The sequence below is a fragment of the Hemitrygon akajei genome, chromosome 30 (assembly GCF_048418815.1).
Source record: "Hemitrygon akajei chromosome 30, sHemAka1.3, whole genome shotgun sequence".
NCBI lineage: Eukaryota > Metazoa > Chordata > Chondrichthyes > Myliobatiformes > Dasyatidae > Hemitrygon > Hemitrygon akajei.
The window spans coordinates 5,175,147-5,418,939 of NC_133153.1; the positions used below are offsets into that span (position 1 = coordinate 5,175,147).

Consider the following 243,793-nt stretch of genomic DNA (forward strand, 5'->3'; position numbering starts at 1 on the left):
GGTTAAAGTCAAAGGACAAATGTGATTTAATTATGTCCGGGGACAAATGTGATTTAATTAGGTCTGGGTTAAAGTCTGTAAACAAATGTGATTTAATTATGAATGCAGAAGCCCTGACAAGATTAACTGTTTGTGGAATCATTGAAGTCCTGAGATATGGACTATTGTTTTACAGAAACGTGTAAAAAAACAACTCCAAATATGGAATGGGATAAGACTATGTACCTCCCGAGTCAGGGAGGGGGGGTGGTAAGGAAGAAGGATAAAACCTGCTGCCCTGTAAGGCTCAGGGTTCCCTTCTCTGAAGGGGCCCAGCTCTGCAGAACTGTTAATAAACTTTGTTTCCTTGAATTTGTCTTGAAGCCATTATTCGGGAACGTGGCTCGTTTCTGACAGAGCTGAAGCCAGCTTCTCACTGTACCTTCCTCTCTCTCTAACAGGCTGTTTTTCCAGCACCTTAGTGTCTTCCTCGCTTGTAGTCAATATTCTACCTGTCCTCCTCAGCCTTTCTCCCTCCGTTCTGAAGAGTTTTAGCACTTCCATTTCTCGTTCTCTTTTTTGCCCTCTTTTCTTAGATTTATCTTTTGGTTTGTAATTTTTAATTAGTCCCTCCATTTCTTCGCACAAGCTTACATCAAACATTCCTTCTCTTGGCCATTTTGTGACCAGGTTTTTGGTTCTCTTTTCCCATTTTTCTGAAGTTTTTGTGATCTCATATTTATTTACTGGGATTTTTTTTTTGCTCAGAATCTCTACTGCTGTTCCTTTACCTGTCATGTTGTTCTCTCTTTTTAAGGTATTTCAGAGATTCACAGTTTGTTTACTGGATAATATTACTTACTCTAATTCTATGCCTAGTCTATCGTCTATCTACCAGCGCTTTAAACTATATATTGGACTGTCCTTGTTTCCTATTCTGTTCTGCCCGTACAGACCTCTATTCAGAGCGGTATCCACAGAACTTTCTCTTTGCACCTCGTCTGTTCAGACCCTTATCTCTTAAGGCGGTATCCACGAGGATTTTCCCTATTTTCCTTTCCCTGCCCATTCAGACCTTCATTTCATATGAAGCGGTATCCACAGGGATTTTCTCTATTTTTCCTTTCCCTGCCCGTTCAGACCTTCGTTTCATACGAAGCGGTATCCACAGGGACTTACCAACACCACGTGGAATTTTTCTTCACTTAACTTCTTATTAACTTATTTGTACTTACCCTCACTGCAGTGTTCTTGATCAATCCTCTGAGCCTCCTGTTAACCCCCAATTCTGCCAGATTCTTTGGACCGGAGAGACCCTTCGGCAGTCGTTCCACACTTCTGAGACTCCAAGACCTCACCAAAACCAACAGAATTCTTAGTCCAAATTGTCACAAAAAGCGCTTACCTTTTGTTTGGGTGCACCCTTAATTCTGTTAGCCTTGTGGGGGTCCCTAGAGGACTGGGAAGCGTCCCCAATCTGCCGTTTCCTTTTCGCGGGTCTCTTCCCGGTCCTGTCATGGTCTCCACTTTTGTCGTGGTTTCTCGTGCCCCACAAACGACCAGGAGACACAGAAGATTCTTCAAGAAGTATTAAACTTTAATTTGCAAATCAAAGCTGAGACAGTCATTGAGCTAGTCGCTGATTGCCCACCGATCCTTGTACATAGCATTTTTTATAGCAATCTCCTGGTTTAGTTGCATTAGCATATCCAATCGGTCTACAGTTGCTTATCACAAGTACATCCGCCACTATTGTTTCTACCCATTGACTTAATCATGTTCTAATCTACATCTCTTAGCTACCTCTCATCAACACACCATTGTCTTCTACATTCTTAAGATTTCATTCTCCTACTAAATTGGATACATGCATAGCAAATAGCAAGTTCAAAGCTGACTACATAGTTTTGGTTACACAGCAAACAATGCAACTTTTATACTCCAATATATTCACTCTATCTATACCCATAATAATTTTATATACTCTATCAAATCTCCCCTCATTCTTCTACGCTCCAGGGAATAAAGTCCTAACCTATTCAACCTTTCTCTGTAACTCAGTTTCTCAAGTCCCTGCAACATCCTTGTAAACCTTCTCTGCACTCTTTCAACCTTATTAATATCCTTCCTGTAATTTGGTGACCAAAGCTGCACACAGTACTCCAAATTCAGCCTCACCAATGCCTTATACAACCTCACCATAACATTCCAACATTCCAACTTCCATAACCTGGATGAATAGTTGATAACTGTTAAGAGCTTGTAGTTTTATAGTATTGTAGTAGTATTGATAGTGTTCCAATTTGTTCTGTGTTTCATTTAAATACATAATTTGTTACACAGTTAAACAGTAATTTGTCTTTTTTTTACACATTTTTAACTGTTTCCATGAAACCGCTTCATTGGGCCAAAATGAACTGGTCCCACTGTGTCCTAATTAAATGGAATCCACCGTTTAATGCAAAGTCCCTTTACAGGAGAACTGTCAGAGAAAATTTAGCACCAAGCCATGTCAGGAGATTTTACAATAGCTGACTAGAAGTTTTGAAGAAAGCGATTTTTAGCCAATGTCTTAAAAGCATGTGGAGATATTTAGGAATGTAATCCCAGTGGCAGCTGAAGTCTTGGTCAGTAATGGTCGCTGAAAGAAACTCGAGAGGCAGAAAAGGCCTAAATTGGAGGAATATGGAGTTCATAGAGGAAGTGTAATCTGAAAACATTATGTAAAATGAAAGCATTGTGAAGGAATTTTGATCATTACTGGGCTCCACTGCTTCTAGAGGTTGTGTACACTGAAGCTCATATCTTAGGATCTATGAATCTGCCCCAAGTACTAAAGCAGTTTAGCATGTTGCAAATGCTTGGTGTTGTGGTGTTGGTTATGCTTCCTTGCTATTTTCCACAGACAAGGGAACATACAAGACGTAATGTAACATCTTGAACCTGCTGCTACGTAATTTTTCACATGATAGTGACCACCCACAACTGGAAGCTATGGAGTCAACACTATTTCTGTCTTCTGTTTTCATTCATCTCCTAGCATCGACATTTCCTCCAGATAAATAATCTGCATTTAAGAGACCTTAGTAGCCTTGTGTCTGCCTGCACTGCAACGATTAATATCATTCAGTCTCTCTTCATTCTCATCACTTTGTCCTCTCACCATTCCCTCTTCTCCACAACATGTTTCCTCTCTAACTTCTCTCAACTGTTGAAAAGTCATCAGTTTGAAATCTTGTCCAATCTGCTGAGATTTTGTGGCACATTAATTTGCAGTGATATTTTATTTAAATTTTGGGGCTACAGTATATCAAATATTCCCACGTACATAGGATAGTCCAGGATAAATATTCCCAGCAAAAAGTCCTGATAAACAGATTTTTAAAAAACTTTGCTGCTGCCAATAATTGGCTCCAAATTTCTCCCATATTAAGTTAGGATGCTGTGCTACATTAAAAAAAAACACACTGAGAGATAAATAGGAGGTCCAAAGGTCCAAGTTATATTTTTCATATGGAAACACCTTTAAGCTTTCTATAGAGGTGTAGAAACTGCTGGAAATATGTAGCTGGACAGCAATGATCAGAGGAGAGAACAGTTACAAATAAAATCAGCTTTAAGGTGCAGAAGAAGGTCAGAGAGGACAAGAGAAAAATGTTTTGTGATAGGATCGAGAAAGTGAGACTCATTTGGTCATCTTAATTATTCCAGTCCAGTCACTGACATGCAACCACAGAAGTTGTACTTATCCAAACTTCTCTAGAATTCTGAAATCAAACCCACATCCACCACTTCCACTGGCAGCTCATTCCACACTCTCACCACCCTCTGAGTGAAGAACTTCCTCCTCAGGTTCCTCTTAAATGCATCACCTTTCACCCTTAACCTATAACCTCTCATTCTAGAGTTACCTGACCATGCGCCTGCTTGCCTTGCATAATTTTATAGTCTCTTTGTCTTCAGTTTGTCACATTGTGCAAATTGATATTGATTCACAAAACAGATACATAAATGGAACAACACAAAGCTCCACTTGGAAGGAATTCTCCAACAATATTTTAGCCATGTAATTCAGAGACCGGGTACTCGTGTTTTTTGGGTTTGGTGTGAGAAAGATTGTAAATCCTCAGGCTTGAGTTAGATCAGGCCAGGCCAGCTCTTTATATATACCGTCAGTGAACCGAGATTTAGTCCTAGATAGGATAAGGCAGTGAGTCCACAGGAAATGGTTTCTAATTCTCAATAGAATAATAGAATCATAGAAAAGTACAGCTCAGAAACTGGTCCTTCTGCCCATCTAGTCCATGCCAAACCATTTAAACTGCCTACTCCCATCGACCTGCACCCACACCATAGTCCTCCATACCCCTGCCATCTATGTACCTAACCAAACTTCTCTTAAACATTGCAATCGAGCTCGTACACATCACCTGCTCATTCCAGACTCTCATGACCCTCTGAGTGAAGAAGTTTCCCCTCATGTTTCCCTTAAGCATTTCACCTTTCACCCTTAATCTATGGCTTCTAGTTGTAGCCCCACCCAACCTCAGTGGAAAAAGCCTGTTTGTATTTACCCTTTCTATAACCCTCATAACTTCGTATACCTCTATCAAAGCTACTCTCAATCTTCTATGTTCTAAAGAATACACTCCTAACCTATTAAATCTTTCCTTATAAGTCAGATCCCTCAGTCCCTGCAATATCTCTGTACTCTTTCAACCTTATTTACATCTTTCCTGTAGGGAAGTGACCAAAACTGCACACAATATTCCAAATTAGGCCTCATCAATGTGTTATACAACTTCAACAAAAAAATCCCATCTCCTGTGCTCAGTACTTTGATTTATGAAGGCCAATTTGCCAAAAGTTTTCTTTATGACCCCATCGACCTGTTATGAAACTTTCAATGAATTCTGTAACTGTATTCTCAGATCCCTTTAATCTACTGCACTCCTCAGTGCCCAATTGTTCACTGTATAAGACCTACCCTAGTCAGCCCTACCGGTGCATCACCTCGTATTTGTCTGCATTAAATTCTATCTGCCATTTTTCCAGTTGATCCTAATCCCACTGCCATCTCTGATAGTCTTCCTCACTATCCACTACCAATCTTGATGTCAACTCCAAATTTGCTGATCCAGTTATTCACATTATCATCTAGATCATAGATATAATGATAAACAATAATGGACCCAGCACTGACCCCTGCAGCACTCCACTAATCATAGGTCTCCAATCAGAGAGGCAACCACTCTCTGGCTTCCCCCACAATGTCGATCCAATGTCTAATCCAAGTTACAACTTCATCTTGAGTGCTGAGTGACTGAACCTTCTTGACCTACACCCCCATGCAGGACCTTATCAAATGCCTTTCTAAAGTCTATGAAGACAATATCCATTGCCTTAACTTCATCAACTTTCCTAGTAACTTCCTTGAAAAATCTATAACATTGGTTAGACACAACTTGACTATCCCTAATCAGTCCAAATATTCATATATCGGTCCCTTAGAATACTTTCTAATAACTTTCTCACAACTGATGTTAGGCTCATGGGCCTATAATTTCCTGGCTTAATCTCAGAGCCTTTCATAAACAACAGAACAAAATTAGCTATCCTGTAATCCTCCATTACTTCACCTATCACTAAGAATGATTTAATTGGTTCCGCTGGTTTCTGCACTTGCCTCCCACAGTGTTCGAGGGAACACCTTGTCAGATCATGGGGGTTTATTCACCCTAAAGAGAGTAAACCCCTCCTCTTCAGTAATCTGTACAGGGTCTATGACCTCACTGCTGTTTTGTCTCAATTCTATAGACTACCAAGGAAATACAGATTCAAAAAATCCACTTAAGATCTCACCCGTCTCTTTTGGCTCCACACATGGATTACCATTCTAATCTGCCAGAGGACAAATTTTGTCCCTTGCTATCCTTTTAAGCTTAACCTATCTGTAGAATCCCTTAGGATTCTATCTCACCTTGTCTGCGAAGGCAACCTTATACCTTCTTTTAGCCCTCCTGATTTCTTCCTTTAAGTGTTCTCTTGCATTTCTTATGCTCCATGAGCACATCATTTATGTCTATCTGCCTATAAATACTTCGCATCTCCTTTTTTTCCCTTAACCAGGACCTCGATATCTCTTGAAAACCACGGTTCCCTAAACCTGTTATCTATACCTTTTATTCTGACAAGTACATACGAGTTTTGTACTCTCAAAATTTCATTTTTACCATTCACAGTCTGGGAGTTTGATTGTCCTGATTTATATTCTCTATATTGTGTTGTGGTTGGTCTGGAGTTTTTTTTTGTGTTGTGGGGCTTGGGGAGGATACTAAGTTTACTTGTCTTCAATTTAGGTGCTTTTTTGTTAAATTCTCTTCCTTTGTAGCATATTGTCATTGTATGCTTAATTTTGCACTGTATTAATGTTCCTCATTGTGATTTGGGGTTTTTTAATTTGTAAAATGTATAGAAAAACTAATTTAAAAAAATAATTCATTTTTACCAAGTACACCTCTGCCAGAAAGCAGTCTGTTGCAATCCATAATTGCCAGATAAGGCCAATCAAAATTGGCTTTTCTCCAATTTAGAATCTCAACCCGCAGACCAAACTTATCTTTTTCCACATTTACCTTGAAACTTATGGCATTATGATCACTAGATGCAAAGTGTTTTCCTACACAAACTTCTGCTACCTGCCCTGTCTCATTCCCTAATAACATATCAAGTATCGCACACTCTCTTGTTGGGATTTCTACATACCAATGAAGAAAATTTTCCTGAACATATTTGACAAACTCTATCCCATCTAGTCCTTTTACAGCACGGGAGTCTGTTTCACTTTTCAGCCGTCCCTTTCACTGAGAAAAGATTCTTTAAGAATTATCTACTGGGAGTATTATTAATCAAAGCAAATCATAGTTGCAATATTAGACAGTTTATACTTCCAAATGTGCTCCAAAGTTAAGACATAAAATTACAGACTTTCAGTCCAACAGAAGAATAGATGGACATTTTCTAGCCATATCGATGATGAAGGACAAGATTGCATTTTACTGATGCCTAAAGATTTGTGTGAGCTCAGACATGGCAGCAGAACTTGAGCATTGTAACAACACAGAGCTCACAATTGCAGTTGCTGAACTGTGGGACACAGGAAATAAATCACTGTGCAATGTCAGAAAGATCCAATTAAGTCTGAAGGATGCACAGGTCACATACCTAGTGTCATGGGTTAAATTATTTTCTAGAATTGCTCTACTCACAAATTGGCAATTCTATTGACATCATGTGCACACAACACAAGATGAAAATAAACATTTTTTTTGCTGGTAGCTTCAGAACCCAGTGTGACAAAAATAAACAACAGCAATTAGCTGAATGTACTTCCAACACTGTGGGTCTAGCCTGACATTAGAGCATGTAGATAATTGTAATCTTTGTAACAGAAACTGTCATATCTGATTAATGATAATGATCTTAGTTGAACTGAGTATAGTGTGAAGCAGTGCTTTGTAGACAGTAATATTTATATCTTTAGATATTCCAACAAAAAAATTGGAATTTAGAAAATGTGTTTCTAGTTTGTATATTAATATTGCAACTAAGAGAAATTTGTTTAAATTTTGAAAATTTTGATTCCCGTTTTTCAGAATATTATTATAAAATATGCCAAGTAGGTAAGAAATACTAGGCATTAGTAAAAATCTTTTTATTTTTTTCTTGCTCTTAAAATCTAATTTCTAATTGCCATTATCCAATGAGGATTTCAACTCAATGGAAAATGGAAAAATCTGCAGGTTATGAGATCAGGTTTCAATCTTGCAAATTTTTTAGCCAAGCTTCAAGCAAACTTCTAGTTTAGTAATTACACTTTTTTGTGAGAGCTGTTATTTCCCAAGATTATCATTGGGAATGCATTATAATTTTTGCCAGCTTTTCTTCAGTTACACATTTGAAAATCAAACCTACCTTGCCCGCGTTATGGTAAAAGTTCAGTATCATTGTCTGCTTCACCAGCTGAACTAGTTGATGAGCTTGTCTCTTTTAAACAAGATAAATTTCAAACCATATCCCGTTCACCACCAAGGTAACAGTAGCCCTGTTCCTATCCCCATTTAGATTCCAGCACCACCTGAAACTATATTCACACTTTCGTGACCTGTGACTTTAAACTGTTAACCATCTTCCCAGTTGGCTTTCCAAAACCCCACTTTAGAGAAACTTGATGTTTCCCAAAACAGCACATATGATATTTTGTCCAGTAATGATTTCTGTGTACCCATTTATCTGAGCATCCAAAACGTCTTTGTAACCCAGCTTTCAGAGCTCATTTGAATTTCAATCAGTACTTGGAATTATGATATTATTGCAGTCACAGAAAGGAAGTACAGAACTGGCCCCTGTATGTTCCAGACTATTGAAGTTTCAGACATGACAGAGGAGGTGCAATAGACAGGGGGGAGTCAGGGGAACAACAGAGGATATCCTGGAGAGATCATCCAATGAGGCCATATGGGTAGAAGCTAAGAATAAGAGAGGGGTTATATTTTCAATAGTCAGCAGGAATTACAGGAACAGGAAGGTGGATTTTAACTTTCTTGGTATTGACTGAGATAGTCTAAGATGGAGTGGAATTTATTAATTATGTCCAAAGGAGTTTTTTGAGACAATTTTTAGAGAGTCGTACTAGAGTACTCACTTTCATGTTCAGAAATGAAATGAGGCAGGTGACGGAAGTGATGTTTACTTTGTGAGGTTTCAAGGTAAAGGGATGAGGCTAATGCTCAGTTTAAGTTCTTGAAATGAGAGAAGGCTGATTTCAATTGTGTAAGAGAGGGCAGGACTTATTGGAAGTAGATTGAGAGCAGATGCTTATAGTAACAGAACAGCTGACAATTGGCATTCTTTCAGAAGCGGAACAAGAGTTCAGGATCAGCATGATTCAGTAAGAAAAAAGGCCAGGATGGCAAGATGAGGAAACCTTGGATGGCAAAGGATATTGGTGTTTGATCAGAAAAAACATAGAGCAGGTGTAGGCATTTGGAATTGAGGAATGCAGTACGTAGGAGAGAAATCAAGAAAAAAATTGGGCCATAAAATATCCTTGGCAAATACAATTAAGGAAAATCCTAAAACATGATACATGTCAAGTAAAGTCAAGTCAACTTTTATTGTCATTTCGACCATAACTGCTGGTACAGTGCATAGTAAAAATGAGACAATGTTTTTCAGGACCATGGTTTACATGACACAGTACAAAAAAAAACTAGACCGAACTACATAATAAAAAAAAACACAAGAGAAAGCTACACTAGACTACAGATCTACACTGGACTGCATAAAGTGCACAAAAACAGTGCAGACATTACAATAAATAATAAACAGGACAACAGGGCAAGGTGTCAGTCCAGGCTTTGGGTATTGAGGAGTCTGATTACTTGGGGGAAGAAACTGTTACATAGTCTGGTCGCGAGAGCCCGAATGCTTCGGTGCCTTTTCCCAGACGGCAGGATGGAGAAGAGATTGTATGAGGGGTGCATGGGGTCCTTCATAATGCTGTTTCCTTTGCGGATGCAGCGTGTAGTGTAAATGTCTGTGATGGTGGGAAGAGAGATCCCGCTGATCTTCTCAGCTGACCTCACTATCCACTGCAGGGTCTTGCGATCCGAGATGGTGCAATTTCCGAACCAGGCAGTGATGCAGCTGCTCAGGATGCTCTCAATACAACCTCTGTAGAATGTGATGAGGATGGGGGGTGGGAGATGGACTTTCCTCAGCCTTCGCAAAAAGTAGAGACGCTGCTGGGCTTTCTTTGCTATGGAGCTGGTGTTGAGGGACCCGGTGAGATTCTCCACCAGGTGAACACCAAGAAATTTGGTGCTGTTTACGATCTCTACCGAGGAGCCGTCGATGTTCAGTAGAGAGTGGTCGCTTCGTGCCCTCCTGAAGTCAACAACCATCTCTTTTGTTTTGTTCACATTAAGGGACAGGTTGTCATGTGTATCAAGAGCAAAAAGGTAGCCATATGTTTCCTAAGTGCCAAGGGCTAATCTATGTGTGGAAGAAGAGGATGTGGATGAGATCCTAAATAACACCTCATTTGGATTCATCACGGAGAAGGGAATGGGAGATGTGATTCCATGGAGAAGCTGGTGCAGGTCATTATTAAGGAAGAGCAGCTGTTCAGTGTAATGGGACGTATAAGGGCGGATGAATGCCCAGGGCCAAGTGGGATCTATCCCAGGTTGCTGGGGGAGGCAACAGAGGATATTGCTAAGGCCTTGATGGAGATTTTTACATCTTTATTAGCCTCAGATGAAGTACTAGGGGACTGGAGCTAATGTTGTTTCTTTATTTAATAGCAGCTGAGATAGTCCAGAAAACTGTACACCAGTGAAATTTACATCAGTGGTAGGGAAATTCTAAGAGGAAATCCAAAGGGATATGATTTACAGCATGGCACTGGCTGATTAGAGATAGTCAGACTGGATTGTGCAGGAGAACGCCAGCCTCCTTAACTTGTTTGAACTTTTTGAGAAGGCAACCAAGCAGGCTGATCCAGAATGTTATGGCACCAATGATCCAAGGTGGGCTGACTAATTGGATCCAAAACTGGCTTGGTGATCTGAGGTAGGGGACAGTGACAGAAGAATGTTTTTCTGATTGGAAGTCTGTTACTAGTGAGGTACTGCGAGTCAATGATAGGTGGTGTTATGGAAAGTGAGTATGGTTGTCTAAAGCTACTGCAGAGTATAGGTCAGATGAAAAATTGGGCAGAGTGTTGGCAGGAGGAATTTAATCCCAACAAGTGTGTGGTGGTTCATTTTGGGAAGATAAATAGACCTAGGGCATATACAGTGAATATAGGACACAAAGGAATGTTGATGAACAGGAACACCTTGGGGTTCAAGTCCATAGTTCCCTGGAATTGGCAGTAAAGATGTTGAAAAAGGCATGTGGTATCTTTGCTTTCATAAGCTGGGGCATGGAATATAAAAATTGGGATGTTATGGTGCAAATTTGCCAAACACTCACTAAGCTGCTCTTGGGGTTTTATGTGTATTTCTGGTCACCACAGGTCTGACGTGGATGTACTGGAGAGAGTGCAGAGGAGATTACCAGGATGCTGACTGGATTGGAGGACCTGGGGAGAGGTTTCCCTGCAGTTAAGGAGGCTGAGGGGTGACCTGATAGGGGTACATAACTTTATAAGAGGCATAGAAAGGTTAGATAGGTAGAATCTGTCTTCCATGTTAGTGGCATCAAAAACAAGGGAGTGTGAGCTTAAGGGGCGAGGAAGAGGTTTTAAAGGAGCTTTGAGGGGAATTGTTTTTGCACAAAGAGAGAATGAAATTTTGAATGCACTGCCAGATATAATCACATCGTTTAAGGGAAATTCAGGCAGGTTTTGGATAGACAAGAAATTGAAGGATATGAACCTTCGAGGAAAAAATGTGTAGACAGTTTGCAAACTGTTGTAAGAAACATAGTAGTGAGAGTAGGTAGTTTTAGAGTTTGTCACATGTGCTCAGGAAAATTTCCTTAACCAGTACATAGAGGTCCCAGCTAGAGAGAGTGCGATACTAGATCTCCTCTTAGGGAATGAGACAGGGCAGGTGACAGAAGATTGTGTAGGGAACACTTTGCATCTAGTGATCATAATGCTGTTAGTTTCAAGGTAATTAAGGAGAAGGATAGGTTTAGCCCTCGAGATGAGATGCTAAATTAGAGAAAGGCCAATTTTGCTGGTATTAGAAAGGATCTGGCAGGAATGTATTGGGACAGGTTGGTTCCTGGCAAAGATGTACCGTAGATTCCGGACTACAGAGCGCACCTGATTAAAAGCCGCTGGCTCTAATTTTAGAAATAAAATCAATTTTTTAATTGTAAAGGCCGCACCGGATTTTCGGCCGCAGGTGTCCCACGTTGTAATATGAGATATTTACACAGAAAGATATTACACGTGAGGATTTTTTTAACTTTTAATTAAATCCATATGGTAACAAAAACAAATACATATTGCAAATGCTTTTTTTCGAACCGTGCCCGTACGCGGCTTCTTTTAAATATACGTTGCGTATACTTCTTTACTGAACAACATTCCAATATCTCCTAACGACTGGTAAAAAATATATATATTGCAGCCTACCAGGAAAAGTTATTGATCACCTTTAACTTAAAAGCAGCGTTCGCTCAGATCCAAAGCCGCTCGCGTAATGCGCTCCCTCCCTCCGTCCCGTTTCATCGCAAACCGGCATTTTCCCACAAGACACCGCGAAACCGGGTGTGACGTCATAGCATCCCACGATGCAGTACAGAAAACAAATATAGTTAAAACTCTTCTAACTTTAACTAGAAAATGAATTACTAAGCGAAAATATTATAAACTAAGTAACTGCCATAAGGCAGCACAATGCTTCGAGTGTTTTCCATGTTGATGAGGGTGAGTACAAATGACTGACTTACAATAATTTAATTGTGAAAGTGCGCTTGATTTGTGAACTACTCATCAATTTTATTGGTCTACTGTTATGAGGCAAAATGTTTACGAGGCGGCATGAAAAAAAACCATGTATTAGCCGCTTCGGATTATAGGCCGCAAAGTTCAAAGCTGTTCAAAATGTGGGAAAAAAGTAGCGGCTTAAAATCCGGAATCTACGGTACTTGGTAAGTGGGAGGCCGTCAAAAGAAAAAGTTGTGAGGACAGAGTTTGTATGTTCCCGTCAGAGTAAACAGGCAAGCATAACAGGTTCGGGGAAACGTAGTTTTTGAGAGATATTGAGGCCCTGGTTAAGAAAAGAAAGGGAGGTCCATGGCAGGTATAGACAAGAAGGAGAAATAATAAAGCGTATAATAAATAAATGCAAGAGAATGCTTAAGGAAATCAGGAGGACTGAAAAAACACACGAGGTTGCTCTGGCAGACAAGGTGAAGGACAGTCTCAAAGGCTTCTACAGATTTTTAAGAGCAAAGGAATAGCAAGGGCCTTTGGATGATCAGTGTGGTAATCTATGCATGGAGCCAAAAGAGATGAGGGAGATCTTCAATGGATTTTTTGCATCTGTATTTACTCAGGAGATGAATACAAAGTCTACAGAAGTGAGGCAAAGCACCACTGAGGTCATGGACCATATAAAGATTACAGAGGAGGAGGTGCTTGCTGCCTTGTGGGAATTTAAAGTGATAAATCCCCAGGGCCTGACAATGTTTTCCCTCAGATCCTCTGGAAGGCGAGTGCAGAAATTGTAGGGGTCTTAGCAGAGATACTTAAACATCCTTAGCATGGGTGATGTGCCAGAGGACTGGAGGATAGCTAATGTTGTTCCGTAGTTTAAGAAAGACTCGAAGAATGAGCTGTAAAATTATAAGCCTGTGAGCCTGATGTCAACAGTGGGTAAGTTATTGGAAGGTACTCTTAGGGACTGGATATATAATATTTGGATAGACAGGGACTGATTAAAGTTAGTCAAAGTGGCTTTGTGTGTGATAGATCATGTCTAACCAATCTTATAAAGTTTTTTTGAGGAAGTTACCAGGAAAGTTGAAGAAGGCAAGGCAGTGGATGTTAGACATTAGCAAGGCCTTTGACAAGGTCCCGCATGGGAGGTTCAATCACTTAGTGTTCAAGATGAGGTAGTAAATAGGATTAGACATTAACTTTGTGGGAGAAGCCAAAGAGTAGTGGTAGATAATTGCCTCTCTGACTAACAAACTTTGACAAACTTCTATTATATGTGTGGTGGAGAGTATATTAACTGGCTGCACCACAGCCTGGCATGAAAACACCAATGCCCTTGAACAGAAAATCATACAAAAAGTAGTGGATATGACGCAGTCCATCATGAGTAAAGCCCTCCCCACTGTTGAGCATATCTACACAGCATCCAATATTAGGGACCCCCACCACCCAGGTAATGTTCTTTTTCTCATTGCTGCAATCAGGAAGGAGACACAGGAGCCTCAGGACCCACACCACCAGATTCAGGAACAATTATTACCCCTCAATCATCAGGCCCTTGAACCACAGGGAATAGCTTCACTCAACTTTACTTACTCTATCATTGAAATGTTCCCACAAGCTATGGACTCACTTTCAAGGACTCCTCCTCTCATGTTCTCAATATTTGTTGCTCATTTATGTACAAACAGTACAAATGTTTGTATTTATCTATTCATTATTATGAATATTTCTTTCTATTTGTGTTTGCACAGTTCACTGTCTTTTGCCCACTGGTTGTGCAATCTTCCACTGATTCTATTACGGTTTTGTGACTACCCACAGGAACACAAATCTCAAAGTTATATACGGCGACAAATATGTACTTTGATAAGAAATTTACTTTGAACTTTGCCTGGAGGCCTGTGACTGGTGGTGTGCTGCAGGGATCGACACTAGGCTCTTTGTTTGTCATCTATATCGGCAATCTGCATGATAATGTGGTTAACTGGATCAGCAAGTTTGTGGATGTGACACCAGGCTTGGGGATGTAGTGGACAGTGAAGAAGACTATCAAAGCTTGTAGTAGGATCTGGACCAGCTGGAAAAATGGACTAAAATGGCAGATTGAATTTAATGCAGAGAAGTGTGAGGTGCTGCACTTTGGGATGACCAACCAGGGTGGGACTTGTACAGAGAGTACTTGTACTGAGGAGTGTGGTAGAACAGAGGGATCTGGGAATACAGATCCATAATTCATTGGAAGTGGTGTCGCATGTAGATAGGGTTGTAAAGAGATGGTGGATGCAAGTTTGATTTCAATATTCAAAAGTAATTTGAATAGGTACATGCATTGAAAAGGCATGGAGGGCAATAGCCTGGGTGCAGTTTGATGGGACTAGGCAGATTAATAATTCAGCATGAACTAGATGGGCAAAAGGGCCTGGTTCTCTGCTGTTGGGCTCTATATATTTACTGTCACTTAACAGGGTTAGTGTGGATGAGTAAATAGGTTGGCCTAGAGGTGGTAGGCCTAAGGCCTGTTTCTGTCTGATACAACCCTATGACAGTTTGATGCCCTCTCATGTTCCTCAGTTTCATACCTCACCTTCTCTCCTCCATTCATCCTTCTCACTTTTAATGTCTTCCTGTCTCACTGACTGTAATTCCCTTTCTAGGACATTCTTTTCCACACTCTCTCAGCTCATTTTTAGTAAGCAATTTGATGAGCTATCTTTCCCATTCTTTCAACTTTTTTTTTAACCATTTCTGTTCTCTCTCAAGATACCCCAAAATAACTTTCATTTGAAATGTTTATATAATACAAAAATAAGCACATGGTGTTATGCACTACATTGTTAGGGATTTTTTCTTACATTCTGGTATGAATAAAGGAGATACAGTGAAGCAAGACAATAAGTGAACACTTCAATAGAAAGAATATTTGTTTTGGATTGTACACAACTAATATTAATTTTATTCATCTTAATCTATTAATTGAATTCACCAGAAACTGACCTTTGTACTCTTTATGCAGTATGGGCTAACAGGAAAATGCCTATTGAAAGATCATCCTACTCAGATTTTTTGTTGAATGTAAATGTACTTCAAGTGATTTGATGTTTTCTTTAGGCCTGCCTCACTCTGTGGCATCAAGATTTTGACTAGTAGCTGCTTTAGAAATTGTGTTCAACAATGCAGAACCACCACATTTTGTGTTCTTCGGGGAAGAAGAAAGAGATGAAGGAAAGTTCTTTTGCATCAATGGCATTCTGCTCATATCTATCATGCCATGTTTACAAGAGGCATATCAGCTTCGCAAAAACAGGAGGTAACAGTATTTGTGGATTCAGCTTCATAGAGGAGCAAGTTGCATCATTTCCTAAACTCTTTCCTTCAGCAAACATCCACTGCAGAATCAAGGTCACTACATCTCTAAACCTTTATTTGTCTGGCTCATTGCTAACTGTCATAGGGAGTATCAGTGATATCAGTCAAATCTATACTTCACCAGTGAACTAAGCAGTTGACTGATGAATTGTTCACCAGGGCAAATAACTCCAACCCTTCTCCCGGCAGAATTACAGAGCAGAGCAGCTCTCTCCAGTCATTACAGGGGGCTCTCAGAACCCTTTCGCATGATCTCAAGCCATTCATGAGTGTAACGGTAGATAATCAATTAATCAATACACAGGATATTTAGTGGATTCTGATTAATTGGTCTATCAGTTAATTGAGACAGCCATTTATTTGGGACAAACCTTAAAGAAATAAAAAATTAATCGAGAAAATAGTAGAGATTTCTTTCATCTATTTGGGACACTCTGCTGCTTAATTAGGTCTGCACACTTGCCAAACAGTTTCTAACTTATGTCAGTCGCGTGCACTTGTGTGGCCATTTGACCCTACACCATGCTTAGAGCGAACAGTTTTTAAATAATATCCGTTGCATGTGTTTGTGTTCAAAGAGCAGTGATTTTTGTCACGGATAGTTGGCGAGAAAGAAAGCAGTAAAGAAATTTTAGAACTGTCTTGGTCACTGAAGTTACAGGCATTCAGGCGTGGAGATGCAACAAACGGCTAGGAATGAAAATGAAACGATTTCACTCCTTCAACAAGTTAGAAGAAATTGAAGGTATCGACAATCATCTTGAATGTTACAATGAAGATGAAGATTTGGAGGATACAATCGTCAAAAATATTGTATGAAGGTAGTTCATTATCTACACTTGGTGTCTGGCAGATTTCATTCATTTACAGTCATGGCAACAAATAGACAATAGACAATAGGTGCAGAAGTAGACCATTCGGCCCTTCGAGCCTGCACCGCCATTCTGAGATCATGGCTGATGATCTACTATCAATACCCAGTTCCTGCCTTGTCCCCATATCCCTTGATTCCCCTATCCATAAGATACCTATCTAGCTCCTTCTTGAAAGCATCCAGAGAATTGGCCTCCACTGCCTTCTGAGGCAGTGCATTCCACACCCCCACAACTCTCTGGGAGAAGTTTTTCCTTAACTCTGTCCTAAATGACCTACCCCTTATTCTTAAACCATGCCCTCTGGTACTGGACTCTCCCAGCATCTGGAACATATTTCCTGCCTCTATCTTGTCCAATCCCTTAATAATCTTATATGTTGCAATCAGATCCCCTCTCAATCTCCTTAATTCTAGCGTGTACGAGCCCAGTCTCTCTAACCTCTCTGCGTAAGACAGTCCGGACATGCCAGGAATTAACTTTGTGAATCTACGCTGCACTTCCTCTACAGCCAGGATGTCCTTCCTTAACCCTGGAGACCAAAACTGTACACAATACTCCAGGTGTGGTCTCACCAGGGCCCTGCACAAATGCAAAAGGATTTCCTTGCTCTTGTACTCAATTCCCTTTGTAATAAAGGCCAACATTCCATTAGCCTTCTTCACTGCCTGCTGCACTTGCTCATTCACCTTCAGTGACTGATGAACAAGGACTCCGAGATCTCTTTGTATTTCTCCCTTACCTAAATGCTGGAAGAACTCCTAGATCGATAGGAACTAATACACAGTTTTATAGAACTGTATTAGTTTTGGTAATGTTCTAATTTGTTCGGTATTTCATTTAAATACATAACTGTAGTTAGTTTTTTTACACCTTTTTAACTATTTCTATGAAACTTTGGTTGATTGGGGCAGCCACTTAGTTGGGCCAAACTGTACTGACCCCAATGTGTCCTAATTAGTTGGAATCCACTGTGTATAAATATGTGTGCGGTCTGTGCAGGTTTCCTGCATTTTGTGAGGTATTCAAGTAAGTTTATTTGATAATACTTACTAAGTGCTATAGAACATTATGTTATAGGCACTTTCAATGCATGTTGCTGCAGTATCTCTTCCTTTAAACTCAACCCCAAGGTAGTTTGGATACCACAGCTTCTCACCAAAGAATTATATAATTTAGGCTTTTGGTCAACTGCTTTACCTCTATCAGCTGCCACTCAGACATGTGCTATGATTTTCACCTCTCCTTTGGGATATTTTTAGAAATAAAACATAAAGTTATGGTTCAGCAAAAGTTAAATCACTCCATCCAAATGAAGTTTTCATAAAGAACTGCATCAGAGTAGTGATTGGGAAGCATGCAGATGAGAGACTGAAATTCAAGAGTCAAGATTGTGTAATGTAATTTCTAGTACACAATTGTAAAGATGAATAATTGTTACTCCAGATCCAATGCAGCACAAAAGAAAACACAATAATAATAAAAAGCACAATATATATTAATGCATGAGATAGCTTATTTACATAGATTAATTGTACGTCCGTAAAGTGACACTAGGTACAGGAGTATCTACATGAGGAGACTGACAGGAAATGATAAAGGTTCAAAGGTCAAAGGTCCAATTTAATGTCAGAGAAATGTATACAATATACATCCTGAAATGCTTTTTCTTCACAAACATCCACAAAAACAGAGGAGTACCCCAAAGAATGAACGACAGTTAAACGTGAGAACCCCCCTCGCACATAAGCGGCAGCAAACAATGATCACCTTCCCCCCAGCAAAAAGAAGCGTACCCGTTACTGAGCACAAATGTGAGCTAAGTGACAGCAAAGACACAGACCTTGCAGTTACCCCAAAGACTATCGCAATTCATCCGGCATTCGACAAACTACAGGTAATAAGGAAGAGGGAAGTGTGCCCCATTTAAAGTCGTGGTGAAGGGGTGGGTTGGTGGGTGGAGGTTTTGATCAGCCTGACTGCTTGTTTAAAGTAACTGTTTGGGGTTCTAGTGTGCTGGTGAGGATACTACATAACCTTCTCCGATAGGAGTTTGGCCCATCAAGTCTGCTCCGGCATTTCAACATGGTCTATCCATTTTCCCTCTCAACCCCATTTTCCTGCCTTCTCCTCATATCGCTTTGTGCCCTGACTTATCAAGAACCTATTAACCTCCGCCTTATATACAGACCTGGCAGATATATACAGACAGAGACCTGGCCTCTACAGCAGCCTGTGGCAGTGAATTCAGCTAAAGAAATTCCTCCTCATCTTCATTCTAAATGGATGTCCCTCTATTCTGATGCTGTGTCCTCTGGACCTAGACTTCCCCACTAAAGGAAACATCTCCTCCACATCCACTCTTTCGAGGCCTTTCAACATTTGATAGGTTTCAATGAGATTTCCCTCACCATTCTTCTAAATTCCAGCGAGTACAGGCCCAAAGCAATTTAATGCTCTTCATATGGTAACTCATTCATTTCCAGAATTATTCTCATGGGTTTCCTCTGAACCCTCTCCAATGTCAGCACATCCTTTCTTAGATAGGGGCCCAAAACTGCTCACTATACTCCAAGTGAGGCCCCGCCAGTGCCTTATAAAGTCTTAGCATTATATCTTTCCTTTTATATTCTAGTCCTTTCGAAATGAATGCCAACATTGCATTTGCCTTCATCACCACAGACTCAACCTGCAAGTTTACCATTAGTGAATCCTGCACAAGGACTCCCAAGTCCCTTTGCACCTCAGATTTTTGTATTTGCTTCCCATTTAGAAAATAGTCTATGCTTTTATTCCTTCTACCAAAGTGCATGACCATACATTTCCCGACACTATATCCCATCTGCCACTTCTTTGTCCATTCTCCTAATCTGTCTAGGTCTTTCTGCAGCCTCCCTGCTTCCTCAACACTACCTGCCCCTCCACCTATCTTCATATTATGTGCAAACTTTGCAACAAAACCTTCAGTTACATCATCCATATCATTGGCATATAACGTAAATAGAAACAGACCCAACACAGACCACTGTGGAACACCACTAGTCACCGGCAGCCACCCAGAAAAGATTCCATTTATTCTCACACTTTGCCTCCTGCCAATGCTCAAGACATGGTTCTTCCAATACCATTGCCTCATGTGCAGCAACTCTTCAAAGCCTATTTGAAAATCCAAGTGCACAATATCCACTGATTCTCCTTTATCTATCCTGCTTGTTATTTTCTCAAAAAGGAGTTACCAAGCAAGATTTTCCCTTAAGGAAACTATGCCTATTTTATTATGTGCCTCCATAATACTAAGACCGCATCCTTAGTAATCGACTCCAATACTTTCCCAACCACTGAGGTCAGGCTAACTGGCCTATATCCTCCTTTCTTCTGCCTCCCTCCCTTTTTGAAGAGTGGAGTGACATTTGCATTCAGAATCTAGTGAAACTTGAAAGATCGTTACTAATGTCTCCACAATCTCTTCAGCTACCTCTTTCAGAACCCTGGGATGAGTTCCATCTAATACAGGTGACCTATCTATCTTCAGACCTTTCAGTTTCCCAAGCGCCTTCTCCCTCGTGATAACAACTGCACTTACTTCTGGCGCTGACACTCTCAAACTTGCAACATATTGCTGGTGTCTTCCACAGTGAAGACTGATGCACAATTCTTATTCAGTTCACATGTGTTACGTGGTTGGCAACAATGAATATAGAATTGAGTCAGGTTTTATAAACAAACATAAACATTTATTAAACTCTGATCAACAATAGTGAAAAGTAAACAAACGACTAACTTAGCCGGAAGTTAACTGCTATACGGCAATTTAACAAACAGCCAAACTCTGGAATCGTTTTTAAAGTGGTAAATTCGAAAGTCCAAGTGATTTATACAGTCAGTAAGGAGAGACTTCCCTGAAAACTGATTTCTTCAAAGATGTGACGTTACTGCTGATCCCAGCCGAGAGATGCCTTGTCCAAATGATGAAGGAAATTAAATGGCTTAAAGGAACTGACCTTTCTGCTGGAGGGTGAACACTGCACAAACCTTCCTGATCTGGCAGGGGTTATCTCAGATGCAGGCCACTATTCCTGAACGGAGATTCAATAAGGTCAATTCTTTATAAAACCACTGAATGACACCAACTTTACTCGATCCTTCGGGTTCCTGTACTTTGGTAAGGTCTTCACTCTCCAATACTAGACTGTAGAGTTAACCAAGGTGCAACAAACAGAAACTGGCAGCGTTTGGCGAAACTGCTGGCAACAACGGTTTATGCACCTTACAATAGAAAGTAAAACTCCACTTTAAAACGAAACTGCATCATGAGACGAATATGCAGCAAAACTAACAAACTAATTAACCGCGTGACAACAGGGATTTCCCCTTATATACCCGTTGGAACATGCCATCACGTGACCTCACACCAGTGGGAAAATTACATCATGCGACCTCACACCGGCGGGAAAATTACATCACCCCACTATCACAATACAATTACATCATGCCCACAAGATAATTAATTACATCATGGTCATAAGACAGTCACAAGATACCCATGGGGTATGTAACAATATGCCATTTCCTTGCCCCCCGTTACTACCTTTCCAGCTTTGTTTTCCAACAGTCTGATATCCACTCTCGCCCCTCTTTTACTCTCTATGAAAAATAAACTTTTGGTAATCTCTTTGATATTATTGGCAGGTTATGTTGCCCATTGAGTCCAATTGTTTTATTCCCTCCAACCATCGTTCCTTGAGAAACAAGAGTTTTGATGAGAAGTGAACATTTAAGGAGGTTAAACATGAGTAATACTCATTGTTCTGTTACATCATGTAATGCACAATTTTATTGGAACTCCACCCATACTATCCTAATATAATTTGCTTGGAGTAGGTGTGTAAGAATTGTCCAGTTGTAGCGTGGACATCTGAAGGTTGAAAGGCTTTAGGAAGGGCTTGTTACCATGTTGTACAGTATCTCTAAATAAACAAACTAATTTTAGCACCCAGTCCCAATCATATGTTTCGAAGCAAGAGGAAACTTAAATACAGTAGATTCCAGTTAATTAGGCCATCAGTTAATCAGCTGTTTAGTTTGGGACAACTCTTAAAGATCAAAAACTGAATTGAGAAAATAGGCATGATTTCCTTCATTTACGTGAGACAGAATACCACTTTGGAGACTTCTGCCAAACAGTTTCTAACAAGCGTCAGTTGTGTGAACTTGTGTGGCCATCAGATGCTATGCCATGCTTAGAGCTTTTTTAAAATAGTGTCAGTTGCGTATATTTATGTTCAAAAAGCATTGGTTTTTGTCACTGATAGTTGACAAGAACAAAGCAGTAAGACAATTCTGAACGGTTTTGCTCACTGCAATTCTAAGCATTCAGGCTTGGAGATGCCAGAAACAGTCGGGAGTGAGTGAAAGATTTCACTACAACAGCAAGTTAGAAATTATGAAGAATTTGAAGTTATCTACAGTCATCTTGAATGTTACAATGGAAATGAAAATTTAGAGGATCCAATCACCTAAAGCATTGTATAAAGTTAGTCCATTATCTGCACTAAGTGTCTGTACTGATTTAGTTCACTTACAGTCAATCATAAGAAAACGGCAGATGAATTTCTCTTTTGATAATTATTTGGAACTAAAACACAGTCTTATAGTACTGTAGTAGCATTGGTTGTGTTCTAATTTGTTCTGTACTTCATTTAAATGCATAAGTTGTTACTCAGTTAAATGGTAGTTTGTAATTTTTATACCTTTTAACTATATCCATGAAACTTTGGGGCAATCGCTTAATTGGGCCCAAATGTATTGATCCCAATTTGTTATTCTGATTAACTAGAATCCACTGTATTTTCATACTTGGCTTGCCTATCTGGCCATGTGCAACTGGACTTCTTGAAGTAATTCCTTAGCATTTTATTATTCCCTGCTAATATCTAAGACACTATCAGAGGGTCATAATGCTCCTCTTTTCCACTGAGCCAAAGGCCCTACCTTTGCAGATTCCAACCTCCTGCAGCCATGTTGGGTATGAATCTTATTCCGAATAATTAGGAAGAGCTTGGAAAACCTCAGGAAATGAAGCCCAAACTAATAAATGTGAGCTCTAAGGTTGCTCATCAATAGCCTTCATCTGTTTCTCAAATTTAAATGATACCATTTTTCAGCTAAAAGTGTATTCAAGGACACTACTCCTGGGCATTGACCAGTCTCTCTGGAGTTGGTAAGAAAAATATCATGTGATTTCTCTCTATTTTTGCTTATTCTCCTGAGAAACGATCAGCTTGTTCAGTCTGGCCATGTGGACCAAACTGAAACTTACCAACAGAGTCTGCCAAAAAGGATGCAGTATCTCAAAACGGCTTTTCCCAACAAAAGTCTTAAATAGTGTACCGAATACTGTACAAACAATAGTGCTAATACTAGCAAGCTGCTTCTCAACCAAATGCCTTTAAGTTTAGATTTGGTTGCCTATCCTTGTTGGACTTTCATTTGTTTTCCACAACAGGGAGGTGCTGTTACTTCTGCGGTCAATAATCTGCAAAATACCCATCCTTGTCAAGAGTGATTTATTACGATGTTCGTCACTGCTGGATCTTCAGCCTCTGTTCTCCCAACTGTGAGAAGTATATGTGTAAGCATATTTAGCAACTAAACTGAAAGGATGTTACTTCATGTCTGGACTGGGGTTTCTATTGTATAATTTCTGCATATTGCAAATCCATTGAGCATTACAACTCTGACTGGTGTATTGTCTGAAAATAGTTTTGTTCCATTAAGTTATTCACTTTTCACAACATGAAAGGAATTGGTGGGAGTCGACCATGGACAATGTGTCCCAGCTGTCTATGTGATACGCAAACCAGGGCAGTGTGATATGGAGAGCAAGCCATTACATATGTAACAATCTCCACGCAGCTGATGAATCCAAAGGAACACCAGAGACCAATGCAGTTTAGCACCAGAGGTGTCACAGGAGTTTCCAGTCAGCATTGAACTCAGGAACTCCAGCCTCGGACTTTTCCTCGGGGTTTACTCCTGAAGCCTTCCTCATGAGTAGGTATATCTGCAAGTCAGTGGAGATTTGAAATCAGAGTTTTCCTTCTCCTAGATGAACTGACAACCATGGTTGACAAGCCCCATCTGTCCGAAGCATGGTTTGGTTTTAAGGTGCCAGTAACTCACCCTGGTCAGTAGAAACAATTCCGCTGGGCTTAGTAACTAAGCCACACGTGAAGGCCAGGAGCTGGACTTGGTTGTCAGAGGCTACTTAAGATGCACCCCATTGGGAGAATTTAATAGGCAGTGGAATCTTATCCCCATGACGACCTTAAGGAACTTGTGCGTTATTGATTATTTATTATTAATTATTCATTTCAATGGTTGGTTACTTTTATGACCGAAAACTGTAAATTTGAATTCTTTGTAAATCTCAGATGAATAACTAAGTTCATTGAATATTTCAGAATTTAATCATTATAGAGTTGTTATCATGGTAAATTGAAAGTTAATTATTCAAACAATTCTCTCGAAGTCTCAAACAATATGTTGACCACAAGATGGCGGAAGAACCTTTCTTGTATTGATGCCTATTGATACAGACTATGGATCGTAAACCTCTTAAAATGATTGTGATGGAGAATCGTTACTGAGCCCACTTCGAGACATGACACATGGGTTGTTTGCCATCCAGTCAGTAAGAGTACATGAGAGCCCTGTTGATCGGTGATTTCAACATGGCTCCCAGGAAAGGCAGAGCATGGACACACAGAATTGAACAATGAATATGCTGGAGGGCTGCCTACAGGAAGCTGCAACAATACACTTGGTACAACACTGAAGAATCTGCATGCAGCTGATTTGCAAGGATGACCAGCTTCCACATGGGTCTACCTTCTTCCTCGGTAGAAAGGATGAACTCTGCATTTCTGAAGGCTTACTTTTCTGGTCGGAAGAGTTGTGGAACCAAAATCAAGGAGGGAAGAAACGCTGGATGCACACACTCAACACCTGGAAGAGTTGCTCCTTGATGGGACCTCACAAAACATTTATTGGAATGAAAGGAGATGTGACAAACTTCACATAGTGTGCATGTCAAAAGGAGGTGGCTGGTTCTCAAAATGAAGAGCTTGAGAGGTCATGGGTAAATGAAGCAGCAGAACTTTTCAAGCATGAGGCCATAACGTATCTGGCAGCTCCTCATTTAATTTCCTGTAGGTTGTATCATTCACAAGCTGAATGCCCAGTTTGTCATTCCAGTCAAGGTTGTAATAGACTACAGCTACAATTTGATGTAGATAAATTTGAACAAGATGTAGCCACATGTGAATGAGCTCATAATACAACATTCACACAGTATCCAAATTCCAACGGAAAGGTAAAGGAAGTTGTCACAAAAACAGGAATTTGGCAGGATTTGTGAAGAATGAAGAATTGAACAATGTAAACAAACTCATAAGTACACACATACTTGGTATCTTGATGTAGAGACAATGATAATGTCAGAGTTCAATACTACTCATGTAGAAGAAGCTGATGATCTACTGAATAGTGATCTACTGAATACTGATCACTGATAACAGGTGAAGATTCAACTGGAATAAGCTGACAGAGGAAGGGAAGTAAATGCCCTACTGCAACATTCATCTGTGGAAAACGGCATCAAGGGCCTGGGAGACCATCGTTGATGAAGAGTAAATAGAGGAAGCAACATACCCCCTGCTGCAGAGCCAAAACTTTGCAGGTCACCAGCAACAATGTGCAAGAATCAATGATGATTGAATCACAGAGAATTGCTTGCTGATTGAAATGGCTTGGCTGAATTTGAGCTGCAAGAGACATCTACATGTATTCTTATAGCATGATTCCATCATGGAGGAATACTTTACTTAAAGAAATAACAGCTATTGGAGATACAATTACACAACAAAATGGATGAAAACCACTGTCATCAGAAATCCAGCTCTTATGTGGTTTCAAATTTGTTTTACCCTCTCAAGGGAAATTTTATGCAAGTTTAGGGATAGGTGCTATGATAGCTGGGCCGAAGACTCATTTGCAAAACTTTATAATGGTAGATAGTATTCTGGAAGGATAAGATCAGATGATCTTTTCCATCTCTATTCCATACTGGATAATCATTTGGATCAGGCAGTATTTATAAAGGGAAAGCAGTGTTGATATTCCAGGTCAATGACTTTCATCAGAATTAGGAAAAGTGAGGAAATGAGCAAGGTTTAAATTACAGAGAAGGGGAGGGATTGGAGAACAAAGAGATTGCCAATGATAGGATGGAAACTGAGAGAAACCGAATGATGCAAACGGTAGTGATGTCAGCTGAGGGAGGGTGGTTTCTCCAGTGAAGATGAAACCACGTTAGAGCACTAAATGCAGTAAACCAAACTAGAAAGAGCACAATGAAATTGCTGCTTCATCTGGATGGGATTGTTGGGTTGCTGAAAGGGGTAAAAGAATAAATGTTGCATCTCTTGTGGTTGCATGGGAAGGAAGAAGAGGAGTCAGTAATCATTGCCCTGAGATGCAGGTAGGAGTTGAAGAGACATGCATGGTCCACATGATCCCAGTGAATGTTGCTATAAAGGTAATGAATTATTTATTTGGAAAGCTTCCTCTATGACTTACTGAAATCACTGGACAGCTCGGCACGATTAGACCTGTGTTAATATTGTGGGTCAGCTTCAGATTCCCAGCAGCAATAAAACCTTTGGTTTAGATCCAGTGACAAGGTAGAAAGTTCCACCAAAGATTATGCCTTTAATTTGAAAGACAGTAAAGGACAATATTAGTCAGATCTCAGCAGGCGGCTCACGTACTCGTGAGCCAGAGACCTGAGCACAAAATTGTAAAGTGAGACTCCCAGGAAGTACCAAGGTCTTGTTACCATAGGTGCTACCTTTTGGTTGGACACTAAATAAAAGTTCCATTTGCTTTCTCTCAGGTGGGATTAACAAAGAGTGAGAGAGGTAACTTCAGAGGATTGAACAATATTTTTGTCTCCCATTCAGATTTCAAGAGCCACATTCTGAAATACTGCATCGAGTTTTGGATAACCCCGAGGCTGTGAGAAGTGCTCAGATTCAAAGCTTGGTTTCCTATTAATCATGTCTTCCTGCGCTCCTGGTCACACTGGAAATATTCGTCTCCCACTTGGCAATTTCCTCCTGTCATCCCTTTTGAAGTTTTCCAGAAATGTTTTCATCACTTCCATCATTTGGTCAATTTGTTTTAGTTACACTTGAAGATAATTCTGCTCATCACAGTCACATTGCAAATACAAAATTATTTTATTTCAAGATTTTTTCATAACTTAGTTTATCTCCATCCTTCTCTCAGTATATGGAGGGCAGAGAGTGAGTAAAACATTTATCCTGCCTAGTGCTCTTTAGCTCTGGTCTCAGCTCATTCCCATAATTATACTTTCTACATTCAATCATCAGCAATCTCAGACAGGGTTTGACTGGTGGTTTCCAAGTTATAAAATTCAAAGTAAGTTTACTATGATAGTATGTATGTGCCACCATATACAAGCCTGAGATTTATTTTATTGCGGGCATACACAGTAAGTCCAAGAAACATGTTGGAATCAATGGAAGACCACACACAACAGGACAGACAAACAACCAACATGCGAAAGACAACAAACTGCAAATACAAAAAGAAGAAATGATAATAAACATATAAATAAGCAATAAATATTGAGAAAATTAGATGAAATCCTTGAAAGTGAGTCCATAGGTTGTGGAAACATTTCACTGATGGGGTGAGTGAAGCTATCCACACTGGTTCAAAAGCCTGATAGTTGAGGGGTAATAGCTGTCCCTGAACCTGCTGGTGAGGGTCCTAAGGCTCCTGTGCTGTCTTCCTGATGGCAGCACTGAGAAGGCTTGGTGGTGAGGTGTGGGGAAATCATTGGTGATGGATGCTGCGTTCTAACGACAACTCTCCATGTAGATCTGCTCAATGGTGGGGTGGACTTTACCCGGGGTGGACTTTACCCAGGATGGACTAGGCCATTTCCACTATTTTTGTAGGATTTTCCATTCAAGAGCATTGGTGTTTCCATACCAGGCTGTGATGCAACCAGTCAATATGCTTCCCACTACACATCGATAGAAGTTTGTCAAAGTTTTAGATGTCATGCCAAATCTTCACAGCAGATGTGCTGCCAAGCTTTTGTTATGATTGCACTTACATGCTGGGCCCAGTAATCTGATGCACAATCTGAGTCCTCGTCAGGGAATCATGAACCCCCAGTTTCCTCCTCTTGATTGCACTTACATGCTGGGCCCAGGACAGATCCTCTGAAACGGTAACATTGAGGAATCTGATGCACAATCTGAGTCCTCGTCAGGGAATCATGAACCCCCAGTTTCCTCCTCTTGAAGTCAATAATCAGCTCCTTGCTCTTGCTGACATTAAGTGAGGCACCACTCAGTCACATTTTCAATTTCAATCAAATATACCAATTGCACAATAAGCTATTTACACATCAGACGTTTGACAGTAGAGCTTGTCTGGCAAACCCATCATTGGTGTGAGGTGAAAACCACGCCATCAGTCTTCATGGACAGTATGAGTGAGAGCCCTCAGACCATTTACATGCCATTAGCAATCTGCTGCTTTTCACAGTGATCCCAGGATAGTTTAAACAGGAATGGACACAGTACAAGCCTGGCCTACCCAAATTTCCTCATAAGGCAACCTATCCATCAGTTTACAGGACCTTCCCTGAACTGCTCATAATACATCTAAACCCCTCCTTAAATAAAGAAATCAACTCTCTATACAATACTCCAGATGTGGTTTCACCAACGGAGACATGGGAGACCACGCTTGCCGGAATCTAGAGCAACAAGTAAGATTCTGGAGGAACTCAGTGGGTCAGGCGGCATCTCGAGAGGGAACTCGAGAGTTTCAGTCAGCTTTTCAGTTGAGCCTTTTCATCAGTTCAGATGAAGGATCTGAATCTGAAACTTAATCCTCAACAGTTGGGTTCTTCTAGCATCTTGCTTGTGGTCTCACCAATGCATTGTATAACTGAAGCAAAAACCTCCTCATCTTGTCTTCCGCTCTTCTCATAATAAACAGTAACATGCTATTCCCATTCTTAATTACTTCTATCCGTATACTAGTCTTTCATGACTCATTCGCTAGAGTACTCAGATCACAGAGCTGTGAAATCTGTCCCCATTTCCATAGCGTAATTATTTTTCCTGCCAAAATGGACAACTTTACAGGTTCCTACATTATACTTCATTTGCCAGATATCGTCACTCGTTCCCCTTAGTGGCCTCTTCCTGTGCCCTTTACAAGTTTAGCAGCCATACCTTTAGTACATCCATACAATATGCATTCAGAACAAAAACTAACATGTCAGTTCTGTTTCCTGTTTGCCAGCTCATCATCTATGCTGTGAGATTTTATTCATGAGTGACTGAAGCATGGATCGCAAAAATCACAACTGCCATTTAAAGATTCAGTGACGTTGCTGTTCCCTGCAATCTGGTTGTTGCATTAATTGACTGTATCTTTACTGCTAGTTTATATGTGTCTTGTGCTGTGTATGACTGCCTGTACTGCGTTTTGCACCTTGGCCCTGGAAGAACACTGTTTCGTCTGCCTGTATTTATGGGTATTCATTTTTGGTTGAACGATAAATAGCTTGAATTTGGGCTTGAACACTTTAAGTTTACACAGATCACAAGTAATGTCTGTTAACAGAAAGGGGTCTTTGTTTACACAGCTGCTGGTTATAATTTCTAAGCCAATCACAGTGTCAAACCAATTTGGTACAACACAAAACCCGTGGAAAAATCGAGAAGGGGCCCAAAGCTTAACTAGTGAGTACTGGGATCTGCAGATGCTAAGCCAACAAGTGAAGAGGTATGGAGCCACTGCTTCCCTGTACGCACAACATGAGTCACTTTCCAAAGAGATCGAATAAATTGGTTAAACAGGATTTCCCTTTCACAAAATCTCATCAGCTTTGCCAGATTACCTTGAATTTTTCCCTGCTGTACCATTTTAGTAATATCTTCCCAAGAACAGAAGTTAAGAAAACTGGCCTAGAGTTTCCTGCATTGTTTCCCTTCTTTCAAAGAGTTACCATCACTGCTGAATTGAAGTAATTTTGGAAAATGAATACCAAAACTTTAATTTTCTCAAAAAAATCTGCAGATGCTGGAAATTAAAAATAAAAACAGGAAATTCTGGAAATACTCAACAGGTCATATCACAAACATGTTTCAGTTTCTCTTCCCACAGATGCAGTCTTATTCCCAGTTTTCCCTAATTTGCTGAGTATTCCCAGCATTTTCTGCCTTTATGTTAATTTTCTCACCAGCCACTTCAGGATGAAATCCTTCAGAACTGGAGATATTGACCCACAGTTCTAACAATTTGATTAGAGAATTTAAAGAGGATTTGAAAGTTTTCTCAGTTGCACACAGTTCTGACAGCCACAATACAAAGCAATAAAGTGGAGAGAAACATAACATTCAGTGCAGCAGTATGAAAACATGGAAATGAGATGCTTCTGCTCCCATCCAGCCATGAAGTGTGTTCACTGCTTTTGTCATTGTGTGCCAGTACTGTTTCAGCACTGTTATTTTTCATTTCAATATGGTTGACTGTAAGGTGCTTTGCGTGTGCTGGAGTTGTGAAAGTGGAAGCTGTGCACGTTTGAACACTAAATGTTGTTCACTGTCAGTTGGACAGTTTTTTATGATTTGTATCTTTTGTTCCTAAAACCCTTCAAGCTCACTATCTTTAATCAGATTTTGATTCAAATTCTCCCACATCTGCAATGCCCCTTTCTCCTATGAAACTTGATGCAGTTGCCACATTAACATGCAAATGCAAACTATCACTTTGTGCCAGTCACAGTTACATAAGCATTAAGGTTGAGACAACCATGTCCCTTTCAGATCCTTTTGTACATTACATTAATTTGTATGTTGTGATCTTTGTGGAAGTGATGGCTTAGTGGTTGAAGCAGAGTGAGATAATTGGTACTCCGTAAATGAGCAACAAGAACAGGGGGAGGCTAATTGCCCACAAAATCTGTCTCCACTATTCAATGAGATCATGTCCTCTGCACACTCTCTCCTTACTCTGCTTGACTTCCTTGTGTATCATTGAATATCATTTTCTGTACCTCCACTTCTCACCAGGCTAAAGATTCACAAATTCCTCCTCGCCTTCATTTGAAATGGTTGGGTCCTTCTTCTAAAACAATGCCCCTTGTTCTACATAGCCCACCAGAGAAAACAATGGCTCAATATTTTCTCTGTAAATTCCCCTCAAAATCTCATGTTTAAATAAAATCTCCCCTCATTTTCAGTGGCCCAGCTTGTCAACTCTTGCATGATGAAATGAACCTATTGCGCCTCCACTGCACTGTCTCAATGCAATGCATCCTTTCTTAAGTGTGGATGCCAGAACTGTACAGGGTCATCAGCATCCTGTAAGTTTGTACTCCATTCCCCTTGGCTTAAAGGCCAACACTCCACTAGGGATGACATCAGGAGTTGAAGACCCATTTTGCTGTTGAATGTAAAGAACAAGATCCTGTCCAAGGCCATTGCCTGTTCTGGGACAGGTGATCCATCCGCACCAAACCTGTGCTGTACGTGGCAGGAAGGTCTTTGATAGCCTCGTGCTGCTGAGGCGACACCATCACCTATGCGCAGGACAGTATGTGGACACCTGCCTGGTCAGCTTGGACCAGGAGAAAGCCTCTGACAGGATTTCATGCATGTATGTGATGGACGTTCTCTCCAACGTGGGCTTTGGGGAGGGATCAGGAATTGGATCCAACTGGTCTACACCAGCATCTGTACTGCAGTCCAAATGATTGTATGGGAAACAGATATCATCCCCATCAGGTCTGGGGTCAGGCAGGGTTGCCCGCTCTCCACTGTATTGTTTGTGTTCTGTACAGAGCCCTTTGCCAAAGCTATCAACAAGCATGAGAGTATAAGAGTGATGCACCATCAATAACTCTCGGAGATGGGAGGTGAACGATAGGCTTTTATTGGCAGAAAAAGGGAGCACGGCATCTCGGAGACTGAGGGGGGAGCAGAGCCTCCAATTGCCTTTATACAGGGGTCTGTGGGAGGAGCCACAGGAGCAGTCAGCGGAGGGGCATGTCCAGACAGGTTTACCACAAAGAGGGGTGACGATACTGGGTAATGGAGCAACCCAAGTGAAAACCTTCCTGTACATGGACGACGTCACCATCTTTTGCTCAGATCCAAGGTCAGTTCACAGATTGATCAGCATCAGTTGGTATCAGGGGCCAGGATTAACCAGACGAAGAGCAAGGTCATGTTCTTCAGCAACGAGCCCAACGATCCAGAGTCCCCTTCACCATCAGATCCAATTACATGAAAGTTCTAGGGATCTGGTTCATAGTGGCTGAGGCGTGCAATGAGAACTGACTGGGAAGGTAAAACAGAAACTGGGACTGTGGGGAGGGTGTTCCCTGTTGATAACTGGGAAGAGCCTGGTCAGGTATGAGGTGCTCTCAAGACTGCTGTTCCTGGTGCAGGCATGGCTCATCTCCACTCTTCCAGCTTGGGAATCACCGGAACTGTCTTCAGGTTCATCTGGGAATCCTGGATGGAGCAGGTAAGACAGGTCACAACGCACAAGGCCCTGGACAATGAGAGAAAAACTGTAATGTGCCCAATGTTGCCATCATCCTGATAACTACCTTTGTGTATAGCTGCATCAGGCTATACACGGGTACCAAGTACCACCATGTGCCAAGGTTCTACTGTCCCCAGTGTTGTGAAGGATGGGTCCGGACCCATTGCCACGCAAAGTCCCAGTCAGCTGGATGGTGCCACACTGCTTGTCACAGAAACATAGAAAACCTACAGCACAATTCAAGCCCTTACCTTAGAACTACCTCGGCTTACACATAGTCCTCTATTTTTCTATTCTCCTTGTATCCATCAAGGAATCCCTTAAAAAACCCTATTGTTTCCGCCTCCACCACTGCCGCTGGCAGCCCATTCCATGCACTCACCACTCTCTGCGTAAAAAAACTTACCCCTGACATCTCCTCTGTACCTACTTCCAAGCACCTTAAAACTATACCCTCTCATGCTAGCCATTTCAGCCCTGGGAAAAAGCCTCTGACTATCCACCCAATCAATGCCTCTCATTATCTTATATACCTCTATCAGGTCACCTCTTATCCTCCGTCGCTCCAAAGAGAAAAGGCCAAGTTCACTCAACCTATTCTCATAAGGCATTCTTCCCAATCCAGGCAACATTCTTGTAAATCCTTTGCACCCTTTCTATGGTTTCCATGTCCTTCCTGTAGTGAGGCGACCAGAACTGAGCACAGTACTCCAAGTGTGGTCTGACCAGGGTCCTGTATAGCTGTAACATTACCTCTTGGCTCTTGAACTCAGTCCCATGGTTGATGAAGCCCAATGCACTGTATGCCTTCTTAACCACACAGTCAACCTGCGAAGCAGCTTTGAGCATCCTATGGACTCGACCCCAAGATCCCTCTGATCCTCCACACTGCCAAGAGTCTTGCCATTAATGCTATATTTTACCATCATATTTCACCTACCAAAATGAACCACTGCACACTTATCTGAGTTAAACTCCATTTGCCACTTCTCAGCCCAGTTTTGCATTCTATCAATGTCCCGCTGTAACATCTGACAGCCCTCCACACTATCCACAACACCTCCAACCTTTGTGTCATCAGCAAATTTACTAACCCATCCCTCCACTTCCTCATCCAGGTCATTTATAAAAATCACAAAGAGTAGGAGTCCCAGAGGCACACCACTGGTGACCAAACTCCATGCAGAATTGACCTGTCTACAACCACTATGGGCAAGCCAGTTCTGGATCCACAAAGCAATGTTCCCTTGGATCCCATGCCTACTTATTTTCTCAATAAGCCTTGCATGGTGTACCTTATCAAATGCCTTGCTAAATTACATCTATGGCTCTACCTTCATCAATGTGTTTAGTTACATCCTCAAAAAAATTCAGTCAGGCTCTTAAGTCATGACCTGCCTTTGACAATGCTGACTTTTCCTAATCATATTATGCCTCTCCAAATGTTCATAAATCTTGCCTCTCAGGATCTTCTCCATCAACTTACCAACCACTGAGGTAAGACTCACTGGTCTATAATTTCCTGGGCTATCCCTACTCCTTTTCTTGAATAAGGGAACAACATCTGCAACCCTGAAATCCTCCAGAACCTGTCCCGTCCTCATTGATGCTGCAAAGATCATTGCCAGAAACTCAGCAATCTCCTCCCTCACTTCCCACAATAGTCTGGGGTACATCCCATCCGGTCCTGGTGACTTATCCAACTTGATGCTTTCCAAAAGCTCCAGCACGTCCTCCTTCTTAATATCTACATGCTCAAGCTTTTCAGTCTGTTGCAAGTCATCCCTACAATCGCCAAGAACCTTTTCCACAGTGAATACTGAAGCAAAGTATACGTTAAGTATCTCTGCCATCTCCTCTGGTTCCATACCCACTTCTCCACTGTCACATTTGATTGGTCCTATTCTCTCACATCTTATCCTCTTGCTCTTCACATACTTGTAGAATGCCTTGGGGTTTTCCTTAATCCTGTCCACCAGGGCCTTCTCACGGCCCCCTCTGGCTCTCCTAATTTCATTCTTAAGCTCCTTCCTGCTAGCCTTATAATCTTCTAGATCTCTATCATTAACTAGTTTTTTGTCCTTCATGGAACATTTCTTATCGATCAACAGCTATGTCCACTGGACTGTCAGACAATGGTCAACATAGAACCACCTGCAGACACTGCAGGAGAAGGACTCGATGGACACAGTGAGTGGTTTCCTGAGCACACTGTCCAAGTCATGTAGCAGAATTCTTTATCGCCAAGATCTCATCTGGCTGGTAGTGAGAGGGGCCATCTCTGTCAAATCCTTCCTGTGTGCCCAGAGGATCACTCCCTCACAGTGTCTGCAGGATGTCTGGAGTCGGGAAGAGACTAGCTCACCTCTTTGCAGACTGTGGGCTTGCAAAGAGGGCGTGAAAGAAGATGAAAGGGCCTATGTCCCGTTCCATCCCGAGCAGCTGTGTGACAGAGGACCCTGGTCTATGGGCTGTTCTCAGAGACACAGACGGAGACAAACATCAAGTTCTGCTGGCAGATCATTAACTTAGTGGAAGCTGTTCTTCGGTCAGTTTGAAACTTGTCATCCTACCAGCACATTGAGATGTCTGTGGATGGCTGCTGCCGTTGGCACATTCCAGGCTGCAGGAGTTCGTGCTGAGGGACGCTCCGAAGCTTGGCGCAGCCACTGCAGAGGCTCGGTGGGGAAGGACCAGAGTGTAGGGTTCTTCTGACACTGGAGAAGAGGGAGGGGCCAGGTGGGTGGAGGAAGCCCCTCATTATTGTAGTATTTAATATAAAACCCCAGACTGCCCCACGAGTGGCAGCAGTGCTGGAACAGTATGGAAAGCACTGACCACATCTGTAAAGACTGGAAAGGCATGGAACATTTTATTCTTGTAAATCTTTTATTATGAATAAAAGTTTATTTTGTAAAAGAAAGGCCTCCTAATTACATGCTTACTAACTGCACCGCATTTGCACAATTACAGTTTGTGTTTCATGTTCTCAAAACCCTAGATCCAAATACTTACATGACTGCTAGAATATATTCCCATCATGTGTGTACTGACCACTAACCACCCATTTACACACATTCTCCACAAGCTTCCCTCAAACACACTAAGGGTTATTGACGACAACTGATTAACCTACCAGTCCACACAAACTAGAGCATCTGCAGGAAGACAACACAGCTACAGAGAGACTGCAAACTCCACACAGTCAGCACTTTATTTGGTCTCTGCGCTGAGGAAGCAGCTCTCCCAGATACACCTTCTGACATCTACCACTTCACTGTCTTGAGTTCATTCCATCGAATTTGTGGCAGAATGAAGAGAAGTGAGAAGTGTGGTAACTGGTGGTGACACAACTCTCAAAGCCAGTAATCAACTGAGGTAAGGTGGCATCACTGTGTAGCTTACAAGATGCCACCAGAAAGGCCAAACCACACATAGTCAAATTGATGCAGGGTTCAATTCTCAGCAACATTTGGATCAAAAGCAAAAATAATCATAGTTGCCAACTTATTTTAAATGCCAGCCAAATGTACAATAAAAATCTCTTGATGTTCTCAAATGGTTGAATGTGGTGGACACCACTAGAATAAGAAACGGTCCAGCCTGAGAGGATATCAGTTTGAGGTAACGCAAGAAGATCAAGAGGAACTCGAGAGCTCTTGTCAACACATTTAACATCTCCTATGTAGTTCCAGGTGCATAACAACCCTCAGTTCCTGGACTACAGGTCGTCGTCCTCGTCCTCATCCTCTTCCTCCTCCTCCTCCACCCCTCCCCCACTCTCTCTCACACACACACACATACTGGATATTTCCAAATACTAGGAGCGCAAGAAAGATTGGGAAGGAAATGTAGGTTTGGCTGTTGTGATTATGAAGAATATTGCAATTGTTACGGACTCAGCAACAATAAATATATGAGTGAGGCAGGGATTTTCATAACAAACAAAACATTTATTAAACACTGAAAAACAAACCCCCAAAAGTAAACAAACAACTAACATAACCGGAAATCAGCTGTGTGGCAGCTTAAACAGTTCTTAAAGCAATGAAGCTTAAACAGTTCTTAAAGAGATGTTGCAAAAACAGTTCTTCAAAGTAGTATTGCAGAAGTTCAAAATGCTTACAGTCCATTAAAGGAGAGACTTTTTAGATGATTTAAATTCTCTTTCGTGTCGTGTCGCTGCGATTCCCAGTCGAACTACTTTTCCCCATGGAGAATTTATGAAGATGGAAATGAAACGGTTTAAAGGGCACTGACCTTTCCTTGACAAAACTGTACCCCAAACCCTTTCTGCTATTCACAGGGGTTATCATAGGGACAATCAACGAATTCCTTCCGAATGAGGATCAAACAAGGTTGAACCTGTTTCACCGTCAAAATCGACTTTCCTCGATCTTTTAACTCCCGAACTCCGATCTTCACTCTCCACTGATTTTCAACTGGCAGTATTATAAAGAACCTGCCGGCAATGACCTTTTAAACTTTAGGCATTAAATAAAACTCCATCTTTCAACCAAACTGTGTCATAATAATAAACCACGCAGTGGCATGAAGTCAAAATGGCAAATCCAGCCACGAACTGCTCCTCCTCACAGGGAGGGGTCCTCCTTTTATACCCTGTAAAAAAAACCTGTCACATGACCTCTACTGGCGGGAAAATGACATCACTCCACCATCACAAGACCACTACCTCAAGTCCAGTATAGCTTCAACCCCAGTCACGGGACAAGGGTACCACTGTCACGTGTCACGGGTACGTAACACCTCCCTCCAAAAAAAAAATTTTGGTCTGTCAAGAACAAAATTTTAACAATTATTTACAAGAAAAAAAACAAATGTATAAATTTTATAACATACACAATATACATAGTATCATCATATAACATCTTACAACTCACAATACAGTAGGTTACAATTGTAAAAAAACCACTCCATAAAAAAAATTACATTGTACATTCAACATCGAGATAGACAATCAACAACCACATTATCTTTACCTTTAATATGAGTTATCACAATATTGTACTCTTGTAACATCAAATTCCAATTTAATAACCTTCTGTTTTTGTTTTTCATCTTACTCAGAAAAACTAACGGATTATGATCAGTGTAAACAATAAGTGGTTTTTGAGTTGTACCAACATATACGTCAAAATATTCTAAAGCTAAAACAAGAGATAACAATTCCTTCTCTATTGTCAAATAGTTTCTTTGATGCTTATTAAATTTCTTAGAAAAGTAAGCTACTGGATGATCAACCTCATCACCCTCATTCCTTTGCATCAATACTGCTCCTGCAGCCTCATCACTAGCATCTACAGCTAATGAAAAAGGTTTTTCAAAGTCAGGTGCCTTGAGCACAGGTTGTTGACATATCATAGTTTTCAATTTTTCAAATGCTTCTTGACAAGGCACGGTCCACACAAACTTCACATTCTTCTGCAAAAGGTTAGTTAATGGAAGGGCAACATTAGCAAAATTCTTACAAAATTTTTGATAATATCCTATCATTCCCAAGAATCTTCTGAGAGTTTTTTTAAATTGCCCGAACTTTTGCCTGAACAGGAGCTACCTTACCTTGACCCACAACATAACCAAGGTAAGTCACAGTGGCATGGCCAAATTCACTCTTAGCTAAATTAACAGTTAAGTTAGCTTTTGAAAGCCTTTCAAACAATTTCTCCACCGCAATAATGTGTGCTTTCCAAGTATCATTTCCTGTCACTAAATCATCAATATAAGCATCTGTATCTTTCAATCCCTGAATCACAGAGTTAATCATCCTCTGGAAAGTACCTGGGGCATTCTTCATCCCAAATGGAAGAACATTATACTCATATAGCCCAGATGGAGTTACAAATGCAGAAATCTCTCTACCTCTGTCCGTTAATGGAACACACCAATACCCTTTCAATAAATCAATCTTTGTAAGGAACTTTGCTTTTCCAACTTTATCTACACAATCATCTACTCTAGGAATTGGATATGCATCTGTTTTCGTTACAGTGTTCACCTTCCTATAGTCCGTACAAAACCTAATACTACCATCTGGTTTTGGCACCATAACACAGGGTGAACTCCAATTCAAGTTAGAAGGTCTAATAATATTATTCTCTAACATATATTTAATTTCTTTCTCAGCAAGTTCACATTTTTCTATGTTCATCCTATATGGGTGTTGTTTAATAGGTTTAGCATCTCCAACATCTACATCATGTGAAACTATAGTAGTCCTTCTCCGAACATCTGGAAACAAATCCTTATATTTAAAAATTAATTTCTTCATCTGCTGTTTCTGCTCTAGCTGAAAATGTGCTAGTTTCTCATCAATATTTTCCAGAATGGTTGAATTTGGTAACCTGATAGAAACAATGTTGGAATTAGAATGAAATTCAGATGAATCATCTATCATGTTCCTAGTTAAATCAAATTCATTATCATTAACCACAACCGTCACAGTATCAGATTGTTTCTCATAATATGGTTTTATCATATTTATATGGCAAAGTTGTTTTGGCCTTCTACGATCTGGAGTTTTTATCACGTAATCCACATCATTGATTTTAGACACAATTTCATAAGGACCATGAAATCTAGCTTGTAAAGGATTCGTTTGCACTGGGAAAAGAACCAGCACCTTATCTCCAGGCTTAAACATCCTCATCCTAGCTTCTTTATCATACCAAGTTTTCATTTTCTCCTGAGCCAATTTTAAATTTTCCTTGGCTAAGCTACAAGCTTTATGTAACCTGTCCTTAAATTTCAAAACATAGTCCAACAAATTAGTGTGTACTTCCTTACTAATCCACTTCCTCATCAACACTCCTTTTTCCAAGTAATATCCTACTGACACCTTCTCAATTTCACTATCTAGTAAAGCTTGTTCTCTTAATTTTATAATCTCAGGGTCTCTATCCTGCTCTGCTATCATCTCCTTCCGAGACAGAGATAAATCTTCATAGTCAGACTTACTCCAAGAATCTTGTTCAAATAACGAAGGTAAGAAAGTCTCTGACACATCCTCAAAACTCGAATCCTGAGTTGAACAGTCATGAGTAACAACCTCATTCTGCGCATCAATCTTTTTAGCCTTAGCTCTAGTCACAACACAGGAAGAATCTGTGTTAGAATTCATCTCTGGTTCCTCTGACTCCATTGTCAAATGCACTTCAGGAAAAGCTTGCCCGCCTGCCAAATCATTACCTAACAATAAAGAAATATCCTTCACAGGTAAGCTAGGCTGTAATCCTACTTTAACAAATCCTGTAACTAACCCTGACTTTAAATTTACTTTATGCAAATGTACAGGCATAAAATCACTCCCAACACCTCGTATATAATTTACCTCACCAGTATCAGACTCTTCATTAAACTTCACTACACTGTCTAACATCAGTGATTGAGAAGCTCCAGTATCCCTAAGGATTTTTATTGGCACCGGAGTAGATCCTTCTTTCAAGGATACGAACCCTTTAGTTATAAAATGATCATATCCCTTTTTAACTTGGTCAGACTCTAACAAAATCTCATTTGTGTTTATGGAACCCTGTAATTTTACAGGTACTTCAGTATGTTGCACACAAGCATCTGGGACTGCTTCCTTCTCTTTCTTTTTCAATCAGAAACAGTTAGCTATTACATGGCCAGGTTTCTTACAATAGTTACAAACAGGACCAAACTGTCTTTCCTTCACAGGTTTTCCTTCCTCCTTACCTTTTTCATTAACTTCTGATTTACCTTGAGTCTCTGTGTAATTTTTCCTCTTAAACATTCTGCCCTGAGGAAATTTATTCTTATGGATTAAAACATACTCATCAGTTAATCTAGCAGAGTCCTGTAATGTATCAGTATCCCTCTCATTTAAGTAGGTCCTTACTTCAACAGGGATGCTTCTTTTAAATTCCTCCATTAAAATCAGCTCTTTCAATGTATTATAGTCCCCATTTACATTTTTAGAGGAAACCCATCTCTCAAAACACACAGCTTTATCATAGGCAAATTCCACATAAGTTTTTTCCACAGACTTCTTCAAACTTCTGAATCTTTCTCTATACGCTTCTGGGACCAATTCGTATGCTTTTTAAAATATGCTTTTTCACAATATCATAATCAAGTGCTTGCGCAGCAGTTAAAGCTGTATAAACTTGTTGTGCTTTGCCTTTAATTACACTTCGTAATAACACTGACCATTTATCTTTCGGCCACTCTGAAATCTGTGCAATTGTTTCAAAATGTTGGAAATATCTTTCCACTTCTGTTTCACTAAATGGTGTGACCAATTTAATTTCTTGACTAGAAACAAATGGTTTTCTAGAACCAGAAGACTGATTCCCAGACCTTAATTCTGCCATCGCAAATTCAAATTCCCTTTTTTTATTATCAGCTTCTAACCTACAACGCTCCAATTCTGCTTTACTTTGTTCCAACTTCATTTGTTCGATTTGCAACTGCATCTCTATATTACTTATTGGAAACGACTCTAAAATCAATTCATCAAAATCACCCGAATCCACACAGTGTGACGCGATTTTTCTCTGTATAAGAGCCTTCAATGCAGACTTCAAAATACCTTTAAGTTGCAATCTACTAGCTAGCTCAGACACCTCAGTTTTTTTCATCTTCGCTAACAACTCCGCGTCTGGCGAAGCCAGAAACTCATCAATATTCATTGTTGCCGAATATCACTCACAAGCCAATCAAACAAAAGAATCGAGTATTCCCTTTTTCCAAAACACCGATTCAAAATTTAACAAGCATTTAAACTCAAAAACGATTCATCCCAGACGAGCCCCCATATTTATGTTACGGACTCAGCAACAATAAATATATGAGTGAGGCAGGGGTTTTCATAACAGACAAAACGTTTATTAAACACTGAAAAACAAACCCCCAAAAGTAAACAAACAACTAACATAACCGGAAATCAGCTGCTGTGTGGCAGCTTAAACAGTTCTTAAAGCAATGAAGCTTAAACAGTTCTTAAAGCGATGTTGCAAAAACAGTTCTTCAAAGTAGTACTGCAAAAGTTCAAAATGCTTACAGTCCATTAAAGGAGAGACTTTTTAGATGATTTAAATTCTCTTTCGCGTCGTGTCGCTGCGATTCCCAGTCGAACTACTTTTCCCCATGGAGAATTTACGAAGATGGAAATGAAACGGCTTAAAGGGCACTGACCTTTCCTTGACAAAACTGTACCCAAACCCTTTCTGCTATCCACAGGGGTTATCATAGGGACAGCCAACGAACTCCTTCCGAATGAGGATCAAACAAGGTTGAACCTGTTCCACCGTCGAAATCCACTTTCCTCGATCTTTTAACTCCTGAACTCCGATCTTCACTCTCCACTGATTTTCAACTGGCAGTATTATAAAGAACCTGTCTGCAACGACCTTTTAAACTTTAGGCATTAAATAAAACTCCATCTTTCAACCAAACTGCGTCATAATAATAAACCACGCAGTGGCATGAAGTCAAAATGGCAAATCCAGCCATGAACTGCTCCTTCTCACAGGGAGGGGTCCTCCTTTTAAACCCTGTAAAAAAAAACTGTCACATGACCTCTACTGGCGGGAAAATGACATCACTCCACCATCACAAGACCACTACCTTAAATCCAGTATAGCTTCAACACCACTGTCATGTAACAAGTACACCACTTGATGCACCATCAATAACTCACTCTGAGACATAAAGGTGAGATATCGGCTTTTATTGACTGGAAGAAGGAACAAGCAGTGAGTGACCACTATACTACATCCTGGAGACAGAGAGGCCGGGCTCAGACCTCCATCACCTTTATACAGGGGTCTGTGGGAGGAGCCACAGAAGCAGTCATCAGGGGGCGTGTCCAGACAGGTATATGTAGTTCACCACACCACTGTCACGTGTCACGGGTACATAACACAATGCTGAAGTGAGTAGATATCTTTTGAGACCAGGGCATGCACCATTTGCCTATAATGAAGAGATGGTAAAGGTGCCAGTATGCTTCTGGATCTACTTAAGAGTTATTAACGAGGCCAAATTGTTTTGGTGTATGCCATAATGAGTCTGTTATTTCATTGGGTACAGCACATTTAAGAACAGTGAACTTGTAATAAATAGTAATGCTTTTTTATACACAAAAATGCAACTGCAGATGCTGTGGATCAAAGAATACATACACGACGCTGGAAGAACTCAGCAGGTCAGGCAGCATCCATGAGAAAAGAGTAGCCAACGTTTCGGGCCAAGACCCTTCATCAGGAATGGGGGGCGGAAATGCCTTTTGATTGTTCTTAGTCAAAAATCATACTGCATTTTAAGCAGAAAAATATAGAAGCATATGCATTACCAGAGATAAGTTCTTTTAACAAAAGGTGGAAAACAGGTCAACATCTGTGATACCTGCATGTTGATGGGAATTTAATCATCTCTGTGCCTTTTGAGAGGATGTGGAATGGAGGCCAATATTATTTCATGGGAAGGCAGGAAACATTCAGAGATGAAGCATCCTTAGGTGTTTAGTGCACTTTAGGAAGCTGTTTGGAACCAACATTAACATACGTCATGTCTCATGCCCTCTGTACCGGGTCTGTGCACAGCTGAGACTTGAGGCAAAGGATGCAAACATTTAAAAAGTGGTAAATATCAGACGTTTCTGAGATAATGTGGACACAACCCAATACGAACAGTCAGAAATCAATATTGTACATTTGACCATGACTGTACATAATTTTAACTACATGATACATAATGAGAAGAAGCAGGCCTCTTCAAGCTGATTAAAAACACAGGACTGGGCTTTTGTTTTTTTTAAATACAACAAAATCATACTGCCCTTGGTGCCAGATCTGGGATGTAGTTATTGGTTGACCTTAAGACTGCAGACATAGGAGCAGAAGTAGGCTATTAAGCCTATTGAGAATGCTCTGCTGTTCGATCATTACTGATTTATTATCCCCCTCAACCCCATTTTTCTGCTTTCTCCCTGTAATCTTTGACACCCTGACTAACCAAGAAATTATCAGCCTCTGCTTTACATATATCCAAAGACTTGGCCTCCACAACCACCTTTGGCAATGAATTCCACAGATTCACCACCCTCTGGTTAAAGAAATTCATCTCTGTTCTAAAGAGACAGGCTTCTGTTCTGAGGCTGTGCCCTCTGGTCCTAGACTCTCCCACCACAGGAAACATCCTCTTCACATCCACTCTATCTAAGCAGGCGTGTGGATGTCAGCGAGTTAGACCAGCGGGAAGAGTTTAAAGAGAAGACAGCTTTATAGTGCGGGTGAAATAGTAGAGGGGGTCAGAGTAAGAGGGCTTTGGCTCAATGGGGTTTCATCTCCTAGCCTCCTGGACTGCCACATCTGCACCAGGTGCGTTGAGCTGAGTTCCTTAGGGACCGCGTTAGGGAACTGGAGATGCAGCTCGATGACCTTCGTCTGGTCAGGGAGAGTGAGGAGGTGATAGAGAGGAGCTATAGGCAGGTAGTCACATAAGGGCCTCGAGAGACAGATAAGTGGGTAACAGTCAGGAGAGAGAAGGGCAAGAGTCAGATACTAGAGAATACCCCTATGGCTGTCCCCCTTAACAATAAGTACTCCTACTTGAGTACCGTTTGGGGGGAATGACCTACCTGGGGGAAGCAACAGTGGCCGTGCCTCTGGCACAGAGTCTGACCCTGTGGTTCAGAAGGGTAGGGAAAGGAAGAGGATGGCAGCAGTGATCCTGTAGTTGGGGGTCAGACAAGCGATTCTGTGGACGCAGCAAAGATACATGGATGGTAGCTTGTCTTCCAGGTGTCAGGGTCTGGGATGTTTCTGATCGTGTCCACAATATCCTGAAGTGGGAAGGAGAACAGCCAGAGGTCATGGTACATATTGGTACCAATGACATAGGTAGGAAAAGGGAAGAGGTCCTGAAAACAGACTACAGGGAGTTAGGAAGGAAGTTGAGAAGCAGGACCTCGGGATTACTGCCTGTGCCACGCGACAGTGAGTATAGGAATGGAGTGAGGTGGAGGATGAATGCGTGGCTGAGGGATTGGCTGGGGGTGGGGGAGAGATTCAGATTTCTGGATCACTGGGACCTCTTTTGGAGCAGGCGTGACCTGTACAAAAAGGATGGGTTGCACTTGAATCCCAGGGGGACCAATATCCTGGCAGGGAGGTTTGCTGAGGCTACTGGGGAGAGTTTAAACTAGATTTGCTGGGGGGTGGGAACCAAACTGAAGAGATGGAGGAAGGGGCAGTTGGTTCACAAATCAAGAAAGCTTGTAGGCAGGGTGGGAGGGAAGCAGGTGATAGAAAAGGGATGCACTCAGACCAATGGTTTGAGATGTGTCTATTTTAATGCAAGGAGTATCATGAACAACGCGAATGAGCTTAGAGCGTGGATCAGTACTTGGAGCTATGATGTTGTGGCCATTACAGAGACTTGGATGTCTCAGGGGCAGGAATGGTTACTTAGAGTGCCAGGCTTTTGATGTTTCAGAAAGGAGAGGGAGGGAGGCAAAAGAGGTGGGCGCGTGGCACTGTTGATCAGAGACAGTGTCACGGCTGCAGAAAAGGAGGAAGTCATGTAGGGGTTGTCTACTAAGTCTCTGTGAGTGGAAGTTAGAAACAGGAAGGGGTTAATAACTCTATTGGGTGTTTTTTATAGACCACCCAATAGTAACAGGGACATCGAGGAGCGGATATGGAGACAGATTCTGGGTAGGTGCAATAATAACAGGGTTGTCGTGATGGGAGATTTTAATTTCCCCAATATTGTTGGTATCTTCCAAGAGCAAGGGGTTTAGATGGGGTGGAGTTTGTTAGGTGTGTTCAGGAAGGTTTCCTGACACAGTATGTAGATAAGCCTACAAGAGGAAAGGGTGTACTTGATCTGGTATTGGGAAATGAACCTGGTCAGATGTCAGGTCTCTCAGTGGGAGAGCATTTTGGAGATAGTGATCACATTTCTATCTCCTTTACCATAGCATTGGAGAGGGATAGGAACAGACAAGTCAGGAAAGAGTTTAATTGGAGTAAAGGGAAATATGAAGCTATCAGGCAGGAATTTGGAGCATAAATTGGGAATAGATGTTCTCAGGAAAATGTATGGAAGAAATGTGGCAAATATGCAGGGGATATTTGCATGGGGTTCTGTGTAGATACGTTCCAATGAGACAGGGAAAGGATGGTAGGGTACAGGAACCGTGGTGTACAAAGGCTGTTGAAAATCTAGTCAAGAAGAAAAGAAAAGCTTATGAAAGGTTTAAAAAACTAGGTAATTATAGAGACCTAGAAGGATGGAGCTGAAGAATGCAATTAGAAGAGCCAGAAGGGGACATGAGAAGGCCTTGGTGAGCAGAATTAAGGAAAACTCCAAGACATTCTACAAGTACGTGAATAGCAAGAGGATTATACATGAAACAATAGGATGAATCAAAGGTGACAGTGGAAAAGTGTGTATGGAACCAGAAGAGATAGCTGAGGTACTTAATGAATACTTTGTTTCAGTATTCACTATGGATAAGGACATTGGCGATTGTAGGGATGACTTACAGTGGACTGAAAGGCTTGAGTTTATAGACATTAAGAAAGAGGGTGTGCTGGAACTTTTGGGAAAAATCAAGTTGGATAAGTCACCAGGACTGGACAAGTATCCCAGGATACTACGGGAGGCAAGGGAGGAGATTGCTGAGCCTCTGGAAATGATTTTTGAGTCATCATTGGGGATGGGACCAGTGAGTCTTACTTCAGTGGTTGGTAAGCTGATGGAGAAGATCCTGAGGGGCAAGATTTATGAACATTTGGGGAGGCATAATATGATTAAGAATAGTCAGCATGGCTTTGTCAAAGGCAGGTCGTGCCTTACGAGCCGGATTGAATTTTTTGAGAATGTGACTAAACACATTGATGAAGTAAAGTAGTAGATGTAGTGTATATGGATTTCAGCAAGGCATTTGATAAGGTACCCCATGCAAGGCTTATTGAGAAAGTAAGGAGGCATGGGATCCAAGGGGACCTTGCTTTGTGGATCTAGAACTGGCTTGCCCACAGAAGGCAAGGAGGGCTTGTAGATGGGTCATATTCTGCATGGAGGCCAATGACCAGTGGTGTGCCTCAGGGATCTATTCTGGGACCCTTACTCTTCGTGATTTTTATAAATGACCTGGACGAGGAAGTGGAGGGATGGGTTAGTAATTTTGCTTATGACACAAAAGTTGGAGGTGTGGTGGATAGTGTGGAGGGCTGTCAGAGGTTACAGCAGGACATTGATAGGATGCAAAACTGGGCTGAGAAGTGGCAGATGGAGTGATAAGTGTATAACCAGTTAAGTGTGAGTTGCTTCATTTTGGTAGGTCAAATATGTTGGCAGAATATAGTATTAATGTTAAGAGTCTTGGCAGTGTGGAGGATCAGATGGACCTTGGGGTCCGAGTCCATAGGATGCTCAAAGCAGCTGCACAGGTTAACTCTGTGGTTAAGAAGGCATATGGAGCATTGGCCTTCATCAACCATGGGATTGAGTTCAAGAGCCAAGAGGTAATGTACAGCAGTATAGGAACCTGGTCAGACCTCACTTGGAGTACTGTGCTCAGTTCTGGTCACCTCACTACAGAAAGGATGTGGAAACTTTAGAAAGGGTGCAGAGGAAATTTACAAGGATGGTGCCTGGATTGAGGAAAATGCCTTATGAGAATAGGTTGAGTGAACTTGGCCTTTTCTCCTTGGAGCGATGGAGGATGAGAGGTGACCTGATAGAGGTGCACAAGATGATGAGAGGCATTAATCGTGTGGATAGTCAGAGGCTTTTTCCCAGGGCTGAAATGGTTAACACGAGAGGGCACAGTTTTAAGATGCTTAAGTAGGTACAGAGGAGATGTCAGGAGTAAGTTCATTTTACATAGAGAGTGGTGAGTGCGTGGAATGGGCTGCCGGCAATTGTGGTGGAGTTGGATACAATAGGGTCTTTTAAGAGACTCTTGGACAGGTACATGGAGCTTAGAAAAATAGAGGACTATGGGTAACTCTAGGTAATTTCTAATGTACGTACATGTTTGGCGCAGCATTGTGGGCCGAAGAGCCTGTATGGTGCTGTAGGTTTTCTATGTTTCTATTCAGAACGTTTCATTCCTAGAGACATTGTTGTGAACTTCCTCTGGACTCACTCCAATGCCAGCACATTTTATCTTAGCTCACAATACTCCAATTTCTGGTCTGACTAATGCCTAATTAAATCTCAGCATTACACCTTTGCTTTTATATTTCAGTCTTCTCAAAATGAATTCTAATATTGTATTTGAACATAGAATATTACAGCACAGTACAGGTCCTTCGGCCCAAGATGTTGTGATGGCCTTTAACCTTTTCTAAGATCAATCTATCCTTTTCCTCCTACATAACCCTCCATTTTTCTATCATCCATGTGCTTAGTTAAGGTTTTCTTAACTGCCCCTAACGTATCTGCCTCTATCATCATGCCTGGCACTCAAGACTCTTAAAAAAACATACCTATATCCCCACTGTACTTTCCTCCAATCTCCTTAAAATTATGCCCCTTCATGTTAGCCATTTCTGCCCTGGGAAAAAGTCTGGCTATCCACTCAATCTTGTTATCTTATACACCTCTATCAAGTCACCCCTCCTCCTCCTAGCCTAGCTCACTCGACCTATCCTCATAGACATAATCTCTAATTTCACACTACCATCCTTTCCCTACATTGTGAGACACATGTATCCAGAACCCCAGAAAAGTGCTCCCTAAACAACTGTCATATTTCTGTTGTGCATATCCTGGAGTACATTTGTTCCCAGTTTATTCTCCCCAGGTCCAGCTTAGTAGCTTTACAATTCACCATCCCCCAATTGAATACTTTGCCATACAATCTGCTCCCATCCCTCTCCAAGGTCAGTAGCTGAGGGCATTGTTTCTGAAATGTTCTCCCACTGAGAAGTCTGACACCTGACAGTTCACTATCGAGCGTCAAATCCAATATGGCCCCTCCTCTTGTCGGTCTGTATACATTTGAACCAGAAATCCTTCCCAGACACACCTATCAAATTTCACCCCATCCAAACCTTTTGCCCTAAGGAGGTGTCTGTCAGTTTTGGGGAAGTTGAAATCTTCCATGACAACAATCCTGTTTTGTTTTGCACCTCCGAGTCCTTTCCTCGGTGTTTCTGTTGTACTGAGGGGTCTATAGAATACTCCAAGTGATTGCTGCCTTCCACCACACTGCCAGTGTAAATACGTTGTTTGATTAAGCATTCTTTGTTTGATTACATACTTCATTACAACTTCACATGAATGGCATATGTCATTACACCGCACATCACAAGAGCACGCTTCACTAAAATAAAAACAAAGAGAGTACACATTTATCCTGGTCTCTCGTGTTTTTCTTTCCTGAGTTACAAAACATAATGGTGGTGGCGAGTAGTTGAAAAATGAACCCGAGATGACTACCTACCCATTGAAATACAACAAGATGTTTGAGATTTAAAGAAAAACAGCACAGCATATTTCCCCTCCCCACCCACCTTTCGGAAGGGGGAGAGAAAGACATTCTAGTTAAAAAAACCCAGCAGAAAACAGATGAAATTCATGGCTTCATAAACAGTGAATACTGGATGATGATAATAATGAATATTTAAAAAGCAGAAATGGCCCACGCATGCTCAATGGCTTAATGATATTATGTCCTCCTTAGACCTTGAAAAAATTCATTATTCAGTTCTTAATTCGGATACAAAGTTCCATAAGGTCTAGGGACCTTTTATTGAGTATTTTCATAACCTTCCTCTTAACTAAGGTTTTTTTTTTCGGTCCCTTGCTTTCAGTTCCTTTTTTGTTGGTAGTAGGCATTAATATCTTCTGTTGCTAAGTGTATTTACAGTTTTGGGGGTTTGAATGTCCTGATTTATACTCTCTAGATTGTGTTGTGGTTGGTCTGGAGTTCTTTTTTGTTGCGGGGCTTGGGGAGGATACTAATTTTACATATCTTCAATTTGGGTGCTTTCTCAATTATCTTCTTTTGTATTATATTATTATTGTATGTTTATTTTTGCACTGTATTAATGTTCTTCATTTCGATCTGGGTTTTTTTTTATCTGTAGCGATGTAGAAAATGTATTAAAAAAACTAATAAAAAAAAAAGCAGAAATGGCTGTCTATATCAGAAAGAAAGACACACTCAATTGCACAACAGATAACTGGATCACATATACTTAAATTGAGCAGTATTTTGAAGCAGATGAAATAGCCAATGAAAAGAGAGTGTCCGTGTTACTGAGTGCAATAGGTGGAAAAGCATACAGTTGCTTAGAAGTTTAACTGCTCCAACCAAACCAGCCAAAATGAACTTTGCTGATATTGTGAGAGTAATGCAGGAACATTTAGAACTGAAACCATTGTTGAATGCGGAATGCTTACATTTCCTAAGCAGAATCAAAAGGAAGGCGAGTCCATTTCAGCATATGTGGTTGAATTGAAGAGATTGTCCAAGTTCGGCAATAGGTTTAATGATGTACTGAGATTGAGAGATCATTGAGTTTGCGAAACCTTACAAGAAAGTATTCAAAAACAGTTCCTACTTGTATTTAAAAGAGTAGTTGAAATCACTGTATCAAGGGAACCAGCAAAGTCGCAACTGAGCTGCAGTTAGGAATGGAAATGAGCGTGAACAAATTAGTAGATGATTCACCTGTAAAAGTTGACAAAACCTAGAAACCACTGGAGTTGCTTCAAAGAGGTGGGTTGCGGCCAATTCTGCAAAGCCGGGGTCTTATTGGGTCCATTTGTAGGTTGACATTAAATACAACAAAGCCAAGGAAGGAGACCGTGGATACATGGAATATGCTCTTCAAGCTTGACAATAGTTGACTTTCGAGAAGCCATTATAGAACCTTTGTATGTTGTATGTTCTTGAGCTGACCCAGAAAAAATGAGTATAAGACGAAGTGGTGTAGCATGTCCCAGAGCACATCATTGACAAAGGCCTGAAATACCGTTGGAGAGCTTGCCAACCCAATAGGCATACAGTGGCCCATAGGAGAATTGAATGCTGTCTTCCAGTCATCTTCCTCACAAATGCAGATTAGTTTGTAGGCATTACAGAAGCACAATTTGTTAAATATTGTAGCTCCCTGGAGAATCCCAAAGGCCATGTTCATGAGAGGGACAGAGTACGGTACTAGTTTGATGCCAGAGCTTCTTGGATGTAGTCCTTCATGGCTTTTCTCTTTGGGGCCGATAGAAACTAGAGCTGTCCACTTGGAGGGCAAGTCCCTGGTAGCAGACTGATGGTGTAGTCATAATCCCGGTGAGGCGGTAGAGTTGTGGCCTTTTACTTGCTGAAGACCTCCAGCAGGTCTGGAAATTCCGGAGGTACTCAAGACAAACCAGGTGCACTGGGGTTGGAGGTGGAAGGTTCAGCAGACAATTCAGGTGGCATGTCAGAGGTTGTCTCAGAGGTTAACTCAGAAGGTAACTCAGAAGGCCACTTTTGGAGGCATTTTCTTTTACTCTAGTTTAACCTGTGCAGAACGATGCCAGTAGTGAGATTGACTCTCAGGTTGAGGGAAGACAACCAGAATAAGTGGCATTTCTGGGGGAGCAAATGAGATGGAGCTGGAGTGATTTCACATGCTGACCAATTTGAGCTTAAGCAGAGATGTTTGGTGGCTGATTGTCGTGGTTTTTCGTGCTTTACAAATGACCAGGAGACGCAGAAGATTCTTCAAGAAGGGTTAAACTTTAATTTGCAAATCAAAGCTGAGACAGTCATTGAACTAGTCGCTGATTGCCCACCGATCCTCGGACACAGCAGCTTTTAAAGCAATCTCCTGGTCCAGTTGCTATAGTTGCATATCACACGTACTATCTTGTCCCTATTGTTTCTACCCACTGACCCAACCATGTTCCAATCTACATCTCTTTAGTTCTTTCTTTAACATACTATTGTCTTCTACATTTTTAATTGAATACATGCATAGAAAATAATAAACTCAGAACTGAGCAATGTTCTAATCTACATTTCTTTAGTTCTTTCTTTAACACACCATTGTCATCTTCAGACTGCAGTCTCCTACCAAATTGGGTACATGCATAGCAAATAGGAATACTCAGAACTGAGCAATGTTCTAATCTACATTTCTTTAGCTCTTTAGTTACCTCTACATTCCTAAGATTTCATTCTACTAAATTGAGTAGATGCATAGCAAATAGGAGCAAGCTCAGAACTGACTTCATAGTTTTGGTAAATTTATACTTTTATACTCCAATATGATCTGCCCCAACATCAAAGGTCTCCCAAGTAGCATTGTGGCAACGAGCTGGGGTTGAGATGGGAAAAGGGGATTTTCAATCTTTTGGCCAGACCAAATCCAAAATTTCTCTGCTACACCCAAGTTAATAAAGGTGTCTTCAGAAAGCTTTTGATCTCCCCATGAAAGTGACATGGCAAGCACCACTCTGGAGGGAGCTGAGCCGGCAGTGATGCTCTAGCCTCACTAACTGTCATAGCCATCCCTACGCTGGACGTTCCCGGAAATTTCCTGGCTGCTTGGATCAAGAGGTTCGTTAACGTCCAGCCTCTCCACAGTAAATACAGCATCTCTCCCTCCTTTTCTCTTTTTCAGCTTGATAGAGCCTGATCCAGCCTATTTGCTGAGGCCCCTCAGAGCCTGGGATCAGCAGCAGTCGAGGAGGAGAACTAGCCTGAGGTATAGGAGAGAATGAAGGATAGACAGGGGGAAGAGTCACTAGAAAATCCCCTTCTCCTTTTCATTGATCAGTTAGAGTGTCAAATCACCAGGTTCATAAGACACTCTAGATTCTCCACCAGGTCTCAGGCTGCAGGGGCATCCTTTAGCTCATCACTCAATCCCTTATGGAATAGAGCAGCTAGTGCTTCCATATTCCAACTGCTCTGTGGCCAAGGTACGAAATTCCATGGAATAATTGGCCACAGATCAATTCTCCTGCTGCAAGTTGAGGACCTTTATCACAGACCCATGTTCCCTGGGGGAGAGGCGACAGAACACCCTCCTCAAAGTCTGCACTGACACAGGTGGTTGGATCCTTCTCGGAGAGTACGGTAGCCCAGGTAAGAGCTCTTCTAGTAGGAGTGAGATGATTATAGGCTACCTTACTACATTCCAACAGGTACACAGATGGCTGTAACTCAAAAGCCAAGGAGCATTGTACCAGGAATCCTCAGCATATTTCGGGGTTACTGTCATGCTGCTCGAGAGCCAGTTCATGCAGTGATCCGTCACAAGCATTGACAGAACCTCCAGTTTGAACCCACCCAGAAATGGCAGCAATGCCTGAAGCCCACTGAAAAGTGGTGAAAGTCCCCTCTCACTTTTTAAAGCTCGTGTTGGCTCACCAAATCAAGAGAATGCTCTTTCTGACTGAAGCCAGCCAAAAACACTTGCCTTCCCAACTACTGGCTCAACCTGCAAGTTAACCTTTAGGGAATCCTGCACTCGGATTTCTAAGTCCCTTTACACCTCCAATTCCTGAATTCACTTCCTATTTAGAAAACAGTCTACTCCTTCTACCAATATACATGACCATACACTTCCCGACGCTGTATTCCATCTGCCACCTCTTTGTCCATTCTCCTAATCTATCCAAAACTACATCACACCTGGAGTACCGTGTTCAGTTCTGATCTCCAAATTTAAGAAAGGATGTCCTGACGAAGGGTCTCGGCCCGAAACGTCGACAGTGCTTCTCCCTATAGATGCTGCCTGGCCTGCTGTGTTCTACCAGCATTTTGTGTGTGTTGTTGCTTGAATTTCCAGCATCTGCAGATTTCCTCGTGTTTGCGCTTAAGAAAGGATGTGTTGGATTGAGACAGTGCAGGGCAGATGATTTACTTATTTGGCAATAAAGCATGGAATTAGGCCCTTTGGCCCTTCAAGCCATGCTGCCCCAGAAGCCCCCAACAAACTCAATTAAGCCTAAGCTAATCACGGGACGAGACCAATGAACCTACATCTTTGGACTGTGGGAGGCAACTGTAGCACTTGGGGAAAACCCAGTCACTCCACGGGTTGAGCATACACACCCCTTACAGAATGGCACCAGAATTGAACTCTGAATTCCCGAGCTGTAATAGCATCATGCTAACTCCTACACCATCGTGGCACCTGGTGCTTCACCACAGCCTGCCCTTTCACCTACATTTGTATCATCCACAAACTTGGCCACAAAGCCATCCAGATCATTAACAAATAACATGAAAAGAAGTGGGCCCTACACCGAGCCCTGCAAGAAACCACTCATCACTGGCAGCTAACTAGAAAAGGTCCCCTTTATTCCCATTCTTTACCTCCTGCTAGTTAGCCAGGCTTCTGTCCAGAATCTTTCCATTAATACTATAATTCCTTTTTTTACTCTCATGAGCAGTACCATGTCAAAGGTCTTCTGAAAATCCAAGTTCAAAGTGCATTTATTATCAAAAGTCTACATACTATATACAACTTTGAGATTCTCCTTCTTACAGGCAGCCACAAAACAAAGAAACCCAAATAGAACCCATTTAAAAAGACAGTCAAACACCCAACAATAAACGCAAGCAAATAGCGTTCTGAACTGAAGTCCTCAGAGAATCCATCCCCAGACCTTTAGTTCAGCAGAGAGCTGAGCGGAAAGCTGAACCGGCCCAACCCTCGCCTTGGGCCCCGACATCCTGACCTTCACAATCTGGCCCGGTGCCTAAATCATCGCTTAAATATGCAGTGGCCCTGGGGCCTGGAATGCGCCAACATGATTCGGCCTGAACTTGACCTTTCCAATTCAGCTCTGCACTTAAATTATCATCCAAACATTGGGTTCTGGCACTTGGATACGCTCTGGGACCTGGACCCCGCCACCTCAGTTTGGTCTGTACCTGACCTTTCTGATTCGGCCCAGCATTTACCTCAGGTCTTCCTCACTCTTGGAGACGGGCCTGCAACCTCGGTTCTGCCACATCGAATTGCCTCCAAGTCCAAAGGGAAGTTACTATAGACTATTGCTTGCCATAATCATTTACCAGAAAATGAGTGACTTACAAAGTATTTTGTTATTTTTCTTGTTCCATCAGCCACCTGCCAGAAGTTGCTGGGAGCCACCAGCATCTTAATCCAGAAAAAGGATTCACCGACTCCCCTTGGTTAATCTCGCCTGTTATTTCCTCAAAGAGTTTCAGCAGAATTATCAGAGTGGCCGGTCAGACTGCTAACGAATGGCAGACAACACTATTATTCGTACTAGCTCAGTGATCAGTATAACTGATTGAAAACGGAACTTGTTTACTTTATGAAATGAGTCGGATCATATTCAGTGCTCCTCCTCACTGACCCTGACTCTGCCACCTTGGCCTCACTAAACACCTAGCTGCCAGTCACCTCAGGGGCTTAGCTCACAACTGTTCTGCAAGTGGATGAAAGCTACAAGTGGTGACCACTCTTGTTGACATTGTTGTGAGGGTCCAGCTCTGGCTTTTAGCACTGCACACTATTAAAGCACTTAAACATTAGACCAATCAACTATTTGGGGAAATAAAGAAATTAAAGAAAGAAGATAGCTAAACACACCTTTTGAGTTGAGGCCAGTCGCTGCTCCAGTGAATGTGGTGTACTGGATACAGAAAGCCAGGAGCCTGATGTAGAGTGTCGTGGCAGCCGAGGTCCGGTACACTGTAGAGATGCAGAAACAGAGAATCTGCTGGCTCATGGACTGCATATCGTCAGTGGAAATGTGGGCTACCAGTCACACTGACCTGCACCCACCCCACCCTTGTCCACACACACTGTTGCAAAAATAAGCTGCACATGTGGGACATTTTGAATAATAAGACCTTGCAAGATATGTGATGGTAACTATGAAACTCACAATATGTATCCCGCATCAGCTTAAAGAAAATTTATTTTCTAGCTGATATATTCTTTCCGTAAATATTTCTGATTCTGAAAATGTTGAAACTTTCTATTGCTGTTATCATCAATTTAGAACAATAAACTTTAACTATTTATTACTGAATTCATTGACTAAAACAGGAGCAATACACTAAATGAAGGCCGGCTTCCCTGGTGCTGAAATGAAATACATCTGTCACTTAATCCAGCAGCCTCACTGAGAACCGATGGCACCCATCTGCAGACAAACGATTTCAGGTGTCAGGAAGCTGAGGAACGGGTTTGTTTTCCTGGTGATGTGGTGATACAATAAATACAGCTGGAGCAGCTGCAACAAGGACTGGAGCACTTTGTGTTTCAACAGGCAAACCATAGACCTGCAGAGTGCTACGGCCTTCCGTGAGCTACCGAAAAATGGCATATTTTATAAAAAAACAGGCGAGGGAAAGAAGCGGGTGAGAAGGAAGCAATTGTATAGCAGGAAATGAGGAGTTGTACTCCAATGCCAACGGAGAGTTTTTGTGCACCCTGATTGGTGTAACACGTGGCGGTAACTGCCAGGGTTTAGTAATGCCTCAAAAATGGAGCCAGGCTGCAGTCTTGGATAAGTTTTTGACTATTTTTGGGGGGGCTGTTTGGACTTGAAGCTGGACAGGGTGAGGAGGGGTCATTGATTGTGAATCAGCAACACTTGGTTAAGTGAGGAAGATAAGGTCTGCAGCGTTGTGTCAGAGGCAGGGAATGCATTGAGATTGTGTCCGTGGCCTCCATTTGAGCTTGACCACTTTTAGGGGTGGGCTGGAGATTGGAGGGGAGATAAGAATAGCTGATATTATGGAGGTCGGAAGGTACTTGAGTTCAAATTCGAGTTTATTGATATTCAACCATACACATGCATACAGCTAAACGAAACAACTCTCCTCTGAGGTCAAGGTGCAAAGCATAGTCACACACAGCACTTATAGTTACGACCCAAGTTCTTGAGTGGCATGGCCTGAAAATTAACCAGCTGACATACAATGAGGTGGAAGTTTACCTAAGACAGTATAATGTTACTGGCACTATTATAATAAAACAAGCAGTTGTGTAAATACGTGAAACAGCAGCGATAAAAGATGGAAAGCGACCGGCACAGGATGAGAGTGGATCTGTGAATTAGGGCGTAGGGAGGGGCAGCAGGGCATTCAGTCAGGGTGCACATCTGTGCTGGGGGGGCAGCAGGGCATTACGAAGTCTAACAGCCTGGGGAAGAAGCTGTTACCCAGCCTGGCAGTCCTGGTTCTTCTGCTTGATAGCAGGAGGTCAAAGCGATTGTGGGAAGGATGGCGAGGGGTCATTAACAATGCAGGAGCTACTGCATATGCAGCACCCCTAATATACACACTGTGGCCACTTTATTAGGAACAGGAGTGAAACCTGACTTCTGCTGTTACAGCCCATCCATTTCAAGGTTCGGCGTGTTGTGCATTCACAGATACTCCCCTGCACACCACTGTTCTAGCACATCATTATGAGTCAATGTCACCTTCTTGTTGGCTTCAACCAGTTGGGCCATTTTCCTCTGATCTCTCTCATTAACAGGGCGTTTTTGCCCACAGAACTGCCATTCACGGCACTTATTTTGTTTTTTAGAGACTGTTGTGCATAAAATTCCCAGGAGATCCTTTTCTGAGATACTCTAACCACCCTGTCTGGCACCAGCAATCATTCTACTCTCAGTACTCCAGGTGAGGCTTCACCACTGCCTTATACAACATCAGTGTTACATCCTTGTTTTTATATTCTAGTCCTCTTGAAATGAATGTTAACATCGCATCTGACTTCCTCACCACCAACTCAGCCTGCAAGTTAACTTTTAGGGAATAATGCATGAGGACTCCCAAGCCCTCTATGCCTTGGATTTTTAAAATTTCTCCCTGTTTAGAAAAGAGTCTATGCTTTTAATCCTTCTATCAAAGTGCACGACTACACACTTCCCAACACTGTCTTCCACCTCTCACTTCTTTGCCCATTCTCCTAATCTGTCTAAGTCCTTCCGCAGTCTCCCTGCTTCCCCAACGCTACCTGCCCCTCCACCTTTCTCTGAACCATCCACAAACCTGGCCATAAAGCAATCAATTCTGTCATCTAAATCACTAACATACAGTGTAAAAAGAAGTGCTCCCAACACCAACCATTGCAGAACATGGGCAGCCAATCAGAAAAGGCTCCCTTTATTGCCACACTTTATCTCCTGCCAAAGCTCTATCCATACTAATACCTATCCTGTGATACTCTCTCTTCATGAAGAATGGAGTGACACTTGCAATTTTCCAGTCTTCTGGAACCATTTCAGACCCATTTGATTCTTAAGGGATATTTACTAATGCCTTCACAATCTCTTCAGACCTGGGGTGTAGTTCATCTGGTCCAGATGACTTTTCAACCTTCAGATCTTTCAGCTCCCAAGCACCTTCTCCCTGGTAATAGCAACTGCACTCACTTCTGATGCACAAGACTCTTGAACATCTGGCATATTGCTAGTGTCTTCCACAGCGAAGACTGACGCAAAACAAATATTCAGTTCCACCCTCACTATCATTCAGGGCCCAAAGCAGGTGAGGCAACACTTCCCCAGTGAGTCTGTTGGAGGTGATCTATTGTATGCGGTGCTCCCGGTGTGGGCTCCTGTATATCACAGAGACATGATGTAGATTGGGACACTGCTTCACCGAGCACCACCCACTTCAATTCTGCTTCCCATTTCAACACGTCAGTCCACAGCCTCCTCTACTGCCGCAATGAGGCCACACTCAGCTTGGAGGAGCAACACCTTGTATTCCGTCTGGGTAGCCTCCAGCCTGATGGCATGAACAGCGATTTCTCAAACTTCTGGTAATTGTCCTCCCTTCACCATTCCCATTTCTGTTTCCCTCTCTCACCTCATCTCCTTACCTGCCCATCACCTCCCTCTGGTGCTCCTCCCCCTTCCATTTATTCCATGGTCTTCAACCCTCTCCTATCAGAATCCCCCTCCTCCAGCCCTGTATCTCTTTCACCTATCAGCTTCCCAGCTATTTTACTTCACCCCTTCCCCTCTCTCAGTTTCACCTGTCTTTTCCAATATTTTATTAAATTTCATATACACAAATACAGAGTTCATAAGGATACTAATTATAAATCAAAATAAGAGCACAAAATGCATACAATCACTATCCCATATTGATAACCAATCAAATAAAATAAATTGACACTAGTATGGTTAATTTTATTATATAAAAAAATCTACACCCCCTACCAAGACAAAGCTGGTTGGAAAAAAACAAGAGAAAAAGGAGTACTTTACCATAGAGTGTTTTATAATAAATATCCCAGATCTATATTTTAATAACAATTCAAAGATGTTTTAAAATAGTTCAGAAAGGGTCCCCATAACATTTGAAAATCTTGGTTAGAATCGGAAATCAAACAATGAATTTTCTCTAGATTTAAACATCATATAACCATTGAGCATGTGTGTGGGGGGGGGGAGCAACCTCCTTCCATTTAAGCAAGATCGCCCTCCTAGCCATAAGAGAAATAAAAGCCAGTACCCGCGAATGAGAAGACTCCAAAATTATAACTCTTTCCTCAACAATACCAAATAGGGCAATTAAAGGATTAAGCTTAAAACTAACTTTAAAAAGTGCAGAAAAAGTTTGGAATACATCTTTCCAATATTTTTCAAGGCTCAAACATGACCAAAACATATGAATTAATGAGGCCTCTCTATTATTACATCTAACACAAAAAGGAGATATATCTGCAATATAGCGAGAGAGCTGTCTTTAGACATATGAGCCCTATGTACTACTTTAAATTGTAGGAGGAAATGACGAGCACATAATGATGAAGAATTAACCATTTTGAAAATAACCCTCTAGGTCTCATCAGATAGTGAAGTCTGTAAATCCTTTTCCCAATCTTTTTAAATTTTATCTAAAGGAGCCATTCTCAATCCCGACAACGGGCCATATATACAAGATATTGAGCCATTTTCAAAAGGTTTCAAATTTAAAATTATATCTATTATGTTCTTATCTGGGCTAGTAGGAAATATATGTAGTTTAGATCTTTAAAAAAATCTCTAATCTGTAGGTATCAAAAAAGTGGGTATTTCAAAGGTTATATTTCACTGAGAGCTGCTCAATAGAAGAGAGATTCCCTCCAATAAACAGATCTTGAAATCATTTAATGCCTAATCTATCCCATTCTCTAAAAAACAGATGGTTTTAATAGATGGTTTTAAAAAATTAGAAAAAATAGGACTGGAAAGAGAAAATCTCAATAAACCGAAATGTTTTCTAAACTGTAGCTAGATCCTCAAAGTGGGTTTAACCACCAAATTGTCAGTTAATTTATTTGCAGATAAAGGAAGAGCGGATCCAAGAAGAGAAATAATAGAAAATTTCGTAATAGAATTGGCTTCCAGAAAGACCCATATTAGACAAACCTCATGATTAATATATGTTTGTAATATAGCCAGAATGTAAGATTTCATATGTTAATTGCCCAATAAAACAACCTAAAGTTGGGTAAAGCAAGGCCACCAGTCTTTTTGCTTTTTTGAAGGTGGACTTTGTTTAATCAGGGTTTTCTGTTCTTCCATATGTAGGAAGAAAGAATCGAACCTAGAGAATAAAAAAAAGACTTGGGAATAAAAACAGGTACGGCTTGAAAGAGGTATATAAATTTAGGTAAAATATTCATTTTAATAGAATTAATTCAACCAATCAGTGATAAAGAGAGTGGTGACCAATTAGAAAGTCTTTTTCACATAATTCATTAAGGTCAAAAAGTTTTCTTTGAATAGATCTTTGTAATTCTTAGTGATTGTTACGCCCAAATATGTAAATTGTTTTCTTACAATTTTAAAAGGAAGGTTAATATCGGTTGGTATCAAAGTATTTAAAGGAAACAATTCACTCTTAAGTAAATTCAATTTATATCCTGAAAACTGACTGAAATTAGTCAGTAAGCGAAACATTGGGTAAAGAAGTTGTAACATTAGATATAAAAAGCAATAGGTCATCAGCATAAAGTGAGACTTTATGAACTGTAACTTTCCTTAAGATACCGGTGATATCTCAAAAGGCAATTGCCAAAGGTTCTAGCACCAAATCAAAAAGCAAAGGACTCAACGAACATCTCTGTCTGGTTCCACGTTGGAGTTTAATTGGTTTAGAAATCTGAAAATTAGTAAGGACCCGAGCAGAGGGAGATAGATAAAGTAATTTAATCCAATGAATAAAATTGGGCCCAAAATTAAATTTTTCTAAGGTTTTAAATAGGTAATCCCATTCAACTCGATCAAAAGCCTTCTCCACATCCAGAGAAATCACACATTCCAATACTTCCTTGGATGGAGAATGCATAACATTTAACAGTCGCTGTATATTAAAATGGGAATATCAGTTTTTAATAAATCCTGTCTGATCACCAGATATTATAGAAGGTAAAATGTTTGAGTCTACGGGCCAAAACTCTAGATAGGATCTTAGCATCAACATTGCGTAAAGAGATTGGTCTATATGAAGAGCATTCAGTGGGATTTTTATTCTTTTTAAGAATAAGTGAAATGGAAGCTTCATAAAAAGACTTTGGCAACCTACCAACCTTGAAGGACTCAGTAAGAGTAGAACGTAAATAAGGTATAAGCAATGAGGAAAAAGCCTTATAAAATTCTCCAGAGAATCCATCAGGTTCTGGAGATTTCCCAGAATGCAATGAATGTATTGCCTCAGTGATTTCCTCCTGAGAAATAGGTTGATCCAACTGCTTTCAATTATCAACCAAAAGTCCAGGAATATTAAATTGATCTAAAAAATTGTTCATTGCAGTAATATCTTTAATAAAATCAGAACTATACAATTTAGAATAAAATTCTCTAAAAGTGTCATTTATTTCAAAATGGTCAGTTGACATATCACCATTGGTTTTGCAAGTTTCTTTAATGTGCTGTTTAGCAAAAGATCTTCAATTGATTAGCTAATAGTTCACCGTTTTTTTTCTCCATGTATATAGAATTGGCTTCTATCTTTTAAAAGTTGGCTTTCAATTGGGTATGTTAAAAGAAGATCATATTTAGTTTTAATTTAAATATGTCTTTTGTATAGTTGAGGGTCTGGTGCCAAAGCATATTTCTGGTCTAACTGTTTTAATTGATTAACTAAATCAGTTCTCTCTTTATTAGCTTTTTTCTTAATATAAGCAGTATAGGAGATAATTTGTCCTCTAATATATGCCTTAAAAGTGTCCCAAATGATAAGATTGGAAGTCCCTTCCAACACATTTTCAAAAAAAAAGAGTGATCTGATTCTTCAAAATTTTTAGAAAGTCCTTATCAGATAATAGAGTTGAATTAAAATGCCAGGATCTGTTGATATGAGTGAAAACACAAAGATTTAAAGATAGGAATACAGGAGAGTAGCTGGATACAGTTATTTCTTTATATTCAATGGATCAAACTATTGGAATCATTTCACCTGTCATCTACCACCTTGTACTTCTTGCTCTGACTTCTCATCCTTTTTCCCAGTCCTGATGGAGAATTTTGGCTCGGAACATCGTCTGTTTATTCTTTTCCATAGATGCTGCCTAGTCTGCTGAGCTCCTCCAGCAATTCCAGGATTTCCAGCATCTACAGATTTTCTCTTGTTATTCAGCTTGTCCGCCATTTCCTTGTCAACTACTACTGAATCTCCAGCAGATGGATGACTACTCTTCCCTCTTTTATTCTTCATATGTTTGAAACAAATTTTGGCATCCTCTTTAATACTATTGGCTAGCTTCCCTCCACATTTCATCTTTTCAGTTGCTTTTTGTTGGTTTTTAAAAGCTCCCCGATCCTCTAACTCCTCACTAATTTTTGAGGGGAGAGGAGAGAGACCCTGAGGTTGGTTTCAGCACTCCTCACTACCTATTGCAGGGCTTTGCGATCTGATGAATTGCAACTCCCGGATTGACAGTGATGCAGCTGGTACTCCAGCAGAACGTAATGAGAATGTGGGCAGGGGTGGGGAGCTACACTTGCCTCGGTCTCCTCATGAAGCAGGTGGTGTTGAGGGACTAGGTTAGATTGGCAGTAATGTGCACATTCAGAAACTTGGCACTCCTGACTCTCTCCAAAGAGAAGTTGTTGGTGTGCAGTAGGGAATGGTCAGCCTGAACTTTCCTGAAGTCCACAATCATCTCTTTAGTCTCATCACGTTGAGACTCAGGTTGATGTGTTCACAAGCTGCACTACCTCCTTCTGTTACAGGTGACTTATCTGTATATCATGGCCATCACTGACCATTTCCTTCTGTTTCTACCTTCTGGGAGAATATACAGGAGCTTGAATATCCAAATAACAAAACTGAGGAAAAGCCTCCCACAGCTATCAGACTCCTGAACCAGTCACCTCCTTCACATCCCCTTCCCAGTGGCACTGCCACCTTCTTAGACTCCCGATCTTGCCTCTCTCATTATTGTCACTTTAGCATTTCTTTTTTCACTATTTTTGTTACGTGAGTGAAGCGGTGGACGAACCCAAGTGCAGAACACGAGTGCAGAGGCAGAGTCGGGAAGCGTTATTGATGTAGTGAGCATGGAATCGGTATCCAGGAATGATGCTAGACTTAGAACTGGCAGTCCTAAGAACCATGAACCGAGGTTACTCACACCAGAGTCAACCAATGAATTGGCAGCTCTTTGTTGTGATCACAGGGTTTTTATCCTGCATTTGCTGATGGAAAGCAGGTGTGTGTAGTTAGTGGAACCTGGGAATGATTGGAAACTAAACGAGGGGATTGAGGCCCAATTCCTGAAGTAAATAGCCAGGTGGGGGATTGCCAGAAGGGACCGTGACTGTACCCCTCCCTCAATGGGAGCCTCCAGGCGATCTTCCAGGCCTGTCTGGATGGTCCCGATGAAAATCCTGAATGAGGGAAGGGTCTAGGATGAAGGAGTGGGGGACCCAGGAACACACTTCTGGACCGTACCCTTCCCAATCTACCAGATATTGGAAACCCCTGCTCCTACGGCGCACATTCAGTAGTCTTTGGATGGTGTATGCCGGATGGTTGTCGATGATATGGGCAGGTGGGGGAGTCTCAGCCGGGGGACACAAGGGGCTGATGGAAACTGGCTTCAACTGGGAAATATGAAAAGGCAGGTGGATGCACATGGATCTTGTCAGCTTTAGGTGGACCGCTGCGAGATTGATAACACTTTCGACCTTGAATGGTCCCGGGAAGCGAGGGGCGAGTTTCCTGTGCTCGTTCTTGAGCGGAATGTCCTTGGAGGAAAGCCACACCATCTGCTCCGGTTGGTACTCAGGCGCCAGAGTCCAGTGTCTGTCGGCCGTCTTCTTATTACATTTTGCTGATCTGAGTAGGGCCGTGTGTGTCTCCTCCCACACCTTAAGGCACTTATCGATACGGTCCTGAACCAACGGTACTGCAATCTCCTCTTCTTGCACAGAGAACAGCAGGGGTTGGTACCCCAGGGAGCACTCGCACGGAGACCTCCCAATGGCAAAGCTCACCAGAGAGTTGTGGGCGTTCTCAACCCACGGGAGGTGGTCACTCCAGGTCGACGGGTTGTTTGCCGTTACACAACGTAGCATCGCCTCCAGGTCTTGGTTGACCCGTTCCGTCTGCCCGTTTGTCTGGGGGTGGAAGCCAGATGACAGACTGACCGATGCACCTAAGGTTTGACAGAAGGCCTTCCATACCTGTGAGATGAACTGGGGACCTCGATCAGAGACGATGTCTGCAAGGATTCCGTGGAGGCTGAAGACATGGCAGACGAGAAGATCTGCGGTTTCTTGAGAAGAAGGGAGTTTAGGGAGGGTGACGAAGTGCACCGCCTTGGAGAACCGGTCTACCACAGTGAGTATGGTGGTGTTCCCAAGTGAAGGGGGTAGACTGGTGACGAAGTCCAGGGGAATGTGTGACCAGGGACAGGTAGAGGACGAAGTAAATGCGCAGGTGGCCGATGAGAGGCTTTTCCCCGGGCACAGATGGAACATGCCGAGACATAGGAACGGGTATCCGTCTCCATGGACGGCCACCAAAAGTGTCTTTTCAGGAGCGCTAGGGTCCGATCACTCCCAGGGTGGCAGGTGAACCAAAACGTGTGTGCCCATTGGAGAACCTGGGACCTGACGGAAATGGGCACATACAGGTGATTGCCGGGTCCATTGCTGGGGTCGGGATCATCCCGTTGGGCTTCTTTTACTTTGGGCTCGATCTCCCAAGTGAGGGTGGCGACCACGCGGGATGGTGGGAGGATAGTCCCTGGGCTGGAAGTGTCCTCCTTGGAGTCGTATTGGCGGGAAAGCGCGTCCGGCTTCCCGTTCTTGGACCCCGGACTGTATGAGGGAAAACTTGAACCATCCAAAAAATAATGCCAACGGGCCTGGCAGGAGTTCAAACGTTTGGCGGTCTGAATATACCCCAGGTTTTTATGGTCAGTCCCTACCACAAACAGTTGTTCTCCCCCCTCCAGCCAGTGCCTCCATTCTTCCAATGCTAGTTTGACCGCCAGGAGTTCCCGATTCCCCACGTCGTAATCCCGCTCGGCGGGGGACAGTCGGCAAGAATAGAAGGCTCAGGGGTGAAGCTTTTCGTCCGAACTTGATCGTTGAGACAGAACTGCTCCTATCCCAGAGTCAGAGGCATCCACCTCGACAATGAATTGACGGGCTGGGTCCGGATGGACCAGGATGAAACGCCTCATCAGGTCGGTGAACGCTGAGTCCCAACAGAAGGGGGTAGTAGGCGAGGTAAGCCGGGTAAAGGGGGGCTGCCACTCGACTGTGGTCTCTGATAAATCGGCGATAGAAATTTGCAAACCCCAGGAATCGCTGAAGTTGTTTGTGGGTCGTGGGTCTGGGCCATTCTTCCACCGCCCGGATCTTCTCGGGGTCTGCTCTCACCTGCCCGCTCTCGATGATATAACCCAGGAAGCTGACCAAAGGGACGTGGAAGTCACATTTCTCCGCCTTCACAAATAATTGGTTTTCCCACAGTCTCTGGAGGACATGGTGAACGTGTTCTTGGGGGGGTGGGGGGAATGCTAGAAATTTTCAGGATATCATCAAGGTAAATGAATATGAACTGATTAATAAAGTCCCTAGATACGTCATTAATGAGGGTTTGAAAAACGGCGGGAACATTGGTGAGGCCAAACAGCATTCAAAGTGGCCCAGAGGTGTATTAAAGGCCGTCTTCCACTCATCCCCCTCCCTCACCCTGACTAGATGCTATGTGTTCCGAAGGTCCAGCTTTGAGAAAATGGTGGTTCCATGCAGTGGTTCAAAAGCTGAACTATTGAGGGGTAAAGGGTACTTGGTCTTAACTGTTATACTGTTTAGGCCTCTGTAATCAATACAAGGACAAAGCGACCCTTCCTTCTTTTCTACAAAGAAGAAACCGGTGCCTACCGGGGAAGGTGAAGGCCTGATAATGCCCGCCGCAAGGGACTCGCCGATGTAATTCTTCATGGCCTCTCTCCGGTTGGGATAGGTTATTAAGGCGACTGGTGGGTAGCGGGAACCCAGGGAGAAGGTCAATGGCATAATCATATGGGCAGAGAAAGAGCCCGTTGATTACTGAACACTGGTCCCAGTATTCTGTGGGGACTCAGGACAAATCGAGGGGTTCCGGGACAGGTGGGGTCGTGGTAGCTTCCCTGGGAGATGGCCGCAGACAGTTGGCATGGCAACACTGGCTCCATTTGACTATCCTCCCGGTAGGCCAGTTGATGTGGGGATTGTGTTGGGTCCAGCCATGGATACCCTAGAACTAGCGAGGTTTGAGGTGAACAAATGAGATTGAATTGTACATCCTCCCGATGGTTACCGGACAGGATCAAGGTCAGGGACGGCGCACAGTGGGTCACCCGAGCCAGCAGTTTTCCGTCCAGGGCCCGGGCCTCCAGGGGGGTAATTAGCAGCTCGTGAGGTATTCCAGCCTGGGAGGCTGTCTTCGTCCAGCAGGTTGCCCTCGTTACCGGAATCCACCAGAGCAGATAGGGACAGAGACTGTCGTTGGTAATTTACGGTAGCTGGGATCTGCATCTGAGTCTGGGGGGGGGCTGAAGGGAGTATCGTCCGGCTCACCAGGACCCCCTTTTTCATTGGTGCCCTCCCTTTTGGCTGCTGAGGGCAGGTATCCTGGAAATGTCCTGGCTGGCCACAATAGAAACAATCCCCAGCTCTCCACCTCCAAAGTTTTTTGGCCGGGGAGAGCCAGTTCCGTCCCAGCTGCATCGGTTCCTCCCCCAGGGTGGTGGGGACGGTCGGAGGAGGAGGAGCTGCACTTGGAGCGGCCGGGGAGAGCCGGTTCCGTCCCAGCTGCATTGGTTCCTCCCCCAGGGTGGTGGGGATGGTCGGAGGAGGAGGAGCTGCACTTGGAGCGGCCGGGGAGAGACGTTTCCGTCCCAGCTGCATCGGTTCCTCTCCCAGGGTGGTGGGGACGGTTGGAGGAGGAGGAGCTGCACTTGGAGCGGCTGGGGAAGAGAGGCTGGCTGGGACTAATAAGGTGGACCATGGGCTTCCCCGAGGAGCAGGGCAACTGGTTCTTTCGCTCAGCTACTCTTGAAGTCGATTATCTAATCTTGTGGCTACTGAGATCAGAGAGTCCAGACAGTCCGTGTCGTCCCTCGCTGCCAGTTCATCCTTTATCCTGTCCGAGAAGCCCTGTCGAAACACCTTCCACAGGGCCTTGTCATTCCACCCTGAGTCTGCGGCTAAGGTTCAGAACTTGATGGAATACTTCGCTACGCTTCGCGAACCAACAGAGTCAGCAAGCGTTTAGCGGCGTCCTTACCGTGAATGGGTTGTTCGGAGACCTTCCTCATTTCAGCAACAAAGGAGGGGAAGGAGGAACAAACCTCTGGTCGGTTATCCCATATCGCGGTTGCCCAAGCCAAGGCATCCCCTCGTAACAGCCCCATGATGTACGCAATCTTGGATTTATCTGAAGTGTAGGTACGTGGCTGTAGCTCAAAGACTAGGGAGCATTGTAACAGGAAGGCCCGGTACCTCCCTAGGTCCCCAGCGTAGGGTTCGGGCTCGGGTTACGTATGGCTCTCGAGGGGACTGTGTTGCTGATCCCGGGGGCGACGCCATCCCGAGCGGTGCAGTTTGGGTCGTCGGGATTCTTGGAGGGGACGGAGAAGGGGAAACTCGGTCCACCTGCTCACTGACCTTCTGTACATTCAGGGACAGCATCGGAAGGTTTTCCGTGACCTTCCTAGGTAGTTGGTTGTGGGCACCCAGTAGGTAGCCCTGGCTAGCGAGGGCCTGTTGTACAGAATCCGTGTCCGCTGGGTTCATTATGGCCAGTTCGTTCTGTTACACAAGTGAGGCGGTGGCCAAACCCAAGTGCAGAACACGAGTATGGAGGCAGAGTTAGGAGGCGCTCTTGACGTAGCAAGCATGGAATCGGTATCCAGGAGTGATACTAGACTTAGAACCGGCAGTCCTAAGAACCGTGAAACAAGGTTACTCACACCGGAGTCAACCAATGAACTGGCAGCTCTTTGTTGTGATCACAGGGTTTTTATCCTGCATTTGCTGATGGAAAGCAGGTGTGTGTTAGTGGAACCTGGGAATGATTGGGAACTAAACGAGGGGCTTGAGGCCCAATTCCTGAGGTAGATAGCAAGGTGGGGGATTGCCAGAAGGGACCGTGACCATTTTAGATTGCACTATTGCCTCTGCACCTCTGTTGCTTGTGCTTGTCACTATTTATTCTTGTATTAATTATTACAATGTTTACTCTGTCAGCTCCACGTGGAAATGCATTTCATTGCAACCTGCTGTAGCTCACAATAAACTCACCTGAACGAATCTGAACCAGGGGTCCCGGTTCACTCCAAAGGGAGTACTTCACTGGGAATTACGACGGAAATTCATCAAGTGCACAAGGGTGAATCACGGCCTGTTACATTTTTCAACTGAATTTATTCACCCCAGGAATGTTCACAGTTGCGTTTTACACCAAGAAACACAGATGTTGAGATAAAATTGGTGCTGAAATAAAATGTTTTACTCATCTGAATTTTTAGGGCAGTGTTTTAGGGATGTCTGGCAGCTGTGTAGCTTTGTCAGCAGGTTTCCAAGTGAAAAGTTGTAGGGATTAGAGCTCGATGTCACATGATTGATAACAGGGTTCTACCAGCCAATGCAGAGCAAACCGGTCCGTCTGCCCTGGAAAAGGAAAATCACATTAATCTGACAATGTGTCTTGGAACTTTGGCAGATAGGAGTGAATCTCCTCCACTGTCCCTGTAAAGAGAGGTGCTGGTTTAAACTTATCCCTCAGGTCTTACACAGACTGTATCTACTGAGCAAATTCACACAGCTTCATAAAGCAAGTTTGATTTCAACTGCTTGTGTAGAATTAGACTATAGGACCATAAGACCTAGGAGCAGAATTAGGCCATTCTCTCACAGCTACCTGGACCAGCCTACAGACTCTCACAGCTACCTGGACTATTCCTCTTCCCACCCTGTCTCTTGAAAAAATGCTATCCCCTTCTCACAATTCCTCCGTCTCCGCCACATCTGCTCTCAGGATGAGACTTTTCATTCCAGGACAAAGGAGATGTCTTCCTTTTTTAAACAAAGGGGCTTCCACCATCAACTCTGCTCTCAAACGCATCTCTCCCATTTCCCCCCATCTGCCCTCACCCCATCCACCCGCCACCCCACTCGGGACAGGGTTCCCCTTGTCCTCACCTACCACCCCAACAGCCTCCGGGTCCAACGTATACTTCTCCATAACTTCCGCCACCTCCAAAGGGATCCCACTACCAAGCACATCTTTCCCTACCCCCCTCTTTCTGCTTTTCGCAGGGATCGCTCCCTACGTGACTCCCTTGTCCACAAGCTGCAATGAGGAGATTACAATCTCAGTATAATCAAGAGAAGCTGTAAGAAAAATTAGAAATCCCTTCCCACCGATCTCCCTCCTGGCACTTATCCTTGTAAACGGAACAAGTGCTACACCTGCCCTTACACTTCCTCCCTCACCACCATTCAGGGCCCCAGACAGTCCTTCCAGGTGAGGCGACACTTCACCTGTGAGTCGGCTGCTGTGGTATACTGCGTCCGGTACTCCCGGTGTGGCCTTTTATATATTGGTGAGACCTGACGCAGACTGGGAGACCGTTTTGCTGAACACCTACGCTCGGTCCGCCAGAGAAAGCAGGATCTCCCAGTGACCACACATTTTAATTCCATGTCCCATTCCCATTCTGATATGTCTATCCATGGCCTCCTCTATTGTCAAAATGAATCCAAACTCAGGTTGGAGGAACAACACCTTATATACCGGCTGGGTAGCCTCCAACCTGATGGCATGAACATTGACTTCTCTAACTTCCGTTAATGCCCCCCCCCCTCCTTCTTACCCCATCCCTGACATATTTAGTTGTTTGCCTGTTCTCCATCTCCCTCTGGTGCTCCCCCCCACTTCTTTCTCCTGAGGCCTCCCGTCCCATGATCCTTTCCCTTCTCCAGCTCTGTATCACTTTCACCAATCACCTTTCCAGCTCTTAGCTTCACCCCACCCCCTCCAGTCTTCTCCTATCATTTTGCATTTCCCCCTCCCCCCTCTACTTTCAAATCTCTTACTATCTTTCCTTTCAGTTAGTCCTGACGAAGGATCCCGGCCCGAAACGTCAACAGTGCTTCTTCCTATAGATGCTGCCTGGCCTGCTGTGTTCCACCAGCATTTTGTGTGTGTTGTTTGGCCATTCAAGTCTGCTCCGCCATCTCATCATGGCTGATCCATTTCCAGCCCAACTCTATCACTCCCTGTAACTTTTCACACCCTGACTAATCAAGAAGCTATGCTTTTATATTCTAGTCCTCTCAAAATGAATGCTAACGTTGCATTTGCATTCCTCACCACAGACTCAACCTGCAAATTAACCTTCAGGGAATACTGCACAAGGACTCCCAAGTCCCTTTGCACCTCAGGTTTTTGAATCTTCTCCCTGTTTAGAAAATTGTCTATGCTTTTATTCCTTCTACCAAAGTGCATGACCATGCATTTACCGGAGCTGCCATCTGCCACCTCTTTGACCATTCTCCTCATCTGCCCAAGTAGTTCTGCTGCTTCAATGCTACCTTCCCTTCTACCCATCCTCATATAATCCACAAATCCGGCCACACAGCATCAATTCCATCATCCAAGTAACACACACAAAATGCTGCATGAACTCAGCAGGCCAGGCAGCATCTATGGAAAAAAGTTGATTGGTGAAAGAGATACAGGGCTGGAGAAGGGTGTGTCTGATAGAAGAGGACAGAAGGCCACGGAAGAAAGAAAAAGGGGTGGAGCACCAGAGGGAGGTGATGGGCAGGCAAGGAGATAGGATGAGAGAATGGTGAATGAGGTGGGGAGGGGGCATTACCAGAAATTCAAGAAATCGATGTTCATGCCAACAGGTTGGAGGCTACCTAGATGGAATATAAGTCGTTTTTCCTCCAACCTGAGTGTGGCCTCATTGTGACAGTAGAGCAGGCCATGGATTGACATATCAGAATGGTAATGGGAAGTGGAATTAAAATGGATGGCCACTGGGAGATCCTGCTTCTTCTAGTGGTTGGAGTGTAGGTGGTTGGTGAATATACAGGAGGCCACACGAAGAGCTCTGGACACAGTATATGACCCCAACAGACTCACAGGTAAAGTGTCGCTTCACCTGAAAGGACTGTTTGGGCCCTAAATGGTAGTGAGGGAGGAGGTGTCAGGGCAGGTGAGGCACTTGTTCCACTTGGCAGGAGGGAAATCAGAGGGAAGGGATGAATGATCCAAATCATTGACATACAACATTAACAGAAGTAGTCCCATCACTGAACCTTGTGGAACACCACTAGTCACCGGCATCCAATCAGAAAAGGCTCCCTTTATTCCCACTCCTTTCCTCCTGCCAATCAGCTAATGCCAGCATCCTACCTACAATACCATGGGCACTTATCGTGTTAAGTGACCTCATGAGCAACAATTTGCCAAAGGCCTTCTGAAAATCCAAGTACACAACATCCACCCATTCTCCTATGTCTATCCTGCTTGTTATTTATAGTGTCATAGAGTCACAGAAACAGGTACTTTGGCCCATCTAGTCTATGCTGAACCATTTTAACTGCCTATTCCCATTGAACTGCAACGGGACCACAGCCCTCCATTTCCCTAACCTCAATGTACCTATCCAAACTTCTCTTAACTGTCAAACTCCACCTTGCATGCTCCACTTGTGCAGGCAGCTCATTCCACACTCTCACGACACTCTGAATGAAAAGGTTTCACCTCTTGTTCCCCTTAAACTTATCACCTTTCATCCTTAACCTATGACCTCTTGTTGTACTCCCACCAACTCAGTGGAAACACCTGCTTGCATTTACCCGATCTACATCGCTCATAATGTTGTGTACCTCCTCTCAAATCTCCTCTCAAACTTCTATATTCCAAGGAATAAAGTCCTAACCTATTCAGTCTTTCCTTATAACTCAGGTCCTTCAGACCCAGCAACACCCTTGTAAATTTCCTCTGTACTCTTTCAACCTTATTTACATCTTCCCTGTAGGTAGGTGACCAAAACTGCACACAGTACTCCAAATTAAGCCTCACCTATATCTTATACAATTTCAACAAAACATCCTATCTCCTGTACTCAATACTTGATTTATAAAGGCCAATGTGCCAAAAGCTTTATTTATGACCCTAACTACCACTTTCAACGAATTATGGATCTGTATTCCCAGATCCCTTTGTTCTACCACACTCAAAGAATTTCCTCAAATAACTCTAACAGATTTGTCAGGCAAGATTTTCCCTTAAGGAAAGCATGCTGACATTGGCCTATTTTATCATGTGCCTCCACCTACCCCAAAACCGTATCCTTAACAATTGACTCCAGCATTCTCCCAACCACTGAGGTTTGGCAAAGTAGCCTATAATTTCCTTTCTTCTGTCTTCCTCCTTTTTTGAAGAATGGAGTGACATTTGCAATTTTTCAGTCCTCTGGAACCATTCTGAATCAGGTGATTTTTGAAAGATCATTATTAATGCCTCCACAATCTCTTCGGTCACCTCTTTCAGAACCCTGGGATGTAGTCCATCTGGTCCAGGTGACTAATTTACCATCAGACCTTTCCGTTCCCAAGCACCATCTCCCTAGTAATAGCAACTGAACTCACTTTTACCCTCTGACATTCCCGAACTTCCGGTATACTGCTAGTGTTTTCCACAGTGAAGACTGATGCAAAATACTTACTCAGTTCATCCGCCACTTCCTTGTTGCCAATACTATCTCTGTAGCACTATTTTCCAGTGGTCCAATATCTACTTTGCCTCTATTTTACTCTTTCTATATCTGAAAAAAAAAACTTTTGCCATCTTCTTTGATATTGTTGGCTAGCTTACCTTCATATTTTATCTTCCCCCCACTCCCCATGGATTTTCTAGTTGCCTTCTGTTGGGTTTTAAAAGTTTCCCAATCCTCTAAATTCCTACTAGTATTTGCTCTATTATATGCCCTCTCTTTTGTTTTTGTTGGCTTAGACATCACTTGTTAGTCGTGGTTGTGTCACCCTACCTTTAGATATTTCTTCTTCTTTCCTGCACTTTCTGAATTGCTCCCAGAAACTCAAGCCATTGCTGCTCTGCCATTATCCCTGCTAGTGTCCCCTTCCAATCAACTTTGACCAGCTCCTCTCTCATGATTCTGTAATTCCCTTTAGTCCACTGTAATACTGATACATCTGTCTTTAGTTTCTCTCTCTAATACTAAATAATAATTAATACTAAATGATTAATGTGATGAATGGATAAAATACTAAATGAAGAAGTTTGATAATAAAGGTCAGGAGAAAGTATGTTTCTGAAGAATGTTTATATTAAGTTTTTTATTTAGAAATAAGCTGAAGAAGTAGATATTTTCAGATACTTCGCAAAATATCTCTAACTCTGGTTGCAGAACAGCTGGAATGGAAACTCCATTGCATAGGGATACAAGAGACTACAGGTCACAAGATCACAATATCAGCTCTCCCTGCCATGAGGTGATGTCTCAGAAGTTGTAATCTGTCATTAAGGACCCCCCCCCCCCCCACCTGCTGTCCTGGCCATGTTTAGATTAGATTATGAGGACACTCGGTCCTCGTTTATTGTCATTTAGTAATGCAGGCATTAAGAAATGATACAATGTTCCTCCAGTATGATATCACAAAAACACAAGACAGACCAAGACTAACTTACAAAAACCACATAATTATAACATATAGTTACAACAGTGCAAAGCAATGCAGTAATTTGATAAGGGCAGACCATGGACACGGTAAATGAAAGTTTCAAAGTCCTCGATAGCCCATCATCTCACGCAGACAGTAGAAGGAAGAAAAACTCTTCCTGCCATAAACCTCCAGCGTCGCAAAGCTTCCTGATGCAGCCTCCAGAAGCATCCGACCACAGCCAACTCTGGGTCCGTCCGAAAAACTTCGAGCCTCCGACCAGCTCTCCGACACCGAGCACCGTCTCTGCCGAGCGCTTCTACCCCGGCCCCGGCCGCCAAGCAACAGGCAAAGCCGAGGATTCGGGGCCTTCCTCCCGGAGATTTCTCGATCGCACAGTAGCAGCGGCAGCGAAACAGGCATTTCAAAAGTTTCACCAGATGTTTCTCTGTGCTTCTCACGTCCGTCCCCATCAAATCAGGATTGTGCACGGCCCCTACTTACAGATAACAGATGTTCATTCCTGGAATGCCTTGCTGTTGCATTCAGGCAGGAGGTACAACAACCTGAAGACTCACACCTCAAAATCTAACAGCAGCTTCTTCCTCGGTGCCTTCATGTTCTTGAAAAACTCTAACACTACCTCAAGCCATGTTCTCTTTCTCATAACTTACACTAGTTCCATTAGGTTTATCACGTCCCTGTGCATGCATGCCTATGACAATATATATATATATATATATATATATATATATATATATATATATATATACCGTAGATTCCGGACTACAGAGCACACCTGATTAAAAGCCGCAGGCTCTAATTTTAGAAATAAAATCAATTTTTTAATTGTAAAGGCCGCACCGGATTTTAGGCCGCACCGCTACTTTTAAATATACATACGTATCGGTAACACAAATTACGTTGCATATACTTTTTTACTGAACAGCACGAACAACATTCCAATATCTCCTAGCGACTGGTAAAAATATATATACTGCAGCCTACCAGGAAAAGTTATTGATTGACTTTAACTTAAAAGCAGCGTTTTCGCTCGGGTCTGACGCGATCGGGTCTGACGCGCTTGCGCAATGCGATCGGGTCTAATCGGGTCTGACGCGCTCGGGTCTTGCTTTTCTTCGAGTATTTTCCATGTTGATGAGGGTGAGTACAAATGACTGATTTACAATAATTTAATTGTGAAAGTGCGCTTGATTTATCGTACAATTTCATTGGACCTCTGTGAACTACTCATCAATTTTATTGGTCTACTGTTACGAGGCAAAATGTTTACGAGGCGGCATGAAAAAAAAACATGTATTAGCCGCTTCGGATTAAAGGCCGCAGAGTTCAAAGCTGTTCAAAATGTGGGAAAAAAGTAGCAGCTTATAATCCGGAATCTACGGTATATAATTAAAATTAGTGTTAAAGAAACAACTCTCATTGTTTATTAATAGTAAAAAATAATAATGGTAAGCACAGATAAATTACTCTGAGCCTGCTTTTGCTATTGTTAAAATTTCTATTAAATAAAGTTCAAAGTAAATTTAATATTGAAGTACGTTTATGTCACCATATACTTCTTTGAGATTCATTTTCTTGCAGGCATTCACAGTAGAGCAAAGAACTGCTGTAGAATCAATGAAGAACTACACGCAGCACAGACTGACACACAGCCAGTGAGAAGAGAGCACGGCCTGGATGACGGGTGTCTTTGAAGATGGATACTACTTTCTTGTGGTAGCACTCCATGTAGATGTGCTCAGCGGTGGGGAGGGCTTTCCCTGTGATGGACTGGACAGCATCTACTACTTTATGTAGGCTTTTCCATTCTTGAGCATTGGTGCCTTCATTCCAGGCCATGCTGCAAACAGTCTGGATTCTCTGGACCATCATCGACAGATGTTTGTCAAAGTTTTAGACGACTTGTTGAATCTGAATTGAGCTGACTTACATCTAATATACATGAGGAGTAAAAATCTTTACCTTACGTCTCCATCTAAATGTGCAATGTGCGATTATAGTAATTTGTAATAAATACCATGTACAACAGGTTAGTCAATATAACATCGCAATACAGTTGTATCAGCATGAATTATCAGTCCGATGGCCTGGTGGAAGCAGCTGTCCCGTAGCCTGTTGCTCCTGGCTTTTATGCTGCGGTACCGTTTCCCAGATGGTAGCAACTGGAACAGTTTGTGGTTGGGGTGACTCAGGTCTCCAACGATTCTTCGGGCCCTTTTCACACTCTTGTCTTTGTAAATGTCCTGAACAGTGGGAAGTTCACATCTACAGATGTGCTGGGCTGTCCGCACCACTCTCTGCAGAATCATGTACAGTTCCCATACGGGGAGTGATGCAGCCAGTCAAGATGCTCCCAATCGTACCTCTATAGAAAGTTCTTAGAATTGGGGGGGGGGGGGGGGTGGGTGTGCATACCAACCGTCTGAGGTGAAAGAGGCGCTGTTCTGCCTTTCTCACCACGCAGCTGGTTATGTACAGACCACGTGAGATCCTCAGTGATGTTTATGCCGAGGAAACATCCAATAAAGTAGAGGTGCTGTCGCGCCTTTTTTGAAATGGCACTTACATGCTGGACCCGGGACAGACCCTCTGATATGGTAACACCAAGGAATTTAAAGTTACCGACCCTCTCCTTTCAATCTCTCTCCTCTACGCCGATTCGTCACCACCTTTAATTTGGCCAACAACAGTGGTATTCGAAAGGGTTTAAGCTAAACCGCAAATGTTTCTGTTCAACATCATCTTCTCAAGGCAGAAATTTCTGACATGGCTTTTGTTGTCAGCAAGGTTTATGTCCCAACTTTTTTGTTTTCTGCTCCAATTCTGACATTCTTCAGCCATAGATCATCTGCTATGAATGCTTTTGTTGTGGAATATTACATTCATGGACATCAACAAGTAGAAATCAAAATCCATTTTCCCCACATTTAATCTATTCAATAAAGACATGTTTTCCCTTTCGAACAAAGGTGTGTGAGGGTTGTGCTGGGATTCATCAGTTTTTAAACAAGGGAACTGAAGATCTTGCATTACCCTTGTTACGTGGAACCAACAATAATAGATGTGGAATGGAGTCAGGATATTATCGGAAAACAACAGAATTTATTAACACTCAAGCAGAGTCATAGAAAATTAAACAAGTGACTAACATAAAATGAGGTTAACAGCTCTATGTGTCTATAGATCCCAAACAGTTAAACTTAGAAACAGAGTCTTACTGGAGCACAGTCTCAGAATGTCAGTTCAGAAAGTTTCAGGGATTCGGGGGGGAATTGATAGGAGAGAGTTTTAGTTTTGAAGTGTATCGAAGAGACGATCTTGAAGACGGAGATTCAAAATACAGCGAAGAAGCGAGTCTCGCCACCGGACCAAGGCGATTCGGCAGACACATGGTACCTCACACAGCGGCCTAGTGGAAGCGAGTTCACGATGCGGTCTGTTTCGAAGAGTCCACAAAGAGTGAGAATTTCACCACGTAACTGACAGGAGAAGTCACCACACACCTGAGACTTTGCAGGGGTCACCAAAGTGAGTGCCAAAAATCCACGTTTGAATTACGAAATTTCAGTCACCTCCGAAATGCACAGCGTTATCGACTACCCACTCCCTACCGTCCCAGGTACATAACACACAGAATCCCTGTACATCACCTACCGTCCCAGGTACATAACACACAGATTCCCAGTACATCACCCACCGGGTACATAACACACAGATTCCCAGTACATCACCCACCGGGTACATAACACACAGATTCCCAGTACATCACCCACCGTCCCAGGTACATAACACACAGATTCCCAGTACATCACCTACCATCCCAGGTACATAACACACAGATTCCCAGTACATCACCCACCGGGTACATAACACACAGATTCCCAGTACATCACCCACCGTCCCAGGTACATAACACACAGATTCCCAGTACATCACCTACCATCCCAGGTACATAACACACAGATTCCCAGTACATCACCTACCATCCCAGGTACATAACACACAGATTCCCAGTACATCACCTACCGTCCCAGGTACGTAACACACAGATTCCCAATACATCAGCTCCCGTCCCAGGAAATTGAAACTGGGGTTCATAATACCCTTCGGGTTGATATAAGAAACCTTACTAAACTATTTGAAGAAAACAACAAGGGAATTTTCTGATAACTTGTGAATATTTAACTCTTTAAAAAAACTCTCCTTTTAAAACAACTTAATGACATTGGACCTGTCTAGCCTCTGTGATACTTACATTTCAACACAGGCTACACTTTAATGGGAAAGGTAAGGTGAATAGGTTTGCAGGGAAAGAACAGCGTTTCCCACCCGTGGGTGTCTATACTAAGGGACTTCCGTTGTTGTGAAATAGACTGGGGTAAAAGAAGTGTAAAAAGCAGTGGAGGTGGTGGATTTCAACATAGAACAGTACAACACAGGCACAGACACTTACACTGTCAGTGGACACAATGCAAAGTCAAACTGCACACCTGCCTGTATATGGTCTATATACCTTCGTTCCCTGCCTGTTCATGTGCCTGTCAGATTGCTTCATAAATGTCATCATCATATTTGCTCCCAATGCCTCCCCTGATAGCATATTCCAAGAGCCTATCACTCTCTTTATAAAAGGTTTGCTTTGTAAATCTCCTTTAAACTTGTTCAACTCACATTAAAGCTATGCCTTCAGAGATATTTCCATCCTGGGAAATAAACTCTGATTGTCAGGCAGGTGGCTGAAGGGAAGGAAGAGGCAAGATATGTCAACAGATCGCGGAATCAGTACCTTACTTTCTTGAGAAGGTGGAAGAATTGCAGTTAGTAAAGTGGAGCAGGTAGAATTGGGGATAAATTTAGGAAACAGTGATCTTAGTGCCAGGGAAGATGGCTTAGGTGCAGTCCAAGTGCTTCCCTGCAGGAGAAGTGGTAGGATAACCTAACCCAGGATTCCTGTGAAAAGGGGGCTGTGCATTGGGTGTCAGGTTGATAACACATGCAAATAGCCATGATATTGAGAACTAGTAAGAATAAAGAGAACAGATGAATACAAACACTAATCCACTTGTTGGCTCTCAGCCTACGCATACAATTAATAAATAGGGAGGTAGGAGAGGAACTAAAGTGGATTCAGCACCAAAGTAAAAACAAATTCCTGCAACAATGTGCCTAGGACATTGCAAGGTGATGGTCCAGACTAAGTCAATGAGTGATGTAGGTGATGAGAGGGGTAGGAGGCAGCTGGTCTTTCCTCCCACAATCACTTACCTGGTTGCCCATGCCTCAACAGGTCCCATCTTTGCCTTAACCTTGACTCGTCCCAGCCTTAATTCCTGATGAATCATTACCGATCACAGAACAGATTTAACACACTTTCCTTACTTTCCGAGGCTGAACAGACCCAAGAATGATTTGGCTGTTGCAGTTGTGACCATATGAGGGAATTTCTAGGCTACGTTGTACAAAAGATTAATGGTGGATGAATGATTATTTATTTTGGGAAACCATGAACAAAAGCAATTATAATATGGTTTACCACCACATATATATGACATTTTAAACAGATATGTGTTGAATGGGTTTTCAGAATGGGAGTAATCCAGTTCAGGGAGAAAGACTTACACTGTTTTGGTCTGGGTTTAGCTTCAGTGGATAACTGTCTTTCACGAGTACTGGCACTTTTGGAATGGAATTTCACAGGTGGAATTTTTGCCCTATAACAGGAGATCTGGTTTGTGAGAGTTAACAAACTAGAGTAGACTCGGAAATGGTCCAGAAGCTGCAGCTGCAGAAGGTGGCCTACAGATTGGTACAAAGATGCTGCTCCAAGGGAGTGTGACAATGCATCATTACAGCAAGATTTTGGGAGTACATTTTACTCATTTACTACGAAAAATCTAGTTCAGATTCATGTGAATCTTCACTAACTAACATCTATTCTGCTTAGAAACTGCCAAAGTCACAGCCACAGAACTATGCAGGGCAAATCCCAGCCTCTGGAATGAATTGAAGGAAAGAGCACCTAATCAACGTAAGTATCTGGCATTTCTGACAAAATGGCTGTTATTCCATACATGTCAGGATTCAGCAATTTCTTAAATCTTACAGGCTTGGGACAGAATTTGCTTCTTTTCCTGCCTATTCCATTGCATGGCCACCAACTGAATGAATAAAATGGAGATAAAGTGTTGTACGTGTGCACACAATTGTGTACGACAGAACTGGGAATAAACCTCCTTCTGTCACAGACTGGCTTGAATTTGGCCCATGGACATAGTTGGAGCTATAGATATATTCAGTGGATTGCCATATGATCATTATTTAAATCTCTGAGAAAACACTTGTAAATGTTAACTACAGCAGATGTCGAGCCTTGATATTAACATGACCAACAGAGAAACAGACCATTATGTTGATTCAGTAACTAAAGGCTGATATATGTATAAATGTCTAAGATTATTTGACAGGGGTAAATATATCTTATTTTAAAGGGCAGGCCTATAATTTCATATTATCAACTACCAGAAATATACCTTACTCATTTTGTGCAACATTTTCAAAATAAATCTTAAGTAGCATCTATTTATACTACTCTAACCGCGTGCCAGTAATTGGTGATAAAAGAAAGTTGAGTAATTTTTCAAAGTAAAATCTATTGATTTTGTTAACAATGGGAGCTGTCAAATAACATTTGGACACTATTAAAGCTTTTCCTGTGTCCCTAAGATTGCTTGTTAGCATTACTGTTGATAAAATAATCTCTCATGTTTTTGTAGTTGAGACTTACATCGAATATCTGCTGCTCTATTTGAAGGAGGAAAATGTGGAACAAGTTACAATGATTAGGGTGCAATTTATTGGCTTATCTTAGCCAAGGCTCTTTTTCTCTGTATTCTAAATGCACCCGTCTATTTTGCCTGACATTCTCTTTAATAGCAAAAAAACAATAATAAAAATCCTTACCTTTTGAGTACTTCCATTATAAGTAAGTAGGATCGTAGATAAAAGGGATCTGTACAAACTCAGAGAGCTAGCTAAAATGTAGTACGTAAATGTAGAGAATAAATGCAATATAAGTCAGCTGCAGAGGAGAAATGGAAAGTACAGAATGAAGAATGATTTCTGTGAAGTTTTTAGCTATTCATTAAAAGTATCTGATCCTCATAAAACTGTCAAATTAAACAAGTGACAATAGACATTTCAAGGGTATCTGTCTGTAAAGTGATGCCAGCACCTGGATGTAGAACTTAGAACATAGAAAATCTACAGCACAATACAGGCCATTCGGCCCACAATGCTGTGCTGAACATGTACTTACTTTAGAAATTAACTAGGGTTACCCGTAGCCCTCTATTTTACTAAGCTCCATGTACCTGTCCAGGAGTCTCTCAAAAGACCCTATCGTATTCACCTCCACCACCATCGCCAGCAGCCCATTCCACACACTCCCCACTCTCTGTGTAAAAAACTTAATCAGACATCTCCTCTGTACCTGCTTCCAAGCACCTTAGAACTGTGCCCTCTAGTGATATCCTTTTCAGCCCTGGGAAAAAGCCTCTCACTATCCACACAATCAATACCTCTCATCATCTTATACACCTCTATCAGGTCACTCCAAGGAGAAATGGCCAAGTTCACTCAACCTATTGTCATAAGGCATGCTCCCCAATCCATTCTTGCAAATCTCCTCTGCACCCTTGGTTTCCATGTCCTTCCTGTAGTCAGGTGATCAGATCAAAACTGAGCACAGTACTCCAAGTGGGGTCTGACCAGAGTCCTATACAGCTGTAACATTACCTCTCGGCTCTTAAACTCAATCCCACGGTTGATGAAAGCCAATGCACCGTATGCCTTCTTAACCACAGAGTCCACCTATGTAGCAACTCTGAGTGCCCTTTGGACTCTGACCCCAAGATCCCTCTGATCCTCCACACTGCCAAGAGTCTTACCATTAATACTATATTCTGCCAACATATTTGACCTCCCAAAATGAACCACCTCACACTTAACTGGGTTGAACTCCATCTGCTACTTCTCAGCCCAGTTCTGCATCCTATCAATGTTCTGCTGTAACTCGGACAGCCCTCCATATTCTCAACAACACCCCTAACCTTTGTGTCATCAGCAAATTTTCTAACCCATCCTTCCACTTCCTCATCCAGGTCATTTATAAACATCATGAAGAGAAGAGGTCCCAGAACATAACCCCGAGACACACCACTAGTCAACGACTTCCATGCAGAATATGACCTGTCTACAACCACTCTTTGCCTTCTGTGGGCAAGCCAGTTCTGGATCCACAAAGCAATGTCCCCTTGGATCCCATGCCTCCTTACTTTCTCAATAAGCCTTGCATGGGGTACCTTATCAAATGCCTTGCTGAAATCCATATACACTACATCTACTGCTATACCTTCAACAATGTGTTTAGTCACAATCTCAAAAAATTCAATCAGGTTTGTAAAGCACAACCGGCGTTTGACAAAGCCATGCTGACTATTCTTAATAATATTATGCCTCTCCAAATGCTCATAAATCCTGCCTCAGGAGCTTCTCCATCAACTTACCAACCACTGAAGTAAGACTCACTGGTCTATAATTTCCTGGGCTATCTCTACTCCATTTCTTGAATAAAGGAACAACATCTGCATCCCTCCAATCCTGCAGAACGTCTCCTGTCCCTGTTGATGATTATCATTACCAGAGGCTCAGCAATCTTCTCCATTGCCTCCCACAGTAGCCTGGGGTACATCCAGTCCGGGCCCAGAGACTTATCCAACTCGATGTTTTCCAAAAGCTCCAGCACATCCTCTTTCTTAATGTCTATATGCACAAGCTTTTTAATCCACTGTAAGTCCTTCCTACAATCGCCAAGATCCTTTTCCATAGTGAATACTGAAGTGAAGCATTCATTACCTCAGCTATCTCCTCCAGTTCCATACACAGTTTCCCACTATCACACCTGATTGGTCCTATTCTCTCATGTCTTATCCTCTTGCTCTTCACATACTTGTAGAATGCCTTGGGGTTTTCCTTAATCCTGTCTGCCAAGGCCTTCTCATGGCCCCTTCTGGCTCTCCCAATTTCATTCTTAAGCTCCTTCCTGCTAGTCATATAATTTTCTAGATCTCTATCATTACCTAGTTTTTTTGATCCTTTCATAAGCTTTCCTTCTTGACTAGATTTTCAACAGCCTTTGTACACCATAGCTTCTGTACCCTACCATCTCTTCCCTGTCTCACTGGAATGTACCTATGCAGAATGCCCTGCAAATATCCCCTGAATATTTGCCACATTTCTGCCGTACATTTTCCTGAGAACATCTATTCCCAATTTATGCTTCCAAGTTCCTGCCTGATGGCTTCATATTTCCCCTTACTCCAATTAAACACTTTCCTAACTTGTCTGTTCCTATCCCTCTCCAAGGCTATGGTAAAGGAGAAAAAGAATTGTGATCACTATCTCCAAAATGCTCTCCCACTGAAAGACCTGACACTTGGACAGGTTCATTTCCCAAAATCAGATCAAGTACAGCCTCTCCTCTTGTAGGCTTGTCTACATATTGCATCAGGAAACCTTCCTGAACACACCTAACAAACTCCACGCATCTAAACCCCTTGGTCTAGGGAGATGACAATCAATATTTGGGAAAGTAAAATCTCCCACTACCACAACCCTGTTTGTCATGGTCCGGTCCATGAAATCCACGTTCTGGTTCACGGTCTGGTCCGTGGACTCCGGACTCTGGGTCTTCTGGCTGTCCATTGTTTCAGTTGGGCTTAATCATAGGCACCTGATTCTCATATTGGGGCTGGAATATAAGTGGCCCTGGGTTCAAGTGTTGTGGCTGGTTTGTCTTGTTGGTATCCTGTCCTTGTTGTTACCCTTTGGTGGGATCTGTCCCTTCCTGTCCTTGCCTCTGTTGAATAAGTCAGGTTGTCTTTGCCATTACCCTGAGGCTGACTGTTCCCTTCCTTCCCTCTGAAGCATGGCCTGCAGCCTGCTGGCTACCCACACCTGCGGCCCTGCTGGCCACCCACACCTGCGGCCCTGCTGGCCACCCACACCTGCGGCCCTGCTGGCCACCCACACCTGCGGCTCTGCTGGCTACCCACACCTGCGGCCCTGCTGGCAACCCACACCTGCAGCCCTGCTGACTACCCACACCTGCGGCCCTGCTGGCTACCCACACCTGCGGCCCTGCTGGCAACCCACACCTGCGGCCCTGCTGGCAACCCACACCTACGGCCCTGCTGGCTACCCACACCTGCGGCCCTGCTGGCAACCCACACCTACGGCCCTGCTGGCTACCCACACCTGCGGCCCTGCTGGCAACCCACACCTGCGGCCCTGCTGACTACCCACACCTGCGGCCCTGCTGGCAACCCACACCTACGGCCCTGCTGGCTACCCACACCTGCGGCCCTGCTGGCTACCCACACCTGCGGCCTGCTGGCTACCCACACCTGCGGCCCTGCTGGCTACCCACACCTGCGGCCCTGCTGGCTATCCACACCTGCAGCCCTGCTGGCAACCTTGCCTGTATTGCTGTCAAGTTCAGCTGCTGGAGTGAGACCGGAGCCTTGCCACACCAACAGAAGGAACTATCTATTGTTGAGCTTAGAACTGTCTCTTTGTGTCCCTGTGTTTAGTGTCTGTGTAAAGCCCTGGCCCTAGGTCCTGTTCCCAAAGAGGGGTCCTGACTCTGTGTAAAGCCCTGGCCCTAGGTCCTGTTCCCAAAGAGGGGTCCTGACTCTGTGTAAAGCCCTGGCCCTAGGTCCTGTTCCCAAGGAGTCCTGGCTCTGTGTTGTGTTCCTGTGCTCCAGTCCAAGACTCTGTGGAGGTTCCAGTCCGCGTCCAGGGCTCCCTGGAGGTTCCAGTCCACGTCCAGGGCTCCCTGGGGGTTCCAGTCCGCGTCCAGGGCTCCGTGGAGGTTCCAGACTGCATCCAGGGCTCCCTGGGGGTTCCAGTCTGCGTCCAGGGCTCCCTGGGGGTTCCAGTCTGCGTCCAGGGCTCCTTGGGGGTTCCAGTCCGCATCCAGGGCTCCCTGGGGGTTCCAGTCTGCGTCCAAGTCCAAGTCGTTTCCTAGGCCCTGAGTCCTGGTCTCGTCCAGGGCTAGTGTCCGTGTCCAGCTACACCTCTCCCTGCTTCTGCTTTACCCTCCCTCGACCCGGGCTCTGCGTTCCTGCTCTCCCTCGACCCGGGCTCTGCGTTCCTGCCCTCCCTTGACCTGGGCTCTGTGTTCCTGCCCTCCCTCGATCAGGACCAAGTCTGAGCTTCATGTCCTCATCCAGACCTGGAGTCCCGCGTCCTGCCCCCTCATCCAGTCCTGTTGCCTTGCCATGTCCAGTCCTCGACTGGATCCAGAGTCCGAGCCTGAGTCAAGACCCAGGTTCTGGGTCCCTGTCCAGTCTCTGGCTCGGAATCCTTGTCCAAGTTCCTAGTTCCTCATTCCTAGTTCCCAGTTCCTCGTCCAGGTCCCACTTTCCTACTCTAGTCCTAGCCTATGCCCTGTCTCCTAGTCTTGTCCAGGGCCTGTGACTTGTCCAGTATCGTTTCTTCCCCATTTCCCTTGCTTTCTTGATACATGTAGTCCTCTCCCTATTACTTCAGTGTCTGTGTCTTGCATGTGGATCTGTTCCCCACACCCATCTTATGATACTTATTATTTCACCTTTCCAGAATCTGTCTCCCTATCTGCTCCTCGATGTCCCTGTTACTGTTGGGTGGTCTATAAAAAACACCCAGTAGAGTTACTGACCCCTCCCTGTTACTAACTTCCACCCACAGAGACTCAGTAGACAATCCCTACATGACTTCCTCCTTTTCTGCAGTCATGACTCTATCTCCAATCAGCATTGCCACACCCCCACCTCTTTTGCCTCCCTCCCCATTTAGATTTCTGAAAAATCTAAAGTCTGGCACTCTAAGTAACAATTCCCGCCCCTGAGCCATCCCAGTCTCTGTAATGGCCACAACATCACAGCTCCAAGTACTGATCCAAGCTCTAAGCTCATCCACTTTGTTCATGACACTCCTTCCATCAAAATAAACACGTCTCAAACCATCGGTCTGAGGCTATCCTTTCTCTATCACCTGCTTATCCGCCCTCTCGCACTGTCTCTAAGCTTTCTCTATATGTGAGTCAACCACCCCTTCCTCCATCTCTTCAGTTTGGTTCCCACCCCCCCCAGCAATTCTAGTTTAAACTCTCCCTTTGCAAACCTCCCTGCCAGGATATTGGTTCCCCCTCAGATTCAAGTGCAACCCATCCTTTTTGTACAGATCACACCTGCCCCAAAAGAGGTCCCAATGATCCAGAAATCTGAATCCCTGCCCCCTGCTTGTCAAGGTTCCGGTTGGCCGTTCCCCTTTACCGCTCCTTTCTCCCTGATTATGCCCTAATTTCGGTCATTAGATCTCCAATTGCTGCTAGTTTACTCAATTACAGTACACCTGGTTTTCATTAGAGACTGTGAAATAAGTACAATGGCATCACTATCACAGGTTGCCAGTTTGTTGGTCCATTCCCATGTGATAACTTCATTCCTCGACTGCTTAGAACCATTTGTTCTAAGTTCAGCTCCAGTTTCAAGCTATGCCATGAAAACCCCGTGCCCATCAGAGCTCCGTGACAAGATTCCTCCTGTTTGCTGTTCAACTTTCACGTCTACGCCAGCATCCCCAACTCGGTCTCTGTGCCTGTGGGTTCTGCTCAGTCGCTCCGTGCAACACTGTTCCAATCCCTCAGCTGTGCATTTATCTGCCACCTCATTCTATTCCTATACTCACTGTCAAGTGGCACACTCAGTAATCCTGAGGTCCTGCTTCTCAACTTCCTTCCTAACTCCCTGTAGTCTGTTTTCAGGACCTCTTCCCCTTTTCCTACCTATGCCATTGGTACCAATATGTACCACGACCTCTGGCTGTTCTCCTTCCCACTTCAGGTTATCATGGACACGATCAGAAACATCCCAGATCCTGGCACCTGGGAGGCAAACTACCATCTGTGTTTCTTTCCTGCATCCACAGAATCGCCTGTCTGACCCCCTATCTATAGAGTCCCCTATCACATCTGCCATCCTCTTCCCTTCTGAGCCATAGGGCCAGGCTCTGTGCTAGAGGTGTGGACACTGATGCCTCTCCCAGGTAGGTCATACCCCTCAACAGTACTCAAGCAGGAGTACTTATTGTTAAGGGGACAGCCATTGGGGTATTCTCTAGCATCTGACTCTTGCCCTTCCCTCTCCTGACTGTTACCCACTTATCTGTCTCCCGAGTCCCTGGTGTGACTACCTGCCTATAGCTCATCTCTATCACCTCCTCATTCTCCCTGACCAGACGAAGGTCATCGAGCTGAATCTCCAGTTCCCTAACCCGGTTCCTAAGGAGCTGCAGCTCGACACACCTGGTGCAAATGTTGCCCTCCGGGAGGCTGGGAGTCTCCCGGACTTTCCACACCTGACACCCAGTACAGAAAACTAGCCTCACAGACATACTTTCTATTTCTATTCCTCAGAGGTAACTTACCTCACCTTGACCTGTTATTGCCAAGGCCCTACCTCTCTGCCTCAGAGCACTCCATCGATGACCGCTCCGCTAGGCAGTGTCTCCCTTTTATGCCCAAACCTTCCCTGCTATTTAACCCATGGTTATAGCTGCTGACAGGCCGTGTACAATGGACAAACACGCTCGAAGCTCCCTTTTAAAATAACTGAATTCCCTCTTGTTAACGCTCTGTTGACACCACTGTTAAGCCGTGTGATGACTAGTCTCATAGATGGCATCTTATTAGTTTACTGAAATGTTGCTACTTAACAAGATATGGAAATGTATCAATATCTATTGAATTAAGGATCCACTTGAATAATAAAAAATATTATTCCAGAAAGTTGCTTTTTAATCAGGGAAAATGGTACAATTTATCCAACTTGTTCTATCTTTTGATCTGGAAGGTACAATTTTATACAACACTGTTGTAGAAATCCAGTAAACTGACCAGAGGAACTGAAGGCACAAATGCATTGAAGCTTTTCAGGTTTTTCACTGATTTTGCAAATTGAAACATTGTGGTGACCCACTTCCTAGCGCACTCGAACCGGCTCACAAAGTGGCGCGTGCCGGCAGAGAGATCGGCCCCAAAAAGGGCGCCAGACCTTCTTCACCAGCAAGGGGAAAAGCCCGCGCGCGGGAAGGGACTGTGAATATGTGCCCCATATAGCATTCCCGCCCGGGGAGGGCGGAAACGGGAAGGCTTAAAAGTGAGGCCGCGAAGTTTGAATAAATTTTTTACGCAACTGCAACTCACTGTCTGCGTGTCGTTATTCCAGCGCTGTGTGTAGCACACCGCCTCAAAGGGCCTAACTGGGTGGACGAGCTTCCCTGGGTCCTGCTCGGAATTCGCACGGCGCCCAAAGAGGATCTGCACACCTCGTCGGCCGAGTTGGTGTACGGCGCACCCCTGGCCGTCCCAGGAGAGTTCATACCGACCCCAAGGGGGCAGGAGGAAGAACCCGCAGCAGTCCTGGACAGACTACATGAGAGGCTTGGCAACCTGGCCCCCATACCCACTTCACAGCATGGACAGAGCCCGACCTGCGTACCCAAAGACCTGCAGAACTGTAAGTTTGTTTTTGTACTCCGGGCAAACATCGGGCACCGCTACAGCAGCCCTACGAGGGGCTGTTTACGGTGATCAGGAACAATGGGTCCACGTTCGTACTGGACATTGGGGGGAAAGAGGAGGTTTTCACGGTGGACCAACTCAAACCGGCCCATGTGGACTTGGCGCAGCCAGTCGGGGCTCAGGCACTGCCGTGCAAAGGCAGACCGACTCAGACTGTGGACATTGGGGGGGTGTATCGCCGGTTCTGGGTGAGGGTTATGTGGTGACCCACTTTCCAGCGCACTCGAACCGGCTCACAAAACGGTGCACGCCACAGAGAGGCCGGCCCCAAAAAGGGCGCCAGACCTTCTTCACCAGTGAGGGGAAAAGCCCGCACGCGGGAAGGGACCGTGAATATGCACCTCCTACAGCATTCCCGCCCGGGGAGGGCGGAAACGGGAAGGCTTAAAAGTGAGGCCGCGAAGTTTGAATAAAGCTTTTAACGCAACTGCAACTCACTGTCTGCGTGTCGTTATTCCAGCGCTGTGTGTAACACACTGCTACGACATTGACTTTTTATTTCTCTTATTATAATGACATTACTGAAATAAACACTTTGTCATTTTTAACAAGTATCACTAAATAAAATTTATTCAGTCTGCGCAGGAATTTTAGACCATAAAGCCATAAGACCTGGGAGCAGAATTAGGCCACTTGGCCTATCATGTCTGCTCCACCATTCCATCATGGCCGTTCTGTTATTCCCCCCCCCCCCCCCAACCCTGCTCTCCTGCCTCCTCCCTGTAACCTTTGATAAATCACAAGCCTATCAATCTCTTCCTTAAATATACAAAACTACTTGGCCTGCACAGCCATCTGTGGCAATGAATTCCACAGATTCACCACCCTCTGGCTAAAATGTTTCCTCTTTTCTGTTCAAAATGGACGTTTCTCAATTCTGAGGCTGTGCCCTCTGATCCTAGACTCCCCCACTATAGCAAACATCCTCTCCACATCCGCTTTATCCGGACCTTTCAATATTTGATCGGTTTCAATGAGATTCACCCCCTCATTCTTCTAAACTCCAGTAGTCCAGGCCCAGAGTCATCAAATGCTTCTCATATGTTAACCCTTTCATTCTTGGGATCATTCTAGTGAACCTCTAATGGACTCTTTCCAGTGCCAGTCTTTAATAAGGGACCTAACACTGCTCACAATACTCCGTGTGGTCTGACCAATGCCTTATAAAGCCTCAGAATTACATCCTTGCTTTTGTATTCTAGTCCTATCAAAATGAATCTTAACATTGCATTTGCCTTCCTCACCACCAATTTAAACTGCAAGAGTCCTGCACGAAGATTCCCAAGTCCCTCTGCACATCTGATTTTTGAATTTCTACTCCAGTTACAAAATAGTCTATGCTATTATTCCATCTACCAAAGTCCTTACATTATATTCAATCTGCCACTTCTTTACCTGTTCCCCCAATTTGTCTAAGTCCTTCTGCAGCCACAAACTTGGCCACAAAGCCATCAAATTTTTCATCCAAATCACTGACATATAGCATGAAAAGAAGTGACCCCAATATCAACCCCCACAGCACTAATGCATCCACAATCTCTTCAGCTACCTCTTTCAGAACCTGGGGTGTAGTTCATCTGGTCCAGGTGACTTATCTACCTTCAGACCCTTCAGTTTACCAAGGGTGTTCTCCTTACCAATAGCAACAACACTCACTTCCAGTGGCACCCCTAACACTCTGCACTCCTCTTCCCCACCCTTCGCTTCTGAGCCACAATGTCAAACTCAGTGCCAGAGACCTGGTCGCTGCAGCTTCCCTCCGGTAGGTCATCCCCCCACCCCCAGCAGTATCCAAAGTGGTATATTTAGTATTGAGGGGAACAGCCACTCTCTGAAAGGGTACTCTGCACTGCCTGGCTATTCCCTTCCCTCTCCTGACAGTCATGCCTCCTGTAGTTTAGGGGCAACTACTCCCCTGTAGCTCCTCATCTTCCTGCATACACCGAAGGCCATCAAGCTGCAGCTCTGGTTCCTTAACGTGGTCTGTAAGGAGCACGACTCGATGCTCTTACATAACTATCAAGGATATTGGTGGTCTCCCAGATTTGCCACGTCTCACACAAAGACCACACTGGATCCATCCTCAGTGCACCACCTATGTACAAACAGAGGAAAAGTAACTTACTAGAAACTTTCTTTCTTATTTAGAACCTTTGCCTATGCTTGCCCGAGCCTGGACCACTCTAACAATGCCCCACTCCATCAGTAGCCACTCTGCTTGCAGCTCCTTCCCTTTTACTGGCCCCATGCTGATTGTCACCCACCAAAATAAAGCCAAAAATTACCCGAGCTCTTTTTAAACCTCACGCTGCGTCATCCTGTCCTTATTACCACACACTGCGAAAAAAGCCAAAAAGCATCTGTTTTAAACCTTATTACTTTAAATATTACTGAAATCAAATCTAGGACCATTAACAGACCATGAGTGAAAATTCAATGCTTTTTCTTATGATAAATTATCTCCTTGAATTAGCAGAATGTCCAGCAGTCATCTTATATAGCTAGCTATAAGCTTTTTTTGTAACACACATAAACTACAGATGTGTTTACGTTCCTGAGTCATTTTCATGTGAAAACTTAATAGGTGCTGACCTTAGAGGATTTATAATGAGAGAGGTGTTTAGATCATCATTAACAGCAGGGTAAACATTTATCATGGAGCCTTTAAACTAACTAACATCTATTCATCCAAAGTTAAGTTTTTCATTTAGCACACACTACAGGGGTAGGAGGCATTGTCAGCAAGTAACATTGTAATGTCTTCATTTTGTATTTTGTCTTCGGTTTCTCACAAATGCAAACACATAATTGTCTCTCTGAAGCAGAATTATCAAGAGGCTTATTGCAATTATAAATCATATTTGCTGGTTCTTAATATGCCAAATACCTTAGCATCATGTTTGAAAACCCAGATCTCTGATTACAGAGCAGCAGAATGCATTACCCTTAAAATATGTTTAGTCCAACTTATGTCAGCTATTTTCAGTATTCCCTTTGTGACTTTGGTTGTTTTGAACAGCAGACTTACAGCTTCAGTCACTTAATGAGTTTCCATAAGCTGCAGGTTGCATGAATGCCTGGTGCTGATAAATATGTCCCTAGATAGATTCCTCCTCATATAAATCTGCATCAATGTGTCAAATCACTGAGCACAACAAGTAACATTTGACTGGAAGCAATTATATTCCAAAGGACACCTACATTATCTAATATTATGTGCTGACATATATGCTTTGTGCTTTCTTGGAGTTATGCAGTCAAGTATTGCAATCACTGATGGTAACTCTCCCCACTCCGTTGGCTAAAATATATGATTGTATAATTCAGCTGTAGCAATTTACTGCAGAATATTACCCTGGAGGATGCAATTTAATTTGAAACACTGCGCAGCTCTGGGTTTGCTTTACAGATGTTCTGCCTGTGTGCTTATAGCCAGTAAAACAAAATATTTGCATTAAAAGGCAATAATCCAACTTCATTCTTTCATAGTGTACATCCTTAGATAAAAGAATTGTTGTCATTTTTGTTGCCGGAGCACATAACTGATCTTTATTTAATGAAGTGCTGTAGAAATTTAAAAAAATTATGACATACAAATCGGAAATATATGTGTAAACCTCTTCTCCATTTGATCTTGAACATAATCGGTGATGTGAGGCAGTGTTTGGTTCCATTGTAAAGGAATTATTAAACACAACAATGACTCAAACACCATTGATCATAAGACCATAAGACAAAGGAGCAGAAGTCGGCCATTCGGCCCATTAGGTCTGCTCTGCCATTTCATCATGAGCTGATCCAATCTCCCCTTTAGTCCCATTCCCCCATCTTCTCACCATAACCTTTGATGCCCTGACTACTCAGATATCTATCAATCTCTGCCTTAAATACACCCAATGACTTGGCCTCCACTGCCGCCCGTGGCAACAAATTCCATAGATTCACCACCCTCTAGCTAAAAAAATTTTTTCGCATCTCTGTTCTGAATGGGCGCCCTGCAATCCTCAAGTCATGTCCTCTTGTACTAGACTCCCCCACCATGGGAAACAACTTTGCCATATCCACTCTGTCCATGCCTTTCAACATTCAAAATGTTTCTATGAGGTCCCCCTCATTCTTCTAAACTCCAAGGAGTACAGTCCAAGAGCGGTCAAACGTTCCTCATATGTTAACCCTCTCATTCCTGGAATCATTCTAGTGAATCTTCTCTGAACCCTCTCCAATGTCAGCACATCCTTTCTTAGATAAGGAGTCCAAAACTGCACACAGTATTCTAAGTGAGGTCATACCAGTGCCTTATAGAGCCTCAACATCACATCCCTGCTCCTATACTCTATTCCTCTAGAAATGAATGCAAACATTGCATTCACCTTCTTCGCCACCGACTCAACCTGGAGGTTAACCTTAAGGGTATCCTGCACGAGGACACCCAAGTCCCATTGCATCTCAGAACTTTGAATTCTCTCCCCATTTAAATAATAGTCTGCACGTTTATTTCTTCTACCAAAGAAGTTGATAGGACATGGGACATAGGATAGGACATAGTTGATAGGATATCGTAGGACAGTTGATGGGTAAAACAATATTAGATACCATTCAGACAGTTATTGATAATAGGGGTACAAACAAGACAAAATCTGCAGATGCTGGAAATCCAAACAACACACACAAAATGCTGGAGGAACTCAGCAGGCCAGGCAGCATCTGTGGAAAAAAAGTACAGTCAACGTTTCGGGCCGAGACACTCCAGCATTTTGTATGTGATTTTAGGGGTAAACTAGAAGTTTGCCCATTGAATGCATATCCTGAGCCAACTGGGAAATTGTGTCCTGGACTAACACACAAGCTAAATGGCTCAAGGAACCTCAACATATCCATCAAAATGGGCACAATGTGGATGACAAGGTTAAGATGGAGGTCATACAAAGAGGCTGAGAGGGAAAGGGGAACCTGGGAGATAGAGCAGATACTCTAGAGGGTGTCTTTTAGCCAGAGGGTGGTGAATCTGTGGAATTTGTTGCCACGGGCGGCAGTGGAGGTCAAGTCATTGGGTGTATTTAAGGCAGAGATTGATGGGTATCTGAGTAGCCAGGGCATCAAAGGTTATGGTGACAAGGTGGGGAAGTGGGACTAAATGGGAGAATGGATCAGCTCATGATGGAATGGCAGAGCAGTCTCAATGGGTCAAATGGCTGACTTCTGCTCCTTTGTCTTATGGTCTTATGGTCTAGAAATGATCAACCACTCTGCTCCATAGACTCAGGTGTAATATCCTATAGTCTGGGTAGGACAGTTGGAGCTAATGTCATGAAATATTGCAGCTCTGGATGTTGCCTGGGTTGGACGAGTTTGATTATGGAAAGACCTGGAGCAAAGTTGGCTAAGAAGTGACATGATAGAAGTATGTATGGAAGATTATATGAAGAGATAGAATACATGGCTAGAATCTTTCTCCCATGGTAGATGGCATAGTTTGAGTGTGAGAGATAGATTTAAAGGAGATCATAGGGTTAAGTATTTTTAATATATACACAGAGAGTGGTTGATGTCAGGAATATGCTACCAGAGAACGTGGTGGAATCAGATGCAATTGCCACATTTATGAGGTCTTTGGATGGATACAGACAGGCAAGGCACAGAAGGATATGGCCCTAATGCAGGCAAATGGGATTGGTGGGGCAAAGAGTTGGGCATGTACAAGATGGGCCGAAGGGCCTGTTCCTGAGCATATGACGCTGACTCTGTGGTCCTGGGGCTTCTCCAGCTGGTGTTTACTCATTTCTGTATCCACAGTTACATTTTAGATGCCAGGATGGTTTATTTTCTTCTTCACACCAGAGTAAGAGTTTACATGGAGCAGTTACAGAACATCTCAAAGGGGAAATGTGAAGTGCCCAGAGGTGGTGTTAAGCATCAGGATCAATGGCAGAGGTAGAAAGAGGGGCCCGGTTCTACAGCAGGGCTTGGAAATCATGAAACAGGGTTTCAAATCCACTAACTTGAGGACTACTCACTGATGAGTGCTGAGGAAGAACTCCACTGTCACGGCTTCACGAAAGATGTTGAGACTGAACAGCCATTGAAAAGTGGTGTATTTCGAGTGGCAGTGGGGGTAGGGGAATATATGTTAGTGAAGTAGGAAAAAGGCATTAGAATTGGTATTAGTTTATTATTGTCACATGTACCAAGTTACGGTGAAAAGCTTGTATTGCATATTGTTTATACAGATCAAATCATTACCCAGTACTTTGAACTAGAATAAGGTAAAACAATAACAATGTAGCTTAAAGTGTAAAACTTCTGAACAAGTGCAGTGCGGGTAAATACTGATGTACAAGATCATAACAAGGTAGACCGTCAGGCCGAGAGTCCATCTCATCAAACAAGAGGTCCGTTCAAGAGTCTGATAACAGCGGGATAGAAGCCATCCTTCAGCTTAATGGTATGTGCTTTCAGACTTCCGTAGCTTCTGCCCGATGGGAGAAGGGAGAATATCTGGGATGTGTGGGGACTTGCATTATTTCCATATTTAGAGATAGAGCACAGTAAGTAACATGCACTTCCTGCCCAACAAGCTTTATGAATCTTAATCTGAATATAAGGTTAGTACTGAAAATTTTAAAAAGGGCCCAATTCAAGTCAGAAGTTCCCGTTAGAGCTCACTCAGTAGTAATTCTTCCACCATTGATATCCTGCAAGCATCACTGACCTTCGGACCCTCCGATCCCAATCCACACCGTCCGGTGGTCTACCAGCTCTCTCCACATGTGTCTTCCCTCTTCATCTCTCATAAACAAAAGACCACGAGAAAACATCCTTCCAGATTCACAAGACACAGCAATAATATCTTATTGGTTAACATGCATCCTGTTATCTCCAGCCATAACCCAAACATTGCTGCTGCAGAGAAGCCGTTACATCAGCCATTACATTAGCAGTGAAACCTTACAGTGGGTTTAAAATGGCCCACAATGTTGTGCCGACCATGTAGCCTACTCTAGAAACTGCCTAGAATTTCCCTACTGCATAGTCCTCTATTTTTCTAAGCTCCATGTACCTATCTAAGAGTCTCTTAAAAGACCCTATTGTATCCACCTTCACCACCATCACTGACAGTGCATTCCACGCACCCACCACTCTTGTCTGGATTAAATTCCATTTGTCTCCTTCTGCCCAACTTTTCAACTGATCTCTATCCCTCTCCATTCTTGCTCAACATTTTTCACTATCACTCTACCAATGTTTATGCATTTAGCAAACTAATAAAGCAGCCCACCTACATTCTTCTCCAAGTCATTTATATAGATGCCAGCACCTGTACACTGCTGGTTACAGACCTAGTCAGAAGAGCACTCTACGACCACTACCCTCTGCCTCCCATCACCAAGCCAATTTCCCATTCATTTTGCCAATGCATTTTGGATCGCACGAGCTTTAACCTTCTGGATATTCTGAATCCAAAATTATGAGGATAAATATATGCATTGGGTGAGACTAGAATTAGAGTTCATAGGTTTAGGGTGAAATATGAAATATTTAAGGAGAATCTGAGGGGGACTTCTTCACTCAAAAGGTGGTGTGAGTGTAGAATGGGCTGCCATCAGTAGTAGTAGATGCAGGTTTAGTTGTAACACTCAGGAGAAGTTTGGATAGGGACACGGATGAGAAGGGTATGGAGAGCTATGGTCCTGGGCAGCAGAACAGATTGGCACAGACGAGATGAGCCAAAGAGCCTTTGCTGTGCTGTCGTGCTCTGTCACTCTATGATCAACCTATTATGAACGACCCTGTCAAACTCCTTGCTAATGTCCACGTACACCATATCTACCATCTTATCTTCATTAGTTACATCCCCAAAAAAACTCAATCAGATTAGTGAGACATGACTTTTTCCTGTCTAAAACCATGCTGAATTTCCTTATTCACTTCTTGTCTTTCTATTTCTGTACCTCAAATATTTTTCCATAATTTTGCTACAATTGATATAACAGGTCTATTGCCCAATTAGAACAAGGACACAGCATTACACATTCCCCAGTCTTGGTTAAGAATTATGCAAAACTGTTCATCAGAGTCCCGGCAATCTCCTCCATTGCTTCCACAGCATCTGGGATACATCCTCTCTGGCCTTGGGGATTTACCCACCTTAGTGTGGGTGTATGTTTTTAACGTTTCCTCCTTCCTGAAACAGGCATACTCCGGAATATCCCCTCTCCTCCCCTATTCCCTCATCCTCCACATCCTTCTTCCTGTTGAATACTGACAGGAACTGGCCTTCGCGATACTGGTCACGTCTCCTGGTTCCACACATAGATTGCCACTTTGTCTCTGAGGGCACCTACTCTTTCCCTATCTACCCTCTTGCTTCGAATATACTCTTAAATAGTATACCTCCTCAGGTTCCTCTTGTCCTCCCCTACCATCCAATGAGCCTCCACATCCAACTCCTTCTCCACAACTTCAATGGGATCCTACCACCAAACACTCCTTAACCCTTTTCTCCACTCTCCACTTTCCACAGGGATCGCTTCCTCCATGATTCCCTTGTCTATTCATCTCTCCGCACAAATCTCCCTCCTGGCACCTATCCCTGCAAGGTACAAAAATGCTACACCAGACCATTTTCCCTCTCTCTAACCTCCATTTCTGGCCCCAAACAGTCCTTCCAGGTGAGATAGCCCTTGACCTGTGAATCTGCTGGGGTCGTCTATTGTTTCCGGTGCCCCGATGTGGCCTCCTCTACACTGGTGAGACCTGACATAAATTGGGTGGACGTTTTATTGAGCACCTCCACTTCATCTGCCAAAAGTGGAATTTCCCCATGGCCAATTCCTATTCCCATTCCTATTCCCATATGCCAATCCATGGCCTCCTCTTCTGCCACAATGAGGCCACCGTTGGGGTGGAGGAGCATGAACGCTTATTTCTCCTTCTGATGAATGTTTATTTCCTCTCCCTTACCTCTTCTTCTATTCCCCAGTCTCGCCTCTTACCCCTTCTCCTCACTTGCCTATCACCTCCCCCCACTACCCCTTCTTCTTCCCTTTCACCTGCGGTCACTCCCCTCTCCTTTCAGATTCCTTCCTCTCTGGCCTTTGATCTTTCCCACCCACCTGGCTTCACCTATCATCTTCTAACTAGTCTCCTTACCCCCACAACACCCCCCCCCCATCAATCTTCTTCTTCTGATGTCTTCCCCTTCCTTTCCACTTCTGAAGAAGGGTCTTGGCCCAAAACATTGACTGTTTATTCATTTCCACAGAGGCTTCCTGACCTGCTGAGTTCTTCCTGCATGTTGTGTGTGTGTTTTCCAGCACCTGCAGAATCTCTCATGTTTATAATGTATCTCCATTTCATGTCCCTTTTTTGCCCTTGTAGTTTTTTTCCTAAGTTCTATCCTACATCCCCTACAAACCTCTAAGGACTCACTGCATATGAATCTATTGCCTGACAATGATTTCTTCTTAATTCTGAACAAACCTTCAGTTTTAAACATAAGAGATTCTGTAGATGCTGGAAATCCAAAAAAACACACATTAAATGCTAGAGGAACTCAGCAGGTCAGGCAGCATCTAGGGAGAGGAATAAACAATGTAAGTTTCAAGCAAAGACCCTTCATCAGGACTGAAAGGAAAGGGGAGGGTGATAGAGTACACAGGTGGGAGGTGGGTGATGCACCATCAATATCCAGGGGTCTGTGGGAGGAGCCACAGGAGCAGTCAGCAGAGGGGCGTGTCCAGACAGGTATACATAGTTTACCACAGTGCGAAAGGGGTACAAGCTGGAAGGTGAAAGGTGAAGTCAAGTGAGGGGGAAGGTAAGTGTCCTGTGGGGCATGCCTCATTCTCATCGTCAAAAGCCACTTCCAATGTGATTGGTTAGTTTAGAAGCTGCAGCTGCTTTTCTCATTGGTTAACTGCCTGGTGTCCAGTTTCAAATATCATCGGTATATAAAGTAGCACGGGGAAAGGGCTTGCTCTCTTCTTCCTTAGTTTAAGACAAGACCATTGGGACAGTATGCTCTGGGCGCACTTTTAACCAAGTATGTTTGTTTAATGTCCATACATCTGTTGAGTATTCAACTTCGTAGTGTCTGTGACTTAGGGAACATGAATGTCTGGTTGAAATTTTACTGTTTGTAAATAAATGATGAATATACCTATTTGCAGAGAATGCTTTCTGTATCACTTGCCTGTCCACGAACCTGATTTAACATTACAGCAGGTAGGTGGGGGAGAAGGGAGCCGGGTGAGGAGGAAGGTAGGTAAACTTCAAACGTTTGTCTCTTATCTTGATTGGGATATGCTGACTCGGAACTCCTACTGTTTCATTTGTAAACGCCTCCCACTGATCGGATGTTGTTTTCCCACCAGCAGTTCGGCCCAAAATGCATTCACCTGGTTTCACTATTGCAATCAACCCTCACCAGATGTAAGAACTTAACTCGAGGACCAGCCGAATCTTTTTCCTAGACTGTTCCCAAAGGATTCTTCCACAGACACGTCCATCTCTTGCCCATCATTGTTCCCTCAGATAAGGTTCAGTTCAGCCCCTTTTCCAGTAGGACTCTGTACAGACAGCTTAAAAAAACCCATCCTGATTGCACTTACAAAATCACTCCCATCTAAGCTCCTTACACTCAGACAATTCCAGTAAATATTAGGGAAATTAAAACCCCCCACTAGTACAACCCTATTGTACTTACACCCTTCTATGATAGGTCTCCGTTGCTGATCTAGTTCCTGCTAACTGTTGGAAGGCCCGAGGTCTAATCCCATCAAAGTGATCACCCCTTTCTTTATTCATCCAGACAGCAGCACTGGTCAATCCTTCCAGGACACCCATCCTCAGTATCCTGTTGTAAAGCTCTCCCTGATCAGCAGTGCTATACCCCCTTAGACCATAACACCATAATTTGGCCCATTGAGTTTGCTCCACCGTTCAATCATGGCTGATCCCTTTCTCCCCTCCTCAGCCCCACTCCCCGGCCTTCTCCCTGTAACCTTTGATGCTGTGACCAATCAAGAACCTATCAATCTTTGCCTTAAATACAGCTGCCTGTGGTAACAAATTCACCACCATCTGGCTAAAAAAATGTCTCTGCAGCTGTTTAAAATGGACTCCCCTCTATCCTGAGGCTGTGTCCCCTTGTCCTAAACTCTCCCACCATGGGAAACATCCTTTCCACATCTACTCTGTCTAGGCCTTTCAATATTCAAAAGGTTTCAACCAGATCCCCTCTCATCCTTTTGAATTCCAGCAATTATAGACCCAGAACCATCAAAAGTTCCTCGTATGATAACATTTTCATTCCCGGAATCATCCTTGTGAACCTCCTCTGAACCCTCTCCAATGGCAGCACGTCTTTTCTTAGATGAGGAGCCCAAAACTGTTCACAATACTCAAGGTGAGGCCTCACCAGTGCCTTATAAAGCCTCAGCATCACATTCCTGCTCTTGTATTCCAGACCTCTTGAAATGAATGCTAACATTGCATTTGCCTTCCTCACCACCAACTCAACCTTCAGGGTGTTCTGCACAAGGACTCGCAAGTCCCTTTGCATCTCAGATTTTTGGATTTTCTCTCCATTTAGAAAATAGTCTGCACATTTATTTCTACTATCAAAGTGCATGACCATGCATTTTCCAACATTGTATTTCATTTGCCACTTCCCCCCATCACACATGAAACATCTGCACTGCAGGGCACTGAGCAGTCAGTCCAGCCTTTTCCTCAGAAACAATATCCATATTCTCCACTCATCTGTTGACCTGTGACACCCCTTGCATTAAAGTAAATGAAGTTGAGCCTACCAGACCTCTCATGCTTCCCCGTTTGTCTCTGTCTGCTCTGTTCACTGGACTTCTCTGCTCCATTTTCTACATATGAGCTGCCTCTCAATCCAGTGCACTGTTGTTCTAGGTTCTACACCCCCTTCCTCACAAGTCTGAGCCCTCCCAAGCAGCCCCAGCAAACCTCCCTGCAAGGATATTGGTTGCCTTCCATCCTCCTTGTACAGGCCAACTCTGCCCAGAAGAAATCCCATTGAACCAAAAACCTGAAGCCCTCCCCTCTGCGCCAGCTCTTTGGCCACACATTTATTAGTTATAGCCTCCTATTTCAAGTCAAGTCACTTTTTATTGTCATTTCGACCGTAACTGCTGGTAAAGTACATAGTAAAAACGAGACAACGTTTTTCAGGACCATGGTGTTACATGAAACAGTACAAAAACTAGACTGAACTACGTAAAAAACAGCACAGAAAAAAAACTACACTAGACTACAGACCTACCCAGGACTGCATGAAGTGCACAAAACAATGCAGGCATTACAATAAATAATAAACAGGACAATAGGGCAGTAGGGTGTCAGTCCAGGCTCTGGGTATTGAGGAATCTGATAACTTGGGGGAAGAAACTGTTACATAGTCTGGTTGTGAGAGCCCGAATGCTTCGGTGCCTTTTCCCAGATGGCAGGAGGGAGAAGAGTTTGTATGAGGGGTGCGTGGGGTCCTTCATAATGCTGTTTGCTTTGCGGATGCAGCGTGTAGTGTAAATGTCCATGATGGCGGGAAGAGAGACCCTGATCTTCTCAGCTGACTCACTATCCACTGCAGGGTCTTGCGATCCGAGATGGTGCAATTTCCGAACCAGGCAGTGATGCAGCTGCTCAGGATGCTCTCAATACAACCCCTGTAGAATGTGATGAGGATGGGGGTGGGAGATGGACTTTCCTCAGCCTTCGCAGAAAGTAGAGACGCTGCTGGGCTTTCTTTGCTATGGAGCTGGTGTTGAAGAACCAGGTGAGATTCTCTGCCAGGTGAACACCATGAAATTTGGTGCTCTTAAAGATCTCTACTGAGGAGCCGTCGATGTTCAGCGGGGAGTGGTCGCTCAGTGCTCTCCTGAAGTCAACAACCATCTCTTTTGTTTTGTTCACATTCAGAGACAGGTTGTTGGCTCTGCACCAGTCCGTTAGCCACTGCACCTCCTCTCTGTAATCTGACTCGTCGTTCTTGCTGATGAGACCCACCACAATGGTGTCATTGGCGAACTTGATGATGTGGTTCGAGCTGTGTGTTGCAGCACAGTCATGGGTCAGCAGAGTGAACAGCAGTGAATATATTTCTATGTTCAGTGGCATGTGTCAGAGGGAGAGATCCTGACATCACAACCCTAGAGATCCTACTATCCACTTTCTACCAACCTGCCTAAATTCTCCTTGCAGAACCTCTTCTCTCTTTCCACCTGACACAATATGATGAACCACGACCTTGGCTACTCACTTTCAGAATGTCCTGAGTCCACTCCGAGACACCCTTGATCATGGCATGTGAGAAGTAGCGTGCCTTCCTATAGTCACACTCATGGCCACAGAAATGCCTGTCAGTTACCCTAACTATCAAGCTCCCCCACCCCTCCACAAATGCTTGAAGAGTCCTTGTCCTTCTCCGCTGTGCAGTCGTGGTGCCACTGATCTGGGTGCAGCTGCTTTCCCCGGAGAGACCATCTCCAAACTATGTCCATTCAGGAGCCCACAGGGAACTCCTGCGCTACCTGCCCTCCCTGACAATCACCCATTTACGCTCCGGCTAACCTGTTGTCTACCCACCTTACTGAAGCTCCTGTCTATGGATAACACTGCCTGTGTGCTCCTCAGTGAGTCCAGCTGACCCTAGTGATCTGAGAGGAGCTGGCTCTACATGCTGCAAAAGTCGTTGTCAGGGATACTTCACTTCTCCCTGATCTCCCACATCTCATGGGAGGAACACACCCCTCCATTCACTACCACTTCCACCCCTCTAGTTATTACTGGGCTTAAGAAAAATACAAGACCTTACCTTGGCGGACCTTGTCACCGCTCGATTTCCCTGTGAAGCCTCCTTCATCAAAGACTTTGCATGTAGACCCCCGGCTCTTAGGCGGTGCCATTAAGTGGCAACTGTTTGCATGCAGGTCCATCAAATATACTGTTTGGAGCTATTACAGCAAAATCCACAATTCCAGCCAAGGGGAATTCAGTAAGCAGCACATTTTATTACATTTAAAAAATCTATTGATACTCAAAATCATCAAACCTCGGTTAGCAGACTCAGGTTTCGAGTGCAGTTCTCCTTTATGAAGCTGGAAGCAGGGATGTACAATTGAAACACAGAGGCCCAAGACTTCCACTCCTGACTGTCCTGATGGCGAATGTACAGTCACTGAAAAATAAAACTGAAAACCTCAGAGAAAGGTTGCAGTACCAGAGGGAAAGCAGGGACTGCTGTGTATTTTGCTTTGTGGAAACATGGCCACTTCAGCTCGATAGCTTCACCATTCATCATAAAGTGAGGTCAGCTCGGTAGAGGAGGTGGAGTATGCACCACGATTAACTCAACATGGCGCATAGACATGACAGTTCTGTCTCAGTCTTGCTCACCCAACCTGGAACATCAGCTGGTCGTGTTGTACATTTTATCTGTCGAGGGAGTTTTCTGCCGTCCTCCTTGCAGTGGTGTACATTCCATCTCTGCCCAGCACCAGACAGGCACTGGAGGAGCTGAGCATCATAATCAGCAGTTATGAAGCAATGCTCTCTGATGTCTTCCTATCACTGTGAGGGAGATCCTTCCACCAGGCTGGCTTGAAGCAGTCTCTGACCAACTACCATCAATGTATCACCCATGGAACCAGAGGAACCGATGCCAGACCACCAGGAGGAAACCCAGTCACAAGGAGAACGTACCAACTCCTTGCAGTCACCAGAGGGAATCGAAACACTAAGCCTTTCAATATTCAACAGGATTCAGTGAGTTCCCCTCGTTCTTCTAAACTCCAACGAGTACAGGCCCAGAGCCACCAAATGCTCCTCGTACATTAACCTTTTAGTTCTTGTGAAACTCCTCTGGAACTCTCCAATGCCAGCAGGTAATTCTCAGATAAGGTGCTGGAAATTGTTCACAATACTCCAGATCCAGTCTGACCAAGCCTCAGTATTACACCCATCAATGCCCCCACCCCTCCCATCTTTGCCCCCCCCGTGGGCTGCACTGGTACATGTCACACGCCTACCAGGATGCATATCGATGGACTTGTGCTAACCATCTATGTGGTGACAGGGCACAGAAATCTCACTATTCTGATTCAGGAGTCATTCATAGAACAATAATGCTTTTGCTAAACCGGTCCAAACCTCCAGAGTGTAAAACACAAGCAGGGCAAGCTGGTGAATAAGAGACAAACACGAAGGACTCAGCAAACCAGACAGCCAGTTACATACGTCAGCAAAACATGAAGCTTCCCACCTTCACTACAGCTTTCCTAAGAGGGTCTCACTGCTGCTCCCGTTTGGGTTTGTTGTCACCTAACTCCAAGGTGAAGGCTGTTACAAGATGGTGCCAATAAGTGGCAACGTCCTGCACGCAGCTCTGATGGGAATCATTAAATATTCCCATTTAGGATACTGCAGCTGAAATCCATTTGCAGCCACGGGTACAGCGTTAGGCAACAACATTTTAAGATGTTTTAAAAAACTCCATCAATCCTCAAAATGGACAGACCCTGGAGTAGACTCAGGTCATGTGTGCAGTTCCTCTTTCAGAAATCAGAGGTGTGGAAGGCTTGCTGGGCTACAAGCATGACTGAAAAGCAGAGGCCTTCGATCCACTCCTGACTATCCTGGAAAATAAAATTCCAGACCTCAGAGCAAGATTGCAATACCAGAGGGGCATCAGGGACTGCTGTCCATCTTATGTGATGAGGGTGTTTTCCACCGTCATTCTGGTAGTGGTGTACAAATCACCTCTGGCCTACGTCAGGCTGAGCACCGTGATCAGCAATCTCAAAACAGCACATCCTGACGCCTTCCTGTCACTGTGGGGGAGTTCAACCCGGCCAGCTTGAAGCAGTCTCTGACCAACTACCACCAATGTATCACCTGTGGAACCAGAGGAGCCAACATACTTGACCACTGTTATACCACCATCAAGGACGCTTACCGAGTCTCCTACAGTGCACTTTGGAAAGTCCGATCACTTGGCTGTACTTCTGCTCCCAGCGTAAAGGCCACATGGCCAGTGGTGAGGACCAAAAAGGTATGCTGTCAGTGGATTGGACAATATTCGGGAATTCATCTTCAAGTCTGCATAAATATGCCACAATTGTCACTGACATCATCACAGCCTGTGTGAATGGGTCTGTGCTTTTGAGAACATACCGTACATACCCAAGCCAAAATCCGTGGATGAACCAGGACATTTGTAGTTGGCTGAGGGCTAGGTTTGTGTCATTCAAGACCGGTGATCCAGAACTTTACAAAAAGTCCAGTGGAAAGGTATTTTAGGAGCGAAGAAACGATTCCGGTTGAAGTTTGAGACAGAATTAGATGCATGTCAGTGCCGGCAGCAATTCCAGGCCATTATTTCCAACAAAGTGAAACCTAACATTAGGAATGGCTGTGACGCTTCACTCCCAGATGAGTTCCGTACATCCGTACCACATTTGGTGATACTGTGATCTCTGTCTAGGAGGCCACTGTCAGAATGGCTTTCAAGAGGGTGAAACCTCACATGCTGTCAGTCTCTGATGGTGTTCCTGGTGGGGCTCTGAAAACCCTGGCCAACCAACTGGCGGGAACGTTCAGACTCTTACTGCTGCAGTCAGAGCTTCCCCCCTGCTTCAAAAGGGCAACAATCTCACCAGCGTCTCAGAAGAGCAGGGTGAGCTGCCTCAGTAACTATCACCCTGTGGCACTCACACCTACTGTGATGAAATGCTTTGGGAGCTTGGTCATGGTTAGACTTAATTATTGCTCAAGAAAGGATCTGGACCCTCTGCAATTTGCCTATTGCAACAATAGATCCACTGTGGATGCAATCTTGCTGGTTCTCCACACAGCCATGGATTATCTGTACAATAGTAACACCTACATCAGCCAACAACACACACAAAATGCTGGTGGAACACAGCAGGCCAGGCAGCATCTATAGGGAGAAGCGCTGTTGACGTTTCAGGCCGAGACCCTTCGTCAGGACTAACCGAAAGGAAAGATAGTAAGAGATTTGAAAGTAGAGGGGGGAGGGGGAAATGCGAAATGATAGGAGAAGACCGGAGGGGGTGGGGTGAAGCTGAGAGCTGGAAAGGTGATTGGCGAAAGTGATACAGAGCTGGAGAAGGGAAAGGATCATGGGACGGGAGGCCTCAGAAGAAAGAAAGGAGAGCGCTTCTCCCTATAGATGCTGCCTGGCCTGCTGCGTTCCACCAGCATTTTGTGTGTGTTGTTTGAATTTCCAGCATCTGCAGATTTCCTCGTGTTTGCTCTTTAAATTCTACTGCGAAGCCTCTGCCAGTGATGCCTACACTGAAGAAGTTTAAATCTTCTCTTCGACGGGAGTTCAGTGAAACCCTCTCTCGCTGCTCCCCATCTATAATTCCTTCGGCCCATCAACTTTTCGATCATATTTTAACCCAGCCCCGCTATTACAGTCATATATCCTTCCTAGGAACGTGTCTCTGCCGCCAACTAACTCCAGTTGGCTTCAGGATCCGTTTTCGAGCTTCTCAATTTGGACCTTCTGAGGATCCCAGGTACTCACATTTAATTGACTCTGCCTCCCGTTGTTTCTCCCGTTGAGCTCTGAGGGCGACACTCTCCGCCATGAGAAGGTACCTGGCGTCCCTATCACAATCCCTTCCACACCTCCGAGACACGTCCGTTTGCAATGGACCTGTCCATTATTTCATCCTCCGTCGGATCCATGCGTGCAATCACCGTTTCTTTGAGTTTATCACGTCCTGCAAGGATCGCAAGATCTTCCATCTGCAGACCCCAGAGAATGGACTTCGTATCGCGGCCCCGGGCCCGGCCGTCGATCTCGGCTGCCCCAGCAACCCAGGGCATTTTGAAAACCCGGACTCCAGCACCATCACCGCGTGTTCCAACGGCCATGGATTCACCTTGGCTGTCGATGTCAGCTGCCCCAGCAACCCAGGGCATATTGAAAATCCGGACTCCAGCGCCATCACCGCGTGTTCCAACGGCCATGGATTCACCCCGGCCATTGATCTTGGCTGCCCCCGCGACTCAGGGCATTTTGAAAACCCGGACTCCAGCACCATCACCGCGGGTTCCAACGACCATGGACAGCTTCAAAGCGATTGTGTAACCACCTACTGCGACTCCAGCCTTGAACTCCAGGCCGGGTCTTCACATGCTGCGATTGTGTCTCCCGTCTCCCCCTCCCCCACCACCACTCTGCAATCCCCTCTCCCTCAGATCCCGTCGTCAGCTCCTGGGCCCTCAGAGGCTCCATCTTCCTCTCACCCCAACCCTTCCCTCTCCACTGACACTACCAGCCTCCCTCCCCCCTCTGATTCCATCTCTCATCCGTGCTGGGTCTTCACCATTCCCTCCGACCTTCAACTCTCTGAGGCAGAGCGCTCTGTCCTCATTAAGGGCCTCACCTTTGTCCCCCTTTGCCCACACCTCAGCGAGTTCCGCGTACGCCATGATGCCGAACTCTTCTTCCGCCGGCTCCGTCTCCGAGCTTACTTCTTGGACAAGGACTCTCCTAACCCCACCAATGACCCCTTCTCCCGTCTTCAACCCTCCTCCTCTTCATGGACACCCCGCTCTGGTCTTCTGCCTGCTCTGGATCTCTTTATTGCTAATTGCCGATGGGACATCAACCTTCTCGACTTCACCACACCCTGTTCCAATTCCAACCTCACTCCTTCCAAACGCTTTGCTCTCCGCTCCCTCTGCACCAATCCCAACCTCACTATAAAACCTGCTGATAAGGGGGGAGCTGTTATTGTCTGGCATACTGACCTCTATCTGGCCGAGGCACAGCGACAACTCTCTGATACCTCCTCTTATTTACCCCTTGATCATGACTCCACTAAGGAGCACCAGGCCATTGTCTCCTATAACATCACCAACCTTATCAGCTCTGGGGATCTCCCATCCACTGCCACCAACCTCATAGTTCCCACACCCCGCACTTCCCGTTTCTACCTCCTACCCAAGATCCACAAACCTGCCTGTCCAGGTAGACCGATTGTCTCAGCTTGCTCCTGCCCCACCGAACTCATTTCTGCATACCTTGACACTGTCTTATCTCCCCTTGTTCAATCTCTTCCCACCTATGTTCGTGACTCTTCTCACGCTTTGAATTTTTTTCAATGATTTTAAGTTCCCTGGCCCCCACCGCCTTATTTTCACCATGGACGTCCAGTCCCTATGTACCTCCATCCCCCACCTGGAGGGTCTCAAAGCTCTTCACTTCTTTTTGGATTCCAGACCTAAGCAATTCCCCTCTACCACCACTCTCCTCCATCTAGCCAAATTGGTTCTTACTCTCAATAATTTCTCCTTTGGCTCCTCCCACTTCCTCCAAACCAAGGGTGTAGCCATGGGCACCCGTATGGGTCCCAGTTATGCCTGCCTTTTTGTTGGCTTTGTGGAACAGTCCATGTTCCAAGTCTATACCGGTATCCATCCCCCTCTTTTCCTTCGCTACATCGACGACTGCATTGGCGCTGCCTCCTGCACGCATGCTGAGCTCGTCAACTTCATTAACTTTCTGGAGACGGCCTATCTACTGATATCTACTATAAGCCTACAGACTCTCACAGCTACCTGGACTATTCTTTTTCCCACCCTGTCTCTTGCAAAAATGCTATCCCCTTCTCACAATTCCTCCGTCTCCGCCGCATCTGCTCTCAGGATGAGGTTTTTCATTCCAGGACGAAGGAGATGTCTTCCTTTTTTAAACAAAGGGGCTTCCCTTCGTCCACCATCAACTCTGCTCTCAAACGCATCTCTCCCACTTCCTGTACATCTGCCCTCACCCCATCCACCCACCACCCCACTCGGGATAGGGTTCCCCTTGTCCTTACCTACCACTCCACCAGCCTCCAGGTCCAACGTATACTTCTCCATAACTTCCGCCACCTCCAATGGGATCCCACTACCAAACACATTTTTCCCTCCCCCCCTTCTGCTTTTCGCAGGGCTCGCTCCCTACGCGACTCCCTTGTCCACTCGTCCCCCCCATCCCTTCCCACCGATCTCCCTCCTGGCACTTATCCTTGTAAACGGAACAAGTGCTACACCTGCCCTTACACTTCCTCACCACCATTCAGGGCCCCAGACAGTCCTTCCAGGTGAGGCGACACTTCACCTGTGAGTCGGCTGGTGTGGTATACTGCGTCCGGTGCTCCCGGTGTGGCCTTTTATATATTGGTGAGACCCGACGCAGACTGGGAGACCGTTTCGCTGAACACCTACGCTCTGTTCGCCAGAGAAAGCAGGATCTCCCAGTGGCTACACATTTTAATTCCACGTCCCATTCCCATTCTGATATGTCTATCAATTGGCCTCCTCTACTGTCAAAATGAATCCAAACTCAGGTTGGAGGAACAACACCTTATATACCGGCTGGGTAGCCTCCAACCTGATGGCATGAACATTGACTTCTCTAACTTCCGTTAATGCCTGTCCTCCCCTTCTTACCCCATCCCTGACATATTTAGTTGTTTGCCTGTTCTCCATCTCCCTCTGGTGCTCCCCCCCTCCCCCTTTCTTTCTCCCGAGGCCTCCCGTCCCATGATCCTTTCCCTTCTCCAGCTCTGTATCAATTTTGCCAATCACCTTTCCAGCTCTTAGCTTCATCCCACCCCCTCCAGTCTTCTCCTATCATTTTGCATTTCCCCCTCCCCCCACTACTTTCAAATCTCTTACTATCTTTCATTTTGGTTAGTCCTGACGAAGGGTCTCAGCCCGAAACGTCGACAGCGCTTCTCCCTATAGATGCTGCCTGGCCTGCTGTGTTCCACCAGCATTTTGTGTGTGTTGTTGTTTGAATTTCCAGCATCTGCAGATTTCCTCGTGTTTGCACCTACATCAGCCTGCTGTTTATTATAGTTCAGCTTTCAACACAATCGTACCCTCTGTTCTAATCAACTCCAGAACCTGTGCCTCTGTATCTCTCTCTGCAATTGGACTTCTGACTTCCTCAATGGGAAATCACAGTCTGTGTGGATCAGTAACAGCACCTCCTCCTTTTGGACCTTCAACATTGGCACACCTCAAGAATGTGTGCTTAGCCCACTGCTCTCTGTCTCTACATCCATTGTTGTGTGGGTAGGCACAGTTCAAATACCATCTATAAATTTGCTGAGGACACAACTATTGTTGGTAGATGGTGATGAGGCATACAGGAGCGAGGTAGATCAGCTGGTTGAGTGGTGCTGCAGCATTCAGTGTCAGTAAGTCCAAGGAACTGATTGTGGACTTCAGGAGGGGGAAGTCAGGAGAGGGATCAGAAGTAGAAAAGGTGTGCAGTTTCAAGTTCCTGTGTGTCAACATCTCTGAGGATTTATCTTTGGCCCAACATATTGATTTAATTAGAAAGAAGGCATCTGTATTTCATTAGGAGTTTGAGGACAATTTGTACGTCAGTGAAGACACTGATAAATTTCTACAGATGTACCTTGGAGAGCATTCTAACTGTATGCATCACTGTCTGATTTGAAGGGGCCGCTGCACAGGATTGGAAAAAATTACAGGAGGTTGTAAACTCTGCCAGCTCCATCGTGGGCACTGGCCTCCCCAGCATCGAGGACACCTTCAGAAGACGATGCCTCAAAAGGGCAGCATTCATCATTAAGGTTCCCCATCACCCAGGACATGCCCTCTTATCATTGCTACCATCAGGGAGGAGATACAGGAATATGAAGGCACACATTCAACAATTCAGGAACAGCTTCTTCCCCTCCACCATCAGATTCTGAATGGACAATGAACCCATGAACACCACCTCAGTACTCTCCCCTCTCTTTTTGCGCTACTTATTTAATTAAATTTTCTTTTTTATATACTTACTGTAATTTAGAGTTTTTATTACTATGTTTTGCTACAAATTTCATGACATCTGGCAGTGATATTAAACCTGATTCAGACTCTGAGCTCAGCCCTTCCACTAGCCTTTCTCAAAATGGCCTGACCCACTGGAAACAGCCTCTCTTTTAAATGTTGTTTCTTAGTGCCAGACCTGCTGGAAGGAAAATTGCCCCTGAGAGCAGTTTGCAAGTTCCTCAGTGATCGATCAGGTGGGAATGAACACTGTGGAAAGCGATTGCTTTGGAAGAAATTACTCTGGAAGTTGGGCTTGGAGGAACTTGCTTTACTGTCTGTACATCCACAGAACAAACTCTTCCACGATATGGACAGCGGCAGCATCGGCCTTTTACAGACTGTCGACAGTGTGCTCTATGTGTTGAACTAACAACAAATACTTGGGGCATATTAATGTCAAGGAGCTTACTTCCAGCTGCCACTGTGAGATGGCCGGATTTGTTCACACGCTACATGTCTGAGTTCCATGGATGAGGAAGAGAAGGAGCCTACATGAGCCATAAACCTTTGCAAGCTGCATTTTAAAGACTGTTGAAATGGAGAAGACAAATGTATCCAAGAAAGGAATGTGATCAAATTTCTGGAATATTTTATTGCCACCTCTGCTTATCTTGTAGATAGCCAGTTAGGGATGATAATGTAGATGTAGATGCATTTAGGGACATAAGACCGTAAGACCTAAGACATAGAAGCAGAATTAGACCATTCAGCCCATCGAGTCTGCTCTGCCATTCCATCATGGCGGATCCTGGATCCCACTCAACCACATACACCTGCCTTCTCACCATATCCTTTGATGCCTGACCGATCAGGGAACAATCAATTTTCACTTTACGAGGGGTGATTGATATGTTCATGGCCTAAGGTAGGAGTAAGTTTTAGAAAACCTAGCACATTTATTTTTCAACATAGTCCCCTCTTACATTTACACAGTTAGACCAGCGGTTGTGGAGCATACGGATCTTGGACCTCCAGAAACTGTCCGCAGCAGGGGTGATTGATAAGTTTGAGGCTTAAGGTAGAAGGAGATGAGTTATACAGCTCTCGTTACATGCACGTGCAGGTCAACTCTTTGAGTGATTATGCAGAAAGTTTGAAGTTAATAACTCATCGGGGTGATTGATAAGTTCGTGGCCTAGGGTAGAAGGAGATGTTACTAACTTCAAACTTTCTGAAGTTCACTCAACCTATTCTTATAAGGAATGCTCCCCAATCCAGGCAACATCTTTGTAAATCTCCTCTGCACCATTTCTATCGTTTCCACATCCTTCCTGTAGTGAGGCGACCAGAACTGAGCACAGTACTCCAGGTGCGGGCTGACCAGGGTCCTATACAGCTGCAGCATTACCTCTCGGCTCTTAAACTCAATCCCACAATTGATGAAGGCCAATACCCCGTATGCCTTCTTAACCACAGAGTCACTGCAGCTGCAACCTTGGACAGCCCTCCACACTCTTAACAACAGCCTCAACATTTGTGTTATCAGCAAATTTACTAACCCATCCTTTCACTTCCTCATCCAGGTCATTTATAAAAATTACGAAGAGTAAGGGACCCAGAACAGATCCCTGAGGCACACCGCTGGTAACTGACCTCCATGCAGAATATGACCCGTCTACAACCACTCTTTGCCTTTTGTGGGCAAGCCAGTTCTGGATCCACAAAGCAATGTCCTCTTGGATCCCATGCCTCCTTACTTTCTCAATAAGCCTTGCATGGAGTACCTTATCAAATGCCTTGCTGAAATCCATATGCACTACATCTACTGCTCTACCTTCATCAATGTGTTTAGTCACATCCTCGAAAAATTCAATTAGGCTTGTAAGGCACAACTCAACCTTGACAAAGCCATGCTGACTATTCCTAATCATATTATACCCCTCCAAATGTTCATAAATCCTACCTCAGGATCTTTTCCATCAACTTACCAACCACTGAAGTAAGATTCACTGGTCTATAATTTCCTGGGCTATCCCTACTCCCTTTTTTGAATAATGGAACAACATCCACAACCCTCCAATCCTCCAGAACCTCTCCCATCCTCATTGATGATGCAAATATCATTGCCAGAGGCTCAGCAATCTCCTCCCTCGCTTCCCACTGTAGCCTGGGGTAGATCCCATCCGGTCCTGGTGACTTATCCAACTTGATGCTTTCCAAAAGCTCTAGCACATCCTCTTTCTTAATATCTACATGCCCAAGCTTTTCAGTCCACTGCAAGTCATCTCTACAATCGCCAAGATCCTTTTCCATAGTGAATACTGAAGCAAAGTATTCATTAAGTACCCCTGCTATTTCCTCCAGTTCCATACACACTTTTCCACTTTCCCAACTACAGATGTTAAACTACCTGGCCTATAGTTACCTGTCTTTTGCCTACATCCTTTTTTGAACATTGGCATGACGTTCGCCATCTTCCAATCTGCCAGGACCTGCCCAGAGCCCAGAGAATTTTGGTAAATTATCACCAAAGCCTCTACTAAATACTTTCTGCCATTTCTTTCAGTACCCTATGATGCTTTCCATCAGGACCAGAGGACTTATTTATCTTCAGGCTCATAGGTTTGCTCAATACTACCTCTTTAGTGATAGATATTGTATTGAGGCCCTCACCTCCTATTGCATCCATAACTTCTCTCTTTGGCATGTTAGACGTGTCTTTCACCATGAAGACCGACACAAAATAGTCATTCATTGCCTCTCCCATTTCCTCATTACCCAATATCAATTTCCCCTTCTCGTCCTCCAAGGGACCTATGTTCACTTTAGCCACCCTTTTCTGCTTTATCTAATAATAAAAAAATTTGCTATCTGTTTTTATATTTTGTGCTAGTTTATTTTCATAATCTACCTTCCCTTCTTTACTGCTCACTTAATGGTTCTTTTTAAAGTTTTCTCAATCTTCCTGTTTCACACTACTCTTGGTGACTTTGAATGCACAAGCTTTTAGTTTAATGCCTTCTCTTATTTCCTTAGTTATCCAAGGCTGGCTCTCCCCACCCTTACTGTCCTTGCTTTTAACTGGAATGTGCTTTTGTTGAACCCTGTGAAAAATTTCTTTGAAAGTCTTCCACTATTCCTCAACTGTCCCACCATATAGCCCGTGTTCCCAGTCTACACTAACCAAATCCTCCCTCGTCCCATTGTAGTCTCCCTTGTTTAGGCATAAAATACACTAGTTTGAGATCGAACTATTGCACCCTCCATTTGTATGATAAACTCAATTATACTGTGATCACTCTTTCCAAGAGGATCCCTAACTATAAGGTCACTAATTTTGCCTGTCTCATTGCACAGGACCAGATCTAAAATAGCATGTTTCCTTGTAGGTTCAGTAACATGCTGTTCAAGAAAGCCATCATGGATACATTCTATGAAGTCCTCCTCAAGACTGTCTTGACCAACTTGATTCACCCAATCTATGTGCAAGTTAAAGTTCCCCATAACTGCTGTTCCATTCTTACATGCCTCAGATATTTCTCTGCTTATTGCCTGTGTCACTGTAATGTTATTATTTCAGTGGCCGATAGACAACACCAACCAGTGATTTTTTCCCTTTACTATTCCTAATCCCTACCCAGATGGATTCAACATTCTGTCTCTTAGATCTTATATTGTCTGTCACTATTGTCCTGATCTCATTTTTAATTAAGATCACTACCCCTCCTCCCTTACCTTCCTGCCTATCCTTCCATATTACCTGATATCCTAGGATATTTAATTCCCAATCCTCTCCACACTGCAACCACGTTCCTACAATGGCTACTAAATCCTACCCCTTTGTACTGATTTGTACCACAAGTTCACTAACCTTGTTTTGAAACTTTCGTTGTGCTTTTAAAATCTTGTAATCTTTTACTCTTTTACACTTGACTTTTCTTCACTTCACTCTTAATTTTCTCTTTTTTATCTTTTGCTTTTTCTTTATCTTTATCCACACTTTTCTGTTTTTACTTCATCCATATTTCTCCAATCTGTTGAACCCCCCCCCCCCCCCGCTATTTAATTTAAAGTTCTATCCACAGCCTGAGTTATGCAACTCGCCAGGATCAAGGTCCCATCACGGTTCAGGAGGAGCCCGTCCTATTGGTACAGCTCTCTCCTTCCCCAATACTGGTGCCAATTTCCCATGAACTCAAACCCATTTCTCCCACACCAATCCTTGAGCCACGCATTTAACTCTCTAATCTTCTTGACCCTATGGCAATTTGCACGTGGCTCAGGTCGTAATCCAGAGATTACGCTCTATCCTTGTTACAGAGAACTCTGTCCATTCCTCAGACTATACTAACCCCAATTATCACTCCATTTCTCTTCTCTCCCCCTCTCCCCTTGAATGGCTCCCTAACTATGATCAATCATGATTTGGTATGCAGACACACTTAGTGAGAATGCTATCAAATTTTAAAACTATTATTCTCAATTTTTAACTTACTTAGCCTGGAAACCTTGAATCTTATCAACAAATCTGAACCTTTATCCACAGTACAGAATGGTCCACCACTGCAAGTGCTGGAAAACGGAAATAAAATCTATTTCCTCATTTTGTTTCCCATAAGATGTCAACCTTTCTTACAGCCACTTTAGGAATTAGTTTGGAGCTTAACCTCAAGGTTGTTCACTTAAAGCTTAAAGCTTAAAGTTTACTTAAAGCTTTCAACTGCTACTTGATCAACAAAAGTCATTAAATCCTTTCTCCAGTCACAGTTTCAGAACACCAGTGCAACAAAGGAACAGTTTTCCAACTTTACAAAATCACGTTGATTTTGTGTTCAGAGCCAGCTTTCCGTGCTGTAATTGTTATATGGTTATAACTTTTTGATATTTTATTGGTGTTGATTATTAGATGAATTGATAGTGAATCCCAGGAGAACTCCCACTTTTCTAAAAGAGTTACAAATGGGAATAATTAACACTAAGCAGGAAGCCATTGAACTGATCAATTTATTTGCTTCATTCCTTTTATTTCCCAATCTTTACTGCAGTACAAACATTGATTTTACAATGAAAATTTATTTGTACTTTAGGTGTAATTATTATTGGCACATTTATGCTGTGGCCTTTGCTTTATTCTGTGCAATGAATTGCATCAGGCAGCACTCTGGCCTGCAGCTGCCTATGACATCTTTTTTTCCTTCACAAAAATACATTCTGGCTGAATTTAAACAAGAGAGAAATTAATAATAATCCTAGAAATATTTAAACACACAGAGATAGGAGGTAGTATTTATTACAAAATAATTTAATATTGGATCATAATTAGTCCCTGTGAGCACAGGATAAATTCTTGATAAATGCACAACCTGTTTTCAGATTTTAATTAAATTAATGAAGATTGACTGCTGATGCTTTGCATTTAAAAAATTATTTAATTTTCTCCTCAGTGCCTTAGGACTTTATACTGCAGTAGAATCAAGGAGTTGCTCCATCCTCTGTTGACCATTGATCCCTTTTCAACTTCTTAATTCTGTTGTATTCTGATACAATGTACGATGGTACAAATCAGTTGTAGAACGTTTGTTGCTCTTTCAAGTCCTTTGACCTACTGTGTTTATGCTGACCAACATGCTTATCCATACTAATCCCACTTGCCTGCATTAACTCCATATCCCTCCATGTCCAGATAATACTTAAATTTTCTTCCTGCCTCCACCAGCTCATTCCAGATACCAACTACTAACTGTGAAAATTTTACCTCTCAGATCTCCTTTAAATTTTCCAATGTTCCTTAGATTCAGGATCAGTTCCTGAGGATTGGAGAATGGCTAATGTTATCCCACTTTTTAAGAAAGGAGGGAGGGAGAAAACAGAGAACTATCGACCTGTCAGCCTGACATCGGTGGTGGGAAAGATGCTAGAGTCCATTATTAAGGATGAAATAGTGGCATATCTAGATAGCAGTGATAGGATTGGGCCGAGCCAGCATGGATTTACCAAGGGTAAATCATGCTTGACTAATCTGTTGGAGTTTTTCAAGGATGTAACCAGGAAGTTACGACGGGGGAGATCCAGTGGATGTAGTGTACCTCGATTTTCAGAAGGCATTTGATAAGGTCCCACATAGAAGATTGGTGGGTAAAATCAAAGCTCAGGGCATCGGGGGGAAGGCATTGACATGGATAGAAAACTGGTTGGCAGATAGAAAGCAAAGGGTAGCGGTGAATGGGTGTTTCTCGGAATGGCAGGTGGTGACTAGTGGGGTGCCACAGGGCTCGGTATGAAATGTCCAGGGTTAAGGAAGGACATCCTGGCTGCAGAGGAAGTGCAGCGTAGATTCACGAGGTTAATTCCTGGGATGTCTGGACTGTCTTACGCAGAGGTTAGAGAGACTGGGCTTGTACACGCTGGAATTAAGGAGATTGAGAGGGGATCTGATTGAAACATATAAGATTATTAAGGGATTGGACAAGATAGAGGCAGGAAATATGTTCCAGATGCTGGGAGAGTCCAGTACCAGAGGGCATGGTTTGAGAATAAGGGGTAGGTCATTTAGGACAGAGTTAAGGAAAAACTTCTTCTCCCAGGGAGTTGTGGGGGTCTGGAATGCACTGCCTCGGAAGGTAGTGGAGGCCAATTCTCTGGATGCTTTCAAGAAGGAGCTAGATAGGTATCTTATGGATAGGGGAATCAAGGGATATGGGGACAAGGCAGGAACTGGGTATTGATAGTAATTGATCAGCCATGATCTCAAAATGGCGGTGCAGGCTCAAAGGGCCGAATGGTCTACTTCTGCACCTATTGTCTATTGTCTATTATTGTGACTTCAGCAATACTTCTTACTGTACTTCAGATTCTACTACTATCTTTGCTCCATTCTGTTATTTTCAACTTGACGCTGAACTTATTATATTTATTATTGTAATATAACAGGACCGTGCTCTCTCCAGTCCTGTTCACCCTGTACACATCAGAACTCGGAGTCCTGCCATGTGCAGAAGTTCGCTGACGACACGGCCATAGTGGGGTGTGTCAGGAATGGACAGGAGGAAGAGTATAGGAAACTGATACAGGACTTTGTGATATGGTGCAACTCAAACTACCTGCGTCTCAATAGCACCAAGACCAAGGAGATGGTGGTGGACTTTAGGAGATCTAGGCCTCATATGGAGCCAGTGATCATTAATGGAGAATGTGTGGAGCAGGTTAAGACCTACAAGTATCTGGGAGTACAGTTAGACGAGAAGCTAGACTGGACTGCCAACACAGATGCCTTGTGCAGGAAGGCACAGAGTCGACTGTACTTCCTTAGAAGGTTGGCGTCATTCAATGTTTGTAGTGAGATGCTGAAGATGTTCTATAGGTCAGTTGTGGAGAGCGCCCTCTTCTTTGTGGTGGCGTGTTGGGGAGGCAGCATTAAGAAGAGGGACGCCTCACGTCTTAATAAGCTGGTAAGGAAGGCGGGCTCTGTCATGGGCAAAGTACTGGAGAGTATAACATCGGTAGCTGAGCGAAGGGCGCTGAGTAGGCTACGGTCAATTATGGAAAACCCTGAACATCCTCTACATAGCACCATCCAGAGACAGAGAAGCAGTTTCAGCGACAGGTTGCTATCGATGCAATGCTCCTCAGACAGGATGAAGAGGTCAATACTCCCCAATGCCATTAGGCTTTACAATTCAACCGCCAGGAGTAAGATATGTTAAAGTGCCGGGGTTGATTGCATTTAATGTATTTAAGTAAACTACTTAAGAACTTTTTAAGAGCTATTATTAATGCTTTTTGAGAGAGTGATTTAGATGCATATCATATTTTTACTGAGTTAAGTATTGTATGTAATTAGTTTTGCTACAACAAGTGTATGGGACATTGGAAAAAATGTTGAATTTCCCAATGGGGATGAATAAAGTATCTATCTATCCATTGCCATGTTTATGTGAACAAGAAATTTAATTCTACCCTGGTGAATATAACAAACAAATCTGAATCTAAACACCACCTGCCATTGCTCCACCCATATCTGCAGCTTATCCATATCCTGCTGTATGCTTCATCAAGTGTCTTCATTATCTCCACTATTTTTTTTGTTATAGCAAATTTACAAATGAGCCCATCTACATTTTTGTCATAGTTCTTTCTGGTCAACAAATGTATGAACTGCCGAGATTTATTACATAACTTTGTCTAGATCATGCAAACTACATTTTGCTCCCACCCAAGACACATAAATGAAACAGTAACCCTTCCATTATATTTTGCATGCTTTATTTGGGCCACGTTCAAAATGTTAAATAACATTCCATTACTTAAATCTGCTCAGTAAGCACATCCAAGAAGATTCAGACCATGATTCACTGGAATGATTGTTACCCTTTTCAAACAGGTGAGAACCTCTGACTGCAGCTGTCAGATATTGAAGTTGTTCTTGAACACTCTAGTCCCCACCAGGTTTTTAATGCCCCACCAGGTGCACCATCAGGGAGGGGATGGGGATACATTGGGGATGGGGAGGGGGATTCACCCTCATAACTGTTATTGACATTGATCTTCAAGACAGAGATTACAGGGTCACCTGATTCATACCAGTGTAGTTTCATTCTCCCTTTCAAAGCATGCATAAAAGGTGATAAGCTCATCTGGGTGTGAAGCATCACAGCCATTCAAGATGTTAGGTTTTGCCTTGGAAGTAATGGCTTGCAAACACTGCCAGAGCTGACGTGCATCTAATTCCATTTCTAAATTCAGTCAGGATTGTTTTATCACTCTTAAAATAACCTTCCATAGATTGTAACTGGACTTCTAGTAAAGTTCCAGATCACCGGTCTTTAATGACCTTTGGAGACTCTGGATCTCCTGGTTCATCCACGGCTTTTGGTTTGGGTATGTCGAGAATGTTCTCAAAGGCATACTCATCCAGACAGGTCTTACTGAAAGCAATGACAACTGTTGTGTATTGAGATCTGCAGATGAATCCCTGAATATTATCTAGACCACTGAGTCAAAGCACTCCTCTAAGTGCCTCTCTGCCTCCTTTGACCATATCTTCTTGGTCCTCACCACTGGTGCTGCTGACTTTAGTCTCTGCCTTTACGCTGGGAGTAATAGTACAGACAGGTGATCAGATTTTTCCAAGGTGCAGGCATAGGATGGCACGGTAAGCATCCTTGATGGTGGTATAACAGTGGCCAAGTAAATTGGCTTCTCTGGTTCCACAAGTGATATGTTGGTGGTAGTTATTCAGAGACTTCTTCAAGCTGGCTTGGTTGAAATCCCCTACAATATATGGAAGGCACCAGTGCCCAATGAGATGCATCCCAGCTATTATGGGTGCTGAGGGTGTAGAATGCAGGGACTGTGATGGATATACTGAGATCTTAATTAGCCACAGGTGAGATGCCAGATCACCAGAAGAAAGCAAATGTGATGTCTTTATTCAAGGGCAGAAGGTAACCAGTTAGACTAAATTTAATGGTAAGGAAATTACTGGAAAAAAATCCGATGGTCAACTTTTGATGGGAAATCCAACCTGATTTCATTTAAAGAGGTAACTAAATAGTTTTGATGATGAGGCCAGTTGATGTGGTTTATATGGACTTAACAAAGTCCCAATTGCTAGGTTGGTCCAAAAGGTAAACGGACAAATTGAATGCAGACAAGGCTTTATAATAGGAAGTCAAAGGCGATGGCAGAAGATTGTATTTGCAACTGTTGGCCTGTACCCATGGATCCTTGCTGTTTGTTGTAAAACAGCTTATATTATTATAGATGTTTCAAGGCAACATGAAAATAGGTGACACTGATAGTGACTAGGGTCACTGTGGGTTACAGAATGACATTGATCAGTTGGTAAATTGGGAGAAATAACAGAAGGAATTTCACCCTGATATGTGTGAGGTGAAGCATTTTGGGAGGTCTAGGGGGTAGGACATATACAGCACAATAAAGGTTAGAGCCCTGGTATTGAGGAATAACGGAACTTTGATGTACAAGTTAATGTATCCCTTAAAGTGGCAGCATAAGTACCGGTAGGTATGTATGGTGAAGAAGTCATATAGAATGCTTGCCTTCAGTAGCTGCAGCATATACTGTAAGTTTATGAGCAGGTAGGTCTTGGTACAAGTTTATTAAACGTTGGTTGGACCACAGCTATTATATTCTGTGCAGATCTGGACAGCACACGAGAAATGATGTGATTGTACTGGAGGCATTGAGAGGCAATTCTCCAGAATTCTGCCTGCATTAGAATTTCAGTTACAAAGAGAGACTGGGTAAATTGAGTTTGTTTTCCTTTGAGCTGAGGGGGCATTTAGTAGACACCCAAAATACATTCTGCTTAGAAAGAATACATAAGAAGAAATGTTTCTCATCGATGTAGTCATAAAGAAGGCAAGACAGTGGCTATACTTTATTAGGAGTTTGAAGTGATTTGGCAGGTCAACAAGTACACGCAAAAACATCTATAATTGTACCCTCGAGAGCATTCTGACAGGCTGCATCACTGTCTGGTATGGAGGGGCTACTGCACAGGACTGAAAGAAGCTGCAGAAGGTTGTAAATCTAGTCAACTCCATCTTGGACACTAGCCTACAAAGTACCCAGGACATCTTTGGGGAGTGGTGTCTCAGAAAGGCAGCGTCTATTATTAAAGACTTCCAGCACCCAGGGCATGCCCTTTTCTCACTGTTATCATCAGGTAGGAGATACATAAGTCTGAAGGCACACACTCAGCGATTCAGGAACAGTTTCTTCCCCTCTGCCATCCGATTCCTAAATGGACTTTGAAGCTTTGGACACTATCTCACTTTTTAAAATGTACATTATTTCTGTTTTTGCACATTTTTAAATAATCTATTCAATATATGTAATTGATTTACTTGTTTATTTATTATGGTTTTTTTCTCTCTGCTTGATTATGTATTGCATTGAACTGCTGCTGCTAAGTTAACAAATTTCACATCACATGCCGGTGATAATAAACCTGATTCTGATTCTGGTATAGGTGTCTAAGAACAACAGTTTAAGGTTAAGTAAGATATGGTAAAGACATTTTTCTCCCATAGGGTGATTGCAATCTGGAAAGCACTGCCTGAGATGGTGTTGGAAGCATCACAATATTTAAGAAGTTTCAGCATGCCACATGAATTGCCAAAGGCCTTATATCAAAAGATCAAGTGATAATACTTGGGATTAGAAAGGTAGGGTTAGTACATGTCTAGAAAACAAAATCTCAGGAATGCAGTAATCTACAGTAATATATTGGTATGAAAACCCAGAGCATCAATAATATAGTTAATCAACTGGAGGTTCACTATTCTTCTGTGTTGACTCTTTTAATTTTAAATTTCTGGCCTGTGGGAAAGTGGCAACAATGAGATAAGAGAAAGGCTCCTGCCATCTCTCTGTTCGACAGAATTAGGTTAGCTGAAATGTACAATAATAGTTTACCAATATTTAGGTTGTTATATGAAACTTGGTCTTTAAATAAAGCTCTGGAGGGATGTCTGGACTTATAGCAGATAAACTATTGAAAAATATAAGATGGACACGTGGAAACACAATTACAAGTCATTAGATGCAATTTCTTTATTTGAGCTTGCAGGCACTGGCATTAAAGTAACATTAAACTTCTACAAGAAGAAAAGTATACAAACCATTATTTCCACTCTCCCTGTGTACAGTAACTTTACTCTGAATAGGAATCAACTGAATTCCAGAACTAAAAGTAGCAACAGCAGAAATGAAAACATATCTCTTCATCCAAGTTAACCAGCATTAAATAAAGTCACACTGAAAGGAAAAGCCTTTGCACTGTGTGCTGCCATTCTTTTGTACTTTGGAGGTCCAAATTGTTGACAACTGGAGCTTCTCCAGTAATGTAAATTAGTCTAAAATCTGGCACTTGTCCATTTGCCAACATTCACAAGCATGGGCATCAATAATATTTATTCAGTTGCACACTGCTTCATTTACAGTTGTGTTTTATACCCAACATTCATGAACAAATCATAAACTGAAGTGCGAGTGTCCTGGAGAACAAGAAGATTTATAGAGGTATGACAATTAAAGATCAACATAATTCCAACATACATATATGGTGATTAGTCTTAAAAGTACTAACAATTTCTAAATTAATCATTTAAAACATATACAAAAATATTTACAACCCTGCTATAAATTAACTGTGTAAAGGAAATTATATTAGATGGAACTGCATTTCACTTCTTTTTTCCCTTACAAAGTAGACTGCACATGTTAAACCACAAGGACCTGGTAGATAACTACAATCAAACAAATCTAATGTCCACATGGAATAAAAACAGTTGAGCATCTTCTCTTGCCACATCCAGTAAGTTGTACAGAATAGCTTGAAATAAAACTAACATTTTACAGATTACAGGGGACTGTTTGTAATTAAATTACATTTACCAATCTTTCACTAAATGGAATAGCTTTTACAACATTAATAACCGATCTCAAATTTTGCAATATGATAGGAATTTTGATTATGAAATGTCATAAATGTGGTTGTGAAGTCAATAAAACTGGGCATGAGTTTGCTGTATTCTACCAATACCAATACTTTGCAATACATCTTGCAACAGATTTTTCTTGTAATTACAATTGCAACTAATAGTTTAAAAGGCAACAGCTTATGAATTCCAAAGCTGCTGAAATATGAACTAGCTTGGGTAATTGCCAACAACTGAAGACATTTTTTTTTAGAAGGAAAAGGAAAAGCCATGACCAACTAATATTCTGAGTGAGAAGACTTTCAGGTGTAGAAGCTCAGAAGGGCAAAAATGGAAAAAAAAAGGGCAAGTCTACCTCTGATCAAAGGAAAGCAAAAGATGATGTGGGAGGTTTGTTAAAAAGCCAGCAAAAAAAAAAATCAAGCAAAAAATATTGATACTGTGACTACAAATTAATGAAATATAAATATAAATGTCTGAGGGCATCCAAAATTCTGACAATGTAGTCACTTTAGGTAGGTTTTGGAAATGCATGTTATAAAGAAAGGATAGGGGCTATTCCATTTTAATCAAAGAACATAAATAAAAATCGTTCACATTTTATTAACTGGAAAGTGCAACTGTTCAGTATGTTACAGAATGCAGAAGGAATTGAATTTTATGAGTTTTATTGTTTTGTGACTTTGAATCTGGAGGTCCTTTTAAGTAAAATTATTCTATATAACAGTACTTTTTTTATTGATAGATGGATAAAAAATATTTTCAGGTTTTCCCCACAAGGACTAAAAGTATTTGGAAGAGTGATTTAAAAAGTAGTTATCCTATATGAAAATCTGTAAATTCATCAACTTTTGATGCATGCTGTTTTATATTTTTTATTCAATTAGTCTTTAGCAAAAATGCACTTAGCAGAAATGAACAAATATCATCAGCTTTAGGGAGCTCTTACTTCCAAATTGGGTACTCATAAAATTAAACAACCTTTATAACAAAATTAAAATTAGCCACATCTAAAGAATCAAGTCTAAAGTTTGGATACTTAAATAGGAATTTGTTGTTTTCTGCAGAAACTGTACACCAAAGCAAGACAATGCCAATCACTAGCAAAGTACTATTTACCAAATATGTAGTAAAAATATTCAGTATAATTTTAAGCAGCTTTATTCTTCCTCTTATAGTCAGTTAGCTTGGCACTATAAAGTACTGCAGTTTTTTAAAAAAAATCTTACATATTCTGCAGTTCCTGCCTTGTGTCTACTGCCGTAAGCAGAATAAACTGCTGAACAACAAAAGATACATGCCAATACAAATAAAGCATTACTTAACACAACATATCCTATTTACTACAGTAAAAGGAAAGAATGAACTGCACTTTGGTTTACCATGTAACCCATCCTAGACAATCTATCTCTATTGCAATGATTAATAAAAATAATATGTAACAGCAGTATTATGTCACCTTGTGCCACACTGTTTAGATTTTTCTGCACAATGACATAACTAAGCTTTTTCTTATAATGATTCCACTTTCACTGAAAGTTTACATAGGTAAGCTGAGAGCCTGCCAAGACTGCACCTATAAAGGTGCTTAATTTTATACAGAATTCTACAGATTTGTAAGTCTTTTCTTTTCACATGCCATTTGTTTTTCTCAAAGACGGGAATGTGAACTATAGTTTGAACAGGGATGAGAATATTAAAGCCTTTAACAGTACATGTGTTCGTGTGCTTGGTGTATGTGTATCTGTGAATCAAGTCCAATAAGATAGTCAATGCCCCATGCAAGACTTCAGCTCTTTTCATTTTCATCAAGATGCTCTGAGCTTATCAGTACTGTAGCAGGAGTTGTCTCTTTATTACTTTCCTCAGCAGAAGTTGTTCCCCTTCTCTTGGTGGCAGTCACCACACCCCCTTTCTGCAGAATCTCAGTAGCTTCATGTTCTAAAACCTCAGAAGGAGTAAGTGGTTCCAACTGAATGCTGCCCTGCTCACTCACATCAGAACCAAGAGCTTCTGGCTCATCCTTGCTCCTAAAAAACTGCTCAAAGCAAACATCTTCTTTGGGATCCTTATCCTGTTCTACATTTGTATCATCACTCTTCTCTTCAAAACATTTTTCTTTATCAATTCCCTTGTTTCCTGTCTGTTTACATTTCTGCAGTGAATCCGTAAGAGTCTTGCAATCTTTAGTTTCATCACAAGCATCAATTCCTTCAAATTCATTTTGAATAATTTCTACATCATTGTCAACTGACTTGAAAGCTTGTGCTTCATTAGTGTTTGGAGGCGAGAGCACTCGGTCTGAGGAATTGTCCTGAGCTCTTTCATCAGCATCACATTCCTTCTCTGTAGTCAATTCAGACAGCAGACCATCTGTTGTTTTCTCCGTACTTTCACTACTTTGTATATTTTCATTGGAGTTCACTTTGTCTTGTTTATCACTTAATTTGTCATAATTTGGTGAAGGCACAGCTTCCACAGATTGAGTCTCAGCCTCACATTTTAAAGGCTGATCATTTTTCTCATCATTTCTGTTAAAGAGAGAGTAGAAAACTTGTGTTTCATATTTTCAAAAGATCAAGAAATATTTTTTCAAGTTATAAAATTTCCTTTTCAATTCAGATGTAAATTATCCATGCACAGACTAATTGAATCCATCCAAAATGAAAAATTATCTCATTACCCATCAGCAGATAAACCAATTTCCAAGGTTTCAGCATCAGATGATACCAAAGAAGGTTTTGCCTAAAAGTTAGAACAAAAATGGAAACATTTAAGAACTTTAAACAAAATAATAATAATGCTATTTTGACAAGAAAAGAAAATGCAACTGTAAATTCAACTTTTTAAAATAGTATTTTGAAGTAAAGGAAACAAAACTTGCAGCAAAGAGGGAATATAAAAAAATTAATCTACTCATTCAGATAAACAACTTTTGAAGATATTGTGCTGTGCAGTATAAAGGTTTAATACGGTTTCTATTGCCTCATTACTTGCTCATCAGTTGTTTAAACACTTTTATATTGAAATATGAAATTTTACTAAATTTAACCTACAAAGTAATACCTAATGCAATAACTCTTCTGTTCAACACATCAATCTCCCCCTATCCTTCACCCTACATGGATTTTACTTTCCCCACAGTCTGTTTAATGCAACCTCAGTAACTATTTTTTTATATCTGTTCTGTTGTGGAGATGGGGCAATTCCAAAATGTTTCATCATGTTCTGTCAGCAATCAGCTTCAAATATTAATTTGCCAGCCAATAAGAAGCGTAATCATGCAACTCCCAGTGACTGAATCATAAGCACGCTGTCAACTTTCAATGTGAAAAAATCATGCCTGAAAACACCCAGAAATAAATTCATCCAGCATACTCAAAAAATAAGTCAGTCATACAACTACAGGATAGTTGCAACTCCAGAATACTCCACAAATTGGTAATTGGATTTAGCCTGGTACTGAACCCTCATTTTAGATTTCTATCGCTAATGAGGCCATTATAATCATTTGCAACTTATCTGGCACATGACTAAGATTCTGCATGCCAGCATACAAAGTTTTGATCACACCGTGCAACAGCTATAAATAATCAAAATTACCTCAGTCTTCTTTGTTTCAAGTGTGGAGATTTGCTCATTCCCCCTGCCAGGTGAAAGAAAGATTATTTGCCTTAAATTCTTTTAAGTTATATGGTTAGAGGGAAAAAAAACAATGAACTAAAAGAAATGCTCCAATTTCTAAAACAAGAAGTGTGTTGTAAACAAACATGGAGGAACCATCACGATCTCCTCCAACCTCAAATGATCCATGATTTCAGTCTGAGGGCAACATGCAAGCAGATTTTAGGTGGGTGAACTCACAAAAAGCATCCAGACCCAATGGGGTACCTGGCCAAGATCTGTGCTGATCAACTGACTGGAGTGTTCACTGAGATCTTAACCTCTCACTTTGGCGGTCAGTTACCCACATGCTTCAATTATACTGGTGTCCTAACATCCACAGTGATGAACTGTTTAGAAAGACTGGTGATGAAACGTATCAACTCCTGCCTGAGAAGCAACTTGGATCAGCCCCAATTTACCTACTGGACCAACAGGTCCACAGCAGATGCTATCTCATTGGCTCTTCACTCAACTCTGGAACATATAGACAGCAAAGGTGCATACATCAGAATGCTCTTTATCGACTGTGGTTTAGCAGTCAATACTATTATCCCCTCAAAACTAACTTAAGACCTTAGCTCCAAGACCTTAACCTCAATACCTTCTTGTGCAATTGGATTCTCAATTTCCTAACTTGAAGACCCTGGTCAGTTCAGATTGACATCTCCTCCAAAATCTCCATCAGCACAGGTGCAACACAAGGCTGTGTGCTTAGCTCCCCGCTTTACATTTATGACTGTGTGGCTATGCACAGCTCCAATGCCATATTCAAGTTTGCTGGCAACACTACTGTTGTTGGCCTAATCTGAGGTGCTGATGAATCAGCATATAGGAGGGAGATAGAAAATGTGGCTGAGGGTTGCCATAACAACAACCTTATACTTAATGTCAGTAAGATAAGGAGCTGATAATTGGATTCAGGAGGAAACCAGAGGATCATGAGCAAGTCCTCATGACAGGATCAGAGGTGGAGAGGATCAAGAACTTTATAGTAACCTCTGTGTTACTATTTTGGAGAACCTGTCCTGGGCCAAGCACGCAAGTGCCATTGCAAAGAAGTTGGCAAAAAATCTAAAAGTTTGACAAACTTGCAAAGATGTGTGATGGACAGTATATTGACTGGTTGCATCACAGCCTGGAGTGGAAACACCAATGCCCCTGAGTGGAAATACCGACAATAAGTAGTGGATACAGCCCAGTTATTGCTGGTAAAGCCCACCCCACCACTGAGCACATCTACATGGAATACTGTTGCAAGAAAGCAGCATCCATCATCAAGGACCCTCACCACCGAGGTCATGGTCTCTTCACGATGCTGCTGTTGCAAGAATGTACAGAAGCCTCAAGACCCACACCAACATGTTTAGAAACAGTTATTCATTCTATCAGTCATCAGGGTCTTGAACCAGGGGGGATAATTTCACTAATCCCAAAACTTAACTGTTCCCACAGCCTACAGACTCACTAATGTACTTCTTGTATAATTGCAGTCAGCCAAAAATTATTAAAGTTCTCAAAATTATTAATTAATATGAGGAAGAAGGCCTTTTCTTCCATATGGTCTCCTCATAAGGTATTCTTCACAAAAGTGCTGTAGAAGCAGGAAATCTGAAATTGAAACAGATATTCTGGAAGTACTCCATAGGTAGACAGCACTGTGAAAATAGAAACAAAGCTAATGCTTCAAGTCAATCATCTTATTTTCCCCACCATTTTAGAGGCACAGCATAGTAACAGGCCCTTCCTACTCAATGAGTCTGCAGCACCAAACCACATTCATGTGACCAATTAACCTACTAATCCATACAGCTTTGGAGTGTGGGAGGAAACAATAGCTTCCGGAGGTAACCTACACAGTCACAGGGAGAATGTATAAACCCCTTATAGACAGCGATGGAATTGAACCCAGTTGTTGGTACTGTAAGGGCATTATACTAACAGTTATAACAACATGCTATACAAAAAAATTGTTTATTCCCCACCTCCCCCCCAATTTCCAAACAGATACCTAGGGAGTTTATGAACTCACTAAAAGCATCTGCAACATGGTTCTTATTGCATTCTACCATCACTTGTATACGCCCAGGACTAAGAAGTGGGCAGGAAAATCATTGTGGACACTTAAGTTTAAGGGCAGGGTGGAAGTTGGAGGCAAAGTTGATGAAATTGACCAACTCAGCATGGGTGCAAGAAGCAATACAAATACAGTCATCAACGTAGCACAGAAAGAATTACCAGTAAAGGCTTGGAAGATGGACTTCTTCACGTAGCCAACAAAAAGACAGGCATAGATGGGGCACATGTGGGTACCCATAGCTACTCCTTGAATTTGGAGAAAATGGGAGCAGCCGAAAGAGAAGATATTGAGTACGAGGATCAGTTTTGCCAGATGATAGAGGGTGATGATGGAGGGGAACTGATCAAGTCTACTTCCCATCAAGAAGTGTACAGGTACTGGATATCCAAGGTAAAAATGAGGTGGTCAGAATCAGGGAATTGAAAGTTGTAAATACATGCTCAAGTTTAAGTATTTACTTAAGAACATATCTGTACTTTAATTTCTAACTTTTTATATAATTCTTTATAATTGTCGGATGTTTTTCTGTTCTGCATTGTGCCAATAAACCATTATATATATAGGCGTTACAGTAGTATAGAGGTTAGCATGACACTATTACAGCTTGGGGTGTCGGAGTTCAGAGTTCAATTCTGGCACTGTCTGAAGGGAATTGGTAATGTTCTCCTGTGACCATGTGGGTTTCCTCCTACAGTCGAAAGACGTAGATTAGTCATTGTAAATTGTCCTATACCTTGGCTAAAGAAAGATATAGGTGGGCTGCAAGGCACTGCAGCTTGTTGAGCCAGTTTCATGCAGTATCTCTAAAATAAATAAATTTAAAAGTTCATCCTTGATTCCAAATAATTAATTCAGTCGGAAGTCACCACCTCTGGCACAGGTAGATGCACACAATATATATTTCTGTATCCTTGGGTGATAAATCAGGATCTGGAGCCTTAGTGCAAGAACTCTCAAGGCTCTCCATACCAACCTTAAGGACAATTTTGGAGAGTCAGGTGAGAGCAGGGCTTCGTACCAGGACAGGTTTGCACACCATTAACAACTGTCCATTATAAAGTACAGGTATGTGAGTGTTTGGAGTCCAGGCCAAGAATGTCATATGAGACAACACTCTGGGTAGTGTTAAAACATAGAACCTGCGTGATACTGCATTGCAACACCACAAATTTATGGGCACTCTCTGTATATTTTGTCACTTTGCAGGTTTAGCAGTTATTGCATTGCTCTCTCCCCTTCCAAACCCAAATACTTTCTTAACCATTTAAAAGGAAAATTATTGTTTTTGAAGTATTGGATGAAGCCTATATGAGGCAGTGATGCAAGACTGCAGCATGGAATTTTTAGCATCTTGGATACAAAATATACTTGCAGCCAGAGTTCTTTAGATATTTAGTTAAGTAGCAACACTGAAGGGCTACCAAAAAATTCAACAGTTCCTTTTACAAATTGGTGTAACACAACAAACGATTTGCAAAAAAAGGCAATCACCCAAATAAATAAATTTAATGCGGTGGGCATGAGTCAAAGAGTCCTTGGAAGTGAGTCTATAGATTGAGGATCCAGTTCAGCTATGAGGTGAGTGAAGTTATCAATGCTGGTTCAGGAGTTAAGGCTCCTGTACCTCCTATCTGATGGTAGTGGCAAGAAGTAAGGCCTAGACAACTGTGGTCTTTGACAATGGATGCTGCTTTCTCGTGGCAGCGCTTCATGTAGATGTGCTCAATGGTGGGGAGGGCTTTGCCTGTGATGGACTGGACTGCATCCGCTGCTTTTTGTAGGCTTTTCCATTCTTGGGCATTGGTGTTTTCATACCAGGCCATGCTGCAAATAGACTGGATTCTCTTAACTGTCATCTACAGAAGTTTGTCAAAGTTTTAAATGACAGAAAGTAGAGTTGGTGTCATGACTTCTTTGTGATGGCACTTATGTGCCGGTCCTAGGACAGATCCTCTGATATGTCAAAATATTTAAAAATTACTGACCCTCTCCATCTCCCGTCCCCTACAAGAGGATGGGCTTATGGACCCCCTGCTTCTTCCACCTGTAGTCAACAATCAGCTCTTTGATGATTATCGGCTCTCAGCTGATGATGAGTGAGAGGTTGTTGCTGCGGCATCTTTCAACTAGATTTTCTATCTCCCTTCTGTATGCCAATCATCAGCACCTTTGATTCGGCCAACAACAGTGATGACGTCAGCAAACTTAGCCACACATTCATAGGTATAAATGAAGTAGAGCAGGAGGCAAAGTGCACAGTCATACAGTGCACCTGTGCTGATGGTAATTGTGGAAATGTTGCCAATCTGTACTGTTGGGAACTGCAAGAGAGGAAATCGAGGATCCAATTGCACAGGGAAATATTGAGCCCTAGGACTTGGAGCTTAGTGATTAGTTTTAAGTGGATGAGAATTGAAAGCTGAGTGCAAAAGTTCAAAGTAAATTTATTATCAAAGTATATATGTCACCATATACAACCCTGAGATTCATTTTCTTGGGGGCATACTGAATAAATCAATAATAGAATAAATGAAAGACTGCATCAACTTGGGCATTCAACCAGTGTGCAAAAGACAACAAACTATGCAAATACAAAGAGAAAGAAATAGTAATAATAATAATAAATAAACAAACAATAATTATCGAGAACATGAGGTAAAGAGTCCTTGAAAGTGAGTCCATAGGATGTGGGGTCATTTCAATGATGGGGCAAGCGAAGTTACCCCTTTGGTCCAAGACCACGATGATTGAGGGCTAATAACTTTTCCTGAACTTGGTGGTGTGAGTCCTGAGTTTCTTGTACCTTCTTCCTGATGGCAGTAGGTAGAAGAAAGCGTGTTCTGGGTGGTTGGGGTTCCTGATGATGGAGGCTGGTTTCCTGTGGCAATGCTTCGTATAGATGTTCTCAATGATTGGGAAGGCTTTACCTATGATGAAGTGGGTCATATCCACCACTTTTTGTATGACTGTCCTTTTAATTGCATTGGTGTTTCCATACCAGGCTGTGATGCAGCCAGTCAATATACTCTCCACGACACATCTATAGAGGTTTGTCAAAGTTTTAGACGCCATGCTGAATCTCCACAAACTCCTAAAGAAGCAGAAGTGCTGCTGTGCTTTCTTCATAATTGTACTTACATGCTGTTCCCAAAACAAATCCTCCGAAATAATAACACAAGAAATTTAAAGTTGCTGACACTCTCCACCTTTAATCCTTCAATGATGACTGGCTCATGGACCTCTGGTTTACTTCTTCTGAAGTCAATAATCAGCTACAGTCAATGTAAAGAATCCTTATGTATGCATCTTCATTGCCCAGATGTTCCAGAGCTAAGCGAGGAGCCAATGAAATGGCATCTGCTGTTGACCTGTTGTGATGAAGCTGATCTAAATCTATCCTCAGGCAGGGGTTCATGTTTTATGACCAGCCTTTCAAAGCACTTCATTACAGTGAATGTATGTGTTATTGGACAATAGCTGTTCTTCTTATGCACAGGTATGATTGAAGCCTGCTTGACACAGGTGGGCACCTCAGATTGCTGAAGCAAGAGGTTGAAAATGTCAGTAAACACTCCAGCAAGTGATTAGCACAAGTCTTCAATAGTCTGCCGGGTACACCACCTGGGCCAGATGCTTTCCTTGGTTCACTCTCCTGAAGGATGCCCTCATGTCAGTCTCAGAGACTAAAATCACTGAGGGATTTTGGGGGAACTCGTGAAGGTGCCTCCATGTTCTGTCAGTCAAACTGAGCATAAAGGGCATAGAGCTCATCCGGAAGCAAAACCTTGTCATTTATGCTGCTTTGTAGGAAGTGATGGCATTCAAGCCCTGCCACAACTGTTGAGCATCCTTCTGTGATTCAAGCTTGATCCGGAATTGTCACTTCACATGTAGGATGGTTTTCTGGAGGTCATACCTGTTCTTCTTCCTTCGATTGCCAGTTCTGAAAGCCACCGATCTAGCCCTCATCAGTTTGCATGTCTCTTGGTTCATCCGGGGCTTCTGGTTGGGAAGATGTTGTATTGTTTTTTAGGTGCACATTCCTCGATGTGTGTCCTTATAAAGTCTGTAACAACTGTGGCGTATTCATTTAGGGCCTCTGTTGAGTCCTTTAATATGACCAGTCCACCAACTCAAAGCAATACTGAAGCTGCTTCTCTGCCTTCCATAACCACCTTTTTGTTGTTTTTACCTCTGGTGCCTTGCTCTTTAGCCTCTGCAGGTAGGAGAAAGACAGCCAGGTAATCAGATTTCCCATAATCAGGTCAAGGGATGGAACAGTAGACATTACTGATGGTAGTGTTGCAGTGGCTGAGTGAGTTGGTTCTTCTGGTACTGCAGGTAATTTGCTGATGGTAGGTGGGCAGAGATCTCAAGCTCTGACTGAAGTCACCAGCAAGAATGTGAAAGGGTAGACTATTTCTTGTTTGTTAATCACAGTACTTAATACATCCAGTACTTGCTTGACACCTGCCTTTGGCAGTATGTAAACTGCAATTAGAATCATTGTGGAGAACTCTCTCGCTAAGTAGAACTTAATAATTCAATGTTCCAATATTGGGTGGCATGGTTAGCATAATGCTATTACAACACCAGTGACCTGGGTCAATTCCGCTGCTCTCTGTAAGGAGTTTGTATAGTCTCCCCATGACCGTGTGGGTTTCCTCTGGGAGCTCCGGTTTCCTGCCACATTCTGAAGATGTACAGGTTAGTAAGTTAATTAGTCATGTGGTATAGCTGGGCAGTGTGGGTTTGTTGGGCTGGAAGTGCCTGTTACCATGCTGCATCTCTAAATAAATAAATATTAAATATAATCAAATTTGTAAGCAATAATGCAAAACAAAACTTCGTTTGGAAATATTTCAGTTTGTTGAAGATTGTTATACAACATTAATTTACTGTCTATTTGCAAATACTTCACTCTAATTATGTTGTAAACAAAGATTAGCTAACTGTTACAGATTCTATTACTACAATGGAAACAGATAATTCCTTTTAATTTAATTAGTATTACATCTTAACTGAATATAACAGAAGTACAGTTTCAAGAAAAAGTTTGGGAACCATTTGCAATTACCTGGTTTTCTGCATTAATTACTCATAAAATGTGGTCTGATCTTCATCTAAGTCACAATAATAGACAAACACAATCTGCCTAAACTAATTACAAACAATCATCAGTACCAAGTACACCGCTTAAACGATCACAGTCTAGGTTCAAAAAAGCACGTGAACCTCTGGAATAATAGCTTCTACAAAAGCTATTTGGAGACGGGTATTCCAATCAATAAGATAAAATTGGAGGTGTGGATTGCAGATATGCCCTGCCCTACAATAAAAGTACACAAAGTCAGGTTACTCACAGAGCCTGCTCTTCTCAAGAAAAATCTGTTTAGATGCACCATACCTCAATCAAAACAATTACAAGAAGAATTCTGGAGGTGCATGAAGCTGGGGTAGGCTACAAAAGCACTTCTAAAGACTTGAGTGTTCATCAGTCCACAATAAGAGAAATTGTCTATGAATGGAGGAAATTCAGTACTGTTGCTATCTTCCCTAGGAGTGGGCCATCCTGCAAAGATCACATCAAGAGCATAACATGCAATGCTGAAGGATTGAAGGAGGTGAAAAAGAACACAAGGGTATCAGTAAAAGACCTCCAGAAATCTCTAGAATTTGCTTAAGTCTCTGTTCATGTCTCCACTATAAGAAAAACACTGAACAAGAATGGTGTTTATGTAAAGACAACATGGAGGAAACCACTGCTCTCCGAAAAAGAAAATATTGCTGCATGTCTCAAGTTTGCAAAAGAAAACCTGGATGTTCCACAACACTTCTGGGACAATGTTCTGTGGACAGATGAGACAAAAGTCAAACTTTTTGGCAGAAATGCATATCGCTATTTTTGGAGGTAAAAGGGCACTGCACACCAACACCAAAACATCATCCCAACTGTGAAGCATGGTGGAGGGTAACATCATGGTTTGAGGCTGCTTTGCTGGCTCAGGGCTTAAACAGCTTGCAAAAGTTAAGGGAACATTAATTCAAATTTTTACCAAGACATTTTACAGGAGAATGCAAGTGTAGCAATCCATCACCTGAAGCTTAATAGAAGTTGGATGATGCAACAAAACAATGATCCAAAAGACAAGAGTAAACCATCAACAGAATTGTTTAAAAAGAAGAAAATTTGTGTTTCAGAATGGCCAAGTCGGAGTCCAGACCTTAACCCAATTGAGGTTGCTGTGCCATGACCTGAAGAGAGATGTTCATAGAAGGTAACCCAGAAATATTGATTTCTTTTTATGAAATTTCCCCTTGCTGTTGTGCAAGTCTGATCAGTAGGTACAGGAAACGTTTGGCGGAGGTTATTGCTGCTAAAAGAGATTCTACCTGTTATTAAATACAAGTGTTCACATACTTTTTCCAGACTGCACAATGAATAATTAAATAATGTGTTCAATTAAGACATAAAAAGTACAATTGTTCGCGTGTTATTAGTTTAGGCAGATTATGTTTGGCTATTACTGTGACTAAGATGAAGATCAGACCACATATTATTAGTAATTAATGCAGAAAACCAGGTACAGTAATTGCAAATGGTTCACAAACAACTTCTTGTAACTGTAAACATATTCTAATATTTTTAAATAATGCAAATGTCTTCTTGGTAAAATTTTGATTTTATCTACTACAGCAGAGCACTTACAGAGTATAAAATCTAGGTATTAATCATTTATTACATGATTCATGACCCTCCATGTCTAAACCACAGCTCTTTTCTGCCCCTGTATGCTACATTAAGCATAATAAACAGATATATTGATTTTGTCTACAAGGGAATCTGGATAATGTGCAATCAAACATAATATCTGGATCACTAATTTAGTAATAAATTGGTTTTCCAGTAAGATGTCTAGTGTATGAAAAATAGTCCAAGCCAACCCCACCTCTGAAATTTGTTTTAAATCATATCTATGGGTGAATAATAAAGTTAACATTCATTAATGAATTCACTCCATTAGAGCTAACAGCAGTCCTTTTGGTGCCATTCTGCAATCCATTCCCATTAGCTAACTTAAAATTGGTTGATTTATGATGCAAAAGCTGTATAATAAAATTTTTTAAATTACTCAACCTACATCTGCTGCTATATTATCAGGTACTGTAGATTATATCCTACAGGTAATTAGCAGCAGAAATCATTAATAAAGGTAAAAATAATGAGGAAAGGCAAAATCAAAACAATAAATGACACTCTCAAGCCATTTTCAGGTCAGGGAATTAGAATCCCCAAATGTACTTAATCATGAACATAATTTTCCAATATGTTAAAAAGCAAGAAGGAATGAAATAGCCATGGATTACTTGCTCATTACAGACTTACCATTATTAATCAATATGGGCTAAATGACAAATTTCTAATATTAACATATTTCAAAAAATGTTTAGAATTATACAAAATTGAGAACATAAAAGTGTGTTCATGCTGGTGGAAAAAGAACTATACTACTGAAGTGGAAGTATTGCCGGGTATTCAAGAATATATTGAAGTACTTTACAACATGATGACAATTTTTGTTACTTCTGCCTAAACCCTTACCACACTAAGATAAAATTCTCCTTCACCTCTCAAGCCCTTCTACCACTTATTTTATATACAGGATTCAGGCTGTTAGCATCTCTTCTAAAGGAAAGTGATCTGTTCTCTTTGGAGCATAAAAGAGAACACTGGAAGATCTCAGCCGGTCAAGCAGCATCTGTTTAACCAAATCAGTTCAAATCAATTATTTTGGATTGAGATCCTGTATCAGGACTACTTGACTTGCAAAGTTCTTCCAATGTAATACTTTTTATTCCAGATCCCAGAATCAGTGTTCTTTGTCTTCAGATTTGCATATTTACTCTATTTAGAAGCCTCAAACTTATACTTCATGGGAACCCCATTGGAAACTGCCATTAAGGTTTCTCAGCCTCTGTTGCATGTAACCCTTTAGTTTACCAAGTATTTTCTCAAAGCTACAATATTCCAATTGTGACAACATCCTTGTAAATTTCTTTGCAAAAATGTGGTAACTAGATTTGTCTATAGTGTGCAGGATGTTCTGTAATTAGTCTTTTATATAGTTCCAGCAATCTTCCTTACCCTGCTACGTGAAAAGTCTTGTTTATATCCTTCCTTCTATTGGTGTATTTACCTGAACAAATGTGACACTGTTTATCTCAATTCAGCGTTCTTTGGAAAAGCCTTCTACCATTTATTTGATATACAGGATTCAGACTGATAGCATCTCTTGTAAAGGAAAGTGACGAGAGAGAGAGAGGGAGAGAGGGGGAGAGAGGGGGAGAGGGGGGGAGAGGGGGGGAGAGAGGGGGAGAGAGGGGGAGAGAGGGGGAGAGAGGGGGAGAGAGGGGGGAGAGAGAGAGAGAGAGAGATAGAGAGAGAGAGAGAGAGAGAGAGAGAATTTATTTTATGTAGGATTTGCTCTTTCACCAGCTTGAAAGGAACAACATGTTGTGATCACTTGCACAATGGTAGTAACCTCACTGAGGTTTTACAATGAAATAAAGGGTTTACATATACCAGGATGAAAGCTACCTAACACCAGTTCGGAAATTTGACTTGACTTCGCAAACTTTCCAAGTTTTACTTTGGGGAGGTGTTGCGAATGCTAAGAACATGGCTTATTTTTTTGCTATTAGCATTAAATGCTCTGCTTGCACAAATAAAAATGAAGAATATTGCTGCAAAAAGTAACAAATCTGTAAAGCTCATACCAAGTTAGCAAGATAAACTGATGAAGTTGTCCATGGCTTTAAGTTTTATTTCTATGAACAAAATGCTCATCAGAATATGGAGGAAACAAATCCTCAAAAGAAACAACACACTTCACATTAAAAGTCCAAGAAGCTCTCAAGTAAGATACTTATTATTAACTGAACCTACAGCAGAATTAGGAATTACAGTCCTGTGTATCATTAGGAATATTCAAACACTAGAGAGACACTGTGGGCATAATAGGTGAGCTGATGCACACAATTTTATTAGTCCTACATCAATTCTCTTTTGACTTTTACTTTTAAAAAATCTTACAAAAGGCAACTACTAAAATGAAACACTGAGATACAACAATTATATAACACAGAACGTAACTGAATACCACACCCATTACTTTATTACAAGTGCTATCCTATTGGCTCCTCTCACTGGTGTTGTATCTTCCAACATACATGGTGTTCAGAAATACATTAAAATGATATTGAAATGTCATTAATATATTTACAAGTGGATGGTTGTTAATTGTGCAAAGTTCTTTAGCTATAAGGGTTAACAATGATTTGCTTCCACTCCAATTCTGATTAGATGATGTGCGACAGGGAGTGCCAAAAAGGTCAGGATAGTTTCTGAGGCTAAGTGCTCCTTCTACCTTTATACTGGCCTTCAACTGTGCTCCCAAAGCCTAAACTCACGGTACTATCCTGTATGCTAATTTGGTTTGAAAATTATGAGCCAGATATTCCCAGAAGTTAGTGAGTATGTTGTATTTCTTTCCAAAGTGGCATCCTTGAATCTTTTCCTCCACCCTCCTGGTAAATTTGTTACCTAGACAGAAATTTCAAGACAAAAGAGAATGCAGAAAAGATGACATCACTTTCTGCCTCCAAAAATGCTGTTTGACCTGTTGGTATTAGGCATTCTCATGACTTAATCTGTGCAAATACGTGTAATTAAGACCTCAACGTATGATATTGGTCTGAGTTAAGGATGGTAGCATTGGTTCATTTATCCCAGCAGGATTTTGGGAAGAGGGTTTTGGTAGTATCCATTCAGTACCTTGAGGTGGCTGGTATTATTAGCCAAAGTCAAAGAAGCATAAAAGAGCACAGCTACTCAGTGGGCTGTGAATTCTATAACAAGTTTGACGTATGAACCTTCAAGCCTATTTCCTCAGTAAGCCAATGACACTGAAGTAAACGATGAGTTTGCCTCAAGGTGGCATGCAAGCCATGATTCTAACCAACTGGGTTCACAAAAAACCAGTTTCAATGCAGACTACTGTCAAATAAGGTTGTGTCATTGTCCCAATGTCCTTTTTCTCAATCTTTTGTATTGCAATGCATCATCTCATTCCAACAAGCTTCTCACTGGAGTGAAACTAAACGTTCAGGATAAAGAAAAAACTGTTTAAAATATGCTAAATTTTCTCCAGAACCAAGGGCTCCCAACTTCAGTACTAAAGCTACATTACAGACAATGAATTCAGAGGTCAAGCACTAAATCATTATTCAGTTGTTCTAAAACATATGGGAAGGCAAAGCATATATTCAACACCTATAAACATCTTCTACCACTCTATATAACACAAACCTTTAACAATAAAGATTCACTACAAGGTGCTGGAAAACATGGACTGCTTCCCAGATCTAGGATGCCACCTCTCAAAATATCCCTTTTAATAAGCATGTAATTTTCAGTCACTGTGAGTAAAAGCTTGGTCTATACCAATCACAAGGCTAAAAACGGGCAATCAAGTGGTATCAATGCATTCATTGTCTCTTTTCTCTCATTCTTCTTCCTCATTTTATTCGTTCCTCCTCCTTCCCTCATCACAACCTATTAGATGTGGGATTTGTGGTGGTTCCCTCTGTCTATTTAAGGGATTCAACCTGCTTATCCATTGCCAATGTGACTTACTATACATTTTCCAGTTTAAATACCACAACATATTCAACTGTTACGGATTCAGCATCAGAAGGTCCCTTCAGAGAGAGCAGGAATGCTGTCAGGAATTACTGGCAGACTGCCTATAGAGGCAGATAACAACTGAGTTATTACGTGTACAGCAGTGGTATCCAGCAGAGGGAAGAGCAAAATTACTGTCAGAGTTAATTCAGATAAATCATAGAAGGAAAAAAAAGATAATCTCCTTATACAATGCCTTGTAAAAGTATTCAGCCCCCAACCTTTTGTTCACATAAAAGAATATTACAAGGGATTTTGCTCAATTTAACTGAGAATTTTTATGTGTGAATCCAATGCTCCTTTTTTTCCATAGCAGAATCAAAAAAATAGAAAAAAGTGTAAAGTAGGAAAAACTAAAAATTCAAACATTGAAACGTCAGCAGTTCAAAGGTATTCTTCCCCCTTTGGTCAGTACTTAGCTGAACCACCTTGCACAGCAATTATAGCCAGTAGTCTTTTTGGATAAGCTTCCATTAGCTTTACACAACATGATGGAGCAAAATTTGCCCATTCCTCCTTGAAAACTTGCTAAAGCTGTGCCTGGTTAATTGAGGAGTGGCGGTGGACAGTAATCTTGAGGTCTTCCCAGCGATGTTTGATTGGGTTAAGGTCAGGACTCTTGACTGGGCCACTCAATAATGTCAATTTTCTTCAGCTGAAGCCACTCCATGGTTGCTCTGGCAGTGTGCTTTGGGTTGTTGTCCTGTTGAAAGATGAACTTCCTCAGTTTCAGCCTTCCGGCAGAGGCTAACAGGGCTTTATCCAGGATCTCTCTGTTTTCAGTAGTGTTCATTTTTCCATCAATCCTGACCAGTTTTCCAGTCACTGCTGCTGAAAAGCGTCCCCATAGCATGATGCTACCTCCACCATACTCCATAGATGTTACCTGGCTGATGTGCAGAATTAGCTTTCTGCCGCATGTGCTACTTAGTGTTGAGGCCAAAAGTTCCACTTTAGTCAGACTACAAGACCTTAGAACATAGAAAATAGAAAATCTATAGCACATTACAGGCTCTTCGGCCCACAAAGCCGTGCCAACCACGTAACCTACTCTTGAAGCTGCCTAGAATTCTCCTTTCTTATTTTTACAGTATATTCTAATTGATAATTTGCAAAGTCTTAGACATAGAACAATACAGCACAGTACAGGCACCACAATGTTGTGTTGACCCTTAAACCCTGCCTCCCATATAACCCCCCACCTTAAATTCCTCCATATACCTGTCTAGTAGGCTCTTAAATTACACTAGTGTATCAACCTCCACCACTCACTCAGGCAGTGCATTCCATGTACCAACCACTCTGAGTAAAAAACCTTCCTCTAATATCCCCCTTGAACTTTCCACCCCTTACCTTAAAACCATGTCCTCTTGTATTGAACAGTGGTGCCCTGGGGAAGAGGTGCTGGCTGTCCACTCTATCTATTCCTCTTAATATCTTGTATACCTCTATAATGTCTCCTCTCATCCTCCTCCTCTCCAGAGAGTAAAGCCCTAGTTCCCTTAATTTCTGATCATAATGCATACTCTCTAAACCAGGCAGCATCCTGGTAAATCTCCTCTGTACCCTTTCCAATGCTTCCACATCCTTCCAATAAGTGAGATGACCAAAACTGGACACGGTACAGCAAGTGTGGCCTAACCAGAGTTTTATAGAGCTGCATCTTTACCCCGCAACTCTTAAACTCTATCCCTCAACTTATGAAAGCTAACACTCCATAAGCTTTCTTAGCTACCCTATCTACCTGTGAGGCAACTTTCAGGGATTTGTGGGCATGTACCCCCAGATCCCTCTGCTCCTCCACACTGCCAAGTATCCTGCCCTTTACTTTGTACTCTGCCTTGGAGTTTGTCCTTCCAAAGTGTACCACCTCACACTTCTCTGGGTTGAACTCCATCTGCCACTTCTCAGCCCACTTCTGCATCCTATCAATGTCTCTCTGCAATCTTTGACAATCCTCAACACTAATCACACCACCACCAACCTTTGTGTCGTCTGCAAACTTGCCAACCCACCCTTCTACCCCCACATCCAGGTCATTAATAAAAATCACGAAAAGTAGAGGTCCCAGAACCAATCCTTGTGGGACACCACTAGTCACAACCCTCCAGTCTGAATGTACTCCCTCCACCATGACCCTCTGCTTTCTGCAGGCAAGCTAATTCTGAATCCACCTGGATCCCATACCTTCTGACTTCCTGAAGAAGCCTACCATGTGGTACCTTGTCAAATGCCTTACTAAAATCCATGTAGATCACATCCACTGCACTACTATCTATATGCCTGGTCACCTCCTCAAAGAACTCTATCATGCTTGTTAGACATGATCTGCCCTTTGCGATTTGCTCATCTTCATGAGCAAAGATAAGTTTTTTTAAAGCCAGAGCTTCTTCCTTGCCACTCTTCCATAAATACCCTTTTTGTGCAAGGCCTTAGATAATGTAGAGCCATGAACTTGATCTCCAGCTGCAGCTACTGACTGTTGCTGTCATTGTAACCTCTCTTACAGTGCCAAGTCCAACTAAATTTAGAGGGATGACCTAACCTAGGCAGTGTGGCTGTTGTTTCATATTTTTTTCCACTTTTTCACGATAGACTGCACTGAGCTCCGAGGTATGTTCAGTGCCTTTGAGATGGTCTTGTAATCTTTGCAAGATTTGTGCTTCTCTATTTTCATCTCCCTGACTTGTCTTGAACGCCTTTTTATCTTCATTTTAGTTTGGTCTATTGAAAATCTACCATACTTTTGGTCCTTACAGGGAGAGAGGATATTTATTCTTATGAATTCATTGAAAACAGGTGATCCTCCGATTTTCCACATCAACAAATTGGGTGAGTTGGTAAGGGAACATACAGTATGGCTAACACAAGAAAATCTGCAGATGCTGGAAATTCAAGCAACACATCCAAAATGCTGGCGGAACGCAGCAGGCCAGGCAGCATCTATAGGGAGAAGCGTTATTGACGTTTCAGGCCGAGACCCTTCGTCAAGACTGGCTACTACAGAAAACTAGTACAGTAATTACAATGGGGATGGATACTTTTTCAGCCTCACAATTTTGGTTTTTACTTTTTAGTAAATTGTTGGCAGGTTTTGGAATTCTTTTGATTTGACATGATGCACACTGTTTTGTAGATTACCTCAAAAATCCAACTTCAATATATTTTAAGTTTAGAAATTAAGACAGTAAAATATGAATACAGTTGTGGAGGAATACTTTTTCAAGGCTTTGTATATACTTTCACAGTATTCTACCACACTACACTTTCATTTGCATCAAACACAATTAAAACTGCAGCTCTAATATGACACTAAATAAAATTTGTATCCAACTAGGGGGAAACTTAACATGAATAATGTTGACTCTGAGACAGTTACTACTGTAGCCCACGATGCTTACACAATCTTTTCACTGCTTAAATTGAACTATTTCTACAAAATAGTTAAAGTACACAGTTAGCCATTATCATAGTTTCATATTCGGATACTCCTAAGCACCCATCACTCTGGTTTCGCTGGTGTATGGTTCAGGAAAGGGTGTTGAACTCAAGAGTTTGTAGAGTTGAATACTGGATTCACATTTATATAAAAAACACAAGTAGCTCACAATGAAAATGCAAAGTATTTCTCAACACACTTAAATGTTAACCTGAATCAATCAAAATACTGCAGATGCTGTAAATCTGAAGAGAGAAAATGAGTTAATGTTTTAGGTTTTGCTGCAGAAAGTTGTAAACTCTGCCAGCTCCATCGTGGACACTCGCCTCCACAGCATCCAGGACACCTTTAAAAGACAATGCTCAACGGCAGCATCCATCATTAAGCACCCAATCACCCAGTCCATGTCCTCTACTCATTGCTATAGTCAAGGAGGAGGTACTATAGTCAAGAAGAAGACACATACTCAATGTTCCAGGTTCAACTTATTCCCCTCTCCCATCAGATTTCTGAATGGATAACGAACCCATGAATACTACTTCAGTATTTTCCCTCTCTTTTCACACTACTTATTTAATTTAATTTTATCCTTATATGTATACTTCTTATTGTAATTTACAGTCTTTATTATTATGTATTGCAATGTACTGCTGCCACAAAACAACAAATTTCATGACATATGCCAGTAATATTATCTGATTCTAATTCTAATCGTTCATCTAAATTGGGAAAAGTGAGGAACATATGCTTTGAGTTGCAATAAAATGAGGGAAGGACAGCGAGAAAGACAGCATACATTTTGTGTTGAGATGGAGTAGCTGAACTACCAAAATGCTAGGGACGTCAGCTGAAGGAGAGTGGTACAGGTAGGTTTGACTGAAGTGTTCATGGGAAGAGGCAAATCAAGTATAAAATACAAAGAGAGAAAAAAGTTGTATGTTGAATATATAATGAGATACAGGGTGGGAAGGACTAAATATCTGAATGTGAATTCAGAATCAAGTTGTGAAGGCTATAATGTGCCTAGTTAGAAGATGAGGTACTGTTCCTTGAGCACACACTCATCTTCATCAGAACACAGTCCTTGTCCTACAGGGAAATCAGAGTGGAAAAGTGTCTGGCAAGATGGAAGCTCAAGGTCAACCTTGCAGAATAAACAGAAGTAATCTATAAAGCATCACCCTATATATGGACAGTTTTCTCAGTGCAGTGGAAACCACTTAATAAGCACCAAATAAGTGTGCCAAATAAGTACCAAGTAAATTGCTACTTCACCCAAAAGGAGTGTTAAAGTGTTCCTAGATGAAAAGAAATAAGTAGGTAAAAAGGCAGTAGTTGCAAATCCTGTCATTGCCTGGGAAGTATTGAGAAGGTGAATAGGTGTTGAGTCAGATGAAAAGAATGGAGCAGAGTTTTCACATTTATGTGCCCCTTTTAAATACTGAGAGGTGTGAAGGAGTACATTAAGGTGAGGACAAGTAAAACTCCTGATGTCATATAGTGGTGTGTCAGAGCAGTACTGAAGCAAGTGAAATAATAGGTCAAATGGTATCCTGAGTTAATTCCAAAATTTCTTACACTTTTTAAGATTTATAAAGTAATAATCAATCTGCTCAAATTAGATGACACATAGAGAAAATATCAAATATTTAAACATTACATGACATGACATTAACTCTGTAAAAGATTTTGATATGGAAAAAGGAAGCCCCATTCTTTCTGATTGGAAAAAAATATCATCGGTATTGCATTTTACTACATATTCCATGATTCAACCCTGTGAATACTGGATACGCAACCGTGACAAGTATTCAAAACAGTCAAACCCAGATATAGGCTGTAAGTGTCTGCTGGATGCAAAACTTCAATTACTGTACATAATAATCATGAGGGATTTATCCAAGTCACCTTTTGTACACTCCCAGATGCCAACTATTGAGTACTTGCAGGTTGGTCTCCACTTAGGATTTCTAAGCTGCTTAATATTGTTCAACGTAAAAGAAGTGAACATATTTATCAGTGATAAACAAATGGTTGCAAAACTTTTTAAAAAGACAGCACAACTATGTTAAAAATATACTTACAAACTACAACATAAATAATTTTTCCAAATCATTTTTGGAAGTGGGGAAATACTATCCATAATTAACAGAATTAATTAAGTTGCATATACCTCACAAATTGGGGTGTATGAGGTGTCCAGGGAGGGGTAGCACCTCTGGTGAAGGGGTGCGTCATGTCCATTCCAAGTCAGCTCACTCACCTTTGATCCCCTGCAGACAGTCAGCTCTCACCTGTGTTCCAGTAAGTAGCTGTTTGTGTGTGACAACAGCCACAACACAGTACACCGTTTCAACCGGAGGGCTAAACCAGGTGAGGGTATTTGGTTGCTTCAGACCCTGGTGAGATTGAAACATTGCCCATTCTAGCACGCAGTCCGCTCTGGCAGACTGAGCAGATGAGATCTACAGTGAGATCCAACGGCCAGGAAAGCAGTTCTGCAACACTCTGTGGAAAGTGAAGGGCATGACAAGGCACAGAAGATGACACGTGGTCATTCACTGTAACCAAGAAAAGAACCCAGTTTATGATGCTTGTTTGTACCACTACAAACCGACTTCTGGGGTTGAGAGAATGGAACTACCCCAGTACAATGGCTTTTCCACTATAAAATCTCCGCCGCACAGATTTCCTGTCATTGTCAGACATCATGGACAACAACCTGCCTACAAATTCTTTACATAAAAGCAACAAAAGGGAACACCCGAGCACTTCAAACTAAGACTTTTGTCAGTAACTCCAGTTGAACTCTGTCTTTTTGTGTTTCCCCCGGCTGTCAGTCTGTGGTTTTGTATTGTCCTACTCCTGCTCTACTCTGGCCCCTGTATTACTGAGTACTCAGTCTCTCACCTGTTTCTCATTATTACCTGTACTGCTGCCACCTGTTTCTCATCGTGCTCCATCTATCATCTGTCTCTCTGTTTAATACTCAGTGTATTTCAGTCCAGTGTTTACACCTGTTTGATGACAGATTGTGCCAGTGAGTTTTCCTGAGCCTTTCCAGCATTTGTATCTGTTCTCTGTCTGAATATTGACTCTGCCTGTTTCCTGACTCTGGTTTTTGGATTTCTCTGGACATTTTGTTCTCTGCCTGAACTTTGACACTGACTTTGTTTGCACCTCAATTAATATCACTGTGCGCACAATACAGGGTCTGCAATTGGATCCCTGCTCCAGCGTCCTGACAACTTTACAGAAAAACCACTTCATATATTTGCTGAGACCAAAATGGATTGAAGAAAAAGGATACTTACTGGAATATATTGTCAACATCACTGGAAGCTGTAAGAAAAGAAAATTAGAATTATTTAAAAAAAAGTTCTCTTCTTCATCTTGTGAAGAACTGGTTTGCTATCTAAGTATGGTCTTGGGTACATTGTTCACTATCACTCTTCAGAGCACCCATAAGAAACCCAACTGCATACGAGAAGGAATGTACAAATTTGCTTACAGACGATGCCAGTGTCAGAGAGTGTATGATCATACATTTTGGCAGAGAAATAAAAGGGTGGACTATTTTCTAAATGGAGAAAAAAATACGAGGCACAAATGGACTTAGGAGTCCTCGTGTAGGGTTCCTTAATGGTTAATTTGCAGGTTGAAGCAAATGCGAGGAAGGCAAATGCAATGTTAGCATTCATTTTAAGAGTGCTAGAACATAAGAGCAAGGATATAATGTTGAGGCTTTATAAAGCACTGGTGAGGCCTCACTTGGAGAACTGTCAGCAGCTGTGGGTCCCTTATCTTAGAAAGGATGTACTGACACTGGAGAGGGTTCAAGGGAGGTTCACAAAATGATTCTGTCATACGAAGAGCATTTGATGGCTCTGGGCCTGTTTATATTAGAATTCAGAAGAATGAGAGGTGACCTAATTTAAGCCTATTGAACATTGAACGGCCTCGATAGAGTGAATGTGGAGAGGATGCTTTCTAAAGTGGGAGGTCTAGAACCAGAGGACACAGCCTCAGATTAGAGGGGTTTCCCTTTAAAAGAGATTATGAGCAATTTCTTTAGCCAAAGAATGGTGAATCTGTGGAATTCATTGCCACAGGCAGCTGTGGAGGCCAAGCTTTTGCATACATTTAGAACAGAGGTGGATAGATTCTTGATTGGTCAGGTTATGAAGGGATACAGGGTGTAGACAGGAGGGGCTGAGAGGGAAAGTGGATCAGCCACAATGAAATGGTGGAACAGACTCAATTGACCTAATTCTGCTCCTATATGTTATGGTCTTATGGACTGGAGAACAGCCACTGTTGTTCCATTGTTTATACTATTAATGGAACAAACTTTATAGGGACAATAGGGGCTAAAGGCCAAGAAATTACAGACTGGTGAGCCTTACATCAGTGGCAAGGGAAATCTTGGGACTTACTCACATATGGAAATGTATTTTGCAAAGGTCCTTTGTGGTAAATTGATCCAGAAGATTAAGACATATGGGATCCATGGAGACTTAGTAGATTGGAGTCAAAATTGACTTGGCCATAGAAAACAAAGGGGAATGGTGGAGCTTTGTTATTCTGACTGGAGGTCTGTGACCAGTGACATTCAGCAGGGATCAGTGCTGAGACATCTGTATCTGCATAAAAAAGTATGCAGGCTGATTATTAAGTTTTCAAATGACTCAAAAATTATGGAGTTGTGGATGATAAAGAAGGTTACAGCAGATCGCTGGAAATAGTGGCAGAGAAATGGTAAGGGGAGTTTAATCCTAACAAATGTTAAGTGTTGCACTTTGAGAAGTCAAAACAATACACAATTAATGAGAAGTTCCTTAACGGCAATATGATACATAGGTATCTTGCGGTGCAAGTCCAACACTCCCTGACTGGACAACACAAAACTGAAGGGAAAGCTCATAAAAGTTTACAACATTATCGGAGGCATAATTAGGATAGATGTTCAGAATCTTTTAACCAGGGTCGAAGTCTGTGAGGCAAGATTTTTTTAAACACCTAGTGGTCGATGCCTGTAACATGCTGCCACAAAACGTGGTGGCAGCATATATATCATCATTTAAAAGTTATTTAGACAGGTATATTAAGCGACAAGATATATAGCATGTGTGGAGACATGAGCTACGGGACTGTTCATATACTGTTCTTATTTCTATAGTGAGAGTAGAAAGATAATACTGCTGATTCATTCATTCTTATTCACAGGATTCAATCTATCCAGTGCTCATTTAGACAACATATATTTGACGGAATTTTTTAAACTAGCAAAACAGAAGCGAAAATTGAAGAATTTTGTAAGTAATTGGTTTCATAAGAGAAGCTCCTTAAACAAAATAAAATGACATCCAATCTGTCGAGCTTTTCCACTTACCACTGTATTTTGAAATGATGCGACAGACATGGAGCTTGTTTTTATCAAGATGTGTTGCCATGTTGTCTGAATCAGTAATGCTGGCTTCAAATGGACAACTAGCACATAGTAGTTTTATATTTCTGTAACAATATAAAGTACAGTCATTTACCCCCTGAAAAATGCCTTCACACTGTCAGGGGTGGTGGTGAAAGCAGATAAAACAGTGGTAATAAGAAGCTTTTAGGTAGGCATATAAAATTTCATGTTATGACTGATTGGACATAGGAGGAAATATAGGAGTGATGTCAGAGGTTAAGTTTTTTTTACACATAGATGGGTGAGTGGAACACGCTGCCAGGAGTGGTCATAGAAGCAGATATATTAGGGACATTTAAGATGATAAGATGGCATTTGAGGATAAAAGAAAATGGAGGGCTATGTGGGAGGGAGGTAAAAAGTTCAGCACAACATTGTGGGCCAAAGGGCCTGTACTGTGCAGTAGTGTTCTATGAATGAAAGGACATGGATCATGTCTAAGCAGAAGGAATTAAATTGGGGATCCCACAGGCATCGTGGGCCTAAGGGCCTGTTTCTGTACTATACTATTCTAGGCATATTATATTATAGGACAGGTGCCACGGATCAGTATACAACATGTGGCAGGTAGAAATGTCTGATCACTTATGGGGGAAAAGGCTTAATATAGCAGCAAGATTCACTGAGTGTAATTTCAAAAGTGCTTTCCAAGACTACTTGTTAGCAAAATGTGAGTCAAAATAGTTACTGCTTTACTGACATGATGGTTTATCTGTTATCCATAATCATATGGAGGCATCATTATTTTCATTGTTGTTCATCAGTCAATAAATTTGCAAGATCACTTTAAGGATTCACCTTAATATAAACTTGACTAATCAGTCACAATGGTCTAGTTGTTTTTCAATATGACAAAACAGAAGTTAATATAAAACACATTTTCTCATTGTTATATTTAGACTTAAATTATAGCACATTTCCTACCTCAGTTTGTTTGAGTACTCTCTGAACATCCAAAATTTATTTTTATTTGGGACAGTGTGAAAACTGCAAAACAGAATTGAGATATATGTGCACTTAAAGGTGAAAATCCATCACTTATTGAGATCATAAAAGCTTAGCATTCTTCAACAAAGTAGTAACCCAGATATGAGCACAAAAAATAAAGTATTGGAAAATCGCTGTTAAAATGAAACCATGAAACAGCAAGAACTGAAGTCAGCTTTAAAACTGAAAGCAATATTAAACAAGAAGTTTGTATTTTAATATAACACTTAAGAGAGAGGCAACAAGAATAGGCCCCCCAGAAGTTAAGGGCATTAATACAACTCATCTGCTTTGCTGAGGACATAAAGGAAGGTATATTCAAGGTAACTTACAACAACCAGTTACTAACATTCATATAAATACCTTGCATATGACCAAACTTGTATTTAACTGCAGACTTTCTCTAAAACTAGAAGCAATTTGTTTTCCACTATTATTTGAGGATCTAGCTACAAAATTGCTACTATGACAAGTCTTTCAATAATACTGGAAATTATGCACAGCAGAAAGGTTATAACCGAGCTTTTGGGTATGATCAGAGTTAGATTTTGATTGGTCAATCTGCAGAGGGATATCAATCTGATAACTTTGTCAATGCTCTATGTTTTCTTATTCAGCTAGGAATGAAAGGCTGAAATTTGTTGCAGGAAGTCGCACACAGATCTCACATCACTATTTGCTTAAAAGGGCTACACTGCACAGCCTAAATTCCTTATTCCTGCCAATCAGAAAGTTCAGAGGAGCATGTCAACTCAATAAACATAAAAAGCAAGCAAACATACAACTGAATATTGCATGTCTTATATCTGAATTTACATTATAATGGAGTGATTGGTGGTGGAGGGGAAAAAGGAAATCAAAACCATTTGAAAAATTACTTATTTTTAAAAGATCACTATTTAATGTTACAATCTATTAGTGAAAATTAATGAAGAAGTAATATTAATAACACCTTAAGTCCAATGTATTCAATTTGGGATGCAGTTTTAAAAAAATCTCTTTTCTTCCTACCTCATCATATGGGTCACATAAGATTTGTTGCAACTACTTCTGAATCGACAAAGGGAACAACGGGCGTAAGTGGCAAAATGACTGGTTAATTCTTTAATTTCTGTGTCACACTCAATACATTTGTGAACACCATATCTGTCCCTGCAAACAAACAAGAAAAAAGTTAGAGATTCCAAAGATCAGCCGTACATGTGCATCAAGTACATGAGCAAAAATACACAAGTGTCTACATGTGCACACAAATTATTAACTACATATCTCACAGAAAATATGAATTGCATATTTACTTTTTGTGTATGATTCAGTATGAGAAGAATCCCTAAGCTTGCACAATTCAGATATTTAAGTACACTATTATTCCTTAGGATTGATTAATGGGTCTTATTTCGACAATGGAATAAAGATGATGTAAAAAAATAACACAAGACAGTTTACCTGAAAAACTGAAGATCAATAGTAAAAGGTTTGGTTATTTTCTTGTTGGCTGGATTTTTCTTCCTTCCCTCTTTAAAGTATGGAGCTGGTTGTGAATTTCCTATGGTGGTAACTTGGTTTATAGCTGATGGGTATAATTTAGTATTTACTGTTACTGAAGATGAACTCTGGAGCGCAGAACTAGTTGCAGAATTAACTGAGGGCATGGAAGATGATCCAACTGGATAAGGTGTCATGGAAGCTCGAATCGTAACCTGTCAGATTAAATAGGTTAATTAAAATAAAACCGACTTCTGGCACTTCCTGAAAGGTTTAAAAGAGCAATAAAAGATGTTACTACTCAATTAACAAAAAGAAAGATTAAGCACATGATTTGTAGTATTTTCTTTCATACAATAAAATGCATTTTGCAAATACAATCACTTTGGCATCTGTCATTTCTCCAGCTATTGTACCCACACAAATGAATTAAAGTTAATTCTAAATTTTCAAGTTGGTATTCCAAAGGAAATCTGAAGGAACTAATTAACTCATCAGTATTTAATCGATCTGGATACGGCTTGCCTTGCTGAATCTTCTGTATTTGTTGAGCAGCAAATATACTTTTGAGATAGAGCATACAAGTAATTGAAGTATGTCATCTGAAAGTTGATGAACCTTGTAGAATTTTCTCTATTTCTGCATAAATATGACCAAAAATGTGATCACATCTTCACGTTTTAAAACTAGATAAAGAGAAGCCAATTAAATAAATAACAAAAAAAACATTATTCTTGCCAAAGTTTCTATTCATGTGCCCACCATAAGAAAAATACTGAACAAGAATGGTGTTCATGGAAGGACACTACACAGAAAACTGCTGCTCTCCAAAAAAAAAAACCATTGCTGCACATCTCGTTTGCAAAAGACCACCTGAATGTCCTACAAAACTTCTGGACCAATGTTCTGTGGACAGATGAGACAAACGTTGAACTTTTTGGCAGAAATGCTCATTGCTATGTTTGGAGGAAAAAGTGCACTACATACCAACACAAAAGCCTCATACCAAATGTAAAGCATAGCGGAAGGAGCATCATGGTTTGGAGTTGCTTTGCTGCCTCAGAGCCTGGACGGCTTGAGGCAATGATTGAATTCAAAATACTATCAGGACATTTTACGGGAGAACGTCAGGGTAGCAGTCCGTCACCTGAAGCAAGCAGTTCATGCAGGAAGCCCACCAATATCCCAGAGTTAAAGCAATTTTGTAAGGAGGAATGGCCTAAAATTCCTCCAAGCTGATGTGCAGGACTGATCAACAGTTACCAGAAACATCTGGTTGAAGTTATTGCTGTACAAGGGGTTCACACCAGTTACTGAAAGCACCTCTACAACCCACACTTCCAATCTTATCTCATTGATTGGAACACCTGACTTCAAATAGTTTTTGTAGAAGGCATTACCCCAGAGGTTCACATACTTTTTCCAAAAAAATACATGTAATATTGGATCATTCTTCTCAATAAATAAATGAACAAGTATAATGTCTTTTTTGTGTTATTTATTTAATTGGTTTCTCTTTATCTAGTTTTAGGATTTACATGAAGATTTGATCACATTTTAGGTTATATTTATGCAGAAATAGAGAAAAATCTATATGGTTTACAAACTTTCCAGCACCACTGTAGCTGGCTTGGGAAATGAAAGTTACCATGACATTTTTTTATTTCTTCACTCTAAGTGTTAGTTGTGCACAAATTGAGATAGATTTGATGGTAAGGGCTTCTCCCTGGACTGGTAGCAGTTTGATGCAATTCAAATGTATGGTTATTTCAGCAGCCAGTTAAGATTCCTCCAACGTGAGAAATAGAGTGCGAGGATGGCACTGGCAAGTCACAGCAACACTTTGCTGGCAGCAAGCAAGACTATTAACAATTCTACTAAATATACTTTCTCAGGACTATGATCACTACAATCCACAGCCTGTAATTTCCCACTGAGAGGTGTGTTTGAATTGTCTGTACAACTTGGTGTTTTTGTGGTTCCCTGAAATATTCAGTGAACTGGATTCTCAAGAAAGCAGGTATGGCTGCGACAGATTACTGGAGCGGAATTGGAGCCAGACGGAATCTTCAGGCTGGGTTGAAGTGGCAGGTCCTGGGCCCGAAAGTGGATAACAAACCAAGACAGATTAAAAAGATTAAGTCATCAAGGCCAAGGGTGAAGGACAGACTGGTATTCAGCTCATTACGCCAGGAGGCTTGACTTGCTTTAGCACTGAACTGACTCTGCAGCTGCGGCCTGCAGCCATCGGACTCCTGGACCAGCTGCAACACTGAAATGGCTACGCAGCTGTGGACTTACTTTTGGTGACCCCGTGGTTCATGTTCTGTGGATTGTTTGTTTGCTTTCTTTAAAAATTGCTTATATGATTTGTTCTTTCTTTTTTGCACACTGACTAGCTTTGTGGTGTGAGGTTTCTCGTCAATTCTATTGTGCTTTCTTGTTTTCTGGCTGTTTGCAAGGTGAATTTCAAGGTTGTATATGGTATACATACTTAGATAATAAATATTCTTTGAAATTTGAAATCTATTTGAGACTGGTCTAACACACAGGCCAAGCTGGGCAGAAACAAATTTTTGTTTTTCAAAGGATATTAGTAATCTAATTCCAGAATTACAGAAAATTCAATTTCCAGCTAACATACATAAAAATACTTGCTATTATTTACAGATCTCTCAAATAAATCTGAATTCAGATTCTCAATGCAGGTTCAAACCACGTGAGTTTATCTGTTGTTTTGTCACAGAGGCCATGCAGCAATTAATACTTAATCCGACACTATCATGCAACTTCGTAGAACAGAGACATCTTGAGCAACAGCAGCATACATTTCCAGCCAGAAAACTTCCTGCCATTCTACCTCTTGTAAGAAAGCCTATGTATTCTCCCAGTTCCTCTGGCCTGACTGTATCTGCTCCGGTGATGAGCCTTTATGATGTTTTTTTGCTTCCTGAAGTGTAGCTTCTCTTCTACCAGTTGATTAAGCCCTTGACTATTTCCAAAATTTCTGTCCTTGCCCTAGTCTACATTTCTCTATCTATTCATAAATTCCCAAACGAAACAGCGTCCCTGCAGGGCCAAGGTGCAAAATACTGTACCAACAGTCATATACAGCACAAAGCACATATAATTAAGACAGCAGTAAACATATAGTCACACAAAAAGTAATATTATAGCCCAAGACCCTGAGTGTCATATCCTGTAGATTGATGGTGTTTGGGAAATTATTTACAAGAACAAGCCCACATGAGACCTATCATCATGCACTAGTGCAGCCACAGATGAATGCAATCCAGCTTGTCTCTTACTGAGCGAACACTAGACGGCAGTGCTGAAGGGAGGGAGCAGCCCACAACCCAGCATTGATGCTGCATTACACTACTTCTAACGTCTATTCCCCTGGAGGGCTGCAACAGACAAACCCCGCAGCACGAGGGCCTAGTCCACTCTACAACCGAGGCCACGCAGCTCCCCTGCCATCAGTTTCTCCAATGAACCAGTGAACCATTCCACAGTGTAGCATTCTACATTACCAATGTTAAATAGGGTCTTGCAATCACTTGCTCCATTTATAAGGCTACACACTGACTCTGACACCTTCGTGCAGCAGAAGGCAACTAAGTCTGCACCAAATCCAGCTTCTCCACTGTCAAACAACTCAATGATAGGGTAACATGCAGTACTCCATGTTCTTAATAGGCAGCAGTGTCTTGTGATAGTAAAGAAGTATTAAGAACAAACAAGTATACCGTTGGTTGGACCTGGATGGCCACTGTGTCTGAGTGCGCCACCATCTGCATTCAAATACTATCTTTTGCAGTTTCCACCATCTTAAACAGGATTCCACAAGTAAATACATCTTCCCTTCACCCTACTTTCAACTATATGGTCTACTCTTCCATTTCCACCAACTATTACTCTGCTTATGGCAATGAGATGCAGCACTTGTACTTCCATTCACACCATCCAGGGACCATGACAATATAGGTAAAGCAGTAAATCGCTTGTAGTTCTTCAACTAGCATACAGTATTCAGTCTACTACATAGGAAAAACCAACAGGGTATGGGTGACTGCTTTGCACAGCACCTGTGTTCAGCCTAGAAGGCCTTCTTCCTGTTGTTTGCCATTTTAATTCTCTCTCCCAGCCCCAGTCTGAACTGTCTATGGTCTCCTGCACTGCTATAGTGAGCATGAGCTTGAGAAACAGTGCTATGTTATCCAGCTGGGCATGTTGCAACCTTCCCATCTCAATATTAAGTTCAACAGCTTTAGTTTATTTGCTCTCTCTACATCAGATTGCTCAGATCTGTAGTACTGGTTCAGTTTTTCCTCTGCTGTAGGACATTACTTTGGCTATCCTACTGGCAGTTTATATTCCCATCCCAGGAAGACTGATGATTAGAAACATAGAAAACCTACAGCACAATACAGGCCCTTCGGCCCAGAAAGCTGTGCTAAACATGTCCTTCCCTTAGAAATTACCTAGGGTTACCTGTAGCCCTCTATTTTTCTGAGCTCCATGTACCTGTCCAGGAGTCTCTCAAAAGATCCTATCATATCCATCTCCACCACCATCGCCGGCAGCCCATTCCATGCACTCACCACTCTCTGTGTAAAAAAGAACTTACCCCTGACATCTCCTCTGTACCTACTTCCAAGCACCTTAAAACTGTGCCCTCTCATGCTAGCCATTTCAGCCCTGGGAAAAAGCCTCTGACTATCCACACAATCAATGCCTCTCATCATTTTGTACACCTCTATTAGGTCACCTCTCATCCTCCATCGCTCCAAAGAAAAAAGGCCAAGTTCACACAACCTATTCTTACAAGGCATGCTCCCCAATCCAGGCAACATCCTTGTAAATCTCCTCTGCACCTTTTTTTTATGGTTTCCATGTCCTTCGTGTAGTGAGGCGACCAGAACTGAGCACAGTACTCCAAATGGGGTCTGACCAGTGTCCTATATAGCTGCAACATTACCTCTCGGTCCTAAACTCAATCCCACAATTGATGAAAGCCAATGCACCGTATGCTTTCTTAACTACAGTCAACCTGCGCAGCTGCTTTGAGTGTCTTATGGACTTGGACCCCAAGATCCCACTGATCCTCCACACTGCCAAGAGTCTTACCATTAATACTATATTCTGTCATCATATTTGACCTACCAAAATGAACCACCTCACATTTATCTGAGTTAAACTCCATCTGCCACTTCTCAGCCCAGTTTTGCATTCTATCCATGTCCCACTGTAACATCTGACAGCCCTCCACACTATCCACAACACCTCCAACCTTGTGTCATCAGCAAATTTACTAACCCATCCCTACACTTCCTCATTCAGGCCATTTATAAAAATCATGAAGAGTAGTGATCCCAGAACAGATCCCTGAGTAACACCACTGGTCACCGACCTCCGTGCAGAATATGACCCATCTACAACCACTCTTTGCCTTCTGTGGGCAAGCTAATTCTGGATCCACAAAGCAAAGCCCCCTTGGATCCCATGCCTTCTTACTTTCTCAATAAACCTATCAACATATGATGAACTATATTCTGCTATCAACATCCTTGAAATGATGCACCTCATTAACCTTGTTCATCAGAGCTGAGGACTTCAACCAGGCCAACTTCAAGAGTGTCCTGCCAAATCTATCAATACATCTCCTGTCTCATCAGAAGCCCAAACATCCCAACCACTGCTACACAACCAAAAATGCCAGTTACTCCAACCATTGCCTACATTTTGGAAATTCAGATCATCAGGCTGTGTTCTTTCCCCGCTTACAATCAAAAACTGAAATGTGAAAGTCAAGTAAGTAAGGTCTGAGGAAATAAATGAGCCGCGCAACTGCATTGAGCCAGTGCCCTGGTCTGTTTTAATTTTACACTTCAATCATCTGCTGTTTTTTAATTTTCAGCCAGAGAAGTTTTATTGCCATTTTCTAAATCACACTGCACACTCCAACAGGCCAAACAACTGGCCCAGGTGCAAGGCTGGGTCACTCTGGGTGCCAAGCTGATTTGAAGAGCTTAAGGATAGCTTCAGGCTGGGCCTGGAGTGAATCACTGGGTGGTGTGGTCTAGGTCCAGAACCTTTTGCGGCATCTGTGCCCAGGTCCTAGTGTGAGGTACGATATGCTGTTTAGACAATATAAGCGCCAGACTACATCAGAGGCAAGAGCCTATTTTGCTCACTCTCCACAATTTTCACTCCTCTCTCCAGGGGGCTGGAGACTTTCGCTGTTCCATTGTTTGGACTATTTAACTGCTGGCCCAGAGAGACTGAAAAGACAGGGTACTGGTCGGGATGAGAGCCAATTTCACTCATTCTCCGTGATGGTCACCTCCATGGCAAGAAGACTGCCTCTGCTGCTGTGCTCTCACTAACGTGATGCACTGATAAGCAAGGCTTTGGGCCTACTTCAGGGTTCGGATCTGAAGACTCAGTTTTGGTTTGGAGTGCTGTTGATCGCATGATTTCTTTCTCTTGTTGATCTTTTATTTTCATTTTTATTCTTTATTTCTTTAATTGGGTTATTTTGGTTTTCTTGCTTTGTGGCTACCTGTGAGCAAGCAAATCTCAGGGTTGTATAATTTATACATTCTTTGATAATAAATGTACTTGAATACTTGGAAGAAACTTCCATAGAATGGAAAGTGCTGGAAATGACAATTTAAAATACGTGGGTAAAATAGGGATATTACCATCCCACCATTCTGGAACTCAATGCATAACTGTTACATAGACAAAAACAACCTCGAAGGACATCTACAATTTTATTTTCATTAAACTTTATAAATCAGATACTTCTTTCTGTGAATATGTAAAGCAATTGCGGAAGATGACCATGAATATAATAATCCATGTCAATGGCATAATGCATCAGTCATTCCTATCTAACACAAAGAAACACATAGGGGAAACAAATTAAAAACAACTTGAGAAAACAATCTACTGGGGGTAAAGTAATTCTATGCAAATACAAAGCTCAAATGTTGTAAAGACAGAGAACCAACAGCAAAATTAGCAGATTTTACTGGCAGTGAAGGTGCTAAAAAAGGCTCTATCCACAATGGCCATCTCAAAATCCCAGCTGCATGCCATTTCAAACCCCCTTCCCATTCTCACAGTGAAATGTCCATCCTTGGCCTCCTTCACTATCAGGGTGAAGCTCAATGCAAAATGGAAGAATGACACGTTGTTTTCCACCTGGATAGTTTACAATCAAATGGCATAACATCGAGTTTTCGAATTTCAGGTAACCCTCCCTTCTGGGGTTTTTTTTGTTTCTTTTCCAGCTTGTCAGCCTATTCTCCTTCCAATCCTCCTCCGGTCCTTCCATTTTTGTTCTTTTCCCACATACTCCTCCTCCAATCCCCATCACCCATTTCTGTCTCCCTCTCCCTCCTCTCCCCAATGGTGTTCTCATTCTAGCCTCCTTTACTTAACAGACTCCAGCATTAGTAGTCAGCCCTTTGTATTCTTGCTTATCTCCCCCTAGGAGCCGTCTCCAATTTCCACACTCCCGTCCTCACATCTTCCTTCATTTTTCTTAGCCTCTTTTGTCTGCCTCTACCAATCATTCACCTGCCAATATCTCCCATCTCCACCTCTACAACCTACCCATCATCTTTTTCCCCCTTCTCAGTCCAACAATCACCTGTGACTTCTATAGTATTACTTACTTCTCCCCTTTAAACTGACCATCTCCCCTCTCAGTCTTGATGCAAGTTTTGATCCAAAGTATTACCAATTCCTTTGACCCCCACAGATGCTGCTCAACCCACTGAATTCCTCCAACAGACTGGCTGTAAAAGGCTGCAACTTACTCTGCTACCCAAGCTCTATGCAGGCTGCAGAAAAGATTACTCCATTTAAAATAAGCTTTTTCAATAAAAGATCAATATAAGGGGTACAAATTACAAGTGTTTTTATGTATCACAGGTGATTTAATAACACCAATAATTGCTCTTTTGTTTTATGAATTACAAATCAATCATATAATCATGAAACTAACCAAAACAATGTTATGATGAAACAATTTAAAAGCTATGAAATTGTCAAGTATTAAATAAATGTGACATTCATAATACATACGTGACATATCAGTGCAATAATCCTACCTTTGTGCCAGGAGGTAGACCTTCTAATTGTATAGGTTTTCGAAATGTCCTATGGTGTTGAGTCTTATGATCCACCTTTTCTTTACAGGTTAGAAACTGAAGCTTACATTTGCTGCAACGGTAAACTCCCTTTTTCTGGACAAGATATTAAAATTTTAAACAACATTTGAAGGTACAAGAATAATCTAGTTTACCTAATCAACACAATGATAATTAGAAGATAATTTTAACATGGTAGAAGATACTTTTAAAAACAAAATGCTTAGTTGCTTCAATATTTCAAATTCCCAAGATCATCTTGAAGTTTCTGCACTTTTGTGCCTTTCAGCTTGAATCTTATTATAATTATCTGCTCTGAATTAATTTTTCGGAGCATGGCAAAGTTTTCAATGTCCAACTGGATCCTCGATTTCCTCACTTGCAGACCCTAGTTAGTACAGATTGGTAACAACACTTCCTCCACAATCACCACCACCATATGAATGGGTGCTTAGTCTCTTGTTCTACTTGCTTTATATTTATGACCGTGAGGCTAAATACAGCTCCAATGCCATACCTAAGTTTGCTGATGACACCACTGCTGTTAGCTGAATCGAAGGTGGTGAAGAAATAGCATATAGGAGGGAGACTGAAAATCTGGCTCAACAGTGCCACAACCACCACCCTTTCACTCAATGTCAGTAAAAGCAAAGAGTAGATTAACTAAAAGAAGAAGAAACCAAAGTTCCATGAATTGATCCTCATTAGGAGATTATAGGTAAAGAGGATCAGTAATGTAAAATTCTTTGGCGTTATCACATCAGAGGATCTATCCTGGGATCAGCACGTAAGTGCCATTACAAAGAAGGGGCAGCTGTGCTTCATTTTATCAGAAGTTTGCACAGATTCAGATCTAAAAAACTTATATAGATGCACAGTGGAAAATATTCTGACTAGTTGCATCATGGCCTGGTATGGAAACACTAATGCCCAAGAATAGAAAAACTTACAAAAAGTAGTGGATACTGCTCAGTCCAACACAGGCAAATTCCTCCCCACCATTGAGTAAATCTCAAGAAGCATTGCCACAAGAATGCAGCATCCATCATCAAACACTCCCACTATCCGAGCCATGCTCACCTCTTGTTGCTGTCATCAGCAAGGGGAGTACAGGAACCTTAAGATCCCACACCACCATGTTCAGGAACAGTTATTATCTTATAATCATTAGACTCCTGAACCAGCATTGATAACTTCCCTCGCTTCGACTCTAACCTGTTTCCACAATGGGCTTACTTTCAAGGAGTCAACAACTCATGCTCTCACCATCTATCCATCCATCCATCCATCTGTCTATTTATTTATGCACAGTGATCTTCTTTTGCACATTGGCTGTTTGCAGTCTTTGTTTCTATGTAGTCTTTTTCATTGATTCTATTTTATTTCATTGTTCAATTGCAAGTGCCTTCAAGAAAAAGAATATCATGCTAGTATATGATGATATACAGTGCCCATAAAAAGTATTCACCCTCCTTGGAAGTTTTCATGTTTTATTGTTTTACAACATTGAATCATAGTGGATTTAATTTGGCTTTTTTTGACACTGGTCAACAGAAAAAGACTCTTTCATGTCAAAGTGAAAGATCTCTATAGCGATTTAAAATAATTACAAACACAAAATAATTGATCGTATTAAGTATTCACTGCCTTCAAGTCAGTATTTAGTAGATACCCCTTTGGCAGCAATTACAGCCTTGAGTCTGTGTGGATAGGTCTCTATCAGCTTTGCACATTTGCACACTGCAATTTTTCCTCATTCTTCTTCGCAAAACTGCTCAACCTCTGTCAGACTGCATGGGGATCATGAGTGAACAGCCCTTTTCAAGTCCAGCCAGTTTCTCGATTGGATGGAAGTCTGGACTCTGACTTGGCCACTTCACATCATTAACTCTGTGGTTTTTAAACCATTCCTGTGTAACTTTGGCTTTATGCTTGGGATCAGTGTCTTGCTGGAAACAAATCTTCTCTCAAGTCGCAGTGGTCTTGTAGACTGCATCAGGTTTTCCTCTAGGATTTCCCTGTATTTTGCTGCATTCATTTTACTCTCTACCTTCACAAGCCTTCCAGGGCCACCATGCTTTATGGCAGGGATGGTACGTTTTTGATGATGTGCAGTGTAGCGTTTAGTCTGATGGCCAAAAAGCTCAATTTTGGTTTCATCAGACCATAGAACCTTCTTCCAGCTGACTTCAGAGTCTCCCACAAACTCTAGCCAAGATTTCATGTGAGGTGTTTTTTTGAACAGTAGCTTTCTCTTTGCCACTCTCCCATAAAGCTGTGACTGGTGAAGCACCCAGGCAAATGTTGTTGTATGTAGTCACTCCCATCTCAGCCACTGAAGCCTGTAACTCCTCCAGAGTTGTCAGAGGTCTCTTGGTGGCCTCCCTCACTAGTCCCCTTCTTGCACAGTCACTCAGTTTTTGACAATGGCCTGCTCTAGGCAGATTTACAGTTGAGCAATATTCTTTCCATTTCTTGATGATTGATTTAACTATACTCCAAGGAATATTCAGAGACTTGGAAATTTTCTTGTATTCATCTCCTGACTTGTGCTTTTCAAAAACCTTTTCGCAGAGTGTTCTTTTGTCTTCATTGTGTAATAAAAATATTTTTACTACAATCAATTGTAACACTTTGACTGCACACAGGTCTCTAAAAACAAATCTCCATTATGTGACTTCTAAAACCAACTGGCTTCACCAGTGATGATTTGGAGTGTTATATTAAAGGCAGGGAGGTGAATACTAATGTAATCAAATATTTTGTGTTTTATATTTGTAATTAATTTAGATCACTTTGTAGAGATCTGTTTTCACTTTGACACAAAAGCCTTTTTCTGTTGATCAGTGTCAAAAAAGCCAAATTAAATCTACTGTGATTCAAAGTTGTAAAACAATAAAACATGAAAACTTCCACTCTACGAATACTTTTTATAGGCACTGTATATATACTTTGATAATAAATGCACTTTAAATTTTGAATTCTACTCAGATGGACCGAAAGGTGGTATTGCTGAAAAACTGATTCCCAGGTTCTATTTTTCTTCTTTAAACCTAGGTTATGCTCTACTTTCTGGGCCTTGACTTTTCACCTTTGGTTTAAGATAAACTCAAACTTGCAAATGAAAGCTATAATTTATATGCACAGAGAAAACTTTATTATTAATATAACTGACTTCCCATCAGAGTAAAATTATGTTTATTGGGGAAAAAATTGATAACTTTACAATCTTTATATCAAGTACATATTCATTTTCTTGCAAGCATTCACAGTAAATACAAAGAAACAATAGAATCAATCAAAAACCGCACACAGGACATACAACCAACCAATGTGCAAAAGACAACAAACTGTGCAAATACAAAAGGAGGAGAAAAAACAAAATAATAAAAAATAAATAAGCGATAAAAATTGAGAACATGAGATCAAGAATCCTTGAAAGTGAGTCCAAATGCTGTGAGAACAGTTCAGTGTTGGGGGGAAGTGATGTTCTTCCCTCTGGTTCAAGAGCCTAATGGTTGATGTGTAATGACTATTCCTAAACCTGGTGGTGTGGGTCCTGAGGCTCCTGTACCTCAGACTGCCGAAAAATGGTTAAAGATATTAGTACCTCAGGTGACAGGATTTTAAGGAAAATGTTAATCTGCAAGTTATTATTTATCATAATGGTAGTTATCGCTCTCAAGTTGCGCCACAATGCTCATTATCAGCTACTTCATGTAATCTTCAACTTTAGTCCAGAACTAGAGGCCACATTTGAAGAATAAGGGTAGGCCATTTAGAACAGAGATGCGGAAAAACTTTTTCACCCAGAGAGTGGTGGATATGTGGAATGCTCTGACCCAGAAGGCAGTGGAGGCCAAGTCTCTGGATGCTTTCAAAACACAGTTAGATAGAGCTCTTATAGATAGCGGGGTCAAGGGCTATGGGGGAGAGGGCAGGAACGGGGTACCGATTGTGTATGATCAGCCATGATCACAGTGAATGGCGGTGCTGGCTAGAAGGGCCGAATGGCCTACTCCTGTCTATTGTTTTTTTAATGTTATCTGCTTTGTGCATCCCATAAGATTTCTTTATAGTTCAATTTAATTTCCATTATATAAGACCGTAAGGTATAGAGCAGAATTGATCTGGCCCATCAAGTCTGCTCTGCCATTCAATCATGGCTGATCCTTTTTTATTCTTCTCCTCAACCCCTGTTCCCAGCCTTCTCCCCATAACCTTTGATTCCATGTCCAATCAAGAACCTATCAATCTCTGCCTTAAATACACCCAACAACCTTGCCTCCACAGCTGCATGTGGCAACAAATTCCACGAATTCACCACCCTCTGGCTAAAGAAATTTCTCTGCATCTGTTTAAAATGGCGCCCCTCTATCCTGAGGATGTGCCCTCTTGTCCTAGACTTCCCACCATGGGAAACATCCTTTCCACATCTACTCTGACTAGTCTTTCAACTCTGGACCCTCTCCAATGCCAGCACATCTTTTCTAAGATGAGGGGCCCAAAACTGTTCACGATACTCAAGGTGACACCTCACCAGTGCCTTATAAAGCCTCAGCATCACATCCCTGCTCTTGTATTCTAAACCTCTTGAAAGAATGCTAGCACTGCATTTGCCTTCCTCACCATTGACTCTACCTGCATGTTAACCTTTAGGCTGTTCTGCACAAGGACTCCCAAGTCCCTTTGCATCTTGGATTTCTTGGATTTTCTCCCCATTTAGAAAATAATCTGCACATGTATTTCTACTACCAAAGTGCAAGCCCATGCATTTTCCAACATTGTATTTCATTTGCCACTCTCTTGCCCATTCTCCTAATCTGTTTAAGCTGTAATATTGTAAGTTCAAAGTAAATTTGTGCAGTTTAAGCACAAAACATGATTTGTTTTTGTCCAATTTTTATTGGCATTCAAGCAATAAACAGAACTGATAGAAACTTTACATGTGATCACAATATCTGTAGGCTATTTCTCAATGGTGTAGAGTAGTGGTCGCCAACCCGTCAACCGCGATTGACTAGTCGATCTTTGAGACTTTCCCCAGTAGATCCCAAAAAAAAAAGAAAAATAAATACACAAATACTGTTGTGAGATTGTTTCTGGGTTGTGGGGTTTTAGTTCCATTCATTCTGCCCAGTGTGCATGCGCGTAGCTCCCCCACCATGCACTACAGTGTACTTTAGTGTCCCCAACCACTGGGCCGCGAGGAAACGATACGAGTCAGCTGCACCTTTCCTCATTCCCCGTCACGCCCATTGTTGAACTTGAATACATGCGAGGTCATTGCCCAAGCGCGTCAGGGATCACTGGTTGGCCTCGTGTAACCAGCCGCTTCATGCGGCCGGCGAGTACCACCACTGCTACTGGCCTGGAACGCAGACAGATGGGCACCGCCTCTAAACCTGTTTAGCACACTGAATGTTCGTGGGGAACCCGGTGCTAAAATATTCACAGATGACCTAATTTGGGCTCAGGGTTTCATAAGCAGCAGGGCAGCTACCTCGCTGCGATCTACTGAAACAAACTTTTGTCAGCCGATAGATCCTACCGTGGGGGGGGGGGGGGGGGGACGGGGGGGACGTGCGCCTTATCGCACTCCTCGCTCGGTTGGTCGCCCTCTCCAGACTGCGACCGCCGCGGCCCTGGCACGGGAACAGCTGTGCTTGGCCAAGGCGGCCGGCGGGCAGGAGGCTGGAGCTCGGGCCCGGAGGCTGTCTAATGAGGCAATGAAGCCCCCAAAACTGCTTCGGTACCTTGAGTCCAAGCACCCTGCACTTAAAGACGGAAAAAACATGAGCAAGCGGGACAGCAGCTGAGAGCCACGTACACTAAATTGCGGAATAGACTGGACATAAGGACCCTGCTTCGAGTATTGCTGTATTCCGGTCGTGTTTAACACCCCCCACCCACCCCTGTCAGCTGGTCCGTAAGAATATTGTCAATATTAAACCGGTCCGCAGTGCCAAAAAAAAGGGTGGTGACCCCTGGTGTTCATAAATTATTTCTACTTCCGGGTTGTGGGGTTTTACTTCTGGTCTTTTCTGCCCTGGTGCACATGCATGTAACTAGTTGATTTGGAGTCGATCTTGCCCTTCACTAAGGCCGAGGTAGGGGATCTTGGGCTTAAAAAGGTTGGTGACCACTAGTGTAGAGTTTATGAAGTGCAATTTATTCAAAGAAGGGAGATAACTTGAATGCAGCAGTCTTTAAGTGGGTTTCTAGTTATGCTGACTATTCAAATTGTTCAGCTATGAGCTACAAATAGATTTCTCCCCGACAATGACAAACTGAGATGTTCAATAAACCTAACAAAGAATGTCAAAAACAACAATGTTGTAACTGATTACTGACCTACTTTTTTTTAAAAACTTAAGTACCATTCTTCCCTCATATCCACCACTTCGTCATGCATTTTGAAATCCAATGAAAGTAGCGTTCTTTTACTTAGTAAATTTTCTCAACTGACCTTATTCGCTGTTCAAGCTTCTCCAAGTGATTACAAATCTTATAGTACATGTAAAGATCATTAATAATATTGTTGAGTGAGTTGCCCTGTTTCTGCACTATGCAGAAACCCATTTGCAAAATTCAATGTAAATCAGTAATAATACTGTACCTGATGCCTCATGTAATGCTGGACATAAGCATTTCCACTTTTAATGACCTTAAGGCAAAATGGGCAGAGCAACTGCTTGGTATTTTCATGAGCAACACGGAAATGGTTATCAACATCTGAATACACTGATGACCGGTAACTGCATACCTAAAGGTGGGAGTATGGAAAAATAGACCACAGTCAGATAAAGTGAAGTCTAATTTGACCAGATTATACTTATCCATTTTAGCCTTCATTTTGATTGCTTTCTCTAATCTGGAATGGTTCTAGAGGACTGGAAAATTGCAACTATCACTCCACTCTTTAAGAAGGGAGGAAGGTGGTAGAAAGGAAATTGTAGGCCAGTTAGCCAGATGGAATACAGTGTCAGCATGTGCATGGTCATGCACTTTGGTAGAAGGAATAAAAGCATGGACTATTTTCCAAACAGGGAGAAAATTCAAAGATCCGTGGTGGTGCAAAGGAACTTTGGAGCCCTCATGCAGGATTCCCTAAAGCTTCATTTGAAGGTTGAGTTGGTGATGAGAAAGACAAATGCAATGTTAGCATTCATTTTCAGAGGACTAGAATATAAAAGCAAGGATGTAATGCTGAGGCTTTATATGGCACTGGTGAGGCCTCATTTAGAGTATTGTGAGCAGTTTTAGGCCATTTCTTTTACAAAGGATGTGCTAACATTCCAGAGATTTCAAAGGATGCTCATGAGAATGATTCTGGGTATGAAGGCTTATCGTATGAGGTGATGACGTGTGATTGATGGCTCTGGGCCTGTACTCCCCCCCCCCACCCCGTCATTTAGAAAAATGGGGGAGGGTGATCTCATTGTTGAAAGGCCTAGTTAGAATGGATGTTAAGAGGACGCTGGGAGAAATCTAGGACAGAAGGCACAGTTCTAAGATAGGGGGAATGGAGATGAGAAGGAATTTAGCCAGAGGGTGGTGAATCTGCAAAATTCATTGCCACAGACAGCTGTTGAGGCCAAGTCATTTGGTATATTTAAAGTAGAGGTTGATGGGTTCTTGATTAGTAAGAGCATAAAAGGTTACAGGGAGAAGGCAGAAGAATGGGGTTGAGAGGGATAATAAATCAGCAATGATGAAATAACGGAAAAGACCTGAATGGCCAAATTACCTAATTCTGCTCCTACTGTATGTCCTATGATCTAATTTGAATCATCATTAATACATGTATAGACATATTTTCCTAGTGCCAGGAGAGTTCACCATTCTCACATACACGGACACATGTTAGTTGGAATATGGAAGCTGAAGAATTAAGAAAATCTTCAATGGATAAGGTGCTTTCACATGGATCACTGAAATGGAAAGTACACTATGTCTTGTTAACCCAGAAGTAGTTGTTAATGTGTCTGCAGCTGCACCTAATGGGATCTTGAAAGAGCTAAGCCAACAATTAACTGTGTGAAACTAAGAGATGAACTCCCAAAATCCAAAAAGGATAGGCACATGCACACATTTCATAATAAAAGACTGACAGGATAGATTTGATTAATTTAAATCTTGATTGAATGATTAATGATTGTACTTAAGTATACATAATAAAAATCAATTAAGAAAATTACAGAGAGGGGGGGTAGGGGGAGAGGAGCGGAGGGGGAGAAGAGGGGGAGAGGGGGGAAAGGGAGAGAGGGGGAGAAGGAAGAAAGGAGTAAGAAAGGGGGAAACATCTATCCTGTGATGGAGTATGATAGACTATATCCACTAAATTGCAACTAAAAATAGGGTCTCATCTGCCACGCATAATGTCAAGAGCTGGAACTTCAATATTACACCACTTATTATAACTCAAGTATTTGTAAATGCTTATCAAATGGGATTTCCTGTTAAGAGTTTTACTTTCAATTTGATAAAATGTACCATTAATTGAATGTCATCATTACTCATTCCAAAATTAAGGCAAAATGCTTGCAATTTTAAACAGAAACCTCTTTAAACAAAAAAAATCATTTACAGTTATCAAAAATAAAATTACCTGACAAACATATGGCATTTCCCCTGGTTTATGATTGTCTTTCATATGCTGTAGAAGAACTTGCTCAGATTCGTAGGATAATTCACAAATTTTGCAAATTGCTGAAAAAACAACCAAGAAACAAAATTATATCTGCTTATTATTTGTTTCTTCAAATACTCTACATCTTATTAACTTTAATGCAATAAAATAAGGTAGACTGAACAAATAAGCTCATTTAGATGTTTCTTTAATAAGGGTTCTTTACTAAAAGAATAATTTTCAAATGCCTTTTACACCATGCATTTTTTGAAAATTGTAACATTCTTTACTGTTCCAGTACTTTATTTAATTTTATTTATGTGCCAAAACTGATGGAAGGGAGCAAGTGAAGCAAGTAGCATTCTTATTCCCATTAACATATAAACTGATGTATAATTAACTTCAGTCAGATTTTCTCTTTTCATGTTTGATGTCTTTCCCCAAAATATTAAGAAATGTAGTTATCTTTTTTTTAATAATGTCAAACAACTTCATCAGAAATTAGCTTTATCAGAAGTTTCGGAGTTCATTTGTACCCAAGCTTGGAATTAAGTCTTATTTTCATTTTGTTTATTTCCTGATAAAAAATCTAGTTTCTTAGTTCACCATTCTGTAATCTATTACCTCATCTTGCATTTAGTTTGACCAGTAGGTGTCTATTGTGCAACAATTATTTGAAAACATAGAAATCAGACCAATAAGTCACCCACTCTTCCTTATTTATCATTTAATAAAGCCTTATGTATATCCTCATTATTAATGCCAATTCTCTTACCAGGCAGTGGAATTATGATTTTATAAAACAAAACAATCTATTTTCATTTTGTGATCTCAGTCTAAATTACACAGTAATTTTTAAAAACTTCTTTCAATTTAGGATACTGCATTTGCTCATAAGAATATGGTTACCTGTACATTAGGGGAAAGCAGATAAACACTGGGTGATCATTTTACATAACACTGTTAATTTTGCTCATGTTACTTTGATTTCGGCAAATGACTGACCACTCCCAGAAGGTCTCTTCAGACAACATTAGTTTTATAGCAGTTATTTACATCGATCACTTTTGAATCATCATAGTGGCAACTATTCACAAAAACTAAAGAACCTCCCTATTCCTGAAATTGTTTCAATCAGCACCAATTGACAAGTGATGTTAAAGACATTAAAAAATATACTTCCAGTTTAATTTTAAACAGTGAAAATGTAAAATGTTCCAAAATAAAAATCACAGCAAAAATACTGAAATTATTCATCTTTTGAAAATGTCACAGAAAGAGAAAACTGACACTGATTAAAGGATTTGCCAAGGTTGAGAATTATGGGGGAAATAATGATGTTTGAATGTTAAATCTTCAGCCTTTTGATGTGTAACAATATAAGAACTATTTATAAAATTATTGATCAAGGAAGAACAAAATATTAAACCAAAACACAACAAAATTAAGAATATACAAACTACTAGCTATTTCACCGCTGGATCTTGTCCACTATACAATTTTATCACGGTTGATTCTGACCTCAATCTCACACTCCCATTTTTATGTTCCTTTCAATAACCTGGGGTAATAAAAACCAACTTCAAAGATCTGCAGTGCATTTAAATAATATTCCATTCAACAGCAATGATTGTGTTTCTAACCAAAGAATATATTTGTTATTGTGCAACCTCTTAACCTATAACAAACTATCTGGAAATATTTTAAAGAACCAAGTTGCAGTGTGCAAATAAAGCTGCACTTCAGGAATAATAAAATTAACTGTTCTATTTAGACTGGCATACGGAAAATAATTTGAGCAGTAGTAGCTGCATTATAGATGCACATATCGTTTCTAACTCATGTGAAACAGAAAACTTGATTGACATGTATAACATTCTCAAAGCCCTTGGCAGATAGTTACTAAGAACGCAATGGTAACGTAGTGTTTAGTGCGACACTATTACAGCTCAGGGCATTCGAGATTTCGGATTTCAATTCTGGCACTGTTCTGAAAGGAGTCTCTGTATGCCCTCCTGTGGAATACGTGAGTTTTCCCCAGGTGCTCTGGTTATCTCCTGCAGTCCAAAGACACAGTGGGTAGGTTAATAGTTCATTGTAAATTGTTCCATGATGAGGTTACAGTTAATCAGGGTTGTGGGGTTGCTGGGGCCGCTTGGCTCAAAGACCCTGAAGGGCCTGCTCGCGCTGTATCGCAAAAATAAAGAAGCTGCTCCCCTGACTAGAAGGTGAGAACTAGAGGGTAGTTCATGATAAAAGACTGATTGTTTACAGTGGAGAGGAAGAAATAAATTCTCACTTAGAGAGTTGTGGATCTTTGAAATTCATAACCTGAGATGACATTGGATGGTCACAACTGACAATGACAGATTTTTGAGTAGCTCGAGAATTGAGATACAGTAAGAAAATAAATTTACAAGTTCAGCTACAATCATATCACATAGTAGACTCAAGACTCTTCCTTTTATGTCTTAAGAATGACAGCTTAATTATAGTTAATATTCTAAGATTAGACATAAAGCAATGTTTCCTGCTAACCCTAAAAGTTGCTCACAAAGTTGCTCTTTCCAATAGTCTGTAGGAACTCTGGTGTCCAGCAAGACAGATTTCACGATTATCCACCAATTATATTGCTGAAGGGTCTCAGCCCAAAGTGTCAACTGTTTACTCTTTTCCACAGATGCTGCCTGGCCTGCTGAGTTCCTCCAGCATTGTATGTGTTGCTTGGATTTCTAGCATCTGCAGACTTTCACTTGTTTGAGACTTGTAGGTGAATTGTTTGGGGCTCTGAATGGTGGTGAGGGAGAATGTGAATGGGCAAGTCTAGCATTTGTACCACTTACAGGGATAAGAGCCAGGAGGAGAGGGATGAATGGGCAAGGGAATCACACAGAGAGTGATCCCTGCAGAATGAGAGAGGATGAAGGTAAAGATGTGTTTGGTGTTACTTTTAAAAACCATGGAATTTGAAATATAGAGCAATACATATAAATAAATATTTCTTAAGTAATAGGGCACCAGGGCACCAATAGCAAACACCAGAGGGCAAATGTACAAAATTAAGGGAGGGAAGTTTAGGGGAGACATCAGGGGTTTTACACAGAGGGTTGTGAGTGCCTGGAATGACTTGCCAGGGATGGTGGTGGAGGCTAAAACATTAGGGGTATTTAAGAGCCTCTTGGACAGGCACATGGGTGAAAGAAAAATGAAGGGTTATGGGGTATTGTGGGTTTAGTACTTTTTTTTAGAATTATATGGGTCGGCACAACATGGAGTGCTGAAAGGCCTGTACTGTGCTGTAGTGTTCTAAAAATAAAAATCCAGAAAGATCATTAAAGCATAATTTTAAAGCTTAGTAAGCTATTAAAAACCCATTCATACCCCATATGACAAAACTTCATATTTTCAAAGCAACGTTTCCAGCACCAACAGAATCTCCTGGTGCTTGTTATTTGTTGATATTTTACAAAATGTGTTTTTTTTTTTGGAAAAATACTGGAACGAGTGGAGGAGTGATAAAGATCTACATATACTTCTGGACTTTTGTGCTTAAATATGTATTGGCATATTCCCAAAGGTATAGTTAGATTTCCTCCATTAAATAGTAAGCACTGCAAGTTATTTCTCACTGGAAATCCAAGCCAAAGATTAATCTAAATTCTACATTAACCATATAACCATATTACTTCTAACAATACAGCAAGTTTCCTTATAATAAACAGATGACAGGTTTTAAAAAGATAATGTAACTTAAATAAAAAACAGTATAATTTAGAAACACACACAAAATTGTGGTGGAACGCAGCAGGCCAGGCAGCACCTATAGGGAGAAGTGCTGTCGACGTTTCAGGCCGAGACCCTTCGTCAGGACTAACTGAACGGAAAGATATTAAGAGATTTGAAAGTAGGAGGGGGGGGGAGGGGAAAATGTGAAATGATAGGAGAAGACTGGAGGGGGTGGGGTGAAGCTGAGAGCCAGACAGGTGATTGGCAAAGGGGATACAGAGCTAGAGAAGGGAAAGGATCATGGGACGGGAGGCCTAGGGAGAAAGAAAGGGGGAGGGGAGCACCAGAGGGAGATGAAGAACAGGCAGAGTGATGGGCAGAGAGAGAGAAAAAAACTGAATATATCAGGGATGGGGTAAGAAGGAAGATGGGGCATTAACGGAAGTTAGAGAAATCAATGTTCATGCCATCAAGTTGGCAAGTTTAAAAAAGGAAGACATCTCCTTCATCTTGGAATTAAAAACCTCATCCTGAGAGCAGATGTGGCGGAGACGGAGGGCTTCCCTTCTTCCACTATCAACTCTGCTCTCAAACGTATCTCTCCCATTTCCCGCACATCTGCCCTCACCCCATCCACCCACCACCCCACTCGGGATAGGGTTCCCCTTGTCCTCACCTACCACCCCACCAGCCTCCGGATCCAACGTATAGTTCTCCGTAACTTCCGCCACCTCCAACAGGATCCCACTAGCAAGCACATCTTTCCCTCCCCCTTTCTGCTTTCCACAGGGATCACTCCCTATGCGACTCCCTTGTCCATTCATTCCCCCCCCATCCCTTCCTACCGATCTCCCTCCTGGCACTTATCCTTGCAAGCAGAACAAGTGCTACACCTGCCCTTACACTTCCTCCCTCACTACCATTCAGGGCCCCAGACAGTCCTTCCAGGTGAGGCGACACTTCACCTGCGAGTCGGCTGGTGTGGTATACTGTGTCACGGCTCCCGGTGTGGCCTTTTATATATTGCTGAGACCCGACGCAGACTGGGAGACCGTTTCGCTGAACACCTACGCTCAGTCCGCCAGAGAAAGCAGGATCTCCCAGTGGCCACACATTTTAATTCTACGTCCCATTCCCATTCTGATATGTCTATCCATGGCCTCCTCTACTGTCAAGATGAAGCCACACTCAGGTTGGAGGAACAACACCTTATATACCGGCTGGGTAGCCTCCAATTTGATGGCATGAATACTGACTTCTCTAACTTCCGTTAATGCCCCCCCTCCCCTTCTTACCCCATCCCTGATATATTTAGTTTTTTTTCTCTCTCTGCCCATCACTCTGCCTGTTCTCCATCTCCCTCTGGTGCTCCCCCCCCCCCAATCCCCCTTTCTTTCTCCATAGGCCTCCCGTCCCATGATCCTTTCCCTTCTCTAGCTCTGTATCCCTTTTGCCAATCCCCTGTCTGGCTCTCAGCTTCACCCCACCCCCTCCGGTCTTTTCCTATCATTTCGTATTTTCCCCTCCCCCTCCTACTTTCAAATCCCTTACTATCTTCAGTTAGTCCTGACGAAGGGTCTCGGCCTGAAACGTCGACAGTGCTTCTCCCTATAGATGCTGCCTGGCCTGCTGCGTTCCACCAGCATTTTGTATGTGTTGCTTGAATTTCCAGCATCTGCAGATTTCAAAGGCACACGAGTGAATCTGCAGATGCTGGAAATAAATGAAAACACAAAATGCTGGCAGAACTCAGCAGGCCAGACAGCATCTATGGGAGGAGGTAGTGACGAGGTTTCGGGTTTTGGCCCGAAACATCGTCACTACCTCCTCCCATAGATGCTGTCTGACCTGCTGAGTTCTGCCAGCATTTTGTGTTTTTCTCTGCAGATTTCCTTGTGTTTGTATAATTTAGAAAATATTTTTTGCAAAAGAAATTATCTACTTTTATAGATCTAGTCATAATTCCATTTCCAGAAGAAAATCCCACATGAAATTGAGTGTATTCCCCCACCTCTGAATTTATGTGGCTGTACAATGAAGTTCACAAAAAATACATAGCAAATTGTGAGTGCACTGCAGAAATGTATTTAACAATCAAGTGGGAAAGCAGAATTGAACAATGTATTTTTTTATTCATACTTTTCAAATATAAATATCAATTTCTATTGACTCACATCATTAACAAGTCAGAGTGTGGAGTGGTTTATTAAAGTTACATTATTATCCCCCTTGAAATCTTTCTATAAAAAAAGGTATTAAAAAAAAACACATACATATGATGAAGGACGAATGCTATACAAAACATATAAACTTTCAGTTTCACGGATAATTTGTGCTAGTCACATTAAAGAAAACCTGATAAATCTTAACATTTTGTCTAAAAACAAAATCCATCATTAGATAATCTACAAGGAAATTAAACGAGCTTTAAGAATAGAAAGTATTAATATTTTTCCTATGTCAAAGCCTATCCACTTGGAAACATCTAAAATTGGCAAAATTTAATTCCTCATATTTTTCAATGGAAAACTCCCGAAACAATGAAGTCTTCTCAGCTACATCATACTGTAATATGCCTCACAATTAAACTTACATCAAAACTTACTGGAAAAGCAAGAAGACAGATAATGGGAGGAAGAAAAGAAATTATCTGAGAAATAGCTGTAACAGTGCCTTGAAAAAGTATTCAGCCTCCAACTTTTCATTCACATAAAATCCAGGGATTTTGATGAATTTAACAGAATTTCTATTTGTGAATCACACGCTATTTTCAGAGTAGAGCCCAAAAAACAGGTAAAACTGTAAAGCATGATAAAATAAAAATTCAAAAAGCTGAAATGTCAGCAGATCAAAAGCACTCATTCCCCTTTGCTCAGTACTTAGCTGAACCACCTCTCGCAGCTGTTACAGCCAGTAATGTATTTGGTTAAGTGTCTGTTAGTTTTGCACTAACATGATGTAGCAACATTTGCCCATTCCTCCTTGCAAAATTGCTAAAACTGTGTCAGGTTATTTGGAAGATGGCAGTGGACAGTAATCTTGAGATCTTGCCAGAGATATTTAATCGGGTTACAATCAGGGCTCTGACTAGGCCACTCCAGGACATCAATTTTTTTCATTTGAAGCCACTCCACACTTGCTCTGGCAGTGTGCTTTGGGTCATTGTCCTACTGAAAGATTAACTTCCTCCCTAGTTTAAGCTTTCTGGCAGAGGCTAGCAGGGTTTTATCCAGGATCTCTCCATATTTAGAGGCATTCATTTTCCAATCAATCAATCTGTGCTGCTGAAAAGCATCCCCCTAGCTTGATGCCACCTCCACCATACTTTACAGTAGGGATGGTGTTACCCGGTTGATGTGCACTATTAGATTTATGCCACATGCACCACTTAGTGTTGAGACCAAAAAGTTCCACTTTAGTCTCATATAAGACCTTCTTCCATATTTTTACAGTATCTTCTAAGTGATAATTTGCAAAGTCTTTATGAGCAAGGATATGTTTTTCTTTTAGCCAGGGCATCTTCCTTGCCACTCTTCTATAAATACCGATTTTGTGCAAGGCCTTAGAGATTGTGGAGCCATGAACTTCATCTGCAGTGGCAGCCACTGACTTCTACAGCTCACTCAGAGTGACTACTGTCATCATAGTAGCCTCTCTTGTAGAAGTGATAAGTGCAACTAAGTTTAAAGGGATGGCCTGACCTAGGCCATGAGGCTGTGGTTTCATATTTCTTCTACTTTTTCACGATGGACTACACTGAGCTCCGAGGTATGTTCAGTGCCTTTGAGATGGTCTTGTGCCCTTCTCCAGTTTTGCGCTTCTCTATTATCATTTCCCTGACTTGCCTTGAATGCTCTTTTATCTTCATTTTGGTTTGCTCTGTTGAAAATTACAATACTTTTGGGCCTTCTTGCAGTGAGAGGAGGTATTAATTCTTATGAATTCTTTGAAAACAGGTGATCCTCCAATTTTCTACATCAACAAATTGGGTGAGTTGGTAAGGTAAGGTAAGGTAAGGTAACTAAGGAAAGTTAGCATAATAAATACAAAGGAGATTAATACTTTTTCTGTCTCACAATTTACGTTTTTAATTTTTTTAGTAAATTTGTCAGGTTTTGGAATTTTTTCTTGATTTGCTATGATGCACAATGTTTTGTAGATTAGCTCAAAAATCTTACTTCAAAACATTTTAAATTTAAAGCATGAGACAGTAAAATGTGAAAATAGTTGTGGGGCTGAATATTTTGTCAAGGCACTGTATGATATGTAAACAATGATAACTAGGTATGCACCGCAGCTTGTCTGGCTGCAGAAGCAAACGTGCCAACTAATCACACAATTGCATAGTATTAAAAACAAATTTTAAGAACATATATTCAAAGAGTATGCCAAGAGACATATGCTGAAGTAGAAAAATAAAGCAAAATGTCAATTTAACAAAAGAACACCAGAAGAATCACATTGTAAATCCTTTTAGTTAGATAAAGTACTAGACTGTGATGTCATAATTTTTTTTTAAATCACATAAAGGATGATCTTTAAAAAAACTGTAAAATGAATTATGGTAGTTCAGTAAATTTTGAATCAAAACTGTGCAAGAGAAATAATGCCATGAAAAGATAGTTAAATTTTTACTTTTCACCTAATTAACATGCATACAGCATGCAACATTTTAGAGCAACATGCAGAGATTCTGCAACTGTGAACTAAAATCAAAAGTAGCTGCAAAGAAGTAAAGAAAGTTGCCACATTCAAGAAAGTACATGATTCATTTTTAATTTATGGAAATTTCAGTACCAACTGAGCTACAGACTCTCAAACTCACATATATCTATTCTTCCCTCACCATAAAAGTAATGGTTATTGTGAAGAATTTCAGCTAACCTGAGACTGACATTTATATTGACCACTTAAGGAAGATCAGATATCATGGCACGATCTCAGACATGTAGGCAAAAGCCTTGCTGGTGTTTTATGTGACTGAAAGCAATATAATATCCTACATATAATATATGCAATACATTTTATGCAAATTACTTAGAATGAAACGATGAAAGAATAACTGCTATTTTTAAACAAAAGGCAATTAAATACTTACTTGTTGACTCATATGGGCAGTGAGCAGTTTCAATATGGCATTGTAGCTGGAAAGGTGTGGGGAACTGACGGTGACAGTGCTGACAGGTGGTGTGATTTTCCCAGCTCTCACTACTCTGCTTCTCCAATTCCATATGATGTTTCATGTGGTTCATAAACCTAACAAAGATGAGGCAGTAAATAAAACAAAATATCACCTCTTCTATATAGCTCTAAATATTATTACTATATACCATTAAATCTAAACAGTTGGTTCAACTTTGCAAAATGCACATGATTTCAAATTTTACATGGGAAATTCACAGAAATGTAAGCTATTTTATTAAATTATAATATTGCTGTATCCCTAACACATATAAAAGGCTGAAACAAGAGGCTGCATATGCTAGAATCTGCAGCAAAACACAAAGCACTGGACAAACTCAGCAGAAGTCAACATATGAAAGAGTAATGACCAGAATTTAACTTTGAATAGTCCTCTAGCAATGCTAAATTTATTCTACAGATTATCTTGCAAAAAATTATAAGCAGCAGGAGCACATTAAATAAAGGAAGTAGAATTATAAAATAATGGATAATATTCTCTAAGTTACAAGAATACAGCTGAAATAAGCTTTGATATTTACTTGAGTTTAATTACCAAACCAGGATGGAAAATTTTTATTTGAGAAATGCATCACCTTATCTTGGTTGGTGGGGACAACTTGTTTGATTGACAGGACGGGGTAAAGTCTACAGTTGCTCTAAATTTCAAAGTAGCATTGGAAAAATTCCTTTTCCACAATACTGGCCCTGTCCTTTCTTTCAATGCATGGTTTCACAAAACATGAGACATCTTCTATCTGCTTCAGTTAGTTGTCCAAAACAAACTCTGAGGTACACATTGTTAATAAAAATTCAAATAGGAACACTGCTCCAGTTTCCTTGTTTTCCCCAAATATCTGAATATTCAGCCTGGTTCGGGGATGGGAAAGATAGGGGCTGGTGTTTGTAAAAAATATTTTAAAATAATCAGTCATAATCTTCTTAGACAAGCATAGGAAGAGGCAAAGTCATTTAGCCCCAGAACAAGCTACACAGTTCTGTGGCTTAACATGGATACTTGCCAGTTGTGCTATCACTTAGAACCTATTAATCTCAGATCTAACAGAAATAACTGCAGGTTTACTGAAGAAAGTCCATTTTGCTGTTGGGATCTGGAAATGCCATGATCCAGGGGTTCTTCTGAAATAAAGAATGAGCCATAAAACTTGGTGGTTATGGCCATTTTATTAACAAGAAATAGAAGTAACTAACCTAACTAAATAGCAGTAACTACTGTAAGGATGGGAAAGAACAAAGAATGAACAAAGAAAGAATAAACATGTCATGATCGTCAAATACTGAAAACTAGTTCAAGCTAGATAGATAAAGAACATTCCACTGATAAGATGTAACCTATGAAATAGTCAGGTTCAGTGGCTTGACACAGGCTGCAGAGAAACTTCATGAAAATACAGAATCAACTGAAAATTCACAGAACAGTTACACACATGAAGGTCATAATATAAAATTATAAGCATAAAGTTAAACTACAAGAAAAATAACAATATTAATCTCTAATCCAACAATGCCAAATTCCGTTTGTTGAAGTATTTGCCAACTTAAATGCTGAGTAGCCTAGCTCTGCTCTTTATACCACATCCAGCAATCCTAGCTTTCACTAACAGCGATTATTTTCCTCCTGTATCCTACGAATTCCCTTTAATACTGAAATCGTATCAACCCTAACTGGTGCAAACAAGTGCAGATACCAGAGATCAACATCAATAACAGAAAATGTTATAACCATGTAGAAAGTCAAGCAGCATGAGTGGGGAGATAAAATCTGATCATTTACATTAGGTATTTCAGTTTCAGAGTTACATCATCATAAGATTTTTTTCTGCTTTCAGAAACATTGTTTCTCCACCCACTGCTTGACCTTCTGAATCCATCCAGCATCTTCTCTTTCCATTCTCAATTTCTGTAACTGCCTCTTCTAAGGCAATCTTTGAGTCCTGACACCATATTGATAAATCTGACTCTTATGTTGTGCTATCTCTAATATTCCTTCTATAGTTTGGTCACAAAGGAGATCGCAATAATCTACATGGATTCCAACTGGAATTTTACATAGGTACAGTATAATTTCTATACTGCTTTATAAACCAGTCCTCTAGTCTAGCCAGCTTTCATTCAGTGTACAAATACCCTTGAAATTTACATTTTTCATCCATACTGCTACACTGTCCCTCACTTCCAACCTTAGAGTAAAGATTACTATTTAGTTGCTTTGCCCTGCTTGCTATGGGCAGTTTCTGTTTCATTCTGTGCAAGAACAGCCTCAAACACATCTAAAATATTAGCAGTTGTTTCATAATTTATTTATCATAATATGATTGCTTTTAGATAAATGTTTACACACAAATATGCTGTTAACTAAATTTGGCTCATTACCCAAACATGAATCTAACTGGGTTTATTCTTTTATTTGTTTTAAATTATGATGAAGAATATCACCCTCCAATACTATACCTATCTATCCTTATAGAACATAGAACAATATAGCACAGCAACAATCGCTAATGTTTCTGCCTCTTCCATCACCCCAGCCAATGCATTCCAAGCACCCACTTACCCTCTGCATAAATAATGCCCCTCACATCTCCTTTGGAATTACCCCATCACCTTAAGTGAATGCCCTCTGGTATTAGACATTGCAACCCCAGAAAAAAGTTGTATCTGTCTACTTAATCTATGCCTCTTATAATCTTATAAACCTACAACTCTAACTATTTAACTACCTAACTATATAACTAAAGCAGTATAGGAATACATTTTTGTTCACTTAATAATGTTTATTATTTTAAAATTTACTCAACATAAGCAATATACAGTGACCAGACAATGAGTGACTTCCATTCTGATATGCTATAACATTACATCACCTTACTGCATGATGAGTTAAAACTACTGGAAGTAGGGGTGACATTTAAAAAGGACTTAACGTGTGCATGATTTTCCACTTTATACTTAAATGTTAAGACAAATAGTATGATGCTGATAACTATAGACATTACTTTTACAAAAATGACAAAAAAAGATCAAATGCAAATACAGTAAAAATGAGGGATGGGATTGGTAATAGCCATTTATTTACAAAAAAAAACTTAACATTACCCTACGGTCCTAAAGAAGAACTGCTTTTTAGTCATATAAATCAGAAAGGTATTCATTAGATTCCAGCTGTTCTCAAGACAAATCACTAGCATAACTACTAAGGTCTCTACTTTTAAGCACATATAACAGCAATTAAAATAAAGGCGGCAAGACAGCAGCTAGAGCCTGAAGAGATTTGGTATGTCATCTAAAACATTCAAAAATTTCTACTGATGTATTGTGGCTGGTTGCATCACTGTCTGGTATGGAAGGGCTACTGCACAGAATTGAAGTAAACAGCAGACAGTTGTAAAGTCAGTCAGCTCCATTATGGATACTAGCCTCCATAGTATCCAAAACATCTTTAAAGAGCAGTGCCTCAAAAAGGTGGTGTCCATCATTAAAGACTCCCACCATGCAAGACATGCCCTTTTTTCATTGTTATCGTCAAGAGGGGGGTACAGAAGCCTGAAGGCACACACTCAGCAACTGCTTCTTCACCTCTGCCATTCAATTTCTGAATGGACATTGAACCCATGAACATTAGCTCACTACTTTTTTTATTTCTGTTTTTGCACTACTTATTTAACTATTTGATATACATATATACACTTTCTGTAATTCACAGTTTTTTTTCTATATCATGTATTGCACTGTACTGATGCTGCAAAGTTAACAAATTTCACAACACAGGCTGATGATATTAAACCTGTTTCTGATTTTGTGTGTGTGCTCTCAAAAGCCATGATCATATTTCATTTTTCACATTTGCTATTTCAGCTTTTCTTTAAGGATTCTTCTTCAGGGCAACTGTGACCTAACTGCCAGCAAGTGGCTGTGATACAAACGGGTCAGGCTGCTAAAACAGCTTACAAAAGCTTTTTTGCTGCATCTTACAGTAAACTTATTCAATCACAAGAACAGTTCTTACATAGTATAAACTACCAACTATTTTTCACCACACATTCCCAAAGGGAATTCCAACAAAATCTGCTGATAATGTCATCAGTCTATTCAAAAAATGGTAATGAAGACTGTGGAATATTGGTATCATCAAGGCACAGAGGAAAACAAAAACACTCAATTCATTTGTTCCTCAAGTGTTTAGGATGCATGAACAAGACCCCCAAGTGGTGGTTAAGGGTGTATACTCTTTGCCTGCACTAATGAAGCACGCTGAACCTAAGTCCTATCCAATAGCTCAAAGACATTCACTTAGAGCACAGAAACACTTTTGTTTTAGTACTTGAAGATGGTGCATTGAGAGTTGGTGTATGGCTTAGTAGGGCAGCCATGACTGGAGAAGCTAAACATCCTATTATACTGGTAAACCATCTACATATGTCAACCATCGTTCTGAAGCATTTATATCAAGAAATGGAACATGGTGGCCATAACCATGTTATCTAGGTTGCATCAAAAATACTGCATCCCCAGTGCTAGCATAGCAACAAGAATCCTATCTAAGTGTGTTGTTTGTCGACAAATGCACATAGCTCCATGATGCCAGTACATGTGCCAGTACTTTGGACCTGTTGAGGTGAAGAGCAGAAGATGGGTCATATTCACCTGTCTAGCTGTACAAGCTGTTCACACTGCAGTGCACCTTCTTCAGACAGATTCCTTTGGTAATGCACTTAAGACACTTCATAGCAAGGTGAGGACAGGCTCATAAATTGCACTCTGATAATACAACAAACTTCGTTGGACCCGAGCACGAGTTGCGAGAAGCCACTGAGAAGTGCAATCATTGAGGGATCAGTGATGTCCTTCTTCAGAAAGGAATTAAGTAGATTTTTAACCATATAACCATATGACAATTACAGCACAGAAACAGGCCATCTCGGCCCTTCTAGTCCATGCCAAACGCTTACTCTCACCTAGTTCCACTGACCCGCACTCAGCCCATAACCCTCCATTCCTTTCCTGTCCATATACCTATCCAATTTTACTTTAAATGACAATACCGAACCTGCCTCTACCACTTGCACTGGAAGCTCGTTCCACACAGCTACCACTCTGAGTAAAGGAATTACCCCTCGTGTTACCCTTAAACTTTTGCCCCCTAACTTTCCACTCATGTCCTCTTGTTTGAATCTCCCCTACTCTCAACGGAAAAAGCCTATCCACGTCAACTCTACCTATCCCCCTCATAATTTTAAATATCTCTATCAAGTCCCCCCTCAACCTTCTACGCTCCAAAGAATAAAGACCTAACTTGTTCAATCTTTCCCTGTAACTTAGGTGCTTTAACCCCCAGCTGGTTCACATAATAGAGGAACATGGTAGAAATTAATCAGGTTTGTGGGAAAGGGCCTCAATTCCACTATGAAGGTACAGAATCCTGATAAAGAGGGTTTCCACACAGTCCTTTGTGAAGTAGAGGCTATTATCAATAGTTGTCCAATTACTAAGGCATCCTCTGATCCCAATGATTTGGGAGCAGTAACACCAACCATCTATTGCTTCTGAAGACCTCACCATCCTTAACACAAGGAGAGTTCCAAAAGGAAGACACTTAAGTTTGTCTTTGACGGAAGCAGGCCCAACACATGTCAAACCTGTTTTATAACCAGTGGATCAAGCACCACCACTCCAGAGTCTGCTAAATCTTCCTGAAGGTCTTTTGCAGTCAAACGGGGGTTTTGATTTGTCTTTCTAGCAATCCTACAAGCAGTTCTCTCGGAAAATTTTCTTTGTCTTCCGGACCTCAACTTAACCTGCCGTTTCTTAATTACTTCTGGACCTGTTAACTGCCATTTCTTAATTACATTACGAACTGAAGAAACGGCTACCTGAAAACACTTTGCTATCTTCTTATAGCCTTCTCCTGCTTTGAGGGCATCATTTATTTTAATTTCAGAGTGCTAGGCAGCTGCTTAGAGGAGCCCATGGCTGCTGATTGTTGGGACAAGGTTTGAGGAGTCAGGGTATTATAAAGCTTTGAAATTTGCATCACCTGGCCTTTCCTAATAATAACTGTGAACAAGCCATAGCCCTAACAAGCTAATTAAGGTCTGAGACCTTGGTAAAAGTTATCTGAAAGCTCAAATCTCTTGGGGTGCCCAAACATTTGCATGGTGTTCCTTTCCTTTTACTCACTCTAAAATTGTACAAAACAAAAATAATACAGTAATCTTGCTTAAAATGTTGAAAAGAATGTTTCATTTTTAACTTTATGACTTTTGGAGATCAGTTCATCTACTCACTGAACTATTCACAGTAACAGAAATTATATATATGGAGCTCATTGTTGCATAATCAATCCAGTTTGCTTTGCTTTGTTTGCTAGAGGTACTTAAAGGGTTTTCCGCTGAAAAACCAATCCAAACGAAAACATAAATATCCACACACCGTCCAAGGAAAAAGCATTGAACTTTCTCCAAGGTCATGTGCTAAGTAGCTAAAAGTTATCTGTATACTCTCATGACCAGTCAGTTTGAGGATTTTCCAACAGCAGTAACTATCCTTCCAAATGGGTTCTATGAGTGTTTAACAATATTCTTCTGCTACATTCATTATCCATTTTCATTTTCCTTCCTTCTCCGATCCCACGCTCCCTCTAGAAAATGCTACCCGTCCTTTCTCCTGCGCTGTCTCACCAATGTTCCCAATACAAATCCTATTGCTAATTCAACAAGCCTGACTTATACAAGCAACTGAATTTTTATTTTAAACAGCAAAAAATACTTGATTGTATAACGTAATTAAAGGAACACTTTTTGCTTTTTGAGAAAATCTACAGAAAATAAAATACCCAATAGCATAGCTGTATTAAAAAAAAACATGGCCTCAGACCAGGGTATACACAGAAGTCAGAAATGGTCACATATAAAAGCAATTTGCTCTCAGGAGACATGGTTATAGTTGACAACTCTGTGTCTTGAAACTTATGCATCATTGGAAGAGACTTTCCAGACCAAAGAGGATTTGTGTGGCAGGTGCACATCAAGACCAGAACTAGCTATCTGGTCAGGCCTATAAGCAAAGTCAGTCTTCTACAGGAGGCAGAGATTTCAAGAGGTACAGCTCTAGAAGCTTCATGGCTTTGACTTGACTTACTGACTTAACGGAGAGTGGTAATATAGATCATTGTGTCCTGGGGTAAATTCTGATCGTATCTGGCCTAGATGACTGTGCATGACTTGACCGTAAGAAGAAAGAGGACATCTGCATATATGTTCAGATGTTTAGAGTCTTAGATAAGTACAGCACAGAAACAGGCCCTTCGGCCCATCCAGTCCATGCCAAAACAATTTAAACTGCCTGCTCCTATTGAACTGCACAGGGACCGTAGCCCTCCATAGCCCTACTATCAATGTACCCATCTAAACTTCCATTAAAAGTTGAAATTGAGCCTGCATGCACTTGTGCTGGCAGCTCAGTCCACACTCACAACCTTCTAGGTAAAGATGTTTCCCTTCATGTTCCCTTAAACTTCTCACCTTTCACCCTCAACTTAAGACCTCTGGTTGTAGTCCCACACAACCTCAGTGGAAAAAGCCTGACTGCATGTGCCCTATCAAAGCCGCTCATAATTTTGTATACCTCTATCAAATTTTCTCTCAATCTTCTACACTCTAAAGAATACAGTCCTGCCCTATTTTCTTTACAGCCCTATCTATCTGTGATGCCACTTACAACGAATTATAGACCTGTATTCCCAGATCCCTTTGTTCTACCACACTCCTCAGTGCGGTTGGTCCTACTGAAGTGCAAAACTTTGCACTTGTCTGCATTAAATACCATCTGCCATTTTTCCAGCTGATGCAGATTGCTCTGCAAGCCATGATAGCCTTTTTCACTGACCACTACACCCCCAATCCACAAGTTTGCTGATCCAGTTAATCAGATTACCATCCAGATCAATGATAAGAGATGACAAACAACAAAGGACCCAGCACCATCTCTTTGGCACACCACTTGTCACAGGCCTCCAGTCAGAGAGTCCACCCTCTACTACCACTCTCTGGCTTCTCCCACAAAGCCAATTTACCACCTCATCTTGAAAGCCGAGTAACTGAACCTTCGTGACCAGCCTCCCATGCAGGGCTTTGTCAAATGGCCTACAAATGTCCATGTAGACAACATCCATTGCCTTGTCTTCATCCACTTTCGTGGTATCTTCCTTGATTTCAACTCCGTAAGATTGGTTAGACATGACCTACCATGCATGAAGCCATGCTGACTATCTATCAGACCCTATCTATCCAATAGCTTTCCAAAACTAATGTCAGACACACCAGCCTGTAATTTCCTGGATTTTGTTTAGAACCTTTTTTAAACAGTAGAGCAACATTGGTTATCCTCCAATCCTCGGGTACTTCCCCTGTCACCAAGGATGATTTGCTGAGAGGGATGGCCTCTGGGATACTCTGAACTGGCTCCTTAACCCCCTTCCCCTTCCTGACAGGCACCCATTTCCTGTGTACTGCACTTTGGGTGAAATTACCTCCCTATATGTTCTAATTATCACACCTTCAGCTTCCCGAATGATCCAGACTTTATCTAGTTCCAGCACTAACTCCTTAACGCGAATTCTTAGAAGATATAGCTGGATGCACTCCTCGCAATTGTAATCGTCAAGGACACTGGCAGTCTCCCTGCCTTCCCACATCCCACAAGAGGATCCTGCCTGGCATCTCTACTGCCCTAACTGAGCAGATGTAAAGAAGGGAAGGAAAAAAGACTTTACCTGGAGGTTTCCTTCTCTTTTGCATTCTGACTGAAGCCTCTCTTCGCTGAAGCCTCAAAGAGCTAAAGCCGCACCACTCTAAGTCTGACCACTCCAACAATGGTCGTTGCGACAACGGCCCTTTATTCTTGAAGATTTCATGTCTCCTATCTTTAGTAGGAGGTAGTTGCAATTATTACAGTGAAATAATTATGGATAAGCAGGAATAGGGTACTAAGGGCCTTAGAAGGAAGGATAAAGTGTAGATTAAGGTATGTATGTGTGTGAATGGGTAAAGGATTTAGAATGTAAGTCTATCATCTGATCCACACTCTGGAGCAGACGGTGGCGGTAATGCACCATTAAGCTGGGTGCCAACCGCCGTAAAACAAGAAGAAGAAGAAATAATTAGGGACTGGGATGTAGAAGCCATGTTTTTCTGTCTGTATTGTATTTGTGGTGTGTTTATTATGAGTTTTGGTATTTTGTCATGTGAATTGAGGCATGGTGGAAGCAAATGGGTATAGTCACATATGCACTTTTTGTCCAAATTAGTTAGCTTAGTTTTAGTTAGAGGCAACTCGGGACATAGGTTCTGCTAACTGCTTAATTATGCTAATTTGAAGGCTATTTTTTTTCTTTAATCACTAAATCTTCCATTCAGTTTTGTTAGTTTTTGATCACTATAAGATCATTAGTCTTTGCTTGTTTCGTAATAAAGGATTAAAAATACTTTTCTTCAACTTGGAAATCCATTATTTGGCGTCAATTCCCGTACTCAGTCTCTCGGTGGTTTTTGTTCACTTTCAAAAACCACTACAGTAAAGCACTTATAGTTTATTTCATGTTTGGAGAAAACTCTTCACTCTATGCAACATTCTGCTATAACAGTACAAAAACATTCATGCTAAAAAAAAATGTGAGTTTGTGTCAATATACATTTTATCAGCTGATTTCAAATGATTCTTCTCTTTGATTTAAAGAATAAAGTATTTCTACCCACAACAGTTAGATATTTCAAAGCGTGTTTCAATTCAATGATAGTGAAATAAGAGTAATAGTAGAGGGGCAAACATCAAATACAATATTATAGAAACAAAAGTCACTCATTAGAGCACACCACCGAATAGTTGTAAAAGAAAACACGTGTTATGTAGTAATATGTTGATGGCCAAATGCCATGGTGTAAAAAGCATCATGATCATGTCATTAGGACCATCTCAAAAGGGATATATTAGCTACTACTGTGTAAAAAGGCTTTCCTTTGTATTTAGAAGTAACTTTATTTTGCTAAAAGTCTACTACACTTCTGATTCATTCACAAGTAATTTTTGTTAAGATTAGTTTTTCAAAATCAAATGTTGTTGCTTATTACAGTGTTTGGCAAATTCATAAATTCTTATAATACAATCAGCTTCTGTAACTTTATAACTTTCGACTAAAAAAACTTCCAAAGCCACCTGTGTGTTTCTAATCAGGGTGCTCCCCTCCTCCCCCAGCTACCAATTCTCAACTTCTCAACCTCTCCCATCCAGTGTTATTGACACTGACAAACATTTGATAATATGTTCACAAACAAGTATAATTGGTTAGCAGGATGTACACAATATCCAATTTTTTTAAACCGCATTCTTAAACAAAATGCAAGGATAATACTGTAAAATACAAGTCAAGAAACTGAATTAAAAATAAGAAAAATCTTTTTGTTGGCATAAGGTGTGCATTTCCATTTCTGGTGTAAGTCCCACCCACTGGGAAATTGGGCTAAAAGTTTTCTCCTAGCATGGATACTATTACCCTACCCATTTTTACTAATGTGATGATGTCATCATTACATGCAGTGTCCCAAACATAAGAAAATCTACAGATGCCAGAAATCGAAAGCACACACACACAAAATACTGGAGGAACTCAGCGGGCTAGGCAGCATCCCGATTCTCAGCCTGAAATGTCAAATGTTTACTCATTTCTGCAGATGCTGCTTGGCCTGAGTTCCTCCAGCATTTTGTGTGTATTGCATTACACGCACTGTGTATTTTTGAGGTTGAACCTAGGACTTTTGACCTTCACTCATAGTGAAATACGAAACAAACCAAGTCCAGAACCATACATGAATTTAATGACCTCAGTTGGGACCTTCACTCATTTATCACCAAGTCTTCCATATTGATTTTCACAAACTGTCGTTCTGCACACAAGCATCACTTAAAGTGCCTAAAAGAATTCACTCACCACCCCCCCCCCCGAAGTTTTCATGTTTTATTGTTTTACAACATTGAATCACAGTGGATTTAATTTAGCTTTTTTGACACTGATCAACAGAGAACGACTCTTTTGTGTCAAAGTGAAAACAAATCTCTACAGAGTGATCTCAATTATTATGACTATAAAACACAAACAAGCAGATTGCATAAGTATTCACCCCCCTTTAATACAACACCCCAAATCATCACTGATGTAGCCATTTGGTTTTCAAAGTCACACATTAGTTAAATGTAGATCACCTGTGTACAGTCAAGGTGTTTCGACTGATTTGTGGTAAAATTACACCTTGTATCTGGAAGGCCCAACTGCTGATGAGTCAGTTTCCGGGCAAAAACCACACAATGAAGAGAAAAGAACACTCCCAGCATCTCTACGAAAAGGTTATTGAAAAGCACAAATCAGGAGATCAATACAAAAACATCTCCAAGTCACTGAATATCCCTTGCAGTACAGTTAAGTCAATCAAGAAATGGAAAGAATATAGCACAACTGTAAATCTGCCTAGAGAAGGCCATCCTCAAAAACTGAGTGACTGTGCAAGAAGGGAACTAGTGAGGGAGGCCACCAAGAGACCACACATTCAACAACTGTTATCCAGGTGCTTTACCAGTCACAGCTTTATGGGAGACAGGCAAAGAGAAAGCCACTGTTGAAAAAACTCACATGAAATCTCAGTAGAGTTTGCCAAAAGGTATGTGGGAGACTCTGAGGTCATCTGGAAGAGGATTCTATGGTCTGATGAAACCAAAATTGTGCCTTTTGGCCATCAGACTAAACACTGCACATCATCAAAAATATCACCATCCCTACTGTGAAGCATGGTGGTGGCTGCACCATGCTGAGCGGATGCTTCACTGTAACAGGCCCTGGAAGGCTTGTGAAGGTACAGGATAAAATGAGTGCAGCAAAATGCAGGGAAATCCTGATGCAGTCTGTAAGAGAACTGCAATTTAGGTGAAGGTTTGTTTTCCAGCAAGATAATGACTCCAAACATAAAGTCAAAGCTACAAAGGAATGGCTTAAAAACAACAAAGTTAATGTCCTGGAGTGGCCAAGTCAGGGTCCAGACCTCTATCCAATTGAGACTTTGTGGCTGGACTTAAAGGGTTGTTCACTCACGATCCCCATACAATCTGACAGAGCTTGAGCAGTTTTGTAAATAATAGTGAAAAATTGCAGTGTCAAGATATGCAAAGCTTTTAAAGACCTATCCACAAAGACTCAAGGCTGTAATTGCTGCCAAAGGTGCATCTACTAAATACTGACTTGAAGGGGATGAGTAATTAGGCAATCAATTGTTTGGTGTTTAATAACTGTAATAAATTTACACCAATTAGTAGAAATTTGTTTTCACTTTGACACAAGAGTCTTTTCTGTTGATTAGTGTCAAAAAAGCTAAATTAAATCCATTGTGATTCAATGTTGTGAAACAATAAAACATGAAAACTCCCAAGGGGAGTGGATACTTTTTATAGGTGCTATATGCATGTTAGTCAAGGTGCAACAATATATGCCTCTGATAACCATGGTGGCAATGGCTATGCAGCTCCATCACACATCACCATCACATTTATTCTATTTAGGCCCTTCCAGCCCTTCAAGCAGTGCTGCCCCAGCAACCACTGACAAACCCAATTAACCCTAACCTAATCAATGGAAAATTTACAACGACCAATTTAACCTATCCGGTACATCTTTGAGCTACAGGAGGAAATTTGAGGATCCAGAAAAAACCCACGGGGAGGACATACAGAGACTCATTACAGAACATCACCAGAAATGAACTCAGATCTCTGGAACACCCCAAGCTGTAATAGCATCATGCTAACCGCTAAACTACCATGGCACCCCAATCTCATGCCTTTCAATTTCCCCGTCTTTACAATTCAACTTATGAGTGACCAAAAGACAGGCCACCTTAATGAGACTGAATCAATTCCCAGCACATGGTCTGCAAATCAGACACCAACTGCCCTTAGTAAATGTATGATCAGGTTTTAGCCCTTGTAAATGGGAGCAAACCACTATTTTTTTGTTTTCAGAGATTCCTAATCTGGCATAAGGAAAAAACAGATGAGATTCCAAATCTAGAGTCTATTGCCAACAATGAATTTAAAAGAACAATATTATTCAGATTCAGATTTACTTATTTACCACATGTACATAGAAACATAACAGAAATAAATCATTTGCATTGACAAGACACACGAGGGATGTGGTAGGGGCAACCTGCAAGTGTCACCACACATTCTGGCACCAACATAACATGCCCACAATGCTCTATAGAACAACACCAAAAAAATGGAACACAACAGGCAACAAAACAAGCCCCTCTTCCTCCTTCTCTCACACACACACACTTCAGACTTTGGTCACTGGGCTACGACTTCGAGACAGCCGGTCAAACTTCAGGCTTAGATCTTTGGTAACAACACCCAGACTAGCCAATGACAGGACCCCAGGACCCCGTGGCTCAAAAACTGAGTGCACCAACTGACTGGCCCTTGAGCCTCCGATTCGTGCCTCCTGATTGCACGGACATGCAGCAACTTGGGATACCCAGACATCCACAAATGTCCTTCACCACACATCCACACCACTGGCATTCAAGCATGAAGCGGAGGTCAGCACTCAGGATGCCTTTCTTCACATGTCCACATCGCTGGACTGTTGAGCATGGAGCAGAGAACTCAACCCCAGGTATCCTCTGTCACCTGACCACATCGCTGGATTTCAAATGCAGAGTGAAGGCCTGACCTCTAATCCTTCCACAAACCCTAAACCCCAATCTGATCTCTAACTCCACATATCACTGTCGCTAAGCCCTACCCTGATCCCTATCTACCCGCTCTGCCCTGAAAATGATCCGAGTCTAAAAAATAACCGTCTGAGCCACAATTTCAACTTTGACCGCAGAAAATCAATGTAAAATATTTTCAATTGGTTCAGAGCACCATAAATGAGACTTATAACAACGGCAGTCCACCCTGGTGCAAGGTACAATATATAACAGAGGGATTCTTGGAATAAAAGATTTTTGACCTTGCTCTTCAACTTAAAATTAATTTGAAGTATGTTGTCAAATTTCATAGTTTTAAAATGAAGACTTAAATACATCAAATTGTAGATCTTACTGTATAATGAAAGCTATCACATCTGGTCAAGTAAATTGACATTCTGAACAAATGATTTTACAAATATTTGGACTCTTTATTTATACAAAACACATTATAGTACCTTATATTATTCTTGAGGATCTTCAGACAGCTGTAGCACTTAAAGGTTGTATTTGTCTTCTGATCTTGCTGGTTTAGATGTGCTTCACCATCATCTTTTCCATAATAAAAGTCATTCACCAACATTATAAGTTTCCCTTTTTCAACTTCTAATGGCTTGTTTGGAGATTGCTCGGAAGATGATACAGGACAGTAGCTGGACACCAGATCCGGACAGCAGAACTCAAAAAATACAAAAACAGTAATATAATTTTTCGGCAGTTATAAGATAACATTTTAAAATATAATCATCATAGCATACATTAAAACAAACATACAGCACAATATACGGTAATCATTGTTACTCTGATTTTTCTTCAAGGCTATATATATTTTGTAAACAATAGCATTTTAAAGTTAACTATGTTCAATTATCTTCATGGACAAACTCAAATCAAGGGTAACATGCTCTTATTCAAACGAATAACTAAAAGAAAATACTTACAACCATATGATGCCGTAAAGAATCCAAGACATTGAAGTGAATGTTGCATTTTGGACAAGCCCTTGGAACTGGTACTCCATTTTTAATATTACTTTGTGATCCTGCCAAAAAATAATTTATTATTTAAACAACAAAAATATTCAGCTTAATCATGACCTTAATAGTGAAGTACTCTTGAACCTACATAAATTACAACAATCATTGGCTTTCTCAATTATCCAAGAATAATCTTCAATTTAGTACATAAGTACATTAGCATTATTTTGCCAACACTAAACCCAAGTTAATCATACAGTCCCTAAATTATTTTGCCTTCATTCCAATACAAAGCTTGTTGTAGCTGAAGTTAAAATACAATGGTCTACCAATATCAATGAACCAGGGTTAATCCTGTTATATTAATGATAAAGAGAGAGATACACCAGGTTGTGAGGTTACAGACGGTGGTACATTTCTGATTTAGGTAATAATTGGCAGTATCTCATGAATGTTTAGTTGTGAGATCCATTAACATTTAGCATGTTAGCAAAACAGGATGGAAAATGTCTCCAGTTTGTAGATGGGACATTGTCTCTCTGGTGATACGGAAAACTCAGTGCTGGCTCTGACAAGTGGTGTGACCAGAACACGTGAATGATCCATGCAATATGCTGAGAATGTAAGATTGGAAGTCTGTATTAATTGATCTGAAATCACAGAACAGTGGTATAATTGAAAGAAATATCTTTCTCACATATCTCAAGTACTAGTGCATTCCAAATTCAACAATGAAAGCTTAACAAGAAAATTTTCTCATGATGAAAAAGGCTAATGAAAACCTTTTGAGGTACTGCTATACGATGATACCATCACAGGACATCCAGTTGACGATGGTGATAAAGTCGAAGGATTATTTACAGATCCAGCTTCAAATGTTTTTGATTTCTTTGAACCAATACTGTTTATCTCACAGGCTGCTGGGCGCTTGCTACTGACACTTGTGCTCTGGCCTGCACTTGCTGTGAAAAAGAAAGTAAGTGACTCTTTGCAGGGTTAAAACATATTACATTAAGAAACAAGTTCACTGGGTATTAATGAAAAGCCTTTAGAATTATCATTATTATTTTCCTACCACTGTATCAAAGAAGAAACACCCCATGAAATCATTCAATTTAATCACCATTTAATGAATTTCCTTGAGCGTTGAGAAAATTATGATTATTATGAGAAAAATAATTACAAAAAAGAAAAACTAGAAATTTTCTGAAGAAACACAACCAATGACCAGGATATCAACAGATTTGTAGTTGTTGCCATGGTATTCTAGTTTAGTTACGACAGCTTGCCAAATAAACAATGTCCAATATAAATTTCAGCAGCAAAATCAGCATTCAGGAGTGGCAACCAGCCAACTCCACTTAAAATATATCATCTCAAAGTACCCTTAATTATTGCATTATACAGTTTTCTTCCCCCAACAGAACAAATAACACATGAATATCTTAGCCAAGAAAACAGAACAGATTTTATTTGATTAAAAACTATAATTGGACCACATTTGTAAAATTGTGGCAACACTGTAAAAAGGAGGATATGCAGTGTCAGAGTTAAATTAGATGGATAAACAGAAACCTGGACTCCAAGGGTTAAATTAGATATATAACAGAAGCAGTGCTTTGCCTCATAATTCATAAGATTAAGGGTGTTTTGATTAGAAGTTTTCAATATGAATTGGAAAAATTTGGTGCATGGAGTTTATGAATTGACAGGGATGTAAATAGTAAATCCAAATCTTTTATGAGTGAAGTCAGGGTATATTCCTGCATGTAAATTCCTTCTGCAAATGGCAACTGATGCAGGGCTGCTTGTTGTTGATAAATCTAAAATTGAAGTTTTTGTACTATCAAAGAGCTACATGGAAAAGACAGGTAAATGGACATAGGTCAAAAATCAACCACAATCCCAGAATGGCAACCAGATCAGAGGTCAGATATCCTGCTTCTTGTCTAATGTTGCTACAACCAATCTATGACTTACCAGTTTCATTAGAGAAGAGATGAAATAATCAAAACTGCAACCTAGCAGCATCTGCTCAACAATAGCCCATTTGCCAACATTCAATGGAAGAGTCACCTGACTAGAGTACTCAGCAGGTGGCTTGCACAGGATTTTCTTTTGGTGTATGAACACAGTTAAAAGACAAGCGTCAAGGCAGTCAGCCAAGTCCAGCAAGGACTATTAAATCCAATGGATATTTAAATTAAAGCGCTGCTAGGGCAAGCGTTAAAAACTGATATGAGACTTCTATGTTAAACAAGATACCACTGGTGTGTAATTGCACAATGTTTATTACTTGGCATCATTACTCAAGAGACTTAAGAAGTTTGAGATTTACAGGAGCCACCACTGCTATGAGGAAATGTGTGGTGATTGGCCAAAAGGAGTACAGAAAGTTACAACCATTTTATGAGCTGAATTGTCAGCTTTCTTATTTTTGGGAATGCATCTTGAGTGCTAAACTACAGCTGTTTGCTAATAATTGCATCATTTCAATTCTTTTGAAACTCTATTAAATAGCTAAAACCATGCAGAAGGGCCAAGTCAAAATGCAACCATGAACCATATTATGAAGAAAGTAATGATTATTGACTTCAGGGGGAGGAAATAGGAGCTTGATAAGCCAGTCCTTATTGGGGGATCAGAGGTGGAGAGAATCAGAAACTTTAATTTCTGTGTTATCATTTCAGGGGACCTGTCCTGGGCCTAGCACGCAAGTGCAATTACAAAGAGGCACGGCAGCACTTCTACTTTCTTAGGAGTTTGCAAAGATTTGGTATGACATGTAAAACATTGACAAACTTCAATAGATGTGTGGTGGACAGTATATTGACTGGTTGCATTAGGTGCTGGTATGGAAACATCAATGCCCTTGAGTGGAAAAGCCTATAAAAAGTAATGGTTACATCTCAGTCCATCACGGATATAGCCCTCGCCACCATTGAGCACACCTACATTGAGCTGTCATAGGAAAGCAGCATCCATCATCAACAAACCCCACCACCCAGGCCACGCTCTCTTCAGGAAGGTGGTACAGGAGCCTCAGGACTCACACCACCTGGTTCAGGAACAGTTATTACCCTTCAACCATCAAGCTCTTGAATCAGAGGGAATAACTTCACTCAACTTCACTTGCTCCGTCACTGACCCGTTCCCATAACCTATGGACTCATTTTCAAGGATTTTTCATCTCATGTTCATGATATTTATTGCTGATTTATTTATTGTTTTTTTTTCCTTTTTGTATTTACACAATTTGTTGTCATTTCCACACTGGTTGTCCGCCCTGTTAGCACACTCTTTTATTGATTCTATTATGGTTATTAAATTTATTGAGTATGCCCGCAAGAAGATGAATCTCAGGGTTGTATATGGTGACATATATGTTTTTTAATAATAAATTTACTTTGAACTTTTCACAATTCAGGTAATTGATGATCATATTCAACAAGTTTTAACCATTTCTCTCCAAGAGCTCCATAGTGTAACCTTACATTGGTTTGCAGAGTCATGAGTCACCAAAAGCTCAAAGGGTTATCCTCTTCAACTTCAAGGGTGCAAAAACAGGGTAAGATGGTAGTTGCATATACTATAAATAGTATTGCATATTTTAACCCATTAAAATGTTACTACCATTTACTCGGCATGGCAGTAATAGTGAATAGCACATTGGTTTGCAGTGCCAGTGATTAGGATTCAATTCCTACCGCTGCCTGAAAGGAGTTTAGACATTCGCCCCGTGACCATGTGGGTTTCCTCTGGGTGCTCTGTTTTCCTTCCACAACTCCCAAGATGCATGGGTTGCTATGTTGGTGCCAGAACCATGGTAATCCGTGCTGGCTACCACCAGCACATCCTCAGAGTGTGTTGGTTGTTTTGATGTTTCAATGTACATGTGACAAATAAAGGTAATCTGTGAAGAATCTTCTTTCAGTCTTAAGGCAGGAGTTGGTTGGAATATTTGGAATAATTGTATGTCACTGTAACAAACATGAGCAGCTAAACACTATTCAATTAAGAGCAGTTCAAGTTGGATAAAGATAAAAACATAAATTCAATATCAAGACCAAATGCTTTTTATTCCTGGTTAGAGCCTAGCAGACGCCAATTAAGCCTGCAATCCAACTGAAGGGGAATCAGCTGTAAGTGACTAATTTGTCAGATATCAAAAAAAAACATTAGTCCTCAGATTTGAGTACCAGGCTGGTTCTTCATAGACATTGCTAAGTACTGAGGCACAAATCTTGATTTAGAGGCTTGCTACTGATCCAGAACTTGATGCGGGCTCAACTACACTGGCACCAGACTTAGCACTGAGGATGCATTGCCATGAATGAATGATAAAGGAGGCTGCTACATACTATACTTTTAGTTATCAAGCACTAATGACACAAAGTACTCTCAATGGACGAGAAAAAATAAGCAACATGGCCACATCCATATATTCTACAAGCTTAACAAATTTGACAATATTTAACAAATTTCTTTTATTTTCTGCAGAAATAATTTTTCTTCCAGGTCAGGCATACTATAATTGATCAACACTCTACAATGTATACAAGCCAAGGTTGGATCAGTTTTTTATTAACTGGGTCAGGATGATTTAATAAAGATTTTATCCAGTATAAAAAAAACAGCCTAAGGAAGCAACATATCTTCTATTTCTCCAATTATGACAGATTTTACCTAATCAATAGCATTTTGGTCCTATTCCTTTCTTGGCAAAGATCTGCACTATTCATTCACTGGATACCCTGTCCCAATTAATTATTTTCAGGATTCATCTTTCTCATCCTTTTATTTTGTTCTTGATAATTTAAAATCTTTCAACTAAATATCTCAATTCTAAGTTCCCCTTGGACTCCAAATAACTGCCTGTTCCCTTCTTCCATTATTTACAAATATATCAAGGCAACCCTTCTAAGTTCATTTAATTTCTTCCCACTTTCAAAGACATCTTATAAATTGCAGAAATAACTGAGTTTTAATTGTTTTCAATTTCTTCATTTCCTGCTCAGAGATACATACAAAGGTTCTTGATTCAGGATCAAACAAGTCACAACTTCCTAACAGAGACATTTGTCCCAGGAAATAGTTACATTGCAAAACATAATGGGGTGGGCTCTTTACACATCCTTTTGTTTTACTAATCTAATAAATAATGATGGAGAAACAGCTGAAAAGTTTGCACATGGATTATGATTGATTTTGCAACTGAGAATAACTTTATTAAAAGGATCACACATAAATAGATCTGTACTCTAAAATTTAGAAAGGATAAACCACGTTTATTTCAATTTTACCTATTCCACTGGCATGGTTAAGGATCTGAGTTGTTTGGAGAGGTTTGGGAGAGTTTTTCTGCCCCAATTTCTGCCCGCTTTGTATAGATGAATTCATTTGAGTGGGACTATAACTGATATTTGGAATTGTACGACCAGTACCAACTGGTCTTAACTGAGGAACCCCTGTTCTTCCTGTTTGGGAAATGACTCCTGTGGATTAAACAGAAAAATTAATTAAGGTTCCAGTAACTCAAAAGTGCTAATTAATTAAACCACAGTAAACTCAATGAATTTACTTCTAATTGGTCTGATGTATAAAATTCAATTTTCATATCACATTTTTGATATAGGGATATAATTGCTCACTTTTGCCCCAATTTTGCAATAAGCCTTTGAACCTGAATTACAATTTCATGGGATCACTGCTGATCTGTGACCTAATTTCACATACTTGCCTTTGCCTCCTTATCTGTTAATAGTTCCTCTTCACAAAATACCAAATTCAGTTTTAAAATTAACAACTGAACTGATAACAATTGCAAGCTTTCTGATCAGATTCTGTATTTTCAAGTTTCTTGACTTGCAGAAATGTTTCCTTAAAGAGCTCATTTTTAGATGATGTTCCTGGAAGAAATAATTTCTTGAAAATTCTGCAAATCTCAACAAGCTCTTAAGCTTTCAGATTCTTCAAAATTTAACAAGAAGTTATTTTTAAATTCACCCATTATTCTATTGTTATTTTACCCTCGCTTTGCCATCAATTCCATGAGCTTCAACTTTGATTAACAGCTCTGTTGAGGGACTTAAGTATGTGCCTTCTAAAAGTTCATTTGCATACCCGTTTAATACTTTCATCACTTCCTCCAAAACTTTAATCAGATTCATGAAGCATGATCTCTCCTTTATAAATCCATGTTAGTTCTCTATGATGAAATGATAATTTCAACCTGTTCCACCTGAGTTGACTTTCAGGAAGGAAGGGGAGCTTCACATAATTACAATATGTTAGTCATGAAAAATTTCTATATCATAGCTGTTAAGGGAAGCAAGTAGAAAGATCATAGATAAGGAAAGCTAATCAGCTTATTTAAAAAATGATTATGTTACTATCTCAAAATCCAGTACTTATGATAAAACTAAACCTTGGAGGGCTATTATAATGATAATTTTTCAATGGAAAATAAATCTGCTTTAGCACAGAACAATCCTCCACTCCTTGTGACCTCTCAGCTCAACTTGTCAAGAGTAGGAATTACTTTTAAAAAGATATTTCAGCATTCAAGTTAAGATTTCTTCTGTAAGGAGAACTTGCAGCAGACTACTTCGGTGCATTGAAAAAATATATGGCAAGGAAGATTTGGTCATTGGAGGAGGGCTTGATGGGAAAGGTCGCAAACTGTGTTCCAGGCAAATCACTAACTTGTAAATATTACAGAGGTTCTTATACTCTAATAATTAATATGATACTAAACCAACTGGCCAGATGTCGATGGTAAGCAAGAATAAAGTCAGACGAAGAAATGGATGCCAAGATTAGCTAATAACTGAGGAATCTAAATACAACAAATATGGAAGTATGCATTTCTGAATGAGAAACTTATCCCATGAGTTTACTACTAAGGTGTCCAATAACAATGCTGGTAGATGGAAGCAACTGAAACTTGATTACACCAAAAGTGAAGCTATAGTCAGCAATGTTGAATAATGATTAACGTTAACACAACAGATTCTGCAGATGCTGAAAATCCAGAGTGACACACAGAAAATGCTGGCGAACTCGTCAGTTCAAGCGGCAAAAAATGAAGAGGAATAAAGAGTCAATATTTTGGCCAAGACCCTTCATACGGACTCGAGAAGAATGATCTTGACCTGAAACATTGACTCTATATTCCCCTCATTGATGACTTAACATTCACATCAAGAATGTGGTTTTACACTAAATTAAACTAGGATAAACTTAAGTAGGCCCATGGACAGATCAGAAGTGAAATAAAGCAGTTTTATGCACTGTACCTTCATCAGATTGCTAATGATTATGCTCAATTATGCTCAAATTTGAACTTGTATTCAATGAAGAAGTGATTGACATAGAAATGATGCGTGTTTTAAATGCCAAGGGACACTAACAAAAATGAATTACTTTGTCATTATGCTCGAGATAAAACAAAGGAGTATTTTGTTGGCCCCCAGAATTATCAGTGCAATAAAACTCAGAAAGCATTTAGACAATTAGTATTCTCTAAGAGATGAATTAAATAATTAAGTCTGGATGAAAGAAATGGTTGGATAGGAAATTTAAAATGAGAGGAATGAAGTTTAAAAAGGCAAACATGTTAATTAGTACAATAATCAACACGTCCATTAACAAACTGTAGCAGCCATCAAAACATCTAATGACCAAAACACAGGAATCAAATTTTACAGTGCCTCTTCTGTAACAAACCTAAGAATCATATTTGAAAACATGAACAAAAAGATACTGTAAAAGAAAGGCGATTAGGAAAAAAAAGATCAAGAAGGATAGATTCTAAGCATTAATACTCAGAATTACGAGAAACCTCAGATTTTCACCATAAAGAGATGACATCAGAAGGAAGCCAGCCAATGGCTTGGAAAATGATTTTCCAAAACATCACTAAATGGGAGAGTAAGATAAAGAGACAATGTTCAGATTAGACAATAGTAACTTTAAGACTAATGATGGAAAATCCTTTTAATATAATGAGTAATTCAAGCTGAGTAATAGAGGAAAAAATATCTGGTATAATTAAACCAGTGCAGCAAAGCAGTGAATGAGTACTAAGTACGGTAGTTCTGGTTAGATGAAATAAGAAGGGCTAATAGCTTACTTCTTCTGTAATTCAGTTTGCTTGGGGGATTAATTTAATTGGACGCATCCACAATGGTCAGTAGATGTAACCATCTAAAGGTAAACTATTGTTTAATCCTTGTATATGTTCTTTCATCCTTATTTATCATTTTTGCTTAGATAATTCCTTAAAGAAACCACAACCTCAATGCACATACTTACCAGATAACAATGGAACACTTGTTCTATTTTGATAACGTGGATTCCTTGTATTGTACATCGCGCCACCTGAATTCGGAGATGCAGATGCAGGCGAACCCATATCTTTCACAATAAAACCCTAATAAAAGAAGTAGTTTTTAATAAAATGAAAAGACATCTAAATTTCAAACAGAAGTCAAAACTTTGTTAACACAGCAACAGTTAAAGCTGCAATCACATATATTTGCAAAAAATTGGTTCTACCAAGGTACACTGTCAAGAAAAATACCCTTTCCTCAAGTATTAAGCTGGCTAATTAATTTTGAAGACATCCAATAATTTCTCCATACAAAAGAATAAAGCTTCACAAATTAAAACTATACAAATTCGTCATCTGAGTGATAGTATAATGTCTGTACAGCACCATAATTAATCTCTCTCTCTCTGGCACTAACAGGAAACATCACGTCCCAAGTTCAATTTGTTTTTCTGTTTGTCTTCAACTAAAATAACTACAGTTGGGAGAAACTGAAAATTACAATTAATCTCAGTTCTCAATCTTTATGGTAGAAAGATGGGTTGGTGAACCATCAAACAGAGCTTATCATACCTTATTAAAAGTTTACTCCATTATAATTTCAACCAAATCTATATTCAACCACACATTTCTTGACATCAAGATGAACTAAGATGCATCAACATGCTAGAAACTATCTAGTTGAATATTTGTTGCTCAGAGTAGTTTTGTTTGTTTGGTAGGTAAATACTAACACTGACTTATGGCTAACTTGTTTCTATGTTGTAACTTCTAAAGTTAAATGGACTCTGTCTAATGTGAAGAAAAAACTGAAAAATTTCAGAATTGCAACAGAGAATATTTGCTCATCAGAAGGCATCCCATAATGCTGAATATGATTATGAACAGACACTAACAAGATTTCTTTAAGATAATGGTATCCCAACATTTAGATAGATCTCATCAAGTTCAACAAAATGTGAAGCGTCTTTAAGAGAACAAGTTAAAATGTGTTGTTGGTTACCTGCGATACTATAGGCTGTGTTGTTAACGAAGTAGCCATAGTTCGAGATCCTGGCTGATATGCAGCCATTGTGCCAGAATTTGATGGAGCAGAAGTTATTGACTGTTGGTTGACAGACTGAACTGTAGAAGATGTATCTGGCACAGAAACAAATGGAAACTTCTTTAATTAACTGAGTTTTTTTAATAACTGAGTTATAATTAACTGAATTTATTTTGACTTGGAAAGAACACTTTTAAGTCATTACTTAAATTACATTTCAAATTACAATTCAGATAACAATTTAGCTTTAACAAACATTAAAGAGGTAAGAATTCCAAATAATACCACAGAAACAATCTGTGTACAGTGGCATGCAAAAGTTTGAGCAGCCCTGGTCAAAATTTCCATTACTGTGAATAGGAGATGAACTGATCTCCAAAAGTCATAAAGTTAAAGATGAAACATTCTTTTCAACATTTTAAGCAAGATTAGTGTATTATTTTTGTTTTGTACAATTTTAGAGTGAAAAAAGGAACACCATGTAAAAGTTTGGGCACCCCAAGAGATTTCAGCTATTAGATAACTATTATCAAGGTCTCAGACCTTAATTAGCTTGTTAGGGCTATGGCTTGTTCACAGTCATCGTTAGGAAAGGCCAGGTGATGCAAATTTCAAAGCTTTATAAATACTCTGACTCCTCAAACCTTGTCCCAACAATCAGCAGCCATGGGCTCCTCTAAGCAGCTGCCTAGCACTCTAAAAAATTAAAGTAAAGGATGCCCACAAAGCAGGAGAAGGCTATAAGATAACAAAGCATTTTCAGGTAGCCCTTTCCTCACTTCGTAATGCAATTAAGAAATGGTAGTTTACATGGACAGTGGAGGTCAAGTTGAGGTCTGGAAGACCAAGAAAACTTTCCGAGAGAATTACTCATAGGATTGCTAGAAAGGCAAATCAAAACCCCCGTTTGACTGCAAAAGACCTTCAGGAAAATTTAGCAGACTCTGGAGTGGTGGTGCACTGTTCTAATGTGCAGCAACACCTGCACAAGTATGACCTTCATGGAAGAATCATTAGAAGAAAACCTTTCCTGCGTCCTCACCACAAAATCCAGTGTCAGAAGTTTGCAAAGGAACATCTAAACAAGCCTGATGCAATTTGGAAACAAGTCCTGTGGACTGATGAAGTTGAAATAGAACATCTTGGCCACAATGAGTAAAGGCATGTTTGGAGAAAAATAGGTGCAGAATTTCATGAAAAGAAGACCTCTCCAACTGTTAAGCATGGGAATGGATCGATCATGCTTTGGGCTTGTGTTGCAGCCAATGGCACAGGGAACATTTCACTGGTAGTGGGAAGAATGAATTCAATTAAATACCAGCAAGTTCTGGAAGCAAACATTACACCGTCTGTAAAAAAAAAAGCTGAAGATGAAAAGAGGATGGCTTCTACAACAGGATAATGATAAATCCACACACCTCAAAATCCACAATGGACTACCTCAAGGGGCACAAGCTGAAGGTTTTGCCATGGCCCTCACAGCCACTCGACTAAAAACATCATCGAAAATCTGTGGATAAACCTCAAAAGAGCAGTGCATGCAAGACGGACCAAGAATCTCACAGAACTAGAAGTCTTTTGCAATGAAGAACAGGCGAAAATCCCCCAAACAAGAACTGAAAGACTCTGAAGGCTGATGTATACTTGTGTGTATGGGCTACGCCGTAGCCTCTGCCATAGCCGATTTTCACTTCTGCGTTGCTCTACGCCATAGCGAGCATGCGTTGGTGTGCGCCAAAACGCTAGTTGGTGGTGGGGTTTCTATGCCACTGTGTCGAGTTTCTTCATGAGAGACATGGACTAGAAAATGCATTTCAAACATTTTTGCATGTTGGCAGGTAGATTTGACGATTTGGTTCATCTATTTCATATCTGTGTACGCACAGCCTACAAACATGGCGGAGAAGCAGCAACCGGAAATGTGATGCTACCAAGCAGACCAATCACAGTTGTTGCGGTCTGCATCGCCACGATGCAAATAACTTTTCTGGAGAGATGCATGTCACCCTACTGCGTAGAGTACAGGGTAGGGTACACGACTCCTACGGCGTAGGTGCAACGCACAAGTATAAATCAGCCTTTAGCTGCCTACAGAAAGCATTTACAAGCTGTGATACTTACCAAAGGGGGTGTTACTAAGCATTGACCATGCAGGGTACCCAAACTTTTGCTTCGGGCCTTTTTCCTTTTTTTGTTGATTGCTGAGCCTCTGGTGATGATCTTTGCATCATCAATGGGGACGGGAGAAGTTCCAGAGGATTGGAGGGTTGTGGATGTTGTTCCTTTATTCAAGAAAGGGAGTAGAGATAGCCCAGGAAATTATAGACCAGTGAGTCTTACTTCAGTGGTTGGTAAGTTCATGGAGAAGATCCTGAGAGGCAGGATTTATGAACATCTGGAGAGGTATAATATGATTAGGAGTAGTCAGCACGGCCTTGTCAAGGGCAGGTCGTGCCTTACAAGCCTGACTGAATTTCTTGAGGATGTGACTAAACACATTGATGAAGGTAGAGCAGTAGATGTAGTGTATATGGATTTCAGCAAGACATTTAATAAGGTACCCCATGCAAGGCTTATTGAGAAAGTAAGGAGGCATGGGATCCAAGGGGACACTGCTTTGTAGATCCAGAACTGGCTTGCCCAGAGAAGGCAAAGAGTGGTTGTAGACAAGTCATATCCTGCATAGAGGTCGGTTACCAGTGGGATGCCTCAGGGATCTGTTCTGGGACCCTTACTCTTCGTGACTTTTATAAATGACCTGGATGAGGAAGTGGAGGTATAGGTTAGTAAGTTTGCTGATGACACAAAGGTTGGAGGTGTAGTGGATAGTGTGGAGGGCTGTCAGAGGTTACAGTGGGACATTGATAGGATGCAAAACTGGGCTGAGAAGTGGCAGATGGAGTTCAACCCAGATAAGTGTGAAGTGGTTCATTTTGGTAGGTCAAGTACGATGGCAGAATATAGTATTAATGGTAAAACTCTTGGCAGTGTGGAGGATCAGAGGGATCTTGGGGGTCTGAGTCCGTAGGACGCTCAAAGCACCTGCGGTGACTCTGGTTAAGAAGGCGTATGATGTATTGGCCTTCATCAATCATGGAATTGAAAGTAGGAGCAGAGAGGTAATGTTGCAGCTATAGAGGACCCTGGTCAGACCCCACTTGGAGTACTGTGCTCAGTTCTAGGCGCCTCACATCAGGAAAAATGTGGAAGCCATAGAAAGGGTGCAGAGGAGATTTATAAGGATGTTGCCTGGATTGGGGAGCATGCCTTATGAGAATAGGTTGAGTGAACTTGGCCTTTTCTCTTTGGAGCAACGGAGGATGAGAGGTGACCTGATAGAGGTGTATAAGATGATGAGAGGCATTGATTGTGTGGATAGTCAGGGGCTTTTTCCCAGGGCTGAAATGGTTGCCACAAGAGGACACAGGTTTATGGTGCAGGGGAGTAGGTACAGAGGAGATGTCAGGGGTAAGTTTTTTTTATTCAGAGAGTGTCAAGTGCGTGGAATGGGCTGCTGGCAACGGTGGTGGAGGCAGATATGATAGGGTCTTTTAAGAGACTTTTAGATAGGTACATGGAACTTAGTAAAATAGAGGGCTATAGGTAAGCCTAGTAATTTCTAAGGTAGGGACATGTTCGCCACAAGTTTGTGGGCTGAAGAGCCTGTATTGTGCTGTAAGTTTTCTATGTTCTATGTTATTTTGAAACTGTAAAAGATGGAAATAAAAAAAGTAATCTTGCTTAAAAAATTGAAGAAAGGTGTCATCTTTAACTTTATGCCTTTTGGAAATCAGGTTATCTTTTACTTGCTTAGCTTCACAGTAACAGAAATTTTGATCACGGATGCCCAAACTTTTGCATGCCACTGTAAGTGCTGAAGTAATAAAAACTTAGCATCACTTACCACTGCCAAAGGAGACCATCATGCTTCTACTGAGTCCACCATTTTGCATTCCTGCACGCTGTGCCAAATTAAATGTCGTGCTTCCTGTTTTACCTTTAAGCAAATAGGTAAAGCTAATATTAGACATACATAATTTCAGCCAAAATTTTGCTGAGAATTTTGAAGGATGTTCTGTATTCAAATTGAGTAGCTATGAATTGCTGGCACAGGTGGTAAGCAGGCTCCAGAAAGTGTAAAATGCAAGTGGATTTAAATGCCTGCCCTGCTGATATTTGGGTAGGGATCACCTTAAAAATGTCTCTTCATACAGTATATATTGGCTCCAATTTGCAAGATAACAAGTAGGGAGAAAGAAAATAGTTCTCTGTTTGATTTGACAAGATATGAAGATATCAAATAAAATCCAGTGGGATTAGTTTTTGTGCTATTCTTTCTGATATTTGAAATAACTCCCAAAAAGAATATATACTGTATGAAGAGACATTTTTAAGGTGACCCCTTCTGAATGCTGTACATCGTGGTCTTTTCCAAGGAGTCAAATTGTGTATGTACAATCTCCATGGATCCATGACACATGATATGAAGAAACGTGGAAGATATGCTTGAGTTTTCTATGATCCTCCACTTTAATCATAGCTCTTTCAAAGACATCTCAACAGAAATTTGATTGTTAACAGCAGAAAGAGACAACAAACACTACAACTTTAATGGAAATAAATGGAGCTTTGAAAATTCTGCACTAAGAATGTCACTGATTGGCAAGAAAATTTCAACAAGCAGGTAAACTTCCATTTTAACTTTATCAATCTTCAGTAAGTGTGTTTTATGAATCTAAGTAAAATTCAGTAAGTCACCATTAAGTGTAGTGCAAACATGACTACGAGCTTTAATTTTTATGAATGGAGTTTTGGTTTAGATCTGTTGAATGTATTTTGTTTAACTTAATTTAAACTACAAAATAATGAAAAAGATAAAACATTAGATTACAAATTGATTGCTTTCTCCCTGTCCATCTACTCAACCCTGTAAACTGTAATGTGGAAACTTAGTCAATCCAAGAAAGACAAGTACTTCAGAGATAACTGCTTATAAGAAAGCAATGCATTAGTCATCACTTAAACAACATAGCTTCTACATTTCCACTGAAAAATGTAGGCTTCCATATTTGAAGTTCATAACCACATCAGTAGCCTGTTAAAGGGAAAGTGTCCAAGCAGATCAGTTCATACTACAGAATAAAATTTGATTTTTGTTTCCTCTTGTAGAGATTTTTCATACAGACTGGAAAAGGATGAAGGAAATTCTTGAGGATTTTTCAATAGTTGTACATATGCTACATTATAAAGTATTTTTAACAACATTTTTAAATTGACAAAGAAAACGTCATATGCACAGCATTATATGATATAATAAGCCCTAAGTGTGCAGAATGGACATTAACAGGAATGAATGCAATTTGCCAGAGATTAAAAAAAAGTTACTGTTTTGAAAAGGAAATTCACACTCCACTGCATGAAAAGTGAGTTTAAAGGTTACTAGCAATAACAACTATTTATTGTTCATGGCCTAATATGGAAATGCAGAAGTCCAACAATTAATTAAATTTCTGAATAAATGTAAGTTCCAATGCTAACTCAAAATTAGTATGAAGAGTTACTCTATTCTTCCATAAAAAGATTTTCAAAGCATTCTCACTATACTGATAGCTCCTCAGGGAGATTGTATTTTATGCTGTAAAATAATGATACACTGATGTCAACAGTGCTCTTGGAATATAGAACTGTTATTCTGTCTATCAGATATTTTCTTTACAGTTCCCTGGATGAACCTATCCTCTGGAAATGTATCTTAAACAAGGATTTATTTCATAAGTGTGAATAAAGAACAGAAAATTGGATATCTACAGAAACGGGAAATAAAACTGTCAGATCAGCTTCAACTCCCAATTGCAAGAAAATATCTATAGTAAGTAATTGAGAAGAATGTTCCTGGAGTCTATTTTCATAATTAATTATTATTGATGCTTCTTCAGAGATAAAAAAAACAAAATGAATAAACATTGATAGAAATAGTCAAGTTCTGTTACATAAAATAAAATGCAGAGTTTGAAAAACATCTTTTTGTATGAGACCCTCCATTAGTCAGGTTGACCAACCCGCTGTCTATGTAAAATGCAAGCTAGGGCAAAACGATATGGTGAATAAGGTGTTGCATGGCTGGTGAATCTATAGGAACAGCAGAGACCAATACAGCAGTGTTACAGGAGTTGCCAGTCAGCACTGAACTCAACATAAGGCTGCCTTAGGGACTCCAGCCCTGTGCTTTTTCTTTGGGGGTCACTCCTGAAGCCTTCCTCATGAGTGGGTGTAGCCACATGGCAACAGACATTTGAAATCTGTTTTCCTTCTCCTACAAGCCGTATCTCCCCAAAATGACTAGTTTTAAGGCACTACTAACCCACCTCTGTCCCTTCCTGTCAGTAGAAATGGTTCTGCCAGGTTTAAAAGCAAAGCCACAGGTGAAGGCTACGGACTTGGTCATCAGAAGCTATTGAGATGCATACCATTAGGAACATTTAATAGGTAGTGGGAGTTTATCCCCACTACCAGCTCCGGCTATAACAACCTTTAAGGAACTAAATCTGGCATGGCCCTGTAAACGCTTACCATTTTAACTATGCACCATTTAAAGCATCCTACCTGGATGCATCAAGGTTTGGTATAGCAACTACTCTGCTTGTGACCACAAGAAACTACATAGAGTTGTGGATACAGCTCAGCATATCACTCCATGGACCCTATCTACACATATTACTGCCTCAGTAAAACAACCAGCATAATCAAAGACTCCATCAAGCCTGGAGATTCCTTCTTCTCCCCTCTCCCATTGGACTTAAAACTTAAAAGCATGCACCACAACACTCAAGGACAGCTTCTACCGCACTGTTATAAGACTATTGAATAGTTCCCTAGTAAAGTAAGATGAACTCTTGACTTTGCAATCTAACTCGTTATGATCTTGCACCTATCAAATTGCACTTCACTTTCTCTATAGTTTATTCTGCATTCTATTGTTTTACCTTGTTTTACCTCATGACACTGAGCAATGTAATAACCTCTACGAACAGTATGCAAGAAAAGCTTTGCATTAGCCATGTGACAAAAATAAACCAATTATAATATCCTGAAATTATGACTCTTTTTTCAAAATTACCAGGACCTCCCTACACAGCATGGTAATGTAGCAGTTAGCATAAAGCTATTGCAGCACCAAAAACCCAGGTTCAATTCTACCACTGTCTGTAAAACAGTTTGTACATTCTCCCCATGACCTTGTGGATTTTCTGAGTGCTTGGAGTTCCTCCAACATTCTGAAGACATCGGTTATTTGGTCTCATGGGTGTAATCAGTGTAGGCTCATAGGGCTGAAGGGGCACGTTACCGTGCTGAATCTCTATTTACATAGATAAAAATGGTCACATTATCTAAAGTCCAACTGATCAAGGCTTCTAAGAATTTTGAACATTCAGGTATGTCTGCCATCTCAAGAATTGATCTGATGAAACTTTATTACATTCCATCTAGCTTAACTACCTCTTTTCTTCATGAAAGTCTTAAGCAAGATCAAAACCCTACAATACTCCTAGTGTAGATCTCACCAAGGCCCTGTATAGTTGTATTAAGACTTCATTTCTTCTGAGCTCAAGATCTTTTACAATGAAGGCCAACATATTATTTGCCTTAACTAAACCTGCACTGTTGAATTCAATGACTGGTGTACACATTCAGAATCAGTACATAAGTGTTGCCAACCTATCTCATTTAAAAACTCTACCATGCTGAATTTACTCTACCAAAGTAAATAATTTCACAATTATCTATGTTGTAATGCATCTGTCATGTCCTTATCCCTTCACTCTACTTGCCTAAAAGTGACTTAAAGCTTCATAACTTAAAACCTCCTTTCAACTAACAATACTAGAGCTTTGTGGCACTGGCAAATTTGAAATACATAGGCACAGAATTAGGCCATGAGGACCATAGAGTCTGTAGCATTCTTTTCGCAGCTGCTGATGGTAGTTTCTTGTTTTGATTCCTTATTTTTTAATAGGCTACATTTGCCACCCTCCCATCTGTAGGAACCACTCAATAATTGACAGTACTTTGAAATGTCTTAATCACCCACAATTTCCACAGCTTCCACTTCATATTTTGCTATCCTTGGTGCATATTCTAAGGCTCTGGGGATTTAGAGCTTGTTAAGTCCCACTGATTTCAACAGTCCAAATTCTTACACTCCAAATTCCCCCTCCCAACATTGATACTAACACTGCAAATCTAACACAATTTGATCAAAAAGGATGCTGCCATCATGCTACTAACAAATAATGGAATTGCTTGGAATGGACAATAGGTGGAGAAATAGCTAACTCATGCGCTGGAACATTTCATTTAGTTGTTTAAACAATTTACTTATTTTTCAACAGAAAACTAATATAGAACTATTTTCTATTCCTTCATTGATTGTATAACCTTTCTAAATATTTCCTGGTTAATTTTTTTTCACATACTTCTCACAAGTGAAATAAAATGGAATATAAAATGGGTGACAATCTGCTCCCAACATTTAACATGTAGATCGGTTAACTTTCTCTGCAATGCTATTTCAGTGGAATCTAAAAAGTTTATTTAGATTTACCCTCAAACCATTAAGGTAAATTGAAAAATAAAATGATCAATTCACAACTCAGCAACTCACACTGCTTTGAGCCTGGAATTTCAACCTATTTTTTTAATTATAAGCACCACATAGTTAAACAAATTCCTGGATTTAGTGAACCTAGGCAATTCTGGTAATTCTCTTTAAACTAAACACGATCTGTAAGATTGTTACAGCAATGGAGAGGTTACATATTACTTGCAGAAACACATGGAGCTGAAGAAACTCAATTCATCAGGCAGCATCAATATCTCTTGCATTTTACTTGCCTCACATTGAAGCTACATTATCAGTGATATATGGTCCACATACCTGCTTAGTCACAACTTTGAGATCTGAATCATGGGAAAGGTGTGTGGCTGGAGCTGGGAACCAGTGTGTCAGCCAGAATGAGAACACAGGAATGTGGGCAGATTTATATAAAATCTAAAACTTACATAATATCGGTTATGCTAAATTTATGGGCCTACTGTTGCCTAGCCATAGTCTGTTTTGTTTGTAATATGTCTGCTGTTTTCAGCAATCACCACACTATAATAGTTTATGTCCCAATAATGATTGTCCCAACACGCCTTAACTCTCTATCTACACATGACTGTGTGGCTAGTCCTAGCTCAAATACCATCTATAAATTTGCTGACGATACAACCATTGTTGGTAGAATCTCAGGTGATGATGAGAGGGTGTACAGGAGTGAAATATGCCAACTAGCGGAGTGGTGCCGCAGCAACAACCTGGCACTCGATGTCAGTAAGACGAAAGAGCTGATTGTGGACTTCAGAAAGGGTAAGACGAAGGAACAAATACCAATCCTCATAAAGGGATCAGAAGTGGAAAGAGTGAGCAGCTTCAAGTTCCTGGGTGTCAAGATCTCTGAGGATCTAACCTGGTCCCAACATATCGATGTAGTTATAAAGAAGGCAAGACAACGGGTATACGTTATTAGGAGTTCGAAAACTGTTGGCATATCAACAATATACTCAAAAACTTCTATAGTTGTACTGTGGAGGGTATTCTGACAGGCTGCATCAATGTCTGGTATGGAGGGGCTACTGCTCAGGATTGAAAGAAGCTCCAGAAGGTTGTAAATCTAGTCAGCTTCATCTTGGGCACTAGCCTACGAAGTACCCAGGACACCTTTAGGGAGCGGTGTCTCAGAAAAGCAGCGTCCATTATTAAGGACCTCCAGCACCCAGGGCATGCCCTTTTCTCACTGTTACCATCAGGTAGGAGATACAGAAGCTTGAAGGCGCACACTCAGCGATTCAGGAACAGCTTCTTCCCCTCTACTATCTGATTCCTAAATGGACATTGAATCTTTGGACACCACCTCATTTTTAAAAAAATATACACTATTTCTGTTTTTGCACTTTTTTTAATCTATTAAATATATGTAATTGATTTACTTCTTTATTTTATTATTGTTTTTTTTCTCTCTGCTACATTATGTATTGCATTGAACTGCTGCTGCTGCCGCTAAGTTAATAAATTTCACGTCACATGCCGGTGATAATAAACCTGATTCTGATTTTTCATTCAAGTAGAAATACAGGTTACTGTTATCATATCAATATTAGAAATCTCTATTAGGCCATACTTCATAAAACAAGTTAGTATTAAGAATTTTGAATTTACCATTAAAAATCAATTCCACAACATTTTATGGGAGGAAAAAACTTATCCAGCATTTCAACAGAGTATATTTTAATAATAGGATTACCCAAGGAACATATTATACATTTATAACAGTTCCTGCACAGTATATCAAAAACATAAGAGATTCTGCAGATTTTGGAAATCTTGAACAACATATACAAAATGCTGGAGGAACTCGTCTATGGAAGGGAATAAACAGTCAACCTTTCAGGGTGAGAATCTTCATCAGGACTTAAAGGATTGGGACAAAAAAACAAAATAAGAAAGCGGGAGAAGGGGAAGGAATACAAGTTGGCAGCTGATACATGAAATCAGGTGAGAGGGAGGGGGGGTAGGGTGAAGGGAGAAACTGGGAGGTGATAGGTGTAATAAGAATTACAGAAGAAAGAATACAATGGGAGAAGACAGGAGACCACCGAAGAAAGTGAAGTAGGAGGAGCACAAGAGGGAGATGATGGGCAGATGAGAGGGGAACCAGAATGGGGACTGGAAGAGAGAAGTGAGAGAGGTGAGAAATTATGAGATGCTAGAGAAATCATGCTATCAGGTTGGAGGCTATGCAGAAGGAAAATGAGATTTGCTCCTCCAACCCGAGTGTAGCCTCACTGTGGCAATACAGAAGGCTATAGCCAGACATGTTGGGAAGGGAGACCGCATCGAAGCATTAGATCGAGCAGATGACCTGAGAGACTCGCAGGTAAAGTGTTGCCTCGTCTGGAATTACTGGTGTAGGGGCAGTACAACCCTTGTTGCACTTGCAGGAGTAAGTGCCAAAATCAGTGGGAAGGGATGAATGGACAAGGAAATCACATAGAGAGTGATCCCTATGGAAAGTAGAGACAGGGAGGGAGGAAAGAGACATGCATTGTGGTAGGATCCCACTGTGGGTGACCAGAGGTTACGGAGAATGATGTGCTGGACACAGAGGCTGGTGGGTGGTAGGTAAGGATAAGTTTAGGAAGCAGACGAATGGATTAAAAGCAGATGTGTAGGAAATGGAGATATGGATGACAGCAGCATCAATGGTGGATGCTGCACAGTATTTTGAAGAAATGCAAGTTATCTTGCTTGTCGTTCTCCATCTTCTAACTTTGTTAAGCTTTGTGCTTCTATATCCACTGGAACTAACTCTGTTCCAAATTTTGTCTCACTGTCTGTTTGAGAAAGTTATCTGCAACTCCTCTAACAGATTCCCAAACTTGCTTAACTCTTTTCTTTCTCACAATTCCCATCATTCTGGCAATAATAGTGGGAGAGAACTTTACATGGTGAACTGCACAGTCCAACGCTGCAATAATAATTACACAGTAACTGCAGGCCTTGCATTACATTAAGGCTAGTCAGAATACCCTAAATACCAATTCCAAGTGTACTTTAGACAGCTAAACACTGTCAAAATTCATGGCTTAGAAATTCTAGTATAGGGTTTCAGGAATGAACAGGTTCAAGAATCTTCACCAAAAATTGCACCTGGGCAGGAGTCTCAAGTGATCTTCAAGTGGGTGATGGGAGAATATTCAGTAGCTGAGAGTTATGGCATTGGCCATGATTCAGAAGGATACAAGGGATTCTGGAAAGTCAGAGTATGGACACATCATTGAGGCAAGGAGATGGCAAGAGTGGTTGAAGGATCAGTCAGTACCTCAGCCTCATGGGGTGAGGGCAACTCAAAGGATAGAGGTATTGAAGGAATGACTTTACCTTGTGGAATAAAAAACAAAATTGATAACCCATAAAGTGCTCAGTTGAATTTCCAGAATTACATGAATTGACTGGAAAGTGTCATGTTTTACCATTGGTAAAGAGCAAGTGGTTAATGTTTATCTTTCAACCGCATAATACTGTGATATATTATGCAATGAATTTCTACATTCATTACTTTTGACAAGGAAGATTTTCCAAATAAAATCAAGCTATATAGACTTGCTAGTTACGTAAAGCTTCCAAGCTGTCAAAGACAGAAAGCTATGGTCGAGCTATTGTCCTCTTGTCAAAAGTTATAAGAGGATATAGAGAGGCAGAAAAATGGCAGATGGGAGTTCAATCTGGACAAGTGTGAGGTGATGCATTTTGGAAAGACACACCAGAAGACTGAGTACAGGATTAATGGTCAGTTACTTAAGAGTGTGGATGAACAGATGACCCTTGGGGTTCAAATCCATACATCCCTCAAGGTCGCTGCACAGGTTGATAGGGTAGTTAAGAAGGCCTATGGGACGCTAGGTTTCATTAACAGGCGGATTGAGTTCAAGAGTAGAGAGGTCATGTTGCAACTCTACAAATCTCTGGTGAGACCGCATTTAGAGTATTGTGTTCAATTCTGGTCACCTCATTATAGGAAGGATGTGGAAGCTATGGATAGGATGCAGAGGAGATTTACCAGGATGTTGCCTGGTTTGGAGAACAAGTCATATGAAGCAAGGTTAGCAGAGCTGGGACTTTTCTCTTTGGAGCGTAGAAGAATGAGAGGGGACTTGATAGAGGTCTATAAGATCATGAGAGGCATAGATAGGGTGGATAGTCAGTACCTATTTCCCAGGGTACCAACAGCAAACACCAGAGGGCATATGTACAAAATTAAGGGAGGGAAGTTTAGGGGAGACATCAGGGGTAAGTGTTTTGTGTTTTTTTTTTTAAAAACACAGAGGGTTGTGAGTGCCCAGAATGACTTGCCAGGGATGGTGGTGGAGGCTAAAACATTAGGGGTATTTAAGAGCCTCTTAGACAGGCAAATGGATTAAAGAAAAACGGAGGGTTATGGGGTAGTGTGGGTTTAGTACTTTTTTAAGGATTATATGGGTTGGCACAACATGGAGGGCTGAAGGGCCTGTACTGTGCCGTAGTGTTCTATGGTTCTATGGATATGCTTAAAACTAATCAGGAGGAAAACAAGAAAATCCAGATAAATGATGCACCCAAAAGGGGGCTTAGTAAAATCGCATGAGTGAACAGAAATACTGCCAGATGACGAGATAAAAGTAGCAAAATTAGCAAAAGTCTCAAGAACTTCAGTGATTTTTTGGTGTTTTTCTGCAACATTCTACAGGCTAGTTAAGACTTTTTCCATATGAGCATAATGATTTTCAAACTTTTCACTGGGATTTCTTGGAAAAAGAATATACTCCTATGGATCTTCATAAAAAAGGAAAACCTCTGGATCACTGAAAAGGAGATTATTCAATATTTAGATTTTAAAAGCTTACTATAGATGAAATAATATGTACATTTTATATCTTTACAGTCCATCCACATGAATTATACACAAATTATAATTTTAAATAACATGATTAGTAAATTTAACAATTTTCTCCAAGTAAATTCTAATCAGATACAGAAACCAATCAGTAAGCTACAAAACAACTTTTATTTCATCCAATTTATTTTTCAGTGTTTATTTGTTCAGTGGAGATGCACACTGCCACGGATACACACTGAACCAAATACTTAAAAGTACAGAAACAGATTCAGATGCGTCCAGTTCTTGAGGTTAGATAGCATAATAGATATATGAAATTTACTTCACAAAAATAATTCTCTTCTGGGACAAGTATCACCAGTCAAATCTTTATTATAATAATTTCCTCAACTCAATAGCATTAGGTGAATAGTTTAACTTTGAAATTACTATAGTTTAAAGTTTGACATTTTAAATTATTTGATATTTATAGAAACACAAAAGACTGCAGATGCTGGAAGAGAACATTTCCCACTGTTCCCATCCATCCTCCACACTTCCCTCACTTGATTCCATGCTCCTCCTCCTTATATTCCATGTCTTTCAGCCCTTTGTTACCTCTACCCATTACTTCCAAGCTTCTGTCATTATTTTTATTCTCCACTATCTGCCTAACATCCTTACTCACCTAATCCATCTATCACCCACTAAATTTTGTTACACCCCTTCCCCTTTTCCTTTAATACTAGCCATCTCCCCTCCATCATTCAGGTCAGTGAAGGGTCACCCCAAAATATTAACGTATTTCACTATCAGAATGCTACCCGAATTCCTACAGCATCTTGTGAACTGCCACTTAGTTTTTTTTTTATTGTAGTGTAATAATCCAATGTCAGCAATACTACCTTTTTATACAAGAGAAACCTGTTCACTGATTCAATCATGCAAAATACTGAATGCAGAATACAGTATCAGAACTTATAGATTTCAACCCAGTGAAATAACCAAAACTGTTTTCTTGTTCAATAAGTTATGATATATTTCATTAGAGCATACACTTTTACCACTTAAACAGACTGCTCTGACATGGAATCTCAATCAGTCCTAATAAAACAAGTATATATGTCATACTTAGGTAACTGGCGTTTTTGGAGCTTGTAATCTCTCCCACAAAAATGGGCTCATCATCATCATCTTCATCGTCTTTATTCCCTTTTTGCCAAGGTGCCAATTCTTCTTCTTCACATTCCATAAATAGTTCTGCCATTCTTGTACAGTCCTGATTTTCGAAGGAGGAAGGAAAAAGTTTGCTTCACTTAAAATGATAATTTAAACATAATCATTATATATACCTCAGTAAAAATAAAAGTTTTGCATCAGTTCCTAAAATCAGTAACATCAACCAATTCCAAAATAAAATTTAGATATTTCTACTAAAAATCTTTAAACTGTATTTTATTATTTGAACCAGTAATTGTTAGTTCAATGGAATCAATCACAAGAGGAAGCAATTATCCCAGCAAACGCAAGCAACTTCACCATAAGACTCCAAATGTAAAAACAGTAGCAGAACAAACAGTAGGGATGGAGGATCATCCTCCAGGTGGCCGCTTGCCATATTATCTTGTCCTGCTTGCCAGGACAAGATAGCACAAAGTCAGCATGGTTTCCTTCTGGGAAAATTGTGTCTGACAAACCTGTTGGAATTCTTTGAGGAAGTGCCACACTTGAGGCTGCTTACCAAGTTGAGAGCCCATGCTATTACAGGAAAGTTACTAACATTATTAGAGTATTAGATGATTGGTAGGAGGCAGCGAGTGGGAATAAAAGGATCCTTTTCTGGTTGGCTGTCAGTGACTAGGCGTGTTCCACAGGGGTCGGTGTTGGGACCAGTTCTTGTTATGCTGTATATAAATGATTTAGATGATGGAATAGATGGCTTTGTTGCCAAGTTTACAGATGATACAAAGATTAGTGGAAGGGCAGGTAGTGTTGAGGAAACAGGCAAGATGCAGAAGAATTTAGACAGATTAGGAGAATAGGCAAGAAAGTGGCAAGAAATGGGCAAGAAATGAAATACAATGTTTGAAAATGCATGGCCATGCACTTTGGTAGTAAAAATAAATAGACAGACTATTTTCTAAACAGGGAGAAAATCCAGGAATCTGAGAAGCAAAAGGACTTCGGAGTCCTTGTGCAGAACTCCCTGAAGGTTAACTTGCAGGCTGAGTTGGTGGTGAAGAAAGTAAATGCCATGTTAGCATTCATTTCAAGAGGTCTAGAATACAACAGCAGGGATGTGATGCTGAGGCTTTATAAGACACTGGTGAGACCTCACCTTGAGTACTACTTGAGTACTGTGAACAGTTTTGGGCCACTCATCTTAGAAAAGATGTGCTGGCATTGGAGAGGGTCCAGAGAAGGTTCCCAATGATGATCCCAGGAAAGAAGGGGTTATCATACAAGGAACGTTGGATGGCTCTGGATCTGTACTCACTGGAATTCAGAAGGATGAGGAGAGGATCTCACCGAAACCTTTCAAATGTTGAAAGGTCTAGACAGTAGATGTGGAAAGGATGTTTCCCATGGTGGGAGAATCTAGGACAAGAGGGCACAGCCTCCGAATGGAGAGGCGTCCTTTCAATAAATGGTATCAATAAGATTGAAAGAATATAGAGAAAATTTACAAGGACATTGTAAGGGCTTGAGGATCTGAGTAATAGGGAAAGGCTGAATAGGTTAGGACTTTATTCCCTGATGTGTAGGAAAACAGGGAAATATACAAAATTGAGTGTTATAGATATAGTAAATGCAAGCAAGCTTTTTCCACTGAGTTTCGGTGAGACTAGAACTAAAGGTGATAGGTTAAGGGTGAGAGGTGAAATATTTAAGGAGAATCAGAGAGAGAACACTCAGAGGGTGGTAAGAGCATTAAACTAGCTGCCAACTAATGTGATGGATGTGGATTCAATTTCAACATTTTTGTGAGTAATTGCTTAAGTACCTGGATGAGTGGGCGATGGACCAGGTGCATGTAAATGAGACTAAGCAAAATAAGAATTTGGAACAGACTAGATGGGCCAAAGGGTCAATTTCTGTGCTATAGTGCTCTATGACTCTGGCAATTCACTGGCAGAATTTTGAAGTTTCTACATTTTCATGACTTAGTAGCACTAAAAGCTAGAATGGCTTAGAAAACTCAGCAAAATTTGGAGCTTATATTTCAGCTAGAAAACAAGCAGTTTCAAATCACATCAGATAGCGAGGCATTAGGAAATTATGTGTATTGTTGTTCAAATTTTCAAACATCAAGAGCAAAAAAAACACTACACCAGAGGTTAAAAAAATTGCTTTCTTTGCACATAATGGCTACTTAATTGGGTACAGCTGTACATGCTTGTTAATGCAAATATTTAATCAGTCAATCATGTGGCAGCGACTCGATGCAGAAAAGACTGCAAACATGGTCAAGAGGTTCAGTTGTTCAGACCAAACATCAGAATAGGAAGAAATGTCATCTAGTTGACTTTGACCATGGAATAATTGCCAGTGCCGAATGAAGTTGAGTAGCTCAGAAACTGGGATCTCCTGGGATTTTCATGCATACAGTTTCTAAAGTTTACAGAGAATAATGTGGAAAAACAAAAAATATCTAGTTCTGCGGACAAAAACACGTTGTTAATGAGAGGGGTCAGAGGAGAATGGCCAGACTGGTTCAAGCTGACAGTGGACAACAGTAACTCAAATAACCACATTAAATAATGGTGTGCAAAAGGGCATCTCTGAAAACTCAATTTGTCGAATCTTGATGTGAATGGGCTACAGCAGAAGCAGAAGACTACAAACATGGACTCTATGACCTCTTTATTAGATACAGGAGATACTTAAAAGTGGCCATCTTTCCCATCAACAACAGCATTGAGTTGTCACAGCAGAGGAGGCCATCCAATTCAAGAGTATGCTGGCTAATATTATTTTGAATTAGTTTACTACTGTCACATGCATTGACATACAATGAAATGCTTGTCTTGCATACTGTTCATGCAATTTGTGTCACAGTACATTGAAGTAGTAGAATAATGCAGAATAAAGTGTAACAGCTACAGAGAAAGTGCAGTCCAGGTAGACATTAAGGAAAAATACATAAAAAGTAGACTTTGAGGTCAGGAGTCTCATTAATCGCTCACACTTGCTAAGCAAAATTCATCATATTAGCTTTTTTAATCAATGCATTAATTCAACACAAGATTTTGAGTAAAAGATATGGACATTTAAATATGAGATTAAAATTTTGAACCACATAGAGCTCATGGAGAAAGCATTCATAGTTGAGACTCAGTATGTTCAAACATAAAAGGGGTCTAAAATCTAACTCAATTCTCAGATAACCTGTCTTCTTTGGGCAGAGTTAAAGATGGCACCAGAGGGTGACTTCTCCCAGCTCATCAGCAAAACAGTTAATTTCTTCCTATTCTAATGTCTCTATTTTCCTTTTCAGGGCGGCTGGAGCCATATCAGGATCTTTGATATACAGCAGCACTCACAATTACGATTCTGCACAATGGTATGTTCCCATTCTTGGAGCTTGCCAATTGGCCACATTTCAGTTACATTTAGGTTCAGCTTAAAGTCTGGTGCCTTCAGAGCCTTGCACAGCCTGTGGACACGAACACTCACCACTGAATCAAAGACAGCAAGAGCAGTTGTCAGAGGACTTTGCACTTGGTAATCGATCGATCTCTCTCAACAGTGAGAGAGGGTTTGCTGCCAATTCTAGAGTCAGGGAACTCAAAATAAAAAGCAAATTTTCAGATTGACTTTAACATTGAAATAGCAACTGTTGTCTCCCCTGTCGCTGTAGGAGTAATATCTGTCTGTCCCTCATTAGTGAGAGAGGGCACCTGTGGGATGTCAAAAATGTTGGAGTGGCCAGTTAGTTTTTGAAGTACTATAGATCATGATCTCTCTTTGGGGGCTTTTGTATTGCTTGCACGGTGAGTGATGGGAATGCTAAAGCTTATGCTAGAATAAGTGGGGCAGGGGGAGGAATCGATGCTGCTTGTGTGTGGTAGAGCACTTCGGGGTTCTTATGTTCCTCTGTAATTCACTCTTTGTGTTTTTTCTTCTGCTTTGAAGATATCTGCAGAGAGTGAGAATTTCAGGCTGTATATTGTATACATTCTTTGATATTAAACTACTGAACTGTTACAATCCAAAAATAAAGATTTGGAAAAATAAAACTGCATGAAAAGAAAAATGAACCCAAAACCTCTGAAAACTAAGCAATCTTTAGAAGTATGGCAATCTAGGTTGGAGAAAAATGCCAACTGAAATTCTGTATAATTATAAAATTGTAAAAATATTGCAAAACTACTTATACAACCATCTATCTGTTGTGCCAATAAAAAAAATGCTAGCAACATCCAGTTCAAAATGCAACAGCATTTAAAATTAGATAAAAGAGACTGATTTTTTATTGTTATGAATGTTTAAAGCACAACCAAAAATTCAAGGTACACGGGGATAGGTGTCAGTTATTTGATTACAGACACCAAGTAGTAAATTTGCAATAGTGATGTTCATAAGGATTCTGACATTGAGATCACTTGGCCCATTCCCAAAGTCCACTGCTTAGAAATATGCTGTGAGAATTCTTCAAGTCAATGTGAGACTAATTTTGAATTAAAATATCTATGGTATACTCTTAATATGCAAATTTGCATCAGTAATCTATAACATTATTTTACATTTTATTTATTTCAAAGATACAAAAAGGAAAAGCAAACAGCAATACACAATACACAAATTAACCCATTCATTGTAAAGGCTTTATATACTCACTTAAAACTTCAAAGTGTGATTATTTTGTGCAAAGGCATTATTTCCAAAAACTCACCAAGTATATTATTTAATTTTCTTATTTTAACCAATAGCCAAGCAGTCATATGTCATTATTTTTGTATCCTCAATTTCCTCATTCCAAGTCAGTTCAGATTCACAACAACATCGTCCACAATCACCATCAGCATGGGTGCACAACTATTCTGTGTGCTTAGTCCCATTCTACTCACTTTATACTTCTGACTGTGAGGCTAAGTACAGCTCCAATACCGCGTTCAAGTTTGCTGATAATATTGCTGCTGTTAGCCAAATCAAAGGTGGTGATGAATCGGCATATAGGATGGAGACAGAAAATGAAGTTAAATAGTGCCACAGCAACTTCTCAGTCAACATTAGAAAAACCAAAGAGCTGATTATTGACTACTGGAGGAAGAAATCATGGGTCCATGAGCCAGTCCTCATTACAGGCTCTGAGATGGAGAGTATCATTAATTTTAAATTCCTTGGCATTATCATTTTGGAGCACCTCTTCTGGGACCAGCACACAAGTGCCATTACAAAGAAAACCCAGCAGCACCTATATTTTCTAAGTAGTTTGCGCAGATTCAGCATGTATCTAAAACTTCAGCATACTACCACAGATGCACAGTAGAGAATATCCTGACTGGTTGCATCATGGCCAGTCACCAATGCCCAAGAACAAAAAAGCCTACAAAAAAGTGGAAACTGCCCACCCAGTCCATCACAGGGCAAGCCTTCCCCAACATTGAATACATCTACAAGAAGCAACACACACAAAATGCTGGAGGAACTCAGCAGGCCAGACAGCATCTATTGGAAGAGTACAGTTAATATTCCGGGCCGATACCCTTCGATAGGACCCTACACCCCAAAACATCGACTGTACTCTTTTCCACAAATACTGCCTGGCCTGCTGAGTTCCTCCAGCATTTTGTGTGTGTTCCTCAGATATCCAGCATCTGCAGATTTCTCTTGTTTGTGACATCAAACAGGAATGGACAGGAGGAGGAGTATAGGAAACTGATACAGGACTTTGTGATATGGTGCAACTCAAACTACCTGCGTCTCAATATCACCAAGACCAAGGAGATGGTGGTGGACTTTAGGAGATCTAGGCCTCATATGGAGCCAGTGATCATTAATGGAGAATGTGTGGAGCAGGTTAAGACCTACAAGTATCTGGGAGTACAGTTAGACGAGAAGCTAGACTGGACTGCCAACACAGATGCCTTGTGCAGGAAGGCACAGAGGCAACTGTACTTCCTAAGAAGGTTGGCGTCATTCAATGTCTGTGGTGAGATGCTGAAGATGTTCTATAGGTCAGTTGTGGAGAGCGCCCTCTTCTTTGTGGTGGCGTGTTGGGGAGGAAGCATTAAGAAGAGGGACGCCTCACGTCTTAATAAGCTGGTAAGGAAGGCGGGCTCTGTCGTGGGCAAAGTACTGGAGAGTTTAACATAGGTAGCTGAGCGAAGGGCGCTGAGTAGGCTACGGTCAATTATGGATAACTCTGAACATCCTCTACATAGCACCATCCAGAGACAGAGAAGCAGTTTCAGCGACAGGTTACTATCGATGCAATGCTCCTCAGACAGGATGAAGAGGTCAATACTCCCCAATGCCATTAGGCTTTACAATTCTACCGCCAGGACTTAAGAACTTTTTAAAAGCTATTATTAATGCTTTTGAGATAGTGATTTAGATGCATATCATATTTTTTTACTGAGTTAAGTATTGTATGTAATTAGTTTTGCTACAACAAGTGTATGGGACATTGGAAAAAAGTTGGAATTTCCCCATGGGGATGAATAAAGTATCTATCTATCTATCTATCTATCTACATAGAGTGCTGCCACAAGGAAGCAGCAGCCATCATCAAGGACCCTCACTATCCAGGCAAAGCTCTCTTTGCGTTGCTGCTATCAGGAAGAGGTGGCTGGGGTACAAGAGTCTTGGATCCCACACCTCCATGTTCAGGAACAGTTATTACCCCTCAACCATCAGGTTCCTGAACCAACGTTGACGAATTTCATCTCAAAACTGAACTGAATCCACAACCTATGGACTCATTTTTAAGGACTCTTTATCTCATGTTCTCAGTATTATTTATTGTTTGTTTGCCTTTTGTTTTTTGTATTTGTACAGATGATCTTTTGTACATTGGTGGTTTGTCAGTCTTTCTGTGTAGTTTTGCATTGATTCTATTGTATTTCTTTGCTCTACTGTGAATTCTTGCAAGAAAATGAATCAAGAGTAGTGTATGGCAACATATACTTGCCTTAATAATAAACTTACTTTGAACTTTGAAGAGCAGCTACTTCACTTATTTTTAAAGTTTATTCACTAACCAATCACTACAATAATCAGAATGTCATACATTATTTAGTTTCAAATGAAAATATGACAATTACTATTCACAATACATTTGAGCCTGAGGAGCCCACCATTCTCAGAAATCCCCTATTGTGCCCAGTTATCATGTCCTCCTCCGACAACACCTGACCATGGAAGCAACCCTGTAAGAAGCGCTTGACTGTCTGCTACTACTACTTTCCTTCAGCTATTCAGATCTTCAATCTACATGCAAAATCTTAATCACTACCTCAGCACAGCAACACTATTACACTATGAACTACAATAAACTTTATTTTATTATTCTAATTGTGTTCCTTCTTGCATAATTTATATTTTATTTCTATTTCTCTTGTGGATTGTATCTATAAATGCTATGTGTCTCTGCTATTGCTGTAAGTTTTTCATTGCACTTGTGAATACATGCACTTGTGCACATGATAATAAACTCAACTGACATTATACTGCATCTATCAAATTTTTTGCCCAAATCAACTTACCTCTATCTCTTTGCTGTCTCTCATCTTGCTTTCCCAGCCATCTTTGCAACTGCAGTTAAGGTTTGCAGTGGCACCCCATTAGCTACACTTATTCTCGATGTAGAATCTGTAACAAATGTCAAAAATGATTCTAATTTCATAAAACTAAGTCAATCTTGCTAAATTGCAATCATTTTTAAACATTCTGATACTGTTTTCTTAACAAATTCCAGTATTTTCCCCAAAGATGACAGCTAAAAAACTAATTGGCCACTTTCAAAACCCCTGTTTTCTGAATAGAGGCATTACAATTGGAGTTTGCAAATCCATTAGGTGTTTATAATCTAGGGAATTTTGGAAGATTGTAACCAAATGTATTCATTTATCTTTGAAACAATTTTGTAACATCCTAGGATACATTATTTCAATATCATAATATATTCAACAAGCTTCCTCAAATGATGTGGTTGGAGAATTTGGATAAGAAATAAATAGGCAACCTCAATGCTGCCCCATGAATGAAGAACATCCATCTTTTTAACACTCTAACTTATACAAGTTCCAATAGTTTAAGTTTTCAACAAGCTTATGTAAATACTGGATTTATTTACCTCGCATAAATGGTACAGTAATAGAATAATCAAATAATTGAGAGCAGTTGATAACCCCAAATTAACTCAACATCAGATGAAACTCACAAAAAGCTCCAAAGTCATCTGACCAATTTCTCCCAGATACATGAACTACTTTATTCACAATTATATACTGCAATCATACTGGTACAATGAATGCCAGATCGAGCAAGGTGAGTACAGAAGTTCTATTCAGCAACAGAAGAAAGTTTTACTTAGGTAAGTTTAATGAAACATTTCTAAATGTACAGTGCAATTTGGCATTTCAATGTTACAAATAAGCACATCTGCACCTTATACTTTTTGTTAGCATCCCATAAGACTGTAAACTTCTATGAATAGGGAAACAAAGGAAGCAAGGGAAAATATAAATAGTGAATTCTTTAAAACTACAGATACTTAAGCCCCTTGCCCATAGCTATATTGGTACATTTCAAAACTCAAAATCAGAATCAGGTTTAATATCACCGACATATGTCATGTCATTTGTTAGTTACAGTACATTGCAACATGTAATACTATAAATTGCAATGCTAAACATAAAAACAAAAATATTATTTAAATAAGTAGTGCAAAAGAAGAGGGAATAAAATACTGAGGTAGTGTTCATGGGTTCATTGTCTATTCAGAAATCTGACTGCACAGGGGAAGAAGTTGTTGCTGATACATTGAGTGTGTCTTCAGGCTCCTGTACATCCTCGTTAATGGTAGCAATGAGAAAAGGGCATGGCCTGCGTGATTGGGGTGTTCAATGACAAATACAGCCATTTTAAGGCATCGCCTTTTGAAGGTGTCCTCGATAATGGGTAGGCTAGTGCCCATGATGGAACTGCCTGAGTTTTCAAATTTTTGCAGCTTTTTCCAATCCTGTGCAGTGGCCCCTCCATTCCAGGTGGTGATGCAACCAGTTAAAATGCTCTCCGTGGTACATCTGCAGATACTTGCTAGAGTCTTTGGTGACATACAAATCCTCTTCAAACCCTAATAAAATTTAGCAACTGGCATGCCTTCTTTGTAATTGCATCAGTATGTTGGGTCCAGGATAGATCTTCAGAGATGTTAACACCCAGGATCTTGAAATTACTTACCCTTTTTACTACTGATGAGAACTGGTGTGCATTCCCTCGACTTCCCCTTTCTTAAGGCCACAATCAAGTCTTTGGTCTTACTGACATTGAATGCAAGATTGCTGATGCAACACCACTCAACCAGCTGATCTATCTCACACCTGTAATCCTCCACTTCACTATCTAAAACTCTGCAAATAATAGTTGTATCATTGGCAAATTTACAGATGACGTTTGAGCTTAGCCACACAGTCAAGAGCACTGGGCTAAGCACATATCCTTGAGGTGTGCCACTGTTGACTGTCAGCAAGAAGATGACATTTCCAATCTGTACTGACTGTGGTCTCCTGATGAGGAAGTCAAGAATCCAGTTACAGAGGCAGGTACAGACACCAAGGTTTTGAAGCTTGTTGATTACTACTGAGGGGACCATGGTGCTGAACGCCTGGCTGTAATTGATAAACAGCCTAACATAAATTTGCGATTGTCTACATGGTCCAAGGTCTGATTATGTAATCATAAATAAGATCAAAATAAATTGCAAACACCTCTAAGATTGCCTATCCCAATTATTCTAACTATAAGACCTCAAATAGCAAAGGAACGGCAATTTAGAATCACTGCACACATATTCATTCACCAACACCACAAAATTGTTCACCATCATTCACAAAATGCTGGGAATAAAATAAGTACCTAGTTACAACAGACACAATGAAGGCTAAACCAATCATCTGGCCTCCCAGGACAGATTGCAAAAAGGGATGAAAATGAAAGAAGCAAGAGCTACACTAAGTAACTACTCTCAGCAAAAGAGTTGAACAAAGGTATCAGACCAAGAGTCTGGTGTAAAATTATGACTTTGGTCTATCATTCAATTTAGATTTACCTTTCTAATGCTGTTTTGCTATCATGTGACACTGTTTCTAATCTTCTCAGGATTTCATGATAAACATTTTCAACATCAGACCATCTCTGAACTGAAAATCCAAATATAACACATCCACTGATTCTCACTCGTCAAAAGACTTTTCAAATACAAAATGTGCACTGACTTTGTCTGATTCCATTGATATTTTTCAAGCATTACTTCCTTTATAATAGACTGTAACATTATTTTCCCTACTACTGATGGAAGTTCCTTCTTTTAGCCCTTTCATTTTTAAAAATAGGTTACATTTACCGTCCTCCAATCTATAGGAACAAATCTTTAATCTACGAAATCCACAATCTCCAGAGCTTCCTCTTCATATTCTGGTATTCAGATTCTAAAGCTCTGGTGATTTAGGACATTCAAATTCCATTGATTTAACAAAGAACAATATAGCACAGTACAGGCCATTCGGCCAAAAATGTTGTGCCGACCCTTAAACCCTGCCCCCCATAGAACCCTCCACCTTAAATTTCTCCATATATCTGTCTAGTAGTCTCTTAAATTTCACTAGTGTATCTACCTCCACCACTGACTCAGGCAGTGCATTCCATGCACCAACCACTCTCTGAGTGAATGTTACTAACCAATAATTCAGATAAATGTCCTGCTTGAAGTGGAAAATAGGTAAAGAAATGGTCAACATGTGCAAATATGAATAAGGAGCTGCAATGGCGCTTGACAGCGACTCCTTCCAGCTCATCTGCGAAAACATCAATTTATACCTTTAATGTCTCTCTTTTTCCTTTACAAGGTGGATGGGATTCTGTTGAAGACCCTGGCCTAGAACTACACGCAAACTTATCTTCTTTGCAGCAGTGGGACCCACTCCCTGGGGCTCAATGATCAGATGTTTTTCGATATCCCAAGGACACGGCCTAGAAGACGAGTGCACTTTCAGGGTTCTGAGGCTCTGCAGCCCTAGAGACAAGCTAATTCTAAACCAGTGCCGCCGAATGAAGCGCTGCACAAGAGAAAACAAACAGCGGATCAGATATCCGGGGGGGGGGGGGGGGGGGGGGGGGGAGAGGGGGACACACACACTGTGGTATGTCCAATTGTTGAGTAAACAGAGAGCTTTCACTGTGCTGCAGATAATGGTCTTTCTTGGGGGCTTTGCTATTGATTTCTTGGTGGGTGGAGGATGCTGATGCCTTTTTGCTGAAGTAAGTGGGGGTGTGGGAGGGTCATTGCTTTGCTGCTGCTTGTGCATTGGAGGGGGAAGCAGGGGGGCTTTGTGGTTATAACAGTTTTACTATCACATTCTTTGAGGCACTCTTGTTTTCGTGAACTTTAGGTTGTATATTGTACTAATACTGTGATATTTTTGGAACCATTGAACTATTAAAGGTATTTGACACTCTTTCCAACTATGCAATCAACTTTAAATATACCAAATGACTTGGCCTCTACAGCCATCTGTGGCAATGAATTTCACTGATTCACCACCATCAGAGCAAAGAAATTCACTGTTCTAAAGAAACATTCTCTCCACATCCTTTCTATCTAGGCCTTTCAATATTCGATAGGTTTCAATGAGGTCCCACCCACTACCATCCTTCTAAACTCCAGGGAGTACAAGCCAGAGCTATCAAATGTTCCTCATATAGGTGCAAGAAAAAGTTTATGAACCCTTTGCAATTACCTGGTTTTCTGTATTAATTACTCAAAAAATGTGGTCTGATCTTCATCTAAGTTTTCTTCGGTTGTCCATCGAAATCCGATGGCGACATCCACTCCTTTAATGGTGAAATCTTTGATGACTATACAGTCCTATCCTGGACACACAAGCTCTATTGCAGGTGGGACATGTATATGTGGTAGTGATGGCAACCATGGCTGCATTTCTCCTGGCTCTCTTCTGCTGTCTTCTGGTTATTCTTTCCATCTCCAGAATACGAACCCCGTCCCTACATAGCTGTCACCAAGTGATACGGTCAGCAGCAACATCCTCCAGGTCCTCAGATCTGATCTTGCACTTCCTTAAAGCATTCTTCATCTAATCCTTATAGTGCTTCTTCGGCCCTCTGGCTGAGCGTCAACCATGATGTAGCTGGCCGTATAACACTCTGCGGGGTAGCCAACATAGGGGCATTCTTATCAAGTGCCCCAGCCACTGCAGCTGATGCTGGGTGATCATGGCCTCAATACTTCTGGAGTTGGTCTTTACAAATATCTCAGTGTGAAGCACCCGCTCATGCCAGGTAATTCCCAGGATGCGCTGAAGGCAGCTTTTGTGGAAGTGCTCCAAGGATTTGATGTGACAGCTGTAGGTTACCCAAGCTTCACAGCTATAAAGGAGGGTGGTGACACAGACCACTTGGTATACGGTGACCTTTGTGGAGGGACGAAGGCTCCTGTTCTGAAAGACTCTACGCCAAAGTCTCCCAAAGGCAGCTGATGCCTGTTTAATGCGGCTCTGGATGTCGTTGTCAATGCCGCTATCCTCAGAGAGAATGCTCCCCAGAGATTTGAAAGACGGCACTACTGACAGCTTTTCATCACCAACAGAGAAGGCGGGTAGAGTGGGTGGGACACTGTACTCCATTGGCAAACCACTTCTGTTAGATGAACTTCTGTTCATCTAAATCACAATAATAAACAAACACAATCTGCCTAAACTAATAACACACAAATAGTTGTACTTTTGATTTCTTTATTGAACACATTGTTTAATCATTAACAGTCCAGCCTGGAAAAAGTATCTGAATCCTTGTATTTATTAACTGGTAGAACCTCCTTTAGCAGCAATAATAACCTCTACCAAATGTTTCCTGTAGCTGCTGATCAGATTCCACAATAGTGAGGAATTTTAGACCATTCCTCCATACAAAACTGTTTCAGTTCATCAATATTTCTGGGATACCTCGCATGAACAACCCTTTTCAGGTCATGCCACAGCATCTCAATTAGATCTCAAGATCTGGACTCCAACTTACCATCCCAAACCACAAATTTTCTTTTTAAACCATTCTATTATGTTTTGGATCATTGTCTTGTGGCTTATTCCAACTTCTATTACGCTTCAGGTGACAGACCGATACCCTGACATATTGGGTCCAGGTTAGATCCTCTCAGATAGTGACACCCAGGATCTTGAAACTGCTCACCCTTTCCACTTCTGATCCCTCTATGAGGACTGATGTGTGTTCTACTTCTTTGGGATGTACACTCATTGGCCACTTTATTAGGTACACTTGTATATTAATGCAACTATCTAATCAGCCAATCATGTGGGAGCAACTCAATGCATAAAATCATGCAGACACTGTAAAGACGTTCAGTTTTTGTTGAGACCAAACATTACAATGTGAAAGAAATGTGATCATTGAGGCATGCCGCTGTTATTTCCAATCTGCACTGACTGTGGTCTCTTGATGATGTTACGTGCCCGTGACACGTGACAGTGGTACCCTTGTCACGTGACTGGGGTTGAAGTTATACTGGATTGAGGTAATGGTCTTGTGATGGTGGAGTGATGTCATTTTCCCGCCAGTAGGGGTCGTGTGACAGGTTTTTTTTACAGGGTATAAAAGGAAGACCCACCCTGTCAGGTGGGGCAGTTCGTGGCGGGATTTGCCAAGCTGACTTCATGTCCCTGCGTGATTTAATGTGATGACGCAGTTTAGTTGAAAAATGAAGTTTTATATAATGCCTAAAGTTTAAAAAGGTCATTGCCAACTGTTTCTTTGCTGGTGGAGAGTGAAGATAAGAATTTGGAAGATAAAAATCGAGAAGAATCGATTTTCGACGGTGGATTGGTCTCGACCTTATTTGATCCTCATTCGGAAGGATTTCGTTGACTGTTCTCGTGTTAATCTCCGCTGGGATAGCGGGAGATTGAGAATAGTGTGGAAGAAGAGGTTAGTGCCATTAAACCATTACGTTTTATAAAATTCTTCGTGGGAAAGTTCGACGCCGGGGATAGGACAACGACGTGGAAGAGAATTTAAATCGCCTTAAAAAGTCTCTCCTTTTAAATGGACTGTGAGCTTTTGAACTTTCGGCATACCGCTTTAAAGAACTGTTTTCTTTCGGCATACCGCTTTAAAGAACTGTTTTTTTTTCAATACCGCTTTAAAGACTGTTTGATCTGCAACGCTATTAAGATCTGTGAATCTGCCGCACAGCAGCTGAGTTCCATTTAAGCTAATGTTTGTTTACTTTTGGGGGGTTGGTTTTCAGTGTTTAATAAAGGTGTTATTTGTTATGAAAACCCTTGCCTAACTCGTATATATTTATTGTTGCCTGAATACGTAACAATGAGGAAGTCAAGGATTCAGTTGCAGAGGCAGGTACCGAGGCCCAGGTTTTGGAGATTGTTGATATATACTGAGGTATGTTGGCTTGAACACTGAGTTGTAATCAATATACAACAGCCTGAAGTGGGTATTACTATTATCCAGGTGATCCAAGGCCGAGTGAATTTTGCATCCACTGGAGACCTATTGTGGCAACAGACAAACTGCAACAGGGTTCAGGCCCTTGTTTAGGCAGGAGTTGGTTCTGGCTATGATCAAACTCTCAAAGTTGATATGAGTGCAACTGGGCAACAGTCATTGAGGCAGCTCACTCTGCTCTTCTTGGGCACTGGTATGATTGTCACCCTTTTGAAGTAAGTGGGAACATCCGAGTGAGAGACTGAAGCTGTCCTGGAAGTCTGTTGGAACAGGTTTTCAGTACCCAAGGCATCAGGGGCTGATGCCTTGCAATGGTTCACCCTCATAAAGATGTTCTGATGTCAGCCTCCAGGACAGATTACAGGGTCTCCAGATGCTGCAGGGATCTGCACAGAGTGTAGCTTTATTCTCTCTTTCAACACATGCATAAATGACACTTCACTCAACTGGGTTACAATCTCATCCATAATATTATAGATTTCCTGTTTATTTTTTGCCAATATTATTCTACACACTTATTTCACAGAATTCATCTTCATACAAATCTTTACATTTAAAGATTACCATGTTATCTTGAAACATAAACAAGAGAAAATCTGCAGATGCTGGAAATCTAAGCAGCACACACACAAAATGCTGGATAAACTCAGCAGGCCAGACAGCATCTATGCAAAAAGTACAGTCAACATTTTGGGCTGAAACCCTTTGGCAGTACTCATCGATGTTTCGGCCTGAAACATAAACTGTAATTTTTTTCCCATAGACCCGCTGAGCTCCTCCAGCATATGTGTTACCTTGAAATATCACAGTTTTCTTATCAGTCCCCCACAAGTAACAAATGCCCGACATATAAGTGTGTTTTGGAAACTAAGGTTTCGGACTGCAAGGATCTTGTGCTTGGTGGAAACAAGACATTTCCACTTTCCTTATTCCCCTCCTGGACCACTACCAGTACCCCTCCCCACTGTCCCCACCAAAATGTAGTAACTAAGGGCGGGGGTAAGCTGAATAGACTCCCTCACCTCAGTCGGTGAAGGCAGCTAGCAGCTGCTCTTCCTGCACCTGCTGAGTCTCTTGTCACAGCTGATTCTTTTATCCTCTTCCATACAGTGTTTTCATACATTTCTGATTTACAAAAAATTTGCACAACGGAATCTTGTCAAGACCTGGAGATTGCCTGAAAGCATTTTGTACACAGGTCTGTTAAAACTTTTGAAGTCTAAATAGACCACTTGGTAGGTCATACTACATTACACATGGAAAGTCTATTGTGCCAAGCATTGACGCAAGAGTCCAATTCAAATGTAGTGCAACTTGACATAAATGCTTCCACATTTAGTCACAATGTCACATTCTGTACAGAAGTTATAAAGTGATACATGCCATCTTAGACCGAAAAAACACAAGATTAAAACGCAGGACCCTCAAAGATAGTTCACCTACAAATGACTACTATCATGTTCCAACAAATCCAGAAATAAATCATTGCAAATCAATGTATGACTAGTAAAATAAGGAGGGTTTTAGAACAGTTTGGGATGGGGAGAATAGAACCAATACCAGCTGCATACATTGCAACTCAAAGGGTTGTGGTTGTGAAAGGTTCAGCTTATAACACTAGGGAAAGTTAAATCTAGCTTGGAGAAAGAAGTGGGATCCTGACTGAAATTTCATAGTGGAGGAAGGCAAAATTAAAAGCAAAAGAGTATAATAATTCTTCATAGTTTAGTACAAGGACTCTACAAAATAAAGATACAAAAAGATATGATACTGTGAAACATGGCTAAGAGATGGGCATAGACAGCATTTCAATAGTCCTGATTACAGCATCTTTAGTTATCACAAGAGGGGATAAAAGCAAAAGGAGGGATGAAGCAAGAATGGTTAAGGAAAAATGCACTATGCACAAGATTTAATAAATGAAGCCATAAGGTTTATATCGGGAAGGAAAGAAAGTCAATTGCTAGGAGTGTTCTGTAGAGTAACATAAGAGCAACTACAAGTAGTCCCCGCGTTACGAACGTCCGACTTATGGACAACTCGTACTTACGAACCGAGGAAGGAGAACGCCGTCCGCCATTTTAAGCTGCTGCCGTTGACAATGTGTTGAGTGTGTAACTTTGTATTTGGCTTAAATTTTTCTTAGCAAGATTCACCCTGACCCTGCACCCCCCCCCACCCCCCTGTTCCAGTCGGCTAGTGGCGCAGTGAGATCAGCGCCGGACTCGAGAACGGAGGTTCCCAAGTTCGATCCAGCCACAGACCACTCCCGTGCCGGGTTGATGTCTATCCAGTGACTCCCGTACCATTCGTGCTGTTGATGTCGAGCACGCAACTCGACCTTGTAAAAATAAACAGTCACCTCCAGTTTAAGTTCCCACGCAGAATATCATGGAGGATCAAATACAGCACCCAAACCCAGCACAGCCCGCACTTATCCCATTTAACCTGTCTCAGTGCGGTGGACTTTCGGACCCAGGGAATCCAGTACGGTGATCCTTAGGACCCAGCGGACCTCGGCAGCCAGCGGAGGTTAGGACCCGCCGCCCACAGTGGTTCCGTTCCGTTGATGGGAAGAGATCGCGATGAAAATAAAGTGGAAAAAATAAAGCGTTTGGAAAGAGTTGAAACGCCATCGGTCATTGGAAAAGCGTTAGGCTACAGTCGGTCAATGATTGGAACAATTTTAAAGGATAAAGTGAGAATAATGGAGCATGTGAAAGGCCCTGCCCCAATGAAAGTTACTAAGCAGTGGTTTAATTATTGGAATATATACGTTTCTTAAGTGTTTTATATGCATAGAAAGGTAAAATATATACTATATACTAAGACAAACATTTGACTGGCACTAAATAATACCGGATGTACTTGTTCCGACTTATGTACAAACCCGACTTAAAGACGGACTCAGGAACAGAACTCGTACGTAACCCGGGGACTACCTGTATGTCAACAAATTTCAGAGAAATGCGAAAAGAAACAAAGTAATAACTATAGGAGACATTCAACTACCCAAATATTAACAGAAATAACAGAGTAAGTAGTATAGAATATACAGGATTGCTGTAACACATTGAACAAAAAATAAATTATGAAGGAGCAAACCAATCAAACAAGGGATTACTACTGGACTTGGTGTTAAGGAATGTCCCTGGGTAAGTAAGAGGATGCAACAGGAATACATCACACAGACTGCAATGATATTCAAACATTTAACATAATTAATGAGGACAATAGAATAGGAATAAAGTTTCTCAACTGTAACAAGTCACTTTTTACAAGAAATATATCAGTCAGAATACAGTGAAGAATTTAAAAACTCAGGGAAATTTCAGAATATGATTCTAATAAATGAAAATAAAAAATTCCCAAATCTCAATAGATGTCAGAGAAACTAACACAAGGCTTAAAACAATACATAAATACAAAGACCCTGTATAAAATACAGTACTGTGCAAAAGTCTTTAGGCACACGTAAACAAATTCCGTAAAGCAAAGATGCTTTCAAAGATAATGAGATGAAAAATAAACTCTTCTCATGCTTCCAGCCAGGTACAGGAATCAAATTTAACCTATGTTTTGATCACAAACTCTGCCATCTTCATCAGGAATGGCAGAGTTTGCCATCAAAACGTCAGTTAAAAAGCGATATTCATACCCGGCTGGAAGCCCAAGAAGGGTTAATTCGTCATATACACCAGGAAAGCACTAGATCCTTTTTCAATGAAATGAGAAGTTTCTACATATCAAAATAATTGCTATAAAGAGCGGTAAACAGTAAAACACAAAATCAAATCAATATTTGGTGTAACCACCCTTTGCCTTTAAAACTGCATTAATTCTCTTAGGTATACCGTCATACAGTCTTATATGAGAAAATCAACTGATAGATTGGTTCTAGCATATTAACAGAACTTGCCAGTTCTCCAGAATTTGTCTCGTTTACTTCTGTCTCTCCTGGTACTCCCAGACAGCCTTGATTATATTGAGATCAGTGTTCTACAGAGGCCATTACATCTGTTGCAGAACACCTTGTTAGTTTCGTTGAACGTAGTTCTTTACGACCTTGTTCGTGTGTTTTTGATCAATGTCCTGCAAAATGAAGGATCAGACACCTCCCGGGTGAGAATCTGCTTGTACTTCTTAGCATTGAGGATTCCGTTCATTCTGAGCAAATCACCAACTCTACTTGCAGAAATGTAGCCCCAAAGCTGCAGGGAACCTCCACTATGCTTCAATGTTGGCTGCAGATACTCATCCATGTAGCGTTCTCCAGCTCTTCTACAGACAAACTGTCTCCTGTTTGAGCCAAAAATTTCAAACTTTGACTCATTGATCCAGAGCACTTGCTGCCATTGTTCAGTGCTTCAGTCTTTGTGTTTTTGTGCGTAGCTGGATCTCTTGGCTTTGCTTCGACTTCGAGGGAATGGCAGCAAATCTTTCCTGAAGACTTCTCTGGTCTGTAGAGGGCCTCTGCTTTTCTGGTCTTCAACTTTGCCCATTTCTTTGTGCTTTTTCAGAAGAGCTTGGACACATCTTGAAACTCCAGTCTGCCTCGAAAAATTCTGCTTTTGCATCTTGTTATGTCACTCTTACCATGGTGTAAGAATTGATGATTTGTAGGTAAAACTGTCACATTGCCATGCCCTCACCTTTTAGTTTGGTTGTCCTTCGCCCAGTTTGATTCCTTCTACACCCATTTCGGTTTCAGTTAATCAGTTTAGTTCATTCAACTCATTCTGTTATTGATAATTAGAACCTGTTTGTCTTGTTTCATCATGCAATGAGTTCTATACCTACAAAGTAATTATTTATTTGAAAATTGGTTTATTACTCAATGTCACTTACTTTGACGAAATACTAAAAATTCTTTGTAACATTTAATTTTTGGAAAACAAATGTATGGAAATTGAAATTTTGCTCTTTTGTACTGACACACTAATGCAGAAAACAAAAAATAAAAACCTAAAACAAATTTTACATAAAATCATCTAATGTGCCACAGACTTTTGCACAGTACTGTATATTTCAGACTTTTAAAAAAAGAATGAGAGAAAAATCAGGCTGCTGTGAGATCTTCTTTGGCAAAAGGGTGTGTTAGGGGTCAAGATAATTGCTAACATAGGTCAGCTGTTTAGAGGAGAAATGAGGAGATGGGACTATAACCCCAACAACAAAGGCAAGAAATTACTAAAAAAAACTCAAGCGACAACACAAACCAGCACAGGGTTAAGTGCACACTCAAAATGAACTAAGCTCGTGCCTAAAGACAATTTGAAGATGTAATGAAGATGGCTCAATGTAGTTGAAGTAGAATACAGGAACTTATTTAGCCATTAGAAAAGGTCCCAAACCACACATTGGTTGGGAAAGTCAGAGAAACAGAGATCCTGGGTGCAGCAGAACAGGAAAAAAGTGTGATTAAGATGGTGCACAGAATTTTACAGGCTGATGACCAGAGCAGGAGAAATGTTATGAGCATACACATACTAGTTTGGTTACAGCTAGAGTACTGCGTTATTCTGATCACCATACTACATGGAATTTATGTTTATATATTTATTTATTTAGTGGTGCGGCCCTTCTGGCCATTCAAGCCATGCCACCCCAGCAACCCCACAACTCCAATTACACCTAATCTAATCATGGGACAATTTATAATGACCAATTAACCTACGTGGCCTGGACTGTGGGAGAAAACCCAAGGAAAACACACGCATTCCACAGGGAGAACATAGAGACTCCTACAGACAGCGCCGAAATTGGAACGCCCCGAGCTGTAATAGCACCATGCTAACCACTACGCCATCATGGAAGATGTCATACTAGAGGTTATATAAATAATTTATGACGACATTAGCAAGGTTGAAGAGACTGTCAAAGCTGGATTGGTTTCTTTTGAACAAAGGAGACCAGGCGGTGGAGGGTGGGGGAAGGTGGAGAGGGGAGCCAGGATAGTCAGTTGGAGCATTTAATTCAAGAATATACAAGTGAGAGGCCTAAACTTAAAGGACAGAGCTTAGACAGGGTATGTTAACATGGGTTATGATGAAAGGAATAAATGGCTGGAGTCACTTAGCACTTCAGTGCAAGTGTGTTTATTAGGTGCATCATAAAATCAAACTTACAAAAATTAGTGAAAAGAAAAATGGCAACTTTACAAAATGATATCTACAAGAAAACACAGTAATAGCTCTGTACTTGTACTTGTCCAATGTGAACTCCCATCTCTCTCATACTGAGGGCAATAATCTTTTTATTCAGCACTAGAACATACCATCTTTAATTACACAAAGTTAACTTAAGACTACAGATGAATTAGAATGATGCACCCTACAATGTAGTTACAATATTACAAAATAAATAAGTATCTACCTTAAATACAGTATACAAACATACACACATTTACACATCCCCATTACTAAATAAATGGAATATTCCACTGTGTACAGCAGTAAAGGCATTATAAAGCCAGCCTGAGCACATCAATTCAGTTTACAACCCAGCAGTGAAACAGCAGAACACTCAACACAATCATACATTTACAGTTAAATACAAAAAAAGAATGAAATTAAACTAAACTTTGGTGTCTGACTCTGAATGTATGTAGCAGTGAGTTAATTATGAGAATATACCGGGCAGGTGGGGGTGGAGGCACATTGAAGTGCAAACACTCACCGCAACGACAACAGTATGTATGACAAGGCAATGTTTGCGTGTGGGTGAATGAGCGTGTTTAAAGAGTGTGTTTACCCAATCCTCTCCATCACAGGGAGAACAAGGCCTAAGGTTTAAGGTAGAGCTTTAAATTTAGGCACCAGAAATGGACAGTTGAAGATCTGAACTGTATTCAAACCCTAGAAATCACTGCCTGAAAGATGGGAGGGAGAACATCAGATTATTATAATAAAAAACACCTCCATGTTTAAATTTAATCAAAGTGGATTCAGATTCTGAGTCTACTTGTCCCTTTAGGAATATAACATGTTCAAGCAATGCCTATTAAAAACTCATATTTCTAAAGGTTTCCACTTAAAATACTATTACCACTTGCACTGATGGCCAATGTTATTTATAATCACTAAACATTCTGATTAGCGAACAGTACGGTAGCCAAATCCAGATATGTGTTACCAGCAGGAATTTGAGTAAGCTTATCAAGACAGATCATTGGGAAAAAGTTTCCTAAACTTAGTCTTCCTATCTAGTACGTTAAGCAATGTCATCACATTACTCTGGTTATAAGGCCCACATATACCCGTTAGACCAATGCCAGCACCATATATCAATATCATTTTTAGAAAATATTCTCAAGTGTATTGATGAGAAAATTCCAAATCCATTTTAGCCATTTCAATATATTGTAGCTAATTTCAAACTACAAGCTTTGCTCTGTAATGTCAACAATTTGCATTACAACATGAAGACTGAAAATCTGCTATGAAATGAAACCAAACAAAAGTAAGTACATCAAGTTTACAAGGTGTAATTTTTATATTTATTTTAATGATAGCAACACGCTTCTGGTAAGATGGTGGCACACTCAGACCCAGCAGCGTCTAAAGGGCCAACGCAAAGGTGTTATTGTCTTAACTATTTTTTTTACAATTGCAAAACCTTGCTGGACATTAAGAATTTAAAGTACTGCCGGTCTACTCCATCAGCAAATTGCTCACTGGCGGGGAAACAAAGAGCTGAACTGGTGTGAATCGTGTTGCTGCCTGCGTCAGAGAGGCATCAAGGAGTCAGTGCATGAAGGCAGTGTGCAGTTTAACAGCAAGTGATCGCTCTGGTCGCTTTCCTTGTGATCACACAACCCTTTTGGATAGCGTTAATGTGAAATGCTGCAAGACTGATTTATTGTTGCACGCCAATGGAGCTACATGGCCTCAGTCGTGGCGAGGATTAGGCCTCAAGCCACAGGGTTACCTGTTTACAGTCGCTCAGGAGAGAGTCGTTGAAATTGGTGTCCTCCACCAGAATGCCGAGGGCGGTGTAGCCCCCCAGTGTTCATTTGGCAGAAAACAAGCCACATTACGTTCAACTGCAGACTGATGCAACATTCATGGACTCGGTCTTGGAACATTTTTTTTGTGTGACTCTATTTTACTAATAGCTTATATGTGCTTGTATGCCCATTTTGCTGCGTATGACTGTTGGTACTGTGTTTTGTACCTAGGTCCCGATGTAATGCTGTTTTGTTTGGCTGTACCTATGGGTATTGGTGAATGACAACTAAACTTGAACAGACCCTTCCTGCTAAAAGAACCAGCATCAATCACCTAATTACACCCATGTTACCATTTAACCTACTAAACCGCACATCTTTGGAATGTGGGAAGAAATCAGAGCACCAAGAGGAAATCCATGCAGTCACAAGGAGAACATATGAGCTCCATACAGACAGTGGCAGAACTGAGCCTGGGTTGCTGCCACTGTAATAGCAGAACCTAGGAGGATATGGCACCTGACGGCGACTCCTTTGCTTGCATCTTTAGAAACAGTTCTATTTCTATCTTTGATATCTCTCTTTTTCCTTTTCAAGGTTCTTTTGAAAACCATGACCTGGAGTTACACACTGACTTTGGTTCTTTGCAGAAATGGGACCCACGACTGGCCGCTTTTTGATATGGCAAGGATGCGGCCTGGAAGATCAGCACACCTTCGGGGTGCCGGATTTTCATGTCTCTGGAGGCTGGTGCCACTGACTGATGCATCATGGGAGACGGGAGATCGTAAGCAGCGAGCTGGCTGCGTGCCCAGAGAGCCAAGTTCTTTGGGCACAGAGCTCAGAAGAAGCTACACAACAGACTTTTAATACCATACATCAGCCAGTTGCTTTATTATGTCTCCCCTTTCACTGTGAAACTGGGACACCTCTTTCTCCCTTATTAGGGAGAGAGAAAGCCTGTGGTATGTCGAATACCAGATGAACAAGTAGTCTTTGGGGTATTGCAAGTCTGTGTCTTTATCAAAGCTTTGCTGCATGCTTGAGTACTTGGTAGGGGGTGGTGATGCTTTTTTGATGGTGGGGGTGGTCATTGCTTTGCTACTGCTTATGTGTGGGGGGGAGCTTTGGGGTTCTAACATTTAACTGTCATTCATTCTTTGGGGCACTCCTGCTTTTGTGGATGTTTGCATAGAAGAATTTCAAGAAGCATATTGTAAACATTTCTCTAACATTAAATGTACCTATTGAGTTACAGTACCATGCAAATCATGTACCAGGGCAAATCATGCTTGACTAATCAATTGGAGTTTTTCGAGGATGTAACCAGGAAGTTAGACAAGGGAGATCCAGTGGATGTGGTGTGCCTCGATTTTCAGAAGGCATTTGATAAGGTCCCACATAGGAGATTGGTGGGTAAAATCAAGAGCTCATGGCATTGGGGGGAAAGATATTGACATGGATAGAAAACTGGTTGGCAGATAGAAAGCAAAGGGTAGCGGTAAATGGGTGTTTCTCCGAATGGCAGGTGGTGACTAGTGGGGTGCCACAGGGCTCGGTATTGGGACCACAGCAGTTTACGATTTACTTCAACAATTTAGATAAAGGCATTGAGAATAACAACAGCAAGTTTGCTGATGATACTAAGCTGGGTGGCAGTATGACATGTGATGAGGATGTTAGGAGAATTCAGGGTGACTTGGATAGGCTGGGTGAGTGGGCAGATACTTGGCAGATAACGTTTAATGTGAATAAGTGTGAGGTTATCCACTTTGGGAGTAAGGACAGGAAGGCAGATTATTATCTGAACGGTGTAGATTTAGGTAAGGGAGAAATACAAAGAGATCTAGGAGTCCTTGTTCATCAGTCATTGAAGGTGAATGAGCAAGTGCAGCAGGCAGTGAAGAAGGCTAATGGAATGTTGGTCTTTATTACAAAGGGAATTGAGTACAAGAGCAAGGAAATCCTCTTGCATTTGTACAGAGCCCTGGTGAGACCACACCTGGAGTATTGTGTACAGTTTTGGTCTCCAGGGTTAAGGAAGGACATCCTGGCTATAGAGGAAGTGCAGCATAGATTCACAAGTTCAATTCCTGGGATGTCAGGACTGTCTTACGCAGAGAGGTTAGAGAGACTGGGCTTGTACACGCTGGAATTAAGGAGATTGAGAGGGGATCTGATTGCAACATATAAGATTATTAAGGGATTGGACAAGATAGAGGCAGGAAATATGTTCCAGATGCTGGGAGAGTCCAGTACCAGAGGGCATGGTTTAAAAATAAGGGGTATGTCATTTAGGACAGAGTTGAGGAAAAACTTCTTCTCCCAGAGAGTTGTGGGGGTTATATTGGCCTCAGAAGGCAGTGGAGGCCAATTTTCTGGATGCTTTCAAGAAGGAGCTAGATAGGTATCTTATGGATAAGGGGAATCAAGGGATATGGGGACAAGGCAGGAACCGGGTATTGATAATAGATGATCAGCCATGATCTCAGAATGGCGGTGCAAGCTCAAAGGGCCGAATGGTCTATTTCTGCACCTATTGTCTATTGCCACACCCCTATGCCATGTTTCAGCATTTCCAATATGTACACAAGTCAATTGTCTTAATTAAATATTTAAAAATATTAGTCCTGTGCTTATGAAATTCAATATAACTTCCAAGGATTTCCTGATTAAGGACACAGGTATAGAACAACAGCACCTTGTATTCTGCCTGTGTACTAACAAATGTACAGCATGCATGCTGAATTGTCCAATATCTAGTAAATTGCTCCTTATCCCTTTTCTCTCTCTCTCTCCCACCTAATTCCACCTACACTAACCCCAGCTCACCATCACCATTTCTTCCCCCCTTCCACCCACACTAATTCCCCTCTGCCCATTGTTCCATCTGCCTTCCTCACCTCACTCAATAAATTTCCAAGCTCCACCCTCCAGTCCTCAACTCCCACCTGTTGCCCTGTCACCCAGCCTGTTCCATTTTCCTCTCCCCATCAGCCCAATCCCACTCCTTACCTGAATCCACCCACTGCTTGCTAGCACTTGCTCCACACCGTCTCTTCACCTTTTTACTGACCTTCTTTCTCCCCTCTATCCTTCAATCCTGATGCAATGTTCAAAGCAAAATATCAACTGTCCATTTCCCTCCATAGGTGCTGTTCACATAGAAACATAGAAAATAGGTGCAGGAGTAGTCCATTCGGCCCTTCGAGCCTGCACCACCATTCAGTATGATCATGACTGATCATCCAACTCAGAACCCTGTACCTGCCTTCTCTCCATATCCCCCGATCCCTTTAGCCACAAGGGCCATATCTAACTCCTTTAGCCACAAGGGCCATATCTAACTCACCTACCAAGATCCTCCAGCACCTTGTTTGATTTCCTAACTGAATCACTTTCTCAAGCTCAGGGTAAGGATTTCATTGCAACTTTTACTCATAAGAACTGATAATTAACCAACAAACCCAAACTGAGTAACTCTGTTGTTTAAATTTGTGGTGTCAGTATATCACATAAATAGAATTTTGCATTTCAATTATTACTATTTTCCCCTCTTCCTAATTTATTTATCATTACAGTATTCAGTGTAATGCTGTATCTCTCTGCACTATTTTAATATAAAAACACTATATTTGGATGTGGAACAATGAGCAAAAGGCCAATTCAAGAAGATTCCTCTTGCTACCAGACTTATCAGCATCCAGATGATTACAAAAGGTAATCTCCAATACACTGACAACCAAAGAAAGCCAGCATAATCCATATAATGTACAACAAAAAAATGCATTCAGAAATTCATATTGTTTTACATAACTTCATTATAAGAGATGGCATGTTTTAACCCATATACTCCAGGCAACTAAATGATTTAAGTGTCAAACCTTTCTTGCAAAAATTCATTCAATTGATATTGTTTTGTTTCGTTAAACATACAGACTAGGTAGGTGCCAAGCTCAATACCAGGCTAGTGCTGAATCACAGCAATTGCTGGCTTGAATTTCATGCTTTCTCTTTGGACAATGCATTTCCATTTAATTATTACATATATCCAATCTTCTTCCATAATCGATAGAAATAATTTTGAAGTTCTTATGTTTGAATTTATTGGGTAAGTTATCCCAACAACCTCAGTTACCAGCCCAAGGCAATACAACATCAATAATTGGTATGAAAATATTAGACCACAGAAACACAAAATGGAGGCATTATTTACATGCCTGGTTAACACTGAGATCATAATTGAGCCCATTCCAATTCCATACCCAGCTTTTTTTCCTGCTAAGGTACTAATAATTGTTTTCAAAGAAAAAAAGTTGGACAAAATTGCCAGTAGTTCTTTATATTTGCATCCTATGTTTTAATGTTTATTTGCATTTTAGAATAACATATATAAAAAAAACTTTTTCTATTCTCACAGTTTTTCTGAAAGTGTTAGGAATTTACTAAAGGTAACATAAGTGGGTTAGATATTTCAAAGAACAAACCCTATATTATTAAACAGAAGTTTTGGCTTTATTGGGTTAAAATAAATTAATTGCTTGCTAATTGTATAAAATAAACCAATAAGAAAAAAACTAATTTTGAATAGGACTGTGCAGTAATGAAAACACCAAAATATTCCTAAAAACATAAATGACTAGCTCAAAGAGCACGTTTTTCTGTTAGAGATCAAGATAAACATTCAACAATTATGAATATCTAGTCAGATGGCCCTCCCCTTTTTAAAAACCCCTCCGTTTTGAGAATCCTTGCAATAAAACAGCACAAAGTGACAAGAACACAAGTGCAAGTCTCAAAAATCACTAAAAGGTTCACACCTTAACAAATTTGTATAGCATTGCATAGTATTTTACCATGAACTAGTATTAACATGAAAAATTAGCCTTAACCAAATTTCAATAATGTTCCATTTCAACCAATTTTCACTTCACCATTCCTACTCCAAATTAGCAAATAATTGGGAATTTGAATCTTTATAGGAAAATAACTGAGTACTAAAGTATTTCATTACAGAGGACAATAGTAAGATATTGTAAGATAAGTAAGATAAGCCGTTATCTTGTGCAATTTTAGGGCATTCGCAATCACCTTACCCAAACTAATAAAAGCATTCCTAACTACAACAGTAACGCCTCGTTTAAGGCTCATTGTTAAACCAGTTGAGTGCAGTCAATGTTATTTCCCTAAAAGCACGTGTACTTTGCAGCAAACAAACTCCAAATCTCTTTAAATCAAGTGTTCCGTTTTTACATTGGCTAGGCGACACATTATGTGGTCGGCTGATCTAAACAGAATCGATAGCGCATGAATTAATACCACATACGTCATCAAAATAAACAAGCAATTCAGAAACCAAACGAAAACGCAACAGTATTCATTACCCCAAGTCAATCAAACACTGGCAGGATTAGTCTAAGCAAGTACGTTTTTGACCCACGTTTGCAGAAGCCTTGCGCGGGTAACTCTTCTGCTTTCTCCAATGCTAACACATATTTAGAAAATACTTCCAATAACGCAGCGAGATTCAAAACAAACACGTGTTGTGTTTGCATTGTGAAAGTTACTTTGGGAGATGGCAAACAGCCGAGTCTGTGCGCGTTTAAACGCTCGTTATGTTAGAGGCGATGAGCGGCTGGGTGGCCCTACCCCGAGTTGGGTGCATTTCTATTTTCTGCTGCTGGCGTCGTACTATGCTTTACATCAAAATAACCTCCGCCAAAATAAACATGCAGAATGATCGGGGTGCACATTGTGACAAAGGTGGGTCGGGAGGGGGGGAGGGGCAGGGGAATTGCACAATAAGGCCTCATTAAGTGTGAGTCAGCCGCCGGCCGCCCGCCCGCCCGCCCGCTTCTCTCGGGGCAGCAACAACCAAACATGGCGCCCGTGCTCCCTCCGCCCGCACCACAGGCCCACTCCTCCCCTCAATGCGGCCGCCCCCAAAGCGCCATCGGACCGTGGCACTGCGCCTCGACAGGTCCATTACCGGTAGACAGAGCAACTCACCGCCCGCTTTTCCCGAACTAGAAGCGGAGAACGGGTCCACGGCGCTCCGCCACCATAGTAATTTTTCCGCCGCTCGTGCGCACTGGGGATCTCGCGCGGGGCCAGCGGAGGATCATGGGTAAGAAGCAGCCCGTGCGGCGCCAGCGGGCGGTGGGCGCGCGAAGCGTACGCTGCTGTGAGCGTGGCGGCCGGCCGGCCGGCGGGACGGGCGAGTCTCCTCACCCTCACCCTCACCCTCAGGTTTTCAGTGGCAAAGACTTGTCCTCTGCCATTGACACAATTTATTCACGTCCTCCCTGGTTGGCCTGTGTATTGTTTCTTTCATGCTTATATTGTTGTTAAGTGTTGATCTGTATTTAGCGGATTGAAGTTAGTAGTGAACCACTACTCACCTTTTGAACACAACTTTTTTTAAAT

General features: G+C 41.2%; 1 protein-coding gene across 4 annotated transcripts; it reads right to left on the reverse strand.

Annotated features, from left to right (window-relative positions):
* Positions 1-121,593: 121,593 nt before the first annotated feature.
* Positions 121,594-243,490, reverse strand: LOC140718767 (zinc finger protein 280C-like). 4 transcript variants are annotated; one of them, XM_073032892.1, is made up of 22 exons: positions 243,377-243,490; positions 222,411-222,516; positions 214,831-214,978; positions 204,150-204,242; positions 200,204-200,340; positions 199,185-199,302; positions 196,172-196,363; positions 191,651-191,830; positions 190,833-190,933; positions 190,350-190,570; positions 175,995-176,152; positions 167,150-167,250; positions 165,158-165,304; positions 158,500-158,634; positions 150,335-150,588; positions 149,900-150,040; positions 148,826-148,888; positions 147,824-147,945; positions 145,746-145,773; positions 126,109-126,151; positions 125,189-125,250; positions 121,594-125,036 (listed from the first exon to the last, which is right to left on the reverse strand). In XM_073032892.1, exons 2-22 carry the CDS (start codon positions 222,432-222,434, stop codon positions 124,295-124,297), a joined length of 3,210 nt encoding a protein of 1,069 aa, XP_072888993.1. In that variant the 5' UTR covers positions 222,435-222,516; positions 243,377-243,490; the 3' UTR covers positions 121,594-124,294. The 4 variants fall into 4 exon arrangements, with proteins under 4 accessions (XP_072888993.1, XP_072888995.1, XP_072888996.1 ...); XM_073032894.1 differs by lacking the exon at positions 243,377-243,490 and adding an exon at positions 219,771-219,839 and having other exon boundaries at positions 222,411-222,517; XM_073032895.1 differs by lacking the exon at positions 196,172-196,363.
* Positions 243,491-243,793: the final 303 nt, after the last annotated feature.

What these genes read in the sequence shown, in the direction of transcription:
- LOC140718767 (XM_073032892.1), bottom strand. Translation starts at nt 222,434, where the DNA reads ATGAGAGACAGCAAAGAGATAGAG. An exon ending in CACAGCCTATAGTATCGCAG is followed by an intron (nt 199,303 to 200,203) that starts GTAACCAACAAC and finishes TTCTTTTATTAG; the next exon opens with GGTTTTATTGTGAAAGATAT. An exon ending in ATCCTCAAGAATAATATAAG is followed by an intron (nt 176,153 to 190,349) that starts GTACTATAATGT and finishes CATCTTTGTTAG; the next exon opens with GTTTATGAACCACATGAAAC.